The sequence below is a fragment of the Myotis nattereri genome, assembly GCF_964212035.1.
Source record: "Myotis nattereri genome assembly, chromosome: 15".
Classification (NCBI taxonomy): Eukaryota; Metazoa; Chordata; class Mammalia; order Chiroptera; family Vespertilionidae; genus Myotis; species Myotis nattereri.
The window spans coordinates 48,924,765-49,191,287 of NC_138090.1; the positions used below are offsets into that span (position 1 = coordinate 48,924,765).

At 55.9% G+C, this 266,523-nt stretch overlaps 21 protein-coding genes across 28 annotated transcripts; 8 read left to right on the forward strand and 13 right to left on the reverse strand.

The window, feature by feature from the left end:
- Positions 1-9,475: 9,475 nt before the first annotated feature.
- LOC308530285 (galactoside alpha-(1,2)-fucosyltransferase 2-like) lies at positions 9,476-10,519 on the forward strand (the record flags this gene model as incomplete). Its single annotated transcript, XM_081106836.1, has 1 exon — positions 9,476-10,519. The coding sequence occupies one exon, from the start codon at positions 9,476-9,478 to the stop codon at positions 10,517-10,519; it is 1,044 nt and encodes a 347-aa protein (XP_080962962.1).
- An 11,892-nt stretch (positions 10,520-22,411) lies between these two features.
- On the reverse strand, positions 22,412-27,118 carry MAMSTR (MEF2 activating motif and SAP domain containing transcriptional regulator; the record flags this gene model as incomplete). Its single annotated transcript, XM_081107347.1, has 9 exons — positions 22,412-22,928; positions 23,065-23,119; positions 23,204-23,389; positions 23,653-23,847; positions 24,366-24,468; positions 24,725-24,909; positions 25,080-25,288; positions 25,854-25,892; positions 27,061-27,118. 9 exons carry the CDS (start codon positions 27,116-27,118, stop codon positions 22,645-22,647), a joined length of 1,314 nt encoding a protein of 437 aa, XP_080963473.1. The 3' UTR covers positions 22,412-22,644.
- A 2,033-nt stretch (positions 27,119-29,151) lies between these two features.
- On the reverse strand, positions 29,152-44,106 carry RASIP1 (Ras interacting protein 1). The gene is made up of 11 exons (XM_081108245.1): positions 43,313-44,106; positions 42,114-42,784; positions 39,721-40,073; positions 35,141-35,794; positions 34,460-34,497; positions 34,075-34,226; positions 33,853-33,956; positions 32,431-32,674; positions 32,059-32,231; positions 30,442-30,589; positions 29,152-29,586 (listed from the first exon to the last, which is right to left on the reverse strand). The coding sequence occupies exons 1-11, from the start codon at positions 43,447-43,449 to the stop codon at positions 29,387-29,389; spliced, it is 2,874 nt and encodes a 957-aa protein (XP_080964371.1). The 5' UTR covers positions 43,450-44,106; the 3' UTR covers positions 29,152-29,386.
- IZUMO1 (izumo sperm-oocyte fusion 1) lies at positions 43,319-47,791 on the reverse strand (the record flags this gene model as incomplete). 3 transcript variants are annotated; one of them, XM_081108246.1, is made up of 9 exons in its annotated part: positions 43,319-44,236; positions 44,477-44,714; positions 45,046-45,199; positions 45,444-45,544; positions 45,718-45,798; positions 46,094-46,114; positions 46,360-46,446; positions 47,027-47,101; positions 47,441-47,678. In XM_081108246.1, the coding sequence occupies 9 exons, from the start codon at positions 47,676-47,678 to the stop codon at positions 44,101-44,103; spliced, it is 1,131 nt and encodes a 376-aa protein (XP_080964372.1). In that variant the 3' UTR covers positions 43,319-44,100. The 3 variants fall into 3 exon arrangements, 2 of the variants coding, with proteins under 2 accessions (XP_080964372.1, XP_080964373.1); XM_081108247.1 differs by having other exon boundaries at positions 44,082-44,236; positions 44,456-44,714; positions 47,441-47,791; XR_013996914.1 differs by having other exon boundaries at positions 44,106-44,236; positions 44,417-44,714.
- A 2,502-nt stretch (positions 47,792-50,293) lies between these two features.
- Positions 50,294-51,397, reverse strand: FUT1 (fucosyltransferase 1 (H blood group); the record flags this gene model as incomplete). The annotated part of the gene is made up of 1 exon (XM_081108299.1): positions 50,294-51,397. The coding sequence occupies one exon, from the start codon at positions 51,395-51,397 to the stop codon at positions 50,294-50,296; it is 1,104 nt and encodes a 367-aa protein (XP_080964425.1).
- Positions 51,398-54,961: 3,564 nt separating this feature from the next.
- On the forward strand, positions 54,962-56,435 carry FGF21 (fibroblast growth factor 21; the record flags this gene model as incomplete). The annotated part of the gene is made up of 3 exons (XM_081108458.1): positions 54,962-55,193; positions 55,536-55,639; positions 56,157-56,435. 3 exons carry the CDS (start codon positions 54,962-54,964, stop codon positions 56,433-56,435), a joined length of 615 nt encoding a protein of 204 aa, XP_080964584.1.
- A 14,391-nt stretch (positions 56,436-70,826) lies between these two features.
- BCAT2 (branched chain amino acid transaminase 2) lies at positions 70,827-83,610 on the reverse strand. 2 transcript variants are annotated; one of them, XM_081107981.1, is made up of 11 exons: positions 83,542-83,610; positions 79,477-79,551; positions 78,711-78,914; positions 74,969-75,079; positions 74,768-74,887; positions 74,470-74,633; positions 72,616-72,758; positions 72,381-72,466; positions 72,066-72,206; positions 71,909-71,983; positions 70,827-71,222 (listed from the first exon to the last, which is right to left on the reverse strand). In XM_081107981.1, exons 1-11 carry the CDS (start codon positions 83,563-83,565, stop codon positions 71,184-71,186), a joined length of 1,182 nt encoding a protein of 393 aa, XP_080964107.1. In that variant the 5' UTR covers positions 83,566-83,610; the 3' UTR covers positions 70,827-71,183. The 2 variants fall into 2 exon arrangements, with proteins under 2 accessions (XP_080964107.1, XP_080964108.1); XM_081107982.1 differs by having other exon boundaries at positions 78,813-78,914; positions 83,542-83,566.
- A 1,657-nt stretch (positions 83,611-85,267) lies between these two features.
- HSD17B14 (hydroxysteroid 17-beta dehydrogenase 14) lies at positions 85,268-101,785 on the reverse strand (the record flags this gene model as incomplete). Its single annotated transcript, XM_081107348.1, is given in 9 exon segments — positions 85,268-85,352; positions 85,354-85,385; positions 85,477-85,573; positions 85,656-85,759; positions 86,258-86,287; positions 86,291-86,337; positions 90,550-90,674; positions 96,493-96,568; positions 101,668-101,785. Coding segments are annotated over 9 exon segments (714 nt in total).
- A 280-nt stretch (positions 101,786-102,065) lies between these two features.
- Positions 102,066-129,135, reverse strand: PLEKHA4 (pleckstrin homology domain containing A4). Of its 2 annotated transcripts, XM_081106838.1 has the most exons (20): positions 128,959-129,135; positions 128,408-128,541; positions 126,996-127,103; positions 124,889-124,961; positions 124,364-124,464; positions 124,117-124,226; positions 122,001-122,219; positions 121,122-121,404; positions 120,082-120,156; positions 117,971-118,018; positions 117,758-117,838; positions 117,202-117,351; positions 116,186-116,284; positions 111,895-112,035; positions 110,571-110,670; positions 110,422-110,498; positions 104,765-104,926; positions 103,688-103,746; positions 102,773-102,885; positions 102,066-102,491 (listed from the first exon to the last, which is right to left on the reverse strand). In XM_081106838.1, the coding sequence occupies exons 2-20, from the start codon at positions 128,489-128,491 to the stop codon at positions 102,229-102,231; spliced, it is 2,346 nt and encodes a 781-aa protein (XP_080962964.1). In that variant the 5' UTR covers positions 128,492-128,541; positions 128,959-129,135; the 3' UTR covers positions 102,066-102,228. The 2 variants fall into 2 exon arrangements, with proteins under 2 accessions (XP_080962964.1, XP_080962965.1); XM_081106839.1 differs by lacking the exon at positions 128,959-129,135 and having other exon boundaries at positions 128,408-128,582.
- A 4,542-nt stretch (positions 129,136-133,677) lies between these two features.
- PPP1R15A (protein phosphatase 1 regulatory subunit 15A) lies at positions 133,678-137,970 on the forward strand. The gene is made up of 3 exons (XM_081108200.1): positions 133,678-133,976; positions 135,022-136,986; positions 137,532-137,970. Exons 1-3 carry the CDS (start codon positions 133,917-133,919, stop codon positions 137,880-137,882), a joined length of 2,376 nt encoding a protein of 791 aa, XP_080964326.1. The 5' UTR covers positions 133,678-133,916; the 3' UTR covers positions 137,883-137,970.
- A 1,515-nt stretch (positions 137,971-139,485) lies between these two features.
- On the reverse strand, positions 139,486-147,340 carry TULP2 (TUB like protein 2; the record flags this gene model as incomplete). The annotated part of the gene is made up of 12 exons (XM_081107349.1): positions 139,486-139,644; positions 139,886-140,057; positions 140,283-140,381; positions 140,467-140,581; positions 141,095-141,207; positions 142,021-142,338; positions 143,199-143,302; positions 144,246-144,434; positions 144,852-144,989; positions 145,493-145,619; positions 146,028-146,079; positions 147,336-147,340. 12 exons carry the CDS (start codon positions 147,338-147,340, stop codon positions 139,511-139,513), a joined length of 1,566 nt encoding a protein of 521 aa, XP_080963475.1. The 3' UTR covers positions 139,486-139,510.
- Positions 147,341-147,574: 234 nt separating this feature from the next.
- NUCB1 (nucleobindin 1) lies at positions 147,575-165,043 on the forward strand. Its single transcript, XM_081106996.1, has 13 exons — positions 147,575-147,664; positions 148,056-148,195; positions 151,535-151,642; positions 154,599-154,731; positions 155,782-155,885; positions 159,237-159,422; positions 159,709-159,799; positions 162,500-162,558; positions 162,829-162,921; positions 163,002-163,094; positions 163,231-163,401; positions 163,822-163,936; positions 164,250-165,043. The coding sequence occupies exons 2-13, from the start codon at positions 148,067-148,069 to the stop codon at positions 164,360-164,362; spliced, it is 1,395 nt and encodes a 464-aa protein (XP_080963122.1). The 5' UTR covers positions 147,575-147,664; positions 148,056-148,066; the 3' UTR covers positions 164,363-165,043.
- An 11,308-nt stretch (positions 165,044-176,351) lies between these two features.
- On the forward strand, positions 176,352-186,774 carry DHDH (dihydrodiol dehydrogenase). The gene is made up of 7 exons (XM_081108300.1): positions 176,352-176,482; positions 176,896-177,007; positions 178,150-178,313; positions 181,884-182,136; positions 184,947-185,071; positions 186,060-186,213; positions 186,460-186,774. Exons 1-7 carry the CDS (start codon positions 176,393-176,395, stop codon positions 186,567-186,569), a joined length of 1,008 nt encoding a protein of 335 aa, XP_080964426.1. The 5' UTR covers positions 176,352-176,392; the 3' UTR covers positions 186,570-186,774.
- Positions 186,775-190,920: 4,146 nt separating this feature from the next.
- BAX (BCL2 associated X, apoptosis regulator) lies at positions 190,921-195,507 on the forward strand. 3 transcript variants are annotated; one of them, XM_081107577.1, is made up of 6 exons: positions 190,921-191,007; positions 191,561-191,612; positions 191,711-191,860; positions 192,419-192,554; positions 194,735-194,897; positions 195,221-195,394. In XM_081107577.1, the coding sequence occupies exons 1-6, from the start codon at positions 190,974-190,976 to the stop codon at positions 195,379-195,381; spliced, it is 696 nt and encodes a 231-aa protein (XP_080963703.1). In that variant the 5' UTR covers positions 190,921-190,973; the 3' UTR covers positions 195,382-195,394. The 3 variants fall into 3 exon arrangements, with proteins under 3 accessions (XP_080963703.1, XP_080963702.1, XP_080963701.1); XM_081107575.1 differs by having other exon boundaries at positions 190,924-191,007; positions 194,735-194,839; positions 195,239-195,507; XM_081107576.1 differs by lacking the exons at positions 194,735-194,897; positions 195,221-195,394 and adding an exon at positions 193,189-193,380.
- Positions 195,508-197,953: 2,446 nt separating this feature from the next.
- On the forward strand, positions 197,954-199,699 carry FTL (ferritin light chain). The gene is made up of 4 exons (XM_081107578.1): positions 197,954-198,446; positions 198,607-198,753; positions 199,055-199,180; positions 199,380-199,699. The coding sequence occupies exons 1-4, from the start codon at positions 198,345-198,347 to the stop codon at positions 199,530-199,532; spliced, it is 528 nt and encodes a 175-aa protein (XP_080963704.1). The 5' UTR covers positions 197,954-198,344; the 3' UTR covers positions 199,533-199,699.
- An 816-nt stretch (positions 199,700-200,515) lies between these two features.
- On the reverse strand, positions 200,516-220,897 carry GYS1 (glycogen synthase 1). Its single transcript, XM_081107579.1, has 16 exons — positions 220,576-220,897; positions 218,993-219,174; positions 215,721-215,912; positions 214,675-214,860; positions 213,476-213,620; positions 211,815-211,932; positions 211,425-211,545; positions 210,628-210,734; positions 209,381-209,440; positions 209,212-209,290; positions 207,254-207,367; positions 206,404-206,530; positions 204,242-204,337; positions 203,963-204,126; positions 202,970-203,050; positions 200,516-202,810 (listed from the first exon to the last, which is right to left on the reverse strand). Exons 1-16 carry the CDS (start codon positions 220,691-220,693, stop codon positions 202,487-202,489), a joined length of 2,214 nt encoding a protein of 737 aa, XP_080963705.1. The 5' UTR covers positions 220,694-220,897; the 3' UTR covers positions 200,516-202,486.
- A 205-nt stretch (positions 220,898-221,102) lies between these two features.
- On the forward strand, positions 221,103-239,186 carry RUVBL2 (RuvB like AAA ATPase 2). Of its 2 annotated transcripts, none has more exons than XM_081108538.1 (15): positions 221,103-221,420; positions 225,312-225,366; positions 226,097-226,152; positions 226,447-226,588; positions 229,040-229,169; positions 229,321-229,387; positions 231,139-231,245; positions 231,330-231,423; positions 231,767-231,890; positions 235,536-235,630; positions 235,727-235,845; positions 237,898-238,017; positions 238,360-238,489; positions 238,833-238,947; positions 239,080-239,186. In XM_081108538.1, exons 1-15 carry the CDS (start codon positions 221,409-221,411, stop codon positions 239,103-239,105), a joined length of 1,392 nt encoding a protein of 463 aa, XP_080964664.1. In that variant the 5' UTR covers positions 221,103-221,408; the 3' UTR covers positions 239,106-239,186. The 2 variants fall into 2 exon arrangements, with proteins under 2 accessions (XP_080964664.1, XP_080964665.1); XM_081108539.1 differs by having other exon boundaries at positions 221,116-221,420; positions 239,083-239,186.
- A 70-nt stretch (positions 239,187-239,256) lies between these two features.
- Positions 239,257-240,910, reverse strand: LHB (luteinizing hormone subunit beta). Its single transcript, XM_081108626.1, has 2 exons — positions 239,868-240,910; positions 239,257-239,594 (listed from the first exon to the last, which is right to left on the reverse strand). The coding sequence occupies exons 1-2, from the start codon at positions 240,048-240,050 to the stop codon at positions 239,352-239,354; spliced, it is 426 nt and encodes a 141-aa protein (XP_080964752.1). The 5' UTR covers positions 240,051-240,910; the 3' UTR covers positions 239,257-239,351.
- Positions 240,876-244,374, reverse strand: SAXO3 (stabilizer of axonemal microtubules 3). The gene is made up of 5 exons (XM_081108624.1): positions 244,207-244,374; positions 243,735-243,938; positions 243,491-243,634; positions 241,928-242,055; positions 240,876-241,488 (listed from the first exon to the last, which is right to left on the reverse strand). Exons 1-5 carry the CDS (start codon positions 244,360-244,362, stop codon positions 241,161-241,163), a joined length of 960 nt encoding a protein of 319 aa, XP_080964750.1. The 5' UTR covers positions 244,363-244,374; the 3' UTR covers positions 240,876-241,160.
- A 2,675-nt stretch (positions 244,375-247,049) lies between these two features.
- Positions 247,050-247,682, reverse strand: NTF4 (neurotrophin 4; the record flags this gene model as incomplete). The annotated part of the gene is made up of 1 exon (XM_081108729.1): positions 247,050-247,682. The coding sequence occupies one exon, from the start codon at positions 247,680-247,682 to the stop codon at positions 247,050-247,052; it is 633 nt and encodes a 210-aa protein (XP_080964855.1).
- A 6,907-nt stretch (positions 247,683-254,589) lies between these two features.
- KCNA7 (potassium voltage-gated channel subfamily A member 7) lies at positions 254,590-257,359 on the reverse strand (the record flags this gene model as incomplete). Its single annotated transcript, XM_081106785.1, has 2 exons — positions 256,763-257,359; positions 254,590-255,405 (listed from the first exon to the last, which is right to left on the reverse strand). The coding sequence occupies exons 1-2, from the start codon at positions 257,315-257,317 to the stop codon at positions 254,590-254,592; spliced, it is 1,371 nt and encodes a 456-aa protein (XP_080962911.1). The 5' UTR covers positions 257,318-257,359.
- Positions 257,360-266,523: the final 9,164 nt, after the last annotated feature.

The window sequence follows — 266,523 nt, forward strand, 5'->3', positions numbered from 1 at the left end:
AGAGGGAGAGAGAGAAAGAAATGTCAACGATGAGAGAGAATCATGGATGGGCTGCCTCCCGCACACCTCACACTGGGCAACCAAGGTACATGCCCTTAACCGGAATTGAACCCGGGACCTTTCAGTCTGCAGGCCGATGCTCTATCCACTGAGCCAAACCAGTTTCGGCATGTTTTTATTGATTTCAGAGAGAGAGGAAGGGGAGGGGGGAGGGGAGAGAGAAAGAGAGAGAGAGAGAGAGAGAGAGAGAGAGAGAGAGAGAGAGAGAAACATCGATTGGTTGCCTCCCATATGCACCCTGACCAGGGAGCAAACCTACAACATAAATATGTGTCTGACTGGGAGTGGAACCCGAAACCTTTTGGTGTGCAGGATGATGCTCCAACCAACTGAGCCACCCGGCCAGGACAGTTTTGTGTGTGTGTGTGTGTGTGGTTTTTTATATATAAAGGTAGTACTCTTATTGGATTAGAGCAGTGGTCAGCAAACTGGCTCGCGAGCCACATGCGGCTGTTTGGCCCTTGAGTGTGGCTCTTCCACACAATACCACGTGTGGGCGCGCACGTACAGTGCAATTGGAACTTCGTGGCCCATGCGCAGAAGTTGGTTTTCGGCCTGGGCGAGTCTATTCTGAAGAAGTGGCGTTAGAAGAAGTGGGGAGTGTCGGTCGGTCGGTTGATGGGAGACCCGTGAGATTCATGCACGAGTTGAGTGAGCCAGCCAGTCAGCAGTCTCATTGTGCAGTGGTTAGTGCAAATCGTGCGTGGGTGACAAAGATAGACGAAACAAGTACACAAGACGCGTGTGGATGGGAGAGTTGGAAGGGGTCGACCTCAGCGAACGTACCTCCATCAGACTGAGGACGTTTTTAGCAAAGGCCAGCTTAGGAGCACCCTTAACTAAGTTAATAACAAGGTACCTACCTATAGAGTTTAAGTTTAAAAAATTTGGCTCTCAAAAGGAATTTCAATCGCTGTCCTGTTGGTATTTGGCTCTGTGGACTCATGAGTTTGCCGGCCACTGGGCTAGGGCACATTTTAGGGTGACCCCGTTTACCTTGGTCGCCCCTGTAAAGACCTATCTCCAATACGGTCACATTGAAGGGCTGAGGGTTAGGATTTCACCATATCTTTCTTTTTTCTTTTCCTTTTCTTTCCTCACCTGCGGATATTTTCCCCTCTTGCTTTGTAGAGAGAGTGAAAAGGAGAGGAAGAGACAGAGAGAAACATGGATGTAGGAGAGACACATCGAATGGTTGCCTCCCACATACGCCCCACATGCAGCCCACATGTACCCCAACCAGGGCCGGGGATCAAGCCTGCCACCGGTATGCGCCCTTGACTAGAATCGAACCCAGGACCCTTCAGTCCATGGGCAGACGCTCTGTCCACCGAGCCAAACCGCCTGGGCTAATGTATCTTTCTTAGAGGGACCCAGTGCAGCCCATAATAGGCTGTACCAGGGTCTGTGTGCCGGGTGAGCAAAAATGTGCCACCCTAATACAGCCCACCCCTTGTTTGCCCATCACATATACTCTCTCCCATATCTTCAACTCCATTAAAAAAAAAAGAGGAAGGAAGGGAGGGAGGGAGGGAGGGAGGGCAGTCAGCCTGGCTGGTTGGCTCCATTGGCTGAGAGCTGTCCCGTGCACCGGAAGGTGGCCTGTTTGACTCCTGGTCAGGGCACATGCCTGGGTCATGGGTGTGATCTCTGGTCCAGGAGGTGAGGCAGCTGATGGATGTTTCTCTCTGGCATCAATGTCTCTGTCTCTCTGTCTCTGTCTCTCTCTCTCCCTCTCCCTTCCTTTCTAAAATCAATAAAAAACATTTAACTTTTTTAAAAAAATCAAACATCAACCATGGCAGGTAGAATCACGGATGCACTCCCCCATTCCAGAGGGACAAACCCCAAAGTCAGCTCAGTCCCTTGCCGCTGCCTCTGGTGACACGGGGCTGCCCCGGTGGGTCCCAGAATTCACAGCCTCTGAGGGAGGCCGATTCCTCCTCTGGGCCCGTCCCCGTCTCATTCCTCCGTGCCTCCTCCCAGTCCCGTGACCTGTGTGGTGGGAAAGCTAATGGACAATGACCGCAGTCCCAGTGTGGAGAGCGGGAACCCCCCGGTCCTTGGCCCAGAGCCCGCACAGAACAGCGCCCTTCGCTTTGTGGTAACAGCAAAAACCTACTGCACGTGTATGTGCGGGGCGCCGTTTCACTCCTCAGGGAGGTGAAGTCGCGCGCCCCCAGACTCACCGCTGATGAGCGTGGGAGCCTGGGGCCGGCCGCGTGTGGCTGGGGCAGGTGCGCTGACCCCCTGGGTGATGAGGGAAGGGGCCTTCTGGGTTTGGCCCGTAGCGTGGGGGCCATCAGACAGAATCTCCTGTGAAAGAAACCGGTGCAGCAAACGCAGCCTCCCTGCCTCCTTTCATTCAAGTCCCAGGGGGCCGGAGGGGCTGTACCACCCAGGAGTCTACTTCTGGTTGGGCTCCGGGGGCCCAGACCTCCACCAGAATCGGTTAAGTGCAAGTTCAGACACCTCGTGGACAAGCCTGAGTTCCTTCTAGAAAGATAACTTTCACTCTATCCTAATGGGCTCTAAGGCTTTGCGTGACTGCAATTCAGAAGCAGGGATGTTGCTAGGTGAGGTCCCGAGACAATGTTTATCAGCCATAGCTAACTGTAAAGGCCACACCTGCTTCTGGCAGCTTCCCAGGTTCACCCAGGCCACACCCTGCTTGGCTTAGCCCCCGTGCTCTCTTAATGGCCATTAGGTTCAGGAACTTTGGCCCTGAGCCAGACCAACTGGAAAGCTTTTGTCTCTAATCTACCTTCGCGTGGAGGCCTGCTCGTGAGGAAAAGTTTGTTTGTTTTTATAAAAAATATATTTTCTATTGATATCAGAGAAAAAAGAAAAAGATAGAAACATCAATGATAAGATAAGTGAGAATCATTGATCTGCTGTCTCGTGCACAGGGGATGGAGCCCACAACCGGGGCATGTGCCCTGACCGGGAATTGAACCGTGACCTCCTGGTCTACAGGTCAACACTCAACCACGGAGCCACGCCGGCCGGGCAGGAAACATTTCAGAAAGAGTGGGTGGGAAGCTCACACTCACCAGGAAGGAAAGGGGGAGTCTCTGGAAGAGCTGGGCGAGCGGGAGGCCCTCACTGCTGGCCCCTCACGGCTGTCACTCAGGGCCCCGTCTTGCTCATGTGGCAACATGGCGCAGTGTGGGTCCAGCTCGGCTACAGAATGGCAGCGCCCACCAGTCATTCGAGCTGGAATCTTTAGCAAAAATAAAGTCACGAGGCGCCCTGGCCGGTTTGGCTCAGTGGATAGAGTGTCAGCCCAAGGACTGAGGATCCCAGGTTTGAATCTGGTCAAGGGCATGTACCTTGGTTGCAGGCTCCATCCCCTGGCCCTGGTTGGGGTATGTGCATCAGTGTTTCTCTCTCTGTGTCTCTCCCCCTCCCTTCCACTCTCTCTAAAAATCAATGGAAAAATATCCTTGGGTGAGGAGTAACAAGAAATAATCCTATATAATAAAAGGCTAATATACAAATCTACCAAACAGCAGAACGACCGGTCACTATGATGTGCACTGACCACCAGGGGGCAAACACTTAACACAGGAGCTGCCCCCTGGTGGTCAGTGTGCTCCCACAGGGGGAGCACTGCTCAGGCAGAAGCCAGATCATGGTTGGCAAGTGCAGCTGCGGTGGCGGGAGCCTCTCTTGCCTCCGTGGCAATGCTAAGGACCCCTCAGAGGATGTCCAACTGCTGGCTTAGGCCTGCTCCCCAAGGGGTCCCAGACTGCGAGAGGGCACAGGCCAGGCTGAGGGACCTCCCCACCGCCCCCCCCCCCCCATGCACGGATGTTGTGCTGGACCTCTAGTAAATAAAATAAAACCAGTTTGGCTCAGTGAATAGAGCATCAGCCTGCGGACTCAGGGGTCCCAGGTTTGATTCCGGTCAAGGGCATGTACCTTGGTTGCAGGCACATCCCCAGTGGGGAGTGTGCAGGAGGCAGCTGATCAATGTTTCTCTCTCATCAATGTTTCTAACTCTCTATCCCTTTCCCTTCCTCTCTGTAAAAAAATCAATAAAATATATTAGAAAATAAAAATAAAAAATAAGAAAACCCTATAATAATAAAGAGGTAATATGCAAATTGACCATCATGCCCTCACAAGATGGCTTTCTACGACCAGGCCAGCAAGGGGGTTAGTGAGGGACGACCAAACGACTGAAAAAGCAGGCTACGTGGAGCGACCAGGCTGTCAAGGGGGGGCGGTTGGGGGCGACCAGGCAGGCAGGTGAGCGATTAGGAGCCAGCAGTCCAGGATTGTGAGAGGGATGTCCCAGATTGGAGAGGGTGCAGGCTGGGCTGCGGGGACCCCCCACTCGTGCATGAATTTTGTGCACTGGGCCTCTAGTAAAATAATAAAATAAAATAAAATAAAATATAGAATAAAATAATGATGCCAAGCGATAGTTGCTCTCCGTCTCCTTGCTGGCCTCTGGCCACATCATGGTGGATCGGAACAATTCACTTCCTGCTCTACTCCACCCACAGCCGCTCTGCTTAGCCTCAGCGACCGCGTCTTTAAGTCTCATCCTTCTGGGGCCTTTGACTTGCCCTAAGGGTTCCCAGACGACAGATCAATTGACTTGTTCACTCCACAAACCACCGGTTGGAGCTGTAGGTCCAGGGATGCGGAGTTCTCAGTGCCCCTACCTCCTGCGAGTCCCAAGGGTTCTCGGGAGCCTGTGCCGGGCAACCACCCCACTCCTGCCGCTGACTCCTGCTGTGACCCGAGTTGAAAAGAACAGGTTGTGTAATCGCTCAGCTCTCCGGGCTTTTCTGCGATCCCTGGGCCAGGAATTGCAGTTCTGTTGAGAATTCTTTGCACGTCTGTTCGGGTATTTTATGGTTACCAGCTCCCGAGTCTATTCTGCCCAGCGGCTCTGCATGGTCTCAGTGAATGAATGACATTGGTCTTTGAGCCTGGTTCCTAGGAACAGCTCATAAAACCATTAGCATTTCCTGAGTAATAAGGATGATAGGGGTGTTTATTTTTTGATAAGGGGACTCTAAGTAGCTTTAGGATGGGTTGAGGTCAACAGAAAAACCAAGCCTTGATTAGAAGACTGGAACATTCAGCCCCAGCCCTCAACCTCGGGGAAGGGGAGCAAGACGAAGACCGACTTAATCACCAACAGTTGATGATCTAATCATTCACGTGCACATGATGACACCTCCATAAACACCCCACCAATGTTGCACACACCCCTGAGCCTGGAGGTTGTGCACCCCAACTCCACCAGGACCGAGCCTGGTGCAGGGCCCTTCTGGATCAACACCCTCAGTACCTCTCCTGACTGTGCATCATCATTACAAACGGCAGGCAAGGGCCTTGCTGAGTTCAGTGGGCCATTCCAGCCAGTTCTCAACGCTGCAGAGGGCGTCATGAGAACCCCAATTTATAGCTGGTCAGTCAGAGTATGAATGGCCCAGGACTGTTTGCTTGCTTTGTTAATCCTTACCTGAGAATATTTTTCCATTGATTTTCTTTTCTTTTCTTTTTTTTTTTTAGAAAGAGTGTAAGGGAGGGAGAGAGACAGACAGAGAGAAACATCAATGTGAGAGACACATCGATTGGTTGCCTCCCACACAGATCCTGCAACCAAGGTATGTGCCCTTGACCAAAACCGAACCAGATACCCTCAGTCCACGGGCCGACACTCTATCACCCCGGCTAGGGCGGCCCGGGACTTTTGATCAGTGTTTGAAGTTGGGGACAGTCTTGTGGAACGGGACTCTTTGACCCGTGGGATCTGATACGAACTCTATCCGCTAAGCCAAACCAGCTAGGGCTGTTGATACAAACTCTAGGTCAGGGGTCCTCAAACTTTTTAAACAGGGGGCCAGTTCACTGTCCCTCAGACCGTTGGAGGGCCAGACTATAGTTTTTAAAAAAACTATGAACAAATTCCTATGCACACTGCACATATCTTATTTTGAAGTAAAAAAACAAAACGGGAACAAATACAATATTTGTATTTGCATGTGGCCCACGGGCCATAGTTTGAGGACCCCTGTTCTAGGTAAATAGGGTCAGAATTGAATTGAATTGTTGGACACCCAGTTGGTATCAGGAGGGGAAAAGAATCCTCTCATGTGCCAACTGCCTTCTGAGCCTTTTAGTAAAAACTCTCAAGATAAAGAATGGGCCAGGTCATCTTACAGAGCCATAGGCCACAGCCAATGATGGAGGAGCCGCCGTGGAGACAGCCGCGTGTCCACCTCAGGCTCCGTCTGCTGTGTCCGGAGGGCGGTCAGGCCAAGCGGTTCATTCTGGGTGAGCCTGGCAGTTTCCCTTCAGAGGGGATGTAGGTGGCAGGGCGTGCGAAGACAGGCATCTCTAGAAGTGTGATCCCCATCACATAGAGGTTCATATACATGCGCTCACGTATACAGACACCACATATGTATCCTCACAGGCTATAAACACACAAGTAAACATACACTAGAGATGCACATAATGGCTGTCCACTCATATCTCTACACTCACATATACACACAGCCACGTGTTCCCAACCACTGGCACGCGCTCTGTGTGTTACACACACATGTATGTGAAAGGTTCAGAGTGGGCCTGGGTTGTGCACCTATGACCTGAGGCCATAATGTATCAAAAGAAATTTAATTCCAGGCACCTAGGTGCAGGTGGGCCGAGCCTGAGAAGGGAATCGGCGGAGAGGGAAGGGAGAGAGAGGTTTTATTAGTCCTTCTGGCTGCAAGCCGCTCTGCTGAGGGGAGGGGCGGGGCCGGTCCATCCTCGGCTCCTCCCTGGGCCAGATGTCTAGTCATCTGGGCTGTGCGGTGCTCAAGGCTACAAGCTTTCTGCAAGATGTCCGCTGAGCACAATAAGTGTTCTCTGACCCATTTCATTCTCTTCAACCCTTTCAGAGTACACAATAAACACATACCCATACAATGCAATGTACACATGTCCGTTTGTATACACAACTAGAGGCCCAGTGCACGGATTCGTGCACTGGTGGGGTCCCTCAGCCTGGCCTGCGCCCTCTTGCAATCCAGGACCCCTCAGGGGATGTCAGGCTGCCAGTTTCAGCCTGATCCCCGCAGGCTGCTGGTAGCTCAGCCGCAGAGGCAGAGGCAGGCAAGACTCGCGCTGCAACAGCAGCGCTCACCAGCCATGAGCCCAGCCTCTGGCACCCAACAGCCCTCCCGCTATGGGAGCACACTGACCACCAGGGGGCAGCTCCTGTGTTGAGCATCTGCCCCCTGGTGGTCAGTGCGCATCATAGCTACCGGCTGGTCATCTGGTCGCTTAGGCTTTTATATATATAGACTAGAGCCCGGTGCACAAAAATGTGTGCACTCGGCGGGGGGGGGCGGGGGGGGGATGGTGCCTCAGCCTGGCCTGTGCCCTCTTGCAGCCTGGGACCCCTCGGGGGATGACCACCTGCTGGCTTAGGCCTGCTCCCTGGGGGATTGGGCCTAAGCTGGCAATCAGACATCCCTCTGGCAGCCTGGCAGCCCTCAGGGGATGTCCACTTGCCAGTGGGGAGCAGGCCTAAGCTGCAGTCCGACATCCTTAGCACTGCTGAGGAGGCAGGAGGGGCTCCCACCACCACCACTGTACTGGCAGCCATCAGCCTGGCTTGTGGCTGAGCAGAGCTCCCCCTGTGGGAGTGCACTGACCACCAGAGGTCAGCTCCTGCATTGAGCATCTGCCCCCTGGTGGTCAGTGTGTGTCATAGTGACCAGTCAACCAGTCATTCCCAGTCATTCTGCTGTTAGGGTCAGTTTGCATATTACCCTTTTATTATATAGGATAGAGGCCTGGTGCACAGGTGGGGGTCGGCTGGTTTGTCCTGAAGGGTGTCCCGGATCAGGGTGGGGGTCCCGCTTGGGTGCCTGGCCAGCCTGGGTGAGGGGCTGATGGCTGTTTGCATCTGGTCACACCCCCTTCATGGTGGGGGTTCCCACTGGGGTGCCTGGCCAGCATGGATGAGGGGCTAATGGCTGTTTTCAGGCTGGACACACCCCCTTTAGGTTGGGGGTCCCCACTGGGGTGCCTAGCCAGTCTGGGTGAGGGGCTGAGGGCCGTTTCAGGCTGGCCAGCGACTGAAGCTCCCAGCCTCTCCTTTTTTTCTTTTTTTTTTAAATTCTAGGATTCATTTACCTTCTATAATTTAAACTTTGTTGCTGTCACTGGAGCTGAGAGCCAGTTCCTGCTCGCTCCAGCTCTGAGGCCATGGCCTGCTGAAAGCAGGTATCTGGGGTTTGTTTAGCTTTTATAATTGAAACTTTGTTGCCATCACTGGAGCTAAGAGCCAGCTCCTGCTCACTCCAGCTCTGTGGCCATGGCCTGCTGAAAGCAGGTATCTGGGGTTTGCTTAGCTTCTATAATTGAAACTTTGTTGCTTTCAGAACTCAGAGCCGGGCCACGGCAGGCGGGGAACCTTGGCTTCCTCCATTACTGGAGCAAGCAAGCCTCCTGCTCGCTTCAGCTGTGTGGCTGCCGACTGCCATTTTGGTTGGGTTAATTTGCATATCGTGCTGATTAGCCAATGGGGCGTCACGAAGGTACGGTCAATTACCATGTTTGTCTATTATTAGATAGGATGTTAGAAACCCAGATACACACACACACACATGTGTATTCATACAGTGAACATACCATGCACACACACACAATGCATACGTACCCACGTGTGTAAACACACACACAACACACACATACACACATAACACACTCTAAAGACAAACCCAAAAACACATATCTGAGTATTTACACTCATTTACATGTGCACAAAAGGTAAACCCACCCCAGCCGGTTTGGCTTAGTGGATAGAGCATTGGCCTGCAGACTGAAGGGTTCCAGGTTCGATTCTGGTCAAGGGCACATGCCTAGATAGTAGGCTCGATCCCCAGTTGGGGGTGTGCAGGAGGCAGCCGATCGATGATTCTCTCTCATCATTGATGTTTCGCTCTCTTCCTCTCCCTTCCTCTCAGAAATCAATATATATATATATATATATATATATATATATATATATACTAGAAGCCTGTTGCATGAAGATTCATGCAATAGGCCTTCCTTCCCCTGGCTGCCGGCACCGGTTTGCACCCGGGACCCAGGCCTTTGGTCCGGTCACAGCGGAGAAGCCAAGTCTTCACTCTGGCAGGAGCCTTCAGTTTTTGCTCCGCACCTGCGTATGCAAATTAACTGCCATCTTTGTTGGGTTAATTTGCATACTCACCTGATTGGCTGGTGGGCATAAGGGAGTGACACCAATTTGCATCTTTCTCTTTTATTAGTGTAGATATAGTAAACCCACAGGCACACCCACCCACCCATGTCTGCGCACACAACCCCGCACCAGGCGCACGCAGCCCCAGGGCGCAGCCCCGCTAACTTCCCTGCTCTCCCGCCCACAGCCATGCCCAGCACCCAGGGGCCCTTCTTCTTCCCCATGGCCCACTTCGTCCTCTTTGTCTTCACGGCCTCCACCATCTTTCACCTTCAGCAGCGGCTAGTGAAGATCCAGCCCCCGTTGGCAGCCCAGAGGCTAGAGCCCGCGGAAACCAAGGACAATGCCTCCAGCGCCCCCAGCTCCCCGAGCTCCGCGCCCAGGGGCATGTGGACCATCAACTCCATCGGCCGCCTGGGCAACCAGATGGGGGAGTACGCCACGCTGTACGCCCTGGCCAAGATGAACGGGCGGCCGGCCTTCATCCCCGCCCAGATGCACAGCGCGCTGGCGCCCATCTTCAGGATCTCCCTGCCGGTGCTGCAGGACACCACAGCCAGCAGGATCCCCTGGCACAACTACCACCTCAACGACTGGATGGAGGAGCAGTACCGCCACCTCCCCTGGGAGTACGTGCGCCTCACGGGCTACCCCTGCTCCTGGACCTTCTACCACCACCTGCGCCCCGAGATCCTGCGCGAGTTCACGCTGCACGACCACGTGCGGGAGGCGGCGCAGACGTACCTGCGGGGCCTGCGCGTGAACGGGAGCCGGCCGGCCACCTTCGTGGGCGTCCACGTGCGCCGCGGGGACTACGTGCACGTCATGCCCAACGTGTGGAAGGGCGTGGTGGCCGACCGCGGGTACCTGCAGCGGGCCCTGGACTGGTTCCGGGCCCGCCACCCCGCCCCCGTCTTCGTGGTCACCAGCAACGGCATGGCCTGGTGCCGGGAGAACATCGACGCGTCCCGGGGGGACGTGGTGTTCGCGGGCGACGGCGTGGAGGGCTCCCCTGCCAAGGACTTCGCGCTGCTCGCGCAGTGCAACCACACCGTCATGACCATCGGCACCTTCGGGATCTGGGCCGCCTACCTGGCGGGCGGAGACACCGTCTACCTGGCCAACTACACCCTCCCGGACTCGCCCTTCCTCAAAGTCTTCAAGCCAGAGGCGGCCTTCCTGCCCGAGTGGGTCGGGATTGCGGCCGACCTCTCCCCGCTGCTCAAGCCCTGAGACCGGCCTGCCCTGAGCACCCCCTTCTCCTTGTCGGGCTCCCCCAAGACCAGATCCACGCGCGAGGAGCCCCCTGTTACATGGACCAGCACCCTTCCCTCTTGCCTCAGAATACCTCCGGCCGCCAGTAGCAGAGTCCCAACAAACTTGTTTATCTTTTTTATTTATTTTTTAAAAATTTATTTTATTGATTTTTTTTACAGAGAGGAAAGGAGAGGGGTAGAGAAGTTAGAAACATCCACGAGAGAGAAACATCGATCAGCTGCCTCCTGCACACCCCCTACTGCGGATGTGCCCACAACCAAGGTACATGCCCTTGACCGGAATCGAACCTGGGACCCTTCAGTCTGCCGACGCCCTATCCACTGAGCCAAACCGGTTAGGGCCCAACAAACTTTTTTAATTAACATATTCATGTGACCAGACTGGCACACGCCCAAGGTCAGCAGCTCAACAGTGTCACCTGTGCCCCAGTTCTACCCATCATATATATTATTAATTGATTTTATTTTATTATTTTTTTTAATATATTTTATTGATTTTTTACAGAGAGGAAAGGAGAGGGATAGAGAAGTTAGAAACATCGATGAGAGAGACATCGATCAGCTGCCTCCTGCACACTCCCTACTGGGGATGTGCCCGCAACCAAGGTACATGCCCTTGACCGGAAACGAACCTGGGACCCTTGAGTCCGCAGGCCGACGCTCTATCCACTGAGCCAAACCGGTCAGGGCTTATTGATTGATTTTAGAGAGAGAGTGGAAGGGAGAGAGAAACATCAAGTTGTTGTTCCGCTTATTTATGTATTCATTGGTTGCTTCTTTTTAAAAAAATATTTTTATTGCTTTTGAGAGAGAGAGAAAGGGAGAGGGAGAGAGAGAAAAACATTGATGTGAGAGAGAAGCATTGATCAGCTGCCACCTGCACGCCCTCCCCCCACTTACCTGGGATGAAGCCCACCGTCCAGGCATGTGCCCTGACCGGAATCAAACCAGCAACCTTTTGGTGCACAGGATGACACCCAACTGACTGAGCCACACCGGCCGGGCCATTGGCTGCTTCCTGAACGTGGTCCTGACTGGGGATCAAACCCACAACCTCGGTCATTGGAACGATGCTCTAACCGACTGAGCACACCGGCCGGGCCATTGGCTGCTTCCTGAACGTGGTCCTGACTGGGGATCAAATCCGCAACCTCGGGCATTGGACGATGCTCTAACCGACTGAGCCACACCGGCCGGGCCCCAGTCTGTCCGTCTCCTTGAGCTGCTATCATCTCCTCTTAGGCGACTCCCTCGCGGACCGCCACACGCCCAGGACCGTCACATGCAGACAGCCTCTTCCCGAGGCAGCCAACACAGGTTCATTCTCGTCCTGGGTCCCTTTGGAAGAGGGAGGAAAACCTTCCAAAGCTCCAGTGACTCACTGCCCCTCAGGGAGACAGGCCCCTCGTATCTCCTTGGCCAGACGTGTGTCACGCGTCCACTGAGCCGCCACAGGGCCAGATGGATGAAACCCTGGGGTTGGCTTACCTTCACCTCGCTAAGACTTGGCCGCTGCCGCCGAGGATTTGAGCTGCCTCCTGAGGGGCACGGCTGCTTGCAGAGAGAACAGTGGCGTGCTCTTACCCAGGAAGAAGGGGGGAATGGCTGCCGAGAGCAAAGCAGGGAGCCCTGAACTGATGTGCCCGTTGTTCACTACACAAAGGGTCGGCCAAGAAGACAAGTGGGGCTTAAAGAGAGCCCGCAAGCTGCTCTCCAAGCCTGCGTCCTGGGGACCGTGCCTACCTGGAGGGCTCCTTTTTTCTCTTTTTTTCTAGTTAGCCCGCCCAGAGGGGGACCTTTCTTCCAGTTTTCACAAGACTGACATACAGGCTGGTAGCTGGCGTGCCTCCAAGACCAGGCAGCCTAGTGCCCAGGATGAGTATTGTTGAGAACTTGGAGCCCAGCATGGCCCCGTGAACTGGAGGGGGGTCCATTCATTCTCTCAGTCAGCGTTTGTGGCGGCGAACCTAACCGGGCCCCTGCTCCCGGGGTCGCAATAGCCAAACAGAGGGGCCTTCGGTGACGGCGCAGCTGCGTTTACGTGGAGATCAGTTTGGAGCATCCTGGTCTCTGTGTGGCCAGTATAGCTTGGTCTTCCTCACAACACAGCTTTCAGCTTGTTTGCTAGAACGTTCACTCTTGGAGCCATCATCGTCGTCGTCGTCGTCGTCGTCATGTAAGAAATCAAAGTATCGGAAGCCGCCATGTTGTGAGGAAGCCCAGTGTCACTGAGAGGCCACATGTTGGTGTCTGGGTCACAGTGTCAGCTGAGCCCAACTTCAGGTCGTCTCCCCGCAAGCATCCGATATGTCAGTGAGACGCCTGTCGACGCTTCCACAGTTGTCCAAATCAATTTATCATGTTCAGTGACCCAGTTGAGGCTCCCGACAGTGTGTTGTAAGGATAAGCCATATCTAAATCCCCGGTTCACAGGTTCTGTGAACATAATATGACTGTTTTCTGCCACTAAGTTTTGCGGCTGCATATTAGCTGCAAATAATGGGAACAACCAGAACAAGCTATTCTCTGTCTGCAGATACTTTCGTGACTTTGACATGAATGTGGCCAACATGAACTTCCCCATCTGACTTGAGATTGCATGTGCAAAGGTCCTGGGGCAGGGGGGGCGTCTAGTCACACATGGGAGTGAAAGGGGGCCAGTGGCTGGAGCACATGGAGCCAGATGTGGACGGGGACGTTTACAGGGTCAGACCCTTAAAGACCTGTGTACGCTGACAAGGACTTTGGGTTTATTCTAGGGCCAAGTGGGATTATCAGAGGGTTTTAATTATGGAAGTGACGTGATCCGATTTTCTGTGTGAACATAGCCAGCTTCTATGTGGAGAAGAGGCTGTAGGGTTAAGGCAGGTTAAGGCAAAGAGACCCACAAGGAGGCCCCTGTGGCTTTCCCGCAAGCAGTCACGGTGGACCACGGAGCTGGTGGTGGAACATGTGACACGTCTCACGTCAAGGACCTACGAGAGGCTCTCGGGGTCGCTGCCCGTTTCGCTGTCCTGAGAGAGACCATCTGACGGCCTCCGCTGGACTGATGTTTGAGTCAAGCATCTGCCAGGAGCCGATGAGCGGAGGCCCTGGGGAAGGCTCACCTGAAACACACAGGGCAGCCATGTTTCCTTCCAAGAGAAGGCGGTGAAAGAATGTGAAGACGGGGAACACGCTCCCAACATGGGAACACACGGGGGGGGAGCGTGTGCTGCTCACACTGCCGTGACCGAAGCAGGTCGTGTGGTCACACCCAGCTCCAGAGAGGGCCAGCGAGAGTGACCGGCCACACGCCCCACAATATTTATGCACGAGTGACTACCTCACATCCCCCACCGGCTGGCAGTCTCTCTTGGGGCCTCTTTCTTTCTCCCTTTTTTTCTTCTTTCTTTCCTTCCTTCCTTCCTTCCTTCCTTCCTTCCTTCCTTCCTTCCTTCCTTCCTTCCTTTCTCTCTCTCTCTCTCTCTCTCTCTCTCTTTCTTCTTTTTATAAAAAATTGCCTATAGAGAGGAAGGGAGAGATAAAAAGAGAAAAGAGAGAGAGAAACACTGACTTGTTGTTCCACTGACTTATGCATCCATTGGTTGAGTCTTTTAAGCGCCCTGACTGGGGATTGAGCCGGAAACCTTGGGGTATCGGGATGACACTCTAACCACCTGAGCTACCCGGCTGGGGCCGGCGGGACTCCTTTCTTTTGGTTTGGTGCCCACAGAACGGGGTGGCACCATACTCACCAGCTAATAGGCTCTGTCTCAATAACTATTTAAGTAACCCCCTTTCAAATTTCCAGTCTTATTTTTTTTATTTTTAAAAATATTTTGTTTTTAAAAATACATTTTTATTGATTTCAGAGAGGAAGGGAGGGGTAGAGGGAGATAGAAACATCATTGATGAGAGAGAATCACTGGCCAGCTGCCTCCTGCACGCCCCCCACTGGGGATCGAGCCCGCAAACCGGCCATGTGCCCTTGACTGGAATCGAACCCGGGACCCTTCAGTCCGCAGTCCCGGGACCCTCTATCCACTGAGCCAAACCAGCTAGTCCTTAAAATATGTTTTTATTGATTTTAGAGATAGAAGAAGAGAGAGAAACATTGATTGCTGCCTCCTGCACGCCCCCTACTGGGGATCGAGCCTGAAACACGGGCATGTGCCCTGACCAGGAATCAAACTGATGACTTCTTGGTGCATGGATAGCGCTCAGCCAGCTGAGCCCCACCGGCCAAGTTCCAGTCTCACTTCATATAGATCGAATGCGTGGCCGTCATTGGACCAGGTTTTGCTGTTAAAAACAAATAATCGTCCAACGTTAATTTATTAGTTTAGCATTCTCTCTCTTTTTAACGTATGTTTTTAAATGGATTCCACATGCTTCTAAATCAACACAGTGTCGTGGCTGTAGTTCCCAAAGACAGCCATGACCATATCTTGCCTTGATTCTAACCCCTCCAACCTTCCTTCCCCTGCCCACCCCCGTCTCACTATCCTTTCACTTCAGCCAAAAACTTGAACTTACCCTTGATGCGTTCTTGCACATTCCCCCCACCAGCAAGTTCTGTGGGCTCTACCTGCAAAATACACCCTGACCTCGCTCTCCTCCTCTGCTATCGCCATTCAGCCCAGGTCTGTCTCCCTCTCCCTCTCCCTCCCCTTCCCCCTCTCCCTCTCCCTTCCTCTCCCCCTCCCCCTCCCCCCTCCCCCCTCCCTTTCCCCCTCCCCCTCCCCCCTCCCTTTCCCCCTCCCCCTCCCCCTCCCCCTCTCCCTCTCCCTCTCCCTTCCTCTCTCTCCAAAAATCAATACAACATCTAAACAAAGAGAAAGAGAATAGTCCTTAAGGACCTAGCCCAGTTAAGCTACGGTCACTGGGCTGGGCCCTAATCCAATAGGACTGAGGCCCTTGTGAAAAAGGGAGGTTTGGGCACAGAGAGACACACAAGGAGAAAGCATGTGAAGAGGGTGGAGATTGGGGGGATGCATCTACCTGCCAAGGAGCCCCAACAATTGTCCCCAAACCGTCAGAAGCTGGGAGAGAAGCAGGGAAGGGGCCCCGGAGGAGCCAGGCCTGGGAGAACCTGGGTTTTGGACTTCCCGCCTCCAGGACTGAGACACTCGCTGGATGTCTGTGGTTAAGCGCTCAGTGTGGGGTGCTTCCTTAGGGAGCCCCGGGCCTGGGAGAGTGGGCTGGGGGGGGGTGCGTGTTCCTGCCGGCTTCCTGCAGTGTCCCCAGTCCTCCCAGCTTCCGCGGCATGCCCGCTGCTGCCCTGGCCGCGTGTTTGCACTTAGATCACGTTCATGGTCCCGGCTGTTTCTTCCAAGTACTGGCCTCCCCCGGGTTCTATCCGGGGCCCATAGTTCTCCCAGGAGGGTCCCGTGTTCCGCATTCTGTCTATAGATGGCTCTCACATTTTTTTAAAAAAATGTATTTTTATCGATTTCAGAGCGGAAGGGAGAGGGAGAGAGAGACAGAAACATCAATGACGAGAGAATCATTGATCAGCTGCCTCCTGCACACCCTCCTCCCCGACTGGGAATGGAGCCCGCAACCCGGGCATGTGCCCTTGACCGGAATCAAACCCAGGCCCCTTCAGTCTGCAGGCCGACGCCCTAGCCACTGAGCGACACCAGCCAGGGCAGTGCTCACATTTTTATTTTGGGGCCAGAAGCTTCACTTTCGGGGGAGGAGGGGGCGTTAACCAAGAGAATCACTTTTAAAATTCCCAAAATAGAGAGGGCTGAGCCAGGCCAGCTCTACCAGATGTTAAAAAACCATGTTAAGTCTCAATAAATAAAACAGTGTGATCCCAGTGGGTGGGGAAACGGGCGAAAGGAGCCAGTTTGAGAATGTAATGTGTTCTGAGGGTGGCCTTACACATTTGTAATGAAGGGATGGATTCTGAGCAAATACTGAGCCATCTGGGGCGGGGCGGGGGGCGGGGGGCGGGAAAGTCCATAAAAAAAAGAAAAAGAAAAGAAGCTTTAAAAACTCAAAAAATTAAATGAATAAATGTAAAAAGGCCTTAAGTCGTTGCTGCGGTGGTTGTGTTTTTGCACATGGAACCCCCAAACGTGGGCGGCCTGCTTTTCCCTTGCGGCCTGCTCTGTAGGAAACGCCTGTGCCTTTGGTAGTTAGTGGCACAGGATCCATCGTGTTGGTGGTTGGTGGACTGTGGCACGTGCCTCCTCCAGCTGAAAGGGTGGAGGCGGTTGGCTGCTGCTCGTTTCTGTCAATAATGCCCACGAGCCCTGGCCCCTGGCTCAGTTGTTGGAGCACAGTCAGGGCCCATGCCTGCGCTGAGGTTGGGCTGCATACAGGAGGCAGTCAGTCTGCATTTCTCTCTCACACGGATGTCTCTCTCTCTCTCCTTTCCTTTCAATAAACATATCCTCGGGTGAGGATTAAAAATAATAATAATAATAATAATAATAATAATAAGCCCTAACCGGTTTGGCTCAGTGGATAGAGCACTGGCCTGCAGACTGAAAGGTCCCAGGTTCGATTCCGGCCAAGGGCATGTACCTTAGTTGCGGGCACATCCCCAGTAGGAGATGTGCAGGAGGCGGCTGATCGATGTTTCTCCCTCATCGATGTTTCTGACTCTCTATCCCTCTCTCTTCCTCTCTGTGAAATAAATAAATAAATAAATAATAATAATAATAATAATAATGCCAAGGAGAATGTCCTTGTCATTTATGTCTATTGGCTGAAGTGTGGGAAATCTTTATGCATCCTAATATCACTTTTAAAATATATATATATATATTTTTTATTGATTTCGGAGAGGAAGGGGGAGGGAGAGAAACATCAATGATGAAAGAGAATCATGGATCGGCTGCCTCCTACGCGCCCCCTACTGGGGATGGAGCCCACAACCCGGGCATGTGCCCTTGACCGGAATCGAACCCGGGACCCTGGAGTTCCCAGGCCCGCGCTCTACCCACTGAGCCAAGCCGGCTCGGGCTAATATCACTTTTTAAGGATATATTATTGGAAGTGAACTTGCTGGGTCACGGCGCATGCATTTAAACTCAGTGCCGCTGTGTGATCTGTGACAGTGTGATGTTCAGTGCAGGCACGTCTGAGCGCTCATTCTCCCACAGTCTGTGACCCGGCAGCGCGGTGCAGGGGTCCCCTGGGGCTGCTCAGGACTCCCCAGCTGACTTCCGGCGTCCTTCGCCCCCACGTTGGTTCCGCCCTCAGTTTTTCCAACTCCCTCCTCCCCCCCACCCCGCCCGGCCCCAGGGGAGCCTTAGCCCTCTTATGGGGGGAAGGAGGGAGGGACTGAAAGGTCTGGAGAAAGGCTGGCGACACGCCTCACTGCAGGATCAAAGCCGTGCCCCTGGCTCTGGGTTCAAATTCTCACGCCTGCCTGCGCCTCCATTCAAACGCCCGCCCTCAGGAGAATTCCGCCGCCGCCCACACTCTCCGGCTGTTCCCGGGCCCCGCAGGCACTCGGCCCGCGGCTGCCCTCTGCCGGACGCGGGAGAGATGGCGGCAGCGGCAGGGCCCGGAGTCAGGGGGAGACCGGGCAGGTGCACAGGGAGGTAGATCCAGCCTTCCAGCGTCCAGAGCAGCGGTTCTCAACCTGTGGGTCGCGACCCCTTTGGCGGTCGAACGACCCTTTCACAGGGGTCCCCTAAGACCATCCTGCCTATCAGATATTGACATAACGATTCATCACAGTAGCAACATGACAGTGATGAAGTAGCAACGGAAATAATTGTATGGTTGGGTCACAGCATGAGGAACTGTATTGAAAGGGCCAGAAGGTTGAGAACCACTGTTCCAGAGGGAAAGAGAAACAGAGGAGCCCGCCACGCCCCTCCCTGATGTTCCCAGGGCCGGCTGTACCCGCCCCCCACCCCCCACCCCAACCCCCGTGTCCAGCCGGACATGAAGGGTCGGGCAACACCCAGCGGCCACCCACAAGGCCGTGCCCTTCACACCCTCAGCTTTGCACATTCTGCCTCTACAAGGCTGCCGTCTTCCAGGCGCTTCCTCCACCCGCTCTGCCTGGTCCTTGGAGAGTCAGCAAAATCCGCTCCCCGACCCCTCTGCCCACGGCCCCGCGGCTTCTGGCCTTTCCTGGGCGCCACGGCCCTGGGGTCCCACGCGCCCCGGCCGTGAACACCCTCATCACCCCGCAGCGTCAGAGCTTCACCAGAGCAGAGATTGAGGCTCTTTGTTTTTTTAACTCTGAGGACTCAAGCTGTGGGCTCATTAACTGAAAGCCCCACTCCAGCGCAGCCAGCGTGGCTCAGGGAATGAGCGTGAGATCACAGTTCCATTCCTGATCACAGCACGTGCCCAAGTTGCGGGCTCGGTCACCAGCAGGGCGTGCAGGAAGCAGCTGATCAATGATTCTCTTTCATCACTGATGTTCCTCTCTCTCTCCTCCCTCCCTCCCATCTGTGAGACACTGGCCATATCACTCCCCTTCTCTGATCTTCAATGACTTCATCTGCAAAGGGGTTCTTCTGAAGCCCAAAGATTGCCTTTGGCTCAAGCCGGTTTGGCTCAGTGGATAGAGCATCAGCCTGCGGACTGAAGGGTCCCGGGTTCAATTCTGTTCAAGGGCACATGCCCGGGTTGCGGGCTCGACCCCCAGTAGGGGGCGTGCAGGAGGCAGCCCATCAATGATTCTCTGTCATCATTGATGTTTCTATCTCTCTCTCCCTCTTCCTTCCTATCTGAATTAATAAAAAACATTGCCTTTGCTTCATGGTACCCAGCATGCATTCCCTTGCCCTTTTTTAGGGGAGTCGCTCATGTCCAACAGTTTTCCACACGTCGAGGCACTAGGATTGTTGATTGTAAACTAATAACGGTGATCACTATTCATTGGCACGTCTCCCGTGCCAGGCAGTTTGTAGGCACTCTCAGCCACACGGGGCTATAGGTACAGGTGAGGAAACTGACAGCAAGGCAAGGGGACGTCACGGGCTCTCGGTCCTGTCACATGGATTGTCCTGATATCGTGTCCTTTCCCACCTGGAGTGGACACGGCTGGTGGCCAGCCCAGGTCCCCTTACCAGCTCTGTTCATCCAGCCCCCAGCTGCTGTGAGCTCTGTGCATGAAGGATGCCTTGTTCCTCTTCTGTATATACAGTATTTGTGGTGTTTTGACATCTGGGGCTTTGTTGACAGTGGAGGGACTGCCCCCCACAGGGCCAGCTACTTCCTGGAGGTAACAAAGAACCCGCCTGTGCACAGGCCTTTCGTATGCAAACCTAGCAACCCACAGCCTGGACTCCCAGCCACGTCCCAGGACACTGTTCTCTGCCTGATTGCCCCAGGGCCAGGCTCCAGGCACCTGGGGACCCAAGAGCCTGCTGAAATCACTTGCATTAGCCAACCTCACGCGGGCTCACCTGCCTCATCTGTTCCTTTTTAAAAATATATACATCTTTATTAATTTCAGAGAGGAAGGGAGAGGGAGAGAGAGATAGAAACATCAATGATGGGAGAGAATCATTGATCAGCTGCCTCCTGCACGCCCCCTACTGGAGATCGAGCCTGCAACCCGGGCATGTGCCCTTGAGTGGAATCGAACCCGGGACCCTTCAGTCTGAGCCAAACCAGCTAGGGCTCTGCCTCAGCTGTTCCTTCTTGAGGGAACCACGATAAATGCTCTTTTCCTCTCTCCCTTTGCCCCCTGGCTGACACTGGGGCTTCCCCATGTGGCCCTGCATGGCTTGGAAAATTCCCTTCTTTGTCCTTGTTGTTAATCCTCACCCAAGAATATTTTTCCATTGACTTTTAGAGAGAGTGGAAGGGAGGAGGGGAGACACACAGAGGGAAACATCAATGTGAGAGAGACACATCCATTGGTTGCCACCCGCATGCGCCCAACCAGGGTTGGGGATCGAGCCTGAAACTGAGGTATGTGCCCTTGACCGGGAATCGAACCCAGGACCCTTCAGTCCGCAGGCGGACACTCTATCCACTGAGCCAAACCGGCTAGGGCAGGAGTATTCCCTTGTTTTGGGAACTGAGAATAACAAACTCTCTTTTCAATGGCAATCAGATCCTGATCTGTTGACTTCGTCAAACCTGAACAATACTAATATGTACATTTTAAAACTCTGCTGCTAACCAATTACCCTGTGACCTTGCCAGGATCACCCGTGGGGTCAAAGTGCTTGAGAGTTTGTGTCCCAGGCCCCTCTCAGGGCCCATAGCCCATGACTAACTAGAGGGGTGTAATAGCAAGTCTCCAAATACGGCCTCCAATGACTATGCCACCACCACCCTGATATTAACACATTTAGTAGTTCCCTATCCCCGTTGTTACCTCCAGCCCTCTCTATCCCTCCCCCTTCCATATTCAGCCTGGATTGGCCTGACTTGCATTAACCAATAGAAAATGGTGCCCGGCCGGTGTGGCCCCCATGGCTGAGTGTTGACAAATGAACCAGGAGGTCACGGTTTGATTCCTGGTCAGGGCACATGCCCAGGTTGCAGCTCGCCCCAGTAGGGGGAATGCAGGAGGCAGCCGATCAATGATTCTCTCTCATCATGGATGTTTCTGTCTCTCTCTCCCTCTCCCTTCCTCTCTGAAATCAATAAAAATCTATTTTTTTTTTAAAGAAAATGGTGAAAGTTCTGCTTCCTCCCCTAGAAATGCTCACTTTGGGGAGCCCTGAGCTACCATGTAAGGAGTCCCTGCCTCTGTTTGGGGAGGCCACGTGGAGAGGCGGAAGGCGGAGACTACGCAGAGAGCGAGAGAAATGCAGAGGCCCACAGCCCAGGCGAGTCCAGCCCAGTAGCCGTCCCTGCTAAGGCGCAGGCATGTCTGCGAGCAGCATCGTGGATTTTGCAGCCGGTTGGGCCCTAAGATGACTGCAGCCCTAGTTGACATCAGACGGTGCCGAAGAACTGCCTTGCTGAGCCCAGTCCACCCTTGGAATTGTGAGCAATCACGACTCTACGTTTGGGGTGGTTTGTTATTCAGGGATAAAAACCCAAACTGGGATCTCCCTTTGCCTTAAAGGCCCAGTTCCCTTTGCCTCAAGGTGGAACGACCCTGCACCTTTAAAAAAAAAAAAAAAAAAAAAAAAGCCCTGACAAGTTTGGCTCAGTGGATAGAGTATCAGCCTGTGAACTGAAGGGTCCCAGGTTCAATTCCGGTCAAGGGCATGTACCTTGGTTTCCGGCACATCCCCAGTGGGGAGATGTGCAGGAGGCAGCTGATGGATGTTTCTCTCTCATTGATGTTTCTGACTCTCTATCCCTCCCCCTTCCTCTCTGTAAAAAATCAATAAAAATATTTAAAAAATAAAAATAAAATAAAAATATGGTTTTATTGATTTTTAGAGAGACAGGTAGAAAAATCGATGAGAGAGAAACATCATCAATCGGCTGCCTCCTGCATGCACCCCTGCTGGGGAGGGAGCCCGCAAACCAGGCATGTGCCCCGACCGGGAATCGAACCGGTGACCTTTTGGTTCCTGGGTCGACACAGCCACTGAGCCGCACCAGCCGGGCACGACCCTGCAACTTAATTCATCCTCCGGGGTTGGGCTGAGATGGGGACTTCACCTGACGTCACCCTCCTGTTGGTCTTCTCCCCCTCGCTGTCCTAGCTCACCCCTTCCTTTTTGGTTTCTCCTGGGAGCACCTCTTGAAGAAGTCATGGACACAGGAGTGTTGCCTCAGGCTCCGCTCAGAATCTGACCTGGGACACGCCGTTTCTGATGTTCTCATCTCCAACCAGAAGCCAAGGGTCCTCCCTCCCACTCCTCCCTCCCCTCTCTGCACCCCAAAAGCATAGAGAGGCCTCCAGGTGCCCCAGCCACAGGGAGCCCCGCAGCTGGCGGGATGAGAAGAAGACTTCGGAGAGGTGTCTGCGGGAAGCAGCAAGCAGCTTGTTTGCCCGGCCCCCAGCACACAGCCCTGGAGGTCGGGCAGGGACAGTCAGGTGGTTGGCGTGTCCGGCAGCAGTTGAGGGCCCAGGTGAGATGAGAGTTGCTTCTGATCCTGGGTCTGGGGTGGGCGGGGTTCCAACCCCTCCCTCGGGGAGTCCGTCTCTGTGACTCCCTGTCCCTACCGGTTCTCCGTCCCTTGAAACCCTAGAATCCATCACCATGGACCCTCCAGCAGGTCCCACAGCCGGGGGCCGCCGGAGTCCGATAAATCAGCAGAGAAGATGCTGGGGGCCGGGGGGCCGCAGCCCAGCGGAGGACCCCCGCTCAGAGCTTCCAGCCAGTCCAAGGAGTCCGTGGGGCCCCTGGGAGAGGCGGATGGGGAGTTTGTGGGGGACGGGAGCGAGGAAGAGAAGACAGAGCAGAGGCCTTCAGAGTCCGGGGAAGGGGACAGCACGTCGAAGGAGCCAGGGAAGTCCAGGGGGATAGGGGGCAGCAGGTCTGCGGGGGGAGAAACGGAGGGTGAGCTTAGGAAGGCGGGGGTCCGGCCCCCAGCCCCCTAGGGGTTTCCCGTTCCCAGGAGTCCAGAACCTCAGCCCCCCCCCTTTGCCCCCAAATCTAGGAGTTCGGCATTTACCATCAGGCTCGTCCTGACCCTCCAAGATGTCATCGATGCCCCGGTTCGGAAGCAACTGCGGACGGACAGGCAGAAGCGGAGTGAACCTGGGACTCTGGCCCGAATCCCGACCGGAGACCACCTGCCCACTGCCTCTCACCTGCGCCCTCCAGATCGCCTCCTGCAGCTCCTGCTCCAGAGTCGGGGCCGCTGCGGCTGGTGCTGCGGAAGGGGTCGGTTCTGCAGCCGGAGCCGGAGCCGGAGTCGGAGCCGGAGCCGGAGCGGGCACGTGGGTTCCCACGGCACGAGAAAGAGGCGGCGGGGGAGATGCTGGGCTGGGCTTGGACTAGAACCCAGAGGATGGTCCTATAAGCCACGCCCACTCGTGCGACCCCCGCCCACTCCTAACCCGAGGCTCCACCCCCTGTCCCTGGCCCAGCCCTTCCCTCCTGACCCTGGCCACGCCCCTTATTCTCTCATTGGCTTCTCTTCCCCCCCATTTCCTCTTAACCACGCCCCGCGCTTCCCCGGCAATTCCCTTCTCCACCTCCCGCCCGGCCCGCTGCGTCTTCTCCTCATTGGCCCACACGCGCATAGCCCCGCCCTCACCGAGCCGTGACGTCGGGCGGCTGCGAGGGCCTTGGGCCTGAGGCGTGGCCAGGGCGCGCCCGCGGGACCTTCCTCGCGCCGCGGCTTCGGCCGCTCGCGGGATGGGGCGCCTCCGCGCATGCGCTCCAGGAGCGTCGACTTGGTCCCCGACACCGGGAGGCCCCGCAGGCGCAGCTGCTGCCGGAGCTCCGAGACCTGGGGCGGGGCGGGGAGAGGCCTCGCTGGGCGGGCTCCGGGGGCGGGCCGGGCTGGACGGCGGACCCCGAGAGTGACCGGGGACACGCGCGCACAAGCGCACACACACACACACACACACACATTCCCGCTCCTGGGTCACACACACACACACACACACACACACACTCACGCACACACACTCCCGCTCCTGGATCACACACACACACACACACACACACACACACACGTTCCCGCTCCTGGATCACACACACACACGCACACACAGGCTCCTGGATATCACACACACGCACACCCACATACACACCCGCTCCTGGATCACACGCACACACACACACTCCCGCTCCTGGGTCACACACACACGCACGCACACACACACACTCCCGCTCCTGGGTCACACACACACGCACGCACACACACACACTCCCGCTCCTGGGTCTGATGGGCAGAAGCCGCAGGGTCAGCCTCCGGGCCCCCCACGGAGGGAGAGGTCCCCCCGGAAGTTGCCCCGCGCTCACCGTCAGCTCCTCCAGTTTAAGGGTCTGAAGCTCCAACTTGTGCGGAGGCGGCGCGGGGCTGGAGACCCCGGGGAAGCCGGCGGGGAGCGAGGTGGCCTTCATCCTGCGATGGCCGGCGGGCGGGAAACGGGTCAGAAGGGGGACCGGGCCCAGCATCGGGGTCTCCCAGGACCAACCCAGGAGGCCGGCTCCCGGGCGTGGGAAAGGGGGGGCTCGTCTGGGGCTGAGGGGGCCTCCGGGGAACTGCAGGGAGAGGGGCTGGGGACTGGACTCCGCGTCCGGGGGGAAGTGGGGTCTATGGGCCGCCGCCCCTGACCTTGGACTCTGGGCGTGAAGGAGGACAGAAATGGGGGCCATACCTAGGAGGCGGCCGCTGTGCGCTTGTCTCTGCCCACGGAAGCGGCCCCGGGGTCACCCCAGCCGGCCCTGGGGCCTGGGGGTCTGCCCTGGACCCTTGCCTGGGCTCTGGGGGCAGGTACTGGTGGTAGGTCAGGCTCCCCTGGGGCTCGGCCTCCCTCCAGCGCTGGGAGGTCTTGGGGGTCGCCTGGAAAAGCAGGTGTGACGTCATTGCCGCAGCCCTGTTCCTCCTTCCCTGGCCAGCCCCCCGCGAAGCAGGGGGTCAGCTGGGCACCACCAGCGAGGGGCAGAGGCCAGCGGGACGAGGACCGAGGCCGGACTGCCGGGGGGCTTCCCCTCGCTCTGGTGCAGACTCACATTCTTCAGGGGCCTCCAAGGGCAGCGTGGGGGCTCGGGGCGCAGGACCCCAGGACTGGAGAGGAAGGAGGCGGGGCCGCAGGGCGAGGCTGGGATGGGGGCCAGAGCCGGGCCGGAGGCTGAGATCCACGGATCTGGGTCGGAGACTGGAGAGGTGGGGAAGGGCCCCGCGAGGCCTCCAGGCAGCCAGCCGGGCCGGGAGGAAGAGGCTGTGTGGGAAGAAGGGGCCCGGAGGCCTCGGTCACCCCCACCCTCACCCCCGCCCCCAATTGGGGCAGCAGGACCAGGGAGCGAAACCCAATTGGTGGGAGCTGGGAGCCCCGACTTGTGGCTCTATGGGCAGAAGTGCTCGAAAGCCAGACTTTTCCACGCTCCAGAAAGGCAGGAATCCCGGCCTCGGTCCCCAAGGGGTGCGGTGGCTGAGGACCAGGGATTTGGGGGTTTGCTGGAACAGGGGTGGGGCCAGTACTCCTGGCCTTGAGGAGAGAGAGAAGCCGAAAGCCACGTCCTGAGACTCGGGTGTGCACCCAAGGTGGAGCCTGGGGCGTTCTCTTCTGGGTGCACGCATTTCACTGGAAGTGGGGACACCAAGGAGCTCCAAGGGGTGGGGTGCAGGGGACCTGTACTCCTGGGACCTCCGAGAGGATGGGTCTCCGCGTCTCCAGGGCAGAGGGACTGGGGCTCTGAAACCAGCCAGGACACCCGGCAGCTGCACTCCAGGGGCCCCCGGGGGAGAGGGGCCGCCATCCCCTCCCGTGCAGGGCCCACACTTACTCGGGTCCTGATACCGTCTGTGGATCCGGAGCTGGAGGACTGTGGAGGGAAGGAGGGAGTGGGAGGAGAGAGGCGGGAGGGAGTGTCCAGGAGCCGGGCCTGGCAGGCGGATCGAGCTGCTGCTGTTGGCGGGACGCGCGTGCCCAGCCCCCTTACACACACAGCCCTGCGGCGGGCGGTGGGCAGGCAGCCCGCTCCCTTTCCTGGGCCTCCCGCCTGCTCCCTGCCAGCAGAGCGCGGAGGGCCAGAGCCGTTCTGGGGCGAGGTGCCAGCCAGCGTGCAGGCAGGAGGCAGCCCTGCCCCCCCCCCCCCCCCGGCTCCACCTGCCCCCTGGAAAAGTGTGTGCCCACCCACCTCGGGCACAACCTCCCTCTTGGCAGCCTGGCCCATTTGCACCTCGCCCGCCGGATCCAGGCACTCCACCGCCTCGCACGCACTGCGGCCTTCTGCGCTGCCTCCGGGCCTCCCCACAGTCGCCTCCTCTGCACACCCACCTTCGAACGCGCATTCCCCTGGGCCCTAGTTTTGCACACACGCCACTTCCATGCCCTTGTATGTACCTGTGACACTTGCTCCTCACCCTCAGCTCACTCTGGCTTGCCCCTCGCCCAGCCACAGTAGCACACTTACGTGCATGGTCAGGATCTGGTCCCTTCACACATTTCTGCTCTTGTGAACCTGCGCTCTTTGCACGCTCCTTGCTCTTTTGGGTCATTGTGTCTTTGCACCCATCCAGCCGCGTAGCACACTCATTGGCACACTCAAGTGCCTTCTGCCTACTCGGGCATTGACCTCTTGTTTCACTCACTTGCACCCTTTCCACCGACGCTGGGACCTCAGCTACAACGCTGACACTCTCGAGGCCTGGTAGCTCACTGTCCCACCCGGGGCCGCTCTGAAGTCTCTGCTCTGTGCACGTCACTTTGCACGCGTGTCAGGTTAAGCCCCTGTTCCTTTGACCCTTTGCACACCCACCTCTACCCGCCCGCTCCACTCCCCACCGTTCCCAGGAGCATTGCATTAGCCATTTGCACACTCATTGAGCCAACACAACTTGAGGCCTCCTTTAGGCACGAGCGCTCTTTTGCACAGAAAAACACTTACCTCTCGGTCCCCACCGCCCCCCTCCCACCTCACCCCACCCTGCAGACTCCCAGAGTTAGGGTATTCCCCAGCCCAGAGAACCCCCCCCCGCTCTACATCTCACCAGATCGGAACTTGGAGCGAATGATTTGGGAGCGCTGGGAGGAAGCCGCCAGGGTCATGGCCAAGGCTGGGATAGGGACCTGGACAGGGGGGAAGGCAGGACCCCTGCAGGAGGTCAGGAGGCTGCCCCTGCACCTGGACGCAGCAGGGAAACAGCCTGAAGGACTCAGAGACCGGAGAGGCTTTGGGCCACAACTTCTGGATCCTGGGGGAGGAGGAGACCCACCTGGGTCTGAGGGTGGACTCCTGGCTCTGAGGGAAGATGAGGCTGGAAGCCTGGACTCCTGGGTCTGAGGGAGGAGGGGCTGGGGCCTGGACCCCTGGGTCTGAGGGAGGAGGGGCTGGGGGCCTGGACTCCTGGGTCTGAGGGAGGAGGGGCTGGGGGCCTGGACTCCTGGGTCTGAGGGAGGAGGGCTGGGGGCCTGGACCCCTGGGTCTGAGGGAGGAGGGGCTGGGGGCCTGGGCTCCTGGGTCTGAGGGAGGAGGGGCTGGGGGCCTGGGCTCCTGGGTCTGAGGGAGGAGGGGCTGGGGGCCTGGGCTCCTGGGTCTGAGGGAGGAGGGGCTGGGGGCCTGGGCTCCTGGGTCTGAGGGAGGAGGGGCTGGGGGCCTGGACTCCTGGGTCTGAGGGAGGAGGGGCTGGGGGTCTGGACTCCTGGGTCTGAGGGAGGAGGGGCTGGGGGCCTGGACTCCTGGGTCTGAGGGAGGAGGGGCTGGGGGTCTGGACTCCTGGGTCTGAGGGAGGAGGGGCTGGGGGCCTGGACCCCTGGGTCTGAGGGAGGAGGGGCTGGGGGCCTGGATTTCTGGGTCCGAGGGCGGGGCTCAGGGCCCTAATTCCTGGACCCTGGGGGGTAAAGGACTTGGGGTCTGGGACTCCTAGGCCCTAAGAAGGCAAACCCTGGGCCCCTGGGTCTGTGCAAGGGAGGAAGGAGAAAGGGGAGACGGGCTGGAACTCATACTCCGAGGGGCTAGAAGTCAACATCCTCGCTCAAGAGGGGAAGGAGACCTGGCAGGCCCCTGGCGCGGGGAAGCCTCTTCCCTCTGCATTCGGGGAGGAGCGGCTGGCTGCCCGCCACCATGGTCGGTGGGAGGGACTGAGTCCAGAGACGGGACCGAAGAGTTCAGTGGGTCTGACCCCCACCCCCACCCCAGGGGCTTCTCACCGGTGCCTCGGTGTGGCTGTGTGTGCTCTGGGCAGGTTGAGTTCCGAGGTCTAGGCTGGAGGCTGCAGCTCCACCCCACCAGCTGGGGACCCCCCTCTTTTGGGGCGTGCTGGGAGCCCGTGAAGCGGGGCGGGAGCCAGGAGCCCCGCCTGGGACGGTGAGAGGGGCGGGAGCTGGGGCGGAGAGGGACTGGGGCGGGGCGGACATCGGGGTTCCCCGCTCGCTCCTCCTCCCGTCCCGGGGCGGCGGGGCGGCGGGGCGGCGGGGCGGGCGGGGCGGCGGCGGGCGGACGGACAGGAGCAGGTGCGGGGCGTGGCGGCGGGTGAGCCGCGGAGGCAGGTGGTCGCGTCCCGACCCGCAGGCAGGTGCCACCTGTCACTCAGCGTTTCCCTGACGCAGCAGCAGGGGTCGGGTTCAGGGGGGTGAAAAGTGCAACTGGACTCCCGGACTCCGGGCCCGAAGGAGGGGAAAAGGGACCCGCGTTCCTGGGTTGGCAGGAAAGTGGGCGGGGCCGGGGCTCCCGGGGGAGGGGCGTGGGCAGGGAGCCCAGGCTTGCGGGTGCTGGGGATGGATGGGGACTAGAGGTGTTGGGGCTCCGCGGGTCCAGAATGGGCTGGGGACCGACTCCGGGGTCTGAGGGAGGAGGGCGCTCGAGTACGGACTTTGGGGATCAAAGCGAGAGCATGAAAAAAGCAAAACAAAACAAACAAAAAAACCCTGGAGCAGGGCTGGTTCCCGCTGATATTTGGCAGAGCACGCTTCCGAGCTCTGCCCCGAGATTGGTGGGAGGCCCCCGTGCTCCCGGGTTGGATTACGTGCAAGAGGGCAAGCCGAGGCCGTGGTTATAAATACCTCCTCGGAGTCGGCAGGGGCCCAGCGCCCAGGCAAGGGCCCTGGTGCCATATTCCGCAGAAAATCATCACTAACGTTTTCGGGGTCTTAACCAGTGAGACGTTGTCAATACCACAGATGCCTTTATTGCTCCTGGCACTCCAATCCCACACCCATCTACCCACCGTCCCAGCCTCTACGACCCAAACACTCAAACTCCCAGCATTCCAAGCGGGAAAGGAACTACAACTCCCAGGAAGTTCTGCGCTCAGGAGGGCTCCAGTGAGTCGCAGCCCAAGAATTTTCAAGGCTCGCGCGCTCGTTTGCTATTGGTTTTCAAGGGGGCGTGGCCACAGGAGGTCCGTGGCGGTGATTGGCCGGCAGTTCCTGCTGCTCCAGGTCCCAGAGGAGGCGGCGGAGTCTGCGCAGTTCACGGTGCAAGGCGTCGTCCGTCACCGGCCCGGTGAGGCGCAGGCGCGAGCTGCCCAAGGGCAGGATGAGGGGCGGATGGGAGGAGAAGCTTTCGAAGATGTCCCCTATGAGACCGAAAACGCAGAGTTAAGTTCTGAAAATGGACGGTAGGCAGCAGTGTCAGAGAGAGACTAGGCTGCGTCACGTCCGAAGGAAGGAAAAACTTAAAACCCCCCAGCAACTCCTAGAGCGGGGTTCACTCCAGCGCGACTCCTGGAGGTCCCAAGCATCATGGGAGTTGTAGTTCACACTACAAAAGGCCACCGTTGCCTGGGAAACGGGCGATGTAGTTGGGTTCTTGGGTCCACGAGGAAGGAAGGGCTGGAACTTAGTTTTACGTGTTCCTTCGAGTGGAGGGCCTGGAGCCGGGACTCCTGGGTGACGGGGAGGGTAGTTTGTAAGGCAGCGGTTCTCAACCTGTGGGTCGCGACCCCTTTGGAGGTCGAACGACCCTTTCACAGGGGTCGCCTAAGACCATCGGAAAATGTTTTTGTGATTAATCACTATGCTTTAATTATGTTCAATTTGTAACAATGAAAATACATCCTGCATATCAGATTCATAACAGGAGCAAAATTACAGTTATGAAGTAGCAACGGAAATAATTTTATGGTTGGGGGTCACCACAACATGAGGAACTGTATTAAAGGGTCGCGGCATTAGGAAGGTGGAGAACCACCGTTGTAACGGAAAGAAGCTGGGGGTCTGAACCCCTAGGAAAAAAAGAGGGAGCTGGGGGCTTGAAGTCCCGTATCCTGGGGAGAAGGGGGTTGAGGTCCAGAACTTAGATGCTGGGGGAGGAGAGGGCTGGGGGTCCAAATCCTGAGTAAGGAGGAGGAAGGGGCTGGGGCTATGGATTCCGAGGTCCCAAGGACAGAAGTAAGCTGATCGCCCCGATGCCTGTCCCCATTTCTCCTCGCCTGTGTCCACAGCATCCCGGTCTGCAGGGAGAGGCTCCCAAGCAGGTGGGGGCCCGCGGCCAGGGCCCAGCTGGTAGTGGCTGAGCAGATGGTGGAGCTGAGCAGGGGTCAGCGTGGGGTGGTCAGTTCGTAGACTGTTCCATGAAGCCTGGCGGGAAGATGAGGTGAGAAGTCTGTGGTCATTATGGAGCAGCTGAGAAATCCTGAATAGAAAGCCCTCCATAGAGGGGTTGGATGTAGTGGGATGTACGGGTGTCTGTGCAATGTCTCGAGGGCACTGTGAAGCCTGATGTCACTGAAGTGATGGTAGGGAAGGGTGTGCTCTCAGCTTTTTTTTTTTTTTTTTTTTAAGGGATTTGCTGCTCAGCTGGTGTTGCTCAGTAGTTGAGCATCGACCCATGAACCAGGAGGTCATGGTCAGGGCATAAGCCCAGGTTCCAGGTTCAGTCCCCCAGTCAGGATGTGTACAGAAGGCAACCTATTAATGCTTCTCTCTCACATTGATGTTTCTCTCTCTTCCTCTCTAAATATTAAAACATTTTTTTAAGTGATTTGCTGCAGAATAAATGAAGATAGGAGTAGGCAGGGGACGGAGAAGAAACTAACTTAGCTATCCCTTCATAGTGTTGAAGCTGGTGATTGTACCTGGGGATTCATTATTCCACGGCGGCTACTTTTTGAGTCTGTCTGAAAATTCTGACACCTAAGCTAGCTGGCATCGGAATCATCAGTGTGGTCAAAACCAGAGACTGGACCCGGATTGCCTGGGTTCAGAAAACCCAGTTTGGTGAATTAATACCTTCTGGCAAGTCACTGTGCCTCGCTCTCCTCATCTGTAAATTGGGGGAGATTAGGAACTACTGCTAGGGTTGTTATAATGATTGAATATGGCAGATTCTAAAGTACTTAGAACACGGCCTGGTGCTCATTAAATGCTCTGTACAAATAAAAATAAATAAATGAAGTCAAGTCACCTAGCCTACCTAATTCTCAGTTTCCTTCTTGGAGAAAAAATTGTCAATTAGTAACCTGCTTCTTGGGGCTTCACATCCAACCAGAAGTGCTAGACAGTGGCATGTAGTTTTATGTTCAATGAGTGTGATATTTTTATAAATAAATATATATATATATATATATATATATATATATATATATACATATAATTTTTACAGAGAGGAAGGAAGAGATAGAGAGTTAGAAACATCGATCAGCTGCCTCCTGCACAACCCCTACTGGGGATCGAGCCCACAACCAAGGTACATGCCCTTGACTGGAATCGAACCTGGGACCCCTCAGTCCTCGGGCCGATGCTCTATCCACTGAGCCAAACCGGTCAGGGCCAATGCGTGTTTTAACTACCCCATTCCTTGGTCTCGTACCCGACTTCCTGAGTCAGTATGTCTGAGGGTGCGGGTCCCGGAAACTGTGAATCAGTCCCACTGAGATTCAGAGGCAGCCCAGTTTGGACACCTGTTGGCCACTTCCTTCGAGCTGCCAGTGCATCCCCCATGGCGTCTGAGCTGGGACTGAGGGTAGCATGGAGACCACGGGAAGACCCAAGGGTAACCTGAATACAGAGCAAGGCCGACGCGTCAGGGGCCCGGGGTCAGGAATCACCTTGAGCAGGGAGGTGCGAGGCACACAGAGCAAGTTGACAGCCATGGAGAGCTTCCGGAAGAACTCCATGGCAATGTCTCCCAGGCCAGCCCCCTGCAGCCAGTCCAAGACAAGGTCCAGGTTGGTCCGGATTTGGACAGCTCGAGACCACTGATAGAAAGGTCGGCCTTGGCCTGTGGGGGAAGGGTGGGAGCAGCAGTGGGTACATGGGCCCTGCCCTTCTGCTCCCGGGCCCTTCCTGTCGGCTGAGGACCTGGAGCTTGCTTTCCGGAGTGCCTAAGAGTGAGGCCTCAGCCCGTGATAGGTCTGACTTGACCTGGGTCTCAGGGCCTCCTGTCTCTGCCTCCTTGCCCGTCCCAGCCTGACGCTCACCTCGTTCCATCAGTGAGTTGAGAAGGGATGCGTTGGAGAAGAAGAACAAGTAGCCGAAAGTCTGAGACACAAGGTCCGGGTGCAGCTCGCACTGGCTGGTCAGTTCCAGAGCTGCCTGGAACACGCCCAGGGTCGGTCTCAAACCCGGAGGCATGGCCTCCAGCTCTGCGCCAGGTCCCGGAAGCTCTGCCCCACCTGTGAAGGGGTTACTGTCCAGGAGAGCTGGCAGCGTTGAGTACAGAGTCTGAGGAGATAGAGAGATGCCAACAAGATCAGACTACAACTCCCTAGAAGTGTCAGTCAGGGTAGCCGCATAGGAAGGTACTGGGGAGCTCCGCCAGAGGTTTCTGGGAATTGTAGTCCACTTTGCCTTCAACACCCTAAAGATCTCCACGAGTCAATTCCTACTTTCCAGTTGGGTTTCTAGCAGGCATCAGGCCTGGGGCACCTCAGGTCTTAAGGAAGGCTTTGCAGAAGTTTCTTGGGCATTTTAAGACCACCCCGGGTGCCTTACGGGACTTACAGTTCCTCAACAGAGACAACTCAAGGAGGACAAAGGAAACTGAGCAAAGAGGCCCCCTTTAGTCAAAGAAGTATTTTTTATCCAGAATTCCTGAAGGAAAGAAAAAGAATGGAGAGCCAGGAAGTGGGAGTGGGGTGGCCGTCAGCCAGTGAAAAGTGAGATCAGGCCAAGGACAGGAAATAAAGTCAGAGCCAGAAAAAAAGTCAAACCACACTTGGCAGGGATGTACAGGAAGCGACGCCTTCAGGAGAGGGGTTCACCAATCAAGGCTCCTCAAGGAACATGGACTATCTGCCCCAAAGATCCCCTTTCGTTTCATAGATGGGGAGGCAAGCCCGCCATACGCCCAGAAACCCTGAGAGTTCCAGGAAGCAATGTGAAGGTCAAGGGTGGCGGTGAGGAACTGGGCAGCAAACAGGTCCTGTAGGATGGGCACTCCGGGGAGAAAAAGGTCTGTGACTCAGAAAAGGCAGTGAATTCAGTTTCAGAAAGTGAGTTCAGCAAACACAGGAAGTGAGGGCTGGTTAAAGAGGACCTTTCGTTTAAATGACCGTAGCTACCACTATATAATCGATCCATATCTAGAGACCTATATATCCATCTACCGACTTATCAGTGACTGACGAATTGACTCGGGAAAAGGGAGGGAGCTTGAGAAAGTGATATAACCAGGTAGGGAGACTAGACTGTCGCGAGGGGATGGCTGCAGAGACAGGAAGAGAAGCCAGAAGGCAGGAAGTGATGCAGGCACGAGCAGTGATGTCAGAATAACGAAACGGGAGGTGATGTCAGAGAAGCAGGAAATCTTGTGAGGGCCAATCGGAAGTGACATCAGAGCGATGGGATGCAGTCAGCGGGAGGTTACGTGATGCCAACAGGAAGCAAAGGTCAAGGCCCACCTTGGTGAGGTAGTAGACAGACTGCTGGAAGGTGCACATGATGACTTCATCCAGGAGGGCCATGGCCTCGTCACATAATTCCAAGTCATTGCAGAGCTGTGGGTCTGGGGATAGGCGTGGGGGTGAGCGGGAGAACCAGAGGCTGCCGGAGAGGAGCCCAGGCCCCCGGGGCCAGGGAATGGCAGTGGGCTTGGAAGGGCTGGGGTCTGGGTCCGGGCTCACCCTCCTGGTCAGCCTCCTTCTCCATCTCCAGCACCTTCTCCTGCACAAAGCTCAGCAGTTCCGTGGTGTTGGCCATCCACAGCATGAGTGGCCGCAGCTCCACGGACACGGCCTCGGGGGTCAGCGGCTCCTCAGGGACCCCCTCAGGGTGGCTGGGGAAGGAGGGCGGGACCTGTGATCCTGGCCCAAACCCCACCGCAGTGTCCAAGCCCCGAGATCTGCGTCTAATTGCGGGTCGAATCTAACCCGAGTTCCACAGCTGGAATAGCTGAGTAGAAGCAGGAAGAGCAGAAACTTGCGGGAGGATAGGCAGGGGGTGGACAGAACCGACTCCCATCCCAACCCCCACACCCCCCTCGTTTGCTTCTCCCAGAATTTCTCTTACTTCTCTGGCTGACGGTCTCCAATTTCCTTAATCTTTTCCTGTGGAACAGCAAGGTTAGAGTCAAAGGGAGGGGGATCAGGGAGACAGGCCCCGGGTTAATACCCGGGTTTTTCTAGAAGCACCTTTTAGACAGAGACTCTCCTTGCTTTTCAGATGGACTCAAGCTTCAGAGTGGCCTCGCCTCACCTTTTAAAACACACGCCTCTATGATTAGGAGCGGTCCAGCTCCCCCAGGTCCACTTCTCAGAGTTCCTTCTTACCCCCCAGAAGCTTCCTAAATCTAAGAGGCCCAAGCTCTTTGGAGTGCACCCCCTTCCCTGCTTCTCCCTCACCTCTAGGCAAGGCCTCCCGCACCACTTCTGGCCCAGTGAGCTTCCCGCCTCACTCCCCACAATGGCCTCTTCGACTGTTTCCTACCACGGGTTCTCGCCCTCCCTCCCCGCACCTCCATCTCCCAGAATGGCTTCGCCCACTGATCCCACAGCTGCGAAGGCAGACGCTGCACAGCGGACGGACCCGCACCTCCCAGCGTCCCATCGGACCCCCGGCTTCGTAGCCCGCGCCCCTCCTGAGCCACCGCGGGAGACGCGGTGACCACACTGGGGCGAAGGGGGGCCCGCGGAAGGCTGCGCAAAGGACCCGGGGCGGAAGCGGAGCCCGACGGCGGCGGGGGTCGCTCACCCAGACAGACTCCTTGATCAGACGGGCCAGGCGGCCCAGCAGGCGCGGCAGGTGGCCCAGCTCCAGCTCCCGGGCCGAGTGCTGCACGCACAGCGCCAGCAGCGTGGCGGGCCCGAGCGGCGGCAGGTCCCCGGCGCCCGCGGCCGCGGTGCGCACGATCTCCCCCAGCAGCGCCTCCTCCTCGCGCGGCCGGAAGCGCAGGACCGGCTCGCTGCCGTCCAGGTAGGCGGCCAGCGCCTCGCCGCGCTCCTGCAGCCCGCGGCCGCACAGGCGGCAGGAGAAGGCCCAGCCGGGCCCCGGCGGCGTCACCCCGGGGCGCGCGGGCAGCCAGGGCGGCCGCGCGGGCCCCGAGCCCCCGACGCGGGGGTCCTTGTACATGAAGAGGAAGTGCTCGCCCAGCCCCAGCAGGTCGCCGGGGTGCAGCTCGGCCTCCCGCAGCAGGAGGCACCCGTTGTGCGTGACCGGGGCCCCCCGGGACGGGCGCACCGTGGCCGGGCACTCGGGGTCTGCGCGCACCGTGCAGTGGCGCGGCAGGATGTCGGGGGCGTTGAGGAAGGTGTCCACGTACGGGGCCGGGGACCCACCGCGGGCGGAGGAGTTCCCGCCGCGGCCGAACACGTGCTGCACCCGCGTCATCACATAGACCACGAAGTCCTGCAGGGAAAGTGGAGATGCGCTCAGGGAGCGGTCCCCGGGGGATGGATGCTTCCAAAGAGACCTCTGGCCCGGCCGGCCTGCGTGGCTCAGCGGTTGCGCGTTGGCCTGTGAACTAGGAGGTCACTGGTTCGATTCCGGTCACACACCCAGGTTTTGGGCTTGATCCCCAGTAGGGGGCGTTGCAGGAGGCAGCCGATCAATGATTCTCTCTCATCATTGATGTTTCTATCTCTCACTCTCTCTTCCCTTCCTCTCTGAAATCAATAAAAAAAAAATATTTTTAAAAAATAAAATAAATAAAGAGACCTCTTTACGACAATGACAGTCGACTCTCCCATCAACTCCCCCCTCACATGAACACTTCCAAGGAGGTCTCCCCGGATCCCAAAGGACTCACCAATCACCCCCACCCCAGGAGTGCTGGGCTGTCCCCTGACATCCAGCCTGAACACCTGATTCTTCCAAGTCTTTTTTTTTTTTTTAATTGATTTCAGAGAGGAAGGGAGAGGGAGAGAGAGAGAGAGAAACATCAATGATGAGAGAGAATCATTAACTGGCTGCCTCCTGCACACCCCACACTGGGGATGGAGCACAAAAACCGGGACATGTGCCCTGACCGGGAATCTAACCGTGACCTTCCAGTTCATACGTTGACACTCAACCACTGAGCCACACAGTCGGGCCAGGAACCCCCTTCTTGACATGGGCTCTACCATTCCCCTCCCTCAAAAAAAAGTGGATGATTCCCAGATCTTTCTCCAGTAGATTCTCCCATCCTCTCACCTCCCCTGAATGGACTCTTTCAAAGCAATCCCTGCAGTGGACTCTCCCATAATATCCCGCCCAAAGAAGGGGTACTTCCAAGGACAGTGTGCTCCCATTGCTACAATGGACTATTCCATTACCCCCGCCCCCAAAGAATGGACCTTTCCAAGGTAACCTTCTTTCTCCGAGGAACATTCCCATTTCCCTGCCCCTTGCCCCACTTACCCATCATTCCACCCCCATGATGGAGGCTTCCTAAGACATTTCCCCTTCTAAATACAGTTTCTTTCAATATTCCCAAAGCAAGGAGTGGATACCTTTAAAGAGACTCCCCCTTTGAGCAAAGATTTCTTCCATTATCTCCACCCCATGAATGTACACTTCCAAGGAGACCCCCTTTCTACAATGGACTCTCATTTTTCCCCACCCTATGATGGACTCGCTTCCGAGGAGACATAATCCTACAATGAACTCACCTATTATTGGTACCCCCTCTCTCATGATGGGTGTTCCCAAAGATGCTCTCCCATCAATGGGCGCTCTCAATATTCCCATCCCCCAAAAAGGACATCTCCGTATAGTGGCACTTCTAGTAACCCCACCTTATTATTTATTTATTTTTTTTAGAGAATTTAAGAATTTTTTTAAAAACTATTTTTTAAAAAAATATATATTTTATTGATTTTTTACAGAGAGGAAGGGAGAGGGATAGAGAGTTAGAAACATCAATGAGAGAGAAACATCCATCAGCTGCCTCCTGCACACTCCCTACTGGGGATGTGCCCGCAACCAAGGCACATGCCCTTGACCAGAATCGAACCTGGGACCCTTGAGTCCGCAGGCCGACACTCTATCCACTGAGCCAAACCGGTTAGGGCACCCCACCTTATTAATAGATGTTTTCAAGGACCTCCTTATAATGGAGGGCCCCATTGCACCCACCAAAGGAAGAGGGGCCTTGCAGAAGGCCCCTTCCTAAAAATGACTCTCCCATCTCCATCCCAGGAAAACGGAAGTGCTCCGTCCGATCCGCTTCTTACATTACACCCTTCTGTTCTCCATGCATGTCTGAGAGAATTGTCATTCTTTTATTCATACATCCTCTTCCTACACTGAGCTCTCCCATTACCCTTACCCAACGGGTGGACTTTTCCAAAGAGACCCCTTCCTACAATGGATTTGCTCATCTGCCTCTGGAAAAACGGACCTTTTCAGTCTGACTTCTTTCTGAAGGTAGACGCTCCCATTTTCCATCCCTGTCAAAGGAACGGAATGACCCAAAATATATGGCCCTGGTGAAGGGTCCCAGGTTCGATTCCAGTCAAGGGCACATGCCTGGCTTGCAGGCTCAATCCCCAGTAGGGGGCATGCAGGAGGCAGCCAATCAATGATCCTCTCTCATCATTGAGGTTTCTATCTCCTTCTCTGAAATAAAAATATATTAATATATATATATATATATAAAATATATTAATATATATATATATATATATATATATATGAACCCCCTTTCTAAAATGGGCTCTCCTGTTTCTTAAACCAAGAAGGGATGCTTGCATAGCAGACACAATGAACTCTCAGATTATGGCCACCCATGAATAGAGGCGTGCAAATAGATTCCTTTCTATAGTAGACTCACCTCTTACTCCTTTTCCCAAGGAATGGACACTTCTAATCAAGTCTCTTTCTCACAAAGGAATTTCTCATGAACTTCACCCAAAAGAATGGATGTTTCCATGTCTCCCCCTCTTCCCATAGAAGGCTGTCCCATGCTCCCCAAATAGATCCTTCCAATTTGACCACATTCCCAATATAGACCCTTTTTTCTCCAACCTTGTCTGGAGGAATGAGCTGTTATAATATATGCAAACCCCCTTTCCTACCATGAACTTGCCCCATCCTGTTTGTCAACAAAGGAATGACTTCTGTTCTATGCGAACTCTTTTCTGAAGTCTTAAACTCTCTTAAGCTAAGCTGTGAGCCCATTGGATCTTTCTCTGATAGTAGAAATAGGACTGTTCCATTAGCTCACCGCCTCCTACAATGGCTCTCCCATTGATCCCAACCGTACCTGCTGAGCTTGGCTGCCCCAAAGCAGACATCACGATAAGGATGATTCTCCTAATCATCACACAAAAATATGAGTATTTCCACTAAGACATTACAGTTCTGCGGATGAAATAACTTCCCACCGACTCCCAACTGCCAGCCCTTTCTCCCTCTCTGCTCCTTATCACTCCGACAAGTGGATTGCCACCCAAATACGTAAAATAGAAAGATCAGTACCACCTGCCCCCATCAACCATGGTCCAATCGTTCCGGTGTAAGCCACCTTTTAAAAAGGGATTCGTCCACTCCTCTCCTGGAAATAGAGGCTCACCCAGAAGACAGACTCTTCCATTATCCCCCTCAGGGCACTTTTACGGAGATCTTTCTACAACAGGCTGTTCCATTCTCTCTTGGGAACTACAGTGCCTTCCCCAACTTTGAATGAAGGGAACTATTCCCTACTCGTCCCGGAATCTTTCTCAGCCATCTATCCTCCTCCACTCCTACTATCCTCTCCGACAATATCTCCTACCTTGTCCTAACCCAGCGGTTCTCAACCTGTGGATCGCGACCCCTTTGGGGGTCGAACGACCCTTTCACAGGGGTCGCCTAAGGCCATCGGAAAATACATACATAATTACATATTGTTTTTGTGATGAATCACTATGCTTTAATTATGTTCAATTTGTCACAATGAAATTGGGGGTCACCACAACATGAGGAACCGTATTAAAGGGTCACGGCATTAGGAAGGTTGAGAACCACTGTCCTAACCGGTTTGGCTCAGTGGATAGAGCGTGGGCCTGCGGACTCAAGGGTCCCAGGTTCCATTCCGGTCAAGGGCATGTACCTTGGTTGCGGACACAGGAGTGTGCAGGAGGCAGCTGATGGATGTTTCTCTCTCATCGATGTTCCTAATTCTCTCTCCCTCTCCCTTCCTCTCTGTAAAAAATCAGTAAAATATATATTTTTTTAAAATATCTCCTACCTTGCTGGGACCACACCTTCCAGCACACGGTAGCCCAAGGAATTCTGGGGGTTGTAGTTCTGCCGCCCTTCAACCTACGGGTGGGGCACAGGGCTCTCTGGGGGAGAGAGGCTGAGCTCACCTGGGCATCCTGGTAGCCCTGGAGCAGCAGGAAGTAGGGCCGGTTGCTGGGGGCCTGGATGAGGCACTGGGTCAGCTGGTCGAAGTCGCTGGGGTCGGTAGGTACTATTTGGGCGTCGGCTGCCCCCGGAGCCATGCTCAGCGCCTGCTGCCTGCGCTCTTGCTGCCGCCTTCGCCGGCCCTGCAGGCTCAGCTCCGACACGCTTCGCCGCAGGGACAGATTTTCCGAGCGCTCCTTGCCCGACCCAGCCTGGGTACCGGACCCGGACCCCGGACCGGGGCTGGCCAGGGCCGCCCCCCCGGATGCTGCCCGGGAGCGGTTCTTCTGTGGCCTCCACAAGGCGGGGCCTGAGCCTGCGGGGAGAGGAAGAGCAAGAAGGCTGAAACTGGAAAACGACACGGGGAGAGACAGGCTCAGAAAGCGGGAGGTTATCCAGAGACAAAGAGTTGCCCTGGCCGGTTTGGCTCAGTGGATAGAGCACCGGCCTGCGGACCGAAGGGCCCCAGGTTTGATTCCGGTCAAGGGCACATGCCTGGGTTGCAGGCTCGGTCCAACATGCAGGAGGCAGCCAAGCAATGATTCCTTCTCATCACTGATGTTTCTATCTCTCTCTTCCTCTCTGAAGTCAATAAAAATATACTTTTTTTAAAAAAAAGAGAGAGAGAAAGAGTGGGCACTGGAGAGATGAGGCTGCTCTCCACGTTTAGGGGTTGCATATGCTGCCCCCTGCGCCTGGAATATATATATTTTTTCCGCCTGACTCCTACCCATCCCCATCGTAAAGTGTTCACGTCAGAAATTCATTCATTCTTTCAACTAATCTATTTTGAGCATCTATTATGCGCTGGGCTCTCTCCTGGCCACTAGGGACTTGGCAGTGAACAGAGAAGACCCCATGGAAACAGAACACCCTTCCCTGACATTCCAAGCTGAAGCAGAGAATGGCACCCCTGGGCGCGTGGGGCTCTGTCTGGGCCCCGCACAGCCCTGGCATACAGTCGGCGCCTAGTGGATGAGGTGACCCAGTGAACCGGTGTGTTTCTCACAAGGCTGTAAAATCTAGGAGGGTGGGAACTTCACCTGTCAATGTCTCCACTGTATTCTCCCAGGGTCCAAAGTAATGTGTGGCCCAGAGTAGGCACCCAATGAATGCTTTTTGAAGAATAAGAAGCCGAAACCGGTTTAGCTCAGTGGATAGAGTGTCGGCCTACGGACTCAAGGGTCCCAGGTTCGATTCCGGTCAAGGGCATGTACCTGGGTTGCGGGCACATCCCCAGTGGGAGTTGTGCAGGAGGCAGCTGATCGGTGTTTCTCTCTCATCGATGTTTCTAACTATCTCTCTCCCTTCCTCTCTGTAAAAAATCAATAAAATATATTAAAAAAAAGAAAAGAAAAGAAAAAAAGACAATGATGGCCAGCTGGTGTGACTCAGCAGTTGAGCATCAACTCAGGAACCAAGAAGTCACTGGTTCGATTCCCAGCCAGGGCACATGCCCGGTTGCAGGCTCGAGCCATAGGAGGGGGCATGCAGGAGTAGGCTATGATGATCCTCTCTCATCCATGTTCCTATCTCTCTATCCCTCTCCCTCTAAAAATCAATAAAAACATTTTTTTAAAAAATCCTCACCCGAGGATGTTTTTTTCATTTAGTTTTAGGGAGATTGGAAGGGAAAAAGAAAGATAGAGAAAAACATCAACGTGAGAGGAACACCTCTAGCTCCAGGCTCCTCTATTCTGCAGGCCCCGCCCCAGCACCAGAGGCCCCGCCCGTGGGCGCTGCCCTTACCCCAAGGGCTCTGGCCTAGCACATCTGGCTGACCCGGGGCCGAGCCAAGCCTTTCCTCCACTTGACTCCCGTGCTCTAGGTCCGGCCCAAGTCCCTTCCCAGGGGCTTCGCTTCCAGCCCTGCAGGCCTGCCTCGCCCTGGCCGCGACCCCAACCCACCTGGGTCAGCTCCAGCCCCTTTGCGCAGGCCCCGCCCCCAAACCCGACCCATCCCTCCGCCTAGCCCCGCCCCTGGGTCAGCTCCCGCCCCTTTGCGCAGGCCCCGCCCCCAAACCCAGCCCATCCCTCCGCCTGGCCCTGTCCCTGGGTCAGCTCCCGCCCCTTTCCGCAGGCCCCGCCCCCAAACCCAGCCCATCCCTCCGCCTAGCCCCGTCCCTGGGTCAGCCCCGTCCCTGGGTCAGCTCCCGCCCCTTTGCGCAGGCCCCGCCCCCAAACCCAGCCCATCCCTCTGCCTGACCCTGTCCCTAGGTCAGCTCCCGCCCCTTCCCGCAGGCCCCGCCCCCAAACCCAGCCCATCCCTCCGCCTGGCCCCGCCTCTGTGTCAGCTCCAGCCCCTTCCCCCAGGCCCCGCCCCAGGCCCCGCCTCCAGGCCCCGCGGGCCGCCTCACCTTCGCCGTCGGAAGCGCCATAAGCCTCCTGCTCCAGGCGGCGAGCTTCCTCGCGGCCACGTAGCTCGAAACGCCGCGCCCAGCCGGGCCGCGCCCGCCACAGCTCCTGCACCAGCAGCGGGCGCTCCGCGTCGCCCAGCACACGCAGGTGCTCCGCGCGCCACTCGCCGTTCCCCAGGCCGCCCGCCGCGGGCCGGCCCAGCGCGTCGCACAGCGCGAAGGCGTCCACGCAGTTGCTCTCGCCGGGGCCGCCGCCGGGGCTGCCGGCCAGCCCGTAGCGCTCCAGCGCCTCGGCCACCAGCTCGCGGGCCGTGGAGCGCGCCGTGGCCAGCACACTCTTGTAGTTGGCGCCCGACGCCAGCCCGGCGCCGAAGATCTTGAGGACCCCCGGGGGCGCAGTGGCGCGAGTGGCCAGGGGGGGCTCGGGGGCCACGCCCGCCGCCAAATCGGGCAGCTTCTTCTCGCTGGCCCAGCGCTGCGCGCTCCCCGGGGTCCCGGGACCTCCCGCGACCCCGGTCCCCGAGCCCCGGAAGAGCTGGGAGATGCGCTTGGCGCGGCTCCCCGAGGCTCCCCCGGCCGCCTTCACCGCGCCCACTCGCCGCAGCTCCACGTGCGGCGGCGGCGGGGGCAGCGGCTCGCTGCTGCGGCTCCCCGTGTCGGAAGAGGAAGACCTGGGAGCCCGCCGTGGAGCGGAGATGCGGGAGAGAGAGACGCGCAGAGACGCGGGAGTTAGAGAAGGGGGGAGGCGGGCAAAGACCCAGATTGGGGGGGAGGGGGGCAGAGACCCCGAGGCAGAGTGACAGGGACCCATGGAGACGCGACAGAGACGGGCAGAAAGGTGGGAAGCGAGCGTAGGGTGTGTGGAGATGCGAGGTGGGCAGAAGCCGGAGACAAGGAAAGAGAGGAAATTATAAATAAGTAGGCGAGTCCCACAGAAGGGAACCTCAAAGGGTGATCAGGGAAAGAAGTGAATCAAATCGATCGCCTTCTGGGTCCCCATCCTGTGTCCACGCCCAGCACCTCCCCCACCCGGGCCCTGGATCGCCGTGGCCCACTGTGTCCTTCCGACCGACCGACCACCAGCTCACTTGCCCATTCAGAGGTCCCTGGCACTGCCTAGGGCAGGGTCTGGGTCATCGACAAAGACAGGCAGGAGCAGACGGGGCAGGGGCAGGAGTTCCGGGGAGGAGGGCACTCACTTGACGGAGGCTGCGCTGGGCCAGCGCCGCCCCAGCTTGGCCAGCTGCTTCCTGGGATAATTGATCCAAAGGCCCACCGGCAGATGCAGCTTCCCGAAGCGGGGGCTCCCGCCCTCCTTCCGTTCACCAGATAGCATGGCCCTACGGGGAGGGTGGGCAAGGCCCCGACTCCTGAGGCTTTGAGTAGTGGGGATGGGCTGGAGGGGAGGGGAGGGCCTGGACTTGGGTCAGAACCTGGAGGGGACTGGGGCCCAGGCTCCTGAGTCTGGGTAGAGGAAAGGGAAGGGAGTCGGACTCCTGGGTGTGGGACGGGAAGTGACCGAGGACTGAGTCCTGGATCTGAGGGAGGAGGGATCTGGACTCCCGGGTCCCCGGCTCTTACCCTGCTTCGGGTCCCAGCAGTACCCCGGGGGGCCCTGGCTCCGTCGGCCTGGGTCTGCTCCCGACCCCACTGCTCCCGTTCAGCCTTTCCTCTGCCCCAGCTCCCAGCACTGGGTGGGGGACAGGAAAAGGCCAGAGGAAACCCGGCAGGAAGAGCGGGGAGGGGGCGTCCTGTGAGGGGACCGGGCCTGGAGGAGGAGATCTGGGTACTGCTGGCTCTGCCCCACTCCTTCATTCTGGATCGCACTGCAGCCCGCTGGGCCCTGCCAGGACCCACGGGGGGGCCTGGCTCCAGCCCCTCCTCCCTCGGAGAGGAGACTGTCCCCAGACCTCTCCTTTTCGGGGAACCCCAAGTTGAGATCAGTATGGAGGAGTGAGTCAGATACTTAAAACAATCAAATAAATCTTTATTGGCTCCTAGATTTTTTGTCCTTTTTCTCTGGAACGTTGGGGCTCTGAGCTGCCTCCTTGGCAGTGCTGACCCAGGACTTTATGGAATCAATGAAGTATCCAGGATTCTTCTCGGACCAATAGCAGAGCATCCTGGGAGACAGCGGGGTGCACACAGCCAAACCGGGTCAGCCCCCAGCCCCCAGGATAGCTGATCTTATTCTAGCCATTATCCAAGCTTCGCCCTCCTAGGGAAGCCCCAACTGGTGGTCCACACCCCACCCCACCCCCGTGGCAGTCCAGGGCTCAGGGCTCCATAGCTCCCAGACCCACCTCTGGACTGGAAGTCCCGCCCCTCACGCCAAGCCCTGCCTTTCTCTGCAGGCTGCTCACAAGATGACAACGCTGGCTATCAGCACCACAAAGCCCCAGATCAGCAGCCCGACCAGGAGGCTTCTCAGCATGTTCTCCACCGTCGGGGGCTGCGCCGCGGAAGACGGCGACGACGGAGGAGGCGGGATGGTGGTGGCCGACTTGTTGGGCGTCCAAGTCACCTCATCCAGGGTCATATCCTCCGGGTTTGGGATGATGTTTGTGGACGGCGTCTCCTCCACAACTCTTTTGGGCAACACTGATAGAGGAGGAGAAAGGGATCGTCCTGGGAAGGCACCAAGAAGGTCCCAGCACAGCCAGGGCGAGCCCTCCCGGCCCCGGCCCGCCCCAGCAGGAGATAATTAACGCGCCTCCGACGGCTTACACCGGAACCCACCCCGAAGGAAACCCTGCCTACGTGGCCAGAGCCACACGCGGGGCAGGAAGCGACACTCTCCTGGCCTAAAACCACGCCGTGGCCGGAAGTTATCTCCCCGCACACACACACCCCTGAAGCAGGCCGCTCCCAGCCTCGGACCCCTGAATCCCATACTTCCCTCAGCCCCCCCCCCGCCCCCCCCCGCACGGACCTCTGACATGATAACGGATGATCGTGGCGGGGCTGTTTTTCACGGTGTTCAGCTGGCAGCGGTAGATGCCCGCATCTGACGGCGTCGCCCTGGTCTTGGTCAGGGTGGGCGCTGTCCCCTTGTACACCATGCTCTCAGATTTGTTCTTCCAAACCTAGACCCAAGCTCAAGGGGTCACAGAGGCCTGGGGAGTTCAGGGGTTGGGGGAAGTACAGGGGTAAGAAGATCGCGGGTCTCAATGGGGGAGATAGGAGTCCTGTGTACTGGTCGGGGTGTAGGGTCCGGAAGGGGTCATTGGCAGCCACCCCTAGTAGGTCATGGGTCCTGGGGAATGTGAGACGGTGCACACGGGCCTGGGGGCTCGGAGTTCAAGGGGCACGGGGGTTGGAGGGCCCCACCCTGTAAAAGATGTAATCAGTCAGGCCTTCAGAGATGGGATGCCAGTTGAGCTCACAGTCCAGGATCATGTCTTCCATTTCATGGACATTGACTCTGCGCTCTGGGGACAGGGGGTCACCGTGGGACGGCGCTTTACGGCTCTTGGCCTTCCCCCAACTCCCCTCCACTGGGTCAGCCCCCCTTTTCTCTTCTGCTGACGGTGGCCTAGGCCTTCTCTAGACTCAGTCACGCCCCCTTTGCGCCCACCCCTCCTCTAGGGCCCAGCTCTCTCACCCCCGCAATCCATGTTCTTCCGACAAGCGTGAAGCCTCTTCTCGCAGGAATCGCACCAGGTCAGAGTCTGCAACATCATACCTGCGGGAGCAGGGTCAAGGCTGCCTGCGCCCCCTGAGAGGCGGGGCTAAAAGGAGAGGGCAAGGCCCCGGGGCAGGGCAGGGCAGGGCTTGGTAGGAAGCCGGGATCTAACCAGGCTCCGGAAAGAGTGCTCCTGCTCCCCTAGATGGCCTTGGTGCAGAAGGAATGCTGGAGACCCGGAACCTCGCAGGCGCGGAGAATGAAGACACAGGAGACCCAGCAGGGGGAGGAGAAAGGCTGGGCATTCACAGTAGGGATGAGGGAAAGAGGACCATACTCCGTACTCCGTACTCACCGCATTTGTTGGGACAGAGAGCTGCCTCGGAAGAGAAAAAACAAAACACAAAACAATCATATTGTTAAGTTAAAGGGGATGAGAGAGGGGGCAAAGGTCAGGGCTGGTGCTGGAGCTCCCAGCTTTGCGGGAGGAAGGACCTGGGTGCCTGAACCCCTGGGTCTGAGGGAGGAGGGACCCGACTTGGAGAAGCAAGGGGCTGGGGACAAGGACTCTCGGACTGAGGATGGAGAGGCTGGGGGCCCGGAACTCCCATCTTCCCTCACCATCTTTTTGGAACAGAGAAACGTGTCTGCCAAAGGTCTCCTTTTGCTGTTTCAACATCCAGAACAGCTCCTTCACGAGGAGCTCACCTGGGAAGAAGCAGGATGAAACAGAGTGGTCCCCGCCCCGCCTCCAGGTGTGAGCCACAGGAAGTGTGTCTCTCTCTGCAGAGCCTGGCTCTCAGAACAGTGAAACTGAACGGCCACTAAACATACTGGCTAAGCAACGGCTGGGACTAGAGCCCTGTTGTGGTGTCCGGTGTAGGGTGACAAGCTGCAAGGCCACACAGCTAGCAAGTGGCAGAGCCAGGAATCGAACCGAGGCAGTCTGGTTCCAGAGCCCAGTACCTGACCAGGTGTCACCATCGATCACTTCCCGGAGAGATTCTGGAACCCCTCCCCTGTCCCCTCCATGCATTTACCTAGCTTTAAAAATATATATTTTATTGATTTTTTTTACACAGAGGAAGGAAGAGGGATAGAGTTAGAAACATCAATATCATCAATGAGAGAGAAACATCGATCAGCTAGCTGCCTCCTGCACACCCCCTACTGGGGATGTGCCACCAACCAAGGTACATGCCCTTGACCGGAATCGAACCTGGGGCCCTTCAGTCCGCAGGCCAATGCTCTATCCACTGAGCCAAACCGGTTAGGGCCATGCATTTACCTTTTACGTCACTGTCCGTGATGCGTTTCAGTTCCTTCAGAAAACTCCAGGTTCCCTTTTCCAGTGTGGCATCATCTGTGGCGGGGTAGACAGAACCTCAGATTCCAGTGTTAACTGTACGGAGGGCTCACCTAGCCTTAGAAACTACAATACCCATGGGGCCACTGGGCAAGGATAGGCCTGGTGAAGGGACTATCCGCCTGTTGCTTTCTGGGAATCGTAGTTTTGTTGCATAAACTTGCAGGATAAGGGGTAGGGGAACACAGTATTTGCTAGCCCTGGGGAAACCCCCTAAATCTGTACCCAAACCCGGAAGACTCTGCCTCCAGCCCTCTCATCCCTGCACCCAGCAACCCTAGTCCCAGACCCCTCCTTTCCCAGGACCCAGGAGTCCCGGTTCTGCCTGGCTCTCACCGACGACCTCCAGAAAGGATTCGTCGTCCTCAAGCTCCAGGTTCTTGAAATCCTTCACGGCATTCTCTAACTTTTCCATCAGGTGTTTGTGATACTCAGCCCCCAAGTGGTCGGGCAAGTAATCCGTCTCCAAGGATTTTAGAGCCTCCACGACCCTTTGATCACACCAGAGACAACCCAGGGCAGGAAGCAGGCAGCTGCCCAGCGCGGCCACCAGGAGAGGAAACCGCGGCCCCATTGAGGCCAGGGCGTTCAATCCACGCCGACCTCCGGGAAAGGTCCTTTCTCCCGGAGGCCGTGAGCGCTAAACGAAGAGATGCCCTTCCCCGAGATGAACGGACCCCCCCCCCCACCTCCCCCCAGTGTGCAGGGCGCACACTTCTCGTTAGGAACACGAGGAGTCCCGATGCACCCACATCAGCCACTGCCCGATCGGGACTCCAGAGCCTGGTGCCCGCAAACACTAGGGTTCGCGGAAGAGCCGGGGGTCCAGGCTCTGAGGGCTTTGCGAGAGGAGGACCCGGCCACGTCCCTCCACCCTACTATTTTCCCACTACTAAAATGAGGGGTTTTGGTTAGGGGCGAGGGTGAGGTTGGTTGCGTGGTATCGAGAGCATTGGACTGGGGTCAGAAGCACGGCTCGCCCCACGCCACGAGGTACTCCCACAGCCTCCGACTTCCAACTTCCTAGTTGGAGCCCGAATTCCCAAGGGATACTCCCTGGGGGCTTCCTTGGCCCCGCCCAGAAGCTGCACTCCGAGCCTGATTGGACCGCAACAAAGGGAGTCCCCGCCCATCGCGCTGTGACGTCACAGAGGCGGCCGCCTTTTAGACCGGAACTTTCCCAGCATTTACCGAAGGAGTGCCCCTTCTGCTCCGGCTGGCCAGGCACGAGGAACGGGTTCCGGCCTCAGCTTCCTCCCCATCCCGGGCCCCAGGACCCATGCTCCCCACTAGATGCCCAAGACCCCGGCGTCGTCGACATAGGAGGACGCGAGAAGCGGCCCTTTCCAGCCCTAGGAATAGAACTCCCAGAAGGCCCCCTGGTCTCTCTCCAGGGCGCCGCAGCCAACCCCGTGGCATTATGGGAAATGTAGTTCAAGACCTCCTAGACTCTGTGCTCACTTCCTCCGCCACCTTCTCTCCCAGCCTCTGGGGCTGAATGCCAAGGTCCCGGAGGAAAGTGAGGTCTGGGGGCCAGTATTGAGAGGTGAGAATGGAAGTGGGGCTCAGAGACCACACGTCTGACAACAAGAGGCTGCCAGATCTGAGCAGGGAGAATACCCTAAGACATGAGCCATGAGAGTCCCTGGAAGTTCAGCACTTTTCCTCCTAACACACACACACACACACACACACACACACACACACACGACTCCAACAAAATTACAGAGACAGAGTTTGCTGATGTGAACTTTTAATTCATACCTCCCTCTCCCACCCATGGCAGCTGAGTAGGAAATAGCCCCCCTCTACCCTCTCCCACCAAAAACCACCATGAGAAGACTAAAACAAGTCTGTAATAAAAGTATCTACCTTCATCCCCTTCAAAAAGCATCAAGGGGCCCCAGCTGGTTTTGCTCAGTGGTTAGAGAGTCAACCTGCAGACTGAAGGGTCTCAGGTTCGATTCTGGTCAAGGGCACATGCCCAGGTTGCGGGCTTGATCCCCACCCAGCAGGGGACATGCAGGAGGCAGCCAATCAATGATTCTCATCACTGATGTTTTTCTCTCTCTCCCTCTCCTTTCCTCTCTGAAATCAATAAAGATATATTTAAAAAAACAAAAAACAAAAAAAACACTAAGGGGCTCCTGAAATCTGAGTCAAGAATCCGGTCCTCCTTGGCTAGATCCTAGCCAAGCGCACTCCTGCTTGGGTATGAGACTAGTGCAGGGTCTGCATACCCTCGGATCTTTCCACCCCTCACGTGCCCAAGGCCAGAGTCAGTGAATTTAGGGGCAGACAGACAGTGGTTGGCAAGGGAGACAATACCAGCGGCTTTCTGCCAGCCCAGAGGGCACATATATTCCAGTTGACTCCAAATCCATCCCATTTCCCCCAGCCGCCCAGCTGCAGAGGAAAGACCACCCTTAACTGAGAGAGGCATCCCATACTGGGGGGCAACATGTCAGTTTCTGAGCTTAAAAAAAAAAAGTCTCATTACAGTTCTGGAAGTTCCAGCATTTCAGCAGCCACCCCCTTCCTCCACCTCCCACCTTTTAGCCTATCTGCTGGGGGGACGGGGAGTGGTTTTCCCCAGGGGCTGAGAGTGGACTAGAGTTTCACTCGTCGCACAAACTGCCCCAGCTGCACGTAATCTGTCTCCCATCAATCTTCTGGGCAGTGGTGCGGTGCTGAGCTTCTGATTGTACCTTTATTCAACTCTTCACCAAAGTGATCCAGAATTCCAGGACGCTCCCCCCCCCCACCCCCCGATCCCTCTGCAGGGTTCTTCACGGGTATTAGAGCGTGCCCCCCTCTAGAGCAAATGACCCGTCTAGAACCACTCCAGAAACACAGGGGGCGTTGGCCAGCGCTTGCTCTGGAACACCCACGAGTTCCTTCCGTCCTGAGGGCCCAGGAGAAGAAAAACATCTCTTCTAGAAAAGACCTGAGTAGTTAGCACAGGGTAGTTCCCGGCTCCTGGGGGACAGCCATCCACATTGTGGCTAAGGGCTGGGCACCACAGGCAGCCCAGCCCTCGCAGGTCAGGACAATATTTCCTGCTGGTTCTGGAATGTCCAGCAGTTGCTGGAAGCCTCTCTTTCTCTGAAGGTCTAGCCAACTAGATAGAATCACTCTCGAAACGGTGCCCGCCTGCTGCAGGACCGCCACAAGCTCCTCCAGAAGCTGCTAGGCCCCCGGAGACGTAGATTTCTGGAGCGGAGACAGGTCTGCATTAATGCCCACCCACTCGGGCAGGAAGGCGGCCTCGGGCTTGAAGATCTCCAGGAAGCCGGAGTCGGGCAGCGTGAAGTTGGCCAGGTAGACGGTGTCTCCGCCCGCCAGGTAGGCGGCCCAGAAGCCGAAGGTGCCGATGGTCATGATGGTGTGGTTGCACTGCGCGAGCAGCGCGAAGTCCGTCCCCGGCGAGTCCTCCTGTCCGTCGCCGGCAAAGACCACGTCCCCCCGGGACGCGTCCACGTTCTCCCGGCACCAGGCCATGCCGTTGCTGGCGACCACGAAGATGGGGGCTTCGTGCCGGGCCCGGAACCAGTCCATGGCCTCCCGCAGGTAGGCGCGGTCGCCCACCACCCCCTTCCAGCGCTGGGGCATGATCTCCAGGTAGTCCCCCCGGCGCACGTGGACGCCCACGAAGGTGCGCGGGCGGCCGCCGGTGCCCGGCAGGCGGAGCTGTGCCAGGAAACCCTGGGCGCCTTCCCGGAGGTGGTCGTGCAGGGTGAACTCCCGGCGGATCTGCTCCCGGAGGTGGTGGAAGAACGTCCAGGAGCAGGGGAAGCCCGACAGCTTCAGCAAAGGCTGCGGCAGGCGGGCGTACTCCTCCGACATCCAGTCGTGCAGCTCCAGGCTCTGCCAGGGCGTGCGGCTGTCCACCTCGGGCGCCAGCACGGGCAGGGTGATGCGGAACACGGGGGCCAGGGCCGCGTGCATGGCGGGCAGGATGAAGGCCTGGCGGCCGTTGAGCCGGGCCAGGGCCAGGAGCGTGGCGTACTGCCCCATCTGGTTACCAAGCCGGCCGTCCGGGGAGATGGTCCAGGCTCCCGAGGGGGGCGCGGGGAGCTGGGCGCAGGAAGGGGAGGTGTTGAGGGCCATGCGAGCGCCCGGTGGGCAGAAGATGGCAACGGGGGCCGCCACCAGGTGTCGGTCTGCACACAGGAAAGGCAGGTCCAGGCCGCCCGGGAGGAGGCCCTGGTAGAGGTGGAGGAAGGAGAGTCCCGCCAGCACACAAACCAGCAGGAAAGTCAGACACAGGTGCCGGCGGCCCAGGGTCCACATGGCTGCAGGGAGAAGAGGTGAGTGAGTGAGCAGGAGCTCAGAGCCCGGGAGCCTCAGGGAGACTCAGCCCAAAGGAATCAGGGGCCTGAGGCTTTGTCTCACTGGGGGGCCTGAGGGCGGAGAAGCTGGAGGTTTGGGATTTGGGGGTGGGAGGGGGGGTGATTTCCAAAGAGAGCAATCGTCCAGGGCCCAGCACCTGGTCCCCACATCCTGCAGCCTCGCTGCCTCCGCCTGTCAGGCCCACATGTAAATTCCACGGTGGGGCTGTGTTGCAACTCCTCTCCCAGGTGAACCTGTGTGTGTGCTCGGAGGCGACAGGAAGAGACTGAAGGCTGGAGGCCCAGGACTGATAAGGGATCTTGGCCACCACCCCCCACCTCCCCTCACCCCCAGGAGCAGGAACTGGGCTTGTGGGTGCAGGGGGCTCCTCGGGTCATGGGGGTTAGAGGCTGAGATTGCACCTCCACTCACCTGAGCTCCTGGCAGGTGGCTGATCCGCTGCTGGCTTGGCCTGGGCCGAGCGCTGTTCCTAAAAGCAATCAACATCCGGCCGCCCCAAACCGCAGACTCCAGGTTCCCGGGACCCGCAGCCCTGCCCTCCAGCCTCCTCCCCTCCCTGGCCGCAGCAAGGAGAGTGGGCGCGGTCCGCCGGCCTCTACCTCTCCCAGCCCTGCCCGGAGCTGCCAGGCGGAGCCCCACCCCTTCCCCACACCCCCAGCCAGGCTGGTAGTCCTCCCGCCCTGCCCTCTGGGCACCCCCCATCCCAACCCTCCAGCCCCTCCTGGGCTTTGGCCTGGAGGAGGGCTTGGTCCTGGGCGGGCGGCCGGCCTACCCACCCGGCCACCCAGGAGCCCCATCCTCGCAGGACTGGCAGGTGCCATGCTGGACCTGGGCGATCCGGTCCGTCAACCTCTTCGTCTTCCCCTCGGGTCCTGGGCTCCCCACTGTCTGGATGCGCCCAGCCGGCCTCGCCCCAGCCGCTTGGGATGGGGCCCTGACTCAGAGCGGGCGGGGAGGGCAGTCCTGGCAGCCCGCGTCGTCCCGAGGGATGGAGAACCTGTTTGCCAGGTGGAAGCCGCCTCCAGCTCGCAGGGTCGGGCCTGGGGGTGTCCCCGCCCCACCAGGGGCCGCCGCACCCCCCCCCCCCCACATTCCACAGTCACACCCTCAGCCTCTCCTTTGGGGAGATTCTGGGTCTGGTGCTGAACTGCCGCTCTCTAGGCAGGCACCTCCTGGGGGCGCCCCTCCCAAGCACGGGAACCGGAAATGCCAGAGTGGGAGAGCGCCTCTTTCATGCCTGTCACAGAGCCCAGCACCCAGAGCCCAGCACCCAGAGCCCAGCACCCAGAGCCCAGAGCCCAGAGCCCAGAGCCCAGCGCCCAGCGCCCAGAGCCCAGAGCCCAGCACCCAGAGCCCAGCACCCAGAGCCCAGATCCCAGAGCCCAGATCCCAGCACCCAGAGCCCAGAGCCCAGCACCCAGCACCCAGAGCCCAGCACCCAGATCCCAGGACCCAGAGCCCAGTGCCCAGCGCCCAACACCCAGAGCCCAGCACCCAGAGCCCAGAGCCCAGCACCCAGAGCCCAGGGCCCAGCACCCAGCACCCAGCACCCAGAGCCCAGCCCCCAGAGCCCAGAGCCCAGCGCGGGAGCAGAGGCCGGGCTCTCCCGCGCAGGAAGGGAGTTGCCATGGCTGAGGGGCCTGCTCACCTCACCCAGGGCCGCGGCATCCGAACCAGGGACTCTGGAGTAGACAGTTGACCATCACCCCCCAGGCCAGGGCCGGCTGAGCGTCAGGCTGAGGAAATCCAGGCGGCCAGCGCCTTCCTCCTGCAGAACGGGGGTCCACGCTCTTCACCCTTCGCTTCCAAGAAGCTGCCCGTCTCTCATTCCTCTTGGGCTCTTGGCTCACCTGCCCGCCCTCCGCCCAGGCTGTGCTGGGGGCACCTGGTCTGGACTGAGGCCAGAGGAGGAGGCCGGGTGTTCGGGGTGCCAGCTGCTGGGCAGGGCAGGGGAGAGGCTTCTGGCCCTGGACAGCTGTGTCTCCGGGAGGACACGGTGGGCACCTGGTGCTTGGTCGTTTCCTGACGCATCAGGGACCTCAGTGTCTGACGCCAAAGCCTAGATGTTCGGGGGGAACCAGACACAAGCTGCAGCAGTGACTGCGGAGGCAGGCAGCTTACAGGCCCCCAGCCTCCTCCCTCAGACCCAGGGGTCCAGGCCCCCAGCCCTCCTCCCTCAGACCCAGGGGTCCAGACCCCCAGCCCTCCTCCCTCAGACCCAGGAGTCCAGGCCCCCAGCCCTCCTCCCTCAGACCCAGGGGTCCAGACCCCCAGCCCTCCTCCCTCAGACCCAGGGGTCCAGGCTCCCAGCCCCTCCTCCCTCAGACCCAGGGGTCCAGGCCCCCAGCCCCTCCTCCCTCAGACCCAGGAGTCCAGGCCCCCAGCCCCTCCTCCCTCAGACCCAGGAGTCCAGGCCCCCAGCCCCTCCTCCCTCAGACCCAGGGGTCCAGGCCCCCAGCCCCTCCTCCCTCAGACCTAGGGGTCCAGGCCCCCAGCCCCTCCCCCCTCAGACCCAGGAGCCCAGGCCCCCAGCTCCTCCTCCCTCAGACCCAGGGGTCCAGGCCCCCAGCCCCTCCTCCCTCAGACCCAGGAGTCCAGGCCCCCAGTCCCTCCTCCCTCAGACCCAGGAGCCCAGGCCCCCAGCCCCCTCCTCCCTCAGACCCAGGGGTCCAGGCCCCCAGCCCCTCCTCCCTCAGACCCAGGAGTCCAGGCCCCCAGCCCCCTCCTCCCTCAGACCCAGGGGTCCAGGCCCCCAGCCCCTCCTCCCTCAGACCCAGGAGTCCAGGCCCCCAGTCCCTCCTCCCTCAGACCCAGGGGTCCAGGCCCCCAGCTCCTCCTCCCTCAGACCCAGGGGTCCAGGCCCCCAGCCCCTCCTCCCTCAGACCCAGGAGTCCAGGCCCCCAGTCCCTCCTCCCTCAGACCCAGGAGCCCAGGCCCCCAGCCCCCTCCTCCCTCAGACCCAGGGGTCCAGGCCCCCAGCCCCTCCTCCCTCAGACCCAGGAGTCCAGGCCCCCAGTCCCTCCTCCCTCAGACCCAGGAGCCCAGGCCCCCAGCCCCCTCCTCCCTCAGACCCAGGGGTCCAGGCCCCCAGCCCCTCCTCCCTCAGACCCAGGGGTCCAGGCCCCCAGCCCCTCCTCCCTCAGACCCAGGAGTCCAGGCTCCCGGTTGGAAGGACCCCCAGCCTGGTTGCATCACCCGTTCAGGCTGACCTGGCCACGGTGGAATCCGTGCTCCTGCCAAGTGGGTCAGATATCACAGGTCAGGCGTAGAGAAGGTGACTGGGCGGGTCTGTTTGGATATAAATCCTGGAGCTTCGGCATCTCTCCCAAGAGCCTCGGTTGTCCCACGGTCTGGGAATCCACGTGCAAGGAGGACGCAGGCGCTGCAGAACCTGAGCAGCAGTGCGGCCGTCGCTCTGCCGGACGCCCCGGGTCTGAAACAGAGTCCGGACCCTTCCGTGATTCCGACTGCGGGCTGCGACCTCACCTGAGGACTGAGCCGTTGATGGGCTGGGTCAGGGCCTGGTTCCGGGTCCCAGGACTGTGGGTCCCTGTGCTGGCTGTCCTGCTGGGAGCCGGCCAGGCACTCCCCATCCCGGACTCCAGCCCCCTCCTCCAATTTGGGGGCCAAGTGAGGCAGCGGTACCTCTACACAGATGATGCCCAGGAGACAGAGGCCCACCTGGAGATCAGGGCTGATGGCTCCGTGGTGGGATCTGCCCGCAGGAGTCCCGAAAGTGAGTGTGGGGGCAGGGCCAGGGTCTGAGGGAGGAGGGGCTGGGGGCCTGGACCCCTGGGTCTGAGGGAGGAGGGGCTGGGGCCTGGACCCCTGGGTCCGAGGGAGGAGGGGCTGGGGGCCTGGACCCCTGGGTCCGAGGGAGGAGGGGCTGGGGGCCTGGACTCCTGGGTCTGAGGGAGGAGGGGCTGGGGGCCTGGACTCCTGGGTCTGAGGGAGGAGGGGCTGGGGGCCTGGACCCCTGGGTCTGAGGGAGGAGGGGCTGGGGGCCTGGACCCCTGGGTCTGAGGGAGGAGGGGCTGGGCAAAGGCCATCTGAGTCTCTGACCACTCTCTTTCCTCAGGTCTCTTGGAGCTGAAGGCCCTAAAGCCAGGGGTAATCCAAATCTTGGGAGTCAAGACATCCAGGTTCCTGTGCCAGGGGCCGGATGGGACACTGTACGGATCGGTGAGTTTCCGGACACCCTCCTGGGACCCAGTCCTTCCTCCCCCCGGGTCACCATGCGGGACCACCTCTGGCACTGGTGGCCCGGGCGAGGCGGGGTTCTGCGCTTGCTTCAGGGCCGGACCCCCGCCCCGCCCCCCGAAACCCATGAAGCCGGGCTGTTGTTATCCATGTTTGCAAGAAGGGGAAACTGAGGCTCAGGCAGGGACGGATACCGTGGCCCCAAGTCACGAGGCCTGTGAACGAGACACGGAGGCTTGCGTCCCTTAACCCTTGCTGACCCCACCGGCTCCTGGCCGTGCAGTGACCGTGACCTTAGGGGGCAGCCAGACTCCCGGCTTGGTCTGGGGACGCCTCAGCTGTCCCCTGGGCTGGAATGGCGGTCTTTGTGAAGTGGGGTCCGGAAGTGGGCCTTGCAGGACCCTGTAGGGGTGTCCTCGAGGCCGGGGTGGGAGGCCGGACCCCGGGTCCTGCAGCCGGAGGCGTGGCCGTGGCTCTGATCTCGTTCCTGTGCCCTCAGCTCCGCTTCGACCCCGAGGCCTGCAGCTTCCGGGAGCTGCTCCTGGAGGACGGCTACAACGTCTACCGGTCCGAGGCCCGAGGCCTGCCCCTCCGCCTGCCCCAGGGCGACCTGCCTCCCTGGGGGCCCGCCCGCTTCCTGCCGCTGCCCGGCCTGCCCCCAGCGCCCCCGGAGCCGCCCGGGGGCCTGGCCCCGGCCCCGCCCGACGTGGGCTCCTCAGACCCCCTGAGCATGGTGTGGCCATCGTCGCAGGGCCACAGCCCCAGCTACACGTCCTGAGGCTGCTGGCTGTGGATGGCTGGGTCTCCTCCTTATTTATTGGCTTATTTATCTTATTTATATTTTTACTTTTCTTACTTGGAACAATAAAGAGTCTGAAAGAAGGGTCCGCGTGAGCATGTGTGTTGGAGGTCGGGAATGGGAGCTGCCTCCCTGTCTCCCGGCGAACCCCAAAGCCCCTGCTCCCCCCTATTGCTGGAAGGATGCGAGAAAGCCCCAGCCTCCCCCTGGGCCCCCGTTTTCTGCTCCCCTAAGGTGTCCCCAGGGACCCGGGACTACCCCTGCCCTTAGACAGCACAGAACTTATCCCCATTCACTGTATCCCAACCACCTGTCCGTGTGGTGGAACTGTTTCTCAGAGGAACCTCGGTAGCAGGGGGGGTATTTTTTTAATGACGCTGCCTGCACACAGCCTCATGGGAGATGTAGTTTTCTGGGTTCATTTGGCACTTAGAAATGGGAAGGCCTCTTCTCTTGGTCCTCTGAACTAAGACAAGGATTCTTGCATCTCTCTCTCTCTCTCTCTAAAAATCAATTAAGAAAAAAGAGAGAGCCCTGATCGGTTTGGCTCAGTGGCTAGAGTGTCGGCCTGCGGACTCAAGGGTCCCAGGTTCGATTCCGGTCAAGGGTATGTACCTGGGTTGCGGGCACATCCCCAGTGGGTGGCATGCAGGAGGTGGCCAATCGATGTTTCTCTCTCATGGGTGTTTCTGACTCTCTATCCCTCTCCTTTCCTCTCTGTAAAAAAAAAAAAAAAAAAATCAATGGGATATATTTTTTAAAAAACAGAAAAGAGAGAAAGAGATTCTATGGAGTCATGCTAATCTCTGAGGGCCCAGAACATACCAGCACATTCCTTCTTCCCGTAGTCTTTTACTACTGGAGCTTGCGAAGTCACACACGCACACACAGGACGTATGACTGCTGCTGCTGTTGTCATGTTCTCACCCAGCCCTTGACTGTAAGGGCAGCCCCTCCTCCAGGGCTAAGGGCTGGTGGGGGAATTCCAACATCCACATTCCCTTCCCCCCTGTACTGGTACTGGCTTGGCCCCACCACTTATATTTCGGGGTTCGTGGGGCTCCTCAGTCAGCTGGCTTGTGGAAGATCAGTGAACCTCTGCTCTCCTGCTTGTCCTACAGGGGATTTTGGGGTGTGGGGTTCAGGGAGATTAAGAAACAGGCTGCCTCACCTGAGTCTAACAGGGAGGAAACTCCCAGCGAATTCCAATGCGGGGACTTGCTGCCTGGCCTGGACTCAGAAAATGTCAGGGTCACAAAGGAGAAAGAGGACCTGCTCGCGTGAACGGAGACCAGAGAGAAGCCCCTGGGACGCCATTCCAGGAGGAGGAACCTCCCCCCCGCACGTTCCTAAGACACCGGTGGCGTTTGAGTGGTAGATAGGAGGACTCTGTCCACCTTACACTTTCTGATTTCGGTCACCGGATTGTGATTCTTGAAAGGAATGCCCTTGTCCTTAGCAAATACACAGTGAGATATTTAGGGACAAAGTGACATGGTATCGCCAATGTTTTCTCAAAGGTTTCTGGAAATGTGAATATCTGATCTAGAGAGAGATAGAGGGTGAACAATAGAGCAAATGGGGGGTGGGGGATGGTGAGGATTGGGGAACCTGGGTAAAGATACACGGGGTTCCCTGTACAAGGCTTGAAACTTTTCTGTAAGTTCAAAATTAGACCAAGTTCAAGTTACTCCTGCCAAAAAATTCCACTCTGCACCCCCTTTGAGATGCATGGATAAGCTGATAAGAGGAAAAAGAGTTCGGCTGGCCGGCCGGCATGGCTCAGTGGTTGAGCATCGATTCCCGGTCAAAGAGAAGAGGTTGGCCCTAGCTGGTTTGGCTTGGCCTGCGGACTGAAGGGCCCCGGGTTGATTCTGGTCAAGGGCACATGCCCGGGTTGCAGGCTCGATCCCCAACAGGGGGCGTGCAGGAGGCAGCCAACCAACGATTCTCTCTCATCATTGATGTTTCTATCTCTCTATCCCTCTCCCTTCCTCTCTGAAATCAATAAAAATATATTAAATTTACAAAAAGAAGAAAGAGAAATCTCCAGATGCTCCGCCCCCTCCCGCCATGGAAAAAGAAAGATAGGGAAAGGGAAAGGAAGGGGAGGGGAAAAATAAACAACTCCAGAGAGAAATGAAACGGAGCATGGAAAGTGTGACCTGTCCTGCAGTTTCCTGACTGGGACCGCGTTTCAAGGTGAAGCTCTAAGGGCCGGACTCGGTTAAACTCTCAGGAACCTGGAAGCGAGGGAATGCTGCTCTCCTGGAGGGAAGGCAGTTCTGATACACGCGAAGCACATGGATGACCCTCCAGAGACTCAGGGACAGAGGCTAGGAGCCCCCCTATAAAGAAACACCTACAACAGGCACATTCGTAAACTAGGAAGTAGGATGGGGGGTGCCGGGGCTGGGGGGGCAGGGAGCAGAGGCTGCTTCTTGGCCCAGAGGTTCGATTTGGGACGAAGAAGGCGTTACAGTGGATAACAGTGTGAATGTGCTTAACCGCCTCCGAGCTGCACTTCCCATGGTTCACATGCTAGGTGGGTCTCGCCGCAATAAAAAACAAAACACCCCACCAGCCCTCGCCGGTGTGGCTCAGTGGACAGAGCGTCGGCCTGCGGGCTGAAGGGTCCCAGGTTCGCTCCGGTCAAGGGCACGCACCTGGGTTGCAGGCTCGATGCCCATCCTGGTCACGTGCAGGAGGCAGCCAACGGGTGTGTCTCTCTCACATCGATGTTTCTCTGTCTGTGTCTCTCTCTCTCTCCCTCCCACTTGCTCTAAAAATTAATGTTGAGGCCGAAACCGGTTTGGCTCAGTGGATAGAGCGCCGGCCTGCGGACTGAAAGGTCCCAGGTTCGATTCCGGTCAAGGGCATGTGCCTGGGTTGCGGGCACATCCCCAGTGGGAGATGTGCAGGAGGCAGCTGATCGATGTTTCTCTCTCATCGATGTTTCTAGCTCTCTATCTCTCTCCCTTCCTCTCTGTAAAAAATCAATAAAATATTTTTTTTTAAAAAAATCGATGTTGAGGATGAACAACAGCAACCACACCTCCCCCCAAAACTGCACTCAGCACACCTCCCCCCAAAACTGCACTCAGCACACCTCCCCCCAAAACTGCACTCAGCACACCTCAGCGGGGCCTCCTGTTTCCGCTTGAGCTCTGGCCGGGGAGGGTGATTCTGTTCAAAAATCATGTAACCAGCGGGCCGACCGGGCACGTGTGTGTGTGTGTGTGGGGGGGGGGGGTCCGGAGTCACCCCGGGTCGCGGAGGCCGGGGACCCGCTGGCAGCGCCGTTGGACCAGTGACAGGCCCAGCGCTGCCGGCCAAAGCAAAGGTCTCCGGAGAGACGCCACTCAGCTCCGATGTCACCGGGGAAGTCGTGACTGAGTCCAAAATCCAAAGTCACAGAACTCACCGGGGACAGCGCACGTGGCACCTGCCAGGCCCACACCCGCCGCCGCCGGAGCTGTCAGCGAAAAACCACGGTCCCAGATCTGCTCATGTCTTTGCTGGTGTGTTTATTTCTCTTGCTAATCCTCCCCCAAGGACATCTTTTCTGTGGATTGCTTAGATCAGTGGTTCTCAACCTTCTGGCCCTTTCAATGCAGTTCTTCATGCTGGGACCCAACCATAAAATTATTTCTGTTGCTACCTCATCACTGTCATGTTGCTACTGTGATGAATCGTCATGTCAATATCTGATGTGCAGGAGGGTCTTAGGCGACCCCTGTGAAAGGGTTGTTCGACCGCCAAAGGGGTCGCGACCCACAGGTTGAGAACCGCTGGTTTAGAGCGTCCAAGGGAAGGAGGGAGGGGGGGAGAGAGAGAGAGAGAGAGAGAGAGAGAGAGAGATCGATGTGAGAGAGACACATCGATTGGTTGCCTCCTACACTTGCCCCCACTGGGGCTGGCGATCGAACCTGCAACCCAGATATGTGCTCTTGACTAGGAATCGAACCTGTGACCTCGCCGTGCCGGGGCCGATGCTCTAACCACAGAGCCACGCTGGCCAGAGCTCAAGAGCTTTAAAAAAAAAAAAGTTATGATCAAATACACACAGCATGAAATGTGCCATCTTAGCCCCGGCCGGGGGGACTGAGTTGGTTGGAGCATCAGCCGGTACACTGAAATGTCACGGGTTCGATTTCCAGTCAGGACACATACTCAAGTCTCAGGTGTGAACCCCTGTGGGGGCACGTACAGGAGGCTGCTCAATGCTTCTCTCTCACATCGATGTCTCTCTCTCTCTCCCTAAAATCAATAAAAGCATATCCTCCGGTGAGGATTAAAAATAATATGATCAGCCCAGCTGGTGTGGCTCAGAGACAGCTGGTTCAATTCCCAGTCGGGCGCATGCCCAGGTTGTGGGCTCCATCCCCAGTAGCGGGTGTGCAGGAGGCAGCGGATCAATGATTCTCTCTCATCATTGATGTTTCTTCTATCTCTCCCTCTCCCTCTCTGAAATCAATAAAAATATGTATTTTTTTAAAAAGCGGACTTGAAAACACTGCTTAGTTAGTGAGTTAGTTAATCCTCACCTGAGGATATTTTTAAATTGATTTTTTAAAAATATATATTTTATTGATTTTTTACAGAGAGGAAGGGAGAGGGATAGAGAGTTAGAAACATCAATGAGAGAGAAACATCCATCAGCTGCCTCCTGCACACTCCCCACTGGGGATGTGCCCGCAACCCAGGTACATGCCCTTGACCGGAATAGAACCTGGGACCCTTCAGTCCGCAGGCTGACGCTCTATCCACCGAGCCAAACCAGTTAGGGCTAAATTGATTTTTAGAAAGAGTGGAAGGGAGTGGAACATCGATGTGAGAGAGACACACTGATGCCTCCCACACTTGCCCAGACCATGGCCTGGAATTGAGCCTGCAACCAAGGTACGTGCCCTGGACCTGAATCGAACCGGGGGACCCTTCACTCCGCAGGCCAACGCTCTCTCCCCTGAGCCAAACCGGCGAGGACCCCCCCTTGCCCTTTTGCAGGCGGGTACCCAGTTTTCCCAGCACCGTTTGTTGAAAAGATGATGATGAAATCTCCTCATGTGGGAAGAGCTTCTGTGTATGCACACAGCTATTCACAACTATTTGTTTTCGGGGTAATGATTAATTAACTTCTAAACCATCAACTTTCCTCTGATCACTCACTGACTCATTCCACGGCTAAAAATAGCAAGCCACGAATTTCACAATCCTAGATTCCCCCAAACACTTGCACATGGATGGTAGGTTTAATCAATGAACTTTTAACAGTCTGGTATCGCAGACTCCTCTACAGGTGCCTTGAGTGGAGGGATTAGGAAGCACAGATTGCCGGTCGTAAAGGCAGTCACGGGGACATGAGGCACCCGTCGGGCACACGGTCACTCATGTTGTAAGGACTGTGAATGGCGTCAGAGGGGCACGTATCAGGGTGATCACCTCATAGGTCATACAAATGTCTGATAACTACGGCATCTACCTAAAATTAGTATAATCTTGTATGTCAATTGTAATTGGGAAAAAAAAAACTTGAGCCCTATTGGCTCAATGCATAGAGCGTTGGCCTGCGGACCGAAGGGTCCCAGGTTTGATTCCGGCCAAGGGCACATGCCCGGGTTGCGGGCTTGATCCCCAACAGGGGGCATGCAGGAGGCAGCCAATCAATGATTCTCTTTTATCATTGGTGTTTCTATCTCTCTCTCTCCCTCTTCCTTCCTCTCTGAAATCAATAAAGAAATATATTAAAAAAAAACAACAACAATAGCCCTGACAGGTTTGGCTCAGTGGATAGAGTGTCGGCCTGCGGACTAAAGGGTCCCAGGTTCGATTCCGGTCAAGGGCATGTACCTTGGTTGCTGGCACATCCCCAGTAGGGGATGTGCAGGAGGCAGCTGATCGATGTTTCTCTCTCATCGATGTTTCTAACTCTCTATCCCTCTCCCTTCCTCTCTGTGAAAAAAATCAATAAAATATATTTTTTAAAAAAACAACAATAGTCCCTTTAAAAAAAAAAACTTGAAAAAAATACCAGTACACGGAGAGAAAGTGCCTTGAATAGAAGAAAACCAGTAATATAATCCTTTTTAAAAAATATATTTTTATTGATTTCAGAGAGGAAGGGAGAGGGAGAGAGAGAGAAACATCAATGAGGAGAGAGAATCATTGATCGGCTGCCTCCTGCACGCCCCCTACTGGGCATGTGACCTGACGGAGAATTGAACCGGGACCTCCTGGTTCATAGGTCGACACTCAACCACTGAGCCATGCTGGTCTGGCCGGTAATATAATCTTGATCATATTTTTTTTAATGTTTTTACTGATTTTCAGGGAGAGAGAAAGGGCGAAGAGAGAAACATGGACGCGAGGGCACAAACGTCGATGGATCAGCTGCCTCCTGCACACCCCGGGCGGGACCGAGGCTGCCCCCAGGCATGCGTCCTGACCAGGAATCCAACCACAACCTTGCGGGGCCTGGGAGGACACCCACTCCCCCCAACCGAGCCACACCAGCCAGAGCCTGCTTCTTCCTCTTCCCTGGGATCTTTCTCACCCAGAATAGAGTTCTTTTAGGGAAGATTTGTCTTAGTAGTTGGGCTTTGCTCATCCACCAGGTGAGATGAGGTTTGCAGTTTGATGGTTGAAGGTTCGGCCCTGGGTCCCTCCCCAGGGGAGTCTCACCCAGTTCCAGGAGGAGACCCGTTGCTGTTGTTGTTTTAATATAGTTTATCGGTTTTTTACAGAGAGGAACGGAGCGGGATAGAGAGTTAGAAACATCGATCAGCTGCCTCCTGTACATCCCCCACTGGGGATGTGCCGCAACTAAGGTACCTGCCCTTGACGGGAATTGAACCTGGGACCCTTCAGTCCGCAGGCCGACGCTCTATCCACTGAGCCACACCGGTTAGGGCTGTTGTTGATTTTTGTGTGTGTCCCGCCCCCCCCCCCCATTAAACAGTCTCATGATCACCTGACTTAGGAAGTTGGTTCTGACAATCCTGAGTTATCTCATATCTGTTTTCTCAGTGTCCGATCTTTTTTTTTTTTTTTTTTTCAGCGTCCTATCTTTATAGCAGGGCCTGGAGAACATGTCCTAAGCGTCATGCTTTTATTGCATGTGTCGGGGTGCCCTTGGGGTTAATAAAACTCCGTAGGTTTCCCGTGTACAGTTCTATCCTACGTCACCTGCCCAGAGTCACCTCACGTCCCCAGCCCGGGTGGCCAGGTCGCTCAGCAGCTGTCTGCTTTGGGGTCTGCTCTGCAGAACGCCGGGAAGGGTGAGGCTCTAGGGCGCACCCAGGCCGGGCACGGCCCCTGCCTGTTCAGGGGAGGCAGCTGCTTTCTCTTCTGCGCGAGGCTCGCCTTCCAATTCTGCGGCGCCCTTTGCTGGCCAACGAGAGGGGACAGGGACGGGGAGGCCCGTTAGGAGCCCGGGAGGCAGGCGGTGGGACACAAGGCCTTCTTTCCGCCTCCCGTCCAGCCTGCGCCTGGCCAGCAGCCACTGCTCGCTCAGCCCTGCGCCCCCTTCGGCAGGGGCACCGTCCCCAGACACCAGGCCGCCCTGGGAGTCAGCGCTGCCCGAGTCCCACGGGTGAAGGTCTGAGTTCTGCCCTGCGGGGCCGGTCCTCCCAGGGCCTGCGGGCCACAGGGGTGTGAGCTGTTCCTGGTGACGGCTGCTTCCACCAGCCCAGGAATCGCCATGGCGCCCTGGCCCCGCGGCTCCATTGGTTGGGTGTCGTCAGGGCACTAACTTGAGGGTTAGGTCTCTGGTCAGGGCACATAAGGGAGGCAACGGATCGATGTTAGTCTCTCTCTCTCTCTCTCCCTCTCAAAATCAATAAAAACATATGTTTGGGTGAGGGTTAAAAAAAGAAGAATTGAGCCCTGACCGGTTTGGCTCAGTGGATGGAGAGTCAGCCTGCGGACTAAAGGGTCCCAGGTTCGATTCCGGTCAGGGACATGTACCTTGGTTGCGGGCACATCCCCGGTGGGGGGTGTGCAGGAGGCGGCTTGAATCGATGTTTCTCTCTCATCGATGTTTCTAACTCTCTATCCCTCTCCCTTCCTCTCTGTAAAAAATCAATAAAATATATTTTAAAAAATAAAAGATAAACACACTCAAATGTCTAAAGACATTTTTTAAAGGATCAGAAATGAGAGAAACCAAGGCATTATTAAAAGACCATGCAGGTTTTGAAAAGAACAAAATAGAACTTCTAGCAGGAATGAAACACACATGGGAATGAAATCGTCTCTGAAATGCCAAAGTCATCGGAAGAGCCGAACAGCAGATTAGAAACAGCTGAAGGGAGAGTCCAGGAACTGTGTCTTTCCCAGGAGGCCACCCAGAGAGACAAGTCGCTGAAAAAATGGAAGAAGAAATGCAGAGGCAGGAAATAGCATGAAAAGTTGCAATAAACTTCCGGAAGAAAACATAAAGCAGAGGGGAGAGGTAACCTTCATAGCTGAGGCTGGCTGGTTTGGCTCAGTGGATAGAGCATCGGCCTACAGACTAAAAGGTCCCAGGTTCGATTCAGGTCAAGGGCACATGCCCAGGTTGCAGGCTCGATCACCAGTAGGGGGTGGGGGGTACAGGAGGCAGCCGATCAATGATTCTCATCATTGATGTTTCTATCTCTCTCTCCCTTTCCCTTCCTCTCTGAAATCAATAAATATCCTATATAATAAAAGCATAATATGCAAATCAACCGAACAGCTGAACAGTGGAACGACCATCCGGACAACCACCCGGATGACCATCCAGACGTCCACGCTATGGCACCCACTGGCGCCAGGCCAGCCAAGGCAGGGGCAATGTGATTGGTCGGGGGCATTCTGGGCGGCAATTTGGCAACATCTATAACAGTGTAAATGTGTCCTTTGGCCTAGCCATCCTATTTTGTGGGACTTAGTGTATCTATACACACCCCTATATATTAGGTCTATACACACACACACACACACACACACACACACACACATATTAGGTATATGTACCTTTATAGATCTCCATATCTATTTATGTATATGTTTTTATGTATTGATCTGAGAGAGAGAGGGAGACATCAGTTTGTTGTTCCACTTATTGATGTGTTCATTGGTCGATTCCTGCATGTGCCCTGACTGGGGATCGAACCTGCAACCTTGATGTATTGGGAGAGGGCGCTCTAACCAACTGAGCTACCTGACCAGGGCTTATCTATAGAGATATAAAAGGCTAATATGCAAAGTGTCCCCTTGGGAGTTTGACCGGGAGTTTGATTGCTCACTATGACATGTGCTGACCACCAGGGTGCGGTGCGGAATGAAGGAAGGCCCCGGGCCGGCAGCCGGAAGGCCCTGATCGCAGGCCAGCCCTAGGGACGCTACCCGTGCACGGATTTCATGCACTGGGCCTCTAGTTTGTGTATATTGAAAACCGTGAATTTATAATGCGATATCCAATTCAAGTCCAACACCTCTAACTTGTTCCCTTTTTGTGCTTATACCCCCCCCCCTTCTCCGGACGTGAGGAATCTGACATCCATTTTCCTTAAATTGCTTCTTTGATCAATTCCCCTGTGTGTCCCCCATCCCCTCCTCCACCCTCTCCCAGGCCCTCCTCGCCCAGTGTGGGTTTCCACTCCCCTCTCCCACTTGGGAGCTTCCCTCTGTGCTCAGCTGCCGTGTGAGTGGATGCCTTCCACACCCCTCTACGGTCCTGACCCCCCTTCGGGGCCACAGTCCCACCCCATCCCTAAGCTGGCCAGGCCTCCTCCGCCCAAGGGCCTCTGGACTGTATTGTTCAGGAAGAGAAGGAAGGGGAAGAGGGAGAGTGTGTGATCCTATGTCGTGCATTTAAACGTATCAGTGCTCCTGTGTGTTCGTTTGGTTTGGGTTTTTTTGAGCCTCCTGTGGGGTTTTTTTTTAATGGCTTTTGGATTCTGAGTTCAAAAGCTTCTCTCCACACCCAGGTTGTAAAGGAACTTTCTAGTGTTTACTTCTCACTCTTTTATGGTGTCACATGTTCCACTGAAATCTTTGATCCGTGTGGGGTTCAATCAGCGCCTTATTTCCCCCCCATTCCTTCCTTCTATTGAGCGGGGAGGGTTTATTTTCCTTTTTGGGTATTTATTCTCTTTATCAAAGTTACATGGGCACACAGTAAAGTCACCAAATGCTACGTGTTCAGTTTAAACTTCTACATCCTGTCCCTCCGGCCATTGATCCCTGTATGAGATAACCACTGAGGCAAATAAACTCTGAAATACCCGTGGCTTCCACCACGGAGTTTTTTTTTTTTTTTTTAATATTTTATTGATTTTTTACAGAGAGGAAGGGAGAGGGATAGAGAGTTAGAAACATCGATGAGAGAGAAACATTGAGCAGCTGCCTCCTGCACACCCCCTACTGGGGATGTGCCTACAACCAAGGTACATGCTCTTGACCGGAATCGAACCTGGGACCCTTCAGTCCACAGGCCGACGCTCTATCCACTGAGCCAAACCTGGTTAGGGCCACCATGGAGTTTTATTTCTCCTTCGTGTGAAGTCCAATCGGCAGAGGGGCAGAGGGGCAGAGGGACAGAGGGGCCGGAACCCGGGCTGATGGCAGCTGTGCTGTCTTAACACGCGACTCCCAAATTCTCCCTGGGGGTGGCAGCCGGACTCCAAGATGAACCCCAACAATCCCCACCTGCTAATAGCCACTTGCTGCCTCGTCCTCTCCCACACTGCACGCAGGTTGGCCTGTGTGACCCGTAGCATATAGAAGAGGCGATGGGGTAGCGATGGGGTATTACCGCTTAGAGCAGCGGTTCTCAACCTGTGGGTCGCAACCCCTTTGGCAGTCGAACGACCCTTTCACAGGGGTCGTCTAAGACCATCCTGCATATCAGATATTTACATTACAATTCATAACAGTAGCAACATGACAGTTATGAAGTAGCAACGAAAATAATTTTATGGTTGGGTCACCCCATGAGGAACTGTATTTAAAGGGCCAGAAGGTTGAGAACCACTGTCTTAGAGTAAGTTATAAAGGCTATGGCTAGCCCTAGCTGGTTTGGCTCAATGGATAGAGCGTCGGCCTATGGATTGAGGAGTCTCCGGTTCGATTCCAGTCAAGGGCACATGCCCGGGTTATGGGCTTGCTCCCCAGGCGGGGGCATGCAGGAGGCAGCCGATCAATGATTCTCATCCTTGGTGTTTCTATCTCTCCTCTCTTCCTCTCTGAAATCAATAAAAATATATTTTTTTAAAAGACTATGGCTGCCTCTCTCTCTCTCTCTCTCTCTCTCTCTCTCTCTCTCTCTCACCACTTGCTATGGGAGAGACTAGCTGCTGTGTCATGAGGATGCCCAAACTGCCTATGGGGAGGCCAACTGGCAGCAAGGAACTGAGACCTCCAGCCAGGTGAGTGAAACCAGGTGAGTGAAGCCAGGTGAGTGAAGCCAGGTGAGTGAACTTGGAAAGAAACCCTTTAGCCCAGTGGTTCTCAACCTTGGCTGCACACATGAGAATCACCTGGGAATCTTTTTAAAATCCTGATTTCTGGGCCTCATCCTCCAGAAATTCCGTTTCTTTGTTACTAATGTTGTGGCCCCCACCCCATCACAAAGGAACAGAATTTCCGGAGGACGAGGCCCAGAAATCAGGACTTTAAAAAGATTCTCAGGTGACTCTCATGTGCAGCCAAAGAACCACTGCTTTAGCCCGTTGAGCCTCCAGGTGGTTTCGGTCCTGGTTACGCTTGCCTGAGCCTCATGAGGAAGCCGGAGGCAGAACCACCTGGCGAAGCCGCTCTGGATCCAGACCCTCAGGAACCATGGGAGACAGTCCATGTTTGTTATGGGAAGCTGTGAGATCTGGGGGGCGACTTGTTACGCGGCAGTCGATAGCTGATACGCCGGCATCCACGTCCCATGAGCAGGTGGAGAAGGGAGAACGAGACGACACTGGGGCCAGTTCCCTCTGCTCCTGTCTCAGTCACACCCACTTCCAGTGTCTGGGGTTGTTGGCAGCCCCAATGGTCCAGAGCTCCCAGGGCCAGCTGGTCCCGGACCGTGTCCCAGGCACAACCGTCCTATTTAATCCTCCCAATGAGCCTATGAGTGAGGTGCTGTTAATATCTCCATTTTATAGATGGGGAAAATGAGGCCCAGAAAGGGAGTCACTTTGCCCAAATCCACACAGCTACACAACAGAGGAGGGAGGGCCTTCTCAGATATACGATTTGCAAGTATTTTTAAAAAAATATATTTTATTGATTCTTTACAGAGAGGAAGGGAGAGGGACAGAGAGTCAGAAACATTGATGAGAGAGAAACATCGATCAGCTGCCTCCTGCACACCCCCCACTGGGGATGTGCTGGAAACCAAAGCACATGCCCTTGACCGGAACCGAACCTGGGACCTTTTAGTCCGCAGGCCGACGCTCTATCCACTGAGCCAAACTGGTCAGGGCCAAATATTTTTTTTCTTCTTTAAGAAATCCCTTAAACAGTTCTTGTCATACTGATTTGGTGGTGATGAACCCCTTTAGCTTTCTCTTTTCTGAAAGCCTCAATTTAATCGTGTTTTTCTTTTTAAAATATATTTTATTGATTTCACAGAGAGGAAGGGAGAGGGAGAGTTAGAAACATTGATGAGAGAGAAACATCCATCAGCTGCCTCTTGCACGCCCCCTACTGGGGATCAAGCCCGAAATCAAGTTACATGCCCTTGACCAGAATCGAACCCAGAACCCTTCAGTTCACCGGCCGATGCTCTATCCACGGAGCCAAACCTGTCAGGGCCTCAATTTAATCTTTTCTTTTAAATATGTTTTTATTTATTTCAGAGAGGAAGGGAGAGAGAAACATCAATGAGAGGGAATTATTGATCGGCTGCCTCCCGCACGCCCCCTACTGGGGACTGAGCCCGCAACCCAGGCATGTGCCCTTGACCTGAATCGAATCTGGGACCCTCCAGTCCACAGGACGACATCCACTGAGCCAAACCGGCTAGGGTTCAATTTAATCTTATTGTTGTTTTTTCTTTTAACAAGGAAGTTAAGTACATAAGTGAATACTTTTTATTACCACTATTTTTATATGATACTAGGTGTTCCTGAATAGAACAGAATTGATTTTATTAATATTCTTGGTCATTCATTAACTTAGAATTGGTACTTAGCATTCACAATTAGTTAGACTAATCTGATTGTTTGGGGACTTATTATGGATAAGTTTTTGGTGGTGGTTTTTTTTTTTTTTTTTTTTAGAAACCAATAAAAATGTTCACATCTAAATGCAATATTGTTGAACTTGATTAGCAAAATTAAAACGTTTAGATTCAGAAAATCAAATTTGCAAAGTGGCTTTCGTACATGAACCCAAATACATTTCTGTGAATTTTTCAGGATCCTGATTACTAAATTAAATGGAAATTCACATTTTGGTTCTTGCCACTTAGTGCACAGTTATTATTTCAAGTGAAGAACTTCCTGAAGCCTGAATCTGGCTTGAAATATGTTGAAGAAAGTCAATTTTCTGAATCCATGAAGTCCCCTAAGTATCGAATAATTAAATGCATCCCATCTTTACAGATATCCATCTTCGCACACAAATGAACAACTTTTTGGAGAAAGCTAAAACATGACAAGGCAAACTCAGTTGTCAAAAATAAGAGCAATTTGCCCTAACCGGTTTGGCTCAGTGGATAGAGCGTTGGCCTGCAGACTGAAGGGTCCCGGGTTCGATTCCGGTCAAGGGCATTTACCTTGGTTGCGGGCACATCCCCAGTAGGGGGCGTGCAGGAGGCAGCAGATCGATGTTTCTCTCTCATCGATGTTTCTGACTCTCTATCCCTCTCCCTTCCTCTCTGTAAAAAAATCAATAAAAAGTATGTAGATATAAAAAAAAAATAAGAGCAATTTTAAGCGCTTTCTACACGCCCCGCCTGGTCCCAAGCACTTTACATGTAAATCATTTTACCCTGTTCGGCCTTGGTGGGCGGGCCCTGTTTTCTTTATTTTAAAAACGAGAAAACGGGGGCTCAGAGCCGTGAACGCACTTCCCCAAGGTCAGTCACTAGGAAATTCTTTTGGTGAGAGGTGATCTCTAACTAGGCAATGTAAGAGGGTTCCCTGGCATGTGACTATGTGCACCCCCATATTCTCCTCTGCACCCCAAGTGTGGCCCGGTGACTGCATGCGCAGCGGGGCTGTCCCCACGATGGGGATGGGGGTAGAGGGCGGCGCAGGTTGGGGGGCGGGAAGCTCAGTTTGTGATGAAGGAAGAATTTCCCACGTCAGAGAAACCGCCGGGCATGGGGGGCTCGGATGGAAACTGAACCCCGGTTAGGACCCCGGCGTCCCTGAGCGGTGACATCACTGGAGAGGGCAGCCGAGGTCGTGTATTTGGCATTTTATTTCAAAACTCCAGCAAGAAGAAGAAGAAGAAAACGGCGGCACTAGGGAGATGGGCCTGAGAACGGAGAGGTGCGGAGTCCGGGCCAAGGCGCGTCCCGGACCCTCGGCGCGGAGCAGCGGGGACCCGAGTCCCCAGGCCTGAGAGCGGAGCGGGCGCGGCGCCTGGCCCGGCCCGGCCCGTATGGCTTTGGGAGTGTCGCGGCCACGAGGGGGCGCCCGAGACCCAGGCGTCCCGGCCCGGCCTGTGGTTTCGTATTGCACTTGAGGTTGAGTCATTGGTAGCGACGTGAGGATCCGGCGGGGCTCGATGCTGCGGCCGCTGGGTCCGTCTGCAGCGTCACACCCGGAGCGCCCACTCGTGGGCCTTTGCTCCGTACTGCGGGCAGCAGAGGCAGAGCGTGAGGGAAGCCGCCCTGGGCTCCCCGGGCTGGGGCGTCCCAGGCAGCGCGCGCACAGCTGCGCCCCGGACGCTCCTAGGAAATGCCAGCAAGTGGCGGGGGGCGGGCGGGCAATCATTGCAAAGGTGAGCGGAGGCTCCAGGGAGCGGTGGTTCTGCAGAGGAGCTACTGTACGGCCCGAGGACCGGGGAGAAGGCCCGGGTAGCGCAGCTCTAGGTCCCCATGCGCGGCTCACAGCTCCCGGGAAAGAGGGCTCTGGGTGAGCCGCGTGCCAGCTGCGCCCAGAGGTTCGCAGGGAAGATCCCGCGGCCCAGCGAGCGGAAATGCTCCCAGGGGGTTACAGGCGGCAACAGTCCCGGCCACCGCGGGCCCAGAGGCTTGTGGGCGAGAGTCCTCAGGCCAAAGGGACAGCCCGGGGCTCCGGGGGCATCCGCGGGGAGTGGACTTCCCGGCTCGAGGTCCCAGAGGCTCGTGGGAAGGGGATGCCCCCCACGGGAAGGACACCCGGGGCCCAGGAGGTGTCCTAGGCCACGGGCTGCAGGGCCCCAGGCCAGCGGGAGGGCCCGGTCACCTCCTGGGACTGGGGGGTTGGGGGGTGGGGGGCCCCTGGGCGGGAACCTCTGGGGAACCAGCCACCGGCCGCCTCCCAGCCAGTGCGCCTCACCTGGATGGCCTTCAGCTCCTTCTGGAAGCGGAGGATCAGCTCGGGCCCGTGGTCCATGGTGGGAATGTGGAGGTCCTGGAAAGACAGCGCCGTGAGGACGCAGGGCACCCCCCCCCCCCAACCCCCGGCTCTCCCGCCTCCAGGGCAGCCACCTCACCTGGCCTTGGTACAGGACTCGATGCACAGGGCACACCTGGCAAGCGGTGCCCGAGCCGAAGACTTCCCGGACCCGCCGCTCCTCCAGCGCCCGCAGAAGCTCCTTCATGGTGATCTTCCGCTCCACCACGCGGAACTCACCCTGCGGCCGGAGGCGGTGCCGTGAGCCGGGCGGCAAGGCCTGCCGCTCCCGCCCTAAGGATGGGGGGGAAAGACGGGGGCCCCGGGGGGGGGAGACAGACACCCGAGGACCAGAGGAGGGGGACAGAGACAAGCCAGTGCGCCCCCCGCCCCCATGCCCCGGCCCCCGCCTCACCCAGGAGTGAGCCAGGTCCAGCAGGCTCTGCCTCACGACTCCCGGCAGGATGACACCCTCCAGCGGCGGGGTCACCAGCTCCAGCACTGGGCCAGGGGCAAGGATGGGGTGTCACCTCACGCCCTCAGGCCCCTCCGTCGCCACCCACCCCAACCCCCGAGACCAGCCCTCTGCTAGGACTGCACCACCCGCCTCCAGCAGGGCTCCCGGGGGAGTGGGTGGCGGGTGGGCTCACCCCCGTCCTCGTGGGTCCAGTAGACGAAGATGTTCATGGTGCCCACCTCGGTGAGCTGGTGGTCGGGCCCGTACAGCCAGAGGACCTGCTCGCAGCCCTTCTTTTTCGCCTCCTGCTGCACCAACACTGTGGGCCCGTAGTTCCTGGGGGAGGACAGCGTGGTCGCCGCGGGCAAGGGACCCAGCCTGCTCCTCCCCGGCTCACAGCCCGCCCCTGGTTCCCCGAGACCCAGGACCCAGGACGGCTGCTTGGGGCCAAGGCTCTAAGCAGTCCGTCCTCCCTTCTCCAGGTCACAAGTGCATCCCGTTTCCTTTTTGTTTTTTCTCTTTTTAAAAATATATGTTTTTTTATTGATTTCGGAGAGGAAGTCAGGGGGAGAGAGAGAGAGAAACATCAATGATAAGAGAGAAGCATTGGCGGGCTGCCTCCTGTACGCCCCCGACGCAGGATCCAGCCCACAGCCCGGGCCTGTGCCCTGACCGGGAATGGAACCGTGACCTCCTGGATCATAGGTCGATGCTCAACCACTGAGCAACACTGGCCAGGCCCTGCTTCCTTTTCTGGGATCACCTTCCTCATCTAACACCCCAGTGTCCTTCAAAACCCCGTGATGGCACCTGCTCTCGGGGCATTTCTGAACCTCCAGGCCGGGTTGCAGGCCTCCTCTGCACTCCCCAATACACCGGCCGCTCAGCGATTTCCCACCTCACTTTGTTTTAACTCCGCCTCTCCCCCAAAGCCCGCCTCACCCACCGCCTGCTCGCAGGCCTCCCATGGCTCCCCATCATGGGGACAAGACCACATGCCCAGGTTGTGGGCTTGGTCCCCAGTGGGGGCAGGCCGGGGCAGGAGGCAGCCGATCAATGCTGATATTTCTCTCTCTCCCTCTCCCTTCTTCTCTCTTTAAAATCAGTAAAAACATATTTTTTTAAAAAAGAAGAAAAAAAGATCCCAGCGGCTTAGCCTGGTAGCCAGGCCCGGCCTGCTCTGCACCAGACTTACTTCCTCCCGGACAACCCCCACGACGGCCCCTCCGCTGCCCCCAGCACGTGGGCCCAGATGAGCAGCTGTGCACCAGGGTCTGCACCCGGGCCATCGCCCTCCCACCCTCGGGCTCCCTGAGTCACCACCTCCTCTGTGAAGACGGGCAATGCCCCTCTCACCCCCCCCCCCCCCGGAGCACACGCGGCCCTGGAAGGGGGCGCCCCCAGCTTCACTGGGCACAGGGCCGGGCCCCAGCCGGCCTCAGAAGATGTGTGTTTGGAAGGATCCGAGCGAACCCCCAGCTGCGACCACACTCGCTGTCCCCACACCCCCGGACCCCATCCTCCGCCTCCATCCTCCCCTCCCTGCCGGCCCCAACCGAGGCCCTGGTGACAGTCGGACACAGGCAGTCCCCACGCAGGTGACGGGCGTGCGGCCCAGGGGCCTGGGAGCTGGGGAGGGGAGGGGGGCGAGCCTGGGTGCTCAGGGGAGGCCACTGGGGGTGAGACCAATGGACTAAGTGTAAACTTTATTGCTGGGGGCTTCCCAAGGGCCAATCCTGGTTTCCTCACTGACACCCCCCCCACACACACACACCCCGCCCTCACCACCGGGGTGCCAATGACGTCACTTCCCCATGTATGGGCAGAGCTGTCCCCAACCATGTGAACCAGGACGGGGAGGGCAATGGACATCCAAGGACACCCCCAAAGCATGGGCGCTACACCCTGAGACTCTGACTCCCAGTGGACCAGAGGTACAGGAGCAGGGCGGGGCGCGGTGGGGGGGGGCGGTGGAGAGAAGTGGGGAGCAGCATGGGGGGGTGGAGAGAAGTGGGGAGCAGCGGGGGGGGGGGGCGGGACTACTTACCCGCCCACCTTGTAGTCCCCGACGCCACCCATCCAGGCGCGGATGAACCTCGGGTCGGCCAGGAGGGACACCGGGGTCATGGCGTCTCCCGGGAAGTACGAGCCCACGGGGCAGAGGATGACGTAGAGGAGGGCTCGGCTGGCGCTGGAGACACCCAGCGAGGGCTGCGGGGGCACGGGGGGCACCAGGACCCCGGGAGTCAGGCCTGCAGCCCCCCTCCCCTGACCCAGGGGTCCGGGTCCCCAGCCCCCCGCCCCCCACGCTGCCCCCACCCCGACCCCCAGCGGAGCGCGCCCACCTCGTTCCCCAGGAGCACGGGCCGGATGTAGAGGCTGGCGCCCGCGCTGTCGGGGACCCAGTCCTTGTCCACTTCCACGAGGCGGCGGATGCACTCGAGCAGCTCGGCCTTGTCGAAACTCTGCGCGGGATTCCCACGCGTCAGGGCCCGCGGCCCCCGCCCCGCGCCCGCCCCGCCCGCCCCGCCTGCCCCCGACCTCACCGGCAGGCAGAGGCGCAGGGCCGAGCGCAGCATGCGGTCCATGTTGAGCCAGGGCCGGAAGAGGCGCACCTGCCGGTCGCCGCCCTTGAACGCCTTCATGCCCTCGAAGAGCTGCGGGGACAGGGGCGCGGCTCGGGCAAATACACCCGCGAACTGGGGGCAGGGGGGGGGGGAGGGGGGAGGGGGGGGAGGGGGACAGGGCTGGGGAGAGGCCGGCCGCTGAGCGCACGCAGGAGGCCAGGAGGCGACAGAGACCCAGAGGGACCAGACACAGAGACACTCGAGAAAGCAAAAGGGAGACCAGCCCTGGCCGGTGTGGGTCAGCGGGTAGAGCGTCGGCCTGGGGACTGAAGGGTCCCGGGTTCGATTCCGGTCAAGGGCATGTACCTGGGTTGCGGGCACATCCCCAGTGGGGGGTGCGCAGGAGGCAGCTGATCGATGTTTCTCTCTCATGGATGTTTCTGGCTCTCTATCCCTCTCCCTTCCTCTCTGTAAAAACATCAATAAAATATATTAAAAAAAAAAAAAAAAAGACAGTGACCAGCCATGCTAACTGGTGAAGCAGGGTGATGGGGGGCGGGGGGGGGGGTGAGGAAGGGGACAGGTTCTATGGCTCTACTTTTTTTTTTTTTTTTAATATATTTTATTGATTTTTTTACAGAGAGGAAGGGAGCGGGATAGAGAGTTAGAAACATCGATGAGAGAGAAACATCGATCAGCTGCCTCCTGCGCACTCCCTACTGGGGATGTGCCCGCAACCAAGGCACATGCCCTTGACCAGAATCGAACCTGGGACCCTTGAGTCCGCAGGCCGACACTCCATCCACTGAGCCAAACCGGTTTCGGCAGAATGGCTCTACTTTTACGTTTGAAGTTTCCCATAATATAAATACTTTTTAAATACATTTAAAAAACAAAACAAAACACGTTGGCCTGGCCAGGTGGCTCAGTTCATTCAAGCATCGTCCTTTACACCAAAAGATTGTGGGTTCGATCCCCGGTCAGGACACAGACCAGAATCAAAGAATCAACCAATGAATGCATGAATAAGTGGAACAACAAACTGATGTTTCTCTCTCTCTCTCTCTCTCTCCAATCAATAAATACATTTTAAAGAAGGCACGATGCCCCCCAGTGAGTATGACGTGGGCTGCCTTTTGTGTGAAAAGAATGGGAGCAAGTGCACACATGGGTGCTGCTACCCAGAAAGCAGAGCTCGGGGGGAGTGGGGAGAGGTGTGGGGGCCGCTGCGGGAGGGCAGCTGGGGGGCTGGGGGCTGGGGAGGTATGTTCCCTCTTTCACACTTAGAATCCTGAACTGGGTGAATATATCACCATTTGTAAAAACATATTTTAATTTAAAAACACTCCAGCCCTAACCAGTTTGGCTCAGTGGATAGAGCAATAGCTTGCGGACTGAAGGGTCCCGGGTTCGATTCCGGTCAAGGGCACGTGCCTGCATTGCGGGCTTGATCCCCAGTGGGGGGCATGCAGGAGGCAGCCGATCCATGATTCTCTCTCATCATTGATGTTTCTATCTCTCTTTCCCTCTCCCTTCCTCTCTGAAATCAATAAAGATATATTTAAAAAAATAAATATAAATAAATAAAAACACTCCCAATAAAATTAAAAAATTTTAAGTAAGGGGGGGGGGATAAGGACAGGAAGCAGATGTTATATGTATCATTCTGGGTGTGTATTATTACAACAACAATAATAATAAAACAACAATACGGGTGGTCCATTTGCTATTCCACACAGGCCCAGTGTGAAGACGACACAGGAAAGGGGTTTTCCCAGGCCCTGGGCTCCTCACATGCTTTAAACGAGAGGGATCACAGAAAACCTATGTTTTGGTCCTGGCCAGTGCGGTTCAGTGGGTTGGGCATCGTGCCATGAAAGGTCGCTGGTTCTATTCCCGGTCAGGGCACATGCCCGGGTTTCTGGCTTGATCCCTGGTAGGGGGCGTGCAGAAGGCAGCCCATGGATGTTTCACTCTCACATCAGTGTTTCTCTCTCTCTCCCCTCTCCCTTCCTCTCTCTCTAAAAAATCAATTAAAAATCTTAAAAACAAACAAACAAACACAAAAGTGTATGTTTTGTGTGCCGGGGCCTCCAAACCCTTTCCCTCAGCTGCCGGAGTGGGTGCTGGGTCCCCGGCCGGCAGACAGAGAGGCAAATAGATGGTGGTTTCCAGAGAGCAGCTCTCTGTGGTCAAAATCCCCCGTCCAGCCTTAACTCCCAACTGCCTGCCTCCTCTGCACAGAGCTGGCTGGGTCTAGTCAAACACCCAGAGGGGAGGGGAGAGGGGGGAGAAGCCCTCAAAATTCTTTTTTTCTTTTAAATATATTTTATTGATTTTTTACAGAGAGAAAGGGAGAGGGATAGAGAGCCAGAAACATCGATGAGAGAGAAACATCAATCAGCTGCCTCCTGCACACTCCCCACTGGAGATGTGCCCGCAACCAAGGTACATGCCCTTGACCGGAATGGAACCCGGGACCCTTCAGTCTGCAGGCCGATGCTCTATCCACTGAGCCAAACCGGCCAGGGCAGCCCTCACAATTCTTAAAAGCATACCTCATGCCACAGAACCATCTCCAAAGGAACAGAAATTACTCAAACCGCAGACCAGCGACTAGAGCTGTAATATGTCCATTCAAGTCCCCTCACAGCTAACGTCTCCGCAGGAAGGCCGTGCGCTCAGCCAGAGCTTTAAGTCGCGAGCCAAACGCCCTGGCTCTCTCCTCACAGGCCCTCGCCGGCCCTGCAGAGCCGACCCGCCTCCTGAGTCCCCATATGCTCACCGTCCACGGACCTCCTGGTCCCCCAGCCAAACCACTGGGCGCCATCCTCAGCCCTCCGCTCTCCCCTCGTCCAGCCTGCAACCCCTCAGGTCCCTCCGTCCAGGGCCCAGCTCCAGCCCCAGCGCGGGCCTCCTCACCTGAGCCTTTGCCCCAGCCTGGCCTCCAGCCTCCCGCCCCACCTCACCCTCCACATGGCGCTGGCCCTGCTCGGTGCCTGCTCAGCGCCCATGGCTCCCAGCCACTCAGGCTCTCTGCGGCCCTGAGGCCTCCTCGGCCGGTGCCCCCCACTCCCATCCCACAGTCCCCCCAAAGATGCCGGGCTCTTCTTTGCACCGTGTCTCTGTACTGGCTGTCCCCTCTCCCTCTAGTACCCCACTTTCTTTCAAGTTAGAGGCAGAACTGGGTCCCTCCTCTGGCTTCCCGCAGTGCGCTGGCCGCCTCCATCGGGGCTCAGGTCGCACTAGCTTGTAACCAAATCCTGGGACTTTTTTTTTTTTTTTTTAGTTCTCACTTGAGGATAATTTTCCATTGATTTTTTAGCAAGAGGGGAAGGGAGGGGGAGAGACAGAGAGAGAAAAACATCAGTGTGAGAGAGACACATTGAAGGGTTGCCTGTCACATGCGCCCCGACTGGGGCCGGGGATCGAGCCTGCAACCGAGGTTCGTGCCCTTGACCGGAATCGAACCCACCGATGCCCTATCCACTGAGCCAAACTGGCCAGGGGCAAATGGTGGGGTTTTCAAGGGAAGGAACTGGATCTGCTCATCGTGGGGAACCTCAGCATCAGCCAGCACAGGGCCTGGAACATGGGGAGCCTCAGAGAGCAGACGATGGAGACGCGGAAAGAGGAGACAAGAAGCAGACACAGCGGGAGGGAAGAGATGAGAGAGCAGAGAGCAGAGAGCGACGGGGACAGAGGCGGGCGGCCATGCCACCTGCAGCGAGTAGTGCAGCGCGGAGCAGGCCGGGTGCAGCGTGAGGCTCTGGAAGGGCTGGATTCTGGGGTGGCTCCAGCCCTTCTTCTCGGACCACTCCACCATCAGCATGTGGTCGGTGAAGGTCTTCCCGAACACCAGCGTCTCGTTGGGGTCAGGCTTCTTATGAGGCTTCTGTGTCATTTCCAGCTGCAGGTCCGCAGCCTGAGAAAAGAAAGGGGACCTGGGTGTCCTGGAATCGGCCACAACCTCCAAACTGGGGGGGGGGGGGAGGGGGGAGGAACTACAACTCCCATGAACCCCTGGGGCTAAGACCCAGACAGAAGAGGGTCCTGTGGCTCCAGAGGCTTCTGGGACTTGCAGTTTCTACTCTTTCCCACAGCCTGGTGGCAGGCAATCAGGCTAGCCAGGGGTGGGTAAACTTTTTGACTCGAGGGCCACATGGGTTCTTAAACTGGACCGGAGGGCCGGAACAAAAGCATGGATGGAGTGTTTGTGTGAACTAATATAAATTCAAAGTAAACATCATTACATAAAAGGGTACGGTCTTTTTTTTTTTTTTTTTTTAGTTTTATTCATTTCAAATGGGCCGGATCTGGCCCGCGGGCCGTAGTTTGCCCACGGCTGGGCTAGCCCATTGCTGCCCACCTTGACCTTTGAACCCTGGACCTTTTGGAGATTCCCAAATCCCACCTTCAGCCCCCTCCTGCCTCGGACCCAGCCGTTCAGGCCCCAGCCCCTCTGCCTTGGGATCCTTCCTTTTTACCTTGAAGCTGGAGGAGGCATATCTTCTGGGGCCACCCAGAAGCCAAGGGGCAGTGAGAAGTTTTCGGGCCCAAACCTGGGGGTGGGGACAGAAGGAAGGTGGTGAGGCAGGACAGAGGGAGGGCAGTCCTTTGCTGCCTCCTTCGCTTGGGAGGCCCCCCTGACCTGTTCTTTCCAGGCCCAGGGCTCCCTAACGGGCCGTGTGGCCTGGCCAAGTCTTGCTCGGCCCTGACCAGCAGGTAGCAGGAGGGGCTCCTGAAGCAGGCCAAGTCCCTCCCTGGCCCTAGGAGGGCCACCCCTAGGAAGAGCTGAATCAGCTCCCATTCCCTCCTCCATGCTGGGCAAAGTCAAACGCAGGCACCTCCCACCCCAGGGAACTTTGGCCCCAGCCCTGAGACCAGTTCAGACAGAAGGCGACAAGGGAAAGTACACAGGTAAGCGAGGGCCTCGCCAGGGGACCCAAATCCCGATAAGAGTGGGGGACCTAAGGTCATGCTCCCCCAGAACCCAGGAGCTACACCCCCACCTCCCTCCGACCCAGGAGTCCAGGCCCCCAGCTCCCTCTTCCTTCAGATCCAGGGCCAGGCCCCCAGCCCCAGGCCCTCGACTCCCTCCTCCTTTGGACCCAGGAGTCCAGGCCCCCAGCTTCCTCCTCCCTCAGACCCAGGAGTCCAGGCCCCCCAGCCCCTCCTCCCTCAGACCCAGGAGTCCAGGTCCCCAGCTTCCTCCTCCCTCAGACCCAGGAGTCCCAGTCCATATTCGTTCAGGGTATTAGACCCACCGAATTCAGATTACTTGAAGCCCCCAGCCCCACGCTTTGGACACCAGTGATTCCAGTTCCCTTCAGATCCCAGGGCTGAGGGGCAGCCATGCAGACGTGGAGGCCACCCCAGGCGGCCATCGACACTGTCCAGATGAACACTTCCCTGTGGTCCTGCCCGAGGCAGCAGGGGAGCGCAGGTCTGGCTGTGCCCAGCAGGGTGGCCTCTGCCCAGCATCCTTGGGCCTCACAGCGCCTCTTTCTCCAGCCCAGTGGGAAGGCAGCTGGGTCGTGAGGCTCGGGGAGACCACAGCCTCGCCTGCCCCTGCCCCGTGAGCTGGGTGAGCTGACGCCAAGCAGTGAGAAGGGATGTGAATGGCGGCCGCGACTGGTCCGCAGGTGAGTCATGGGCAGAGGGGGCCGCGGGGCTTCCATGAGGGACAGTCGGGGCCATGAAGTCAGAGGAGTAGCCTGGATGGCGGGGGGCACCGGCTGCTGGCAGGCTCAGGGTGTTGCTCCCACACGTGGCCGCTAGGTGGCGATGTGTGGCCGGCATAAGCCTGTGGCCATGCCTCGGTCCAGGAGGGAACCGGACACCCACAGTACCGAGTCTGAACACACAGGGCAGAGGCAGCCCTCAGAGGGCGCAGAAATGGGAAAGAATAAAAGAGAGTAAGAGAGCGAAGCTCAACAAGGAGAAGAAGAGCCCTGCCCGGTTTGGCTCAGTGGACAGAGCACTGGCCTGCGGACTGAAAGGTCCCAGGTTTGATTCCGGTCAAGGGCACATACGCGATCCTCAGCAGGGGGCGTGCAGGAGGCAGCCAATCAATGATTCACGCTCATCATGGATGTTTCTGTCTCTCTCTCCCTCTCCCTTCCTCTCTGAAATCAATAAAAATATTTTTTTAAATAAAAAAGGAAAGAAAAGGAGGAGAAAAAGAGACAGAGGGGAACCAAAATGGAAAAAAGAATAAGAGAGTATGAGAAGGGAGAGTGCCCGGCCGGTATGGCTCAGGGGTTAAGCGGCAACCTATGCACCAGGAGGCCAGGATTCGATTCCCGCTCAGGGCACATGCCCGGGGTTGCGGGCCCCGATACCCAGTAGGGGGCGTGCAGGAGGCAGCTGATCAATGATTCTCACTGATGTTTCTATCTCCCTCCCCCTTCCTCTCTGAAATAATAAAAATATATTTTTCTTAAAAAGAGAGGGAGAAATAAAAAATAGTAATAAAATAATTTAAAAATTAAGAAAAGAGAGGGAAGAGCAAGAATGAGAAAAACAGACAGAGAAATAGGAAACACACAAACAGAAAACAAGACCAAGAGATGCCAAAACAGACTGGAGAGAGAGAGACGAGAGAGAGAGAGAGAGAGAGAGAGAGAGAGAGAGAGAGAGAGAGAGAGAGAAGAGGGAGAGAAACTCAGGGATAGAGCCTGAGAAATCAGGAAAAATACTGAGTGGAATACAGAGAGGCCATGACAGAGAGAACGAGGAAAAAGGAAATCCATGAAGCCCAGACTTCAGCAACGGAGCACACAGTGAAAGGGAGACCCTAGAGATGAGGAAGGGCTGCGTGAGAGGGACGGGAAGATGCCACGACCTGGAGAGACACCATCTCCATGACGCTTAGAGACAGACCATCCAGGAGAGAGCGATACACGGGGCAGAAAGACACACCCACCGGGCAGGGAGGGTGCCGGGCGAAGTGTCCAGAGGCGCTGCCACACTGGGAGAAGCTGCCTTCCCCCTCCCAGGACATTCTTGCGGGGCAGGGGTTGCACCTCTGCTCAGAGAAGGTGCCCCACCCTCTGACACCCCAAGCCATAGGGATTGGGCCTAAAGGAGACTCTCGGGTGGTAGATGGGCGTTTGGGACAACAAGTGTGAACGTATGGGGCTGAATTAAGGAATGAGGCAGGGCCCTAGCCGGTTTGGCTCAGTGGATAGAGCGTGGGCCTGCGGACTGAAGGGTCCCGGGTTCAATTCCTGCCAAGGGCATGTACCTTGGTTGTGGGCACATCCCCAGGAGGGGGTGTGCGGGAGGCAGCTGATGGATGTTTCTAACTCTCTATTCCCTCTCCCTTCTTCTCTGTAAAAAATCAATAAAATATATTTTAAAAAAAAGAAAGAAATGAGGAAGGTCAGGGGGGAGGGGCATCAGGGGGGAGGGGCAGCGTGCACAGAGCAGGGCTCTGTAACATCATGCAGCCTCTGCCATGTCTCATTACGGCCGCGACTGCCCCCACCACGATCCAGGGCTGCCCCCACCACATGGCCCAGGTGAGTCACCACCAGAGCCCCGGGTGGTCTCCGAACTAGCCCAGCACTGTCTTTCACACGCAGGCCTGTCCCCAAGTCACAGCAGGGCGTCCCCACCATAGAGCCCAGGACTCCCCCATCCCAGACCAGAACAGGCCTGACAGCCCAAGACTCTGCACAGCCCAGGCTGTCCCTACCGGTCCCACCACGGTTCCCCAGGGCGCCCCAGCCCTAGCCCAGGCCTGTCTCCACCGGCCGCTGAGGCTCCCCGGGAGGACACACCTGCCCTGCCCGCCATCCACCCAGCTGGGCTCAGAGACCGGGTCAGGTGCAACGTTAGCAGGAAACACGTCTCCAAGGTTATGCTGTAGCTGGCGGGCGGCAATGGCCCCCCCCCGCCCCCCTCCTTCCTACACTTGTTACTGTTTCCTTTCCCAAATCACAGGCTTTGCGGAACGCCGCCGGTTAGCATCTTGGCAAGAACAGGACTATCTCAGTCTTGCCCGGAGTAGCCCTGTCGCTCTGACAAGGCGCCGCTGCCTCGATTTCCAAGCCAGGTGGGGAGCCCAGATAAGGGGTTCGGGGGCGGGGGGCCCAGCTGCCCACATCTCTCTTAACCTTTAGTTCCAACAAGACCAGACCTGAGGATGAATTCCGCGCCTTCATCCTACCCCCCTCCCCTACAGATCCCGGGAGCCCCTATCCCGCTACCCTCACCCGCTCGCTAGTCCCGTCTCAATCCCCACCCAGCCCCGCGCCTCTCCGGTGACTGTCCCCCGCTCCTTCCCAGACCCCGGTCCGGGTCTCCAGCCCGCCAGTGAAGCCCCCCATCGCCCCTAAAGCCCCGCATTCCTTTCCAATGGGGCCCCCTCCTCCTCCTCCTCCTCCTCCTCCTCCTCCTCCTCCTCCTCCTCCTCGGCGCCTCGCAGCGGCCCCCGGGAGCCGGAGGGACGGCGCCCAGCGGGCGGGCTGCGGGCGAGAGGTCCTCCGGGAAGCGCGCCTCCCGCGGGCTCCGCCGGCCCCGAGCGCGGCGCCCCCCGCACCCACCTGCCCCAGCGCGGCTGCCGCCATCGTCGTTGCGGCGGGTAACTGCGCCCGCCCCGCAGAGGACGTCGCGGCCCCGCCCGGTCCACGCCCCCTCCCACCCGGCGCCCATCCTCGCCCGGCGCCCGCGGGGAGCCCGGCCCGCCGCAGCGCGCATGCGCCCCGGGCGCGGGGCGTCGCTCCAAACCCCCCGCCCCGCCCCCACCGGGGTCGGCGGCAGCCGCATCCGGGCTGCTCGCGGGCAAAAATGCATTTCGGTCGCTCCTGCCGCGGAGCGCGAGCGCGGAGGAGCGGCCCGAGGTAAGAGGGGGGAGGCCGGGACCCCGCGCGTCTCCATCCCTGACTTGGACCCGTGCGCCGTGCAGGTCACGTGGGTGAAAAGGGAACCGGCTCCGGGGAGAGGCCTCCGAAGAGGGCGGCGGGCAGGGCCGGGGGCCGGGGGCCGGGGGCCGGGGGGGGGGGGCAGTCCCCAGCCCTGTTTGCATATAGTTTTCTTTCCAGCGAGAACGTGTGTGTTCTTTGCAGCTTCTTAGGCGGTAAAGACGCACGCGGGCCGCCGTGCCTCCTCGCAGCCCCCTTCACCGGTGGGGCCGGGAAGTTTCCACTCCCCCAACTTATCAATGAGCCTCTAAGCCTGGGTCCCAGGGCAGGATTTCCTGGTTACGCCCCTTCCTGAGTCTCCCCAACTTCATGGCCCAGAGGCGGAGGCAGCCCATGGCTCTTGCGTCACTGTGCCGCCCAAACCTCCTGGGGTCAGAGCGCCCCAACTCCTGCATCCAGGTTAGCATGACCTCACACTCCGGCCCTGAGCCTCGCTGCCTCCGTGATTCTGCTCTGGGTCATCCTCCCCCTCCCCCCTCCCCCCTCCCCCCCTCCCCCCAAATGCTGTGCCCCGGCCCTAACAGCCGGGGACCCCGGCGAATTCCGAGCGTTCCTCCCGCCTCGCCACCGCGCCTGCGGCTGCAGGGGTGTGGTGCCCGCCAGGCTGCCCGGCCCCGCCCCTGCCAATCGGCGCTCGCCGCACACCCCCCTGCAGCAGCCAATCCCCGGCGGCCCTGCAGCTCCACCCCCACCCCCACCTGGGGTGCAACCCCCGCCTGGGCCCCGCGCCCCGCGGGGGCAGCCCGGGGGCAGCCCTCCTACGCAGAGGGGCCGCGAGCCCCAGTTTCCGACCCGCCCGTTTCCTCTCCTCCCAAACCCCCAGCCTCCTCTCCCCGCAGATCTTCCTGCTCCGCGGGGCAGCGAGGTCCAAACCCCTTTCCCCTTAGGGCCTAGAACAAAGGGGAGGCCCTTGGCTCCCCTCCCGCGTGATCTCCTAATTAGAACTTAATTTCCTGCCCCCTGCGGACCTCTTAACTGGGCCACTGGCGAAACCGCCCTGCAACCTCTCCCTGGAGCCCCGGGCGAGAGGCTCCTGCCGCAAGGTCTGCTGGGAGTTGCAGTCCCTGGGGTGCAGGCTGCTCCAGCGCTGGGGTAACGGGGACAGGGGGGGCGGGGACAGGGGGGGCGGCGGTGTGGCGGGACTCGTAAAGGACGGAAAATAAATGCAACGATGCCCCCCTCCTTCTGGCTGCCCGTTGCTTTTGTGGGGACCTGTGGGGTGTGGATTGGCGCGTTGGTGGAGTTGGGGGTGGCACCCCAGAGGCAGCGCGCAGCAACCTGAACGTGGGAGACGGAGTTTGGAGAGGGACAGTCCTCGGCAGGGAAGCCCACGCGCAAATGTGGCAAATCAGGAAGGGGTGGCAGGGGCCTCCACGGGGGAGCCCCGCCTGGCCTGGCACCCGCACCCCAGCGCGGCACCCCGGGTCACCAGATCCGGTGCAGAAGCTGCCTTCCGGGGCCAGGGGCTGGGGAGAGATGAGGGTAGAAAGGAGGTCATGAGGAGCCCTCACCTGGAGCCCACGCACCGCACCACCTGGCCCTGGCTCCCACGCCCACCTGGGCCATTGCGCCCTCGCAGACTGTGGCTTCCGGGTCAGGTGTTGGGGCTGCCAGCTCCTTCCACGGTGGGGTCCAGATGTTTCCTGGGGAGACCCTGGGGAAGGGAGGAGAGAAGCAGGTGGGTCTGCCGCAGACACTGCTTCTTGGGCTCACTGCATCTTCCTCCCCCCCCCTGCACCCCCCAGGCTCTCCGTCCACGGGAGCTGCTCACCAGTTGACTCCCACCCAAGGCCAGGCCTTGGTCAAAGCTATTAGCGCCCGGGGCAGAAGACAGGGCCACCTACAGTAGACAGGGCCCGGGAAAGCTCAGTCCAGGGAATTTGAGGCTCCTCCCATGCCCTCTGCAACCATGGGGTCCAGCAGGGGCATCCGGGTGGGGAGGTCCCGCCCTCCCTGCAGGCTATGTCGGCAAGCACCAGGCTCTGCTTCTTGGGAGACGCCTAGTGCATAGCAACACGTCACAGGTTTTTCTTAGTGTGTGTTTTGAAGATATTTTAATTGATTTTTAAAGAAAGAGCGAGGGAGAGGGAGAGAGAGAGAAACATCAATATGAGAGTGAAACAGCAGTCGGCTGCCTCCCACACACCCCCTACCGGGGATCTAGCCAGAAACCCAGGCATTTGTCCGGACCGGGAATCGAACCGGCAACCTTTTGGTGGACAGGATGGTGCCCCCTGAGCCACACCGGCCAGGGGGTTGGGGCGCATCACAGGTTTTTATGCCTCAGGTCTGAGCCCCTAGGGAGGGAAGGACACAGCAGGGAACCCTGATGGCCTACCGTGGTGGCCACATAGAGAACTGCCTGGGACTAGCCAGTTGCCCCCATCAGGCTGGAGATGTTGATGGCACACACACACCCTTCCACAGGTGGGGGAGGGTAAGCCTCCCCAGGCCCTGGATCTCCCCCAGCCCCCGGAAACACACCCCAATGTCTGGGACAATGGCCGTCTCCCTGGCATGCTCACTAGGTGACCTGGGTGCCGGAGGGACAGCATCCGACCTCCAGCCCACCTTATACCTTACGTCCTTCCCCCATCTCTCCCCCACCTCGCTGGGTCGCTGGGTCCCTGTATCCCTCTCGCTGGGTCTTTGTTTGTTACTCAAACTCCTGTCCATATCAAGACAGAATCATGCAACACAGCTGCATTGTTTGCAAAAATAGGAGGAAGCTCTGTTATCCGTGGAGGGAAGGACAGTGTCTGAGTTTCAGGGAGAGCTCCGTGGTCAGAATGTGACGGGGAGGCCTTCGTGGGATGCACCTCTATCCTGCCAACTTCTCCCCTAAAACTCCCTGGCTACCTGGAGGTCCCTACACTAGCTCTCTCCCCGCTCTCTCTCTCCCTCGCCCTCCCCCTCTCCCTGCCTTCCTCTCTTGTCTCCGTTCTTTCACCAGCCATGACCTTGAAGAAACTCAACTTCTGCTCCTCCCCTTGTTTGCTTTGGGCAGCTGACCTGGCCAGGCAAGCCTGTCCCTGCCACTGCCTATTTGCATGCACAAGCAGCCCCCGCAGGGGTTCGCAGGGTGGGGGCCCGCACTGGCTCCCTCGCCGGGTCACCCACCAGCTCGTTCAGACCTCCTTTACCCTCACAAACAGCCCCCACCGAGTTCCCAGTGCTGCGTCTGCATATGCGTCCCGAGTGTGCCAACCTCAGGGCCTTTGCACGGCTGTTCCCTCTGCTGAGAACGCTTCTCCTCAGATAGCCACGCGACTCACTCCCAGGTGAACAGCCACCCCTGCGTGGCCGGGACCGAAGGGTTTCGGGGGACATGGGGCCTTCAGCCCACAGTTTCAGTGCTAAAGTAGGACCGTCCTGGGCAAACCTACTCCCTCAGCAACTTCACATCCCGTTCACATGTCACCTTCTCAGTGGGGCCTTCCTTCCCTGGCCTGCCCATCCCCTGGGTCCCCATTTGTTCCTGGTTCCTCTCCTCCGTGGCGCTCGTGCCCTTCTGACGTGCCATCTCTATTTGACTTACGTATTTGCTTATTGTCTGTCTCTCCCACCAGAACGCAAAGACCCGCAAGGGGACCGCTGAGATTCTTATTTTGCTACATCCCCAGTCCTCAGGTGTCTGGCACATAATAGGTGCTCAATAAATACCCTTTGAATAAGGGCATGGATTCATTGAGGATCTATTCTGTGCCTGGCCCCGGTTTCAGCAGTTTATGCAGATTAGCTCATTTAGGAACCGAAGGGCGAGTGATGCACACAGAGGGTCACGTGACACCTGACCGGCCAAGCAGCCTGAAACCAAATAAGAGTAAGAATTTCTGACAACTCTGAGATAAGAACCTTAGGATACAGCCTGCGTGTGTGGGCCTTGGGGGTGGGTGGAATTCTAATCCTCCAGCCTCTCCCCCAGGAACCCGCCCCCCCCCACCCCCATTCATCTTCTCCTTCCCCTCACTCATCAGCCTGGAAACCCTCCCTCTCTCAGGCTGGGGGGGGCTCGCCCAGCCCCCACCCCTGGCCCTGCTCCAGCCATATTTCTCTCCTCGATCCAGCTACCTAACTCCCTCCCCACCACCACCCTGCGAGCTGAGGCCTATGAGGGCGGAGACACGGTTCATTGGCCGCCCTCTCCCCAGCACCGGGACACAGCTGCCACCAAGCACTGTTTGTCCCGCGTTCCCTTCCCAGCCTCTCACACATTCCTGGCCACGTCCTCCCTGCCCCCCTCCCCCAAGGTCACCTGGGAACATCAAGGACCTGCTGGACTCATTGGCCTGACCCCCCTCTCTCCCTTCAACACCCCACGGGGAGCCGGCTTTCCCCGATGCCCCAAGGCCTCGCTCTGGCCTGACTCCGTTTCCTCTAATGTTGGGGGTCCTGGGTCCCTCCCACTCTCCCAGCTCTGCCTAGGAGCTTTCTTGCTCAGATCCCTTCCATGGCTCCCGAGTGCTCTTGAGATAAAGACCAGGCATGGCCCTCAAGGCGCCATGTGACCTGCCCCCTCAACCCTTCCCTGGGCCACCCCTTCCCCTCCCCACTCAGCCCCTCAACGGCACCAAACCCTCTCTCGCTGCCAGGCCTTTGCACCAGCTGTTCCCTCTGCCAGGAACACTCGCACCCGCACCTCCGTGCAGCTCCATCCAGGACCCGCCGCACTCGTATTGGTCTGACTCTCCCTGCCCTCCCCGCCCTTTGGACACCGGATCTGAAGCGCCCCCTTCACCACCCCTCTAGCTAACGCTGCTCATCATTTGCTTCCTCCAGGAAGCCCACCCTGATCCCCTGAACAAGCCAGGCTCCCTGTCACACATCTCCCAGAACCACACTCGTCTGGCACAAAACACCCCCCATAAGCTCACGTCTGCATTGATTTAATAACGCCTGGCTGCCCCACGGCTAACACCACAGGGGCAAAAACCATGTGGTGAATCCCTGGCACCTAGAATACTGCCTGACACCCACCCAGGTCTATGTATCTATATATATAAAAGCCTAAGTGACCGGCCAACCGGCCGGTAGCTATGATGCATAATGACCACCGGGGGGCAGACGCTCAACGCACAGGCATGGAAACATGCAGCGGGCTGATGAATCTCAGAGGAAAGGGAGGAGGGGGAGGACAGGAAGAGATTAACCAAAGATCTTATATGCATACTAGAGGCCTGGTGCACAGATTCGTGCACCGGTGGGGTCCCTCGGCCCGGCCTGCGGGGATCGGGCCAAAACCAGCTCTCCGACATCCCCCAAGGGGTCCCGGATTGCAAGAGGGTGCAGGCCAGGCTGAGGGACCCCAGCGGTGCATAAATCCGAGCACTGGGCCTTTAGTTGATCAATACATAGATGAATGAATGGCTAGTTCTCTAAGAACCAACCCAGCTCTGAGAGTCTACGGGGGACACTCCTTTTCTCAAACACCTTCTGTGGATCCTTGCTGCCTGCAAGATCTCATGTCCTTGGGCGTAGAGAGACCCGCTAATTCCTCCACCGTGTTCACTAGCCGAGGGAATCCCCAACTCTGCTTGTGTCAGAATCCACCAGGGAGGCCAACGATGCAGATTTAGGAGGTCTGGGCTCGGGCCCAAGAGTCAACATTTCAGGAGTTTCCAAGGGATGGTGGTGGTGATAATGATGTTGATGGTGATGAAGACTATGATGGTGATGATGGCCATGATGATGGTGAAGATGATGATGATGGTGATGGAAGTGATGATGATGGTTATATCGATGGTGATGATGGTGAAGTTGATGATGATGGTTATATCGATGGTGAAGTTGATGATGATGGTTATATCGATGGTGATGATGGTGAAGATGATGATAATCGGGATGGTGGTGGTGAAGATGGTGATGATAATGGTGATAGTGATAATGATGGTGATGGTAGCCATGATGATGGTGAAGTTGATGATGATGGTTATATCGATGGTGATGATGGTGAAGTTGATGATGATGGTTATATCGATGGTGATGATGGTGAAGTTGATGATGATGGTTATATCGATGGTGATGATGGTGAAGTTGATGATGATGGTTATATCGATGGTGATGATGGTGAAGTTGATGATGATGGTTATATCGATGGTGATGATGGTGAAGTTGATGATGATGGTTATATCGATGGTGATGATGGTGAAGATGATAATAGGGATGGTGGTGATAATGGTGAAGATGATGATGACAGTGATGGGAGTGATGATGATGGTTATATCGATGGTGATGATGGTGAAGATGATGATAATCAGGATGGTGGTGGTGAGGGTGATGATAATGGTGATAGTGATAACGGCAGTAACTTGCTCATTTTGACATATCTCCTTGCAACAGGCACAGTTTTTTATCTTTTTGCTAATAATTTTAAATGTTTTATTTATTACTTTTCTATTTTTGTTGTTGTTGTGAATCCTCACCTGAGGCTATTTTTCCATTGGTTTTTAGAGAGAGCGGAAGAGAGAGGGAAAGACGGAAACATCCTCACACATCGATGGGTTGCCTCCTGAACGAGCCCTGTCAGGGCCCGGGCCGGGGAGGAGCCTGCAGCCAACGTGCGTGCCCTTGACCGGACTCGGACCCGGGACTCTGTGGTCCGCAGGCCGATGCTCTACCCACTGAGCCAACCGGCTAGGGCCAGGCACAGATTCAGGTGCTGGGATGGAGGCGTGAACAAGAGACAGGAGTCTTGCCCTCCGGGAAACCAGATGTAATGCGTGGACCGCCTCCGGAGCTTGGCGTGAACAAACCAACTGTAATAGGACATTTGGGGACAATGGGGTGAGTTCAGATCGGGCTTGGGTATTCAGTGGCAGCAGTAGTAAAACACTACCGTTAAATTTCTTAGAAGGCCGAATGGCAGTTTTTATGTTTAAAAAAAAAAAGTCTTAATTTTCATTTTTAACATAAAGTTGAAAGTATTTTAAAATTAAAGCCATTGGCTCTCCCCCACCTCTTGGGTGGGGCTGACTGTGAGGCGCACACTTCTCTCTGACTCCCAGAGTTCCGTGGGACCTGCGCCCACGTGCCCCCGTGGTAATTTGTTCAGTGATGCCCTCCACCAGCTGCCTTGCCTCTCCACCCCCACCCCCACCCCCACCCCCACCCCCACCCCCAGGGCAGCACTTCCGGGGGTCGCCTCCCACACACCCTGCACTCCAGCCTCGCCTGGGGTCTGCTTCCGGGGGATCCCCAACTAAATCCAGTGTGGCCAAGGACCTGTGATGACAAGAATTCGCATAATCTGCCCAGCCAGCGGGACTCAGTGGTTGAGCATCGGCCTATGAACCAGGAGGTCACGGTTCCATCCCCGGTCAGGGCACATGTGTGGGTTGTGGGCTCGATCCCCAGTGGGGGACGTGCAGGAGGCAGCTGATCCGTGATTCTCTTGCATCATTGATGTTTCTATCTCTCCCTCCCTCTCCCTTCCTCTCTGGCATCAATAAAAATGTGTATTTAAAAAAAAAAGAATTCTAATAATCTGAATAGGAAGGTTAGCTAAGACCATGGGGTCAATGTGAAGCTCATGGATTGTTCTTGTGTTTAGGAAATGCACTCCCAAGTACTAAGGGATGAATGGACATCAGACCTGCAACTTACTCTCAAATAGAGAGACGGAAAAGTCACGCCAATGTGGTAAAATATACACAATGGAGAGTCTGGGTATATGGGAGTTCTCTGTACTATTCTGGCAATATATTATAACCTTTAAATTATTTCAAAATAAAAATAAGCTTTGTAATCCACTGGTAGTATTTATGAAATTCTTACTGATGAAATTATATGATGCATGGGTAGGAGATTACAGGAGGCAATGGGTAGGACAAATTTAACTTAGTGCTTGTAATTGCTAAGCTGGAGATGGAGGTGGGGGGTTGGTTCTCTTGTTCTTAGAAGATACTCAGGTGTTTCTGCCCCGGGGCCTTTGCACATGCTTTTCCTAGTGAGTGAAACACTCCGTGCCCTATTTCTCCACTTCCCTTCCTCCCACTCAAGGTCCAGCTCAAATCTCACCTTTTCCCTTTTACTTCTCCCAGGTTTCATTTGCCCAATATGTACCTCAGAGACCTCAAACTGAGGCCCTAGCCAGTTTTCTCAGTGGATAGAGCAGTGGTTCTCAACCTTCCTAGTGCCGCAACCCTTTTAATACAGTTCCTCATGTTGTGGTGACCCCCAATTTCATTGTTACAAATTGAACATAATTAAAGCATAGTGTTATAAACTTATGAACAATCATAGATACAGAGGCAGAGCTGCCTCAAACAGATTGTCAAACTGCAGCGGGAAGGCCGGGGAGGGTTGGGGGGCAGGAGGGAGGGGGGTAAGAGATCATCCGAAGGACTTGTATGCATGCATATAAGCATAACCAATGGACATAAGACACTGGGGGGTAGGGGAGGCCAGGGGATTGTCAAGGGCTGGGGGGGAAAAAAAAAGGACACATATGTAATAAATACTTTAAGAAATAAAACAATAAAAAAATAATAATAAAAAAGAAAAAAAAAGCATAGTGATTAATCACAAAAACAATATGTAATTATATATGTGTTTTCCGATGGTCTTAGGCGACCCCTGTGAAAGGGTCGTTCGACCCACAGGTTGAGAACCGCTGGGTTAGAGCGTCAGCCCATGAACGAAAGGATCTCAGGTTCGATTCCAGTTAAGGGCACGTACCTTGACTGTGGGCTTGATCCCCAGCCCTGGTCAGGGCCCATGTAGGAGGCAACCAGTTGATGTGTCTCTCTCACATCGATGTCTCTCTCCCTCTGTCTCTCCCCTTCCCTTCGACTCTCTCCAAAAAAAAAAAAAAAAATCGATGGAAAAAATACCCTCGGTTGAAGATGAACAAAAAACAAAACAACTGAGGGAGGTAGATTAGCCACAAGAAACAGAGTGGGACAAGGTTGGTGATAAACAGTAAGAACCTGCACACAGCCGAAACCGGTTTGGCTCAGTGGATACAGCGTCGGCCTGCGGACTGAGAGGTCCCGGGTTCGATTCCGGTCAAGGGCATGTACCTGGGTTGCGGGCATATCCCCAGTAGGGGATGTGCAGGAGGCAGCTGGTCGATGATTCTCTCTCATCGATGTTTCTAACTCTCTATCTCTCTATCTCTCTCCCTTCCTCTCTGTAAAAAATCAATAAAATATATTTAAAAAAAAAAAAAAAAAAAAAAGAACCTGCACACAGCAAGCTCTGAGCCAGGCATGTTCGACGGGCTCGGCGGGTGGGTGTTTCACTGAACCTCATTGCATTCTCAGAACAGCCCTGTGAATCAGGTACCATGATTAGCCCCATTTTACAGATAATAAAGTTGAGGCCCAGGGAGATTCACCTGCCCACTGCTGCCAGGAGGAAATGGCAGAGAACTTAGGCAGGTGCAGATCTAGACCCTTTACTCCCACCCACTCACAGGTAACAGTCAGGCAGCCAATCAGGGGAGGCAGGGGCTGGGTTCCCAGAGCCAGGCCACACTTGGCAGAATGTCGCCTGCCCCTGAAAAGTGTATCAACTTTTCATGAGAAACCGGAAATCCAGTTGTTATGTAAAATCACTCTCTTTTTAAATATTGGCCACTAATGAGAGAAAAATACAGACAGACATTGTGTGTGTGTGTGTGTGTGTGTGTGTGTGTGTGTGGTCCCAAAATTCACGGAAGAAGTAATTTTGATAGAAAACACAGGTTTATAATTAAAAATTGTAAATTTTTTATTGATTCATCAAGGATACAGTCTAGGGTTATGTATGGAATAGTATATCATCGGGTAAATGGCCTCCACGGCTTTGCTGGCACAGACGCAAAGCCGTGGTCTGCATTGGTCTTCATTGTCCCTGCTCCTGGGCCATCATTGGCACTTGGTCATGCTGATCAAATTGAAGGGATTGAAATCAAAGGGCAACAGATATTAGAATCTGATTCAATAAACCAAGTAAAATTAGGCTTTTATTTATTTTTTGTTGTTGTTGTTAATGCTCACGCAAAATTCAAATCTTGCGTGAATTTTGGGACACCATATATATCTCCACACACACAAATAAAAGCCCTCACAGGCTGTGGCATATGTGTGTATTATTGTGGGAGATGCCAGCCTTCGAAGGTGACAAACCGGGGACAGGAGCCAGGGTTCACCCGGCAGGGGATGACCCAGTTGGGGACATTCCACCTGGATCTCGGATCACACCTGGGTTTCCCCACGCCTCTGACCCCTGGCCCGCTCTGTGGGCCTCTCCCCGCTCTGTCTGCACTCGCTTTCTGAGCTCCTCCAGCCTCAAGCCGGTGAGCTCCAGACCTGGACCCTCGGCCCAGACCCACGATTCCCACTCCACACGTCCCCCACCCATCTGCCCCCCCCCCCACAGTCCTGGTAAAATATACAAACAAACAACAACCATTTCTTTCTTTCTCTAGTTCACCCCCATCTCTAGTCTATGAGGAAAACCTGACATTTCTGCCTTCAAAACGGACCCAGAATCAGGCCACTTCTCACCAAATCCACTGACCACCAGCCTGGCCAGACCCAACATCACCTCCCGCCTGGACCATCCCCCACAGGCCCCTGCCTCAGTCTCCACCCCCCCCCCATCTGTTCCCTAGGCGGCCACCAGGGGGGCGCTAGTTCCCACTTACAGCAGGTCACCCCCTCTGCTCAGAGCCCTCCATGGCTCCCCGCTCACTCCCTGTCAAAGCCCAACCCTCCCCCTGGCTTACAAGGCCCCATACAATCTGGGTCCCATTGCCCGCACTCTACCCTCCCCTTGCACCCTCTCCTGCTTGCTCATCCTGCTCCAGTCCCACTGCCCCTCTTGCTGTTCTGCACACCACGCAGTCCCACCCCAGGGCCTGTGTCTCCACTGGACCCCTATTCCCCACGCACACAAATACACAATTTAAAATACCCCCTCGCCCTGACTGGTGTGGATCAGTGGATAGAGCGTCGGCCTGCGGACTGAAGGGTCCCAGGTTCGATTCCGGTCAAGGGCATGCATGTACCTTGGTTGCGGGCACATCCCCAGTGGGGAGTGTGCAGGAGGCAGCTGATCGATGTTTCTCTCTCAGCGATGTTTCTAACTCTCTATCCCTCTCCCTTCCTCTCTGTAAAAAATCAATAAAATATATTTAAAAAATAAAATAACCTTCATCTGGTAAAGATCATACTGAATTATTTACAGGTAGAAATATGATATCTGGGACTTACTCTAAAATAATCCAGAAAAAGAAAATTAAGGGGTCTCCAAGAAAGCAAGAACGGCAGAATGCTGGTCATTGTTGGCATCGGGTGACGACCAGGTGGGGTTCAGCATATGATGTCTGCTTTTGTGTGCACTTGCGAAATGCATCATAAAAAAATAAATAAGACGCCCCGTAAAAATAAAATAGCGTTTGCACGTACCCCTCACTCATTATCCCCCTTCCTTCCTTCGCTTTGTATCTCCTTGCCTGCTGTCTGTCCCCCGCGGCTAGAATGTCTGGGCAGGAATGCCTTAGCACATGGCTGGTGCTAAATGAACGCTCGTTGAATGAATGAATGAATGAATGAATGAATGAATGAATGAGAAAGTGCTCTGATGGAAATAGACATGCTGTTATCACAGAGCATGAGTATGGAGGTGTAAGTGCCACACAAGCAAGCGTGGCCGGGAAAGGCCTTTCGGAGGAGGTGACCTTCGAGCAGAGCTGATAAGCGGGGGGGGGGGGGGGGGGGGGGGGGGGGGGGGGCAGTGTGGGAAGGTTGAGAGAAGCATGCTCTTGGCTCCTCATAACTACTGACTGGGTGGCAAAGCTGCAGCTGCCTGTCACTGCCTCCCTGTCTCAACCCTCCCCCATGTCCTTAACATCCCCCTCTGCCGGGGTTCATGTCCGGGCATCAAGAAGGGTTCAGGAATCTGAAAAAAGGGGCTGCGCGTAGATGACATAGAAATCAGAGACTAATAAAGAGTCCGGAGACGAGATATCATTTTGAAAGGCATTGGGGGTCAGAGGACCTTCAGCTAAAGGAACTGAAGACTCCCTCCTTGTCCAGGACCCTTGCTTTTATTAACACAATTTGTCCTAAGGCAAGGTGGAGATGATACACCTCAAAGGGTACAGGAGCATTGTCAGTTTGGGGAATAGCCTACGGCTGCTCAGGTGTTTGGCCAACAGGAGGCAATAACATGTAGATTAAGGTGCCCTGTAATTGTCTGGCAGCCACAATCCCTTTCCTATACAGGTTTGGGGAAATGCCTTTAGCCATTCCCAACAGGTGACTCCATGTGTGGCTCAACCCTGTTGAGTCCCCAAGTTTCATCAACCTTTTGATGAAACTCTCAAAATTATGACATGCTGGCCTTGGCCTCCGGCACCCCTCCCCCCGCCCCCGCCCCCACCAGGGCACCACTTTGAAAGGCTCATACGAAGTCTGGGTTCTGTACCCACCCAGGCAGCTGGTGCTGGACGTAGGCATTTGCGCTAATTATTTTCTACCAAGATGGAGGCCCTGGGGAATAAGATTTAACAGAAAACATTCCGCTCCCAGTGGGTTTGGCAATCTCATTGTCAGGAGGCTCCCTGGCACCTTTGGTAAAGGCTACGGCCCCAGCAGGTTCAGCTCCAGCAGCGGCCAGAAGCCCTGGGCGGAGGTCTCCTCAGGCCACTGCGGAGGGGGGTCTAAGGGCGGGGTTTGGGGAGAGAGGAGAGAATGAGGGAGGCAGGTGTGCTGAGGTCCAACCCCAGCAGGTCCAGGGGTCCCCAAAGGTGTGGACGGAGTTGGCGAAGAAGGAATGACATGGAGACAGCGTTCAGTTGATCAGCAGCCTAGCCAGGATCTCCAGCCAAGTTCTGTTCAGGATCTCCAGCCAGGTTCAGTCACCAGGTTCTAGTCAGGTTCTCTTGCCAATTTCTGTAGTCGGGTTCAGTCCAGGTTCTTTGCCATGTTCTCTCGCTAGGTTCTGTCTCTAGGTTCTGAGGCCAGTTTCTGCCCAGGATCTTTTGCCATGTTCTGTCTCTAGGTTCTTCTCTAGGTTCTGTGTCTAAGTTCTGTGCCTCTTGGTTCTGTCTTCTAAGTTCTGTGTCTTGCTGTCCTGTTACATCTGTATTTATACCATTTGATTCCAATCCTATCAATCTCTATTCCAAAGGTTAGGGCGTTTCTTATCTCCATTCCAGGGAGTAAAGATTATGTAGCTTAATCGTGATTGTTCGTAGTTAAAGTGATTAATTACCCGCCTGGCACTTAGTTGAGGGGTTTTATTCCCTCCCTAACTTCAGGGGGAAATCCCTACCTGGGGAAACAACCTTTCTCAGAGAGGAGACCTTGGTTAAAACACATAGTGCCAAGAAGGTGAGCAAACATTTTAAGAACAGTATGCCATATACGCCAGGTCCTTTGAAACAGCAAGGATGGACCGGCTCCCGGCACAGGTGGACAGGAGAAGCGGAGGGAAGTTGGGGCGGGGGAGGAGAGTGGGGGGCCCAGGTGCGGCGGGCAGACGAGAGGGTCAGTGATGGTGAGAAGAAGGGAGGCTGCACAGCCATGAATAAATAAAGCCGTGTCCGGGGCCAGGAGGCCTGGGTTCGAATCTCAGCCCTGCCATTTCCTGGCTGCGTGGTTTGGGGCAAGTCTCTTTGCCTCTCTGTGCCTCTGTTTCCGCATCTGCAGAATGAAAATGACCCGCCGTGAGCTTTGAAATGTCAAAGTCAATATCTGTGCCTGGCCTCCTGCACGCCCCCTTCTGGGGATCAGACCATGGTTCGGTGGTTTGTGAAATATGATTGACGCAGGATTTAACTCCGCCGGTCCACGTATACACAGCACTTTTCAATAAACATACAGTCGCCCCTCTGTATCTGGGTTTTGTATCTGTGGATTCAGCCAACCGCAGATCGAAAACAGTAACATCTTCTTCTTTTCTTTTTTAAATGTATTTTTATTGATTTCAGAGAGGAAGGGAGAGGGAGAGACGGAAACATCAATGATGAGAGAGAATCATTGATTGGCTGCCTCCTGCACGCCCCCGACTGGGGACCAAGCCTGCAGCCTGGGCATGTGCCCTTGACCGAGAATCGAACCTGGGACCCTTCAGTCCGCAGGCCGACGCTCCATCCACTGAGCCAAACCAGCTAGGGCAATAACATCTTCTTTTTAATTTTTTAAATTATAATTTACATTCAATATTACTCTGCATTCGTTTGGGGCGTACAGTATAGGACAATAGCATTTTTGACCCACAGTTGAGAATAAATGGCACCGCGGACCTGGTGCCAACCCTCGGCTTCCCCCAAGTGGGACACAGGCCTCACCACCACCCCAGAGCGACACCCACCAAATCGCAGCCAACGCTGCCAAGACCCCATGGCGTAAAATGCGGCCCACAGCCCAGCCCAGCCCAGCCCAGAAATGGTGGCTGTGGGAACTGGGTAATGACCTCACATAGCAATGCCCGGCTTCCTCTCCCTAGCAACTAGCCTCCGTGGAGTTTCTGCAGCCCAGGAACATGACTTGCTTTATAGCCAAGTGGAAACATTTTACACTGTAACCAAATGTCTGTGAAGCATTTTCTCATGCCTCATCTCATTTGATCCTCACAGAAGTCCTGGAGTAGGTAGATAGGAGACTGGGTGGAATCCTATTTTCTTTTCATTAGCCGGAAAATGGAGATTTAGAAAGCTTAGAAACTTGACCCGGCTGAAAAGAAGTAAGAAATGGTGGACCTTGAAAATGACTTCAGGTTTTCTCACTGCGCAGAATATAGTCAAACCCTGCTGCAGTTAAATATTTCACCCTTTGTTCTCCCTGTGTGATCTACAATACTAATCTGCTTCATGTTGATATTTACGGCTGTGTTGCTGACAATTACCTGAAAGAGAAGTTGGGGTGCTTCACTGGGCTGGAAAAAGCTTAGCTAAGTCAAAAAGCAGATCAGATGAAGCAAGTTTATTCTATACATATTAAAGGCTAAGTCAACTCGCACATGCACGATACAGCGCTCACTGGCGCCAGTCACGTGTGTGTGTGTTTTGATCTGTCATTGTTAATCGTGAATTGGGTTGACACTTCTATTATAGAGAAAGGGCGAATATCGATATTAAAATATTTCTTCTAATTAATTTCCTTTCAATGTGCACAAATCCGTGCACCGGGACACTAATATATAATAATATGAACCTGCTATGGACTGAATGTTTGTTCCCTCAAAAAATTCATGTGTTGCCCTGGCCAGTGGCTTGGTTGGCTGGAGCATCATCCCATACACCGAAGGGTAGCGGGTTCGATTGCCAATCAAGGCACATACCTAGATGTAGGCTCGATCCCCAGTCAGAGTGCGTTCGGGAGGCAACCGATCAATGTCTTTCTCACACATTGATGTTTCTCTCTCTCTCTCTCAAAATCAATATAAACATATTCTCAGGTGAGGATTTTAAAAAAAATGTATATGGTGAAATCCTAACCTTTAAATTGATGGTGTTTGGAGGTGAGAGTTTTGGAAGGTGATTCGGCCATCAGGGTGGGGCCTTCATGAATGGGATTAGTGCCCTAGAAAAGAACCCCATCCCCCCTGAGGCTCCCTCAGCCCGCCCACCTGTGAGGACACAGCCAGAAGCCAGCTCTCACCACACACAGAATCTTGGACCTGGACCTGCCAGCTTCCAGAACTCTGAGAGAGAAATGCTTGCTCTGTGAGTCACCCAGCCTGTGGTATTTCTGTTACAGCAGCTGGAACAGGCTAAGACGGTGCCTGTATGTGCACGTATATGTATATGTATATGTATATGTACACATATATAGATACATGGATATCTAACATAGATTGTCATCTTAAAGCTAGAACCAACTCAGACTGGTTAACTCTATTTTGTTGATTTTGCAAATAAATACATTGCCTGAGGCTGACCCCCCTCCCCCAGGCACCAGCCCTGAGATTCAAACCCGTTCTGCAGCCCCAGAGCCTGAGCCCTTGGCTGCGCCACCCGCTCCTGTCTGTCCTCCGGGCATCGCTCTGCCTGACACCTGAAATCAGGGCAAAGTGTCCTCTTGCTCAACCTCCGCTGGGAGCAGCACTACAGACAACTCACAATCCTGCCGCTCTGCGCATGTCCGCGGAACCTGGAGCCGCACCCTGAGCGCTGCTGATTCTGGGGTAACAAGGACTTTTCTGGCCCTACTGGTTTGGCTCAGTGCAGAGAGCATCGGCCTGCGGACTGAAGGGTCCCGGGTTCGATTCCAGTCAAGGGCACATGCCTGGGTTTCGGGCTTGATCCCCAGTCGGGGCCATGCAGGAGGCAGCCGACCAATAGTTCTCTCTCATAATTGATGTTTCTATCACTCCCTTCCTCTCTGAAATCAATAAGAATATATATATATATATATATATATATATATATGTATTTTTTTTTAAGAACTTTTTTGGCAAGTGGGAATTCGCAAATGTGGAATCTGTGAGTAATGAGAATTGCCTCCCGGCCAGGTGGCTCAGTTGATTGTTGTCCAATGCACCAAAAAGGTTGTGGGTTTGATTCCCAGTCAGGGCACATACCTAGGTTTCGAGTTTGATCTCTGGGTGGGGCACGTAAGGGAGATTGATGTTGCTCTTGGGCATCAATGTTTCTTTCTCTCTCCCACTTCCTCTGTCTCTAAAATAAGTAAAAAAATATCCTCGGGTGAGGATTAAAATAATAATAATAATAATGAGGATCACCTGTATTTGTCTCCTTGTCTATTTCCTTCTGTTTTCTTACTCTAGAGCAGTGGTTCTCAACCTTGGCTGCACATTAGAATCACCTGGGAATCTTTTTAAAAATCCTGGTTTCTGGGCCTCATCCTCCGGAAATTCTGTTTCTTTGTTATGGGGTGGGGCCACAACATTAGTAACAGGCTGCGGGCTGGATCCCCAGTGTGGGGCGTGCAGGAGGCAGCCGACCAATGATTCTCTCTCATCGCTGATGTTTCTTTCTCTCTCTCTCTCTCTCTCTCCCTTCTTCTCTGAAATCAATAAAAATATATATTAAAAAAAAAAAAAGAGGACCTACCCAGGAGACACAGCCCACCAGCCGAATCAGGGAGGGAAAAACACTGAGCTGAAACCTCCAGGGCCTGAGCAACTTAGCCCAAAGAGGGAAAGGTAGAGGGAACAGCATATGCAAAAGCCTAGAAGAGAATAAAGCGGGAGAGAAATTGGACATAGGGAGGGGGGACAGAAAATACGCTCACCCTCACACCTTCCTCCTGAGTCACTCACAGGGCCCGGCCCCCCAACTCTGCAGGGAGGAGGGGCTGAGGCTGAAGACTGAGAGATCCTCACAGGTAAGCACGTGGGCCCCCATTCCCACTGAGCGTGGGAAGGGAAAGGTTACCCCAGCACAGACCTTGCTGAGGCCTCTGCTGCCCCCTTGTGGCCACCTGGAGCGGGCCCATCAGCCAACTCGGTGCCCCTGGTGACCCCAGTCTCCTGGTGACCCCCCCCCCCCCCAGGACAAAAGGCTGAGGCCCGGACACATATTCTCCTTCGCGACTCCAAGTGCCCGCTGGGGTTCCTGAGACCACCCCCGCCCCCATCTCTGGCTTCCGGATACACCCTAAATCTGCAAGAGACATACCCCCCCCCAAACCAGCCGTTTTGTAGCCCTAATAGCGGAGACCCAGAGAAAGGGAGTGAGGGTTTGGCACCTGCCAAAAACCCCGGCTCCAGGATGGATGCCACTCCGGCGCATTCCTCAGCTTTGCAAAGGGGATTTTATAAGAAGAATCGGGACTCCTCTTTCCCACCTGCTCGCTCCTCTCCCGGAGACCCCCTCCCCGAAGGCTCGCACGATCCCGGCTCCGATGCCGCGTCCCCGCCCCCCAACCCCAAGGACCATCTTCCCGGCATAGCGCGACCCCGTGGGCATCCCGCGTCGGTCAGTTTGTCTCTCCCTCGGTCACATCGGAGCCCCTCCCTCCTCCAGAGTCCGGTGGGTTGGGGGAAGGACGGGGGGAGGGGACGTTGCTAGGAAGTCCCGATGCCTGGAAGTTCGGCCGCAGACCCCTCGGCCCCCCTCCTCCTGCAGCCCTAACAAGTCCGAGGTCCCTGCCCTTTCCTCCCCGGGGACCCCGAATTCCAGCCTCCAGCTCCGCCCTTCAGAGTCCCCGGGGTCCCAGCCCCAGACAGCCAGACAGAACGCTGTTAACTAACAATGCAGCGTTTTAATCCCGATTTGGACAAGTGCTGGGAAAACCCATAGAGACCCCTCCCTTGCGGGCCACCGGGGCGGACCAGACAGGGTGTCTCCAGGTCTCCGGCTGGGGACCGCCAGGCCACGCCCTCGCGCTCCTATTGGCTGCCGCCCGGGGGTCAGAAGCTGGACTGCAGCAGAGTGACGCGCAGAGGCCACGCCCCCTCGTCCTGGGTCAGGGCGAGAGGGCCCGCCCCCGAGTCCCACGTGGGCGCCCAGGAGGCGGGGCCGGCGCCACGCCCGCTGCCCCGGCGGGAGCACCCGGGGGAGCGGGCATTGGCCACCGGAGGAGATCGTGGGGGCGAGGGCAGCGGGGGCTTGGGGTTTGACGGAGGCGGCGGCACCGGGGGAAGAGGTTCGCCTCCGGAGTCCAAGTTTCCACCTGGAGAGGACGAGGGAGGGGTGAAAAGGGCAAAATGGGGGGCCCGAGGTTCCGGACCCCCAGCTTTTCTTCCCTCCGACCCAGGAGCGCCGGGCCCCAACCCCCTGCTGCCTGGGGTCTAGAACTCCCAAACGCTGTGCAGCTCTATCCTCATCGGGACAAAGAATTTCCAGGGGCCCGCGATCCCTTCCCACCAGGAGCTAGGATTCCAGGCCTCAGGCTTCCCCTCCCCTAAACCCGGAGCCCTAGGTCCCCAGCCCCTCCCCCCGCCCCCCCCCCACCTGTCATCATTCGGTGCCACTGCGAGGCCTCGGTGGCCAGAGCTTGAGAGAGGCTGAGGACTCGCTCCCGATGACCTTCGGACATGGGAATATAAGGGGCGGTGTTCCTCGAACTAGAAAAAAAGATTTGGGGGAGACGAGCAGTTAGCCAGGACAGTGATTACTGCGGTGCCCCCACGTGTCCTTCTGGGAGTTGTAGTCCTCAGCACGTGTCTTCAAGGACTTTAAAAATATATTTTATTGACTTTTTACAGAGAGGAAGGGAGAGGAATAGAGAGTTTAGAAACACTGGATGAGAGAGAAACATCGATCAGCTGCATCCTGCAACCAAGGTACATGCCCTCGACGGGAATCAAACCCGGGACCCTTGAGTCCGCAGGCTGACGCTCTATCCACTGAGCTAAACCAGTTAGGGCAATCTTCAAGGACTTTGAACCTGGACAGGCCGGCAAAAAAAGCTCCTGTGCACCATGGAATTTCCCCTCCCGTCACCAGTAACTTTCACCCCATTTCCAGATGGTCGGGGGAGTTGATATCCACCCAGGGTTGCAGTTTGGGGGACTGCTGTTCTCACTGGGGATCCAGGGCTTTCTGATGCCCCAGGAACTCTAGAAGGTTCTGCAATCATCCTGGTCGGGTGGTTCAGTTGGTTGGAGTGTCATCCCGTAGACCGACAGGTGGCGGGTTCGATTCTAGGTCAGGGTACATACCCAGGGTGCAGGCTTGATCCCCACCCAGTCAGGGCGTGTGCAGCAACCAAGAGATGTTTCTCTCTCTCTCCCTCATGAATTTAAAATTTAAAAAAATAATAATAAAAGGCTGCAATCTGCACTCGGGGGACATAAATAACAAAGCTACTCGCCTCCCCTTGGGAAATTGATTTCCCTGCTCCTCGAAGGCACCCCAGTTCCTTACCTGCTCCAGGACCCGGAGCTTCTGAGCCATTTCTGGGCTCCGGCGTGTCCCAGGCCAGGCTGCAAAAAAAAAAAAACGGGGCATAGTCCTCCTCACCTGGGAGCCCCCACTTCCCACTGTGAGGGTGAAATGTAGGAGGCTCAGAGAGGGGCTGAAACGGCCTCAAAACACTGGCAATGATTAACTTGACGCGTAAAGAACCTGCTTCGCCGTAGACCTCAGGCAGACACAGAGGCCCGCCCCTCGCTCACCTGTGACAAAGCCAGAACCGACCCTGCGATTCCCCCTTTACCTCCTACAGGACTGGCTGGACGGTCTGTCCCCCCAAACCGGCTAGACAGAGACACACGTTTGGGTTCGTCTGGCTGAGAGGATCCCCTGATTGACAAAAACAATCCTACCCGTAAAATCACCCCACCTACAACTCGTCTAATTCCTCCCTCGAAAAGTAAGATGAAACCGCCCTGGGGAGCCACTCTGATCAGGTCTGGAGCGCTCTCCTCGCTGCAATAGAATGAATTAACTCCTTCCTTCCTTCCTTCCTTCCTTCCTTCCTTCCTTTTTCTTTCTCTCTCTCTTTCTTTCTTTCTTCTTTCTTTCTTTCTTTCTTCTTTCTTTCTTTCTTTCTTTCTTTCTTTCTTTCTTTCTTTCTTTCTTTCTCTTTCTTTCTTTTTCTTCCTTCCTTCCTTTCTCTCTCTCTCTCTCTCTCTCTCTCTCTCTCTCTCTCTCTTTTTCTTTCTTTCTTTCTTTCTTTCTTTCTTTCTTTCTTTCTTTCTTTCTTTCTTTCTTTCTTTCTTTCTTTCTTGCCTTTGACAACAGAGAGTAACTGAAAAGAAAGCTCGGGTTTGCAATCTAGACCCTAGATGCCTGGTGAGCTGGGGATGTTGTATCTGCCCACCTCCGTCCCCCACCGAGAAGGGGCCCGGACGCTGCCCTTGGCACAGGTACAAGCCGGGTGGAATTGGGAACCCCGGTTCTGGGTAGGAAGGGAGCACCCCATTTTCCGGAGAGGGACAATGAGCCTCACACCAGGAGCAGAGGACCCCGCCGCCCCACCGCCCCCTCTGCTCCCCTCACCCTTTGCTCCACGTCAGGCTGGCATCGTGCGGGGGACAGGGTCCTCCCCAGAGTGAGGAGCCGCGGAGAAGCGGGGCGAGGGAGAGGCCGTCCGCACTCCTGGTTCCTCCGGATCCGCTCCAGCTGCTCCTGAGCACTCATCCGGGGCCGGGCCTGGGGGGGCTGGAGGACGAGAAACGCCTCAGGACCCCCAAGCTTGGCTTCCGTTTCATCTCTTCCCTGAACCTCTTAGCCTCCAGCCCTGCCCTTTCCAGTAAGTTCACCACCGGATCTCAGAGGGCTTTTTCTACACCCGGAGCTGAGGCTGTCCCTCCTCTGCCGGCCGTCCCCCCCTCCCCCCAGGATCCCCAAGCTCAGCACCCTGGGGCCAAGGCCTTTGAGGCCGTGAGGCCTGGTCCCCACCCCCCACTCTGCCTCAACACACACACACACACACACACACTCAAACAAAAACCTCTGAATCAGCCTTGAAAACAACAGGAGGAATAGGATTGATTAATTAAATTGTCCCGAGGATGAGCTCGGGTGGGCCTGAGAGAGGACCGATGAGCGCTGTCTTGCCCTCAGAACCAGGGTGAAGACGCACACAGAGAGAATGCCATGTGCCAATCGGAGCTACATGGCCACAAGCCAAGGCACCGGCTCGGAGCTGATCCTTCTTCCCCAGCGCCCTCAGAGGGATTACAGCCCCTCAGACACCTTGATCGTGAACTTCAGCCTTAAGAACATAAAATGCAAGAGGACAGCGATAACGCGCAAAAGAAATTGTTCAGCGAAAGGAAACGGGAAATTGAAGGCTGGGGCGATCGGTGCTCGGCCTGTTCACATGGCAAAAAGGAGAAAGCGTGTTCTGGACAGAACGCCAAGGGTGTGGCCGGACAGCCGTTTGCTGAGCGATTTAGGCATGTGGCCTGCGGATCCAATACATGGTCGCAGCAGAAACGGTGCCAACTTGCACTGAAGGGGACAGAGATGGGACTCAGAGAAGATGGGCTGGGATGCCGCAGGCAGGAAAGGGTGGTCTGGCTGAGAGCATGTGATCCTGCAGGAAAGGGGGCAGTTTGGACACAGACTCGCATCCCAGGAGAGAGCCACGTGACCTTGCAATTGTGCGGCCACAAGCCAAGGAAGGGACCTGGAGCAATCCTTCCCCAGGCCGAGAGCATGGCCCTGAGGGCACCCTGCTTCCGGGCTTCTAGCCTGCAGAACTGCGAGTCAATAAAGTGTTGTTTAAGGGGAAAAACACACAAGACAAAACAAAACAAAAAAAACAAAGGGCAGAGAACTCCTCACTGCAGGCTGCAACTAGAACATTCTAAAAACTAGAAACAGCTTGGATCCATCTGTTGCTCAAGGGGGGGCCAGTCAGTTTTACTCCGATTTGGCCAATCCTGAGTCGCACGCCCACCTGTTGGACACAGTCCCCCCGCACATGGCCCTGTGTCGTTTATTTCTTCACAGCGGGCCAGACCACTGGCCCCAGAGCCTGCCAGGGCCCAATCCAAACTTCTACACCTTCACCTGTTTCAAATATAGCCGTCCAAACAGGCAGCTATTTTTAGCCACTTAAAGCCTGCCTGTTTTGAATAGTCCACGAAGCTGTGCCCAGCATCTGCTAGCCGGAGGTAAGGTGAACCTGCAGCTATAAAAGACTCCAAGCGGCCCTGGCCAGTGTGGCTCAGTTGGTTGGGCGCCATCCTGTGCACCAAACGGTTGCCAGTTCTATTCCTGGTCAGGGCACCTGCCCGGATTTCGTTGGGGCCTTGAGGCCTGGTAGGGGGGGCGGTGCAGAAGGCAGCCAATCAATGTTGTGCTCTCACATCGATGTTTCTCTCTCTCTCCCTCCCTCCCTCTAAATAATAAATATTTATTTATTATTGAATTATATTATTTATTTTTAATGTTTTTATTTATTTTTAGATAGAAAGGGAGAAAGAGATCAAAACATCAGTGACAAGAGAGAATCATTGATGGGCTGCCTCCTGCACCCACCCCACTGGGGATTGAGCCTGCAACCTGGGCATGTGCCATGACTGGGATTTGAACTTGACCTCCTGGTTCATAGGTTGATGCTCAACCACTGAGCCACGCTAGCTGGACTATGTATATATTAGAAGAAAGGAAGGAAGGAAGGAAGGAAGGAAGGAAGGAAGGAAGGAAGGAAGGAAGGAAGGAAGGAAAAGGGAGGAGAAGGAGAAAGAAAATATACCCCAAGCGGCCGCCGCCTAAGGAGTCTCCCTGTGCCCTGAGTGCTATCACCCTGCCCCTTAATCCCCTTCTCAGACCTCCACGCCCCCCTCTCCTTGGACAGTGGCTCCCCCGCAATAACCTCGGGGTCTCAGGTCCTGGCTTCTCCCACCCACGGGCAAACCTGTCCGAACGTGGTCAACAAAGCCCGTGTGTCTACTGCCACCTCGTGGTCATGTCTTTGCCCTGCTCGGCTCTGCAAAGCCTGCGCCCCCCGCCGGGGAGCGGAAGAAGCCATTCCCCAAGCAGCCCCCACCACCCATGTCCGTGCTGCACACCGCGCCCTTCCCGGGAAAGACCGAGTGTTTGGTATCCACGACAACGAGGAAGCACCGGAAGTGCTCTCAAATCGGCTAGGTCGGGTCATCGCCCCAACCGCGCTTCTCGGAAAGCCGGCCAGCCAGCCAATCGGGGCTGGCCCCGCGTTTCTGAAAACCAGCCAATCAGCAACAGACACAAAGCCTCCCCCCCCCCCCCCCCCCCCCCCCCCCCGCTTAAGGGCGACCAATCCCCAAACTCTCCGGGTCGGCCTGGCTGCCTGGCTTAAGCAAAGGAATACGCTCAGCAATGTTTCTGCATCACCAGCACCTCCATGCCGTTCCCTCCGCTGGACTTCCCTGCATGGACAACCTTTTCTCATTCACCCGGCCTCAGTTTACCTATCCTTTAAAAGGCTTCCCAGCCCTGACCGGTTTGGCTCAGTGGATAGAGCGTCGGCCTGCGGACTCAAGGGTCCCAGGTTCGATTCCAGTCAAGGGCATGGACCTTGGCTGCAGGCACATCCCCAGTGGGGAGAGTGTGCAGGAGGCAGCTGGTCGATGTTTCTCTCTCATCGATGTTTCTGGCTCTCTATCCCTCTCCCTTCCTCTCTGTAAAAAATCAATAAAATATATTTTTAAAAATAAAAATAAAAGGATTCCCTGCCTTGGCTGGTTTGGCTCAGTGGATAGAGCGTCGGCCTGCGGACTTAGGGTCCTGGGTTCGATTCCCGTCAAGGGCACATGCCTGGGTTGTGGGTTCAATCTCCAGTAGGGGGCTCTCTCATCATTGATGTTTCTGTCTCTCTCTCTCCCTTTCCCTCTCTGAAATCAATTTTATACACACACACACACACACACACACACACACACACACACACATAGTATATGGCTTCCTAGCCCTAACCGGTTTGGCTCAGTGGATAGAGCGTCAACCTCCGGACTGAAGGGTCCCAGGTTCGATTCCGGTCAAGGGCATGTACCTTGGTGCGGGCACATCCCCAGTAGGGGGTGTGCAGGAGGCAGCTGATCGATGTTTCTCTCTCGTTGATGTTTCTAGCTCTCTATCCCTCTCCTTTCCTCTCTGTAAAAAATCAATAAAATATATTTTTTTAAAAAATAAAAGGCTTCCTAATGCTGCCAGTCCCTGTGTGAAACCGCTTGTTGCTGTCAGACTCGTATGAAGATCGCATTCGTGCCTTCCCTCCATCAGACTCGAGCATCAGGTCTAATTTGTGGCTGGCCCCCCAACACTTTCCACAGGGCCTGGCCTCTAGAGGGCTCCGGAGAGAGATGTCTAGCAAATAAGGGAGTTTGGGATTTTTTTCCTGCAGTGGCCACACCTCAAAGCTTAGGGAGGACAGGGCAGGTGGCAGCTCCCTGGCCTTCGTGACACCCTATTTGGATCAGTCATCTGCCGATGTCTTAGTGGGCATCAGGCTTGTCCTGCCAAGCCCAGCGGGCGTGACTCAGTAGTTGAGCATCAACCTATGAATCAGGAGGTCATGGTTCAATTCCCGGTCAGGGCACATGCCTAGGTTGTGCGCTCAATCCCCAGTAGGGGGCGTGCAGGAGGCAGCCAATCAATGATTCTTATTAACGAGAGGCCCAGTGCATGAAAATTTGTGCGGGGGGGTGGGGAGGGGCAGGTCCCTCAGCCCAGCATGTGCCCTCTGGCAGCCCGGGAGCCCTCAGGTGATGTCTGACTAACAGCGGGGAGTGGGCCTGAGCTGTTAGTCGGACATCCTTCGCTGGCTAGCCCTGAGCCGGCTTCTGGCTGAGCAGCGTTCCTCCTGTGGAAGCGCACTGACCACCAGAGGGCAGCTCCTGCAGTGAGCGTCTGCCCCCTGGTGGTCAGGGTGTGTGATAGCGACCAGTCATTCCCCTGTTAGGGTCAATTTGCATATTACCCTTTTATTATATAGGATGTTTTTCTCTCTCTCCCACTCCCTTCTTTTCTCTGAAATCAATACAAATATTTTTTAAAAAGAAATAAAAAGTGCCTACTATTTCTATTTTTCTTCTACTCTGACTTGCTCATTTAGTAGATTATTGCTATTTTTTAAAAACTTGACATCTAAATGAGATGTTATTTATAGCTTTTATCCCATTTAATATGAATATTCATACATTTTATTGGAGAAATGTTAATGTGTTTGGTTAAGGATGCTGCGCCAGGCATCACTGGAGATTTTATATAATACACAGTGTATGCACCATATTACCGGTCTAGAATCTGCAAAATTTTGCACTTTTCCCCCCAATGATTTTTAGAGAGTGGAAGGGAGAGAGGAAGGAGAGAGAGAGAGAGACATCAATTGGTTGGCTCCCAAACATGCCCTGACCAGAACCAGGGATTGAACTTGCAACCCAGGTATATGCCCTTGACCGGGAATCAAACCCGAAACCCTTCAGTGTGTGGGCGAGCACTCTAACCATCGAGCCACACCAGCCAGGGCTACAGTAAATTGGCTGTTTATGATCTGCCTCTGACATCCACTAGGACACCAGATTCATAAGGGAAAAAAAAAGTGGTTTTTTTCTCGTTTTGTTCACATCTGCGACTTCAGCGCCTAAACACCTCTGTGCGTGAGCACTTTATTCAGTGACGGAAATGTTTTATCTGCTCCTGAGCAATGGCAGTGTGGTGAGTGTGAGAGAAATTTTAATTTTATTTCGTTTAAATTTAAGCAGCCACATGTGGCTACTGGCTACCTTATCGGACAGTGAAGAGGATACTGAATCAATATTTGTTGAGTCAATGAATAGATACATGAATGAATGAATGAATGAATGAATGAATGAGTGAATGAATGAAGTCCTTACTATATCCAGGCACTATTTCCAACCCTTTCTGGGCATTCATCTAGTTTGAACCCTCACATCAGCTCTAGGTGGTGGGCACTGCTATCAGCTCCATTTTGCAGATGAGAAAATGGAGGCAGAGAGAGGTTTAGTAACTGGCCCGAAGTCACACGGCTTAGCGGTGTCAGAGACAAAATGTAATCCCAGTGTTCTGAAGTCACATTCTCTCTGATCTGGGCTGCGGCCTCAGAACCCCCTCTCCCAGCCTTTCCCCCAAGAGTGGGTGATCCGCGCTAACCAGATGGGAACGTTACAGGATGGGCCGGAGGGGACCCATAGGCTGCCTACCTTGGCTCCTGGCTGTGGGGAGGGAGGGCAGCGACCCTCGGGGCTAGAAGCCTGGGAGATCCTGGGAGATCCAACACCTGGAAGGGCAGAACGGGGCGTGGTGAGGACAGGGGATGCCGTGCGGGTCCCTCCAGGCCCAGGGTGCTCACCTGAGCGAGGGCTGGCAGGGCTTCTGTGCCCCCCGGGGGGCCGCCCCCAGTCGGCCTCTGGGGACCGGGGTGAGCTCAGTTCCAAGGATTCAGGCAGACTCTGGATGGGTTGGGGAAGAGGAAAAATGATTAGCAACATCGTTATTATTACCACGTACTAAGCACCTGGCAACTGAGACACAGCGCAATAGGATTAAGATCAAAACCAGCAGCCGGATGACCAACCTCCGCTCTGCCGTTCATTAGCTGTGTGATCTTGGGCAAGTTACTCGACCCCTCTGGGCCACATTTAAACTTCTTTTTTTTTAACTTTTTTTTTTATTTTTTATATATCTTTTTATTGATTTTTTTTTACCGAGAGGAAAGGAGAGAGATAGTCAGAAACATTGATGAGAGAGAAACATCGATCAGCTGTCTCCTGCACATCTCCTACTGGGGATGTGCCCGCAACCCAGGTACATGCCCTTGGCCGGAATCGAACCCGGGACCTTTCAGTCCACAGGCCGACGCTCTATTCACTGAGCCAAACCGGTTTCGGCCACATTTAAGCTTCTTATATGAGGATTGAAACCTCACGTAAGGCCCTGAGAACGGTGCCTGGCACAGGGCGGGACATTATAAGTGGGGGGTTTTGTAATGATGATGCACCTGGCATGGTGTTCAGTACTTCTCCTGTTTTATTAAATCCCCTCAATAAATCTATGAGACACCTATTCTGATTCTACTGACGCTCAGAGAATTCGGTCAATGACTGATGTCACCAAGAAGGCAGGGCGGGGGTCTGAACCTAGGGCTCCTCCATGCCTGCTCCGAAGGTCACGAAGGTCACGGCAGGCAGCGGCCCTAACCCTGATGAGACAATAGTGGCTCCTGGCCCCCGAGGGCCGACTCTGTGTCAGGCACGCCCCAGGCATCCTTTCTCCTCCTTACAGAGCTCCGCAAGGTGGGGTTCTGATCAGAAGTGTCTGGTAAATGTTTAAGCAATGCCTCTCTGGGAGAAAACAGCCCTGGTTTGTATGTTTGCCAATTACCGTGGTGTAAATATTCCCACTGTGGTCGATTTCAACTGGACGTCACTGAATGTGGAGATGGGAAGTGATGCCCGCAGTTGGCCCTTGAGGGGGTAGGGGGTGGGGGGGAGTGGGTCCAGCACACCACTGGCTTATGCTCACAGGTAACAAATAAGGAAACTCGGGCTTCCACAGCTTAGGATACTCGTCTGAGGTTGGTTAGTTGGTCAAAGGAGAGGGAAAGAGGTGAGTGGGTGATCCGTTTGGCCAGGGGCAGGTAGCTGGGGATGGGAAGAGAGGTGTGTAAACCTCACCTCTCTCTCTGAAGACTCCTCGCCTTGGAGTGCTGGAGACGGGGAGTGAGGCTCAGTGCTTTGGGGTGGTTTCTGGGGCCCCCCCAGACCTGCCAGGGTGTCTTCCATCATCCACAGCTGCTGCTGAGCGGACGTTCTGTCCTGGGGGTGAGAAAATACAAGAGGGTTAAAGCTGATAGGCCACAGGCAGGATCTGAAACCAGCTGGGCTGTATTTATGGAGTCAGAAATGGACTATGGCCCTGGCTGGTTTTGCTCAGTGGATAGAGCATCGGCCTGTGGACTGAAGGGTCCCGGGTTCGATTCTGGTTAAGGGCACGTGCCTAGGTTGCGGGCTATATTCCCAGTAGAGGGCATGCAGTCGGCAGCCAATCAATGATTCTCTCTCATCATTGATGTTTCTCTCTCTCTCCCTCTCCCTTCCGCTCTGAAATCAATAAAAAAAATATATACATAAAATAAAAATAAATAAATAAATGGACTACGTGCGCATATCGAGGCTGCATTTGTGGCTATCCATTTCCATATGGATATCCCGTCACCTCACCACCATTTATCACCCACGCTGTCTTTTTTACATGCTCTGCAGTGTTACCTCTGTCTTAAATAGGGGGCCATATCAATGGACGCGAGTCTGCTTCTGGACACCCTATTCAGTGTCTTTGGTTCGTTTGTCTAACCTGTGTCAATATTACCCTATGTTATTTTTTTAATATATTTGATTGATGTTTTTACAGAGAGGAAGGGAGAGAGATAGAGAGTTAGAAACATCGATGAGAGAGAAACATCGATCAGCTGCCTCCTGCACACCCCCAACTGGGGATGTGCCCACAACCCAGGTACATGCCCTTGACCGGAATCAAACCTGGGACCTTTCAGTTCGCAGGCCGACGCTCTATCCACTGAGCCAAACCGGTTAGGGCCAGCCTGTGTCATTAACAATAGCTTTTCAGTCAGGCTTGACATCCAGTTGTGTTAGTCCTCCCGCTTTGTTCTTCGAGGTTGCCTAGGTTACTCTGGGCCTTTTGTGCGTCCAAATGCAACTTAGGGTCAGTTTACAATCTCTTCTGGATTTGCATCGGGGTTGCTGACCCCCACTGGGGCAATTCCCTTGGGGAGACCACATCTTTGCATTAGTGCCTCTTTCCTATCCATGAACTTGGTATATCTCCCCATTTATATAGGTCTTTACCTTCTCTCAATGATGTCCTGTGGCTTTGAGCGTAGGTGTCTTGCAAATCTTTCCTGTGATTTCTTCCTAGATATTTAATTTGTTTGTGTTAATTATAAAAACTTCTGTTTAGGCCTAGCCAGTTTGGCTCAGTGGATAGAGCGTCGGCCTGCGGACTGAAGGATCCTGGATTCGATTCTGGCCAAGGGCCCACGCCGAGGTTGCGAGCTCCATGCCCAGTAGGGGGCGTGCAGGAGGCAGCCAATCAATGATTTTTCTCTCCTTGGTGTTTCTCTCTCTCTCTCTCCCTCTCCCTTCCTCTCTGAAATCAATAAAAATATATTTTCAAAAAACAAACTACTGTTTATTTACTTTCTAATTGTTTGGCACTAGCAAACATGAGGACAATTGATATTAACCTTGCGTTCAGTGACCTTGCTAAATATGCTTATTCTAATAGTGTGTCTGGAAATTATTTTGTGGGTTTTTTTTGGTTTGTTTTTTGTTGTTAAAAATGTGTGCATTTATTTATTTATTTGTCCTCACCCGAGGATATGTTTCCATTGGTTTTCAGAGACAGTGGAAGAGAGAGGGAAAGACAGAAATGGTATCACTGTGAGAGGAATACATCAATTAGTTGCCTCCTGAATACACCCTGACCAGGGAGAGCAGAGTGGGGAGGAGCCTGCAACTGAGGCATGTGCCCTTGACCGGATTCGAACCTGGGACCCTTCAGTCTGCAGGCCGGTGCTTTATCCACTGAGCCAAACCGGCAAGAGCTGCAAACTACTTGGATATTCTACATATATACACAGTCATGTCATCTGTAAATAAAAATAGCTTTACTTCTTCCTTTCTTGTCCTTATACCTAATTTTTTATTTCATACTTGTACTGTCTAAAACCTCTGGTACAATGTTGGCTACAACTGGTGCTAGCAGACACCCTTGTCTTTTTGTGTTGTTTTTTTTTTAATTTCAGAGAGGAAGGAAGAGGGAGAGAGAGGTGGAAATATCAATGATGAGAGAGAATCATTGATCGGCTGCCTCCTGCACGCCCCCCACCGGGGATCAAGCCCACAACCCAGGCATGTGCCTTTGACCGGAATCGAACCCAGGACCCTTCAGTCCGTAGGCTGACGCTCTATCCACTGAGCCAAACCAGCTAGGGCAACGCCCTTGTCTTATTCCAGATATCAGGAGGAAAGTTTTCCATATTTCACTGACCACTACAATGTTTGCTGTAGATTTGTTATAAATACCTTTTATCAGATTAAGGAACTTCCCTTCTATTTCTACTTTGCTGAGAGCTTTTACCATGAAGGGGTGTTGAATCTTGTCTTTTTCCCCCTGCATTTATGGAGACAACCATGTGGTTTCCCCCTATTATTTTGCCAAATGTGGTGAAATACATGGACTGATTTTCAAGTGTTAAAACTAACCTTGCATTCCCGTAGCAAACCCAATTTGGTTGTGATGTATTTATTATTTTCTTCATATATTGCTGGTGGTAAGTAATACTTAACACCCCTGGAGGGGGGGGGGGGTTAGTGTTAAATGGTGGATTTTAGGAAGAAGTTGGGAGAGTTTAGTATGAAGTCAGGGCTTAAATCTGTAAGTACACATTTAATACTAGAAGTCAATGTTTTTAACTAAAGATATATGATTTTGGCTCCAGCCAGAGTGGCTCAGTGGTTGAGTGTTGACCTGTGACCCAGGAGGTCATGGTTTGATTCCAGGTCTGGACATATGCCCAGGTTGCGGGATCGATCCCCGGTGTGGGGCTTGCAGGAGGCAGCTGATTAATGATTCTCTCTCATCATTGATGTTTCTCTCTCTCTCTCCCCCTCTCCCTTTTTCTCTGAAATCAATAAAAAATAAATAAAATAAAAAAATATATAAGATTTGGGCCCTGGCCAATGTGGCTCAGTTGGTTGGAGCATTGTCCCATGCACTGAAGGTTCAATTCCCAATCAAGGCATATGCATGGGTGACAGGTTCAATCTCCCGGCAACCAAATTATTTTTCTCTCTCAAATTGATGTCTCTCTCTCTCTCTCTCTCTCTCTCTCTCTCTCTCCCTCCCTCCCTCCCTCCCCCTCTCTCTAAAATCAATAAAAACGTATCCTCAGGTGAGTATTTAAAAAAATAGATGATTTTGAAACTCGATTGCTAGGCCTGGCATGAAGAAGAGGTGGGTCTGAGGCTAAGGAAGCAACAGGGCTTGTCCTTCAGAAGTGGGCCTCGAACTGAGGGACTGGCTTTAGGACTGGAAATTCAGAGGATACACTTAACAGCGAAAGTCGGGATGAACTTGCAGGATGGGGACAGGGCTGACGAGAGGAGTTTTGACACGGAGAATAGAGCTTCAAAATAAGAGGAGAGATTTAAACCGGAGGGAGAGTGGGTCTGAGCCCGAAGGTAGGTCTTAAAGTGAAGGGCGTGGTGTGAACTATAATAAGAGATTTATTCTTTTAAATATATTTTATTGGTTTTTTACAGAGAGGAAGGGAGAGGGATAGAGAGTTAGAAACATTGATGAGAGAGAAACATCGATCAGCTGCCTCCTGCACATCCCCCACTGGGGATGTGCCCACAACCAAGGTACATGCCCTGGACCAAAATCAAACCTGGGACCCTTGAGTCCGCAGGCCGACGCTCTATCCACTGAGCCAAACCGGTTAGGGCTATAATAAGGGATTTAAAAGGAAAGGAAACAGCCCTGGCTGGTGTGGCTCAGTTGGTTGATGCATCGTCCTCTACTCCTAACGGTCGTGGGTTCGATGACCGGTCAGGGCACATACCTAGGTTGGGGGTTCGATCCCTGGTTGGGCCACATAAGAGAGGTAACGGATCAATGTTTCTCTCTCTCTCTCTCTCTCTCTCTCTCTCTCTCTCTCTCTCTTTCTCTCTCTCTCCCTTCCTCTCTCTAAAATCAATAGACATATCCTCAGGTGATTATTGAAAAAAAAGAAGAAAAGGAAGGAAATGAGAGAAGGGGAGGAGCTTGTGATAAAGTGAGAAGTACTCCAATCTGTGGGCGGGGCTTCCATGCCCAAAGGGTCTCCAGGTGGACCTGGAGTGGAGGGTGGGGCTTGGGGGCGTGGGACAGGGCCGTCCGTACCTGGGGGGACCCGAGGTGCAGCAGGTACTCCAGGGCCTCTCTCAAGGTGCCCAGCTCCTGCTCCAGGCCGCTGTACGTGTCCCAAACCCGCTCTCGCTCCTCGGGTCCCAGAAAGGGGAGACACAGGGTTAGCATGCCCGCCCTCCCGCTAGATCGCTCCTACTCCCAACAAGGAGGAAGAAGGCAAGCCTGGTCCCTGGTGTCCTGCAGGCAGTACCTGGACTACAATTCCCAAAGGCCTTTTGGCTCCAGCTACCGGGAACCCCAGCGCCTATAAGGAACCTGCCACTTCAAAGAGCTGCTAGTGGAGAGAAAGAACAGCTGTCTCTGAACCCTCACCTCTGTGCTGCCCTGGGGCACGCCTGGTGAGTCCTTGGGCTAGTCAAGACCACACCCCAATGCACTCCTGGGCAGCAGAAGCCTGCTCACCCATAGTAATAATTATAGCAGCGAACATTTATTAGGCACTGCATGTGTGAAAGGCGCCGTTCCTGAAACTCATTTAAGTCTGTGCTACGGGTGCTATTCATGTTTCCATTTTACAGATGATAATATTTATAGCTGACACTTAACTAGTGCTTATCAGATGCCAGGTACCTACGTGTTAAATATTCATTCATTCATTCATTGACGTATATTTATGGAATCTTCACAATGACCCTATGAAGTAAGTACTGTATTTTCCATCTCGAGTTTACATAAGAGGCATCTGATGGGATCTAAGGCCCAGAGGGGTTAAGTCACTTTTCTAAGCTCACACAGCTTCCGTGAGTGGGAGCTGAGGTTCCACGCCAGGAATCCTTATCAAACGCACCCTCTTAAGCCACTCAATTACGTTCTGCAGCTTCCTGGCTGCTCACCCTCTGGGACAGACAAGAGCACGGGATTAAAATTCGGGGAGGGGGCGATTCTCAAGAACTACCTTCCCATGAGCCCTTAGGGTTGGGTCCCCTCCAGGAACCACCTGTTGAGTCCTGGGGCCCCCTGGGAGGGTAGGTCCCTTCCCAGATGCTCACCTGAGTCAGGTGACAAAGAGTGGCCCTCACACTGACCAGTCTGTCCTGCAGGAGGCGCTGGCGCCCCCAGGCCCTCGGGGGAGCCACAGCCTCCCTGGCTGCTTGGCCCAGCTGCTGCCTGGTCAGCTCCAGGGCTGCTTCTAGCTGCTCCTGCACCGAGAGGGAAAAAAGATGACCTTCACCCGGCCAGTGTGGCTCAGTGGTTGGGCATCAACCCATGAACCAGGAGGTCACAGCTCAATTCCTGGTCAGGGCACATGCCCCGGCTGTCTGCTCCATCCCCAGTGGGGGGCGTGCAGGAGGCAGCCGATCAGTGATTCTCTCTCATCATTGATATTTCTATCTCCCTCTCCCTCTCTTTTCCTCTCTGTAAATTCAATAAAAAGCATATTGTTTTTAAAAAAAGATTAACCTTCTGAAGTCACACCCAGCCCCAGGGAGAGAGGAAAAGTGTCTTCCCACATCCTTGTCACCCTGCATGCTGGGGATCAGGAAGGGCTAAGGGGGGGGGGGGAGTAGGGGAGGGGCTGGGTGTCTTCCCAGCCCAGAGCCCCACCTTCTCCTCCTGTCTCTGGTCTATCTCCTCCTGCAGCCTCTTCAGGAGCCGGTCCTGCCCACACAACTTTGTCAACAGGGTCTAAAAAAGGAGAACGGGACCAGATCTGGCTCTTACCTCTGCCCCCCCCCCCCCCCCCCCCACACACACACACCTGGAATATTCTCTCCCCAACCCTGGAACTCAGCAGGGGTTGGATCCGGGAGGACTTACATCTGTCTCCAAGCTTTGGTGGAAGGATGAGTCCAGGGGAGGGCCCGGCTGAGGACGAGGAGAAAAGCCGGGGTCACCGGGGCGGCCAGGGCTTTACTGCAGCGCAGAGCTGACCACACTCCGCTTCTACCGACAGACACCCCCCTCCTTGTTAGCTTTGTTCCAAGCGTTAGCAAACCTCAGTAGGCCCACTGTCTGCTTCTTGGCTTTAGGAAGGTACAACGTGCTCTGTTAAAAATAGCTATAACAAATATTATCACTAATGGGAGACATTTAGACATTTCCCTTACTGCTGAGACTAAACCAAGGATGCCCACTGCCACTGTTACCGTGTAACACAGCATTAGAGATCCTACCCAACGCTGTGAGGCACAGAAAACAGCCCAGCCAGTGTGGCTCGGTTGGCTGAGCATCATCCTGTGCATCAAAAGGTTGTCAGGCCAAAACCGGTTTGGCTCAGTGGATAGAGCATCGGCCTGCGGACTGAAGGGTCCCGGGTTCGATTCCGGTCAAGGGCATGTACCTGGGTTGCGGGCACATCCCCAGTGGGAGATGTGCAGGAGGCAGCTGATCGATGTTTCTAACTCTCTTTCTCTCTCCTTTCCTCTCTGTAAAAAATCAATAAAATATATTTTAAAAAAAAAAAAAAAAAAAAAAGGTTGTCAGTTTGCCCAACAGGGTGGCTCAGTGGTTGAGCGTCAATCTATGAACCAGGAGGTCATGATTCGATTCCTGGTCAAGGCACATGCCCAGGTTGCAGGTTTGATCCCCAGTGGGGGGGTGCAGGAAGCAGCCGATCAATGATTTTCTCTTATCTTTGATGTTTCTATCTCTCTCTCCCTCTCCCTTCCTCCCTTCCTCTCTGAAATCAACATATATGTGTGTGTATATATATATATATATATATATATATATATATATCCTTCTTAAATCATAAACGCCTAATATGCTAAGTGTCCAACTGTTTGTTCAACTGTTCGACCAGTCGCAAACGCTCCCACTGGTAGGTGGGGTCCCTCAGCCTGGCCTGCGGGGATTGGTTGCCAGTTTGATTCTTGGTCAGGGCACATGCCCAGGTTGCTGGCTCGATCCACGGTGAGGGGCATGCAGGAGGCAGCCAATCAATGATTCTCTCTCACCATGGATGTCTCTCTCTCTCTTTTCCTTCCTCTCTCTCTAAACATCAATTTTAAAATCTTAAAAAAAGAAAAGAATAGGAAGGGGAAAATCAAACCATAATTTACAGATGACATGCTCATCTACCCAGAAAAGCCAACCAGCAGAATCCAAGATTAGAACAAATAGAATTCAGCAAGGATGTCACATGCAAGATGAAGCTATAAACATTAATAGTGTATCTCTAGCCCTGGCCGAGGTAGTTCAATTGGTTAGACTTCAGTGGCCGGCAAACTCATTAGTCAACGGAGCCAGATAGCAACAGTACAATGATTGAAATTTCTTTTGAGAGCCAAATTTTTTAAACTTAAACTATATAGGTAGGTACATTGTTATTAACTTAATTAGGGTGCTCCTAAGGCTTAGGAAGAGCCACACTGAAGGGGCCAAAGAGCCACATGTGGCTCGCGAGCCGCAGTTTGCCGACCACAGGGTTAGAGCATCATGCCAAGGTTGGCGGCTTGCTCTCTAGTCAGGACACATACAAGAATCAACCAATGAATGGAATGAATGAGTGGAACAACACATTGATCTCTCTCTCTCAAAAAAAAAAAAATCACTAAAAAAAAATTTAAAATAGCATATCTCTACACCATCAGTAACTAGAACACATAAATTAAAAGATGATGTCGTTCAAATAGCTATAAAAACTGTCAGGTATTTGGGCGTTATCTTAACTAAGAACACATAAGATCTCTATGGAAAAAACTTTAAGACTCAAGTAAAAGATCTAAGAGATGCTATGACTGAATGGAGAGATAGTCTGTATGTATGCCACCCGGTTTGCGGCAGCCTGAGGAAACGAATGGAAGCCCCTGCCCAAGGCCCTTGAAACATCCGCCCCGGTCTAGGCACACTAGTTCACATGAGGTTCAGCTTAGCCAGGAAAGCAAGGGAGGGGTTCTGGCGGTTTCGAGGTGCCCCAGGATATTTACCAATAAAACCATGGAAGCCCGAGTCCCAGGAGATCTTGGGGGCAGCTGGATATAAGTGGAGGAGCCAGAGGGGGCCTGGGAGGAATATTGAACAAGATGTTTAGAAATTGGCGTGTCTTAGCAACACATGTTAAAGTGGGGGTGCCCAGCCCTAGCTGGTTTGGCTCAGTGGATAGAGCATCATCGGCCTGCAGGCTGAAAGGCCCCAGGTTCAATTCCAGTCAAGGGCACATGCCCACATTTCGGGCTTGATCCCCAGTAGGGAGGCATGCAGGAGGCAGCCGATCAATCATTCTCTCTCATCACTGATATTTCTATTTCTCTCTCCCTCACCTTTCCTCTCTGAAATCAATAAAAATATATTTAAAAAAATAAAATAAAGTGGGTGTGCCCAGAACTGAAGTGCCCTGGGAGGCCCTTTGAGGTTCAAAACTGGGCCCCCTAACTTCCTCCACTACCTGCTTTCCGGCCCAGTGTCGCTGTAGGGACAGGCAGGATGCTAATAAAGAGAGAAGCCTGGCCCTGACCGGTGTTGCTCAGTGGATAGAGCCTCGGCCTGCAGACTGAAGGGTCCCAGGTTCGATTCCGGTCAAGGGCATGTACCTTGCTTGGAGGCACATCCCCAGTGGGGGGCGTGCAGGAGGCAGCTGATCCATGTTTCTCTCTCATGGATGTTTCTAACTCTCTATCCCTTTCCCTTCCTCTCTGTAAAAAATCAATAAAATATATTTTTTAAAAAAAAGAGAGAGAGAGACAAGCCTGGCCAAACAGCCCCAGGGCGGATGGGAGCTGCCCTCTGCCCTCCCTCTCACTCTTGTGGTTAGCTGTGGGTATTCTGGGCTCCAATCCCGAGATGCCCAGAGAAAATAGCAGGCGGCCAACTTGGAAAGACAAACTGGACACAGGAGGCAGTTGCAACCCACACGACTTCTCACGCCCTTGTCCAGGCGGAGGGTCCTCGGACTACAATCCCCAAAATGCTGACGGTGTAATGGCCCGAGGCCAGCCTGGAGCTACAGCCCCATCTCCTCCCTACTCACCTGCGTCCTGGCCTCCTGATGCCAGGGCTGGGGGCTCCGGGGGGGCCTTCCTCCCCCAGGCTCGGAGGACGGTCCTCGGCGGGGAGTGGGAGGCCGGGCAAGGGCCGGGCGCTGGGGGCCCCATTCCGCAGGAGGGCGCACGTCGATGCGACTCAGTGGGGTATGGGGTCTGGCGGGGAGTGGGGTGTCACCCGAGGAGGAGGGAGGGGGCCTGCGGGCAGGGGCCGACCGGGGCCGGGGGAGGCTCAGAGGGGAGGGCGGGCGAGAGAGGGGTGTGAACAGGCTGCGGAGAGGAGAGAATTGGGGGGGGGGGACTGAGAATGGGGGGGGACTGGCTCAACTCGAGCCCCTCGCCCCACCACCCACCAAGTCAGCCTCAAAGACGGGTCTCCCTTTGTGGTGTCTCCCGGTCCCTCTAAGACAGTGGTTCTCAACCTTCTGGCCCTTTCAATACAGTTCCTCATGCTGTGACCCAACCATAAAATTATTTTCGTTGCTACTTCATAACTGTAATGTGGCTACTGTGATGAGTCGTCAAGTCAGTATCTGATATGCAGGAGGGTCTTAGGCGACCCCTGTGAAAGGATCGTTTGACCGCCAAAGGGGTCGCGACCCACAGGTTGAGAACCGCTGCTCTAAGAGCAGAACCTCCTCTTGGCCGGATCCTGCATAATCCCTCCCCTTTTGGCATCTCCTCAAGGCTCCCCACCCCCCACCCCCCAGGCTCTGACCCCACAGGAACCCCAGCAAGTCCCACTCCAGAAAGCAAGCGCTAAGCCACGCCCCGGCCACGCCCCCGGCCAGTCCCAGTCCCCGCCCTTCTCTTAGGCCACGCCCCCAGCCCAGCTTTCCCCTCCCAGACTGCCTGGTCCAACTCACTCGGGGCTCCTCGTCCTCTGCATCCCGGGCCCAGATTGGAGGTCGGCGTGGGCAGTGGGAGTGAGCGGCCCGGGGCGGCCACGCTCTCTGGAAAGCCGAGCGCCTTGCGGCGGCGATTCTAAGCTGGGCCCCTCGTCCCCCGTGTTCGCCTCCGGAGGGCCGCCGGGGCCGCCCGGGCCCTCCCCCGGCTGGGGGCGTGCGGGTGACCTGGGCCGCCCACTAGCGAGTGAGCACAGAAAAAGACAACACTTCTTGGCACCTCATAACAGCCCTTGTTCTCAATGCACAGACAAGGGCACAGGGACCCACACAGGAAAAAGGGGGGGGGAGGCAGTGCACTAGCAATCATTGTGTCCATTGTGCAGATGGGGAAACTAAGGCCTGAGTGTGAAGACTGGTAGAGGGCCACCAAGTGGGACCCCAATGCCCCAGACTACGAATCTCCAGCCTGAAGACTCGGCCAGACCCGGGGAGAGACAGTCTGAGGCCTTTTTTATTTTATTTTATTTTTTTTAATATATTTTATTGAGTTTTTACAGAGAGGAAAAGAGAGAGATAGAGAGTTAGAAACATCGATGAGAGAAACATCGATCAGCTGCCTCCTGCACATCTCCCACTGGGGATGTGCCCGCAACCAAGGTACAAGCCCTTGATGGGAATCGAACCTGGGACCTTTCAGTCCGCAGGCCGACGCTCTATCCACTGAGCCAAACCGGTTTCGGCCTGAAGCCTTTTTTTAAAAAAAATCTGACATTGCAGAGAAAGACAAGTATCACATGATCTCACTCACATGTGGAATCTAATTGACAAAATAAACTGATGAGCGGATTGGATCCAGAGACAAGGAAGCAAGGGACAGAGTGCGGGATCTCAGCGGGAAGGCGGGGGAGGGAGGGTGGGTGGGAGGTCATCAATCAAAGACCTTGTGTGCATATATGCGTGGCCCATGGACACGGACAGTAGGGTGGTGAAGGCCAGGGGCGGGGTGGGGGCAGGGGCGGGGCGGACTGGAGGGGGTTAATAGGGGGGAAAGGAGACATATGTAATACTTTCAACAATAGAGATTTAAAAATAAATAATAAAAAATCTGACATTGTGGCCCTGCCGGGGTGGCTCAGTGGTTGAGCATTGACCTATGACCGGGAGGTTGAGGTTCGATTCAGGTCAAGGCACATGCCCGGGTTGTGAGATCAGTCCCCAGTAGGGGGCGTGCAGGAGGCAGCTGATCAATGATTCTCTCTCATCATTGATGTTTCTATCTCCCTCTCCTTTTCCCTTCCTCTCTGAAATCAATATATTTTGATCAAAATATTTTGGGTTTTGCCCTAACCGGTTTGGATCAGTGGATAGAGCATTGGCCTGCGGACTGAAGGGTCCCAGGTTCGATTCTGGTCAAGGGCATGTACCTTGGTTGCAGGAACATCCCCAGTGGGGAGTGTGCAAGAGTCAGCTGATCAATGTTTCTCTCTCATGATGTTTCTAGCTCTCTATCCCTCTCCCCTTCCTCTCTGTAAAAAATCAATAAAATACATTTTGGTTTGTTTTTTTTAAAACTGACCTGTAGGGAGCAACTTCTGGGTGCAGACTTCTGAGAGAGCCAATCAAAGAGCGTGGAATATTGATGAGGGGGCCTGGACAACGTGGTGGGCGGAGCTTAGAGGAAAAGACTGGCCCTGACTACTCCATCCCAGTGATTCTGGAAAAGCTGGCCCTGACCGGTTTGGCTCAGTGGATAGAGCGTCACTGGTTTGGCTCAGTGGATAGAGCCTTGACCTGAGGACTGAAAGGTCCCGGGTTCCATTCTGGTCAAGGGCATGTACCTTGGTTTAGGGCACATCCCCAGTGGGGGTGTGCAGGAGGCAGGTGATGGATGTTTCTCTCTCATGATGTTTCTAGCTCTCTATCCCTCTCCCTTCCTCTCTGTAAAAATCAATGAAATATATTTAAAAAGAAAGAAAAGAAAAGCTGGATTTCTTGCAACGCAGGGGTCCAAAGGATGGAGTCTCTTTCGCTAGAAGACTGGTGATTGGGTGCTGAGGGCCTCCAGGGGAGGAGTTGGGGATGAACAGACACCCAGGTTGGAGCAGCAGGGCCAGGTGCGCGGCCTGTAACTCACCCATCATCTCCCTCTGCGCGGGAGGCCCTGCCCAGCGCGCGTATCCATCCGCGCAGGTCCTCCAGCGTGTCCGCCGCCAGGACGTAGGTCCTCATGCCAGGATGCTCCGCCTGCGGGGAGAAAAAGCTGGCCACTGGGATGCCCCGGGTGGCATCCATCCTGGCCAAGATCTTTGATCTACAATAAAGGTGCCCCAATGCCTCCCGCGTCGCCTAGTGCACAGCGCATGGGGGATGGAGGGACTCACGGTGAAGGTGAAGCGCCGCCCCCGGGGGGCTCCGGGCCCATCGGGCCGGACGCTGTAGCTGGGGAGCAGAACGCTGCCCAGGACGCTCTCCTCGCGGCTGTCTGCAAAGAGAGGGCCCGAGGTCAGGGGTCACACAGAGATCGGGAGGCCACGAGGCTCCGTTCTCAACCTGTGGGTCGCGACCCCTTTGGGGGGCGAAGGACCCTTTCACAGGGGTCGCCTAAGACCATCGGAAAACACATATATAATGACATTGTTTTTGTGATGAATCACTATGCTTTGATTATGTTCAATTTGTAACAATGAAAATACATCCTGCGCATCAGATATTTACATCACAATTCATAACAGTAGCAACATTACGGTGATGAAGTAGCAACGAAAATAATTTTATGGTTGGGGGTCACCACCACATGGGGAACTGTATTAAAGGGTCGCGGCGTTAGGAAGGTTGAGAACCACTGGGCTAGAGGAAAGGGAGGGTGGGAGGGGCGTCGCTCGCCCCATGCCGGCTGCGGTACTGACCCTTGTAGTAGAAGAGGCAATGGCCAGAGAGAACGAACCAGCGGCGTTTCCAGAGCCGGAGCCCGGAGCTGTCCTGGGGGGAGAGAGAGGGAGGAGAGGATGAGGAGCGGGTCGGGGAAAGGAGATGGAGGCGGTGACACTTGGGGACAAAGACTCGGAGAGAGGGGCGGACAGAAACACGTCTGATGCAATAGATTCAGATGGAAGACGGGAGGTTGAGAGGAGGGAAGATTCTGGACACAGTCAGACCTGAGTTCGACTCCCAGCTCCACCACTGGCAGACTATGCCCTTACACAGTCATTTTCCCATGGGGACCCTCAAGTGTTCCCATCTGTCAACTGGGGGTTGAGAAGTTACAGAAGCCATAGCAGGTTTGGCTCAGTGGATAGCGCATGAGCCCGCAGACTGAAGGGTCTTGGGTTCGATTCTGGTCAAGGACACGGACCTCGGTTGGTTGCAGGCTCAATCCCCAGCCTCAGGTCGGGGCAGGTGCGGGAGGCAATCAATCGATGTGTCTCGCTCACATCGATGTTTCTCTCTCTCTCTGTCTCCCCCCCACCCCCCTGCTTCCACTCTTTCTAAAAATCAATGGAAATATCCTCCGGCGAGGATTAACAAAAAATAGAGAGAGAAGTTATGGGAAAGTTGGAACAGATACATGCCTCTCATGGGCAGGGGCTGGATATATCTGATGATTCTGGAGCCTGAGACACAGAGAGGCCAGGAAGGTGGCACTGAGTTATAACCCACATCCTGCATCTCCCCATCCTCTCTGCCAGCACTACTCCACTGCCAACCTGGGCCCCTCTTCTCTTCAATCCCTGCCCACAGACGCAATAGAATCTTTCAAAGTAAATCAGATCATGTGAGTCCCCTGCTCAAAAACAGAGCTTACCATCACACTTAGAATAAATCACCAATTCCTTACCCTGGTTCACTGGCTTCCAGGGTATTTGAAACTTGGGTGTGCAGAGGACTCACCAGGAGGCCTTGTCAAAACCCGCTTCCTGGGCCCAGTCCCCACGGCTCAGAGTCAGTGGACCTGGGATGGAGCTCGACAGCTCGCCTGTCCAGCAAGTTCCCAGGTGCTGCCAGCCTGGGACACACTTTGAGAATCACTGCCTCTCTGTCCCCTTGGCTTCTCCAGACACCCAGCGTTGGCCTGCGGTGGGGCCTTTTGCTTTTGGATTCCCTCTGCCCCCCAGATCTTAGCATGAGGGGCTCCTTCTTGTCATTCAGTTCTCAGCTCAAATGTATGTCACCCCCTCAGAGATGCCTTCCCTGACCAACAGACAAAGGTAGCTTTCATCCCTCAGCCACTTTAGAAAACGTCCCCATGGTAGTTCTTCACAGCACCTCATTTCACAGGAATTCCTGTGATCTGAAATCATCGATTTCACATGGACTTTATTTACATACTAGAGGCCCAGTGCACGAAATTTGTGCACCCAGAGGGGAAGGTCCCTCAGCTCAGCCTGCGCCCTCTTGCAGTCCGGGAGCCCTTGGAGGATGTCTGACTGACGGCTTAGGCCTGCTCCCCACAGGGACATCCTTATCGCTGCCACAGAGGCAGGAGAGGCTCCTGCCATCGCCACTGTGCTCACCAGCCATAAGCCCATCTTCTGGCTGAGCAGCGCTCCCCCTGTGGGAGTGCACTGACCACCAAGGGGCAGCTCCTGCATTGAGCATCTGCCCCCTGGTGGTCAGTGCGCATCACAGCGACCGGTCATTCTGTCGTTCGGTCTATTTGCATATTAGCCTTTTATTATATAGGATTATATACAACATATTATTTCACTCCTTCCATTTATTTGTAAACTAATTTGTTAACCACCCCTCCCCCACCCCCATCCTGAATGGACTATGGATACTTGGCCTATTTGCGTGGTATATGACCCTGGGCTTGGCACACTGTCATGTCGAAGAAGTTGTCATTGAGTGAAGGAATGGATGAATGAAACCATGACAGAATAAGGGGAGAACGCATGAGAGCAAAAGCAACACAAAACAAATGTGGAGATTTAGAAGGAGAGAAAGAGCAGGCAGCCGGGGACACAGCCTCTAGCGCCACTTGGAGTGTCTGGTCCCTGCTCCCGCTCACTCCACCTGCTTATGCAGCCAGCCTCGGATGTGCACCGGGAGGTTGGGGTCCCTTCTGAGCGCATTGCCTCTCTTCCCGAACGCGTGCACCTTGCTTACTGCCCGGGTGGGCTTCTGAGGAGAGAAGGAGGCAAGTGAACAGGGCTTGGGGGGAGGGGGAGGGAAGTGCAGGGGGAGGCGGGGAACCCCCTCATCTGGTGCCCATGGAGACCAGGTGCAGGAGGGAGCTGAGCTTTGAGGTCAGAATGGGTGTCCACAGTGCAGAGCTGAGAGCCACTTTTCACATGTGGAGAGAGGTGTTCAGAGGCAGGGAAGAGGCTGGTCCGGGGGGAAGGAATTTTGGAGCGAAGGGTCCGCCGCCAAGGAGAGGACGCCCTTGGCCACCAGAGCCGGAGACGTGGGCAGCCTTTGAGATCTGAACTGGAAGTATTTCCTGGGAAGTCCCCATAATCAGGAGGCCTCCATGCGATGAGTCCAAATCAAAGGACGCTCAGGGCCAGAGAGAGGCATCGCTTAGCAACCACGTCCAGGGTGGAGGGGCCCCCGAATCACTCCATCCCGGTGGTCGGCACACTGCGGCTCTCGAGCCACATGCGGCTCTTTGGCCCCTTGAGCGTGGCTCTTCCACAAAATCCCGACTTCTGCGCATGGGCCACGAAGTTTCAATCGCACTGTACGTGCGCGCCCACACGTGGTATTTTGTGGAAGAGCCACGCTCAAGGGGCCAAAGAGCCGCATGTGGCTCGCGAGCCGCAGTGTGCCGACCACTGCTCCATCCCAGCAGACGGAGCGCCTCTCTCTCCTGTGCACACAGGGTCTCAGGCATCCACGGGCTGCATTCCCACAGCTGCCCTCAGGCATGGTGCTGAGCAAGGTCAGGTTCGAATCTATGGACTCGGAACTTGGGAAACTGGGAATGAGGGAGGGGCATGGCGGGAGGACAAGGGAGCCCGGTGTCACCGAACGCTGGGCTGGGCGACCAGGCGGGATGCAAGTATCTTGGGCCTCATGGGGCCTGATGGCCAGAGAAAGGTCTCTCCTTGTCGGATTTCAGCCCTGGGCGCATGGATGGCTAGAGATTGGACCGAGTCGCCACTGCATCCGAGCTCCGGGGGGGCGTGGCTCGTGGCTGGGGCGGGGCCTGTCTTAGCAGCCAGACTCGATCCGGTCCGGTGGTGCCTCTGGCTTTGAACCAGGAAAAGGCAAGGGGTGGGGACGGCTGGAAGCGCGTCGGAATTCCTAGCTGCAGCGGGTGGTCAGTTCGGGGGCCCTCACTAGGCCGGGCAGACCCTGTTGCTAAGGATCTTGGCTCTTGACAAGCGGAGTCCCTGGGGTGGCCCCCACCCAGGGCTAGGAAACGGGAGGAGGGAGCAGCCCGAGCCCCGCCCTCCTCCCCAGCCCCACCAGGAGGCTCCCACCTTGGTGCTCAGGCTGCTGAGCGACGAGATGGTAGAGGCGCTGCTGGCCAGGCTGAGGCTGCTCCGAGGCCGGCCCTCCTCCATCGAGGGCGAGAAAGAAAGGGACTGTGTGCGCGTCCCTGCAGCTGACCCGGCTGGGGACAGAGCAGAGGTCAGGGGCTCGCAGGTCGGAGGAGGCTGCGGAGAAAGAGCCCGTTGTTTGGGGACCGGGGGGCTGGGCGAGGCCGGCCTGGGCCCGCATACCGAGGGTGATGCCAAGAGAGGTGGGCGGCACTGGCAGCTGCGGGGAGGGGGCAGCTGTCTGTGGCCCAAGACAGAGAATAGGGGCTCCTTTATTCTTGGCACCCCCCTACCCCCACCCCCCACCCCCCGCACAATGGCCAGGAATTTGACCCTCTCCGCTCTCTGTGCGTAGGGACCCCTCATTCCGGCTTCCTCCAGCTACTGTCTCCTGCACGCTTTCACCCCTTCCACACGCACCCCAAACCATCCCTGCCAAGCCCTGGGGCACCAGGAATGTGCACCCCTTTCAGCCCAGCCAGGGAACTTACCAGCTCTGGGTCCCAAGGACAGGGGGCAGGAGGGCGGTGTGGGTGCTCCGTCCAGTGCCCGTCAGGTGCTGCCCCTCACAGGCCTGTCTCACTTCTCTGCTCTCTCACACTCTGTGTGTCTGTTACGGCCCCTTCTTCTCGCGCTCCCTTTCTTGCAGACTGTCCCTGTCTCCCCGTCTCGCCCCTGTCTCTCTCCCTCTCTAATCTCTGTCTCTTCCAGCCTCTCTTACTCATGTCTCTCTCCCTCCCTCCGTCCCTCACACACACACACCCCCATATCACTTTCTCTCCCAATCCCTGTTTCTGTTTCCGTCTTAAATCTTTTCCTCTGGGACTCCAGTCTCTTCCTTAAGTCTCTATCTTGTTCTTTCCCTCTCTCTCTCCCTGTCTAGCCCAAGTCTCTCTCTCCCCCTCCCATTCAATCTCTCCCTCTTTCTCTCTCTCTCTCTCTCTCTCTCTCTCTCTCTCTCTCTCTCTCGCCCTCCACTTCTGCTGGTTCCTCCTCTCCCTGCTTCTCCTTTTCACTTTCTCTTCTTCCCTCTCCCAGTTTCCTTCTCTCTGCTGGTCTTTCCCTCCCTCCAGCCGCCCACGCTGCTGTCTCCCCTCCCAATCCCCGCTGACCCCGCCCCTCTTGGCCTCCCCACCACAGCCTGACCCCTGGCTCAGCTGCCCCCACAGCTGAGGGGAGGAGCTGGGCCACCCCTGACTCCTGGCTCCCTGCTGGGCTGGGGCCTGGAGAGCCGGGGTCCCCTCAGGGCTGAGGCTGGTCATCCCAAATGTTTGGAGAGTAGGAGCTGAGCCTCAAGGCCAGGATCTCCACGGGCTGGTTGGGGTCAGGGGCCTGAGATACGGGGTACCCAGAATGGAGATGGCTCGGCTCTTGGGAGGGGTGGTGTTTCAGAGCCCTGGGTATCTGGAAAGGTGTGAGCTAGGACTCAAGGACTCCTGAGTTGTGAGTGGAGCCTGGGTCAGGAAGTGTGGCTCTGAGGGTGGGTCCCAGTCCTCCTGGGAGGAGGGAGTGGCCTTGAAGTCCTGGATTCCGGCTCTAGCAGGGTCAAGTTGATTCTGGCTGTAGCGGGTCAGATAGCCACCTCAGATCCAGGTGAGAATTCTGCTCCAGGCTAAGACTGACCCCCTCAGGAGGGAGACGTGGTCCCTGGGCATATTTTGAGGAGCAAAATGATGGACCAAGTGGGGGGGGGGGTGGTGTTACCAGGAAGGCGACCTGGCCCTGTGAGGGTCTGCCTAGGACCGGCAGTAGTGTGTGGGTTTTTGACTTCCTGCAGGAAAAAATTCACAACAGGAAGCCAGGTGAATTTTAGATGCTTTTTGTTGAAGCTGGGGACAGTGAAACACGGGAGGGCTGGGGAAATGAGCTGGGCTGGGCTGCTCTGGCTCACTAAGAAGTCAGAGAAAGGGGGGTTTGGGGAACAGGGTCAGGGTCAGGGGGTTGGCCCGGGATGAGCTGCCACTGCCCATTGCTGCTCTGGTTGCCAGCCTCATGGGGTCCCTTAGAGTTTAGAGGATGCAGGCCTGTGGAGGGAGAAGGGGTGGGAGGGGAAGGCGAGGGGGTGCTCCTGGAAGGAGAGCACTTGCTAGGACCTTCGTTTGTGTGTGTGTGTGTGTGTGTGTGTGTTGTTCCCCCTGACACCTCCCCTAAAATCTCCACCCTTAAAACCCTTAGGACATGCCCTAACTGGTTTGGCTCAGTGGATGGAGCGTCAGCCTGCGGACTCGAGGGTCCCAGGTTCGATTCCGGTCAAGGGCATGTGCCTTGGTTGTGGGCACATCCCCAGTGGGGAGTGTGCAGGGGGCAGCTGATTGGTGTTTCTCTCTCATCGATGTTTCTGTCTGTCCCTCTCCCTTCCTCTCTGTAAAAAATCAGTAAAATATATTTAAAAAACAAAACAAAAAAAACCCTTAGGACAGAGGACCCCGAGGGCTCTCCCTCCCAGGAGCACTCCTTTGCCTCCCCCACCCCGATACCCAGGGTGTCAACTTTATCTTCCTCACTTCTAAGCTCCAAGAACCCTTCCTTTATCTCTACAACTTGTCTCCTAAGCCTATTTCTTCTATGTATTACTTCTTCCACCTTCATGATTTTTTTTTTTTTAAATATATTTTATTGATTTTTTACAGAGAGGAAGGGAGAGAGATAGAGAGTTAGAAACATCGATGAGAGAGGAACATCGATCAGCTGCCTCCTGCACATCTCCCACTGGGGACGTGCCCGCAACCCAGGTACATGCCCTTGACCGGAATCGAACCTGGGACCCTTCAGTCCGCAGGCCGACGCTCTATCCACTGAGCCAAACCGGTTTCGGCAACCACCTTCATGATTTTTAAAAAGTATATTTGTATTGATTTCAGAGAGGAAGGAAGAAGGAGAGAGAAATAGAAACATCCATGATGAGAGAGAATCATGGTGGATCGGCTGCCACCTGCACGCCCCCCACTGGGGATCGAGCCCACAACCCGGGCATGTGCCCTAGACCGGAATCGAACCTGGGACCTTTCAGTTCGCAGGCCGACACTCTACCCACTGAGCCAATCCGGCTAGGGCCACCTCCATGATTTTATAAATAAATATTCTCTTATAGTTGGAGTCTTGGCTCTGAATTCTTCCATAGCCAGAACCCAAGAACCAAGGTCGCTGAACCCAAGTATGGCCTGACCCCAGAGGTCTAACACCTGTGCCCTTCCCGCTGCCCCCAACGGTACTAGTTGCTCCCATGTGACACCACCCCAACATCTGTCGGGAGGCGTCTTTGTTTCCATCAACATGTTATCCCACAAAACACAATGTGGCCCCTAAGTCTAGGGGTGGCCCTTCTGTGGAACCTCCATCATGTTTACTCAGTTGACTGCTCCCGGCAACAATACTAAACTCTTAACCAGAAGACACCTCGTGTTGCTGTTCAGACTGGAAAGTCCACACAGGATACATGTAAGCTCTCTAGCACCTTCACCGTGCTGCTGTGGTAATTCCCCTTCACTCAGGAAACGGTACTTGACCTTTAATACAAGTTTTGCTATGAATTATGAAAGAGGAAACGGGGGAAACGCAGTTTGCGGGTGGGGTTATCAATTCTAACTGGAGCAGATGAGCCAATGAAATGCTTACACCACAGACTGCATGAGCTGCCGGGTGCATAAGCGGTGCCGATGAGAGCAGGTGCGTCAGAAACATGTGCCTCTCTCCAAGCCGGCATTTCAGCCACGGGTTGGCTCTGGCAGTATCGGGGCCTTTGTTTCGAGGGGTTTTAAAGGCTGGGTGTTTAGAGGGGGACTTAGGGGAGGATTCCAATAGAATAATCATCAGCTTTATGCTGCTGTTGGTACAGCAGGTTTATTATCTTGATCTCATCTGTCTTTGGGTGTGGTTGGCAAATGGCACTGATTGGATTTCTGCCTGTCCCACCTACTCTTTTTCTTTTAACATATTTTATTGATTTTTTACAGGGAGGAAGGGAAAGGGATAGAGAGTTAGAAACATCGATCAGCTGCCTCCTGCACACCCCCTACTGGGGATGTGCCTGCAACCAAGGTCCATGCCCTTGACAAGAATGGAACCTGGGACCCTTCAGTCCGTAGGCTGGCGCTCTCTCCGCTGAGCCAAACCGGTTAGGGCCCCACTTACTCTTTGAAGTGTCCTTGGTTTAGGGAAGATAGGATTTACCAGGTGGCTGCTATTTGAGGGCCTCGGTTTCCCTATTCTTCTTGTCCTGGCTTACTCAGCTCCCAGGTGGATTGGGCTAGGCCCGGTGGTCGGCAAACCGTGGCTCGCGAGCCGCATGTGGCTCCTGAGCTGCGGTTTGCCGAGCCGCAAGTTTGCCGACCACTGGCAGGCCCTAGGCCTGGAGCTTTTGGCAGAAGACCCCCGCTCCCATCAGGTTCATGCGATGCCACCCAACCAGAATTTCAGTTTGTGTAATCAGAGCTCTTGGATGATTTTTGAAGCGGGTGAAATCCAGGCATGAAACCGGGAAGGGGTGTCCACTCACTCAATATTGGTTGAGTACCTACTATGTGCCAGGCACTGGGAAGAAAGCAGTGAGCAAAATAAAGGATCTACCTTCAGGATGTTTGCGTTCTAGTTTTCATTTGCTGCGAGTCTACACTCTGCTGTGGCCATCTGGGCAGGCGCACTCCATTCCCAAGACTCAGTTTCTCCATCTGTGAAATTAAAAACAAGAATACTGCCCTAGCCCTAGCTGGTTTGGCGCAGTGGCTAAAGCGTTGGCCTACGGACTGAAGGGTCCCAGGTTCAATTCCAGTCAAGGGCACATGCCTGGGTTGCGGGCTGCTCCCCAGCGGGGGGGGGGCGGGGGGGGGGGCGTGCAGGAGGCAGCCGATCAATGATTCTCATCATTGATGTTTCTATCTCTCTCTCTCCCCCCCCTCTCCTTTCCTCTCTGAAATCAATAAAAAATATATTACAAACAAACAAAAAAACAGGAATACTCTCCCCTACCGGATGCGACGGTGGGAGACTCTAGACCGGGGCCTTGCGGGTTCAATTGGGGTCAGAGAACTCCCTCACGGCTAGAGCCCATGACGCATTTGATTGACAGCTGGCTTGTGTCGGGGCGTGGTCACGCTTAAAATGCCGCGGTGACGACACCAAGCCCGGAATCCCCGCGAGAATTCCAGCCTTCTTTCCCTTCCTGTTTCTCTGCGTTTTCGTTTCGAAGCCCCGCCCCTTTTCGAGACGTCAGCACGTCCGGCGGTGTAAGACTATAAAAGAAGCCTCGCGGGCGGTGGCGCACGCTCATTGGCTCCGTTCCCAGCTCAGTTGTTGATTTCACGCGCCGCTCCGCGAGACCCCGCCGCTCCGCGAGACCCCGCGCCCGTTTGTCGCGACCGCGCTTGCAGCGACCGGAGACAGTTTGAGCGCCCAGCCCGACGCCGCAGGGCGAGATGAAAGCGCCGGCCTCCCGAGCCGTCCGGACCCGCGAATGCTCCTGGCAGCCCAAGCCGGCGCTTTTGCCCCCGAGGTGACGCGCAGCCCGCACCCGGTGAGTGAGGGACGAGGGACGGGAACGCACGGGTCTCCGCGGGCGGGGGGCGAGGGCTCAGACTTTCGGTCGTTGAGGAGGAGGGAGCTTGGACTTCTGGGTAACGAGACAGGACTGTTGGGGGCCGGGACTCCTGGGTCCTGAGGAAGAGGCCTGGGAACCGGAATTCCTGTGTCCGGTGGGGGCGGCGGGGCGGGGCCAGGCCCCAGGGCGCCGACGTGAGTAGAGGGGCTGGGAGCGTGGGGTGCTGAGCCCGACGGGGGAAGGTCTAGGAGCCAGACTCGGTCCCCAGTGAGGAACCAGGGGGCTGAGCAGGCCGGAATTTTTTTTTTAATTTTTATCTTTTTGCTTAAAACAAATTTATTCGCCCTCAGTTCTGGAGGCTAGAAGTCTGCAGTAAAGATGGCAGCAGGAAGAAAAAGAAAGAAAGAAAAAAAAAGATGGCAGCAGGGCCACGCTCCCTCTGAAGGCCCTAAGACAGAATTCTTCCTCGCTGCTTATTTTCTGGTGTTTGTTGTCAGTTCTTGGAATTCCTTGGCTCCTAGCGCTGCCTCCGTTGTCACATGGCCATCTTCCCTCTGTGTGTGTGCCTCTGAGCCTCTGGTGGCCTTGTTTTGTTATTTTTTAAATGTTTATCTTTATTGTTGGGAGTATTACAGACGGGGTTTGGGGAGGTCCGGGGTTGGAATTTTTGAGTCTCCAGGGGAGGCGGGTGTTGGGGGGCCTGGCTTGTCAGAACCAAAGACCAGGACTTTATCCCGAAGGGGAACTAATAGAGGACCTGTCTTCTCCTTACTTGGGCCTGAGGGAAAATGGGGGCCTTGGACTTTTGGGTCTAAGGAAGGAGGGAATGGGGACCCCGACTCCTGGGTATTGAAAGGAAAGAGAGGCAGGAACCTACAGACAGAGATGGGAGTGGCTGGTAATCGGAAAGGAATGTTGGCAGGGACTCATGTTGCTATTTGTGTTAGTGTTTCCGTTGCTGACTCAAGGTCTCATCCCCTGATGCTGTTTCCTAAATGGCTTCTTCCTCCCTTTTCCCCAGCCCAGACAGATGGCTCCAGGCCAAGTGCCCCAGCCCCTCCCCTGGAGGGATGCCCACCCCTTCTTCCTCCTGTCCCCGCTGATGGGCCTTCTCAGCAGGGCCTGGAGCCGGCTCAGGGGCCCAGGACCTCTAAAGCCCTGGCTGGAGGACGCAGTCACGAGCGCAGATCGGGGAGAAGCTTGCCTGGAGGAAGTGACTAAGGCTGCTTTGGCCACCCGCTATGCCCCATGGGGTGGGCACCCTCCGCGGGAGCCTGGAGATGGTGGAAGAGCTGTGGAGGATGGCGGGTCGTCCTGCCCTGACCGAGAGGCCAACAGTTCTCTTCCTGAAGCCTGGGGACTTTCAGATGATGATGATGAAGAATATGGTGGGGAAGAAGCAACCAGCATCCCTAAAGAGCAAGGAAGTGACTATATCGGTTGCCAGCCTGCTCCCACGTCCGTCAGCCTTCTGAGGACCCTGCAAGGCCCTCCTGCGGAAGAGGAGACTGAGGAAGGAGGAGTTGCTGAGGATAAAGTGATGACATTCTTCTCTTTCCCTCCATCACACTGGGAGCACTGTCCAGGGAGGGAGGAGGAGGAGGAGGCTGGAGAAGCTGTAAACAAAGTTCCCACAACATCTACTCCCCCCTCATCCCCAGGATCCAAGCCCAGTGCTTGGGTGTGTGCTGCAGGGGAAGAGGAGGCTGGAGCTAAGGAGGAAGAAAGAGCAGAGAGCGAAGACACCGGGAAGATCTCCATTACCTCTTCATCTGCAGGCTCCCGCCCCAGCGCCTGGGAGTGTAATTCAGGGGAGGAATCTGAGGAAAAGGATGGAAAGGCTGAGAAAGAAGCCGACCCAGAGCCACACTCCTCAGTTCTAAGCCACAGGCCCCTGCTCAGGACCTGGCAGCATCAACCCAATAAGATCACAGAGGAAGAGGAGGAGGACAACGCTTCAGAGGAAGCTGAGGGTCTGTCAGCCATCCCCACCACAAGTGCTTTCATGAAGGCCTGGGTGTGTTGGCCAGGAGAGGACACAGAGGCGGAAGATGAGGACAGTGATTCAGGAGCATCTGAGGAGGAGGGAGAAGCTGAGGGTCCCTCTTCCATTCCCCCCACAAGTACCTTCTTGAGGGCCTGGGTGTACCAACCAGGAGAGGACACAGAGGAGGAAGATGAGGACAGTGATTCAGGAGCATCTGAGGAGGAGGGAGAAGCTGAGGGTCCCTCTTCCATCCCCCCCACAAGTACCTTCTTGAGGGCCTGGGTGTACCAACCAGGAGAGGACACAGAGGAGGAAGATGAGGACAGTGATTCAGGAGCATCTGAGGAGGAGGGAGAAGCTGAGGGTCCCTCTTCCATCCCCCCCACAAATACCTTCTTGAGGGCCTGGGTGTACCGACCAGGAGAGGACACAGAGGAGGAAGATGAGGACAGTGATTCAGGAGTATCTGAGGAGGAGGGAGAAGCTGAGGGTCCCTCTCCCATTCCCCCCACAAGTACCTTCTTGAGGGCCTGGGTGTACCAACCAGGAGAGGACACAGAGGAGGAAGAGGAAGATAGTGATTCAGGAGCAGCTGAGGAGGAGGGAGAAGCTGAGGGTCCCTCTTCCATTCCCCCCACAAGTACCTTCTTGAGGGCCTGGGTGTACCGGCCAGAAGAAGACACAGAGGAGGAAGATGAGGAGAATGAGGATGAGAAAGATGATTCAGAGACAGCTGGCTCGGACCCAAGTTCTTCCCTTCAGGCCCAGAGTGCCCTCCTCAGGGACTGGACATACCCACCTGGAGAGGAGACAGAGGGAGTGGAAGCTGCTGAATGGGGAGAAGCTGAGCCCTTCCGAGTGGCCATCTATCTACCAGGAGAGAAGCCACCACCTCCCTGGCCTCTTCCTCGGCTGCCCCTCCGCCTGCAAAGGCGGCTCAAGTCTGCAGGAACCCCCACCCAGCATCCGGACCCCGAGACTCCCCAAAAGGCCAGAAAGGTTGGTGCTGAGGGCTCTGATTCCCTTATTTTTTAAAGCTGGGGACAGTAAAACAAGGGCTTAGGACAGAAGAAACAGGGGGGAGCGCGCCTCCGCAGGGCTGCTTTGGCTCACTAGAAAGTATGAGAAAAGGGGGCTAGAGACAGGTTGGGGCGGGTGGGGGGGAGGGGTTAGCCCAGGATTAGCTGAGAGGCGTGGGCGTGCCCCCGGAGGGAGAGCGCCTGGGATTCCTGAGTGTTAGGGAGGCGGGAGCTGGGACTCGGCCCGTGTGTGTTACAGAGGGTTGCATGTGAACTCCACTGGGAGGGCTGTGCTCATTGTCATGCAATCCTTTGCAAGAGGCTGGGCTCCCTGGGGGCAGCTGTGGTATTTGTCAGCCCCAGAGAACCACCTCCGTCTTCAGTGAGTCAGATGGAGAATTTGGTGGCAGGCAGGTGACTAGACAGATGCAAGCATTTGTGTAATTTTTGTCTGGTTCTCTCTTCCCTCCCCCCCCTGTGGCCGTGTGTATCCTGTGTCCGTATGTCTGTGCCGGTCTGCTCCAGGTGCACTTCTCTGAGAAGGTCTCCATCCATTTCCTGATTGTCTGGGCTGGACCAGCCCAGGCTGCCCGAAGGGGCCCCTGGGAGCAGGTTGCCCGGGATCGAAGCCGCTTTGCCCGCCGAATTGCCCAGGCTGAGGAGAAACTGGGCCCCTGCCTCACCCCTGCTGCTCGGGCCAGGGCCTGGGCACGCCTCGGGGACCCTCCCTCTTCTTTGGCTGCCATACCGGCCACGACCCAGACCTTGCCCACATCCTGTGTCCAGGCCACACTCTTGAGCCATACTGTGGCCTCTCCCTCCCCTCTTTATGTGTCCGAGTCTCCTGCCTTAGACCTCAGTGGGAGGCGTGGCTAGGATCCTGTGGTTTTTGTGTTATTCAATTATTCACTATTTATTTTTTTACCAGTTGGTTTAAGAAATAAAGTCTTTTAGTTTGTACTGAGCAATGTCACCTTGTGTATATGAACTGACAGTATCTGCCTCTCCTGGGTCCTGGAAGTAGTTGGGGGGAATAGGGAAGAGGTGATGCCTTAATAGAGGATAAACTACATTTCCCATCATCCCTCAAACTTGCCTCTTCTCCTGAGGCTTCTTTTGAACAAAAGGTGGGTGAGTTTTGTAGTTTTTCTTTGGCTTCCACCTAGGTTTTATTAGACTTGGGACAGTTATCTCCTCAAAGGGGGCTGGGAGCTAGACTCACTGGTCTCTGACCAAGGGTTAAGCTCCAGTTTTCTGCATCTCCCTGGAATATACAAACATCCTCCTACTGGCCTTCACATGGTGAGTTCCTTAAGGTTTTTCAGCTGCCCCGATTTAACATTTACAAGCCCTGTGCCCATTGCCTCAGTTTCCTTATCTGTAAAACATGGCAAACAACTGTATATACCTTAGGGGATTACAAAGGCCCCAAAGGAGTTTGTGTTTAAAGTAATGCTTGTTGCCCTGCCAGCTCAGTGGTTGAGTGTTGACCTATAAACCAGGTCACTGTTCGATTCCCCATCAGGGCACATGCCCAGGATGCAGGCTTGGTCCCTAGGGGGGGTGGGGGGCAGGAGGCAGCCTATCAATGATTCTCATCATTGATGTTTCTCTCCCTCTCCGTTCCTCTCTGAAATCAAAGATATTAAAAAAAAATGCTTGTCAGTTAAATGTGTTAGCGGGTATTGTAATTATTCTCCCTCACCCATGCATGTCTTCAGTTACCACCCAAGTTTATGTCTCCAGCTTAGAACTTTCTCTTCTGATCTGGTAAGATCTGTCCAGCAAGGGCACCCTGTCCAACCTCCCGCTCCCCCTCCTCGATTGGTTCCCCAGGCTCCTACCGCACTAGCCTTTCATTTTCCCAAGCAACCTAGCCCCCTTCCCCCTTACGATCTTTGCGTGAGCTCTGCCTACTATCCCATGTTCCCATTCCTGACCCCTGGTGAATCGGCTAGTTCCTTGTGATTCTCTAGGTGTAGTATGAAAACTTCTTTTATTTTTTATTTTATTTTTTTTAATATATTTTATTGATTTTTTACAGAGAGGAAGGGAGAGAGATAGAGAGAAACACCGATGAGAGAGAAACATCGATCAGCTGCCTCCTGCACACCCCCTCGGGATGTGCCCGCAACCCAGGTACATGCCCTTGACCGGAATCGAACCCGGGACCTCTCAGTCCGCAGGCCGACGCTCTATCCACTGAGCCACACCGGTTTCGGCGAAAACTTCTTTGAGATGCCTTGCTTTGAGCCGGCTGACTTGCGCCTCCATGTGCCTTTGTCCATAGCGGAGGAGTGGTTTGGTTTTTTGTTAAGACCCTGTCTCCCATGATGCACTGAGTGCCACCAGAGCAGGTGCTGCCCAACAGCCCACTCCCCAGAACCCAGAACACGTCCAATACGTGTTGGTTGTCAGTAAGGTGGTGCAAAAGAAGGCACGCTGGAGGCCGTTCTCCAAATGAGCGGGCACCGGCGCTGTGGAGAGTCTTATATTTTATTGGGTTACTCACACGCCAGTTTCCCATCGAAACTGGACAAGCAGATAGCAAAGGCTTGAAGGGGGCAAAGAGGGAAGCAGAAGTCCATGGTGAACATGTCCGGGGCCACGCGGCCGAACTGAAGCACCAAGTAGTCGGCTGAGGAGCAAGTTAGAAACCTAGTCAGACTCTTACCCTGCCCGGGCCCTAAGGCGCCCTTACTTTGCCCAGAAATCCTATGAGGGCCGCCTAAACTACAGTTCCCAAGAGGCTTTGCAACAGCGTGGCGTGGGCCTTGCTGAGAGAAAACCTGAAGTGTTGATGGGAGTAGTAGTTCTTGTCCCTTGGTATCCCCGTTCCCTCCGCCCCCCACCCCCCAGCCGGGTTCCTAGGAGCTCACGGTCATCCGGATACACAATCTGGAAGTTCTTGACCGAGGCCTGAGTGACTCGACCGTGAAAATTCAGCACGTAGGCGCCAGTCTCGTAGCTCCACGATGGGGCTTTGTTTTGCAGGAGAACCAGCCCCTGGTTGGCCCCCCGTTGGATGCGACTCATAAGGCAGTCCCGCTCCTAGAGGGCAAAGCAGGGGGCGTGATTAACCTACCACAAACTAGGCTTTTCGTTTTCCTCCGGACACACAATTTTGAGTTTTTAGCCTCCCCTTCCTGAGACATATGAATCTGACAAGATCCTCCCAGCTGCACATGTGACCTGCTCCCTTAGGACCTCCTAGGGCCTGTGACATAGCCCTTCCTCCCCTATCCACCCAGAGATTCTCAACCTCAGCCAACTCACATTTTGTGGCTGGATGCTGATTCTCTTGTTCTGGCCATCAATTCCTGGAATGATCACAGACATTTTCCGGGGTCCTCGGAATCCCAAGACGTTGGTGTCCTAGGGTATCATGCTCTAGTTGGCCTGGCTCTTTCTCCCTCCCCACCATCTGCTCCATTCACTCTCTAGTCTCCGGGATACTTACGTAACACACAACGCCCAGCTCCTCCCTGATCCGGCCAGTGTCAGGGATGAAATACTTTTTTTCAGGATTCACCCCATTGTCGAAAATGGTGAATTTGGTGCCCAAGACATTAGATCTACTCCAGGAAGGCGGTGGCCAGAATAAAATAATAATCGTTACCGTTCTGCTGTACGTTAATCTCTTTCCCATGCCATCTTATCAATTCTTCCCATCATTCCTCTACTACGTAAGACTCATTTCCATGTAGCCACAGTCCCAGCCCTGCGATCCATGATTTTTCATTTCCTGCCTCCGCCCTTTAGGAACCCTCTTCCAATACCTGTTGGTTAGTATTAGAGGAAACTCCTACTCAGGAACGTAGGAGTCCCAGCCCCTTGCCTTTCAAGAAGTCAAATGTCTTAAAGGCCAGCCTGTGCTCCAAAACCTCCAGTTCTATTTCTAACCACCCTGGGGCTACAACCTGAAGAACTCCAGAGCCCACCCGTCCCTACGAGAAAAGGTCCTTCCTAGAGCAGGTAGGCCTTGTGCCCTATGGCCTGTTGGGAAATGTAGTTCAATTCTCCCCTTCTTCCCCCGGGTGCCCTGTCACCTGCCATCTGTTTCTCACACACATCAGGGCTCTGCCTACCTGACTTTGCCCACAAAGCTCTGCCCATCCCGAGACAGGTCTGTGGGGTCCAGGGAAATTAGATAATTAGAGGTTGTGCTCATTTTTCTCTTGCGCCCAGCGAGAAGGAAGTGCTGTGGATCAAAGAACAGCCCATCAGATTGGATTTCGGGGATTGGGCGAGGGCTAGGGGTCTAAAGACAAGGAAACGTTATGTCCGTGGGGGGGACAGAGGGAAGGGTGACGGGGCAATAAGCGTCCCCGGGCTTGCTGAGAGGTGCAGTTCCCACTGAAGGAAGTCACCGGCTGGGTCCTGAAGGGGAGCTACACATCTTAATGTCTCCCCTTCAGGGAGAGCCCAGGCAGGAGAGAACCTGACTAGCAGGCCTGACTCCGGACGACAGGGAAGAGCCTCCCTTTGAACATGGCACCAGGTCTTCAGTAGGTGTTGCATCCTGGAAAAGTGGATCTGGCTCTGGGTAGGAAAAGCCCTTTCTGGGAGAGAGAGAGTGCCTTGAGGGGCAGCCACAGAGAGGGGCGTGGCTAGGCCGAGAAGGGCGTGGCTAGGCCGAGAGGGGCGTGGCTTGGCTCTGGATAGTAAGCAATCCACCAAGGGAGGGGCTTGGGCGGGGCCTTATAGCAAAGGCGGCACCGTGAAGCGGCCAGACTCGGACCTACAAAGATGGGTTCTGGAGGGTGTGTAAGGGTGAGGTTTTGGACCCCGGTAGGGCGTGGCCTGAGTTTGAAAAAGCCGGGCCCAGCTCCACAGGGGGCAGGTCCTCGGCTGTGGGACGGGCAGGGCCTTTGCCACTGGGCTCTAAGGAGCTCGGTTCTGTGACGTTTTGGAGTTGGGGTGGACAGGTCCTAGCTCAGTGATGAGCAAGGCCTGGGTTCGTGAAAGTCAAGCCCCTGAGAGGTGGGGGCCGGCCCCCGCCGCCAGACGGCACCTTCCGGCTGTGGCCGTTGATCGCCTCCAAGTAGAGGTAGTAGAAAGGGAACATGCCCTTGTCGATGCCACGCTTGTCGCGGCTGATGCAACACTGCATCGTGCAGCCGCGCACCGCCGGCCGCAACACGTATTCTTCCAAGTCCGCGATGAGCCGCGGGTCTGGGGCGAGGAGAGACGAGAGGGGCGAGCTCCGCGCACTGCCGAAGCCCCCGCCGCCCTCGCTTTCCAGGGCCTCGGACATCTTCTCGTCAGCCAGCCCTGGGAAATTCCTCTCTGTGGACTCCGACTCCTCTTTCTTCTCCTCCAGGTCTTCTCCCTGGCCCACAGGCCAAATGCAAGTTGAAGTGCAGCCCAGACCCAGGCCGCCACCCCCCCCCCCCCGCCCCAATCCCCCGCTAGTAACACACTGATTGGCCATCCCAGCTCAGGGCTACACCCACTCTCGACCATGTATTCTGCCTATTGGTCAAACTTCTCGGCCCCTTGCTGATTGGTCGATCCCTTTAAAGATTTCCACCCAGCCAAACCCCACTGGCTTCCCTCTGCTGCCTGGCTCACTCCATCTACCGACTGGAGAATTCCTTTTGCAAGGCCCGTTCAGCTAAAACACGTGTTGATTCGATCTAGATAACTTAATATGGCCCGGATCTACCCAACTGAAACTATTTGTTGTTGTTGTTATTCTTAATCCTCACCGGAGGATATATATTTTTTCCGTTGATATTTTTAGAGAAGGAAGGGAGAGAAGGGGAGAGAAGAGGAGAAACATCTATGCGAGAAAGACACATCTACTGGTTGCTTCCTGCACCCACCCTGACGGGACAGGGGATCAAACTTGCAACCCACGATGCTCTAACCACTCAACGTACTGGCCAGAGCCCAACTAAAGCTATGTATCTCACTTTCATCAATGCCAAAGTGAGTGCCAACTGGCCCTTCCCTATGGCTGTGTCACCCCCCCCCCCCCCCCCCCCAGCTCACAGCTTTTCGGTGGGCTGGGTTTTGTTGTGCTCACATCTCTTCAAACCCTCTCTAGATGGTCAATGAGGCACTCAGAGCCTCTGCGAGCTGTCAGCACAGGTTCTATCCACCAGTAAAAGGGGCCTCTGATTGGGCTGCAGAGTTTTAGCACCACCCTCCTCTTCCTCTGTCTTGATGGGCTGTGCCATCTCTCACCCTGTTGGAGCTCGAGTCTCCACTTCCCCCATCATCATCCCTTCCAGGCGACTCGCATTCATCTCCACCGTCCTGCGATTCGCTATCGTCCTCTGTACTGGACCCTAAGGGATGGAAGCAGACAGCTCAGGACACCTGGGTCACCAGTGGTAGCTTATCGCCCTCACTGGCCAGACACCTCACCTCCCCCACATGCAGAGGGTCTACACAGGTCAAGGAGTCTCTGCCTGCTCTGGGCCGACGGACAAACAGGATTTGAGCTCCCCCTTCCCTTTGTGCCAGAGAGAGCAGAGGGGAGACTGGGGATCTAGGATGGGGGTGGAGAGAGAGTGGAGTTTCGCAGTGATAATTAAGATTCGTTTTGCAATAGCGAAATAGTCCTGTCGTGAGAATAAAGTGTCATTACAATGAAATATTAAAGAATAAAAGGGAAGCCCTAGCTGGGATGGCTCAGTGGATAGAGCGTCAACCTGTGGATTGAAGGGTCCCAAGTTCGATTCTGGTCAAGGGCACATGCCCAGGTTGCAGGCTCCACCTCCAGTAGCTGGCGTGCAGGAGGCAGCCTATCAAGGATTCTCTCTCAATGATGTTTCTCTCTCTTCCTCTCCCTTCTCTGAAATCAATAAAAATATATATATTTTTTAAAAAAGAATAAAAGGGAATGAAGTACTTATAATACTACAACGTAGATGAACCTTAAAAACATGCGAACATGAGAAGCCAGTCATGAAAGATCATATTGTGTATTATTCTGTTTATCTGAAATGTGGCGAGTAGGCAAATCTAGGATTAGTGGTTGCCTAGGGCTAGGAGAAAGGGGGGTGGTGACTGATAAGAGGTACAGTTTCTTCTGGGGGTGATGAAAATGCAGGAAAATTGACTGTGGCAATAGGGGCGCATCTCTGTAAATATACTAAGAACCCTGGAATTGTAAACTTTAAATGAGTGAACTGTATGGTATGTGAACTATATCTCCAAAAAGCTGTTACAAAAGGGGGGAGGATTTGCCACTCGGAGCAGAGGGCCTGACTATGTCCCTCAAATTACCACGTCGTCCGTGGGGTACCCAACCCCTGCGTCTTATCCTTGGGGGCCCTTTGAAAGGCGGGCGGAAGGTGGGAACATCCTCCACGAAGACCTCCTCCAACTCGGGATAGGACGTGTCTGGAGGGCAGAAGAGAGAAGGCACCTGGAGGCTGGGATCCCAGGGGAGGGGAGGGCTGGAGGCTGAAATGACTGGGTGTTGGAGAAGGAGAAGGTTCAAGACCTGGACTTGGGCTCTGGCCGGTTTGGTTCAGTGGATATTGCGTCGGCCTGCGGACTGAAGGATCCCACGTTCGATTCCCGTCAAGGGTACATGCCCGGGTTGTGGGCTCGATCCCCGGTAGGGGGCGTGCAGGAGGCAGCCGATCTATCATTCTCTCTCATTATGGATATTTCTCTTTCTCTCTCTTCCTCTCTGAAGTCAATAAAAATATATTTTTTTAAAAAAAGACCTGGACTTGGTGTGGATTTCAGAGCCCCTGGGGCGCGGGGGAGTGGGTGTCTGCACTCCAGGCTCTATTGGAGATCAAGGATTGAGGTTCCAGACGCCTGGGTTCTAGTGGGAGTGGAGTTCTAGCATAGGCGGTCCAAGGGCTTGATTGAGAGTACCTTCTTCCGTCGGGGATGCCAAGGGGCTGGGCTCGGGGCGGCCATCGCCACCACAGCTCATGATGCCCTGGGCGCTGTGGGTACCAGCGTGCAGATGTGCTTCTGGCACGTTCTCCCGGAGGAAAGGGTTCCGGAGGCCTGGGAGACAGTGCAGAGGCCCCTAAACGGCGAAGATCTGCCTCCGCCCTGGGCTCCCACACACAGTCCCTGATTGAACGACCACCCAAACCCCCGAGACGCATGCAGAACCCGCCCTTCATTCCAAGGCTCCGACCAGGACGGCCCGACCACTAAGTTGTGGCTCCTCGCGAACACCACCCCCGCCGGGTTCTCCGTCGGTAGCACCTGGTTTCTAAGTCACCCAGGTCCCCGGGCTTTGCCAGTCTCAGTCCTGGAACCGCTTTTCCAGGCCCCGCCCCCCAACTCTCCCAGGCCCCGCCCCGCGCTTTTGGTTGGTCCCCGGGTCTCTCAGGCTCCGCCCCAGAACTCTAACAAGCCCCGCCCTCTCGTGGCCTTAAAGGGCCCGCACCCGCGCTCTCCCTGGGGTCCCCACTGGCTGTGAGTCGGGCTGTGCCGGGCTCCGCCGGGCTCCCACAGGCCCCTCCCTCCTGGCCTTCGAGGCGGTCGGACCCTTTCCTCACCGCTGTTCCCGGCGAGGCGCTCCGACCTCAGGCGCGGTCGGCTGGACCGCATGGAGGCGTCAGGATTGGCCTGAACCATGAGGAAATCTTGGCGTTTCCGCCGCTGCTTCTTCTCAAATAGCCGCCGCTGCGGGAGCGGGAAAGGGGTGTGTGGGGGCCAGGAGTCCTGCGGAAGACTCGGGTGAAAATGGGCCTGGGGAAGGGGAGCCCTGGGGAAGGGGCGGCCTGCATCCGTGGGAGAATTGTTGGAACCCAAGCCCTCAGTCCCTCGTCTCCTCCTTCCTGAGAACCAGGGGTCCTGGCACCTGGTCCCCTCCGAGCCCTTGTTCCTTAGAAGTTTTGGAGCCTCATCCCCAAGCTTTACTTCTCTAGGATCTCGAGTTCCTATTTTCTCACTTCCCAATTGCAGAACCTGAGGCTCAAGAGAGCCACGGAGGGCCAGGCCGCCCAGGGCGATCCCTGGGGATGGGGCTCCTGGGGGGCTATGAAGGGGCCCCGGGTTGGGGGGGGGAGGTGAGGACTCCTAGCACAGTACCTGCTGTTCCAGCTTCTGCAGCCTTATGGCGGCGAGCTCGTCCCACAGGACCCTGAGGGAGAGGCAGGCTTATGACAAGACTAAGCAAGGCACCCTGGATGCCCGAGAGCCCCCCTAAGTTAGGATTCTGGGCACTTGTGAGGTCACAGAAGGGGTAGAGTCTAAAGCTCTTTCCCCCAGCACTGGCCTGTCTGGATCCAGGAGCCAGAGATCCCAGGGCCCTCGGGTCTCAGAGCTCAGGAGTCCACGCCCCTCCCCTTTCTGACCCCTTAGTCCTCATCCCAGGCTGCTCCCTTTAGGTAGGACTCAGAGGTCCCGGTCCCCAGCCCCTCCCAGCAAGGCTGATGGTGCTGAACCTGCAAACGCCCTTATGAGGCCAGAGCTGAGGGTGCGTGGGCACAGTCAAACGCTCAGTGCTCTGTGCACCCCTTTGCTCCAGTCCTGCCCACTCCGGTGCCTTACTCACTCTTTTTTCCATGTGTCGTTCTCCTGAGACATTCTAGAGAAACAAGAATGAGAAGTCAGGACTCAGACCCCACCTCCCAATGGGCTCTGTCCCCGCCCCCCTCCCCGCGCCCCCCCCCCCCAACCCCCAACGTCTGATCTTAAGCGCTACATTTTATCCAGGAACCAGGAAACCTGGGTTCCAGCACCTACTCCTGTCCAGGGAAACCGCAGCCTTATTCCAGTTTGGGGCACTAACAGGGGCCCAGGAGTCCAATTCTCTCTCCCCCAAATACCTCTCTCCTACACCCAGGCGTGGGAACTCAGAAATCTGGGCCCCAAACACCAGACCGCCAGCACCCCTCTATCCTCCCCGGTGCCTGCAGAGGCTTTTCACATTCACGCCCCAGCGCTCTGCCCCTCTGGCCAATTTCTAAACATACCTGACGACTTTTGGGGGGAGCTGGGGACCTAATCTCTGGGTCTCCGGGAAATAAAGCTGGGGGATAAAGAGGGCTCCGAGGGAGGAGGGATTCCCTCTGGGATCTACCGGGATCCCCTCCCTCCAATTCCCTCACGCTCAACTTCCAACGGAGCAATGACCCCTGGCTTCTGCCGCAGCCAGGCTACCCTGCTCTGGGGGTTCTAAATTGGAAGGGGGTGCGAGTGTTCCTTAAAGGGACCCCGGAGATGTCTCAGCGCAGTCTCTCGCTCTACCCCTCTCACTCCTATAAGAAACTTAGAAGGCGACCTGGACAATTGCTATTGATCTGTAACTTGCCGCCGCCACTTCTAGGGCAGAAACACAAACGAGAAAACTACAACTCCCATGAGGCAAAGGGGCCAAGATGGTGCGGAAGTTACGTCATCTTACCCCGGACCGACGGGGAGTTGTAGTTCGCTTTAAAAGTCTCCGTACCGCTTTCGCCTAAATTTTAGGCCCTAAAAGGCAGGAAATGTGTCGTCAAGAATCGGAGCTTCCGCGAAAAGGAGGCAAGCCTTTCGAGAAAAGGCGAGCGACTTCGACAAGGGGCGGGGCCACGAGGCAAGAACGAAGCGGGCGGGAGCCAGCGTGGACCAATCAGATAGCGGGAGGCGGGTCTTCGGCGGGGAAGTGGGCGTGGCTTGGGGGGGAAATCTAGAACGCAGCGGAGGTCCCAGCCCGGGAGAACGCCCTCTGCGGGGAAGGAGAGGTGAGGGTCCGGGGGTCTCTGGACGCCTGGGTCCCAGGAAGGAGGGGCGGTGGGGGACTGGAGGGCTGGAGGCTGAGATCCGGAGGAAGACGGGCTGGGCACCAGCTCTCCGAGGTCCCAGGATAAAAGGGGGCTGGGGGCTTGGATCGCCCCAGACCTGAAATCCCGGATTCCTGAGTCAGTGAGCGAAGAGGGTGCAGGGAGCCCGGACGCTTGGGTCTGAGGAAGGAAAGGCCGGAGGCTCGTTCCGGGATGCTGGGTCCCGGGAAACGAGACGCTTTGATTCTTGCCTCTTGGAGGGAAGAAGAGCGTGCGGCGCTGCGGGCCTGACCTCTGGGTCCAGGGAAGGAGGCGGCTTGGAACAGACATTCTCCACTCCCCGCCCGCACAGGTCACGCCGCCATGCCTCCCGCCGGGCCCCGCGCAGCCCTCCTCCTGCTGCTGCCTCCGCTGCTGCTGCTCCGCGCTGCCCTGGCCGTGCCCCTGGATCGGGGGGCGCCCAAGGAGGGGAGCCCCGCGACCGAGACCCCGGTGAGTCGCCCTGTCCTGCTCCCCAGCCCGGTGTTCGCAGGGGGCGGGGGGGGGGGGCTGCAGTCCCGCGGACGCCTGGCCCCGGGGGGGGGGTTACTCCCCCCACGGACACGGCTGGGAGTTTGTTGGCCATTCTTTGTCGTCCCCGGGCTTTGACTTGATGAAAAACTGGGGCGATGGGGGGTGGCGGGGGGCGCGGGCTGCGGGAGCAGATGTCCAAGTCCCTGACTCTGAACTGTGGGAAATGAGGCCAGATGTTAAGTGAAAAGTCGGCATCAGCTCCCGCCCCCCAACACCCCACCTCTACTCACACCCCTAAACCTCTCTGTTTTGGGGAGTGTTTTTTATTTATTTTATTTTTTTAAGACTCCCCTCTCCTCAAGCAGGAATTTGAACAAAAGAACTACATTTCCCAGTAGCACCTTACACAGGTGTTGTGTTGTTAGCTAATTGGGCAGTTCTCACTTCCTGGAGCTCCTGGGAGTTGTAGTTCAAATGACAAAGAGGCTTATACACCGCCCGGTTAGGTAATTCCAGTAGGTATTTATCCAACGCTAGGAAACCTTTGGTCTTAGGGCAGCGGTTCTCAACCTGTGGGTCGCGATCCCTTTGGTGGCGGAACGGCCCTTTCACAGGGGTCGCCTAAGACCATCCTGCCTATCAGATATTTACATGACGATTCATCACAGTAGCCACATGACAGTGATGAAGTAGCAACGGAAATAATTTTATGGTTGGGTCACCACATGAGGAGCTGTATTTAAAGGGCCAGAAGGTTGAGAACCGCTGGTCTTAGGGCATTTGGTACTTGGAACTTGAAAGATTTCCTCAAGGCCAGCGTCCTGATTTATGACCGGAATCCTCCCACTAGGGAGGATCCTCCCACTAGGAACGGGCACGTCACTATCTCCGGGACACACTGTGCCAGGCTCCTGTGTGGCAGGTCCCCACCCAGTGACTTAGGCCTCTGCCCAGAGAGATCTCTGCAGAGACAGAAGGGCTCCCTTTTCCTCATTCACTCCACACATTTCTTCTAAAATACATTTTATTGATTTTTTTACAGAGAGGAAGGGAGAGGGATAGAGAGTTAGAAACATCCATGAGAGAGAAACATGGATCAGCTGCCTCCTGCACACCCCCCACTGGGGATGTGCCCGAAACCCAGGTACATGCCCTTGACCGGAATCGAACCTGGGACCCTTCAGTCCACAGGCCGACGCTCTATCCACTGAGCCAACCCGATTAGGGCTCCACACATTTCTTGAGCATCTTCTATGAGCCAAGCACAGCCCTAACGCAAGCCCAGTCCCGTCACAGGCCAGCCTAGCTCTCTGGGCTTCTGCAAGTGGACACGAGGAGTGATGGCCACTGAGGTGAGATCTGAAGTTCAGGGCGGAACCTCAGATTCCAGGCAGAGGGAGCAGCCTGGGCGGAAGAAGCCAGGGTGGCTGGAGCTGACTGAGCAAAAGAGGGGACGGGACGAGGCAGGTCCCACGGGGCCCTGTGGGCCATGATAGAGAATGTCTTTACACGGAGACTAGTGGAAAGCACCGAATGTTATAAACATCAACAGCAACAGGAGGATGGGGAAACTGAGGCACAGAGGGATTCAGTAACTTGTTCAGGGACTAAGTTTGCCAGACTTGGCAAGTACAAACACAGGACACTAGGCATCCTGGCAGTCCTACCTAACAAGATTTCAACCCACTGTGTGTGGCTGAAAAATGGTCCCCAGAGACATCCCCTTTCTAATCCCTTGAACCTGGGAATATATCACCTCCTGCGGCAGAAGGGTGTCCCCGGGTGTGACTGAGTTGGCATCTTGAGATGGAAGCGTTATTCTGGGTCATGTAGGTGAGCCCAGGGTCCCTCTCAGACAGTGGTTCTCAACCTTCCTAATGCCGCGACCCTTTATTTTTTTATTTTTTAAATATATTTTATTGGTTTTTTACAGAGAGGAAGGGAGAGGGATAGAGAGTTAGAAACATCGATGAGAGAGAAACATCAATCAGCTGCCTCCTGCACACCTCCTCCTGGGGATGTGGCCGCAACCCAGGTACATGCCCTTGGCCGGAATCGAACCTGGGACCTTTCAGTCCGCAGGCCGACGCTCTACCCACTGAGCCAAACCGGTTTCGGCAATGCCGCAACCCTTTAATACAGTTCCTCATGTTGTGGTGACCCCCCAACCATAAAATTATTTTCGTTGCTACTTCATCACTGTAATGTTGCTACTGTTATGGATTGTAATGTAAATATCTGATCTGCAGGATGTATTTTCATTGTGACACATTGAACATAATGAAAGCATAGTGATTCATCACAAAAAGAATATGTCATTATAGATGTGTTTTCCGATAGTCTTAGGCGACCCCTGTGAAAGGGTCCTTCGCCCCCCCAAAGGGGTCGCGACCCACAGGTTGAGAACCGCTGCTCTAAGAGGAAGGCAGGAAGGTCAGCGTCAGAGGCGATGTGATGGTGGGAGATGTCCGAGTGAGCAGGGCCATGGGCGAAGGAGTGCAGGCAGCCCATGGGAGCGGGGGGGGGGGGGGGGGGGACAAGGAAATGCTCTTCCCTGGAGGCTGGGGAACCCACTGAGCCCCGCCAACCCATGTTGCTCTCTGACTTCCAGACGCTGAGAGAATGAACTGTGTGTTGCTCTGAGCCACTTACTTTGTGATACTTTGTTTTAGCAACAGTAGGAAGAGTGCACCCACAGTGGCATAGCTGGGGGATTCGCTTACCTTGTATAAGCACCTACTGTGTGCTCCTCAACTGATGTAGTGAGAGCCAGAGCAGGCGGAGTGTCTTCTGCATCCTTATCATCCTTATCATACACAGGCTGTGTATCTCATTTTCTTTCCTGCGCAGCTCTGAGCAGTGGGGCCAGGAGCCCGGAGCTTCAGTCTGTCTTGTTCACTTGCTGTATCCCCTATGGCAGCACCTGCCACATGGTAGGGGCTCAGTGGATGCTAATTGAATGAATGAATGAATGAATGAATGAATGAATGAATGAACTCTGACAAGTACCAGTGTGTCTGCTGGGTAAGCCCCACCCTGTGAGCGGGGTTGGGCTTGTGTCTGCCCTTGTGACACAATTTGTCTCCACTACAGACCTGGGCAGAGGTGGGAGCTGTGGCCTGGAGGTCAGCAGGTTCCTGGGTTACAGAGCAGATGGGGGTTAGGACTCGTCTGCTGGCTGCAGAGCCTTGATCCAGGGGGCGAGCCCCCAGCTCCAAGTGGGGGCTCTCTAGGTCCCTCCGCAGATGCCGGGGGAGCCGGGTCTGGGCCCCCCTTCAGGCGGGGACTGAGCCGCTCTGTTCCTCTGTGTCTCCGCAGGACACAGGTCTGTACTATCACCGCTACCTCCAGGAGGTCATTAACGTGCTGGAGACGGACGGGCACTTCCGGGAGAAGCTGCAGGCCGCCAACGCCGAGGATATCAAGGTGCGGCTGGGCGCGAGGGGCAGGAGGGGGCACGGGCTCAGGGGCAGAGTTTTGGGAAGGACCGGGTTCCTTAAAGGGGCCGCGTGGCTCCAGCCCTCGCAAGGGGAGAAATCGCTTCTCCGGGTCACACACCTGGGAAGGGACTTGGGGAACCCAGAGTGTGTAGTATCTCAGATGTCGCAGCTCCCAGCCTCAGCTCTGCCACGTATCAGCTATGTGACCGCCCCTTGCTGTGCCTCAGTTTCCCCATCTGTAAAATGGGGTGTCACAGGACCTGCCCCCGGGGCTCCAGGGTGGATGGCCCCAGGTGAGACTTGCCCAGGGTTTCAACAGCCACAGTGGTGTCCTTAGCACTGAGCACAGCGCTTCCCGCCTGAGAAGGATCAGCCCTGATCACCTCCATCTCACAGAGGAGAATGCTGAGGTCCTGAGCCCAGGGTTTGTCCTTCTGTGGGCCCGGCTCTCACCCCCTGAGCCCAAAGCGCACGCCCTGTCCCATCCCCCTGGCAGCGCCCCAAGTCCCTGCCCCGCCCCGTCTCCCCACCCCACCACACACACTCCTCCCTGGGTGCTGTCAGAATGTCCCTTCTGCCCGGCCGGTGTGGCTCAGTGGTTGAGCATCGACCTATGAACCAGGAGGTCACGGTTGCATTCCCGGTCAGGGCACATGCCCAGGTTGCGGGCTTGATCCCCGGTGTGGGTGTGCAGGAGGCAGCCGATCAGTGATTCCCTCTCATCACTGATGTTTCTCTCTCCCTCTCCCTTCTCTCAGAAATCAATAAAAATATATATTTTTTAAAAATGTCCCTTCTAGGGGAGACATTCAAGTTCTCCAAAACCTGGGCCCAGGAGAAGCCCCAGGACCTGGAACAAGCCCAAAAAACCTCCCAGCATTCCCGGGGCCCTTGTCTGTCCTTGTCCACTCTGCCCCTGAGGAGAAACACGTAACAGCAGAGACAGCCGAGCCCAACCCCTCCCACTGCCCATCTGGGGAAACTGAGGCACAAGAGGCCCCGGGGCTTGCCCCAAGTTGCACCACTGAGAGGCGAAGTCAGAAGCAGAGGCCCCTGGGCGCGCAGGTTCAGGGCCGGCCGATGCCGGGTTCCAAGCCCAGCCCCGCCTGCGCTCCCGGGGTCCGAGCTGCTTTCCTTCTCAGCAAACGGAGGCGGTAACACCCTCTCCGAGGCTGGTAACACCCTCTCCGTTGTGAGGGTGGTTGTGCAAATCAGCGGTGATTTCCCCAAGGGCCGCGCCAGGCACGTGGGGAGCCTGCGGGAGATGTCACCATCGGTGGCGGTTAGGGTTTGGGGGTTAGGACCGCCAGAGCCCGATGTGAGGCCCAGCAGGGAAGGGGGTGGAGGGACCGGTCATGCAGGGAGGGGGCTGGCGCTGCGGTTGCACCCTGGCCGCCCAGCCTCACTGAGGGGCCTTGGGCAAGAGGCTTGTCCTGGGCCTCACTCTGTTCGCCTGGAACATGGGGTTGTGGGCAGACCTAGAGGACAGGCCCAGGGGGTCCCGCGCGGAGCGTGGCTCAGGGACTGTGCTGAGGGCTCGGGGGCCCCACTGAGTCATGAGTGACAGGAAGCCATCCGAGATCTGAGCGGTGGTTTAGGCGGGGGACCCGGGGAGGCCCCAAAGAGGGCCCGTCCGGTCTGACAAGCGAGAGGCTGCCTCTAGGGAAGGACACCCGGGGGAGGGTGGATTCTGGGGGAGGGGGCGGTTATAGAAGGTGAAATGGGTGGGGGAGGGGTGGGGCCCTGACATTTCAGAGGAGACGGGAGGAGCTGTGTGTGCAAACCAAGCTTCCGGTACGTTAGCTGCTGGCGGTTCCTTATAATGGACAGAGACCAGCGGACGGGGCTGGGGCGGTGGGTGAGTGCTGAGCCCGGGAATTCTTTTTCTTTTTAAAAAAATATAATTTTAGAGAGGAAGGCAGAGGGAGGGAGAGAACCATCAATGATGAGAGAGAATCATTCATCAGCTGCCTCCTGCACGCCTCCTACAAGCCCGCAACCCAGGCATGTGCCCTGACCGGGAATCAAACCTGGGACTCTTCAGTCCACAGGCCAAGGCTCTATCCATTGAGCCAAACTAGCTAGGGCAGCAGTTCTCAACTTGTGGATCGTGATCCCTTTGGGGGTCAAATGACCCTAAGACCATTGGAAAACACATATATAATTACATATTGTTTTTGTGATGAATCACTATGCTTTCATTATGTGCAATTTTTAACAATGAAATCGGGGGTCACCACAACCTGAGGAACTGTATTAAAGGGTCGGGGAATTAGGAAGGTTGAGAACCACGGGGCTAGGGCAAGCCCAGGAATTCTGTCCTGGGGTCCTTGGAGAGCCCTGGGGGCTCGGATTGAGAAACAGACATAATCCTAAGTGATAATGGAGGCAGCTCGGCGAAGGCCTCCTGCTCCGCACAGTGTGTGTGTGTGTGTGTGTGTGTGCGCGCGCGCATGTGTGTGCATGTGACTCTGTGTGCGCGCGCACATGTGTGTGCACATGTGTGTGCGTGTGTGCGTGTGTGTGTGTGTGTGTGTGTGTGTGTGTGTGTGTGTGTGGCAGGGCCCAGAGGGTTGTTGGGGGGGATTCTGCCATCTGCTTTGAGTCTGCAGGACAGGAGGGTCTGGTTAGGCTTGGGAAGCAGTGGTGGGAGAGCTTCCCCGGCAGAGGGCCCAGCGTGTGCAAAGGCCCTGAGGTGGCAAAGGGCCTTGAGCTTGGGGACCTACACCCCGTGAGAGTGGCTGGAACCGAGTATGATTGGATGAGTGACGGGAGGTGGGGCTACAGGAATGGCAGGGCCTCGAAGGCCAAGCTGAGGGGCTGGGACCTTGTCTCGGGGCCTCTGTGGAGCCCTGGGAGGCATGAGGAAGGTTCCAGGGAGGCCAGAGACAGTGCCCCGTCCTGAGCCTCCAGCCTGACCAGTGTCCCCTCTCTCTGGCCAGAGCGGGAAGCTGAGCCGGGAGCTGGACTTTGTCAGTCATCATGTCCGCACCAAGCTGGACGAGCTCAAGCGGCAGGAGGTGTCGCGGCTTCGGATGCTGCTCAAGGCCAAGATGGACGCGGAGCAAGAGCCCAGTGAGCAGGGGTGGGGCAGGGGGGCAGGCCCAGTGAGCAGGGGTGGGGCTGGGGAGCAGGCCCAGTAAGCAGGGGTGGGGCAGGGGGGCAGGCCCAGTAAGCAGGGGTGGGGCTGGGGGACAGGCCCAGTAAGCAGGGGTGGGGCAGGGGGGCAGGCCCAGTAAGCAGGGGTGGGGCAGGGGGCAGGCCCAGTAAGCAGGGGTGGGGCTGGGGGACAGGCCCAGTGAGCAGGGGTGGGACTGGGGGACAGACCCAGTGAGCATGGGTGGGGCTGGGGGGCAGGAGCCCAGTGAGCAGGGGTGGGGCTGGGGGGCAGGCCCAGTAAGCAGGGGTGGGGCTGGGGGGCAGGGCCAGTGAGCAGGAGTGGGGCTGGGGGGCAGGGCCAGTGAGCAGGGGTGGGGCTGGGGGGCAGGGCCCAGTGAGTAGGGATAGGGGTGGGGGGGCAGGGCCAGTGAGACTGGATTTGAGTCCTCGCTAATGACCTCACTGTCACTTCCTCGCCTCTGGAAAAGCCTTCTCTCCAAATAGGGTCACATCCTGGGGTCACGGGTTAGGACATGAACCGATGAATTTTAGGGCCCACAATTCAACCCGTAACAGGTTGAGGGCATGTGCCCCGGAGCCAGGCAGCTGGGTCTAAGCCTCGCTCTGCCACTGCCTAGATGGTGGCTGAGACGGGCCACTTCCCCTCTCGGGCCCTCAGTTTTTGTATCCGTAACATGGGAGACCATAGAGCCTCTGTTGTAAGGTACTTGTGAAAAGTTAATGCATTAATAAAGTTAATGTGTTTAGTGCTGGGCCTGGCATATAGTAAGCACTCATACATGATAGTTGTTGTTATGGTTATTATTGTCAGAAGCATGACACTCGGTTGTGGCACCACCTCCTCCAGGAAGCCCTCCTGATTGCCCCCGGTTCAATCAGGCTTCCCTCTGGGTTTCCTCAGAGCCCTCTGTAACCTCGTTTAGAGCACATCTGGCCCAAGATAGGGATTTTGAAAGGAAGAACATTCTATGAAGTGGGTTTTTTCCTTTCTCTCCCCTCATCCAGATGTACAGTTGGATCACCTGAGCCTCCTGAAGCAGTTTGAACACCTGGATCCTCAGAATCAGCACACGTTCGAGGCCCGAGACCTGGAGCTGCTGATCCAGACGGTAGCGTGAGGGGGGAGCGACAGGCAGAGGCCTGAGGGAGCTTTGCGGAGGGGGAGAGGGGAGCAGAGCCCAGGACACAAGCCCGCTCACCTCTGCCTGGCGTTTTCTGAGGTCGGCAGCTGAAGCGGGCCTGGTGGTGTCTAAAAACCCTTTCCAGAGTCTCTGCAGGAGAGCAGAGGTGCAGGCAGCAGGGGCTCAGTTCCACCAAGAGCTGGTTTCAAATCCCTCCTCGGTTTGTCTTTCCATGTGACTGGGGGTGGGGGCTGTTCCCATTGTGCCCTTGTGGTAGGCAGAGTCATGGCCCTCACCAAAGATGTGCCACCCCGCCCTGCTGGTGTGGCTCAGTTGGTTGGCCTCATCCTGCACACTGAAGGGTTGCCAGTTTGATTCCTGGTCAGGGCACATGCCTGGGTTTCAGTTTTGATCCCTGGTGGAGGGCAGGCGACGAAAGATGTTTTTTCTCCCTCTCTCTCTCTCTTTCTCTCTCTCTCTCTTTCTCTCTCTCTCTCAAAACTCAATTCAAAAACCTTTAAAGCCCGGCCAACGTGGCTCAGTGGTTGAGCTTTGACCTATTAATCAAGGTCCCCAGTTCAATTCCTGGTCAGGGCACATGCCCAGGTTGCAGGCTCGAATCCAGTGTGGGGCCTGCAAGAGGCAGCTGTTCAATGATTCTCTCTCATCATCGATGTTTCTGTCTCTCCTTCTCCCTTCTCTCTGAAATCAAATTTAAAAATATATATTTTTTAAATATTTAAAAAAAAAAAAAAGCCCACCTGGTGTGGCTCGCTGTCACCTCTGAACCGGGAGTTCATGGTTCGATTCCTGGTCAGGGGCACGTGCCCGGGTTGTGGGCTCGATCCCCAGTGTGGGGGGCATGCAGGAGGCAACCGATCAATGATTCTCGCTCATCGTTGATGTTTCTATCTCTCTCTCCCTCTCCCTTTCTCTCTGAAATCAATAAAAAAATATATATATATATATATAAATATATATAAATATTTTTTTTAATCTTTAGAAAAAACAAAACAGGATGCCCCACCCTCTTCCATGGAACCAGTGGATACGTGACCATTTCAGGCAGAAGGGATTTTGCAGACGTGACTGAGTTTAGGGTCTTGAGCTGGTGGGATGAGCCTGAGTCACCCAGGTGGGCCCCAGATCTCATCGCAAGGGCCCTTGAAAGAGGGAGGCCGAGGAGATTGGAGTACAGGTCTCGGCTGCAGTGTGACCCCCTGATGCCAGACGCTCCCTGCTGGCTTTGAAGGTAAAGGAAGGAGCCACGGCATGGAATCCGGCTCTAGAAGCTGGAAAAGGCAAAGAAACAGGTTCTCCTCTAGTCTCTGGAGGGAGCACAGCCCTGCCGACACCTCCAGTCCAGTGGGACTCATTTCAGGCCTCTGGCCTCCAGCCTGTAGGATGATAAATGTGTATTGTTTTAAGCCACCAAGTCCATGGTAATGTCACAGCAGCCACCGGAACACATGCATCCTCCGCTGAGAAACGGGATCTGCAGCCCCGCCCATTGCAAAGGCCAAGTGCGGGAGGGATGCCCTGCCTCTCCCTGCTCCCTGCCCTCCCGTGGGGACAGAATCCGCCCGCAGCCTGGCCTGGGCCCTGCTTTCCTGGCCTCCTGGAGCGCCACCTAGTGGCCGCGAAGATAATAGCAGCGGCTATTTGAGTCCAGCCCAGCCCTTGGCTGTTTTTGCCACTTGTTTCCAGAACATTCGAGAAACTGTCCGCTTTTCCAGTCCCACTATCACTCCCCTGGTCTCAAAATCCATCACTGCTTCCTCACCGAGCACCTTGCTTCTGCCTCCCATGCTTACCAGCAGGGTTTCCCAGCTCAGCCCTCCTGGCATTTGGGGCTGGATGATTCTTTGTTGTGGGTGCTGTTCGTGCATTGGATAATGTTTATCCGCATCCCTGGCCTATGTCCACTAGATCCCAGGAGGCCTCCCTTAGTTGGGACAACCAAAAAATGACTTTAGACATTGACCATTGTCTCCTGTGGGCCACAGTGGCCCTGGGATGGGAACCCCAGCTATACCGTCTATTCCCCACACGACAGCTGCATTAGCTTCCTATTGCTTCCGTTAACAACCACAAACGTAGTCGCTTAACACAAATGTATTATTCAGTGTAGGTCAGAGGTCGAGAAGGGTCTTCCTAGATGTGCTAGTTTCCTGAGGCTGCCGAAACACATTGCTACAGACTCGGTGGCTTAAAACAGCAGATATGTGTCCTCTCACGGTTCTGGAGGCCAGAAGTCCAAAACTGGTATCACTAGGCCAAAGCCAAGGTTTTGCCAGGGCTGTGCTCTCTCCAGAGGCTGTCGGGAGAAACCTGCTCCTTGCTCTTCCAGCGTCTGGAGGCTGCCAGCATTCCTTGGCTTGCAGACACATCACTCCCGTCTCTGCCTCCATGGCGTTCTCCCCAGGTCTCTCTGGGACTTCTCTGTAGCTTCCTTATAAGGAAACCAATCATCAGATTTAGGGCCCATCCTAATCCAGTAAGTAGGACCTCATTTTAACTGATTACATCTGCAGAGATCCTACTTCCAAATAAGGTCACGTTCTGAGTGGACATGAGTTTTGTTTTGTTTTTCCAATATATTTTTATTGATTTCAGAGACGAATGGAGGGAGAGGGAGAGAGAGATAGAAACATCAATGATGAGAGAGAATCATTGATTGGCTGCCACCTGCACGCTCCCTACTTGGGATCAAGCCCGCAACCCCAGCATGTGCCTTTAACTGGAATCGAACCTGGAGCCCTTCAGTCCACAGGCTCGATGCTCTATCCACTGAGCCAAGCCAGCTAGGGCTAGTCATGAATTTTTTTGTGAGAGGGAGACACTATTCAACTCTGTGTAGTAGTATTATCTCCATTTTCTCAGAGGTAGGAATTGAGGCACAGAGAGGCTGCGTTAATTGCCCAAGATCACACAGTTAGTGGGGTTTGTTCACACAGCAGAGCCTGGATTTGAATTCTGAGCAAAATAATTAGAGTCCTCATCTTCCTTACCCCCAAGCTATGCTGCTTTTCAGATTAAATACACCTTGTGTGGGTTTTTTTTATTACTTATTCCTCCAAGATCTTGACATTGTGGGGGACTTGAAAGAGGTGAGTTGAAGTAACCCTCCCCATCTCTTTTGAACAAAGAGGCTGTGTTATGGGACAAGAGTGGGTCAGAGACCAAGTGCTGTGAGGTCAGGACATGCGACCCAGGACAGGGTGGAGGTTGGGCCAGGTTCAGAGTCAAAGGCCTGGCATTTGGAGGTTGGGCATTTGGTGCTGGCATTTGACCCTGGACATAGGGGTGAGACGAGAGTGACTGTCTGCCTTTCCCCAGGCCACCCGTGACCTTGCCCAGTTCGATGCAGCCCATCATGAAGAGTTCAAACGCTACGAGATGCTCAAGGAACATGAGAGACGCCGTTACCTGGAGTCGCTGGGAGAGGAGCAGCGAAAGGAGGCAGAGAGGAAGCTGGAAGAGCAACAGCAACGGCACCGAGAGCACCCCAAAGTCAATGTGCCTGTAAGGACCATCATTCCTACCCACCTTCCCCGCTGTTCCCCCCCATCCCCCTATGTCTAATTCCCTAAGTTCCATAAAGCAAGAATGTAGCTGAAAAACTACAACTCCCAGCAGACCCCGAGGCAAGAGTCCCTTTTAATGTACCTACCTCTGCCCAGGGCCTTCTGGGAGTTGTAGTTTTCTAGCTTAAGGGGAATAACAGAGGTGGGAGCATAAAGGGTTCTCTAGCTTTATCCCATAGGACCTAGACTTCTAACTCACGAGCCCCTCGCTCTTACCTCCACAGGGCAGCCAAGCCCAGTTGAAGGAGGTGTGGGAGGAGCTGGATGGATTGGACCCCAACAGGTTTAACCCCAAGACCTTCTTCATACTGCATGGTAAGGTGGGGAGGGCGTCCCAAGACCCAGGCTGAGTTCTGAGGCTCTGACCTTTGGAAATGAGGACCACGGGATTAAGAGCCTAGGATGACCATTTTTGGTAGCCTGGTCAGGGAAGGTTTTCTAGACCAGCATTGTCTAGTCTAGCAGAACCTTCCACACCAATGGAAATACTCTATGTTCAAATGGTCTTTGTACAGCAGCCACCAGCCCCACGTGACCATGCAGCACTTGAAATGTGGCTCTTACAACGAAGGAATTGTGTCCTTAGAGTCGATAAATTTTTTAAGACTTGTGAGTCTGGTAAAACACACGTAACATAAAATTTCCCTTCTCAGCTATCTTTAAGTGTCCAGTTCAGTATGTTAAGTACATTCCCATTGCTGTGTAACTGGTCCTTGTGAAACCGAAACTCGTTATTAATCAACCGGAGGCCCGGTGCACGGATTTGTGCACCATTGGGGCCCTCGGCCTGGCACTCTGCAAAGTTGCTGTTGCTCAGCAGCTCCTGCATTGAGCATATGCCCCCTGGTGGTCAGTGCATGTCATAGCTACCGAACGGTCACTTAGCCTTTTATATGTATAGATAACTTCCCATTGCCCCTCCCCCCAGCTTCTGGTACCTTCTATTCTTATTTCTGTCTCTATAAATTTGACTACTCTAGCTACCTCAAATAAGTAAAATCACACAGTATTTGTCTTTTTGTGACATAATGTCAAGGAAATGAGACTTTAATTAGATGGTTATTGATTGGAATTAATTGGCCCCATGTGGCTAGTGACTGCTGTGTTAGGCCGCACAGTTCTAGAGAGTTGAGATTTGCACAAAGACCTCAGTGATTGAGGGGCTGCGGCTTGCAGAGATTTGCGGGAAGAGCATTGTAGGTGGAGGGAACAGCAAGCACAAGAAGAGTGAGCTTGGTCTGTCCAAGGTCACAGCCAGGGTAAGGAATTTGGACTTCATTGTGTCATGTGACGCCACAAAAAGGCTTTGAGCAGCGGACTGACACCCTCTGCCTTAAAGGTTGGCAGACTCCATCTGGCTGCTGTGTCAAGGACAGACTGTAGGTGTGAGGGCCAAAGCCAGGAGCCCACTTAGAGAGCACGAGGTGCTTGTGGCTGGAAGGAAGGGTGATCAGTTTCTGGATTCATCTTGCAGGTCAGGCTAGTACGACTTGCAGATGGACTGGATTAGCGTTATGAAGGAACAGAGGGGTCAAGGGTGACTCCAAGGTATTTGGCCTGAGAAACTGGGAAAACTGAATGGAAAGAGCAAGCATGTTTGGCAGGGCAGATCGGGAACGGGGTTTCCGTTACATTAGAGACGGCTGGTAGACATGTGCGTGGAGATGAAGAGTAGACAGTTGGATATTCAGGTGTGGAGGCAGCTTAGGGATGGCATGGAAAGCTGAGGGACTGGAGGAAACATCTAAGAAAGTGCTGGCCAATAGCACTCGCTTTGTGCCTGGCCGTTGTGGCTCAGTTGGTTAGGGGTCATCCTGCGCATCAAAAGGTTGCCAGTTCTATTCCCGTCAGGGTACACGCCTGTGTTGTGGGCTCAGTCCCCAGTAGGGGGCATGCAGGAGGCAGCTGATCAATGTCTCGCTCTCACACTGATGTTTCACTCCCTCTCCCTTCCTCTCTCTAAAAATCAACAATTTTTTTAAAAAAAAAATAGCACTCTCTTTATAATGATGGAAAATGCACCTGTCACATATGGCTATTCAGCATTTCACTTGTAGCAAGTAGGCTGATAAGCTGAATTTTTGTTTCAATTTTTATTTATTGAATTAAGAGAGAGAGAGAGAAATGCTGATTTGTTGTTCCACATATTTATGCATTCAATGGTTTCTTGTATGTGCCCTACCCAAGGATCAAACCCACAACCTTGGCGTATCAGGATGACGCTCTCACCAACTGAGCAACCCGGCCAGGGCCATAAACTGAAATTTTTATTTTATTTAATATTAATCTATTTAAATTTAACAGCCCATGTGGCTAGCGGCTCCCTTATTGAACAGATCTGAAGATTAGACAGAAACGAGGCCCTGGGCCTGAGCCCATGGATGTACCAAGGTGTAGAAGTCAGGAGGACGAGGAAGCCAGCAAGGGAGAGAGGGGGAGCGGGAGAGGAGAGAATGATGTTCTGGAAACCACAGGCAGAGTCAAGTTAGACGTGAACTAAAAATTAACCACTGGTTTTTCAGGGTCAGGGGTTCCAGCCACCTCAGCAGGATGAGTGTGGGTGCTGACCTGAGTGAGCAGAAGAGGTGGAGCAGTGAGCATAGCCCATGCGCTGTATGAGCTGGGTTGGCAGGGACCGGCTCCTCTGGCACCTGGAGTTGGCCCTGGCCTGGCTCTCTGGAAGGCAGAGGCCCCGAAACCCCAGGATCCTGTACACAGAGGGGTTGATCCTGGCCCATGTCACCAGGCGCTAGGGATCAAGGCATCCTGCATGACAGCGGTCCCACCTTCATCTGCTCCATTCTTGGGACCCTGGTTAGAAGGGAATGGACTGTCCGAGCAGCAGGCCTGGGGGGCACTAACGCTGGAGGCCACCATTCTACCATTGGAGACTTGTTACCCGTCCTCTAAATAAAACAGATCCCGTATCTGCCCAGATTCCTTCTCCAGCTGGTCCCTCGAGGACCTGACCCACCCCATCCTCAGTCCCCTAAGATATGTGTCGTCTCCCCTCAGATATCAACAGTGATGGTGTCCTGGATGAGCAGGAGCTGGAGGCCCTCTTCACCAAGGAGGTGAGTGTCCGGGAAGCCCTGGTTGCAGGGGATGCCCAGATCGGCCACGTGGTCCTTCCTTAGCCGCCCCCCCCCCCCCCCAGGTAATACGTTCAGGGAAAACTACAACTCCCAGCAGGCCCAGGGGCAAAGAGTAAAAATAAAAAGGCTGCCAAGAACGTCAGGGTGCCCCAAGGGCCAATGGGCGTCAGCTGGGGTGGGGAGGTGGAGCGGCTTGGGAGAGAGGTTACCCCGGACCTCAACCTGCCGGCCTCCCGCTGGCCTCTGCAGCTGGAGAAGGTGTATGACCCGAAGAATGAGGAGGATGACATGCGGGAGATGGAGGAGGAGCGGCTGCGCATGCGGGAGCACGTGATGAAGAATGTGAGGGGGACCCGGCCCTGGAGGGGGGTGGGGGCGGGGGTGGGGGGCAGCTCTGTGGCTGACCCGTCCCCGGCTCCCAGGTGGACACCAACCAGGACCGCCTCGTGACCCTGGAGGAGTTCCTCGCGTCCACCCAGCGGAAGGACTTCGGGGACACCGGGGAGGGCTGGGAGGTAAGGTCCCGCCGTGTCTCTCCCGGCCCCAGGCCGCTGCTCGGCCCCCGCCTCCCCGCCTCCTCCACGGGCAGAGCCCTCCGACGGGGTGGCCGGCCTGGAGCCCCTGCTCACGGCCCATCCCGTCCGCCCGCAGACGGTGGAGATGCACCCCGCCTACACGGAGGAGGAGCTGAGGCGCTTCGAGGAGGAGCTGGCGGCCCGGGAGGCCGAGCTGAATGCCCAGGCGCAGCGCCTCAGCCAGGAGACCGAGGCTCTGGGGCGCTCCCAGGGCCGCCTGGAGGCCCAGAAGCGAGAGCTGCAGCAGGTGACGCCTCCGGTCGCTGCCGCCCTCCAGCCCCTGGGGCCTGGGCCTGGGTGCCCGGAAGCTGGGCAGCCACCGATCCTCCGCATATGGCTGCCGCCATCTTGAGTGAGGGCGGAAGTCCCGCCCTGACGCCTCCACGGCTGCCATGTTGGATAAGGGCAGGGGTGTGAGAGGGCGGAAGTGGGAAAAGCGGGGACAAGGGCAGGTTCCAGTAAGAGCTCAGGGAGGGCTTTTCTCTCCCAAGGTGCAACCCGGGCCATGACGAGGGAGGCTGCACGGGGTCGTTATTATTCAACCCAACTGTCAGTGAGGAAGAACTAAGCCCCATAGAGAAGGGACTATGAGCACGTGTCAGGATGGGGAGATTCACACCCTCTTGCCTGTGTAACCGCCCCCTACCCTCCCTACCCCACTCCACAGGCGGTTCTGCAAATGGAACAGAGGAAACAGCAGCACCAGCAGCAGCAGCAGCAAGGCCACAATGCCCCAGCCCCTGGCCCCGAGGGACAGCTCATGTTCCAGCCCCACAACACAGGTGCTGGCCCTGCACCCAGGCGGTGGGAGGGGCTGGGGCCTGGACTCCCGGGTCTGAGGGAGGGGGGGCTGGGGCCTGAACTCCTGGGTCAGAGGGAGGAGGGGCTGGGGGCCTGGACCCCTGGGTCTGAGGGAGGAGGGGATGGGGGCCTGGACTCCCGGGTCTGAGGGAGGGGGGGCTGGAGGCCTGGACTCCCGGGTCTGAGGGAGGAGGGGCTGGGGGCCTGGAACCCTGGGTCTGAGGGAGGAGGGGCTGGGGTCTGAGGGAGGAGGGTGAGGGTGTCTAGTGCTACCTTCCCTCCCTTCCTCTCTAGATGACGCTCCTGTCCCAGCTCCAGCCGGGGACCAGAAGGAAGCAGCTGCTTCAGAAAAGAAGGCCCCTGAGCAGCCCCCGGAGCTGCCCCCGCTGGATGCCCAGCACCTGTGACCCTCCCGGAAGGTGGCATCGGGGCTCCTACGGACGCAGCTGCCGGGAGGACGGGGAAGCGTCACAGTCCGCCTCCTCTGAGGACAACACGGGGCCTCCTGGGAAGTGGGATGAGGCGGCACTTCCCACTTTGCTACCCAGGCCCCTACCTGCTGCTTAGCGTCCAGCCTCCAGTGTGTGGTCCCTGCTCTCTGTTCCCCTCCAGGGACCTGCCCCTGGTGTCCAGTGGGGGCACTCACAGGGTCAGCCAGCGTAGGGGCCGCCGTGTCCCTGCCTTCGCAGGTGGACTGGCCTCGCTGCTCCGGGTTGGGGCCACTCCAGCATCCTGCACCCCACAGCTGCTGCTCCGGCCCGTTTCTGCTGCTTTATGGGGCGTGGGTGGTCCCTCGAGACCTTTCTCTGCCTTTTGTGGGACCAGCGATGCCTTGAAGACTGTGTAGCCCACGGCTGGGCCGACTCCCTGACCCCTGGCTTTCAGCCTCCTCAGCCTCGGCCCCTCCCTGACGGCTTGGCCTTCGCCCACTCAGCCACAGGAGGGTCCCAGAGCTGACCCCGCCCAGGACCAGGTTCCCGCCCCGCAGCCTCCGCGGGCGGCCCAGGCCCTCCTTCCCGGCCTTACCTCACTGCTGTGCGGCCTGTGTGTACCCGCTCCATCCAAATACACTTCCTGGAACAAGCCCACGCCTCTGCCTTTGTACCTGCCGTTCCCTCCGAAACCCCATCCCCGGCCACCTGCCAACTCCGCCTCATGCCTCAAGATTCAATTCAAGCTTCTCTGAGAGGCTGCCTCCGGGCATCTTTCTGTTCTCTCCTGATGAGTCCGCTGCCTACACACACGCACACACACGCACACACACACACATACACACAGATACTTCATGGGATCCTTTCAGCCACAAGGACAGAAAACCCAAACCTAGACTTAAACAATAAGGAAACGGGTACAGTCACCCAAACAAAAAGTCCCAAGGTGGGGTGGCTGCAAACCCTCAGGGAACCAGGGTCTCCCATCCGGCCCCGCCGGGGACACGGGGGTGCTGTGCTCCTCTCACCCCAAAGTGGCTGCAGCTGCTCCGAATGTCACACCTGTCTTCCCCGATGGCGGCTGATGGAGGAAGTTGACAGAGGCTACCTGCCCCGCCCATTCCCCTAGAGCTGCTGTGCCAACCCAGCTGCCCAAGGGAGGGCCCTGGGAAGTCACATGTGCCACACCACCCGCCCCGCCCTCCTTCGCTGAACTTGAATGACAATGATCTGCTTCTCTTGGGAAACGGAGCTGGACTCTGATGCAAGCGGGAGACAGGCTCACAGGGGTAGCGGCCCCAACATTCCTTAAAGGACTGGATCATGCACACACTCTTGGGGGTCCTGGCCAGAAATTTGAGATCTGTGTTTAGGAACCTGCGCCTGGCTCCCATCCCTAAGGAGACCTGTCCAGCCCCCCACCATTTGCGATGCTTCGTTGGCAAGTGTCTCCCCCAATGGGCGCCAAAAGGAACGAGGAGAGGGAAGCTCCTGGTGTCAGGTCGCCACTCGCCATGCACCCGGAGGCCCTGCACACACACTGGCCAGAAGGGAGCCCTCTGCCCTGGAGCAGCCCCACCCATCTCCGCCTCCTGCCCCACCTTTAATTCTAGGCTTAAAGTGCCAGAATCAGACCTCATGGACCCTTTATGTTCATCTGAAAATGACTCCCTTTTTGATCTGTGTGTGCAAAGGATTTAGCATGGCTCTCGCCCTGGCCGCTGTGGCTCAGTTGGTTAGAGCATCTGGTGCACAAAAGGGTTGCGGGTTCGATCCCTGGTTGGGGTGTGGACAGGAGGCAACCAACCCATGCTTCTCTCTCTCATCCATGTTTCTCTCCCTCTCCCTCTCTAGAATCCATGAAAACCCTACCCTCATAGCCTCCGGTGGGGATTAAAAAAATATATATTTTATATATAGATGTTCTTATATATTATATAGGTGTTCTTTTAAAATATACATATTTTAAAAGAACACCTACCAAAACACCGTGGTTTCTTTATTTTTAAATTTTTTCAATATATTTTATTGATTTCAGAGAGGAAGGGAGAGGGAGAGAGAGATAGAAACATCAATGATGAGAAAGAACCATCAATCGGCTGCCTCCTGCACATCCCCTACTGGGAATTGAGCCCACAACCCGGGCATGTGCCCTTGACCGGAATCGAACCCGGGTCCCTTCAGTCCACAGGCCAACGGTCTATCCACTGAGCCACACCAGCCAGGGCTAAAATATATATATATTTTAATGATTACTCTCTTTGAAATGTACTGTCCCCTAGGAGCTGGAGCTGGAGCTGTAGACAGGGCTTGGAGATAAAGGAGAGAGGATTTGGGAGTCACAGGGTAGAGACAAAAATAAGGAGCTAGGAATTGGAGCCTTGTGTTTTCTGGAATTCCAACTCTGCTACTCTGGGTCTCTGTACTTTGCATTTACCATGTGTTTCTGATTTTTTTTAAAAAAAAATTCATCTTTTTAAAAAATATATATTTTATTGATTTTTTACAGAGAGGAAGGGAGAGAGATAGAGAGCTAGAAACATCGATGAGAGAGAAACATCGATCAGCTGCCTCCTGCACACCCCCTACTGGGGATGTGCCCGCAACCCAGGTATATGCCCTTGACCGGAATCGAACCTGGGACCTTTCAGTCCGCAGGCCGACGCTCTATCCACTGAGCCAAACCAGTTAAGGCTTTTTTATTGATTTTTTAGAGAGAGGAAGGGAGAGGGAGAGAGAGAGGGAAACATCAATGTGAGAGCGAAACGCTTTGATTTTCGCCCAGTGATACCCATTTTGGACTTTTGATGTCCAAAAGTGTAAAAGAAAACGTTTTTGTTGTTTTAAGCGATGAAATTTGTGGTAATTTGTTACAGCAGCTGTAGGAAACTAATACAGTCTTTCTCCTTCTCTCTCTGGCTTTCAGTCCCTACCACAGTGAGGGCGAACCTTTTGAGCTCGGCGTGTCAGCATTTTGAAAAACCCTAACTTAACTCCGGTGCCGTGTCACATATAGAAATTTTTTTGATATTTGCAACCATAGTAAAACAAAGACTTATATTTTTGATATTTATTTTATATATTTAAATGCCATTTAACAAAGAAAAATCAACCACAAAAATGAGTTCGCGTGTCATAGGTTCGCCATCACTGCCCTACCACCTCCGTCCTTTGAGTCCTCATTCATTCTATTCACCAAAAGACTCTAAACTCTCTCCCATGTGTCTCCTCTCCTTTTCATAGACAGAGCTCTGGGCCGTGAGTATTAATAGTAATACTCATAGTATTAATACTACTGATATTCATAGTGTTAATATCACTACTACTGACAGTGGTAATTTCTTACAGCAGCAATGGGAAACTAATACACACTAATACATAACAGCTAACAGTTCTATAGCACTTAGAATGTGGCATGCTATCTTCTAATCTAATAATAGACAAACAGGGTAATTGACCATACCTTCGCTACGCCTCCCATTGGCTAATCAGCGAGATATGCAAATCAACCGCCAACAAAGATGGCGGTTAATTTGCATACATAGGCGCTAAGCTGAGCAGAGAAGGCACCAAAGGCGGCTCCGGCCAGAGCAAAGGCCTGGGTCCCGGGGGCCGGAGGAAAACCGGTGCTGGCAGCCAGGGGAAGGGAAGGCCTATTGCATGAATCTCTTCGTGCAACAGGCCTCTAGTATATTATAAATAACAACTCATTTCATCCTCACAAAACCCCTGTGGGGTCATTATCATCATCGCTCCCATTGTACAGATGAGGCAAATAAGAGAAGCCTGCAGTCCCACAGACAGCAAGTGACAGAGCTGGGATTTGAACCCCGACAGGCTGGGCCCACAACCCACACTCTGAATCTCACCCAGTGTTGTTTTTGGCCCTGAATCTACGTTCCACAGTCCTGGGGAGCAAACGAGTTCATGAATACCGGTGAACTTTTCCTGGCACGCGTTCCATCCTCGCCTTGCGTGGTCAACAGTTTCTGCGTGACCTTTAATTTCACAGGTGTCTTTTCTACACTTGAATACAACCCTCCTCCTCACCTCCTCTCCCCGCTCCTTCACACCCCACCACCTGCAGGGCGAGCTCTTGACCCTTCACAACTGGCCCAGCCAACTTCTCTAGGTTCATCCCTCAGGTGTCCCCCCTCCCACCCTGGGCTCCAGGCTCGCTCTCTCTCTCTCTCTCTCTCTCTCTCTCTGGTTTAAAAAAAGCTCTATCCCTGACCGGTTTGGCTCAGTGGATAGAGCGTCGGCCTGCAGAATCAAGGGTCCCAGGTTCGATTCCGGTCAAGGGCATGTACCTTGGTTGCAGGCGCATTCCAGTAGGGAGTGTGCAGTAGGCAGCTGATCGATATTTCTCTCTCATCGAAGTTTCTAACTCTCTATCCCTTTCCCTTCCTCTCTGTAAAAAATCAATAAAATATATATATAAAAAAAAAAGCTCTAGCTAGTTTGATTCAGTGGATAGAGCGTCAGCCTGCGGACTGTAGGGTCCCGGATTCGATTCCGGTCAAGGGCACATGCCAGGGGTTGTGGGCTTGATCCCCAGTGGGGAGCGTGCAGGAGGCAGCCAATTGATGATCCTCATCATTGATGTTTCTATCTCTCTCTCCCTCTCCCTTCCTCTCTGAAGTCAATAAAAATATAAAAAAAGATTTTAAAATTTAAAATTTATTGATTGATTTGAGAGAGAAAAAAACACATTGATTTCTTGGTCCATTTATTTATGCATTCATTGGTTGATTTTTAAAAACTATATTTTTTTATTGATTTCCGAGAGGAAGGGAGAGGGAGAAAGATAGAAACATCAATGATGAGACAGAATCATGGATCGGCTGCCTCCTGCACACCCCCCACTGGGGATCGAGCCCACAACCTAGGCATGTGCCCTGACTGAGAATTGAACCATGACCTCCTGGTTCATTGGTCGACATTCAACTACTGAGCCCTGCTGGCTGGGCTCATTGGTTGATTTTTTTTTTTAATATGTTTTTATTGATTTTAGAAAGAGAGAAAGGGAAATGGAATGACAGAAACATCAATGAGAGAGAAACATCAACATCGATCTGCTGCCTCCTGCAGGCCCCCTAATGGGGACTGAGCCCACAACCTGGGCATCTGCCCCGACTGAGAATCAAATTGGTGACCTCTTGGTGCCTGGGTCAACACTCAACCACTGAGCCACACCAGCAGGGCCACTGGTTGATTCTTGAATGTGCCCTGACCAGGGAGAGAACCCACAACCTTGGTGTATGGGGACAGTGCTCTAACCAATGGGGGACCCGGCCAGGGCTTCTCCCTTCTGAATAGTCCCAGCTTTCTCTTGCCTGGGTTGTTTCCTCTGTCTGGAAGGCATTCTCTCGCAGGCCTGGAGAAGTTCCATCAGAGTCTTTCAAGATGCAGTTTGATCATGTCCCAATCTGCCCGGCCTTCCCTGGCGTCCAGGCTGGGCTAGAAGGACCCCTCCCCGGCCCCTACGCTGCCCACGATCCCCACCATCCTGGCACACCTCACCCAGGATTGCGATGGCCCAGAGCTATGTGTTTGTGTCGTAGTGCAGCTACGACAAAGTACCACAAACTTAATGGCTTAAAACACAAATCTGTGATCTTACAGTCCCGGGTGTCAGAAGTATACAATGGGTCTTGATGAATGAAAATCAAGGCATGTGTGGGGCTCTGTTTCCTCGGAAGGTTCTAGAGGGGCATCTGTTTCCTGGCTTTTCCAGCGTCGGAGGCGGACTGCGTCCCTTGGCTCGTGGCCCCTTCCTCCAGCTCCAAGTCACAGCATAGCGCCTTCCGCCTTCCCATCTCCGACTCTCTTACGTGGGCACATCTGCTTCACCTTTTACCTTGTGAGGTCCCATATGCACAGGTTCTGGTGAATGGCAGGTGGTTATCTTTTTTAAAAATATATATTTCATTGATTTTTACAGAGAGGAAGGGAGAGGGAGAGAGAGTTAGAAACACTGATGAGAGAGAAACATCAACCAGCTGCCTCCTGCACACGCCGCACTGGAGATCGAGCCCACAACCAAGGTCCATGCCCTTGACCGGAATCGAACCCGGGACCTTTCAGTCAGCAGGCCGACGCTCTATCCACTGAGCCGAACCAGTGAGGGTGAACGTGGGTGTCTTTGGTGGGGACATCAGAAGGCCGACCACATAGGGTGCCTGTTCCCCCACCAGAGGGGGCAGGGAGAGGGCGGAGGTTCATCGCTGGGCCCCCAGCATCGCCCAGCACAGGGCCAGGTCAGGAGTAAGCCTGTCAACGGAGTGAATGAGTCACATCCGCAATGGACGCCACAGCCAGAAGCTCACGGTGCCCCCTTTGCTCCTGCTGCTCGGCTGGAAACCCCCCGGGCCCCCTCCCAGCCCGTGGTGGCTTCCCCCCCGCCTGCTTCCCCAGCCCCGGCTCCTATCTCCCTCCCTCACTCCTGCCTCCTTTCGTCAGCCACCCGGCCTTTTTCCACACCTACAGCATCCCTGGGTCTTTCCCACCTCTGAGCCCTCGCACATGCTGTTCCCTCTGTCGCTGTTCCCCACGCCATCACCTCCGCCGGCCTGACCTAGCGCCATGAGGACACAGAAAGCATCTGTCTGGTCTCCGCGGTGTCCCCAGTAAATATTTGTGTTGCATTTGGCTCTTTCTGGAATTCCTGGCTGTGCGCTGTCTGGGGCAGGGCCTTCACCTCTCACCGTGATTTCAACACCCCCCCTCCGGCCCCCCGCCCCCCGCCCAGGCCTCTAGATGGCATTGCCAGCAAGTCCTGGAATGTGCTGGCTCACACGAATAGGTGTCCAAGCTCAGACGGGTTACCTTCTAACATCATCCCTTTGCTTGTTTCGAAAAGAGAGCAAGGGGGCTCGGAAGCAGGCATGTTTCTCGAACTCAGGCCCACAGAGCGGCCAGCTGAGGCCAGCCAGCAGCCCCGGCCAGTGGCGTTCGCGGACCCTTCGCCTCCAAGTCCTGCTTCAGGCCCGTGCCCTCTGTTCACCCCCTGCCTCTCACCCTGGGTCCCAGACACGCTGTCCCGGGCGTAATCCTGTGGTCTGCCTCCCAGGGAGAGAAGGTGCCGGGCCCTGCTGAGCAAGGCATTCCGGTCTCAGGTCAGTGATTTCCGTACTTAATTATGAAGTAAACCAGACACGGCGGCCACGGTTCAGGACACGGTTCAGTGCGTGGGCTCTGGGGCCTGGCGAGCTGGGTCTCAATCCGGACCCTCCCCTTTGTTTAATGTGTGACATTGGGCAAGACTCTTTTTTTTAAAAAAAAATCTATTTTTATTGATTTCAGAGAGGAAGGCAGAGGAAGAGAGAGAAACATCAATGATGAGAGGGAATCATTGATCGGCTGCCTCCTGCACGTTGGACCGAGCCCGCAACCCCAGGCATGTGCCCTTGACCGGAATCGACCCTGGGACCCTTCGGTCTGCAGGCCGACACTCTATCCACTGAGCCACACCGGCCAGGGCTGGGCATGACTCTTGACCAGTCTGTGCCGCAGTTTCTTCATCTGTGAAATGAGGCTGATCACATGCCAGAGGGGGGCCGTGAAGATGATCTAGGCTCACGTTCAGGAAGCCTTCAGAACAGAGACAGGCCTCGGTGAGCCAGTACGAGAGCTTGTGGGCTAGATCCACGGACAGGAAGACGTACGGACAAGTGCAGAGAAGGTGCAAACACTCTTGGACTCATTGCCTAGGTTTTCCAAGCCTTCTGACTGCTTTTCTTTTATATATTTCAGAGAGGATGGGAGAGGGAGAGAGAGAAAAACATCAATGATGAGGGAGAATCATTGATGGGCTGCCTCCTGCACGCCCCCCACTGGGGATCGAGCCTGCAACCCTGGCGTGTGCCCTGACCTCCTGGTTTGTAGGCTGATGCTCAACCACTGAGCCACACAGGCTGGGCTGCTTTTCTTTCTTTCTTTTTCTTTCTTTTTTTTTTTTTTAAATATAGTTCATTGATTTTTTTACAGAGAGGAAGGGAGAGAGATAGAGAGTCAGAAACATCGATGGGAGAGAAACATCGACCAGCCGCCTCTTGCACATCCCCCACTGGGAATGTGCCCGCAACCCAGGTACATGCCCTTGACCGGAATCGAACCCGGGACCCTTCAGTCCGCAGGCCGACGCTCTATCCACTGAGCCAAACCGGTTTCGGCTCTTTTTCTTTTTTAAGTGATTTGAGAGAGAGAGAGAGAGAGAGAGAGAGAGAGAGAGAGAGAGACATCGATGTGAGAGAGAAACATTGGTTGGTTGCTTCCTCGAGGCGCCCTGACCTGGGCATGTGCCCTGACTGGGAATCTAACCGGTCACCTCTTGCTGTGCAGAGCGATGCTCCAACCCACTGAGCCACACCGGCCAGGGCAGGCACGTGCTCGCAAGATCTGAGATCCCGTGTAAACAGTGTGGAGTTACCGCATTCGTTTTCCTCGCTCCGTGGCATCCGGTGCTTAGCATTTGCCACCGTCTGTTTGCCGTTGTTTTGTTACCAATGGCTGTTCCCAATTTTGATGATCAGACCCGACGCTGCAGTCCACGTCCTTGCGCGTGTCTCCTCGGGCACAGCTCCGAGCGCTTCTCAGGGGCACAGACCTTCTGCCCGGGATGGAAATCGCTGGGCCAGGCCATACCTGCATTTTAACCCTCACCCGAGGGTATTTTCCCATTGACTTTTAGGGAGAATGGAAGAGAGAGGGAAAACAGATATATACCGATGTGAGACAAACACATTGATTGGTTGCCTCCTGCAGGTGCCCCGACCAGGGCCCGGGCCGGGGAGGAGCCTGCCACTCAGATACCTGCCCTTGACCGAATCGAACCCGGAACCCTTGGGTCCGCAGGCCGACGCTCTATCCACTGAGCCAAACCGGCTAGGGCCTGCCAGCAATTTTAAATTGTCAGTTTTTATTTGAAATCGTGTTTAAGAAGTTGCAAAAGAATAGAACAGAATGTTCCTTTGAACCCGACACCCAGCTTCCCCCAGTGACATCTGAGGTAACTGTGGTCCGTCCTGAAGGCCCGGAATTGATATTCCTGTTATGTAACCAGCTTCAGGCCTGACTCATGTCCTCAGCACTCAGAGCTCTAAGAAATGTTATCAAATGTGAGGATTGAGTGTCCAGGACCACAGTCCGTACACAGAGCTGTTCGTCCTCACAAAGACACTCCCGTGTTACCCCTAAATCATCGCCCCCTCCCCCAAACCCTACCCAGCGGGGGCTTGTCTGTTCTCCATCGCTAACTTTGTCACTTGGAGAACGTGATGTCAATGGGAATCGTACACCATGCAACCCTTTGAAATTGGCTTTTGTCACTCCACATGATTCAGCCTTTGAGGTCCATTCAAGTTGTTGCTTGTATCAATTGTTCATTCCTTCTCGTTGCTGAGCGGTATCTCATTATACCTGTGTACCAGTTTGCTTATGCAGTGGCTGATAAGGGACATGGGTCATTTCAGATTTGAGTTATTACAGATAAAGCTGCTATGAACATTGCACACGGATTTTTGTGTGAAGAATAAATACCCAGGGGCATCCATTTTTTAAAAATTCTTTTCTTGCCCTAACCGGTTTGGCTCAGCGGATAGAGCGTCAGCCTGCGGACTCAAGGGTCCCAGGTTCGATTCTGGTCAAGGGCATGTACCTGGGTTGCAGGCACATCCCCAGTAGGGGGGTGCAAGAGGCAGCTGATCGATGTTCCTGACTCTATCCCTCTCCCCTCCTCTCTGTAAAAAATCAATAAAATATTTTTTAAAAAAAATTCTTTTCTTTTTTCTTTCACCTGGCTGCGGTGGCCCATCAGTTGAATGTCCATTCAGAAATCAAGAGATTACTGCTCTGATCCCTGGTCAGGACACATGCCGGGTTTGCAGGCTCGACCCCCAGTTAGGGGCGTGCAGGAGGCAGCCAATCGATGATGTTCCTGTCTCATCGATGTTGCTATCTCTCTATCCCTCTCCCTGCCTCTCTCTCTAAAAACCAATTTAAAATATTTAAAATTCTTTTTTCCTCTCCCCCCACCCCCCCAGTAGTGATATTGTGTACTCAGTGCAATCCATTCATATTTTTATTCAGCAGTTTGTGTGAGCTTGGAGCCTGTGAGTCCCTACGGGAAACTCAGGTCTTAATTAAATGTCTACAAGGGAAGGGAAAGGGATTAATTCGCTGTGGGTGAAGTTGGCCAGCTCTTTGCCAATTGAGAATAATCATTTGTTATCTTTTACCTACTAGACCCCAGAGCTGTTAATCCTCTTAGCTCTCTATTGTGACCTCTGTTTTTCAAAATAGAAAAGTGAGACTCAGGCCCAGCTGTGGTGGCTCAGTGGACTGAGCGTCATCCCATGGAGGTCCGGGGTTCGATTCCCAGTCAGGGCACATGCCCGGGTTGTGGGCTCGATCCCCAGTAGGGGGCGTGCAGGAGGCAGCCGATCAATGATTCTCTCTCATCATTGATGTTTCTATCTCTCTTTCCCTCTCCCTCCTTCTCTGAAATCAATTAAAAAAAATTTTTTTTTTTTTTAAAGAAAAGTGAGACTCAGAGAGGGAAACCGCTCTGCAAAGCAGTAGAGCCAGGAAGTGGGAGGAGGGTTTGGGAACATGCCGGCCTGGCTCCGGGGCTCAGAAGCTCTGCAGCCCGGCTTCTCAAACCATGGCCTTTGGAGGCAGCCAGTTTGCAGGTCTCCTATCTTGGCTGTGAGGCCTCGAACAGAATGACCGAGGCGCTCTGAGTCTGCCTCCCTCTGTAAACAGGGGGCCATAGAAGCTGGTGCGCAGGTCCCTGGGGAGAAATTAGGGAAAGTAAGGCTTGGACCAGGGGCCCTGGGTACAGCAGGTGTTCTATGAATATTAGCAATTATTACCACCTTTGCTATTACTATCCTCTGTGTGTGTGTGTTTTTAAATATATATATATTTTGCCGAAACCGGTTTGGCTCAGTGGATAGAGCGTCGGCCTGCGGACTGAGGGGTCCCGGGTTCGATTCCGGTCAAGGGCATGTACCTGGGTTGCGGGCATATCTCCAGTGGGGGATGTGCAGGAGGCAGCTGATCGATGTTTCTCTCTCATCGATGTTTCTAACTCTCTATCTCTCTCCCTTCCTCTCTGTAAAAAATGAATAAAATATATTTTTTAAAAAAAAATATATATATATATATTTTATTGATTTCAGAGAGGAAGGGAGAGGGGGAGAGAGATAGAAACCTCAATGATGAGAGAGAATCATGGATTGGCTGCTTCTTGCACGCCCCCTACTGGGGATCAAGCCCGCAACCCAGGCATGTGCCCTTGGCCGGAATCGAACCTGGGACCCTTCAGTCCTCAGGCTGACACTCTATCCACTGAGCCAAGCCGGCTAGGGCACCATTGATTTTTAGAGAGAGTGGAAGGGAGGGGGAGAGAGAGAAAAAAAATCGATGTGAGAGAGAGAGAGAGACGGATTGGTTCCCTCCCGCACGCGCCTGACCCATCGGGGCCAGGATGGAGCCTGCAACCGAGGTTCCTGCCCTTGACCCGAATGGAACCCGGGACCCTTCCGTCTGCGGGCTGAGGTCCTACCCACTGAGCCACACCGGCTAGAGCTATCCTCTCTCTGTGGACAATGCCTAAGGGTGCGCGACTTTCTCAGCAAAAGATTGGGGCGCGGGGGGCGGGGAGTAGGAAAGGAAACAGGCCCCAAGGAACAGAATTGACCAGAGAAGAAAGGCCCCCCCACGCCCCGCACTTGTCCTGCGCTTGGAGGCCCAGAGGCGGCCGCGAGGTGTTCCTGGCCCCACCCCCAAGGCGGAGCCAACGGCACGCTCTTCCAATGGGGACGCTAGGATTAAAGGCCCTCTTGGCATTGGGCAGGACGCGCAGGCCGGATGGCCAATGAGAAGCGGCGTAGGGGCGATGGGGGCGGAGAGAGGGGCCACGCCCCCGGTGGGCGGGGCGTCGGGGGCCTCCTTAATTCCCGCGGGGGAAAGGCTCGGGTGTGGGGACCGCGGCCTCCGGCGATGGCGCTGCGCTGGGGCATCGTGTCCGCCGGCTTGATCTGCAGCGACTTCACGACGGTGCTGCGGGCGCTGCCTCGCTCCGAGCACCAGGTGCGCCCCCCACACCCCGGGGTCCTGGAGCCGGGCGGGCGGGGGCCGGGACTTCCGGGTCCGAGGGAGTTGGGCTTCGGACTGCCGAGTCCTCCGGGCAGGGAAGCAGCGGACTCCGTCCTCTCTCCTTTCTCCACTCCTGACTTACAAACGCGAGCTCCGTGCGGCGTGGGAGGGTCCTCGTCGGAGCGGCTGCGAAGAGAAGGCGTGGAGCGAGCAGGGGGCTTGGCCATCGCGTGCCCCGATCGCTCTCCCAGGACCCCAGTGTCCAGCCTCCGGTCACCTCCCCCGCCCCCCAGGACCAAACTCCCGCTCCCCCTTCTTGGGGTGTGATTCCTGTCCCCCCCTGCCCCCCCCCCCCCGGCCTCCTCCATCACCTCCCTCCCAGCAGGAGTCTCCCACGTGTGTCTCAGGTGGTGGCCGTAGCGGCGCGCGACCTGAGCCGCGCGAAGGAGTTTGCACGGAAACATGACATCCCCAAGGCCTACGGGTCCTACGAGGAGCTGGCCAAGGACCCGGACGTGGGTGAGTGACCTGCGCCGGGGGGCGGGGGGGAGAAGGGGGGTGCTGCCCCCAGGTGCTCCGCCGCAGGTGCAAGGTCCGCGGGATGGGCCCTGCCTTTGGACTTGGGGAGGGACCTCGGCTGGGAGACGGCCCATAGGCAGGGCTTTGGTCTGGGGTTTCCTCCTCTGCTTGCCCTTCTCAGTGTCCTTATTTTTATTTTTATTATTTTTAATATGTCTGTTTATTGATTTCAGAGAGGAAGGGAGAGGGAGAAATAGAAACATCAGTGATGAGAGAGAATCATGGATGGGCTGCCTCCTGCACGCCCCCTACTGGGGATCGAGCCCACAACCTGGGCATGTGCCCTTGACCGGAATTGAACCGTGACCTCGGGGTTCATACGTGGACCCTCAACCACTGGGCCACACCAGCTGGGCTCAGTTTCCTTATTTTTAAAACGGGCAAAACGGCCCGGCCGGCGTGGCTCAATGGTTGAGCGTCGACCTATGCACCAGGAGGTCAGGGTTCAGGGCACATGCCCAGGTTGCAGGCTCATCCCCAGCAGGGGGCGTGCAGGAGGCAGCCAATCAGTGATTCTCATCATTGATGTTTCTCTCTCTCTGTCCCTTCTTCTCTGAAATTAATACAAATATATTAGCCCTAAGTGGTTTGGTTCAGTGGATAGAGCGTCGGCCTGTGGACTGAAGGGTCCCAGGTTCGATTCCGGTCAAGGGCATGTACCTGGGTTGCGGGCACATCCCCAGTAGCAGGTGTGCAGGAGGCAGCTGATCGATGTTTCTCTCTCATCGATGTCTCTACCTCTCTATCCTTCTCCATTTCTCTCTGTAAAAAATCAATAAAATATATTTAAAAAAATAAAAATATATTTAAAAATAACAACAACTAAAACGGGCAAAATACTAGTATCTCCCGGTTGGTGTTGTGAGGATTCAATGATTTCATGTCATTGCAGGGGGCAACAAGGATCTGAGAGGAGGGTGATGGTAGCCAGTGGTTAGCTCCTTCCTCTGGGAGACTAGGGTTTGACCAAGGCGGTAGGGCTTGGTCCCAGGTTGGGGGGTGGGGGGCACCCCGATTCCTTGGATGCTGGAGGCGAGCCTCGGGGACTTGGCGATCTCTTGACCCCCTTCCTCTCACCCTAGAGGTGGCCTACGTGGGCACCCAGCACCCGCAGCACAAGGCCGCCGTGCTGCTGTGCCTGGCGGCGGGCAAGGCCGTCCTGTGCGAGAAGCCGATGGGCGTGAACGCCGCGGAAGTGCGAGAGATGGTGGCAGAGGCCCGAGCCCGAGGCCTCTTCCTCATGGAGGTGAGAATGGAGCAGCTCTTTCAACATCCCAGACAGCTCCCTGCCTTCACTAACCATGGTCGCCCGTGGGCATTTTTGGAGGGACACAGGGAGGGGTTGACCACGAGTTAAGGGGACCACAGCATGGCCCGGCCCGTGTGGCTCAGTGGTTGCGCGTGGACCTAACACCCAGGAGGTCACGGTTCGATTCCTGGTCAGGGCACATGCCCAGGTTGCAGGCTCTATCCCCAGTGGGGGGCGTGCAGGCGGCAGCCGATCAATGATCCCCTGTCATCATTGATGTTTCTCTCTCTCTATCCCACTCCCCCCTTCCTCTCTGAAATCAATAAAAGTATATTTCAGGCAACACCGTTCATGGGCGGGAGGCATGGCTTTGGGCCCGTGGCGACCAGGGCTGCCTGAAGGACCCTTTGTCAGACGGTCTGATGCCACCAGTGAAGGCGGCACAGGTGGCCGTGGGCTCCGTTTGGGTGGGTTTCCGGGGATGCAGGTGGCGGGACTGAGGCTCTCCGACAGCCCTCAGCCACGGGCATTGTTAGAGTTTGCCCTTATCAGGCTCGGGTGTACACAGGCGACTCGGACATCTTGCAGATCGCTAGTGATTCTAGTGCAGGGGTGGGCAAACTTTTTGACTCGAGGGCCACAATGGGTTCTTAAACTGGACCGGAGGGCCGGAACAAAAGCATGGATGGAGTGTTTGTGTGAACTAATATAAATTCAAAGTAAAAATCATTCCATAAAAGGGTACAGTCTTTTTTTTTTTTTTTTTTTTAGTTTTATTCATTTCAAACGGGCCGGATCCGGCCCGCGGGCCGTAGTTTGCCCACGGCTGTTCTAGTGGCTGCCACAGGGCCTGAGCAGCCGGAGTTAAGATGGCCACCACGTGGTCCCTAGAAGCTATTTTAGTATTAAGGAATATTATGGTGTGTTTTTTTAATTGATTATGTTTTAAAATATATTTTTATTGATTTCAGAGAGGAAGGGAGAGTGTGAGAGAGAGATAGAAACATCAACAATGAGAGAGAATCCTTGATCAGGTGCCTCCTGCACGCCCCACACACTGGGGATCGAGCCGGCCACCCGGGCGTGTGCCCTGATCGGGAATGGAACTGTGACCTCCTGGGTCATAGGTTGACGCTCCACCACAGAGCCACGCCAGCCGGGCTGTTCGGGCTTTCGTGCCTTGTAGGTTCTGACAGTAGTAGAACCTACAGCTGCCTCTCACTTCCCCACGCCCTGCGGAGCCGGCACACGCCTGCCGCTGCGGAGGCTCCCCGTCCGTCACGGTCCGTATGCCCGAGCAGCGGCCAGCATTTATCAGGGTGACTCAGGCCTCTGGTGTGCAATGTGCCTGCCAGCGCCAACATTCTGTGAGTTTATTGCTGCCTCGTTTTTTTTATTGGCCCCTAATGTGTGCCACCTCCAACCCTAGGACCCGGGAACTCATAAGGGATAAGACGTAGGTTCAGTTTTCAAGGAGTTCAAGGTCTGCTGTGGTCCCAGAAATGGGCAAGCCCAGTGCCCAGCTGCGTGGACTCTTGTGGACCTAGCGCTGGGCGGGCAGTCGACAGAGAGCCCGGTCTGGGGGTTGGTCAAGGAGCTTTTCCTACAGGGAGGGACTGGCCTGAGCCTTCCAGGGAAAGTCAGTTGCACAGGTAACGCGGCCAGATGGGGGAAGCGGAAGCAAGATTTCAAGAAAACCAGCGTGGGCAGATTTCGTGTATTTAGTATGAACTTGATCCTGGATTAGTCAGCATTCCTGGCGTTCGAGTCAGAGGATTCTGGACTCCAGTTTCCCAGTTCCTATCTCTGTGACCTTGGGCAAGAAATATGACTCAGCGGACCTTCAGTTTTCTCACGCGTGGAATGGGCATGAGGACAGCTACCTGGCAGGGACGTTGGGGGGGGATTCATGATGTAAAAGCTGTGCACAGTGTCTTGTCCAGAACACACACAGCCGGCAAATGGGAGCTGAAATCCGGCGATGGGGAGCCCTAGAGAGGGGGGCCGGGTAGTGGGGAGGCTGGATCAGCTCCAGGAGAAGCGAAGACCCCTCTGGGGCCATGTGGGACACGGACTGCAGGGGGAGGCGGGGAGTGAGGTTCGCTAGAGCTGCCATCACAAAGGCCAGACTGGGTGGCTTAAACAGCAGAGATACTGTAGCCTCGCACACATCTGGAGGCTGGAAGTCTGAGATAAGGGTGTCAGCAGGGCTGGCTTCTCCTGAGGCCTCTCTCAGCTTGGAGATGGCTATCTTCTCCCTTTGTCTTCACACGGTCTTGCCTCTGTGCATGTGTGTGTCCTCATCTCTCTCTCTCTCTTTTTAAAATATAGTTGTATTCATTTCAGAGAGGAAGGGAAAGGGAGAGAGAGAGAGATAGAAGCATCAACGATGAGAGAGAATCATTGATCGGCTGCCTCCTGCACGCCCCCTACTGGGGATCGAGCCCACAACCAGGGCATGTGCCCTTGACCGAAATCGAACCCTTCAGTCTGCAGGCTGACGCTCTATCCACTGACCCAAACCAGCGAGGGCCTCATCTCTTCTTTTTTTTTTTTAATTTTTTTTTTTTAAATATATTTTATTGATTTTTCACAGAGAGGAAGAGAGAGAGATAGAGAGTCAGAAACATAGATGAGAGAGAAACATCGATCAGCTGCCTCCTGCACATCTCCCACTGGGGATGTGCCCGCAATCCAGGCACATGCCCTTGACCGGAATCGAACCTGGGACCTTTCAGTCCGCAGGCCGACGCTCTATCCACTGAGCCAAACCGGTTTCGACCTCATCTCTTCTTATAAGGACACTAGTCCAACTGGATCCGGGCCCACCCTCAAGACCTCATTGTAACTTAATTGGCTCTTTATAATTACCTCTTTAAAAACCCTACCACCGAATACACTCATATTGGGCGGCACTGGGGGGTTAGGACCGCCACATGAATTTGGTGGGGACAGAATTCAGCCCATAACATCGGGAGACTGGGGTAACGATACAGATAAGACAGGACAAGGCTGGCCCTGACCAGTTTGGCTCAGTGGATAGAGCGTCGGCCTGCGGACTGAAAGGTCCCAGGTTCGATTCCGGTCAGGGGCATGTACCTTGGTTGCCAGCACATCCCCAGGAGAGGGTGTGCAGGAGGCAGCTGATCGATGTTTATCTCTCATGGATGTTTCTAACGCTCTATCCCTCTCCCTTCCTCTCTGTAAAAAACCAATAAAATATATGTTTAAAGAAAAGAAAGAAAGAAAGGACAAGGCTGGAGTTGGGGACCTGGGTGTCAAGAGCAGGGGAGAGGGCAGAGTCGGGCAGGACACAACTTGGGGACTGATGGGCTGTGGAAGGAAGGGGGAGGGTCTAGTTTGGAGACTGGGTCACAGTGGGTACCCCTTCAAGATTGAACCCCTTGGAGCGGGAAAGGAGACATATGTAATACTTTAAACAATAAAGAATTTAAATAATAATAATAAAGAAGATTGAACCCCAGAAGGGAGAACTGGTTGGTTGACTCCTGACCCCTCTCCTCCCCTTTCCCACCCTGCTTTCTCCCTCCCCTCTGTGGGCTTCAGGCCATCTGGACCCGCTTCTTTCCTGCCGTAGAGGCTCTGAGGGCCACTCTGGCCCAGGGCACTCTGGGGGACCTTCGCGTGGCTCGGGCAGAATTTGGGAAAGACCTCACTCACGTACCGCGGGCCGTAGACTGGGCCCAGGCTGGCGGTGGCCTGCTGGACATTGGTATCTACTGCGTCCAGTTCATCTCCATGGTCTTTGGTGGGCAGAAGCCGGAGAAGATTTCAGCCATGGGAAGGCGCCATGAAACAGGTATGGTCTATTCTGGACTGTGTGGTGGTGATCAGAGTGATCCGCTCTTCCTGGGTGTACTGACCTGGGAATAAGTCTCCGAGCCCATGAACACCAGGCGAGGCTGCTGAAGAAATTTCCTGCAAGAAGTTAAAGGATCAAGTATGGTCAGGCTCTGTATTAGGATTTTGCTGTGTGATCTTAGTCAAGGCACTCCATCTCTCTGAGTCTTAATTAGTTACTTACTGAACCACGTCCAGCTCGGCCAGTGGTGAACCTGAGGAGGGCCGGGGGGGGGGGGGGGGAGGTAGGGGGCGGTGAAGGATTAAAGAAAACAGACAAGAGAATATAGCTGGGGCCAGGTGGATCACTGCGCCTGGATGAGGAAACAGTGACACAGCCTGTAAGCCGAGTCTTTATTTTATAGTCAGAGCAAAACAAGGGAGTGGTCAAGGTGTTTACAACGTTCTTGAGTTTCAAATCTACTTAATTACATGCACCTGAGAACTCTATCAAGCTTTGTTTTGGCAGCACCTGCTGCACCTCCCACAGCCCACAGCCCTCAGCAACCTAGGACCACAGGGTCGGACCATAAGGTCAAGCTTACAACCATAGCCTTTGGCTATAATTGTGCTGGGAGGGCTTTGCCCTCCAAGCTGGGACTTGTATGTGGCGTTGCCACAAGAGGACCGTGCCCTCTCATCAGTCTGAGGCTTGAACCTGTCCAAACGCTGTAGCCGCTCTCCACAACTTACTGGTAAAATTTCAGTAATAGGGTTGTTATAAAAAGTTAATGAAGTAACTGTTGAGGCAAATTAAGCAGTACATAAATACAAAGGATTATTATTTTTTAAGTTGTCTCAGTTAGCCTCTGCTGCATAACAAACTACCCCAAAAATGTAGTGACCTCAGATAACAATCATTTATTCACTTGTGATTCTGTGGGTTGGCCACTGGGCTGGGCTCAGCTGGAGTGGTTCTTCTGCTGGTCTTAGTCATGCAGCGGCCACCAGCAGCTGTGCCACTGGAGCTGGACGGTCTCTAGCCAGTGGTCGGCAAACCGCGGCTCGAGAGCCACATGCGGCTCTTTGGCCCCTTGAGTGTGGCTCTTCCACAAAATACCACGTGCGGGCATGCACGTGTAGTGAGATTGAAACTTCGTGGCCCATGAGCAGAAGTCGGTATTTTGTGGAAGAGCCACACTCAATGGGCCAAAGAGCCGCGTGTGGCTCTCGAGCCGTAGTTTGCCGACCACTGGTCTAGGCTAGGAGGTCAGTGGTTCTCAACCTTGGCTGCACATTAGAATCACCTGGGAATCTTTTTAAAATCCTGATTTCTGGGCCTCATCCTCTGGAAATTGTTTCTTTATTATGGGGTGGGGGGTCCCTAGGCTGGGCCATTGATCAGGCTGATCAGGGCCTTCCAGCTGCCAGCCGGGGCCTTCCTTCCTTCCTTCCTTCCTTCCTTCCGCGCCACCCCCTGGTGGTCAGCACATGTCATAGCAAGCGGACGAACTCCCAGTGGGTCGAACTCCGGAGGGGACAATTTGCATATTAACCTTTTATTATATAAGATGATCTCCCTGAGGTAAATATATTACAGTTGTCCCCATTTTACAGATGAGCAAACTGAGGTTTAGAGATAGGAAGTGACTTGTCTAAGCTCACACAGCAGATCCAGAATTAGAACTTGGGCCTGTCCAAGTCCAAAGAGAACTGGCTCAGTAGGTTCTTCCAGCCATTGCGTGTCCGATGGGTCCCAGAACCAGGCTGGTACTTTACTGTGTTTAATTTTTTTGGAGCATTTAAAAAAGTGTTTTCATTTATTTTAGAGAGAGAGAAAAGGAGAGGGAGAGAAACACTGATCAGCTGCCTCTCCCATGCCCGCTGCTGGGGGTGGAGCCCACAACCCCAGGCACGTGCCCTGACTGGGAATGGGACCTGCTACCTCTCGGTGAATGAGACAGCACTCAATTAAATGAGCCATGCTGGCTGGGGCTGCTTAACTTTTCACTAATGCTCTCCGCTCTCTTATTCTGACCTAAATAGACTCAGTGCTTTATGCATTTTAGAGATGAGGAAATGGATTCTCACACGCCTCTACAACAAGTATGTATGAGGAAGAAACTAAAGTTCAGAGAGGCAAAGTCTCTTTGATTTTTTTTTTTTTTTTTTAGCATTTGTTTGTTTATGTGTTTTGGTAACAGCTCACTGAAAGAATTCACATACCATACAATTTATTCATTTAAAGTGTATCATTCCAGCCCAGCTGGGGTGGCTCAGTGGTTGAGCATCAACCTGTGGAGCAGAAGGTCATGGTTCCATTCCTGGTCAAGGCACATGCCCAGATTGCATTCTATCTCTCTCTCCCTCTCCCTTCCTCCTTGAAGTCAATATATATATATATATATATATATATATATATATATATATATAATCACCCCACAGCTTTAGTGTATTCACCATGTTATGCACTTATCACTAGAACCAATTTTAGAATATTTTTATTACTAAAACACAAAACAATAAATAACCCAATTCTCCCACACCGCTGAGCCCTAAGCAACCACTAACCTATGTTCTGGCTCTATGGGCTTGCCAAATATTGGACGTTCCACACAAATGGAGTCCTACCGCACGTGGCCTTTTGGGTGCGGCTCCATTCCCTCACCATGACTGTTTCCGGGGTTCCTCCCCGGGGTCGTCCATGCCAGCCCCCAAATCTCAGCGTAACTTTTTCGTCGCTGCCGCATTAGAGACGAGCCCGCCTGCCCGAGGTGGCTCAGGCGGGCTTTGCGGCCAGGCCCGCCCCTGACCCGTGCCTCTCCCCAGGCGTGGACGACACGGTGACTGTGCTGCTGCAGTACCCAGGGGGCGCCCACGGCAGCTTCACCTGCAGCATCACCGCCCAGCTCTCCAACACGGCCTACGTGAGCGGCACCAAGGGCATGGCCCAGGTGAGGCGCTGCCAGCCGAGCCGGGACGGGCCCTTAGCACAGGACTGGGCCATCTGAGGCTGTTGGCGCTGGATGTGGGCTGAACCAGTCTTTTCCCACCGCTGCTAAGAAACCCACCCTCAACCAGCAGGCCAGGTGATGATGGGGTCTGGACCTCCAGGCTCCTTCCTGAGGTGAACCTGTGGGCCTGTTAAAAAACCCTCCGTCCTGATAAGAAACCAGCTCTTATCAGCCCTGCCTAGAGGGCAGTGGTGACCTTTGGAACTGCTCCCAGGACAGGATCCAGGGGTTACCACAGAGCGGCTTCCATGCGCTCCCTCTGGCCAAGTTGCTGGAAAGAAAGCCTATTCTTAGCAGAAGAATTTGGACCTTGCCCCAGCTGCATCTCTGCTTTTCCATTTCGGCCTAGAGTTGGGTCTGGGAATAAGCGAGGCGCCCCCAGGGCCCTGACCGGTTTGGCTCAGTGGATAGAGCATCGGCCTGCAAACTGAAAGGTCCCAGGTTCAATTCCGGTCAAGGGCATGTGCCTTGGTTGCGGGCACATCCCCAGTAGGAGGTGTGCAGGAGGTAGCTGATCGATGTTTCTAACTTTCTATCCCTCTCCCTTCCCCTCTGTAAAAATTCAATTAAAAAAAAAAAAAGCAAAAAGCTAGGCCCCCAGGGCTCTGGAGCCAATAGGAAGTCTCCGGTGGATAGGAAGGTGCTGGATGGTGTCAAAGTGGAGATGGGACGATAAGCATCTCCTCCAGGCTCCAGCATCCCTTTCGAGAGGGAACTGCCCCTGGGGACAGGGACATGCAGGCTGCTAGGTAGATGAGACACACACTCCCAGCAACCAGGTCTGGGGGCTCCAACCTCCCTGCGGATGCACAGGGGGCAGCCAGCCCTTGACCACCAGGTGAGGGAGGGAAGCCCCGAGCATCAGCAGGCAGGAGCCCCCGCCGCCCTGTTGGTGAGGGCAGTAAGGCCACCTGTTTTCTCGCCCCAGATCCTCGACCCCTGCTGGTGTCCAACAGAACTGGTGGTGAAGGGGGAGCGCAAGGAGTTCCCGCTGCCCCCAGCCCCAGGCAAGGAGTTCCATTTTACTAACGGAGCGGGCATGACTTATGAGGCCAGGCACGTCCGGGAGTGCCTGCGGAAGGGTAAGGATGTGCAAGGCGGTCGGGTGGAGGGGTGGGGGGTGGGAGGGCACGCCCGGCAAGGGAGGAGGGACCCTCCCCACCCCCCAGTACTCAAGCAGCGGTTTAGAACTACGTCTCCCAGGGGCCCCTGGGGCATCTTGTGCCTGAACCATGCATGACGGTGCCCCGTGGGATTCTGGGAATTGTAGTTCTTTCTGGTCTTGGGGGGCGTGAGTAGGAGGGGTTTCTAACTGCGCTCTCCCCCAGGCCTGAAGGAGAGCCCTGTGGTTCCCCTGGCGGAGAGCGAGCTCCTGGCCGACATCCTGGAGGAGGTGAGGAAGGCTATTGGCGTCACCTTCCCCCAAGACGGACGCTGATGTCAGCCCTCAGTGAACAAAGACATGGTTTCCACCGAGAGGCTGGTGGTGATGGTTGGGTGGGAGCTGGAGCGAGCCCACCCTTAAGAGAGTGACTAGAAATGGACACAGACAGCAGGGGGTGAGGGCCTGAGTGGGAGGGATGGGGGAAATGTGGGGATAAGGACACAAATGTAATAACTGAATAAAGAAATTTAAAGCCCTGACTGGTTTGGCTCAGTGGATGGAGCGTCGAGGTCCCAGGTTCGATTCCGGTCAAGGGCATGTGCCTTGGTTGCGGGCACATCTCCAGTAGGGGGCGTGCAGTAGGCAGCTGATGGATGTTTCTCTCTCATGGATGTTTCTAACTCTCTATCCCTCTCCCTTCCTCTCTGTAAAAAAATCAATAAAAAATATATTTTTTTAAAAAAAGAGGTGGAGTCTCGTCCCCCTTCCCTTGAAATTGAGTGGGCTCATGACTCACTTGTAGCCATTGGAACACAGCAGAAGTGACACTGGATGACTTGAGGTTGGGTCAGGAAAGGTATGTAATTCCTTGTGAGCTGAAATCCTCTTGAACTTCAGCCATCATGCAAGCAGTTCTGCTTCCTTGAGGCCACCAAGCGGTGAGGAAGCCCAGTGTATCCCACACGAAGAAACCATGTGGAAAGCCGTGAGGCTCCATGCAAACAGGTGTTTGATCAGATCTTGATCAAATCCAGGCTAAGCCTTTCTCAATGTCACCAACCATAGGCCAATGGAAGATAATAAAATGACTGTTGTTTTAAACCACTGAGCTTTGGCCTTATTACTTACATGGCAATAGCTAACCAGAAAAACCGGTATAATTTTTACAGCGTGAGAGATCGATTCAGCTTTAAGATGTCTAAGGAGCCAGGACCGGTTTGGCTCAGTGGATAGAGCGTCGGCCTGCGGACTGAAAGGTCCCAGGTTCGATTCCGGTCAGGGGCATGTACCTTGGTTGCGGGCACATCCCCAGCGGGGAGTGTGCAGGAGGCGGCTGATTGATGTTTCTCTTTCATCAATGTTTCTAACTCTCTAGCTCTCTCCCTTCTTCTCTGTAAAAAATTAATAAAATATATATTAAAAAAAAAAAGATGTCTAAGGAGAACTGGAACCCCCAAATCCTACCCGTTGTACAACTGGGACTTGCCTCTGACCTCTGGCCTCTGACCTCCTCATCTGTACATAGGCTAATTTATCCTGGGTGTATTCGTTATCTATTGCTGTGTAACAAATTGCCCCCAAACATAGTAGCTTAAAACAACAATACATGTTTATTATCTCACACCATCTCGGAGAGTCAGAAATCCATGAGTGCCTTAGCTGGGTGGTTCTGGCTTAAGAGCTCATGAGGTTGCATCAGGGTGCTGGTGTGGACAGGTGTCATCCGAAGGCTGGACTGGGGCAGTAGCATGTGCTTCCAAAGTGGCTCACTCACATGGCTGGGGACTTGCTTCTGAGACACGTGTTTCTCTAGAGCAGTGATTCTCAACCTTCCTAACGCCGCGACCCTTTGATACAGTTCCTCATGTTGTGGTGACCCCCAATTTCATTGTGACAAATTGAACATCATGAAAGCATAGTGATTCATCACAAAAACAATATGTCATTATGTATGTGTTTTCCGATGGTCTTAGGCGACCCCTGTGAAAGGGTCGTTCGCCCCCCAAAGGGGTCGCGACCCACAGGTTGAGAACCACTGCGCTAGAAGATGACAGCTAAAGTGTCTTCACTATATGGCCTCTGTTTCCTCTCAGGCTAGTGATTTACGGTAAGAGAGAGCGAGGCAGAGCTGCAGTGACTTGTTATCTAATCTTGCAAGTTATACTCTGTCATTTCCACAGCGCCCTGTTAGTCACACTGGCCAGTCTTATTCGGCGTGGAAGGGGTATGAAAACCTGGAGGTGAGACTCACTGGGGCCCATGTTGGAGATGGACTACACAGGTTCAATATAGCATCTTTCGTATTGTAAACAATGTTGACTTCGGAATTATCTAAAAAGTCTTCTCCCCTCTATTCACCAGCTGTACTGTTTAGAGGTCTCTGGCTGCAATGAAACCCTTTCTTCCCTTTTCTGTTACTGAGGTAGAGGGAGAACTAATTTACTGAGTTCAAATAATCTATAATAATAAAAGGGTAATATGCTAATTAGACCGGATGTCATTCCGGATGTCCTTCCTGATGAAGCCGGGGCCAGAGGGAAGCCAGCCCAGGTCCCGGGTGCCAGAGGGAAGCCGGTGCCAGCAGCCGGGAGAAAGAAGGCCTACTCTTGCATGAATTTTCGTGCACCGGGCTTCCAGTAGTCACAGAAAAATGCAGCTTCAAAGTTAATAGGAAACATCATTTCTCCCAAGGACATGTTTTCTTACAGAGAAACTGTTCTTTAAAATCATGAAGGGCCAGCCAGTGTAGCTTGGTGGTTGAGCATCAACCCAGGAACCAAGAGGTTAGGGGCTCAATTCCTGGGCTTGACCCCCCAGTAGGGGCATGCAGGAGGCAGCTGATCAATGATGTTTCTTTCTCACTGATGTTTCCTTTATCCCTCTCCCTTCCCCTCCCTCTAAAACTCAATAAAAACATAAAAATAAAATAAAATAATGAAGTGTTGGAAATTCCATCAGTCAACATGAAACAGCCCATTCTCACCTGTCGGATCTAAGCCATTTGACACAAAGCAGCAGCCTTGATTTTTCAACCGAGGTGGAGAGATGCCAAGGGATTCTGGACCCAGCAATACACTTCTCCATTCATCTTGTCGTTTCCAAGGGTACAGGACCCTGGAGGGATGCAGGACCCACCTGGTCCTCCACAGTCCACGCCTGATGTTGAGCCTGCTTTGCTCTGAGCCCACCATCTAGCTGTCACCTACATCCCACCCTTCCTCCAGACTCTACCACCCTACCTTCTCCTCGTGTGTCAAGATGCTCCGTGGCTCCGTTGTTGCAATGGGTCCAATAAACTTGACTTTATCAGACTGTGTTCCTGGTGACTTTAGGCTGATGGAAGCGGAACACTGATAATCTTCTATTGCCGTGGCTCCCAGCCACCTTCGGGACATAGATCCCTTCTCTTTTTCGCCCAAACCCTTCATCATCTGACCCCAGCCTATTTTCCAAGTCCGAGTTTTTTCTTATTATTATTTCTTTGTAAAAGAGATATAATAACTTCCATATAGTGTACATTTTATGTGTACGGTTCAGTGAATGCTTATTTTATTTATTTATTTATTTTAAATATATATTTTTATTGATTTCAGAGGGGAAAGGAGAGGGAGAGAGTAGAAATATCAATGATGAGAATCATTGATTGGCTGCCTCATGCACGCCCCCTACTGGGGATCAGGCCTGCAGCTTGGACATGTGCCCTTGACTGGAATGGGACCCAGATCGCTGTACCCACTGAGCCAAACCAGCCAGGGCGTGAATTCTTAAATATGTGTATAGCGAGCAATCACCACCCAGACCTACATATGGCACATTTAGGGCACCCCGGGAGCCTCTGGGGGCCCCGCCCTGCCTGTATCCATCCAATCTCTCACTGGAGATTAGTTTTGCCGCTTTCAAAGTTAAAATTTCTTTTTTTAAAAAAATATATTTTTATTGATTTCAGAGAGAAAGGGAGAGGGAGAGAGAGAGAGAGAAACATCAATGATGAGAGAGAATCATTGATCGGCTGCCTCCTGCACGCCCCCTACTGGGGATTGAGCCTGCAACCCGGTCATGTGCCCTTGACTGGAATCGAACCCTAGACCCTTCAGTCCGCAGGCCGACGCTCTATCCACTGAACCAACCCGGCCAGGGCAAAGTTAAGATTTCTTTTATTTTCACATAAACATTCACTGGCTTTCCTTACCCCAGGCGTCCTGCCTCAGTGAATGGTATTTCTGGCCTCTGCTGTTCCTCTCTGTTGTGCACTGGATGTTTCTTCTGCTCTGGAAGGTTCAAGCCACGCCCCAACCTTCTGAAAATATTGCAATGACGAACGAACGAATGAATGAATGGATGGATGAATGAATGAATGGATGGATGGATGGATGGATGGATGGATGGATGGATGGATGGATGAACGAATGGATGGATGGATGGATGGGTGGATGGACGGACGAATGAATGAATGGATGGATGGATGAATGAATGACAGCTATACTGTGATTGCACGGGTGGCGGGGGGCGTGGCGCCAGGACCAGCTCCTGAAGGGCAGGGCTGCTTGCACAGTCACGTGACGAGCGCGGCCGGTGCGGGGCAGTGAGCGGCGGCCCTGCGGGGCAGAGCCCAGCGGCGGCCATTTTGCGGGGCGGTCACGTGGCGCGACGCACGCTCCGCGGGCTGCTCACGTGACCGGGGGCGTGCCGCAGCCGCCGGGGCAGACCCGGCGAGAGGCGGCGGCGAGAGCGGCGGTGATGGACGGGTCCGGGGAGCAGCCCAGAGACGGGGGTGAGGCGGGAGGCAGGCGGGCGGGAGGAGGGCGAGCCCCCCGCCGGCCGGCCCCCCCCGATCCCGCCCACGGACCCCGGGGCGTGCGATCTTCCACGCTCTCCGGCTCGGAAACTCCCGGGTCGGGCGCTGCCAGCCTCCAGCCCCCTCCTTCCCCGAGGTCCCCTGGCTCTCTGGCCTCCGCGCCCCGATCCCTTCCTGCCCGGGGCTCCGGGACCCCCGAGAAGCCGGGGACCCCAGAATTCAAGCCCCCGGGGCAAGCCCGGGCTTGTCGCCGGCGCCACTTCCTGGTGGGAGGGGCGGGTCTCCCCGGGGTCCCCTCGGGCCGGGATGCTTTCAGGGTTCCCCGAGTCTCCCTTCCCGGAAGAGTGTGGGATGCGGGCCCAGGCTCCCCGCCTTTCTCCACCAGGGACCCCGTTGTCCGGGCCACCAATCACTTCACCTTCCAGGGCCCCTGGGCCCCCCAGCACTGACCTCCATCAGGGGCCATGAGCCCCCCCAGGACCCCCAGAACCCATGAGTCCAGGCATGTCTTCCCTCCTCTCTCCTCCAGGGCCCACCAGCTCTGAGCAGATCATGAAGACAGGGGCCCTTTTACTAAAGGGGTGAGTGTGAGGTCGATTATTGTGGAGCGGATTTGAAGCGTGACCCCCGCCCCCCGCCCCCCGCGCTGATGGTGCCCCCTCCTCCGTTCCGCCTCCAGCTTCATCCAGGATCAAGCAGAGCACATGGGGGGAGAGGCGTCCCAGCTGCCCCTCGGGCCCAGGGTGCCCCAGGATGCATCCACCAAGAAGCTCAGCGAGTGCCTCAAGCGCATTGGCGACGAGCTGGACAGTAACATGGAGCTGCAGAGGTGTGGCCCCCGGAACCCAGGAGTCCCAGCTCCCGGCCCCCCCTTCCCTGAGGAGCACTGAGTCCAGGTCCACAGCCCCCCGGTTCCTGCAGACCTGGGGGTCTGGGGCCCGCCACTCAACTCAGCACTCTGACTCCCAGACCTCCCCTCTCCAAGGATCTTTAAAAAAAAAGAAAAAAGATTTTTATTGATTTCAGAGAGGAAGGGAGAGAGAGAAATATCGGTGATGAGATGGAATCATTGATGGGCTGCCCCCTGCATGGCCCACACTGCACTTGCCTGGACGACCTATGACCTCCTGGTTCATAGGTCGTCGCTCGACCCCTGAGCTGGGCCGGCTGGGCCCATAGGATCTGGAAACCCTCCGTCAGGGGGTCATTTTCATTTCCCCACCGTCCTAAATGTCCATCTGGTCCCTTTCCCCTGCGTTGGCTTCTTGCTTTTCGTTTCAAACTGGCCTTGGGCCTCAGCTTCCCCACCTTTGGTCTATAGGGCGGGTGCCCCAGTTTGCACGCTCCGCCTGGTCCCCTCCGCCACCGGCTCCCCTCTCTCCTGCAGGATGATCGCGGCTGTGGACACAGACTCCCCCCGTGAGGTCTTCTTCCGAGTGGCGTCTGAAATGTTCTCCGACGGCAACTTCAACTGGGGCCGGGTTGTTGCCCTCTTCTACTTTGCCAGCAAACTGGTGCTCAAGGTGGGTGGCTGCAGGGCCGGGAGCCCAGGAAGGCTCCCCTCAAACCCGCGGGGGACCTGGGAGGTGTGGCGTCAACCCCTGTGGCAACCCAGACGGGCCGGAGGAGATAGCTATGAGCCCGCTGTCTGTTCCTTCATTCATGTGTGCATCCAACAGATATTTACTGGGCCTACTATGTGCCACCCTGTACTCTGCACCCAGGATGCAGCACCAAACAAAGCGGGTTAGGTCCCTGCTCTCAAGGCGCTCGCATCGAGCTGCGGGTGCTGAGAGGAGTAAGCGAGGGTGGTGTGGTTTGGGGCAAACGGACCAGGAAAGACTTCTCAGGGGAGGTGACATGAAAGCCCAAGTTGGAAAGACAGGGAAGGTGCAGTGACATATAAGGATCGGGGGAAAGGCATCTGGAGCGGGCACAGCAAGTGCAAAGGCCCTGGGGTAAGACCAGACCTTATGGGTTGAGGAGGTCCTTCTGGTTAGAACCGAGTGAGGAGGGGATAAGGGTAGGAGATGAGGGCAGGTTTGGAGGGGCCTGACGGGCCACTGTAAAGACTTCAATTTCACTCAGAGTGAGATGGAGTGATTAGCTGGTTTTATTTTATTATTATTGTTTTAAATATGTTTTCATTGGTTTTAGAGAAAAAGGAAGGGAGAGAGAGAAAGAGAGAGAAACATCGATGTGAGAGAGAAACAGCGATTGGCTGCCTCCTGCACGCAACGGAGGGGGGAGAGCCTGCAACCTGGGCGTGTGCCCTGACCGGGAATCGAACCTGCAACCTTTCAGTGCACAGAGGACGCTCACCCAACCGAGGCACCCCCGCCAGGGCAATTGGCTGATTGTAAACAGGAGAGTGAGGTGACCTGATTTATACACTTAACATATTATTCCAGCGAGTATAGCTAAATGTTAATTGTAGAATCTAGGTTGCAGGTGTATGGTTGTTCCCTGTGAAATTCTTTTAACTTTTCTCTGAAGATTCTCATGATAAAATATTGGGGGAGGCCCTGGCCAGTTTGGCTCAGTGGATAGAGCGTCAGCCTGTGGACTGAAGGGTCCGGGGTTTGTTTCCTGGTCAGGGCACATGCCCGGGTTGCAGGCTCAATCCCCAGTAGGGGGCGTGCAGGAGGCAGCTGATCAATGATTTTCTCATCATTGATGTTTCTATCTCAATCTCCTTCTTCCTTCCCCTCTGAAATCAATTTAAAAATATATATATTGGGGGAAGGGAAGCTCAACAAATTGTTCTGGCCATTGTGAGTAGAAAAAGGGATTATGGGACAGAAGGGCAAAAGCTGAGGAGCTGGGAGGGAGTACCTGTTATAGATACTCCCTGCAAACAGTGACTGACCTGGACTCAGCTAGTAGCACTAGAGGTGTGGAAATATATATATATATATATATATATATATATATATATATATATATATTTTTTTTTATTGATTTCAGAGAGGAAGGGAGAGGGAGAGAGAGAGAGAGAGAAACATCAATGATGAGAGAGTCACTGATTGGCTGCCTCCCGCACAACCCACACTGGGGATCGAGCCTACAACCCGGGCACGCGCCCTGACCGCGAATCGAACCGTAACCTCCTGCTTCATAGGTCGATGCTCAACCACTGAGCCGCGCCGGCCGGGCGAAATAGCCTTGTGTTTGTGTTTGGGATGTTGAGCTAATGAATGAGGTGGGATGCTGGCGGTGCGGTGAGGGGCAGCAGTCACGGTGACGGTGGGCTGGGGACCCCAGGAGGGGAGACGCAGCGGACAGCGGGAATGGAGAGAGGCCGTGTATGGGGCTGTGGAGTCGTCCCTGGCCTGAGGGCCAGAAGAGCCCTCTCTGGGGACGTGACCTCGGCCCAGAGCTCGGAGGGATGAGGGAACGCTCCTCTGGGTGAGGCCCATTTAGGCCCGAGTATCAGCAGGAGGCGCTGGTGGGCATGGGGATGGGAAGGGCATGAGGCCCCGGAGAGCAGCCACCATTGGATTATGTTCCATCAGGCCCGCGGGCCGAGCTCTGCCTTCTGCTCCCCCCGGGCGCTGGGGAGCCGGGGAGGTGGTGGGCAGGCAGCCGGCAGGGGCCCGGTCCCGGCGACATGTAGGCCGCTGGTTCTGGCCGCGGGGCTGCAGGAGGAGGCAGAGCCGAGGAAGGGGGCCAGCCTGCCCCTGAGGCCCGCCCACTCCCCCAGGCCCTGTGCACCAAAGTGCCCGAGCTGATCAGGACCATCATGGGCTGGACGCTGGACTTCCTCCGAGAGCGGCTGCTGGGCTGGATCCAGGACCAGGGCGGCTGGGTGAGGCCCCAAACCCCTCCCTTCCTCCGGACCCCCCCCCCCCCAGCCCACCTCAGGGGTGCCCCGCCCTCCGCATGTTCACCTCATCAGACGTGGTCTGTAAATGCATTTCCTCGCGTATCTGATCAACCCTCGGTTCCTGATGACCTTTTTGTGACCTTTGACCTGATGACCTCTGACCTCCCGGTGACCCCCTGACCTGCCGCCTACTTTCTGCCCTCCCCGGTGCCTCCACTTCTGGAATCCTCAAGTTCTGTGATAACCCTTTGACCCCAGCTCTTGAATACCTGTTAGTCCCCGGCTCCTGCCCTCTGACCTCTTCCTGACCCCCTCCCCCCGCCCCCCCCCCGCCCCCACCGGAGGCTGCATCGCCGGAGTGACCGATGTCCCCTTCCCCAGGACGGCCTCCTCTCCTACTTCGGGACCCCCACGTGGCAGACCGTGACCATCTTCGTGGCCGGGGTGCTCACCGCCTCCCTCACCATCTGGAAGACGATGGGCTGAGGCCACCGGCCGCCTTGGACTGTGTCTTTTCTGCATAAATTATGGCATTTTTCTGGGAGGGGTGGGGATTGGGGGTCAGGGGCCTTTTTCTTACTTTTGTAATTATTGGGGGTTGGGAGGGGAGGGGTGGTTTCGGGGGGGGCAATAAACCTCTTTCGGGCCACACTCCTGCGTCTGAGTCACTGGGCCCCGCCCCGGCTGTCGGCTGTCGCAAGAGCCCAGGCTCCCCGCGCTGACACATGGCGCGGAGGGTGCCCAGCGCCCTCTGGGGGTCAGGGATGCCCCAGGGCCTGGCCCTGCCCTCCAGGAACCTGCAGTCTTGAGAGGGATGGAGGTGACTTCCGATCACTTGTGTCACAACGTAGGGTGTTGACCAAGACAGAGGAGCGCAGGGCTGCAGGGGGTGGGCGGGCGGAGGGCAGGTGCAGGGGACAGAGCAGGCCCCCCGCGCCCGGGAACCTCCACTATATGGCAAATTGCACATTTACTGAGATGGAGCAGGGGTGGGGGGAGCGAGGTGGGGTGCTGATCGGACCTCTGGAAGACTCGGGGAGCAGGGGGAGCTACTGGAGGTAGGAAAGCTGAGAGGAGGCTAGGATAGGAGGGTCCTAGGGAGCAGACCAGGCCCAAACCTGTGTGGGGGCCACGGCTGGAGACGGGCTCCCCGGGCTGTGGGGGGGGAGCGGCTGGAGGAGGAGGTGCTCGGGAGTCTGGCCTGGTAACTGGGTGGGGCGTCCAGAGCGGAGCAGGCCCCGGGGAAGATGGGCTCCTTAAGGCCTGGTGCCTTAGACACCAAGAGAACGGGGATGAGAGAGGGAGGCCGCTCGGTCACAGGGTCGCGTCCCTTTTCGCCAGGCCCTGTCTCTTCCTAACTGTCCCCCTCTCTGTCCTTTTTTTCTCTGCCTGTCCCCGTCTCTCTGGGTCTCTGTCCCTCGCTCTGTAGGTCTGTCTTCCTCCATACTCCAGGAGCTCCAACCCCCAGATGTCTGTCTGTCCTCCCGATCATGTGGGTCTCACCCCTTCCTCTCCTACCTGAGGCTAAAGGTCTGTAGGCTGCGCGTGAAACCTGGTGAATGTGTAACTCAGGCCCGCGGTGGCAGCGTGCCTGGGGCAGCTCCCCTCCCCTAGGGGCTGTTCCCAGAGTTTCCCAGCCAAGGGAGATCTGTCTGGCAGATAAGATAGCAGAGAGGGGAGACCGAGTCACCGTCCAGAGCGGGGACCATACGGCCACAGGCAGCAGCCAGAAGGAAATAACGGGGGGGGGGGGGCGGGGGCTAAAAAGGCAGTGAAGTCAGACAGAGCACACTCCAGGCTGCACTTTGGGGGAGGGGGCCAGACTGGGGTCAGAGCCACCAGGCCGGGTTCCCAGGGTCCGGGGGTGGGGGCCGGGCAGCCGCTCATGGGAGATGAGGCCAGTCAGTAGCCCGCCCCCGCCCTCCTGCCTGAGCCCCTTCCTGAGCTGAGTTCAGCATGACTCAGCACTGCTGTGCTGGCCACTGGCCCAGACACCCCTGCAGGACCCCAGGCACCAGCCGGGCCCTGCCTCTCCCTGGTCAGGGGCACCCTGCCCGGGCTGCTCGGTGCGGCTCCAGGTAAATAGTGCGAGGGCCTGGCAGCTCCCCGAGGGCTCTTCCACAGGGTCCAGTCCGTCCTGTCCTTCCCCCCACAACAGGAGGCTCCGTCCTGGTCTGGGTCAGCTCCGCCTCCCAGACCCCAGCCTGGACCTGGCACAGTTGAAAAATGTACTTTGGCCGCAGACAGACGTCCCATCTGCAGGCCCCCCTGAATCCGGGGCCTCCCTTTGTGACTTAGAAGGAGCACGTGTCAGGCGAGGCAGGGACGACCTCAGAGAGACTGCTTCAGAGCCAGAGGGCACCCCAGCGTCTCTGGCTGCCCTCCAATCGTCTCCAGGAAATGCAGCCTCAGAGAGACCCCAAAGCTCCCGTGGCGTTTCACCCCACCCCATCGCAGCTCCCAGAAAAACAGTGGGCCTCTGAGAGGGCCCCGAGGCATTCCAAGGGTCCCAGACTCACTCTCAAGGGCTCTCCAAGACCCCCTTAAAAAAAAAAACGACAACCCCTACATCCTGGGCTTCCGAAAGCACCCTTCTCCCCCAGTCTTGGGGTGACACCAAGGCTCTAGAACCCCTGCTCTTTTAATCTTGCAGCTCGCCTCTAGGGCCTAAAGACCCCCAGGAAGTTTCCAGAAAAATAGGTCTTCCACTGCGAACATTAAGGCAAAAAATAAAGTAACCCCACCTTTCAGCAAACCCCGCGGCTCCCCTCCAACCCATCTTCCAGAGAGACCCCCAAGGTTCCAGAAACACCACCTCACTGTCTTCCAAACTTCCCAGTGATCTGGGGAACCCTCAGCTCCCAAAGCAGACCCCAGTAATTTGGAGGCCCCAGGGTTCCAGAAAAGCCCATGCTCCCAGAGAACCCCAGAATCCAACCTACTTTCCTGAGGCACCCCCACAGGATCAATCTCCAGGGCTCCCAGTGTCTCCATTAGTCTGCCTACTAGAGACCCCCAGAATCCCTTGACTACCCCGAATCAGCGCCACCCCCCTTCCAACCCCTCCCCCCCCCCCCCCCTTCAACTCCCCATTTCACAACAACCTCGAGCAACAGGCGCGTGACTTCCCCACCTCCCAGGCGGGGTCTGGGACTCCTATCTGCTCGGGATTGGTCACTCGGGGGCCCCAGGCCCTGCCCACCAGCACCACGGATTGGCCCATTGCCCCCCCCTGCCAGGGGCCCCGGCCGCTATAAAAGGAGGCGCCTGGCTGCAGCCCCTCGCAGCGCCCTCGGAGCTCCCGGATCTGTCTCTTGCTTCAACAGTGTTTGGACGGAACAGACCCAGGGACGCCCCTCCTTCCAGCCTCCGGCCACTCTCCTGCGTCTCAGCCACTCACCTCCTTCAGGACCACCCCCGGGACCAGCCAACACCGGTTTTGTTTGGTTTATTTTTTCTACCTTAAACTCCTTATTGCCGGACAACCATGAGCTCCCAGATTCGCCAGAATTATTCCACCGAGGTGGAGGCCGCGGTCAACCGCCTGGCCAACCTGCACCTGCGGGCCTCCTACACCTACCTCTCTCTGGTAAGGGTCCCCGGGCACCCCTGGCCCGCGTTCCCCGCCACTGCGCACCTCGGGCCCTGCGCCCGCGGGGCCTCTCTTTGTTCCGCTGGGCGGAGGGCGGAGCCTGCACGCCCGGCCCGGCCTCCCGCTAACCACCAGTTCCCGCCATCGCTCCCCGCAGGGCTACTATTTCGACCGCGACGACGTGGCTCTGGAGGGCGTGGGCCACTTCTTCCGCGAGCTGGCCGAGAAGAAGCGCGAGGGCGCGGAGCATCTCCTGAAGCTGCAGAACAAACGCGGCGGCCGCATTCTCTTCCAGGACGTGCAGGTAGAGAGTGCGCGGGCCTGCGGACTACATCTCCCAGCAGCCCCTGCGCGCGCACGGGGTGCCGGCGCCCCCCGCCGTGTAGACGCTGCGTGGGCTTCTGGGAGATTTTCTGATCCGTGTGCGTTCTTGTTGTGGCTAGAAATGGAGGCGCAGCGTGGTCTCAGGAGCGGGGGTAGGTGGGGGGGGGGGTGGTGTTAGACGTCTCTCAGGCTAGGCCCTTTGCCCCTGCACATGTTGGGGGATGTCGTTTTCAGTCCTTTGCGGGGTATGTGGCCGATTCTGAGCCTTCTGTCTGGCGCAGAAACCTTCCCAGGATGAGTGGGGCAAAACTCAGGACGCCATGGAAGCCGCCCTGGCCTTGGAGAAGAACCTGAACCAGGCCCTTTTGGATCTGCATGCCCTGGGTTCGACCCGTGTCGACCCTCATGTAAGTACCCCCTCTATCCGCATCTGCCCATCCCAAGACCTTCCCTGGAATGGAGTTTATATTCTAAGCCTTGGCCTCGCTTGGGCCAACTTCCTTGTGAACAAACGTCGTTCCCCCGTCTGTCTGTCTGTCTGTCGTTCCCCCGTCTGTCGCACTGTTATCTGCAAGTGGCAGCATTGTCTCTTCTCCTGTCCCTCAGCTCTGCGACTTCCTGGAGAACCACTTCCTGGATGAGGAGGTGAAACTCATCAAGAAGATGGGCGACCACCTGACTAACATCCGCAGGCTGGCCGGCCCCCAGGCTGGGCTGGGCGAGTATCTCTTCGAGAGGCTCACCCTCAAGCACGACTAGGAGCCGTTGGAGCCCAGAGGCCTTTCCGAGGCCCCCCCTGCACCCCCTTGGCGTCTCTGGCTTTTACCTGAGCCTCTTCCCGAAACGACTAGAAATTCCTTTAACCACCCCGGAGCCCTCTCCCATGCATTGGACCAAATGAGACAATAAAGCTTTTTGCAACAGTTGGTGGTTTTGTGTGTGTGCGTGTGCGTGCGCCTGCACGCTGTGGGAGAGGAGGCGGGATCTGATCTCGCCAGGCTAACGGCACTGGGCTGGCAGGGAGGGAAGACGGGATCTCGCCAGCCACCTGCGGACAGACGTGTTTGTAGCGGTTCTCTGCTCTGTCAGACTAACGGCCCCACCTCTAGGGTGGAGCCCGGACTCCAGGGAGGGGCTGTTGGCTGCAAACAGACACGTAGGAATACCAGACAGAAACCATACCCTTTTAGTCGCCAAGTGCGGGGCCAAACTGGCTCTTTCGGGGAGAGAGGTCTAGAATTGCAGCCCCTTTATATGGGTGAGTGGAGGATATTAGTACGTAAGTAGCCCATGGCCACAGGAGGCACACCCAGACCTGACCTGCTCCAGGCTGCTTGCTGCCTTTACTCCAATTCGAGGCAGGCGACGGGGAGACACAGTCAGGTGAATCTGAGGGGCTGGGAGCACATGACGGGCACGAGCTGCTGAGCCAGGGATCGGGGGTCAGCATGGAAACGGGGAAGTGAAACGGGGCCAAATCATCCGAACGGGAACTGAGGAAATTTGAAGCTGAGTCCCAGTTACACAGTGACCCCCTGCCCTTCCCTGTTTGGGGTAGAAGAACCCAAGAGGAAATGGCTGCTGGACACACCTGTTCTTTCTGTCCACTCAGCACCACGTTCCTGCTTGTCACCCCACTCTGACGGCGACTGGTGCTCCTGGCGGGGGAGGGGCTTGTGTGCGTGTGTCACCAACGCAGCGGCCGACCGGAAGGATGAGCACGCACACATCCAAATCCAAACGTCGGAGCTATTTACTCCCCTGGAGAGCAATCGGTGCAGAGATGTACTATGACCTAGTAAAGGCTACAGCTGAAAGGACAAATATTTCTCCTGAAAATAGAACTCTCCAGGGCACAGCCTGGTCCGAGACCAAAGGCCACAGAGCCCCGGAAACATGCCCGCCGCCAGCACAGTCCAGCAGAACTTGGTGGCAATGATGAAAAGGTTCTATAGCTGCAGCCACCGACCAACAGGGTAGCCAGGAGCCACATGTGGCTACTGAGCACTCGCTTGTAGCTAGTGCTGAGGGATTTAAAGAGCCCCACCTGGCTCATGGGTTCCACGTGGATCCCCTTTTCTGACCCAAGTTAGGTCCCAACTAAACAAGACAGCCCTAACCGGTTTGGCTCAGTGGATAGAGCGTTGGCCTGGGGACTCAAGGGTCCCAGGTTCGATTCCGGTCAAGGGCATGTACCTTGGTTGCGGGCACATCCCCAGTAGGGGGCGTGCAGGAGGCAGCCGATCGATGTTTCTCTCTCATCAATGTTTCTAACTCTCTATCCCCTCCCCTTCCTCTCTGTAAAAAATCAATAAAATATATAAACAAGACAGGTGTGCCTTCCCATGAAAGAACACTGGGAACCACAACAGCAACCCAAGTCTCTCTGTGACAGCAGAATGACATTGGGGGACCTGGGGTTGGAGTGGGGAACAGGGGGAGAATAGAGGAGGGAGGGAAGAGAAAAGGGGGAGAGGCCAAGAAGAGGGGAGAGGCCCACCAAATCCTCACGTTGGACCAGACCTGGGATTCTTAAATATAGATGTATTTTGTTTTTCATCTCCACACACACACTTCAATCATATCCCTTCTGCCCCCCACTCCCAAGGGCAAACCAAGTACATCAGACACAGCACAGCACACGTGAGGGGGACACCTCCCTTTCACCAAAGCTGGGGACAGAAGAGCCTTGAGGTAAAAAAAAAAAAAAAGAAAAAAAAAGAATGGAAGTTCTAGAACCCCAGTGGGCTCAGTTCTAGACCAGGGGTGCAGCACAGTGGTGAGGTTCTAGATTTGGCAGCGGGGGACCTAGAACCCGGTGGTTTCGCATGGGCCTGGCGGTTGGGGGGGTGGTGTTGTAAGACAGCCAGGTCTGCCCTCAGCTGGGGGGGGGGGGCTCCCTGGAGGGCACAGAGTCTTGAAATACAGGAGAGAACTCAGACTCAGGAAGGAAGGAGCAGGGTCAGGTCTAGAAAAAGCCAGAAGGGCATCTAGAGCCATATACTGCACGTTCTCCAGTAGCAATGAGAAGCCAAGTGGTTCTGCCCCCCTTGGCTGGGCTAAAGTGTAGAGGGAGAGGGGGCGATGGGTGGAGGAGTCCTCCAGGCAGAACCGGACCCCACAGGGGGGGCCAGACCAGAGGAAACACGTGGTGTCCTGCCTGGAGCCCGAGTTCTGGAGTTGAAATGGAGGACCTTCCGCATTCGGTGAGCTCAAGTCCTTGAAAAGTGCGCTCCAGCGCTCAGCTTGGTTGTCCCTTCAGCAGGGACAAGGCTCTGGTGGGTCCCCAGGCCAGGCCCGAGCAGGGCATGCTCGGTGTGCTGTCGGGTTTGCAAGCCACGGAGTGTTCCCAGGAGCCCCGGCCTGGAAGGCGACGGGCCAGGTTTCCTGAAAACCCTGGCACCATGACAGGGTATTGGCAGATTCCTGGCCTCTGGTGACCCAGGCCAGACCTGGGAGACGCGAGGGCACAGGTTTGGCATTCTGGAACCCGGGAAAGGCACGGCGTTGTACATTCTGGAGTGTGGGGGTTCCAGGGCGGGGCTGGAGTGGACGGTGGAGGGGGCGGGGCTGTGGGCCCCACGGCAGGTCCGGGGTCTGGAGTGGGTTTAGGAACAGCGCCGCTCGGCATCCAGCCTCGGGGCCGGGGAGGCGGGGCGCGCAGAGTGTGGCGCGGAGGATGGGGATTGGGGGTGGGGGTAGGGTTGGGGGGCTTAGTTGCGCTCCTCGCCCAGGGAGCTGGTGGGGCTCAGGGGCTCGCTGGGGCTGCTGGCCGAGCTGGAGGGCGCCGTGTCCACCGAGTTGCGCTTGCTCCCGCCGGTGGAAGACGTGCAGTTGGAGCGGCGCTGCCACTCGGGGGCGCGGATGTTGCGCCGGTCCTTGGCGGCCTCCTTGTCCTCGTCGTAGCGCTCGCCTTCTTCGTTCGGCAGCTGGTCCTGGGGGTCCTCCTCGTCCTCGCTCAGGTGCGGGCTCGAGTGCCGGGACAGCGAGGGGGACGGCGGCACCGAGGCGGGCCGTGGGTAGCGGTAGCCCTGGGTCTGTGCGCGCCGGTGTGCGCACGGAGGGCCGGGTGAGCGGAGGCCCCTGGCGCAGCCCGGGCAGGCGTGCAAGCCCCCAACCCCCAGGCCCTCTGAGCTCTGCACCCCCGGCCCCGCCCTCCAGCCCCTGGCCCACTAGAGGGACCCCCGCCGACTCACCGTGTCCGCCTCGTGGGGCTCGTAGGTGAAGTGCTCTGGGAAGGCCTTGGCCAGGGCCATGTGGCGCGCAGACATATAGTACTTCCGGGGAAAGAAGGAGAGCGACATGGGGGGGGAGCCCTTGGCAGATGTGGGAGGGGGTGACCCCGCCCCCCTAGCCACACCTTTTATGCAGATGAGCACGCTCTGCAGCATCTTCCACTAGACCCCTAAGCCAGCGCTTTTTAACAGATGCGCAATTTTTATAACACATGCAATTCCTGTCCTAACAGGTGTGGCTCAGTGGATAGAGCCGTTGGCCTGCGGACTGAAGGGTCCCAGGTTCGATTCCCGTCCAGGGCACATGCCGGCTTTGCCACTCGATCCCCAGTAGGGGGCGTGCAGGAGGCAGCCGATCCATGATTCTCATTATTGCTGTTGCTATCACTCTCTCCCTCTCCCTTCCTCTCTGAATCAATACAAATATACTTAAAACCAACACACAGGCAATTCCTGACTGTAAAAGAGACCAGGCAGGGGCGCTGACCTCTTTTCGATGGCCCCATAAAAAAAATGACAGCACACACACAACAGCCGTCCGGTGTGAATGAATCTGAATTATACCTGTTTTTTGTGGGGGTTTTTTTGGGTTTTTTTTTGGTCAGATCAGCAAAAAATATATTTTTTGATGGGCCCCATAAGTTCCTAATAAGTTTATGCGTGCCATGAGCGGAGAAAGGTGGGAAACAGGTGGCCTGAGCCAATCATCCATTTTCCGGGCTCCGCCCCTTATGCAAATAGCAGAGCTGTGAATGGACAGCCTGGTTTCTCCGGCCGCAGTTATGCAAATAGCAGCCCTTTGGGCCCAGGTGGTTTTCCTGCAGAAGTTGAATTATTTCTTAAAGGGACAGCAAGCTTTACAAGTAAGAGGAGCCACCTGCCCCTTTGAGCCCGAAGAAGCAGAGACCCAGAATCGGAAGGAAGCACAGGGCAGGAGCGGGCGTTGGTCCATACCCGGCCCAAGTACTTCCAGTCCAGAAGGTCGGACAGGCGCTCGGTGCGGTTCCGCTGGATGATGCGCTGGCGCCGGGTCTGCTGGCAGAAGCTGTAGAGGAAGGAGGTGAGCTGCGAGCAGGAGTCATCCAGGCTGCGGAACCGCCGGTCCAGAATGTAGATGCCTGTGGGGTGGGGTGAGGCGGGGGAGCGCAGGATGGGGGACTCAGCAAACAGACTGACACCAGGACCCCTCCTCCCCAGGGCCCAAGGGTGCCGGTTCTCAGCCCGGGCGCTGACCGTATGCCGAGGGGTCTGCGATGTGTTCCTCCATGAAACAGCCGAAGCCGGAGAGGTTGGTGGAGATGCTGGGGATGCCCATCACCGTGCACTCGGCTGCGGGAAGGCGGGAGAAAAAGCCCACTGAGCTTTCCTTCCCCTCTGAACCGGCTGAAAATCTCAACAGAAGCCTCAACGGCGCCCTCTACTGGCGCCCTTGCCAAATGCCGGGCGCTGCGCTGAGCAAGCCGGGAGCTGGAAAAGCCATGCGGTGCATGACGATTGCATCAGTTTACCATGTTCATTAGCTTGCACGTATAAGTCAGGTCACGTGGTATTTGTCTTTCTCTGACTGGCTTATTTCACTCAGCATAATACTCTCAGTCTATAATACTTACTGTTTCTATTTCTTAGAGGGGAAGCGGAGAGGCTCAGAAAAAGGCCCCAGGGCCTCGGAATAAGGAAAAGTCTAGAGTTGGGGGCCCGTGAGGATGCTAATGTATTGAGTTCGGGGCCCAATGTCTGCCATTCTCCTTCATCCTCACAACCTGGAAGAGACTTTCTTTTTTTTTTTTTTTAAAGAGGATATATTAATTTTTTTTAAAATATATTTCTTTATTGGTTTCAGAGAGGAAGGGAGACGGAGAGAGAGATAGAAACATCAATGATGAGAGAGAATCATCAATCGGCTGCCTCCTGCACGCCCCCCACCGGGGACGAGCCCGCAACCCAGGCATGTGCCTTTGGCCGGAATCAAACCCGGGACCCTCCAGTCCACAGGCGGATGCTCTATCCACTGAGCCAAGCCGGCCAGGGCTGGAAGAGACTTTCTTACGCCAGCCCACACTGCTGTGGCTATCATAGCTTCAGAGTCTGTTTACACAGGAGGTAAGAAAAGGTCTCTCGTTATTACCATTGCTGTGTACAGAGCAAGTATTAGGCTTTGTTTACCACCTTAAAGGGCGCTGGGAGGCGGGTCAAGGAGTTTATTGTAATTCTTATATGATGTCTCTAAAAACTTTTGTTAAGCTACAAACGCAGACACTAAATATAACAGAGCTTATGGGGAAAACGGGGTAAGGGGCTGACCACACAAAACCTATGCACAATTTTCCCCATGGATGAAAGAAAACTGGCAAAATTCCTAATTCTCATGCAAGCATAGTTCAAAAGACTTATTATGTTACTCATAAATTGTCCCAGCCTGTGTGGCTCAGTTGGCTGGAGCATCTTCCCTTACACCAAGAGGTGGCGGGTTCGATTCCCAGTCAGGACACATACCCAGGTTGCGGGTTCGATCCTCAATTGAGGCGCCTATGGGAGGCAACAATCGATGTTTCTCTTGCTCTTCCTCTCTCTCTCTCTCTCTCTCTCTCTCTCACATCAATACAAGCATATCCTCGAGTAGGATTAAAAATGTTTGTTTGTCTTTTAATATACCCTATTGGTTTTTCACAGAGAGGAAGGGAGAGGGATAGAGAGTCAGAAACATTGATGAGAGAGAAAGATCCACCAGCTGCCTCCTGCACGCCCCCCACCGGGGATGCGCCCGAGGTACATGCCCTTGACCGGAATCGAACCCGGGACCCTTCAGTCCACAGGCTGACGCTCCATCCACTGAGCCAAACCAGTTCGGCTAAAAATGTTTTTAATTACTCAAACTGAAGACAGACTACAGCAACTGTGGTATTTATGTAGCCATAAAAATATATGAAAGTAGTTTGATTGGAAAGGGTGTGAGTGAGGAGGGTTGAACTTGGGGAGATCACAGCAGAATAGCCCCAAAATGAGAGAGAATTGCAAAGGAGCTGATCCAACTTGAAGCCCGTGTTTAAAAGGAGCCAACAGGAGGAAGGTGGAGGGGACGGGTGCTGGGGAGACCGCTCAGGGAGACTGCACCCCATGCAGCTGTGTTCGTGGACTGTGCCTTGCGCTGCTGTTATTGGGGGGCGGGAGGGCTGATGTCAGCACACTGGGGGAAGTCACATGTGCACAGTGAAATGAGTCCTCCAGTTCCCCATCACATGAGCTACAGTGTCCCAGAGACGCATGCTGTGGCAGAACAGGCTGTTCCCGTTGCCCCTGGTTTTGCAAAGGAGGAACTTGGGGCTCACGGAGGGCGCGTGCCTTGTCCCAGGATCAGGCCAGGCCTGGCCGGACCCCCCATGCCAGGCTGCACTCACCCGGCGTGTAGCCCCAAGGCTCATAATAGGAGGGGAAGACCCCAAGGTGGCAGCCACGGACGAACTCCTCATAGTCCACGGGCAGCAGGGGGCTGGTGGAGGACAGGAACTCCGGGTGGAAAATAACCTGGTGGCGAGAGGGAAGGACTCAGCCTGAGGCACCCCATTTGTCTGGGGGTTCCAGAGTGGCCCACAGAGAGTGAAAATTTTATCTGAAGTCACATAAGTCAGTGGCAGGAAAAAGATTTTTTTAAAAAATTATTATTATTATTGTCTAAAGTTTTACATATGTCTTCTTTTTTTTTTAAATATATATTTTATTGATTTTTCACAGAGAGGAAGGGAGAGAGATAGAGAGTTAGAAAGATCGATGAGAGAGAAACATCAATCAGCTGCCTCCTGCACACTCCCCAGTGGGGATGTGCCCACAACCCAGGTACATGCCCTTGACTGGAATCGAACCTGGGACCTTTCCGTCCGCAGGCTGACGCTCTATCCACTGAGCCAAACCGGTTTTGGCTACATATGTCTTCTTTTTCCCCAAGTGACACCCCCTCTCCCCCCCAGCCATTCCCACCCGGGCAAACCCCCACCGCCCCAGTGCCTGTGTCCATGGGATATGCTAATATGCATGCATACAAGTCCTTTGGTTGCTCGCTCACCCCTCCACCCTCCGTCCCCCCAGGACAAAGATTTGAATCCCAGGCTGCCTTCTTCCAAAGCTAAGGTCCTTTCTAGACAGAGAAGTCCTTTGATAAATGAGGTGAGATGGGAAATGTGAGGCCCACCCTCCCCCCACCCTCCCCTCACCCTCCTGCAACGCCCAACCCACCCTGACCAGCGGCCTCACCTTGACCCTGTCGGCGCTGCTATTGAAGAGGCCAATTCGGCGAATGGTGGTCAGGATAGGGTCTGAGGAGTCGTCCAGCATATTGTGGGTGCACACAGGGGGGAAAGACTGCCGCTGCAGGGGCCACAAGTGGGGTGGGGGTCAGGGAAGGGACATGCTGAACTTGGCAATCCAAAGAGACTACAACTCCCACCAGGCTGTGGGGCCACAAGCCCAAGGGATGACCAGGAGTTAGGGACTTCCTACTTGGCTCTATTGGTCAAGGTTCTTTTTTTCCTTTCAGCCATCATCAGCTAAAAATAAACTACAATTCCCAGCTGTCTTTGAGGCAGAGCCAGCGTTAACCAGCCCCAGGGGCGACAGGGGGTTGTAGCTATCTTGTTCTGTAGTCTTGGCTCTGTCATCACAAAAATTCAAAGAAACGAATGTCCCCCAGCAGACTTTGGGAGGGGGGCTCCAGGGGCTCCTGGAAGTTGCAGTTTTCTTATGAAAATCCTAGATTTCTTTCTCTCCAAGTCCCTTCACTCTCCATCCTGTAATTCCCTCCACTTCCACCCCCACAGGGGTCCAAAGAAACCACAATTCCCAAGAGGGGTACCTCCCTGATTTCTTTCTTCGGTTCCCCAATGGAGGAGGATAGATAGAGCCAGGGCGACAGAAGTCCCGGGGGTGGGGGGGTGGGGATGCTGCTGGGATATTCAGGTTTTTTGTGAATATTCCATCATTTCTCTCATTAAGTGTTCTACACACCTTCAGTCTACTGACGCCAGCAAACCAAAAAACTACAACTCCCAGCAGCCCCGAGGCAGAAACATGCTCACTACCTTAGGGACTATTGGGAATTAGTTTATTGAAGTTTGACAAAAACAATTCTTCCCTTGTTTGTGCTGCTTGACTGTTGAGGTTTCCCTTCCCCAGGAAACGACCCACCAACCTGACCACAAGCACCGAAGACCCTTGACTCCAGAGAATGAACGAACTCTAACTCCCAGAAGCCTCTGGGGCAAGAGAAGCATCAATGTAGCAGAAAGACCCACGGGCTGCTGGGAATGGTAGTTTTCATTTGGTGTCTGACAATTTTCTGAAATAGCAACTGCTTCGTTTTCAATATTCTTCAGAGAATTATAGGTGTTTTAGCTGACCTCCTGACTATTCCTAAAGAGGCCCAACAAAGCTACCCCTCCTAGCAGTCTCTGGGGACGGAGGTGGAGCTGGTAGGCAGCAAGGCTTTAGGACATGTGGGAGTTGCGATTCTCCTCTGGTAGCTCTATTTTTATATATATTTTATTGATTTTTTACAGAGAGGAAGGGAGAGAGATAGAGAGTCAGAAACATCGATGAGAGAGAAACATCGATCAGCTGCCTCCTGCACACTCCCCACTGGGGATGTGTCCACAACCAAGGTACATGCCCTTGACCAGAATCGAACCCGGGACCCTTGAGTCCACAGGCTGACGCTCTATCCACTGAGCCAAACAGGCTAGGGCTGTAGCTCTCTTTTATTGATTGTTTTACAGAGAGGAAGGGAAAAGGATAGAGAGTTAGAAACATTGATCAGCTGCCTCCCGCACACCCCCTATTGGGGATGTGCCCGCAATCAAGGTACATGCCCTTGACCGGGATCGAACCCGGGACCCTTCAGTCCGCAGGCCGACGCTCTATCCACTGAACCAAACCGGTTAGGGCTGTAGCTCCCTTGACTTAAGTTCCCCTTCACCTACTGTCCATTGACCGTGGGGGATGCAAAGAAACTACAACTCCCAACAGCCCCATGTGGCAGAAGACGTCATGGGAAAGCTGGCTGCCAGAGGGCTTCTGGGAATTGAAGTCCCACCAGTCAGCTCACACCCTTTTCGGAACCTCAGCACTGCCAGCAATCTCTGGGGTCAGAGCTAACTTGGCCAGCTGCCTCTGGGGCCGCGGGGGACGGCCATTCCTCAGCTCAGGGGTCCGAATACCTGTGTGGCAAAGATGGCTCTCTTCATCATGGTGAAGTCCTCCTTGTCCAGCATCTTGTTCATGTCTGGGAGGCTCCCCCTGCAGGGCGGACAGGGGTAGGCATCTGAGGAGGGGTGAAGAGAGGGCTTAGGACCCAGGGCCACCCAGGGCTGAGGGAGGGGCACTCACACCAGCAAGGATTCATAAAGCTTCCTTCCGAACTTCTCCTTCACTGTGTTGGCCGTATCCCTGGAAAGAGCAGAACAAGATCACGTGTACACCAGCCATGTGCTGTGAGGTTTCTGGGGGCAGCCAGGAAACGGAGGTCTGAGCAGAGAAGCCCCCCTGGGGACCCTGGGCTGGAGGATGGGGACCCAGGGAACAGGTCCCGGAAGGCTCGGATGCCTTGGGCCTCGCCTCAGCTGTGTGTCCGGGGACAGGTGGCCTTCCCTCTCTCTGACTTCAGGGATTCGTCAGGAAGAGGGAGGTAAAAATAGAACGGACCTTAGAGGTGTGCGGGGAGAACTTGATGAGGTCATGACCAAAAGTACCCAGTGCCCAGCACACAGTGCGCCTTCCAGAAATGTCAGCTATTCTTAGAGCCTGTCCTGGTCCTGGTGGTAGCCATGCTGAGCCCCATTTTATAAAAAAGGAAGATTATGTTGAGAGGATAAAATTTACGTACACAAACAAGGCCAGCAAATCGTGCCACCCTACAGCCCCACGGGCATCCCTCTGTTCAAAACCTTCCCCTAGCCCTGGCCTCATTTTCTAGGCTCTTGGCCTAGGGCACTCTGCGCCAGACTCACGGGTCTCCTCACTGCGTCTCATACAGACCCCAGGGCCTTTGCACGTGCTGTTCCCCCAGATACGCACAGGGCTTCCTCCCTCATTTCCTTTATTGGTCTCTAGCCAATGGCACTTTTGCAGCGTGGCCTGTCCTGCCAACCCTGTCTCATTATTCCTGTGCTGCTTCTCACCCCCTCCCCCAAGCATGCTTTCTATAGAATTTTCTAGAAAGAGAGCTCAGTGAGGGCAGGGATTTTTATCTCTTTTGTTCCCAGCTGTGTTCTCAGGGCCTGGAACAGTGCTTGGCACACAACAGGTGCTCACTGAACATGGGATTGCTAACGAACGGGCTTCACAAATGGGGAAACGGGGGCTCAGAGAGGGGTAGTGGTTTGCCTAAAGCCGGAAAGCCAGCAAGTGGCATGAGTTAGACCTCAGTGGCTTGGTATCAGAGCCCTGGCCGCGCTGCCACACTTGTCCCGCCCGCGACTTCTTGCTGCTCCCCGGCGGAGGCGTCCTAAGCAAGCGACCTCACTAGGAAAGTCGGTGGGGCAGGTCTGACCATGTGACACAGGACAAAAGCGAGACTCCGGGAGGAACACGGGGCCGAAGGCACACCGCTGGGATCCCGGGCGGGGGCTGCTGACCAGAGCTGCTTGCGCACGGCCTGGCCCTTGAGGGTTTCCACGTTGAAGTTGTTGGTCCGCGCCGGCATGATGAAGAAGGCGACCACGGTCTGCTCGCTGTTGTTGACCTGTAGGACAGGAAAGGGGGGAGGAGGCTGAGGCCCCCCACCCTTTTCCACCCACTGAGACGGCTGGGACCCTGCCACGCCCCTTCCTGTCAAGGAGAAGTATAGGACAGCCCGGCCAGCGTGGCTCAGTGGTTGAGCACTGACCTCTGAACCAGGAGGTCACGGTTCGATTCCCAGCCAGGGCACATGCCCAGGTTGCAGGCTCGATCCCCAGTAAGGAGGCAGCCGATCAATGATTCCCTCTCATCATTGATGTTTCTCTCTCTCCCTCTCCCTTTCTCTCTGAAATCAATATATATATATGTATATAAATTTTTTTACAAGAAAAGGCCCTGGTTGGTTTCATTCAGCGGATAGAGCGTCCGCCTGTGGACTGAAGGGTCCTGAGTTTGATTCCCAGTCAAGGCACATGCCTGGGTTGCGGGCTCGGTCCCCAATGGGGGGTGTGCAGGAGGCAGCCCATCAATGATTCTCTCTGATCATTGATGTTACTGTCTCTCCCTCTCCTTTCCTCTCTGAAATGAATTAAAAATATATATATTTTAAAAATAATAAAAGACTCCATCTTCTTTCTGGGTTTCTGTCCTTCCCACGGCGGATTCCCCACCCGCACCGGCCTGGGTCTCCGTTCTTGCCCGTACGTACGGATTTTCTGGTCCTCCCTCGGCCCCCTCGCAGCCCAGGACTCACTCTGAGCAGATAGTTGAGCCGGGCCAAGGCCTCCAGGAAGATGTCGGCCCCCTTGTTGGAGAACTCGTAGCGGCCGGCGATGAAGAAGTACAACGTCTTGTCCAAGTTGAAGTCCAGGTGCCTGCAGAAGCCATAAGGCAGGGTGAAGCCGAGACCCTCCCCCTCTAGTCCTGGCCTGGAGGCTGCCAACCCCAGAAGCTGCAGGGGCAAAGGTCATCATAGACAGTGTGGAGGCATCGTGGCAACTCCTCTGAGATTTGGGGTTCTTTTCTCCCTGGATGGGGATCTAAGATCCTTCATCACTCAGCCATTGTGCGTGGCGCTCAGGAACTGGAGAGGCTGAGCTCCCAACCCCTCCTCTCTCGAGGCCGAGGTATCTGGCCCACATACCCATAAAAATGGCCCCGCACAAACTCCTGGATCCGGGCCTTGCTCTGAGCATGGAGGTTCTGGAACTCGTGCATGGCAGAGAACTTCTTCACGTTCAGCCCGTTGGGGGTGACGATATCTGGGAATGGGGGAGAAGGGCCCAGGTTTCATGCCTTCATTCAGATCGATGTGGCCGAACGAATAACCGAAGGAAAGACCCCTTTCCTTTGGTAAAGTCTTTGTTTCAATCATTCCCCTGTGAGCTCCCTTGGTGACCCAGCTGCCCTGCCACTCAGACGCCTTCTTGCCCAATAACTACAACTCCCATCAGCCTCTGCAAGCGGCGAACCAGGCAGGGAACTAATCCGCATTGGGGTTTCTGGGAGTTTGCCCTATTATACTACCCTGGGCTGGAAATGATTAACCATCTCCATCCTGCTTCTTCTCCCAGAATATACCCTCCTACCTTCAAGCCTCTTTTAGGGTCCCACCCATTTTCTACCCTCACAAAAAATGAAAGCACATCATTGAAAAACTACAACCCTGCCCTAGCTGGTTTGGCTCAGTGGATAGAGAGTCGGCCTGAGGACTGAAGGGTCCCAGGTTCGGTTCCGGTCAGGGGCATGTATCTTGGTTGCGGGCACATCCCCAGTGGGGGGTGTGCAGGAGGCAGCTGATGGATGTTTCTCTCTCATCGATGTTTCTAACTCTATCCCTCTCCCTTCCTCTCTGTAAAAAAATCAATAAAATATATTTAAAAAGAAAAAAAGAGAAGAAAAAAGAAAAACTACAACCCCCATCAACTCCTGGGAAGAAATTCTGGGAACATAAGGAGCTGACCAGCCAAAGACCTTCTAGTAGCTGTAGTTCTCAACTTAACATCCATTGAAAATTGATGATATAGTCTGGGAAAAATAAGTGGTTATATAGATATATATAATACTGATTTCAGAGAGGAAGGAAAGAGAGAAAGAGAGAGAGAGAGAGAAACATTCATGATGAGAGAGAATCATGGATCAGCTGCCTCCTACAAGTTCCGCACTGGGGATCGAGCCCACAACCCGGGCATGTGCCCTTGACCAGAATCGAACCTGGGACCCTTCAGTTCACTGGCTGACGCTCTATCCACTGAGCCAAACTGGCCAGGACAATAAGTGGTTCTAATACTGCTTTTCTGGAAAACAAAATCCAAAGAACTTCCGTCCCCTTTCAGAAGACCAATACCTACATTAGCCAATAGAAGAATTTTACAATTTCTGAAATTAACGTCAAAGAAACTACACCTTCCATTAGCCTCTAGAGCAGCAGTTCTCAACCTTCCTAATGCCGCGACCCTTTAATACAGTTCCTCATGTTGTGGTGGCCCCCGATTTCATTGTGACAAATTGAACATAATGAAAGCATAGCGATTCATCACAAAAACAATATGTAATTATATATGTGTTTTCCGATGGTCTTAGGCGACCCCTGTGAAAGGGTCATTTGACCCCCAAAGGGGTCGCGACCCACAGGTTGAGAACCGCTGCTCTAGGGTGTACAGGTCACCAACCTAGGGCCTTCTGGGAGTTGCAGTTCTCTGCTCTTTACAGTAAAAAAAAAAAAAAAAAAAAAAATTGGTGCGGCCCTTGGCATAGGTAACCAACTACCTCATTCATGTCTAGGGATCCCAGCCTATTACCTACCTGGTTTCCTCTTGAGAAGGTGCTGGGCCTCGATGGCGGTGATCTGGGACACAGTAGCGAAGACGTGAGCGCAGTGGGCTGCTGCCCGCTCCATGCAGTAGCGGTGATAGATTTGCCTCTCACCTGCTTCCTTGTCCACATTGAACTGGGCAGGAAGAAAGGGCGCTCAGGTTCGGAGAATTGGGTGGAAGCCTGGAGGTTCAGACTCTGGAGACCTGGGGGAGACTGGAGGCTGGACGCCTGGGTCTTAGGGAGGAGGCCTCTGGGGATGTGGGACTCCTGGGTCCTGGAGAGGGAGCCCAAGCCCTTAGGACAGCGGTTCTCAATCTTCCTAATGCCGCGACCCTTTCATACAGTTCCTCATGTTGTGGTGACCCCCAACCATAAAATTGTTATTATTTTTTAAAATATATTTTATTGATTTTTTACAGAGAGGAAGGGAGAGAGATAGAGAGTTAGAAACATCAATGAGAGAGAAACATCGATCAGCTGCCTCCTGCACATCTCCTACTGGGGATGTGCCCGCAACCCAGGTACATGCCCTTGACCAGAATCGAACCCGGGACCTTTCAGTCCGCAGGCCGATGCTCTATCCACTGAGCCAAACCGGTTTCGGCCATAAAATTATTTTTGTTGCTACTTCATCACTGTAATGTTGCTACTGTTATGAATCATCATGTAAATATCTGATATGCAGGATGTATTTTCATTGTTACAAATTGAACATAATTAGCCGAAACCGGTTTGGCTCAGTGGATAGAGCGTTGGCTTGCGGACTGAAAGGTCCCAGGTTCGATTCTGGTCAAGGGCATGTACCTGGGTTGCGGGCACATCCCCAGTAGGGAGTGTGCAGGAGGCAGCTGATCGATGTTTCTCTCTCATCGATGTTTCTGACTCTCTGTCTCTCTCCCTTCCTCTCTGTAAGAAATCAATAAAATATATTAAAAACAAAAAACAAAAAAACAAATTGAACATAATTAAAGCATAGTGATTCATCACAAAAATAATATGTAATTATATTTGTGTTTTCCGATGGTCTTAGGCGACCCCTGTGAAAGGGTCGTTTGACCCCCAAAGGGGTCGCGACCCACAGGTTGAGAACCGCTGCCCTAGGGCTTTGCAGACAGCTCTGGGCTGTCCTGAAGTCCTGGCCGCCCCCCCCCCCCCCCCCCGCCCCGACGGCCACACCCCGAGCTCACGTTCTCTAGGTTGTTGTAGAAGTCCACGGCACCGGCACACAGGTATCGCCCCAGCAGCGTGGCGTGGGTGGTGAAGATGGTAGCCACAGGCAGCCGCCGGGCCCGGCACAGGCAGAGCCCGACCCCCGCCAGCCACTCGTGGAAGTGTGCAACCACGTGTGGCTTCTCCTCGCTCTGGGCCAGGAACTGTGGGGCCACAGGAACAGGGCCGCTGTGTCTCCACGGGTTGTGAAGACAATCCATCAGCAATCCCCAGGGTGGAGGAGGCGGCAGCGGGAAAGTAAATCTATCACAACCCCTGCACCGAGCGAATGGCGGCCCACTGCAACCCCCAGGAGACAAGAAACCGTACATTTTTGAGGCGGCCGGGCCAGCTGAGGCTGATGGGAGCTGGGGTTAATTTTGGCCAGCCTTCTAAGTCTCAGCAAGGCTGACTCGGAAAGACTGAAGTTTCCGTGTCCCCAAGATTCTGGACACAATTCCTAGAGACCCTCGTTCTCCATCACCAATAGACCTGCCTTCAATAGCGGCGAAAGGACTACAACTCCCAGAATGCCCCAGAAGCAGCCAGGTCATAAATTGTTTTCCCCAGAGCATGGGAAATGAAGTTTCTTGAGTCTTTTAAGACCTAAAAGGGGATCAGAACCAAGTTTCCTGGTTCAGACACAGGCTGGCGTTTCCCAAACATCCAGGGCTCCCCCTGAAAGTCCAACCACGATCAGACTAGAGAACTACAACTCCCAGAATTCCCCGGGTGAGCCCTCCAGCCAGGCCAACCTCTCCAAGAAGTAATGGCTCAGAATTCCCAAACTGGGGAGGTTAGAGTGAATCAGGCTGAGGGTGGGAGTTTGGGTCTCTGAGGGGAAAAGAGTCTGAGTCCTTGGGCATCCATGTTTCCAAAGATAAGGGTTAGAGGACCCACAATTCCTAGAATGCCCAGTTTCCCTCTGTGGCCACCCAGACCCTTCTGTCCAGGGGTTGGTGGTCGCTGTAGTTTGGGGACTGAAGCCAAAAGGGGTGACATGGGGACCAGCGATGGGACCTACCTCACCCAGGAACCAGGTGGTGAGGAAGCCAAAAAGGACGGCGTCGTTGGCCTCGCGGTCGTACCAGGGCACCCCGATGTTGCAGGTGTCCCAGAGCTCCCCCTTCCAGCGCTCCAGGGCCCAGGCTGAAGCTCCCACATCCAGGAGCACCACCAGGGGGCCCCCTTCGATCAGCCAGCGCCCGAAATACACCTGGGGAGATCCACAGGGAGGCTTAGGGCTTTGATCACAGTCTCTGGGGCACAGCATCCTTGCTTCTCCCACCAGCAGAGATATCTGGGCTTCCTGCCTCGGTTCCCCCACCCGGTTTCTGCATCTGCTGCTAATTTCTCACCCGCTGCCTTATTTCTCTATTTGCTGTGTGTTAGTCCCACCACAATCTTTTTTTAAAAAAATGTTTTAAATTGATTTCAGAGAGGAAGGGAGAGGGGAAGAGAGACAGAAACATCCATGATGAGAGGGAATCATTGATAGGTTGCCCCCTCACGCCCCACACTGGGGATCGAGCCCCAGCCAGGAATCAAACCGTGGTTCACAGGCGATGCTCAACCACTGAGCCACGCCAGCCGGGCAATCTGATTTTAGAGAGGGAGGAGGGGTGAGAGAGAGAGCAAAACATCGATGTGAGAGAGTTACATTGATAGGTTGCCTCCCCTACGTGTACCGACCGAGTTGAACCCACAACCTAGCCATGTGCCCTGACCTGGAATCGAACCAGCCAACTTTCAGTACCGAGAACGATGCTCCAACCAACTGAGCCAAACCAGCCAGGGCCCACCACAGTCTTTTCTTTTTTAAAATATATTTTTTATTGATTTCAGAGAGGAAGGGAGAGGGAGAGGGAGAGAGAAACAACAATGATGAGAGAATCATTGATCAGCTGCCTCCTGCACGCCCCACACTGGGAATCGAGCCGGCAACCCGGGCATGTTCCCCAACCAGGAATCGAACCGTGACCTCCCGGTTCATAGGTTGACACTCAACCACTGAGCCATGCCGGCCAGGCGCCACCACAATCCTGTCCATGTCTGTTGCAACGCTTTTCCGGTCCCTTGCTTCGATTCTGTAACTGCTGCTCTCGCCCACCTGCTGCCTCTCCTCTCTTTCTAACCACACATGCGCAGTCCTGTCCCTATGCCCCCCCTGCCCGTTTTCCCACCTGCTAACCATTACTCCGACCTGCGGCCTTGCTTGTCTGCTGCCGCATCTCTCTCCTCGACCACCATGACGCTTTCTGCCAGGGCCTTTCCTTCCTGCTGCTTACTCCTCCCCCAGGATGCTGCTTTTGCTGTTCTCGCTGCCAGATGTCTTCCACCCGCTGCCTTGTTTCTGACTCTCCCACCACATGTGTCACCTGTCGCCTCTTTCCTCCGCCCTTAGGCTCCTGCTGTACTTTGCAGTCCCGTTTCTGCCACCGTCAGCTCTTTCCCCGTCGCAGGGCTGCGTTTTTCTACCCACGGCCACGTTTCTAAGCCTCGCTGTCTCATTTCTGCCCCCCGCCACATTCTCCCGGTCTGGTTCTTTTCCTCCTGAGGCCACGGCCCGGCTCCCGGGCCTGCTGCCACAGCGCCATCCAGCTGACGGGCGGCCACCCGCCTCCCCAAGCTGGTCCTTCCCAGCCTCGGGAGCCTGACCCCACGCCCCTCCCCCTCCCAGCTGTTGTCTGCCCTTTTGCCGGGGGGCCTATTCTTAGGCCCCCAGCACGTGGGGAGCAGCTGCCATAGGGGGAGGGCTGGGTTGCTCCAGGGTTCCTTAGGGACACCTCTGGCCTGAATGGGCTCCAGACCGCACCCCAAAGCAGAAGCTGTGAATGAATGAAGAAACCACTGTACCGCTCCCTGCCGATCTGTCCGTCCTTCAGTCCTTCAGCCCTCTGCCTCCCAGCCCTCTCCTGGGGCGGCGGCCACCTCTCTCTGCTCACCCTCCAGCCCTCACCTGCAGCCTTGGGACTCTCCCCTCCTCTCTCTTTACTTTTTAAAAAAAAATATTTTTATTGCCCTGCCGGGTTTGGCTCAGTGGATAAAGCATCAGCCTGTGGTCTGAAAAGTCCCAGGTTCGATTCCAGCCAAGGGCACGTGCCGGGGTTGCGGGCTCGATCCCCAGTAGGAGGCAATCAATCATTGGTTCTCTCTCACCATTGATGTTTCTCTCTCCCTCTCCCTTCTCCATTCCTCTCTGAAATCAATAAAAATATTAAATATATATATTTTTTATTGATTTCAGAGAGGGAGAGAGAGAGAGAAACATCAATGATGATACAGAATCATGGATCGGCTGCCTCCTGCACGCCCCTCACTGGGGATCGAGCCCGCAACCCCTTATGTGCCCTGACCGGGAACTGAACCGTGACCTCCTGGTTCATAGGTCGACGCTCAACCAGTGAGCCACACTGGCCGGGCTCCCCTCTTCTCCTTAATCCCTGGCTCTGTCACCAAAACTCCGTCCCCTGCCAGCCTCTCCTCCCTTCATCAGTAGTCCATCTTCCTCTCTCCTTCTGAGTCTTTCTCTCTGAAACACTGGGTTGCCTCTCTTCTGTATCTAGACTCTGTCTCCTTCCCTAATTGCTCTAATCCCTGGGGGAGGGGAGGAAGGCGGGGGGGGTGGGGCACCATCACCTTCTGGGACACTCACTGTCTCTCCATCCATCTCTCTCTCTTGTCTGCCTTGTCTGCAAGCCCGGCTGTTTATAGAAATAATGATGATGGTGATAATAATAACCACAGCGATAATAGCTCACCCACAGCGCTAAGCTCATGCCAAGAACTGAGCGGAAGAAGGTATCCGCTATTTCATCCTCCCACAACCCATCGGGCAGATGCTGCTGGCCAAGGTCACACGGACAGGAAGTGGAGAAGCCAAAGGTGAACGCCAGGCTGTCGAACACCTCCTCCGGCCACCTGCCCCCTCCAAGCCCGCCTCCCCCGGGTTCTGGCCGCCTGTCCTTCCCTGCGTCCAGCTCTTTTCCTCGCTCTGGGTCTGAGGATCGTGGCCTCTTGGAACCGTCCTTCAGTCTGTCTTGTTGTACCTACCGTCTGTCTGCCTATTTACCAACGTCTCAGAGCTTGGGGTGCACCCACCCACTTCATGGGGTCCTGCATCTGTCTAAGTGTCAGTCATACCACCTCTGTGTATGCCAGGGGGAGGGAGTACCAGGTCATCCGTGTTTCTGTCCATGCCTCCCCCTGTTTCCCCACCCCCATCCCCTTTCTCCACCTGCTCCCACCCTGACTGTGGGCACCCACCTACCTGCCCTGGGCGGAGCCCTTGCCCACCTTGCAGCCCTTGCTGTTCATGGAGTCCAGGGTCCTCTTCAGAGCCGGGGTCGGCGGCTCCAGCAGCTCCACCTGGGTCCTCACTCCCTGATCCGTGTACGGTCCGACCAGGTAGTAGTTGTCACCCCACTCATCTCCTGTCACCTTCGCCTTCGTCTGCAGCACCGTGTAGATGCCGCCCACTGTGGGCCCAAACCCATGAGGACAGGCCCCAGCTGAGGTCCACAGGCCTGAGCCCTGGGCCAGGGTGGGTGGGTGGGGGGAGGGTCACGGGAGGCTCTGGGGCCCCCGACTTCTGGCTTAGAGGGATCAGGGGACCGGGAACCCATCCATCAGAGGCAGAGGGAGGAGGATGTGGGTCGAAGGGAGAAGGGGGCTGGGGTTGGAGCTCTGAGGGAGGAGGGGGCTGGGGGCCTGAGCTCCTGGGTCTGAAGGAATTAGGGGCTGTGGCCCCAAGGATGACAGAAGCTGATGAGGACTAGCAGGATCCAGTTCCCCGGGTCTCAGCTCACAGGAGCTGGGTGTGAATTCTCCACCAGGCTCTAGGTACGGCAGGGCCCTACTCAGCCTCCCACAATTGCCCAAGGAAAGTTGGAATTGTCATTCTTTGCCCCCAGGGACTCTGCTGACCTATCCCCCAGTCTCCTCTCCCCAATGGAGGACACGGGCAGATGGGACCCTGCCCCTCCCGGGACTCTACTCCAGACCCGGGAGCCTGGGCCCCCAGCCTCCTCACCTCCTGACACATGGCTCTGTGTTCACAGGCCCCTCCCATGGGGTGAGACCCAGTCCCTTTCTCTCCCAAGACTCAGCTAAGCAAAAAAACCCCCACCGCCCTCTCTTCGGAGGAGCAAGACTGCCCAGCTCTTGGGCTTCCAGCCCCACCTGGCTCTCCACACCCAGGATCCCAGGCCCTCTGAAGCCCCGGACACAGAAATCTAGGGCCCCAGCCACTCCCATCCCAGGGCCCAGCCCCTGACCAACTTAGGACTTCCCAGCCTTCCCTCATTCCAGTCTCCAACTCTCTGTGGCCACAGGCTCCTCTCCTTCCAGGAACCCATAGTTCAGGCCTTCAGTTCATTCAGAGCCTAGGCATTAAGGTGCCCAACCCCCTCCCACCCTAGGATTAAGAATTAGGGCCTCCGGTCCTTTCCCGGTCTTACCCCCGACTGACCAGTCCACCCATTCTCCCACCACGACGTCTGCATTCTATTTCCCAGTCAGCTCTCTCCCAAATCCAGGTCTGAAACTCAGCCATTTCTAAGAACTTCCAATCCCCCATCTCCTTCCCTGTTCGGGACCCCGGGTCTCTCAGAAACCTCCCTCTGGGGCCTAGGAATCTCTCAGGTTAGCCCCTCTCCCCTAGGACCCAGAACCGGACTCTCAGCCTCCTTTGATCTTCGCAGTCAGGAGACCCATCTCCATCCCTCCAGGGCGCAGGAGACAGATCCCAGACCCTCTCCAAGGACACATGAGTCACAGGCTCCTTGCCCTGAACCCAAAAGTCATGGATGGTGTGGAGTCCCCGGCCCCCCACCCCCGACTGCTCTTCTCGCCCGGGCCCCGCCGCCTGGCGCGCTCACCTTTGTTGGCCACCTCCCAGGCCACTTCGAAGAGCACCGTGTTCTCCAGGTCGAATTCATCCTCCCAATCTTCCAGTCCCGGCAGCGAGGACACGGACAAAGTGCGGCTGAGAGGCATGGCGGACGCGGGCAGGGAGTTCTAGGGGCCACAGGTGGAGGATCCGGGGGTGTCTGTGGAATGCACCCGGCAGGACGTGGAGCCAGGTAGCTGGTGCCCGAAGGGAAGCTTGCAACGCCCTCGGCTTCCTATTGCACGACCGCACCCCCGGACCTGAGCAGGAGGCGGCCGCGGCAGCACTGAGCCCCGCGGGCCCCCTGCAGTGAGACCTTGCGGCCGCCAGGAGGCGGCGCCCGCCCCCCCCCCCGGCCAGCGCCATTGGTCAGCGCCCGGGGGCGGGGTTCCCACGTCTCTCATTGGCGGACAGCACAGGGCTGGCTCCGCCCCTTGGCGATGGCTGCGCGAGATGATTGGTCGTGAGCGCTGTCAATCCGAAGCTTGAGGCCTAGATTGCGGGGGGGGGCGGGGGGAGGGAAGTGGGTGGAATCAGGAGGAAAGGGAGCGTGGGGGACGTGTGGTTGCTCACAGAAGTGGCAAGAATTTTGCAATCGGCCCCGGCGAGGAGGCTTGGGTAAAAGGAGGAGGGGCCAGGAGGAGCTGGGAACTGGCCCAGGAGTTTCGGCCTGAAAAGTGGCGGCTCGCCCTACAAGGAGAGTTTGCATGTTTAGGAGGAACCACCGAGATCTCTGGAGGACCTGACAGCCTAGAGGGGCCCGATCGCCTCGTTCTTAGCACGTTTCCGTTTCCGTTAGGGTCTTAGCGGTTGGGGAGCATCATGGCAACCGTGGTGAGTGTCGGCATGCGGAGGGCAGAGGCGCGGACCCGCTCTCCTGGGTCCGAGGGAGGAGAGGGGCCGGGGGCCTGGACCCCTGGGTCTGAGGGAGGAGGGGCCGGGGGCCTGGGCTCCTGGGTCTGAGGGAGGAGGGGCCGGGGGCCTGGACTCCTGGGTCTGAGGGAGGAGGGGCCGGGGGCCTGGACTCCTGGGTCCGAGGGAGGAGGGGCCGGGGGCCTGGACCCCTGGGTCCGAGGGAGGAGGGGCCGGGGGCCTGGACTCCTGGGTCCGAGGGAGGAGGGGCCGGGGGCCTGGACTCCTGGGTCCGAGGGAGGAGGGGCCGGGGGCCTGGACTCCTGGGTCCGAGGGAGGAGGGGCCGGGGACCTGGACTCCTGGGTCCGAGGGAGGAGGGGCCGGGGGCCTGGACTCCTGGGTCCGAGGGAGGAGGGGCTGGGGGCCTGGACTCCTGGGTCCGAGGGAGGAGGGGCCGGGGACCTGGACCCCTGGGTCTGAGGGAGGAGGGGCCGGGGGCCTGGACTCCTGGGTCCGATGGAGGAGGGGCTGGGGGCCTGGACTCCTGGGTCCGAGGGAGGAGGGGCCGGGGACCTGGACTCCTGGGTCCGAGGGAGGAGGGCTGGGGGCCTGGACTCCTGGGTCCGAGGGAGGAGGGGCTGGGGGCCTGGACCCCTGGGTCTGAGGGAGGAGGGGCCGGGGGCCTGGACTCCTGGGTCCGAGGGAGGAGGGGCCGGGGGCCTGGACCCCTGGGTCCGATGGAGGAGAGCTGGGGGCCTGGACCCCTGGGTCTGAGGGAGGAGGGGCCGGGGACCTGGACCCCTGGGTCTGAGGGAGGAGGGGCCGGGGGCCTGGACCCCTGGGTCCGATGGAGGAGGGCTGGGGGCCTGGACCCCTGGGTCCGAGGGAGGAGGGGCCGGGGGCCTGGACCCCCGGGTCCGAGGGAGGAGGAAAGGAAAGGCCGGATCCCGGAACCGTGGGTTCCAGTGGATATTTGCGGTCTCGGTGATCAGCTCTGGTCGCAACTCCAACTCCCAGCTTCCTGGGCACCACCAGTGGCCAGTCCTGCAGGCCTTTGCCCTAAAGGCTGTTGAGGGTTTTGGTGTCTCGGGCCCCCAGCCACGCGGGAATCTTTGAGCTGTTGGTGCGGGGGAGAAGCGCAGCCTGCGGTGGCTTGGTGCGTCTTGAGCCAAAAAAGGAAGAGTGTTGGGAACTCAGAGGGTGTCGGTGGAGAAGGGGGAGGGCTCCGGGCCCCCCCATATTTCCAGCACCCCGTAAGGGCATGCCCAGTGCGGGTGCGCAGTGAATTATCACTTGAATCTTGAATGAATGAATGAATGAATGAATGGAAGGTGAACTCCATGAGAGAGAGACCAGTACCCTGGGGCTGGCACCAAGGACTTGCTCAAGAAACCTGTGAGCGGAGGAGGGATGCGGCCTGAGCTGGGGGTTGGACTGGGCTTCCGGGTGCCTGGGTTCCCATGGTGACTCCAAGCAGGAACAGGGAAGGGTGGGGGTGAGAGTTACTGGTGTCTGGGGGGTGAAATTTGAGGGTGGCCACACCCCTGAGACCTGGTCGCCGTGGGTGTGGATGGAGCGTTGGAAGTGTGAGGGGCAGTGGGTGCCGAGTTTCCAAATGACCCCTGTCTCCATGGGCAGCAGGGGGATGGGTGGGAGAGGCTGATGGGGAGAGGGAAGGCCTGTAGGAGGTGGGTCTGCTTCGTTGGGGTTGGGAAGGGTTGGGATTCCTGGATGCATGTGTTTGTTTTGGCCTCAGGTAAGGTCCGGTAGGCTGTGTAGGGGGGTGGGGGGCAGGTTCCCAGCCTCCTGATGGTGGTTTGGGGCCAGTGACCCATGCTGTTGGGTTCCAGCCTCTCCTGAGGGAGAGTAAGTGGGGGGAGCCTGGTGACCACGTGAAGGTCATGACGTCCAGACTCTTGGTCCCAGAGCCAGGAGGGTCCCTAGGTTGGGTGCCTGCATCGCCTCTCATCCCGGTGGGAGAGAGACTTGTGGGGAGGAAGGTGGGTTGGGGCAGGTGGCCACGGAGCTGAGCGAGCATGCTGGCTTCTCCCGTTTCCCTCTCCTTATTAGAAGTTATGGCCCTCGCTGGTTTTGCTCAGTGGTTAGAGCGTCGGCCTGGGGGCTGAAGAGTCCTGGGTTCGATTCCGGTCAAAGGCACACGCCCAGGTTGCGGGTTCGATCCCCTGTAGGGGGCGTGCAGGAGGCAGCTGATCAGTGATTCTCTCTCATTGATGTTTCTATCTGTGTCTCCCTCTCTGAAATCAATAAATTAAAAAAGAATTAAAAAAGAAGAAATTATGAAATACTCCAAAGTGTCAGAAAATAATAGACACCGACGGACCCATCACCCAGATTTTTGTGAACAGATTTATTGAGATATAATTCATAGCCCATACAGTCTACCCCTGTAGAGTAGGTAGTTTATTTGCAGAGGGGTGCATTCTGTCAATCAGTTTTAGAGCATTTTCATCACCCCAAAAAGAGACCCCATTCCTCCCAACCGGCGCCCTTCAATCCTCCCATCCCCCCGCCCTAGGCAACCACTAATTGCCTTTCTGTCTGTGGACTGGCCTGTTCCGGACGTTTCATAGAAATGACATCCTACAGCATGTGGCCCTTGTGCCTGGCTCCCTCCACCCAGCGTGGTATTCTGTAGGTTCACCCATGCTGTATCACGGATCAGAACTTCCTGTTCCTTTTTATGGTTGAAGAATATTGTATTATAGGGCGATACCGAATTTTATCTCTCAGTCCGTCAGTTGACGACGTTTGGGGTGGTGCTCACCTTCCGGTTATGAACAATGCTGCTGTCCTCATTCACGTGGTTCTCCAGGGGGGCCTTCAATTGTCCCAGGTTGTGTTCACTCATCTCTCTTCCCCCGCACGAGAAGGCGTGGTGGCTGGCTTCCCTCTTTGGAGAGCCAGGGGCCCAGGGGGCCTTAGTGCCTGCCTTTTGTTTTGTTTTTAAAATATCTTTTTATTGATTTCAGAGAGAAAGAGAGAGGGAGCGAGAGAAAGAAACATCAATGATGAGAGAGAATTGTTGATCAGCTGCTTCCTGCATGCCCCTCACCCCCCCCCCCAGCCGCCCCCCCGCCGTCGCCAGGGATCGAGCCGGCAACCTGGGCATGTGCCCTTGGCCGGAATCAAAGCTCGGGACCCTTCAGTCCGCAGGCCAACGCTCTATCCACTGAGCCAAACCGGCCAGGGCAGTCCTGCCTTTTGCATGAGCTCAGCACCTTAGAGCATCATTCATTCAAACCCAAGCATTGAGCCGTGCCGTGAGGTGTGGGCTGTGCCCTCCATAGGACACACATCCATTGGAGCCAAAGACATTGGTTTACTGGGCTCCCTCATGAAAGTGAGGTTACCGGGGAGATCAGGTTCCCCGGGGAGGCTCTTCCTTCTGTCTAGACACCCAGGGACCCTAGAACTAACCTGGCAGGAGCGGGGGGCAGGGAGGGGGGCAGGGAGAGCAGGCTGGACCCGAGGACCTGCATGTGCAAAAGTAGTGACAGAGCTGGGGCATCGCAGCGCAAGGGCGGCCGGGAAACCCGCAGGCCAGACCATGCCCGCTTGATGCCCGCTCTGCGTTACCGCCTGTCCTTACAGTTACGGGTGATGGGAGGACTTTCTCCTTCACCACGTGTGTGCTAGGCCGTGGGGAAGGAACTGGGCTGAGCAGACCTGGTCTCCATCTCCCTGGGGCGCAGGGTGTAGTGGGGTCACGCAGCAGCGTTAATGGTGGCAGCCGAGCGGGTGGGAGGGACGGGTGGGCTATGGGCCGGCCTGTGGGAGGAGTGGCGGAGGGACAAGGAGGAGTTGGTGGACACGGGGATGACGAGGGCTCTGACGTGTCTTCTTCCCCCCAGACGGCCACAACCAAAGTCCCAGAGGTCCGCGACGTGACAAGAATCGAGCGTATTGGTGAGTGAGCCCGGACCAGGAGCAAGACTAGATCTGCCTGCCCTGTGCACCCCTGAAGAGCCAACCTGCCCAGGACCCCCGAGAAGCATGCAGCCTGCGTACCATCCCCCTATCTGAGGGGGGGGCTGAGTTCCAGAGAGGTGTCAGATGGCACGTGGGGCACGCTGCCGGACCCCAATCCCAGGCTGCAGGCTTCGCCACCCTGTGGGCCCCCGGGTGCCCCGGCATCCTGCTTGGAAGTCCCAGGGGTGGGTGTTTGCCAAGTGCTTATGTTTGGCTGCTGAATGCGCCATACCCCCGGCCCGCACTTGGCATCAGCTCCTCCGGGCAGGGACCCGGCCTGCCTCGTTCCCAGCTGTGCCCCCAGCACAGGACGTGGCAGAGCAGGTGCCAGTGAATGCACGAGTTCGATCCCGTTGAATCCTTGCAGTTGCCCCGCGAGGTGCACATTGTGACTGTCACCCCATTTTAGCTGAGGCTCAGAGACTCCAGTCACCGGTCCCAGCTCACACCGCGCGTGAGCCACGGGTGGTCCGGCTGTGATGTCTGCTAAGAAGAGCCCCCTGGTTTACTGGGCATTTAGCATGTCCTGCCTTCCTTCAGTGAGGGGGGGAGTCAGGCCCCCCATTTGGCCAAGGAGGAAACAGGGCCCGAGGGGAAGCCCCTCCACTCCGGCCACACTGCCACGAGCTGGCCAGTAACTGCCTTCCGGTCCTTTCTCTGCTCACAGGCGCTCACTCCCACATCCGGGGGCTGGGGCTGGACGATGCCTTGGAGCCGCGACAGGTAGAGCTGATGGGGCGGGTGGCCGGCCTGCTCCCCGGAGGCCTCGGGCGGAGGTACCCAGGCCCCCGGGATCATGGAGACAGTATGTTCTTCCAGACCTTTAGCTACCTGTTTATAAAATTCAGCCCCGTGTACACTTTATTGGTCTTAGAAAAATGGGGGTGGAGAAGGCTTTCTGGCTTTTCCCCAACGTCCCAGCCAACATCCACTTTCACATCACGAGGCAGGAGGTGGCAGAACGCAGGGGTGGCCCAGTAGGAAGTCACCTGGCGTGCTCTCACCTCCCACCCCCAGGCTTCCCAGGGCATGGTCGGCCAGCTGGCAGCCCGGCGGGCGGCGGGCGTGGTGCTGGAGATGATCCGGGAAGGGAAGATCGCAGGCCGGGCGGTCCTCATCGCCGGCCAGCCGGGCACGGGGAAGACAGCCATCGCCATGGGTAAGACACCTCTCGGGGCAGGAGCTCTTCCGGTCTCTGCCAGGTAACCCGCCCGTGGAAGTCCCGGTCAGATTCAGGCACTTTTAACAGAAACCAAACACGGCTGTGGCTTAGCCACGCAGAGTCCATTCTCTCGGGGAGAAGAATGAATGTAGGCATTTGCGGCCTGGTGAGCAGTTCCAGGAAGCCGCCTACCTTCCCGCCTCGACATTCTCTGCACTTGTTTCCCCGTGGGGATCACTCTGAGTTCCAGGAGGGTTGCCGGAGCGCCAGCCTTCCCACCCATGCTCCTGGAGCCGGGAGAAGAGAGGAATTGCAGTCAGGTTCTACTAGATGGAGCTCCCGAAGCACTTGTCTTGGGCGTCCCACACTCTTTGGCTCATATTTTATTGACTAGAATTTTTTTATAACATCTGTATTGATTTCAGAGAGGAAGGGAGAGGGGAAGAGATGAAGCATCAATGATGAGAGAATCATTGAGCGGCTGCCTCCTGCACGCCCCCCACTGGAGATCGAGCCCGCAACCCGGGCATGTGCCCTGACTGGGAATCGAACCGTGACCTCCTGGTTCATAGGTCGATGCTCAACCACTGAACCACGCGGGCCGGGCGTATTTACTGTAATTTAATCATATGGTCACTGCTGCAAGGGAGGGTGAGACCTGAGGATAGATTTTCTATCTTAATTTGGACCGTTGCTACCTTAACGAAAGGGGGTTCTGGAACTAAGGAAGAAGGTGAGCATCGATTAGGCCCCAGCACTCCCTTCTGCGATTCACTGGCAAGTTAAGAGCTTTATACCAGGGGTCCTCAAACTTTTTAACAGGGGGCCATTTCACTGTCCCTCAGACCGTTGGAGGGCCGGACTATAGTTTAAAAAAAAACTATGAACAAATTCCTATGCACACTGCACATATCTTATTTTGAAGTAAAAAAACAAAACGGGAACAAATACAATATTTGTATTTGCATGTGGCCCTCGGGCCGTAGTTTGAGGACCCCTGCTTTATACTCATTACTGCCCCTCATCCTTGTTGAACGACCCGTCCTTCCAAACCTACTGAGGAACCTCTTGCTGGTGGAAGCCTTCCTCGGCCCTCCATCTTCCCCCTCGCTCCCACCTTCGTGCTCAGACTGCGAGGCCAGGCGGTGAGAATGAAGGAACAGCGGGTTTCAGTTAAGATGAAGCAGCACTTGCCCTGCCGGTGTGGCTCGTTGGGTGTCGTCCACTGCACCAAAGGTTGCAGATTCGATTCCCGGTCAGGGCACATGCTCAGGTTGCAGGCTTGACCCCCCCCCGTAGGGGGCGTGCAGGAGGCAGCTGATTGATGTTACTCTCTCACATTGATGCTTTTCTCTTTCCCTTTCTCTTTCTCTAAAAGAAAAGATGCATATAGATAAAGATATACATATATGTGTGTGTGTGTGTGTGTATACACACACACTAGAGGCCTAGTACACGACATTCATGCACTGGGGAGGGGGGGTCCCTCAGCCCAGCCTGTGTCCTCTGGCAGGCTGGGACCCCTCGAGGGATGTCCACCTGCTGGCTTAGGCCCACTTAGTTGCGGGGAGCAGGCCTAAGCCGGCAGGCGGACATCCCCCAAGGGGTCCTGAGCACTGCTGCAGAGGTGGGAGAAGCTCCCGCCACCACCACTGCGCTTGCTGTGAGCCCGGCTTCTGGCTGAGTGGCCCTCCCCTGTGGGAGCGCACTGACTACCAGGAGGCAGCTCCTGCATTGTCTGCCCCCTGGTGGTCAGTGCGTATCATAGCGACCGGTCATTCCACCGTTCAGTCGACTTGCGTGCTAGCCTTTTATTATGTAGGATGTGATGAAGCAGCACTCATCCCAGGGTCCTGGTGTGCCGGCTGTGCGAGCCCTGGCCAGGACGCTGGGAACACATAGATGAGGCAGACCAAGCCCTGACCTTAGGGAGGTGGCTGTGGACACGGTGCCTCGCAGGTGATGTGTGCTGTCATGGACAGAGGAGGCTCCTGACCTGCGGGGTGTCTGGGAGTGTCCGGACAGACAGTCGGGAGCAGGCTCTCTGCGCAGAGTGTGATGCATCTGAAAAGGGGACGAGGAAGAGTTCCCACGGCACACTGGCCAGGAGGGAGCCGGGACATCTGTCTGAGCTGTGGCTCGGGGCTGGCAGGGCCCCCGGAAGGGCTGCTGGGAGGGGGGCTCAGGGCTTGGTGTCCTCGGAGGCACAGCCACACCCAGGCCTCACGCCATAGAGAAGGCCTGGCCCGTGCTGGGAAGGTGATAGGGTCAGAGTTCATCCTCAGACCCTGCGGTCTAACCCAGCGTCCTGCGGAGGCCCCTGCCCCTGGCCTCCTTTGTGTCACCCTGTCGGCCCCTTAGCACCAAGAGCTGATGTTGCCACAGCGTGGATTTTGGGGGACATGGTGCCAGGGCCGCCCCCACCCACCCAGGCCACCCTCTCCCCAGGCATGGCGCAGGCCCTGGGCCCCGACACCCCGTTCACAGCCATCGCGGGCAGCGAGATCTTCTCCCTGGAGATGAGCAAGACAGAGGCGCTGACGCAGGCCTTCCGCAGGTCCATCGGCGTTCGCATCAAGTGAGCACAGGGCCCCGGGCAGGGGCAGGGCAGCTCCCAGCAGCCTCAGGACCACCCCACCCGGCAGCTCGGCCTGTGCCCAAGGGCTGATGGGAGTTAGCGACTCCCCAGGGCCAGGTCAGGTGCTCTGCTCAGACCTGCTCTCTGATAGGGAGGAGACGGAGATCATCGAAGGGGAGGTGGTGGAGATCCAGATCGACCGGCCGGCCACGGGGACGGTGAGTCTGCCCCGAGTCTGGGCCACCTCCAGGTGGGAGGTTGCACTGAGGTTCGAATCCCATGGAATGTTCCACTGCAGATCGGAGCGTCTGCGTGCCTACAGTAGGGGGTTATTTGAATTACAGCAGCTTGTTAATTTGTGAGGGACACTGTGAGCAGTTAAAACCAAGAGGTAGAGCCCTGGCTGGTTTAGCTCAGTGGATAGAGCGTCGGCCTGCAGACCGAAGGGTCCTGGGTTCGATTCCAGTCAAGGGCACATGCTTGAGTCACAGGCTCGACCCCCCTGGGGGGTGTGCAGGAGGCAGCCGATCCATGGTTCTTTCTCATCGATGATGTGTCTATCTCTCTCCCTTCCTCTCTGAAATCAGTAAAAATATATTTAAAAACACACCAAGTGGTGGAACAAGAGAAGGTCTGGAAGTTTCTTCAGGGAATTCCTAACCGTCAGGCTTAAATGCCTGCCCCATGGGATTTACACAGCGCAGATTCTCTCCCTTTTTTTAACCCAGTGGTTCTCAACCTTCTGGCCCTTTAAATACAGTTCCTCATGTGGTGACCCAACATTAAAATTATTTTCGTTGCTGCTTCATCACTGTCATGTTGCTACTGTGATGAATCGTCATGTAAATATCCGATATGCAGGATGGTCTTAGGCGACCCCTGTGAAAGGGTCGTCCGACCGCCAAAGGGGTCGTGACCCACAGGTTGAGAACCGCTGTTTTAACCTAAGACCTTTTTTTTCTAACTTTTTTTGTTATAAGTAAAATAGATACAAAGAAACATCTGAAAGAAGCGTGTAGTCTAATAAGTGATTATGAAGCAAATACTTTCATAACCACCCCCAAGAGCAAAAACTAGAACTTTGCCAACCCCAGCCCCGTCTTCCTTCCTCTTTCTACACCCCAAGTCCCCGCAGAGGTAGCCGCCCTCCCTCGTTACCACGTCTTTGCGTTTTATCACCCACCGTGCGTCCTTACACACCATCCCTCCCACTGCGCATTTTTAAATTTCACGTCTCAAGTCTTTCTCATGGTTTGGTTTCCCCTTTATCTCTCCTGTTTACCTAATAATTTATCTGTTGGTCTCTCTTTTATTTTTTTAGTTTATTGATTTAGAGAGAGAGAGAAACAATTGTTTGTTGTTCCGCTTATTTCTGCATTCATGAGCTGATTCTGGTATGTGCTCTGACTGGGGATCGAACCTGCAACCTGGGTGCATTAGGACGACGCTCTGAGTACCTGGCCAGGGTGACACCCTCTTTTTTTTTTAATTTGCCACCCCAATAAGAATTTTAAAAGTAAAAACACAGGAGAATATTTAAATATAAGGGAAGCTATTCCCAAGCTAGTTCTCCTGTACACCCTACCCTGGGGATCAAGCCCGCAACCCGGGCATGTGCCAGACCGGGAATCAAACTGTGACCTCCTAGTTCATAGGTTGACACCCAACCACTGAGCCATGCTGGCCGGGCCAGCTTATTTTTGTATTGTTTGTGTGTTATGTTTTAGGATTTCATTTGTTTACTGGGTTTTTTATAATAATTTTGTGGAGGAGCAATTGACATGCAATAAGCTGCCCACATTGAAAGTTTCAGGATGTTGAGTTTGGCATACGTGTGCACACATGAAGCCGCCGCCAGTCATGGCAGCGAGCACACCCATCACCCCAGCTCCCCTGCGGCCCGTTCCCACACTGTGTGGGAGAGACGCCGGGGCCTCTCTGAGCCCTGGCCGGCCTGTCGCCCCCTCAGGGCTCCAAGGTGGGCAAGCTGACCCTCAAGACGACCGAGATGGAGACGATATACGACCTGGGCACCAAGATGATTGAGTCCCTGACCAAGGACAAGGTCCAGGCCGGGTGAGCAGCGGCAGCCCGCCCCGCGCTCAGGGTCGGGGAGCTCGGGCACCTCCCTTTCCTCACTCCCGCCTCCTTCCCCGGCAGGGACGTGATCACCATCGACAAGGCCACGGGCAAGATCTCCAAGCTGGGCCGCTCCTTCACGCGGGCGCGCGACTACGACGCCATGGGCTCCCAGGTGCTCCGGGGCCCCAGCACCCTCCCTCCAGGCACCAGCATGTTCCCTGGACCCTCCCGTCACCCAGCCCCCTGTCCCTAGTACTCCTGGCTCTTCCCTGTACCCTCTGGGACGGGGCCCCACAACCTGGCGCTGTGCTCACGGTTCCCGGGGTCCCAGGAACCCCTGTGCCCTCAGGGCTCTTAGCTACCTTCTGGGCCTGGGGTTTCCAGGAACCCCCATCTGGATTCCCAGCCCCTTTCCAGGGAGCCCCGATCTCCCCGAGACAGAGCCCCTGTGGGCCCCTTCATGCTCTTCTCCGCCTTGTCTCCACCCCCCACCCCACCCCCATGCTGCCCCGCAGACCAAGTTCGTGCAGTGCCCAGACGGGGAGCTCCAGAAGCGCAAGGAGGTGGTGCACACCGTGTCCCTGCACGAGATCGACGTCATCAACTCCCGCACCCAGGGCTTCCTGGCCCTCTTCTCAGGTGCGGCCCGCCATCCACTCATCCCGCCTGCTCCCCCCTCCGCACCCCGCTCCCCCCTCACCCCCCCCTCCATCCTCCCATAGGGCCCGCCCCTGCCCGGCTCTTCCTCAGTCCCTGGCTGTCTTCTGTTCTCCCTCGGTGTGTGTCTGTCCCTCTCCCTCTGTGTGTGTCTGTCCCTCTCCCTCTGTGTGTGTCTGTCCCTCTCCCTCTGTGTGTGGTCTGTCCCTCTCCCTCTGTGTGTGGTCTGTCCCTCTCCCTCTGTGTGTGTGTCTGTCCCTCTCCCTCTGTGTGTGGTCTGTCCCTCTCCCTCTGTGTGTGTGTCTGTCCCTCTCCCTCTGTGTGTGGTCTGTCCCTCTCCCTCTGTGTGTGTGTCTGTCCCTCTCCCTCTGTGTGTGTGTCTGTCCCTCTCCCTCTGTGTGTGGTCTGTCCCTCTCCCTCTGTGTGTGTGTCTGTCCCTCTCCCTCTGTGTGTGTCTGTCCCTCTCCCTCTGTGTGTGTCTGTCCCTCTCCCTCTGTGTGTGTGTCTGTCCCTCTCCCTCTGTGTGTGTCTGTCCCTCTCCCTCTGTGTGTGTCTGTCCCTCTCCCTCTGTGTGTGTCTGTCCCTCTCCCTCTATGTGTGTGTCTGTCCCTCTCCCTCTGTGTGTGTCTGTCCCTCTCCCTCTGTGTGTGTGTCTGTCCCTCTCCCTCTGTGTGTGTGTCTGTCCCTCTCCCTCTGTGTGTGTGTCTGTCCCTCTCCCTCTGTGTGTGTCTGTCCCTCTCCCTCTGTGTGTGTCTGTCCCTCTCCCTCTGTGTGTGTGTCTGTCCCTCTCCCTCTGTGTGTGTCTGTCCCTCTCCCTCTGTGTGTGTCTGTCCCTCTCCCTCTATGTGTGTGTCTGTCCCTCTCCCTCTGTGTGTGTCTGTCCCTCTCCCTCTGTGTGTGTGTCTGTCCCTCTCCCTCTGTGTGTGTGTCTGTCCCTCTCCCTCTGTGTGTGTGTCTGTCCCTCTCCCTCTGTGTGTGTCTGTCCCTCTCCCTCTGTGTGTGTCTGTCCCTCTCCCTCTGTGTGTGTGTCTGTCCCTCTCCCTCTGTGTGTGTCTGTCCCTCTCCCTCTGTGTGTGTCTGTCCCTCTCCCTCTGTGTGTGTGTCTGTCCCTCTCCCTCTGTGTGTGTCTGTCCCTCTCCCTCTGTGTGTGGTCTGTCCCTCTCCCTCTGTGTGTGTGTCTGTCCCTCTCCCTCTGTGTGTGTCTGTCCCTCTCCCTCTGTGTGTGTCTGTCCCTCTCCCTCTGTGTGTGTGTCTGTCCCTCTCCCTCTGTGTGTGTCTGTCCCTCTCCCTCTGTGTGTGTCTGTCCCTCTCCCTCTGTGTGTGTCTGTCCCTCTCCCTCTGTGTGTGTCTGTCCCTCTCCCTCTATGTGTGTGTCTGTCCCTCTCCCTCTGTGTGTGTCTGTCCCTCTCCCTCTGTGTGTGTGTCTGTCCCTCTCCCTCTGTGTGTGTGTCTGTCCCTCTCCCTCTGTGTGTGTGTCTGTCCCTCTCCCTCTGTGTGTGTCTGTCCCTCTCCCTCTGTGTGTGTCTGTCCCTCTCCCTCTGTGTGTGTGTCTGTCCCTCTCCCTCTGTGTGTGTCTGTCCCTCTCCCTCTGTGTGTGTCTGTCCCTCTCCCTCTATGTGTGTGTCTGTCCCTCTCCCTCTGTGTGTGTCTGTCCCTCTCCCTCTGTGTGTGTGTCTGTCCCTCTCCCTCTGTGTGTGTGTCTGTCCCTCTCCCTCTGTGTGTGTGTCTGTCCCTCTCCCTCTGTGTGTGTCTGTCCCTCTCCCTCTGTGTGTGTCTGTCCCTCTCCCTCTGTGTGTGTGTCTGTCCCTCTCCCTCTGTGTGTGTCTGTCCCTCTCCCTCTGTGTGTGTCTGTCCCTCTCCCTCTGTGTGTGTGTCTGTCCCTCTCCCTCTGTGTGTGTGTCTGTCCCTCTCCCTCTGCGTGTGGTCTGTCCCTCTCCCTCTGTGTGGTCTGTCCCTCTCCCTCTGCGTGTGTGTCTGTCCCTCTCCCTCTGTGTGTGTCTGTCCCTCTCCCTCTGTGTGTGTGTCTGTCCCTCTCCCTCTGCGTGTGTCTGTCCCTCTCCCTCTGTGTGTGTCTGTCCCTCTCCCTCTGCGTGTGTCCCTCTCCCTCTGTGCGTGTGTCTGTCCCTCTCCCTCTGCGTGTGGTCTGTCCCTCTCCCTCTGTGTGTGTGTCTGTCCCTCTCCCTCTGTGTGTGTCTGTCCCTCTCCCTCTGTGTGTGGTCTGTCCCTCTCCCTCTGTGTGTGTGTCTGTCCCTCTCCCTCTGTGTGTGTGTCTGTCCCTCTCCCTCTGTGCGTGTGTCTGTCCCTCTCCCTCTGTGTGTGTCTGTCCCTCTCCCTCTGTGTGTGTGGTCTGTCCCTCTCCCTCTGTGTGTGTGTCTGTCCCTCTCCCTCTGTGCGTGTGTCTGTCCCTCTCCCTCTGTGTGTGTGGTCTGTCCCTCTCCCTCTGTGTGTGTGGTCTGTCCCTCTCCCTCTGTGTGTGTCTGTCCCTCTCCCTCTATGTGTGTGTCTGTCCCTCTCCCTCTGTGTGTGTCTGTCCCTCTCCCTCTGTGTGTGTGGTCTGTCCCTCTCCCTCTGTGTGTGTGTCTGTCCCTCTCCCTCTGTGTGTGTGTCTGTCCCTCTCCCTCGGCGTGTGGTCTGTCCCTCTCCCTCTGTGTGTGTGTCTGTCCCTCTCCCTCTGTGTGTGTGTCTGTCCCTCTCCCTCGGCGTGTGGTCTGTCCCTCTCCCTCTGTGTGTGTCTGTCCCTCTCCCTCTGTGTGTGTCTGTCCCTCTCCCTCTGTGTGTGGTCTGTCCCTCTTCCTCTGTGTGTGGTGTGTCCCTCTTCCTCTGTGTGTGTCTGTCCCTCTCCCTCTGTGTGTGGTCTGTCCCTCTTCCTCTGTGTGTGGTCTGTCCCTCTTCCTCTGTGTGTGTCTGTCCCTCTCCCTCTGTGTGTGGTCTGTCCCTCTCCCTCTGTGTGTGTCTGTCCCTCTCCCTCTGCGTGTGTGTCTGTCCCTCTCCCTCTGTGTGTGTCTGTCCCTCTCCCTCTGCGTGTGTGTCTGTCCCTCTCCCTCTGTGTGTGTCTGTCCCTCTCCCTCTGCGTGTGTGTCTGTCCCTCTCCCTCTGTGTGTGTCTGTCCCTCTCCCTCTGCGTGTGTGTCTGTCCCTCTTCCTCTGTGTGTGGTCTGTCCCTCTCCCTCTGTGTGTGGTCTGTCCCTCTCCCTCTGTGTGGTCTGTCCCTCTCCCTCTGTGTGTGTCTGTCCCTCTCCCTCTGTGTGTGGTCTGTCCCTCTCCCTCTGTGTGGTCTGTCCCTCTCCCTCTGTGTGTGTCTGTCCCTCTCCCTCTGTGTGGTCTGTCCCTCTCCCTCTGTGTGTGTCTGTCCCTCTCCCTCTGTGTGTGGTCTGTCCCTCTCCCTCTGTGCCAAGCCCCCTCTCGGTGGTTTGATGGGGGCGCGGCCCTCCTCCTCTCCATCCTGAGTTCCCTTCCTCCTCTCGGGGGACAGCGCAGACCCCTCGCCCTCCTGTCGCTCGTCCACGCCAGCCTCGGTCTCCCTTCCCTCTGTCCCCCGTGCCCTGTCTTCCTCCGTCTTCGCCCACGTCTGGCCCCAGATCCCTGTCTCCTCTCTGACCCCTCCCCCTGTCACCCCCGCCTCCCGCAGGTGACACAGGGGAGATCAAGTCAGAGGTCCGAGAGCAGATCAATGCCAAGGTGGCCGAGTGGCGCGAGGAGGGCAAGGCGGAGATCATCCCTGGGGTGGGTACCGGGCGTGGCGCGGGGGGCGGGGGCGCGTGGGAGAAGAGGGACGCGCGGCCCTGGGTGCGGGAGGTGACGCGCCCTGATGGCTCCCAGGTGCTGTTCATCGATGAGGTGCACATGCTGGACATCGAGAGCTTCTCCTTCCTCAACCGGGCGCTGGAGAGCGACATGGCGCCCGTCCTCATCATGGCCACCAACCGCGGCATCACCCGGTGAGCTGGCCTCGGGGAAGGCTGCCCCGGGCGGGGGGGCCCCAGGGTCCAGGGCATGCTCGTTTGCTCGTTGCATATCTTGGCGGGGGGTGTGCTTAGCGGCTGTAACAGGCTCCCCCCAGGACCGCGGCCCAGGCGAGAGGGTGGACTTTTCCCTTAAAGAAGGTAGGGGTGGCCCGGCCGCCGTGGCTCAGTGGTGGAGTGTCAGCCTAGGAACCAGGAGGTCAGGGTTCGATTCCTGGTCAGGGCACATGCCCGGGTTGCGGGCGTGATCCCCAGTGTGCATTTCTAGGAGGCAGCCAATCAATGATCCTTTCTCCCTCTCCCTTTCTCTCTGAAATGAATAAAAATATATTTAAATTTTTTAAAAAAAGGTAAAAAATAAAATAAAAAAAACAAGGTAGGTCGTGGTCAGGGTGGGTAGGCAGCTCTGCTCCACCAGGAAGCCCGGGACGGGATTTTCTGTTGTGTTGCTCCTGTATCCCTTAAGGCTGTAGTTTCCCAGTCTGTGTGCCAAGGCACCCCGGGGCACTGCATAAAGCAGGAGTTCCGTGGGACAGCGTAGCTTTCTGCGGGAGGCACGGTAGCGTGTGTTGGACACGGGATCAAGCACGACAGTGAACTCACTCGGGCCCGACTGCCTGATAAACGTAGCGGAACCGAGTGTCCTGCGGCCGGAGGTACTGGGGGCTCCGGGGACGCTTGGGAGCCTCCGTCCTCGGGTGCCGCCAGCGCCCGGGCCCTGTTGTCCTCCGGGCTGGCTCTCTTCACCTCGTCTGTGGTTTGGCCCCGAGGAAGGGAGAAGGAAGTGGGGAGCAACAGCCCCCCGGAGGCTGGAGCCCGGAGGCTGCACCGCGCAGGGCGTGGCTGTGTCGGTGGCACGGGCGGCAGAAGAGTGTCACCTGCTCCCCCTCCAGCTGCAGCTGCGTGCCCGCTGACCTGCAGCGGGCTGGTTATCACACGGGGAGGGAAGGGGCAGGGCTCCGGGCAGAGGCCGATTCTCCCCTGGCTCTGTGCCGGCACTTTCCCCAGACGAACTGCTGGGAACCTCAAAAGAAGCTCAATATGTAGATACTGTCTCAGTCCCACTTCCCAAGTGAGGACAGAAGGCCCGGTGATGCCCAGGGGGCAGGGAGACTGGTCTCCGAGGGCTGAGGCCAGAAGAGGCAGCGAGAGCGTGTGCGGCAGGTGCAGCTCGGGGCGTGGGAACGGCGCCCTGGCTGCTCCTGGGAGAGGCGAGCAGCGGGGATCCAGTCGCTCCTGCTGTGGGCAGATTCGGGGTTCGCGAATCTGCTGCTGGAATGTATCTGTAGCCCCCAGATGGGTACTCGTGATGCTTTCTCGGTCGCGATCTATTTAGTGCCACCCTTGTCACATTCGGTGCTTGTTGATGGTGGCTTTGCTGTTTAAAACGGTCCCGGGTGTTCCGGAAGCAGGGGGCTGAGTCTCACAGAGGAAATGCATGTTAGGTGAACTTCATTACGGCCGTTCCAGTGCCGTTAGCCATGAGTTCAATGGGAGGGAGTCCGTCACATATAGTAAGTTGTCTTCAAACAAAGCACAGAGAGCCAGGCGATGTACTGGCTGGTTGGCAAATAGCGACCAGAGGCCCACAGGAACCTAACCGTGTGTCTCCCCAGGAGCCGGGGTTCGGTTTTGCCGATCGAGTGTTGGCCCCATTTTATAGAGCGTGGCTCTCACCAATAAGGAGAACCTCCTGGCTTCCCTAGCGCCTGCCACGCGCAGGCCCGGGTCTGGGCCAGGTGCCGCAGGGAACAGGACCCGCGCGGTCCCTTCCCTGGGTCACGCAGGGGAGGGGACCTTGGTCCAGTAATCCCGACGGCGCTGTCCAGCTAAAACAAGGCGGCTCTCCAGCGGGACTGACGCAGTCGGCTGGGCTGCGCAGCCAGGCGCTGACGCCAGCTGGGGCTGAAGGTCACGGGGTATTTGGCCCAGAGAGGGGGGTGGGGGGTGGGTGGGAGGAGTCCCAGGAGAAGGAACGGAGAGCCGGGCTCCGGAGGCGTCACCCTGACTGCCCTCCTTTCCCCTCAGGATCCGGGGTACCAGCTACCAGAGCCCCCACGGCATCCCCATCGACCTGCTAGACCGGCTGCTCATTGTCTCCACCTCCCCCTACAGCGAGAAGGACACGAAGCAGATCCTCCGCATCCGGTGCGGGCAGGCTGGGGTCCGCCCTGATTGGCACGCGGGGACACTGGGCTCTGGGGGGTAGTGACTGGCCCAAAGTCTCTGGGCCTGAAAGGTAGAGCGCGGCCTCCGATGCAAGGTGGGGGCCCCTGTGGGGAGGGGAGGGGAGGGGCTGGTCCCTGAGGGGGAGGAAAGAGCCTGTAAGGGGAGGGCCGAGGCCCAGCCGGTGCCTCAGTGGCCCTTGCCCAGCGTTCTGCAGTTCTGAAGTCGCAGGCTCCACGTGTTCTGGGGTAGGGGCGGGAGGCGGGGGGCTGGGGGATGCTGCAGTCACAGGCCTGACCTTGTCTGACCCCCACCTGCCTGCAGGTGTGAGGAGGAAGATGTGGAGATGAGCGAGGACGCCTACACGGTGCTGACGCGCATTGGCCTGGAGACCTCCCTGCGCTACGCCATCCAGCTCATCACCGCCGCCAGCCTGGTGTGCCGGAAACGCAAGGTCAGCCGGCTCGCGAGCCCTCGGGGCCGGGGCCAGTGCGTGACCCACCGCTCCAAGGGCTTGGGGTCGGTCGTTGCATTTGGTCCTAGAACATAGGTCTTCAGAGGCAGGGACGTTGTGTCCTGGGTTTCTTTCTGCGCCTGCTGGCCTGACACACAGTAGGTCCTCAGTAAACGTCTGTTGACTGAGAGTTGATACTGTAAGTCCGTCTTACAGATGAAGGAACTGAGGCATGGAGAGATGGGGCTCACGGCCAGGTGGCCGAGGCGGTATTTGAACCCGGACGATGTGGCCTGAGCCCCTCCCTTGGGAGGCCCCCTGAGTTCTCACTGTCCCCCCTCAGGGCACGGAGGTGCAGGTAGACGACATCAAGCGGGTCTACTCACTCTTCCTGGACGAGTCGCGCTCCACGCAGTACATGAAGGAGTACCAGGACGCCTTCCTCTTTAATGAGCTCAGTGAGTGTCTCCCCTGCCCAGCCCTCTCCCGCCCCCGCCCCCCCCCCAGTCCCCCGGGTGGCCTGTCTGGAGAGTTGGGGAGGTGGCCTGGCTTCTGGGCCCCAGTGACCACATGACCTTCTTCTCCTACAGAAGGCGAGACCATGGACACCTCCTGAGCTGATGCCCCCTCCCCCGCCTCCCCGTTTTCTACCAGAGTTCTGACACTGTGACTTTGTATAAAATGTTCTGAAACTGGACCCTTCGTGTGTGTGTTGTGTGTGCTCAGTGCATGCGCACCCCGAGCCCAAAGAAAGGCAGCCCCAGGGCGCGGTGTGAAAAGCCTTTATTGGAGGAGAGGAGCAGCTGCTGGCTCCGGGGGTGGGGTGGGGATGGGCATGGGAGGGTGAGGTTGGGGGGGATCCTTAGAGGAAGAGGAGGTCTGGGAAGGGGGGGCGGTCACAGGCCAAGGGTTGGGCTCTGGGACCCCCACAGTCGGAGCTGCTGAGGCGGCAGGGCCCACAGCGACAGCTGAGGGCCACAGGGAAGGACACCATCGGGTCCACACCAGGCGGGCAGCCGGGGAGCCGGATGGAGGCAAAGCTCAGCTCACGGTAGGTGCACACCGGCTGGGGCACAGGCGGCAGAGGGGCCGGCAGCACCCGCACCTGGAGGCAGCGCAGAGGGGGAGTGGCATTGGGTCTGCCCAGGGCCAAGCCCTCCCCTGACCTCCCCTCTGCCCCCCACGAACCCAAGACTCGGGTAGCGAGGGGACCCTCTATACTCTCCCTCCCACATGCCCAGCTCTGACTCCCAACTCCCAGCCCCTACCCAGGGGGGCGGCCGCCCTCCCGCCCTCTGCCCCATGCCTTCTGTGGGCCAGGCCTGAGCGGTCCCCCTGGCGCTCAGGTGGCAGCACCGTCCTCAGGCCGGCAGCTCACCATGCTGGGGCAGTAGCCGGCGCAGATGCTGGTGGTGAAGGTGATGCAGACCGGACAGGCTTCGTTCTCGGCGGCCAGCGTGGCATTGACGGGCCGGCACAGTGGCCGCAGTGGCCCCCTGGAGGCCCGCACCCCACCCACGCTCAGCAGCAGCCACAGCAGCAGCCCCTGGGACAAGGCCATTTCCTCAGGGCCAGCGCCAGACCTCTGCCCGGGCCCCTACCCTCCCGTTCCCCGCGGACACAGACTCAGGGCCAGCCCCTCCACTCTGATCCCCCACCCCATACCCAGGGACCCCGGGACCCACCCTCAAGACCCCGCCCCACTGCTGCCAGCAGGAAGCCCACTGGCTGTCCACACCTTCTAGAAAGAGGCTGCCTTCACCCAGTCCCAGACTCCCAGTCTTACCTGGAGCATCTCCATCCTGGGTGCCTCCCTACTGTGTTTACCTGGTCTTATACCTGTAGGCTGTGGGGGCGGCAAGGCCAGGGGGTGGTGGCATGGCGGGGTAACCTGGACACTAATCTCCTCGGGGGCGAGAGGCGGATAAGGTCAGGGATGTGCAGGAGCGGCGAAGGGAGCACCCCCTCCCCCCATTCCCTGCGTGGCTTGGCACCAAGAAGCAGGGGACACCCAAGATGACGGCTGACTACAGACTCATCCTTAGGCGCTAGAGAGGTCGTGCGGGGGCAGGGAAAGGGGTAGGGAGCCGCTGGCTGTGCTGGCAGGTTGGGGAGTCCTGTCTGCCCATCACGGGGGAGCCGGGGAAGGGGTCCGACCCTGCCATGGTGATGGATGGAGCCTCAGCCCTGCTCCACCTGCCATGGCCTGAAAGCCAGAATCCAAACTCAGGCGGGGCTTGGCTCCGTGTTGCCTCTGCGCTCGGGAAACGGGTCCGCCTGCTCCCAGACACCCCGCCACAGGGACTCAGTGGGAGCGCCTTCTCCCCACACTCGGGCCCCCAGAAACCAGGATGCCAGAGCCCAACCCAGAAAAGAGCAACGTGTAGACTATTTCACAGTTATTAAGAGAAGCTCTGCCCCTTCTGCCGCAGGGGCACGCCCCGCCCGCCGGCCCGCACCCCCAAGTACATATTCCAGGCCCACTCCCGCCCCCACAGTCGGGTAGGTGTAAGTGGGGTGCGCCCCGCCCACGGCCAGACTGTCCTGCCCCCGCGTGGTGGGCGGGGTTCCCAAGCTCAGCCCCGCCCACGGGGTGCCCAGGGGCCGGCTTCCAGGCTCGGCCCCGCCCCTGCTCGGGGGGGACGTGTCTGCGGCGGGGCTGGCGGGGCGCTCAGACCAGGGCGGGCTGGGCGCTGCCGTAGTTGGAGCTCTCGGTGCGGTAGGCTTGAGGCACGCGGTAGATGGCCGGCACGGGGTTCCGGTGCGGGACCCTCCAGGACAGCGCCCCCGGGTAGAAGCCGTCCAGCCGGCGGAGCGGGTGCAGCGGGAGGCTGAAGGACTCCTGCGCCAGCGACAGCGCCCCGCGGTGCGGCACCGCCGGCGTCACCGGGCGGGCGCGGGGCACACGGGGCACCCGGATCCGCAGCGATGGGGGCACCCGACAGGAGGGTCGACAGGGCGGCTGCTGGGGGGCGTGGCCCCAGGGTAACAACTCCTTCCTGTTGGGGGAGGCAGGATGGGGACGAGCCTGAGGGTTCAGACCCGCCTCGGGTCCGAGGAGCCAGCAGGCCTGAGCTCCTGCGTTTCGAGGAGAGGGCCTATTTGTAGGAGTCGGGGACCACTTAGAAAAAACGGGGTTGGGGACTGCTAGCCTGGATTCCTGGGTCCTCCAGGTACTTAAACGCCTGGAATCTGGGCTTTTCTCACCCTTGGGCAGTATCTGGAGACGCAAATGTCAAATTACCCCGCCCCAGATCGTCAGGGCCCGGCTCCTAGATCCCTCCACAGGCTTCGAGAACCTGGGCGCCAGGGACGGGGCTGAGATCTGCACGTCTGGTCCTAAGTCAGAGCAGGGGAGCCCATACCAGGGGTCTGGGCGGGCCAGCAGCCGGGGGGAGGGGGTGCAGGGGGCGGTGCCAGTGGAGGACTCGGGCTCACTTCGAGTGGGCTCGGAAGTCCCCGGCATAGGTGGGCAGGTAGAGCTGAAAGCGGTCCAGGATGCCCTGGTTGGACACTGTGAGAGGCCGGCCGGCCAGCTCCGGGCTCATCCTCCAGGGAATGAGAGTCTGGGGAGGAAGAGGCAGGAGGAATGACCGAGAAAGCGGTTTCATCTACCTTTTGAAGCTTTGGGTCCCTGACTGAGAACGCCTCTTCCTTCGGACTCAGCAGCTCCTCTGGACCAGAATCAGTCCTTCCCGGCCCATCGCATGCCAGCGCACGTTCGCTTCGCTCCCCAAACCAGAAACTCCAAAACCCAATCGCTTTTTGCTCACTAGCCAACAGACAGGCAAGTCCCCAGACTCAAACCTTCCTTGTCCCGCCACTGGAATTTAGCCGCACCTGGGCCAACAATTCCTCCCCAACATCAGCCTCTCGCATAAGCCTAGCCCCGCCTCCCGCCTCCCGCCTCCCGCCTCCCGCCTCCCGCCTCCCGCCTCCCGCCTCCCGCCTCCCGCCTCCCGCCAGGTCCCAGAATATTCAAGACCCGCCCCCTAGTGCAGTCCTTCCTGGCTCTGCCCCAAGCCTCAAAGCCACCTCCTACCCGAAGGGCGTGGCTCAGTGGTTGAGCATCCACCTGTGAACCAGGAGATCACGGTTCGATTCCCCGGTCAGGCCTGGTTGTGGGCTCGATTCCCCCCTCTGGGGGGCGTGCAGGAGGCAGCCGGTCAATGATTCTCATCATTGATGTTTCTACTCTCTCTCTCCCTTCCTCTCTGAGATCAATAAAAACATATTTTTTAAAAACCCTCCTAACCCACGTCAACATTTATTAGTTGCGCCCCAGAGGTTATTAGCCCCAGAGAGCTGGGATTGCGGGTCTTCAGTCCCCTCCTCCTCCTGGCCCCTCCTCAAAATGTCCAAGCCCCGCCTTAGCCAGTTTGGCTCAGTGGATAGAGCATCGGCCTGCAGACTGAAGGGTCCCAGGTTCGAGGGCATGGGCCTTGGTTGCGGGCACATCCCCAGGAGGGCGTGTGAAGGAGGCAGCTGATCGATGTTTTTCTCTCATTGATGTTTCTAACTCTCTATCCCTCCCCCTTCCTCTCTGTAAAAAATCAATAAAATATATTTTTTTAAAAAGTTTTTTAGCCCTAGGTCCCAGGTTCAATTTTGGCCAAGGGCACATGCCTGGATTGCAGGCTTGATCCCCAGTAGGGGGCATGCAGGAGGCAGCCGATCCATGATTCTCATTACTGATGTTTCTATCTCTCTATCCCTCTCTGTTCCTCTCTGAAATCAATAAAAATATATTTACAAAAAAAGAAATATATTTTTTTTAAGTTTTTTTTAAAAAAGTCCAAGCCCCTTCCCCAGTCTTTGTATTCTTCTCAGTCCCTCCCAAACCTTTAACCACGCCCCCAGACTTTTAGCCACGCCCTAGACCCTTTAGCCACGCCCCCTACCTTTTAGTCACGCCCCCAGACTAAAACTTCCTACTGGCCCCGCCCCAGGCGCTCGCAGCTGGGTCCCCCACCCCCGCGCCCACGCGGTCTCCTCCGCTACCTGGGAAGCGCCGGCGAGGTGGTGGTCGGCGAAGCGCAGGGGCCGGGCGCGCTGGTGCAGGTCGGGCCACGCGGAGTACTGCGCCCGCGCCTCGCTGCTCTGGTGCCTTGTGGTCAGCGGGAGGCACCAGCCGCGGCGCGAGAGCTGCAGGAAGACGATTCGGGGACCCAACCTGAGGGTGGACGGGGCGGAATTGCCGTCCTCAGCCCTGTCCCCCGCAGACCTCGGCATCCTAGAACCTTACCTTTTCCCCAAAATCCTTCATCCCCACAGACCGCGCGAGGTCCTTCGGCTTGGGGACCTTGGGCTGCGCATAGGGCCCGCCGTGGGTCTTGAGCACCCCGTGAGCCGCGCCGTAGGTGGTCTCCCATCTGCTGATGACCTCGTCGAAAGCCCAGATGTGCAGGTCCCGCTTGGCAGCTGTGGCCAGGGGCTCCGCCACCGTGGACTGGGTAGAAGGCGCGGGACGTCCGCTTAAAAAAACCTCAGGAGTCCGGCCCGCCAGCCCTGATCGCTCCCGCGCGGTCCCCAGCCCTTTCCTCCCTCCAGTTCCCTGCATCCAGGTCCCCTGGGCCTTCATCTGTCAGACCCAGGGCTCCGCGCCCCTCCTCCTTCAGGTAGGAGTCCAGGCCACCGTTCCCCTTTTCTTTCCGCAGGCGTCGGGATCCCCGCGCCCCCTTCGGACGCAGACGTCTGGACGCCCGGGCTGCTCTCACCTGGAGAGTGGGCGGGCGAAAGGGCACGGATGGGATGATGTGGTGGGCGACACCACTGCTGGTGAGATGCCAGTCGGGCCAGGACCCTGGATCCTCGGTCCCAGAGATGGGGGGCCAGGGAGGGCCATAGCGCAGAGCGAGGGTCCGACCCGCCATGATCCCTGCCCCCCCCCCGCCTTTTAGCCAAGCCGGAGGCTTGTTGTGGCTGTTGCCATAGTGACAGAACCCTCCCTCGCTGAATCCAGCCAATGGAGGGCCTGCAGGCTGTGGATGGGGAGAGAGAAAAAGAGGTCCGGGCACAGAGGGGCATGGACTTTGACAGAGCAGGGCAGAGGCCCCAAGCGGGGCACCGAACCTCAGAGACTTTGGGGGGCGGGGAAGACCCAGACAGACAGGAGGGCAGAAATGGGGCACCGAGGAAGGTGAACTAGAAATTCAATTTTAGAGTTTTAGAGACAGAGGCCCCTGGGCAGGGGGAGACAGAAACTCAGAGAGGGGGGACAGAAATCTGGGGTGGGGTCAGAGATCCAGGAAGGGGGTAACAGAGACCAGCGGGGCGGGGGGGGGAGGGGGGAGGATAGACTACCCAGCACATCAGGAAACCCATGGGAAACACCCCCATTCCTATAGGGATCCAGCCTGCTGACTGCCTGCTCCCTCGGCCAGGCCTGTCCACCTCAGGGGCGGGGGGGGGGGGGGGGGGACCATTGACGCCGGGCTGTCCTTCCTTCCCTGTGTGTGCGGAGTCAGCATCTGTCCTATTGCCTTTGATTCGACTGAAAACTTCCACCTGGGAATGGGGGGTGGGCAGAGGGAGGGACCCACAGAGAAGCGCACAGGAATAGACTTCACCAAAGGGGGGGGGGAGTGGTGCAGAAAGGGCTTTGATGAATGAGAAACACACGCGAGAATGGGCGAGAGACGGTGGCTAAGAAGCAGAGGCAGAAAGAGCTAGTGACGCAGAGACAAGAGGTGGAAGTTAGGAGAAGAGACAGGGGCGTGGCAAGAAAGAAGTGCAGGCGGAGAACAGAGATGCAGCCTCCGAGGCAGCCAGACCCTGCCCTGCCCTGCCCTGCCGCCCATCCTGCCCAGGGACCCAGTCTGTGATGGGGGCAGCGGGGGACGAGGGTTTCTATATCCTTAGCCGAAAGCCGGCCCTAAAATAGTCTGTGAGTTGGTAGCGGGTGTGGAGTGGTAATTCATGAAGGTGGTTCCTGAGGATGTGGGGTCTGCCTGACTTCCTTGTCACTGCCTCACTTTAATCCTCACCTGAGGATTTTTTTTCCCCCCATTGATTTTCAGAGAGAGAGGGAAAGACAGAAACACGGATGTGAGAGAAACACATCGATTGGTTGCCTCCTGCATGAGTCATGACCACCGCCAGGGCTGGGGAGGAGCCTGTAATCTAGGTACATGCCCTTAGCCAGAATCGAACCCAGGACCCTTCGGTCCGCAGGCTGATGCTCTATCCCAGGGGTCCTCAAACTACAGCCCGCGGGTCACATGCGGCCCGCTGAAAACATTTGTTTTTTTATTTCAAAATAAGATATGTGCAGTGTGCATAGGAATTTGTTCATAGTTTTTCTTTTTTTAAACTATAGTCCGGCCCTCCAACCGTCTGAGGGACAGTGAACTGGCCCCCTGTTTAAAACGTTTGAGGACCTCTGCTCTATCCACTGAGCCAAAGCGGCTAGGGCGTCAGGGCCTCTCTTTAAAGACCTTTTGGTCAAGGCCTTTGTCTCCTCAGCCCCCACTGACTCATCCCACCAACCCATTCTACAGGCAGGGAAAACTGACGCTGCCTTCAGAGTTTCTCATTCAGGCTTCTAGGGTCCCTTCTCCTGTTGGACTTGCCGGGCCCACTCAAGGCCTATCCGTGCCCAAATGACCCCTGATCCTCCACAGCGGTCAGGCCAATTGTCAGAACCTTGCGCTTTCCTCAAACTGGACAGTTTTAGCGTTTCTTTCTTTCTCGGGGCGGAATAAAAGTTGAGACAGGGGAGGGTGGTAGACATCTGACTCCAACTCCCCACCAGGGCTGAATTCTCTCGCATCCCGACCTCCCATCATTCATCCTTACTTGTGTTCCGACTGTGATGGGTAGGTCAAAACGGAGCATTCTTGCCCTAGCCAGCTTAGCTCAGTGGCTAGAGCATTGGCCCATGGACTGAAGGGTCCCGGGTTCGATTCTGGCCAAGGCATGTGCCTCACTTGCAGGCTCAATCCCCATGTGGGAAGCAACCAATCTGTGTGTGTCTCACATCCATGTTTCTCTGTGTCTCTCCCTCTCCACTCTTTCTCTGAAAATCATGGGAAAATATCCTCGAGTGAGGATTCACAAAAAACAAACAAAACACAGAGCCTTCTTGCCCCATCTGACCTAGTAAACTGCCCATTCAAGTCCTCGCTCCCTGTTAGTGGCTTACATGTTCCAGTTTTTATGCTCCACCACCCACTGCTGGATGTATTTCCTCCTTGTCACTCTCCCCATAATGAGCAAGGTGAGGTCCTCTGAGATCATATAGCAGCAACTTAGAAGCTAAAGGCCTCCCTCCAATGTTCAAATCCACCAGAGTTGATCTGACAAGTTGTGTATTAGAGGTCTTAAACAGTAGGCACTCGGAAAATATAGGCTATCATCATCATCATCCACCCTGGAGTTCGCAGGAGAACTCCTATGCATCCTTCAAAACCCCACCCGGTTTTACCACCTGTCTTGTACAGATTGAGCTGACTTTGTGACGACTTAACAGATTCCCACCATGAGGCCCAGAGCAGCCCCTGAGGTCCCTCAGCATCCAGCTCTCTTCTTCCTCTGCTTGCCCAGCTCCTGCGCAGAGGCCTCAGGCCCGCCCGGTCCGGCTGAGGAGTGTGCAGACGCAGGCAGTGTCGATTCGAATCCATCGCCAGCCCACACGGCCCTGAGCGTCAGTGGTCAATGCCCGCACGTAGGACTGCTTGGCCTTACACTCCGACACCCAGTGCCTCCGGTCCACGCCCCGGCAGCCCCCTCCGCCTGCACCAGGGCCATCTTCCCCAGTGTTGTCAGCCTTGCAGCGGGTCTCAAAGAAGTACTGGCGAAGCGGACTGCCGCCCGCTGCGGGCACCTCGCCCAGAACCTCCACCTCCCGCCCACGCAAGTCCACAGCTGTCCGCCGGTCCGTCACCCAGCTGCTCACTGCGTCGCACACAGCCAGCTCTCCCCGGCGACTTGCTGGTGCCGTCTCGCTCACTCCTCGCCGGCTGCGGTTAGCCGGGCTGCCGGGTGACTCCCCGAAGGCCCCAGTCTCCAGGAGGAAGAGCAGCGGGGGGCCTGCGGGGGCACCCCTGGAGAGCACCACTCTTGGGGACAGGAGGTCCCACTCAGGGGCTGGAAATGGGGGCAGCGGAGAGGGTGGGGGATGGGGTTCCACTGGGACACGGGGGAGGAGGCAGAGGAGGAGGATGGGGAGGGACCATGAAAGGTGGGGCAGCATCTCGCTGAACACCTGAGGATGGAGAAGAAAACTGGAGTTAGAGAAGAGGGTCATAATTTAGGGGGGACCTGCAAGCCAGAACCATAGGGAGGCCCTTGTTCTAGAACCTTGGGGAACCTATATTCTAGGATTGCATAATGCCCAACTTCCAGATGATCCGACTACAGTGGGGCCTTGACTTACGAGTTTAATTCGTTCCGTGACGGAGCTCGTAACTCAAATTACTCGTATGTTAAATCAAAAAGTGAACGAGTGAGACTCGTGATGCTGGGCTGATGTTGTGGTGTTCACTGTGACGTTCGCTGCGCCAGCTAGCGGTAGGGTATCTGAAGCTGGCTCGTAATCCGAATTTTAGCTCGCAACTCAAAGCAAAAAATCAGCCGAGAGACGGCTTGTATCTCGAAAAACTCGTTAGTCGAGACACTCGTAAGTCAAGGCCCCACTGTACTATCTCTCTATATATAAAAGCTTAAGCAACCCTTCCACCATTTGACCAGTAGCTATGATGTGCACTGACCACCAGGGGGCAGACACTCAATGCACAGGCATGGAAACATGGAACAGACTGATGAATCTCAGAGGGAAGGGGGGAGGGGGAGGGCGGGAAGAGATTAACCAAAGATCTTATATGCATACTAGAGGCCCGGTGCACAGATTCGTGCACCAGTGGGGTCCCTCCGCCCGGCCTGCGGGGATTGGGCTGTAACTGGCTCTCCCACATCCCCCAAGGGGTCCTGGATTGGGAGAGGGTGCAGGCCAGGCCGAGGGACCCCAATGATGCAAGAATCTGTGCACAGGGCCTCTAGTTACTAATAACAGCCAACAATTGGGGAAATACAGGCTCAGAGAGGTTAGTAACTTGTACCAGGTCACACAGCCAGCAAATGCCAGCGTTGGCCCTGGAACCCTGTCTGAGCAACCCCACTCGGCCTCTACAAACCCAAGGAACCCTGCGCCCTGCAGCCTGGAGGAGGTTTGAGGTCCCAAACTTTGAGAAAGGCCAGTTCCGGAATCCTAGGGAGATGCAACTTGAGCTCGGAACGGCCCCTAAGACGGCAAGAAAATCACCTGCCTCTCAGACAGGGCCTCAATCTGGGGCTGGGAGATGCAGGCCAAGGTGCGGATACTGCCCTTTCTGTACCACTTTCTGGGAAAGGGTGAGGTGGAGAGGACAGGGGTGGTTACCAGACCTGTCAGCACCTCCTCCGCCTCCGAGCTCCCGGGCTGGGGGCCCCCAGGCTCCAGGGGGCCCCTGTGGGGGACGCGGGCGGCCCCCTCCTTCCTGACATCTCAGGAGAGGAAGGGGGCGACCACCTAGAGGAAGAGGGGAACAGGCATGTCATCTAGGCAGGTGGGGGAGGGGGCCGAACCCGTGTTCCTCTCCAAGTGTAGGGTACCCAGCAGCCAAGGCCACGCCCCGTTCAGAGCGCCCCCCCCCCGCTCCCCCCTCCCGCCCTGCCCAGGTGATGGCTCCTGGCTGGGATGGGAAGCAGATGGGGGGAGGAGAGGGGACCGCGGAGGCTGGAAAAGATTACGTCCTCCTCGGCCCATTCATCTCCCAGACAGGCTGGGGGTGGGGCCGGGCTGGACACCCGGGGACCCGGGGGCCCACCCTCCAGAAGCCCTGGGTCCCCGAGGCTGCTTCCTGGAATGTTTTCCCCGCACGGGACAGGCCGGGGCCCGCCCAAGCCTTCCGCTGCGCATACCTGGAGCGGCTGCCTGGCCCGGCTGCGAGATGCCCAATGGGGAGCTGGGGTGCGCAGGGGGGCGCATGCTGACCCAGCCAGGACCGGGAGGCCAGGCCCCCCAAGTCCCTCCTCCCTCGGACCCTGAAGTTCTGGAGTTCCAGGCCCCGCCTCCCAGGTCCTCAGCAAGACGGGCGCCCCGAAGATTCAGGCTGGGGGTCCGGAGCCCGGGGACCCCTCTGGGGGCGGCTCCACCGGGGGGAACCCCGCGGCTCATCGGGGACTTCGCTCTTGCCTCAGTTTCCTCCGCCAAGCCCCGCCCCAGGCCCCGCCCACGTCCCTCCCTACCCGGGGGCAGGGCGACCGGGACGCGGGATCCCGAAGGAGGAGGCGCGGCCGCTGTTACCTGGGCGCCCGCCGCGGCTCCCTCGGCGGCCCCGGCGCGGCGGCTCCTGCGGCTGCGGCTGCTGCTGGCGGCGGGGACGCCCGCTCGCCCGCCGGCTCCGCGCTGCACACGCTCCGGAGGGCCCGGGTCGGGGGCGGAGGCGGGGCGGCGCCCGACGGCGGAGGAGGGGCCGGGGGATCCCGCCTTCCACTCGCGGGCCGGGACCTCGGGAGCCCAGCCTGGCTCGCTCAGCCCTCCACCCGCCTCAGGCCCAGGAGGCCAGGCGCCAGCCCCCTCCTCCCTCAGACCCTGGGGTCCGGGATCCCAGCCCCCTCCTCCCTCAGACCCAGGGGTCCGGGCTCCAAGCCACCTCCTCCCTCAGACCCTGGGGTCCGGGATCCCAGCCCCTCCTCCCTCAGACCCTGGGGTCCGGGATCCCAGCCCCTCCTCCCTCAGACCCAGGGGTCCGGGATCCCAGCCCCTCCTCCCTCAGACCCTGGGGTCCGGGATCCCAGCCCCCTCCTCCCTCCGACCCTGGAGTCCAGACCCCCAGCCCCTCCAATCTCCGACCAGGAGCCTGGACCCCCAGCCCCTGGACTCTCAGACCCTGGAATCCGGGATCCCCAGCCCCCTCCTCCCTCAGACCCTGGAGTCCAGGCCCCCAGCCCCTCCTCCCTCAGACCCTGGAGTCCGGGCTCCCAGTCCCTCCTCCCTCAGACCCTGGAGCCTGGACCCCCAGCCCCTCCTCCCTCAGACCCTGGAGTCCGGGCTCCCCAGCCCCTCCTCCCTCAGACCAGGAGTCTGGACCCGCAGCCCCTTCTTCCCCTAGTTTCAGCCCCCTCCTCCCCGCTCAGACCCAGGAGTGGGGACCCCCAGCCCCCTCCTCCCGCAGACCAGGAGTCTGGGCCCCAGATTCCTCTGCATTCTTTAGCCAGTTAAGTGTCAATCCCCAGGCAGATTCCCACCCTCTGCTCTCATCCCCACGCTCCCAGGAGCTCCAGGCCAGACATTAACCAGCTGGGCTTGGGCAGCGATAAGGCCCCCCGGCCCGGGGGGGACAGTGGATGTGGGGGGGCTCTCCCCACAGAGTCCTCTCGCCTGGAATTTCCTGGGTGGGGACTGGGGAGAGGTCTTGTCCTGAGCTCAGAGAAGAGAAATTCAAGGTGTTACAGGCCCGGGAGATAGATTTGATTTGGGAACAAAATGACCTTAGAGAAAGGAAGTGAAGGGAGACGGGGGAAAGGCACGGAACAGGGGCCAGAGTCCAAGAGAAAGAGGGGGGACAGAGACCCAGAGAGAGAGAGAGAGAGACCCTGAGACAGGGGGGAGATGGCGTTGGAGTCCAGGACAGCCCTGTGGCCAGGCCTTCACCCCTCCCCAGAGTTGTTTTCAGGGGAAAGCTGACACTTGTCTTGGGGGGGTGGGGAGGGATCCCATACCCCTCCCTCCGCCTAAATATAGCATGGCAAGGTGGCAGGAGGGGTGTCCCCCGACTAGGGTGTCCCCTCTCCTCTTGCCCATCACAGCCAAGGCGACACAGAAGGCGGCCGCAGTTGTTTATTGGGGTGGGGGAGGGGCGCTTCCCAGGCTTTGGGTGTCCACTGGAGTCACCTCCCTGACTCACCACACTCTTCCCCACCCCTGAGCACCCAGCCTGTGCCAGGCCTATCCCAGGGCCTCCAGGTAACTCCCAGTCTCGGGTTGGGGAGCACAGGGGGGCAACGGAGGAACTAGCAGAGGAGGAACTGGGCAAAAGCCGCTGTCCCCCCCTCTGTCTGTGTCTCTGCCCCCCCCTCTCGCTCCTGTCCCCCTCTCTGGATCTGTCCCCCTCGCTCTGGGTCTCTGTCCTTCCCCTGGTCTCTGACCCCCCTCCCAGGCCACCGCCTTCCTCGGCCAGCTCCTGCTCCTCCCTGTGGGTGTCACTCTGCCTCCGTCTCTGCCCCCTCTGCAGGTCTGGGCTCCCCTCTGCCTGTGTCTCCTTCCTCCCGGGTCTCTGTGCTGGACTCTGTGCCTGCCTCCAAGACTCTGCCAGTGTCTGTCACCATGAGGGGGTCTGTCTCCGTTTCCGCCTCCAGATGTGCCTTTCTCGCCATTTCAGAGAGAAGTGACAACCTAAAGGTTATATTATTTCCGACCTTTATCAGACTTTTCCCACAATCTGTACCTTCTTCCACCTCTCTGTATAAAATGGTAGGTGGGTCGCCAGAGCTGGTTTGGCTCAGTGGATAGAGCCTTGGCCCCGGGCCGTGGACGGAAGGGTCTCAGGTTCGATTCCGGTCAAGAGCACGTACCTCGGTTGCAGGCTTGATCCCTGGCCCGCCCTGGTAGGGACTTGTACGGGAGGCAAGCAATTGATGGGTCTCTCTCACATCGATGTTTCTCTCTTTCTCTGTCTCTCCCCCTTCTTTCCGCTCTCTCTAAAACTCAATGGGGTAAACAAATAAAAAAATAAAAATCAGCGGAAAAACAGGGTGATGATTAACAACCAAAAGGTAGTTGGGTTAAATCAGGGGGTCCAAACTGAATTTCTCAGCTGCATTCTGAGCTGTCAAGAGGTGTGTTCCTTGCCCTGGCTGGTGTGGTTCAGTGGACTGAGTGTCAGTCTGCGGACTGAAGGGTCCCAGGTTCGATTCCGGTCAAGGGCACATGCCTGGGCTGCCGGCTCGATCCCCAGCGGGGGGCGTGCAGGAGGCAGCCGATCAATGATCCTCTCATCATTGATGTTTCTATCTCTCTCTTCTCCCTTCCTCTCTGAAATCAATAAAAATTTATTTTCTTTAAAAAAGAGGTGTCTTCCCCTCAAACCAGTTCCCTTCTGATGCATCACCCTGTTGCCTCTAAGTAAGGTTTCATTTGACAAAAAAAGGGGGAGATGTTGTAGCTAAACAGAACAATGACAACAACAACACTCTGCAAACCACTGGATGGGTTTTAATAAATTAATATGGGTAAAGTACTTTGAATGACACCTGGTGCATAGGAAGCCCTATATGTGTTAGTGACTTAACCCTCCCCCTCCTCCTCCTCCTCCTCTTCCTCCTCCATCTCAAAATGCCCTTTAAGACGGAAAGATCTCTAAACATGTTCGGCCTCGTGACCTTGGGCAACACCCTCCCTTCTGAGCCTCAGTTTCCTTGTTCGTGAGGCTGTTTGGGCTCAGGAGGTCCGGTGCGTCCCAGCAGGCTGACAGGACACGTGGGGCCAGGCCGCCTGCCACCGGGCTGGCCCCAGGGACAGTGACGGGTGCCTGACCTTGGGAAGCTCTCCCGCGCTGAGACTGGCCTCTCCCTGCTTCCTGCTTTGTCTGACGGCCTTCCTGGGCTGCGGGAAGATGGGGTGGTGCGCCCCGATGGGGGATTCCCATCTCTGTCAGGCTCAGGGGCACCACTGCCTGTTCCCTCTTTGGTTCTCTGTCTCTGGGGTGCTCCGGTCTGCCTCCAGCTCTGGGTGTCTGTCCCTCTCTCTCTGGGCGCCTGGCACCCCGCTGCGGGTCTCCATCCCCCATTCTTGCCCGCTGTCTCCCTCTCCTTTGGATTGTGTCCCTCCCCCTTCCTCAGGGTCTTTGCCTCTGAGTCTCTGTTCCTCTCTCTTTGTGTCCTCATCTCCTCTTCTCTGGGATTCTCTTTTCTGAGCCTCTATCCTTCCCCAGGTCTCTGTCCCCACTTCCTCTGGGTTCCTGTCCCCCCACCATGTATGGACAGAGTACAGGAACCCCCCCTCCCTCCCTCCCCTTGTGGTTCTGAAGTCCATGTCTGGAAGCAGAACTGTAGGCGAAGACAGATAGTAAGGGGGTTTCAATGGCAAAATGAAGCAGGAGTGGGGTGAATGGAGGGAGTGTCCAGTTCAGTTGTCTCCCAGAGTCCACAGCGCCATATTCGCTCCCTGAGGCGTGATTCCTCCTCAGTACTGGCATCCTTGGGTGCCGGTGCTACCACCGAATCCCAAACAAACCCACATGGCCCCGTGGAGTTCATACACACAGTCCGGCTCAACCCAAACCTCCCACCAGACTCACAGTGACGCAGTCAATGTAACTCAGCTCAGCATGGCCCCACGACCTGGTCCTACGAGACCCACCTGATTATACAGCTCAGTGTGGCTCAACTCCGTGGAGCCCTGAACACTTCCAGCCACATAACTCTACACAGTTCTACCCAACAGAACCCGGAGAGACTCCTACAGTCGTACGTTCCAACCCGACTTAACCTAACATGACCTAGAAAGCTCACATTCTATCACTTGACTCTCCTACATGACTCACAAGTTCACAGAACCGAAAATAACATAGGCCCAGAAGAATCACAAAGCCACACAATTTCCAACACGTCTCAACCCCACACCACCATGCATGGACGCGCAACCAGTCCCAACAATGCCATGGGTGGGCACGTATCTTGACCCAACATGGCCCTAGGGGGGGCTCATAAACCCACAGAATCCCGCACAATGCGGTTGGACAAGACTCACCCAGACTCACAACCCAACCCAACCCAACCCAACCCAACACAGAACAAAGAAACTCACAAAACGCTGTAGCCTCACAAATCTATCTCAACACTAGCCCGAGAGGCTCCACAGCCTCGCAGAAACCAGCGCAGTACAAACCAATGCAGCGCCCCCCTCAGCTCAGCGTAACCCACTCCCGTTCACGGCCGCCTAAGGAGGTACCTACAGGAGTACCAAACCGCAACTCAAGAACCCATAAGGCTTACTGTTCTTCAACGCATGACCATTTAACCTAGTTCTTCCTAGTCCCAACCCCTCCCCATGACCGCCCCTCCCCCCTCCCCTCCCTCCCTCTGAGGAAATGTGAGGTCCCGCAGGCTTCAACTGTCCCTCACACTTCGGTGACCATGTGTTTCCCAGGGGGGGGCCAGAGTGGGGGTGACAGCTCAGGCACCTCTCCATCCACCAATCCCCCATTGACCTTGCCCTCGAGGGGGCCACAGGGCTGCGTGTCCACATGGCTGTACATTCCGGCCTCTTCGCCCTCCGTCTCCCGGTGGTAAAAGTAGCTGAAGTTGGAGACAATGACTGGCACAGGCAGGGAGATGGTCAGCACGCCCGCGATGGCGCACAGGGAGCCCACGATCTTGCCACCCACCGTGACGGGGGCCATGTCTCCATAGCCGACTGTCGTCATGGTGACCACTGCCCACCAGAAGGACTCAGGGATGCTGGTGAAATAGGAGTCTTCCCGGTCGACCTCGGCAAAGTAGACCGCGCTGGAGAAGAGGACCACGCCGATGAAGAGGAAGAAGATGAGGAGGCCCAGCTCGCGCATGGACGCCCGGAGCGTCTGGCCCAGGATCTGCAGGCCCTTCGAGTGCCGAGACAACTTGAAGATGCGGAAGACGCGCACCAGTCGGATGACCCGCAGGATGGCTAAGGACATGGCCGGCTGGCCCACCCCCCGCTGCTGGGCCAGCTCGGTGCCCAGCGCCACAAAGTAGGGCAGGATGGCCACAAAATCAATGAGGTTCATCACGTTCTTGAAGAAGGCCGTCTTGCTCGGGCAGGCCAACAGGCGCACCAGCAGCTCAAAGGAGAACCAGCAGATGCACAGCGTCTCCACCACGAAGAACGGGTCATCGAAGGGTGTGCGGGGTGGGGGTCCGGGCACAGGGCTGGAGCCATTCAGGCGAGAGGGGAACTGCAAGGAGGAAGGGGTTCAGGGAGGACCGCACCAGGGCTGGGACTCACTGGAATGGCCATATTTGTTCTTTGTTTAAATACCCAACTACTTATCTACAAATCAGTCAACAGCCGCTGCTCCCGGGCCAGCAGTGAACCTGGCTGTCATAGACTCTCCCAGGACCCCGGGGTCATGCCTGCCTGGCTGACTCTATGGCCCCTCATCCACTGCTGGGGCCTCCTGAAATGACGCGTGGCTGGGGCTCAACCTCTTCCTGTCCAGAGCCAGCCCCCAGCATGAATTCTCTAGCCAGGGAGGGTCCCTAAGCTGGCCGCACTCCCTTGGACCCTGCCCTCCCAAACCCAGCCCAGGCTATAATGCTATAATGGTCAAAGACTGCTCTGTCTGCCAAACCCTGGGCCCCTATTCTTACAGCTCCCGGCTTTGTCTGTGATGGATTCCTCCTACCCTGGCCCTCAGGACCCTCCACGCTGTCTCCAGCTTCTTTCTTTCTTTCTTTCTTTCTTTCTTTCTTTCTTTCTTTCTTTCTTTCTTTCTTTCTCTCTCTCTCTCTCTCTCTCTCTCTCTCTCTCTCTCCCTCCCTCCCTCCCTCCCTCCCTCCCTCCCTCCCTCCCTCCCTCCCTCCCTTCCTTCCTTCCTTCCTTCCTTCCTTCCTTCCTTCCTTTTCGGTTTGTTAATCCTCACCAAAGGTTTGTGCCCTTGACTAGGAATCAGAAACGAACCCATGACCCTTCAGTCCTCTAACCACTGAGCAGACGGGCCAGGGCCTCAGCTGCTTTCTTCAGGTCCGACTCTCACCACCTCCAGTCCATCCTTCCCATCGGTTACCATGAGCCGCACAGACCCCAGATTTTTCAGGCTCTCCCCTGCTCCCAGCTTTGATTTCTTAATGTACCTGTACTCAGGTACTCCTGCCCTCCTCCGCAAGCCAGGTTTCTCACCTGCCTTAACCCTGCCTTCTGATAGGACGGGCCCTCCTATTCCGATCCTCAGGCCCCGCCCCTACTGAGCACCCCTGCGCCCCTAGCTTTTCACGGTGGAGTCCCCTGACAGGCCTGTCCCTGGGCTGCTCTGTTCCTTAAAGCCCCTGGTCCCACCTGAACTTGGCCAGGTCCTCCTACCAGACCCCCGTGCCCCGCCCACCGACAGCCAGATCCCACCTTCCCGAGAGGCCCCGCCCCCACGGCCCCGCACCCGCTTTCTGATAGGCCAGGGACCCACGGACCCCGCCCCTCTCCGCCGAGGCCCGGCCTCCAAGGCCCCGCACCCGCTTTCTGATAGGCCAGAGACCCATGGACCCCGCCCATCTCCCCCACAAACCCCGCCCCTCTGCGCCGAGGCCCCGCCTCCTCACCGATCCCGCCGCAGCCACCGCTGCAAGCCCCGGCCTGTCGCGCTCGTCGCGGAAATCGGGCAGCGTCTCGAGACAGAAGACGACGATGGAGACGAGAATGACCAGCACGGAGACGACGGCGAGCACGCGCGCGGCCTGCGAGCTCTCGGGGAACTCGAAGAGCAGCCAGAGCTGGCGCGCGAAGGCGCGGCGGGGCAGGGGCCGTTCGGGCGGCAGCGGGCAGCCCTCGTCCTCGCGCAGGCGCGCCAGCGCCGACGCGCCCAGCCCGTAGAAGGCCACCTCCTCCAGGAAGACGTCGAGCGGCACGTGCGCCGGCCGCCGCAGCCGCCCGCCCGACTGGTAGTAGTAGAGCACCGCGTCGAAGCTGGGCCGGTGCCGGTCGAAGAAGTATTCGCGGCGCGCGCCGTCGTAGAAGCGGCTGCGGCGCGCCGGGTCCCCGAGCAGCGTGTCCGGGAAGCGGCCCAGCGTGCGCGCCCGCGTCTCGAACCGCAGCCCCGCCACGTTGAGGACCAGCCGCTCGCAGCAGCCGCACGGCGGCGAGCACCGCGGCTCCATGGCGCGCGCAGCCCCAGTGACCCGCGGGCGGACGTGTGGCCCCGACGCCCGACCCGGCCCGGCCCCACCTCGGCCTCCGCCGCCGCCGCCGCCCCAGCCTGGTGTCCGATGTCCACGCGTAAAAATAGCCCAGCCCTCCGGCCAGGGCGCGGGGGAGGGGGCGCCGTGACCCCGGCGGGGCAGAGGGTACCCGCGCGCCCTCTGCCGGGGCACCCGCCCTTCCCCCCCAGCCACCGCCGAGCTGCGCTTTCTCCGCGTCTGTCCCGCGTTCTGATCCCCTTTCCATAGCCCGGGACCTCGGTTGGGGTCACAAATTTCCACCCCTTTTCTCTCGTTCTCTTGTATGCCTGCGTCTGGCCCTGCCTTTGATGCGGGTCTCTGAGGGATGTATGTCTGTGTGTCTTTATGGGGCATTTCTCTCTGAGTTTTGCCCCTCGCTCTGCGGGATTCTGTGTCTTGGTTTCTCTCATCTATGTTTTAGAGTTTAGACTCTTTTTTTTTTCCCCTCGAGGGTCTGTCTCTGTTTCCCTGTTGTCTCCCTTGGCCTCTGTCTCTCCCCTCGGTCGAGGTCTCTCTGCTCATCTTTCCGGGTCTCCTCTCCCATTATCTCTGTCCGTGGGTTTCTCGGGGGCGCACCCTTTCGCCTCTTTCCCTGCAGCGCTGCGCGTCTCTGTGTGGGGACCCCTGGAGGACTCCGTCTGCGGAGTCACCTCTCCGAGTGTCTCTCTGACCATCAGCTCCGCCACTGCCCCGGTGGTTGCCTGGCCCTGGGGGGACGCTCCAGCAGCTGCAAACCGTGGGCAGGTGCGCCCCTCACCCGGTCCCCTCGGCAGGGTGTCTCCGGGGCTCTCCACCTGGCTTCTCTGCCAGATACGCGGAGACCCAGCGCGACCTGTGCAGCCCTTCAGTGTCAGGGGGCGGCAGGGCCTGCTCAGCACGGGCAGGGGTGGGCTGGGGAGATGTCGCAGGGTCACTCCAAGGGACCGAAGGACAGACGGACGCTGGCCTTCCAGCCACGGGTGTCCTATGACATCGCATAAAAATAGCCCCATCAGTTGGGCTTTCGGGGACAGGGAGTGGTGGCTTGGCCACCTGGACACCTGCGAATGCGGTCTCCGGCGCCCTCTGCTGGGCGAGTGGAGCGACAGGGAAGGTTTTACTGCGAATTCCCGAACTCTCTCTCTTGCCGTCCCCCCGGATTTCCGTGCCCTGCTCTCTGGGTCTCTCTATCTTGGTCTCTCTCTTTCATGATCTTTGACCCTCCTTGTCTCTGGGTTTCTGTCCTCCCCATCTCCCCATCCCCCCATCCCTCTGGTCTTTTCCCTTCTCTCTGGTCTTCTCTTTTTAAAAAAAATATATTTTATTGATTTTTTACAGAGAGGAGGGGAGAAGGATAGAGAGTTAGAAACATCGATGAGAGAGAAACATCCATCAGCTGCCTCCTGCATACCCCCTACTGGGATGTGCCCGCAACCCAGGTACATGCCCTTGACCGGAATCGAACCTGGGACCCTTCAATCCACACACCCACGCTCTATCCACTGAGCCAAACCGGTTAGGGCTCGGTCTCCTCTTTCCTGTCATTCTCCAGGACCTCAAAGAGACCCCTCTTGGTGGGTCTCAGCTCTCTGTGTGACCTGACCCCCACCTTCCCTCTGCGGCCCTGTCTCTTAGAACCTGCACCCACACTGAGCCTGGAGGCAGTGCTCCCCCCGCTTGCTGCTTCCAGACGCTTCTCCCTCCCTCAGCTCCTTTGAAGCTCAAGCTGTCCATGGACACCTCTGCCCAGCTTCCCTGATGAACTCCCCCTTCCCTTCTGGCCCCGCCCACTGTCATGGAAGATTTCGGACTTCATCATTCTTAGAAATGTCAATGTCCTCCTAGATCAGCGGTTCTCAACCTGTGGGTCGCGACCCCTTTGGGGGTCAAATGACCCTTTCACAGGGGTCGCCTAAGACCATCGGAAAACACACATATAATTACATATTGTTTTTGTGATGAATCACTATGCTTTAATTATGTTCAATTTGTAACAATGAAAATACATCCTGCAGATCAGATGTTTACATTACGATTCATAACAGTAGCAACATTACAGTGATGAAGTAGCAACGCAAATAATTTTATGGTTGGGGGGTCACCACAACATGAGGAACTGTATTAAAGGGTCGCGGCATTAGGAAGGTTGAGAACCACTGTCCTAGATGATCCTCCTGGAACCTGGCCCTATTGGATTGTCTTTTCCCAAAAGGATCAGATTTCTCGTCCTACAAAGTAGTCCCGAGCCGTGCCACACCCTCACTGGAGGAGTCCGTGTCCCTGGCTTTTGGTCATTCGCTCAACCAACGGACTGTCTCATGGGAAGCCATGTGGTTTCCCAGGTTGGGATATAAAAGGCAACTTTCCATCCCACTGTTTCCTCAGAACACTTTTTTTATCTTTTAATATATTTTTTTATTGATCTCAGAGAGGATGGGAGAGGGAGAGAGATAGAAGCATCAATGATGAGAGAGAATCATGGATCAGCTGTCTCTTGCATGCCTCCTACTGGGAATTGAGCCCACAACCCAGGCATGTGCCCTTGAGCAGAATCGAACCCGGGACCCTTCAGTCCGCAGGCTGACCCTCTATCCACTGAGCCAAACCAGCTAGGGTGGAACGCTTCTTTTTTTTGTTAATCCTTACCTGAGGATATTTTTCCATTGATTTTTAAGAGAAAGTGGAAGGGAAGGGGGAGGAAGAAAGAGAGAGGTGTGAGAGAGACACATCGATTGGTTGCCTCCCACACATACCCCACCTGGGGCCAGGGATCGAACATGCAACTCAGGTATGCATGCCTTTGACCAGGAATCAAACCCGAGACCTTTGATGCACGGCTGATGTTCTAACCACTGAGCTTCACGGACCAGGGCTCCTTGGGACACTCCTGCAGGCCAGATGGCGAGGCCTCTGTGAAGAGGACTTAGGCTACTGGCCCTTGGTCCTGGCTCAACTCAGCTGATGACCAGTACCAACCTGTCGCCATCTGAGTGAGTCACCTTGGAAGCACATCTTGCCCCAGCTAGACTACCCCCACGGATGCTTCTAGAGCCAGATAAGCCCCTCCCCCAGTTCTGCCCAGCTTGAAGATTTGTGAGGTTGTAGAATTCTTTGGGGGGGGGGGAAGGTGAGATACCACAGAGACAGAGTTTCGTTCTCATTACATCACTAGAGGGCTGGTGCATGAAATTCGTGAACAGATAGGGTCCCTAGGCCTGGCTGGTGATCAGGGCAGATCAGGTTCCCCACCTCCCTGCCTCTTCCTTCCCTGGCTCCCTCAGTGTCCTGCTACCATGCCACCATTGGTCGCCTGCCATGTTCCGTGCCGCCCCCTGGTGGTCAACGCATGTCATAGCTAGCGATTGAACTCCCGAGGGGATACTTTGCATATTGTCCATAGATAGATAGACAGACAGATAGGTAGATATAGATATTGGGTGCGAGAGGTTGATAAGTCTTATCACAGGTGATTTCAGTTGGATCACTTGCTTAGAGTAGTGTCTGCTGGGTTTCTCCACTGTAAAGTTACTATTTTTTCCCCTTGTAATTAAAGAATGTTGGAGAGAGCCATCTTTTTTTTTTTTTTTTGCCCAGTTAAGTTTATCAAGGCTTAATTTACATGCAGTAAAATGTAACCCTTATAGCGCACACGTCTGTGAGTCTTGGCAAATGTATATAGTCATGTGACTGTCCCACAATCAACATAGACAACCGTTTTGTCACTCCCCAAAGTTTCCTCCTTTGTAGTCAATGCCCCTTCCTTCCAGTTCTAGGGAACTACTGCTCTGTTTTCTCTCCCTCTGCCCCTGTCGTGTGTGTGTGTGTGTGTGTGTGTGTGTGTGTTTCAGAATGTCGAATAAATGAAATCATAAGTATATAGCTCTTGACCTGGCTTCTTTCACTTAGCACAATACACTGAGGATTCACTCCTGTGGTATGCATCGGTAGCTCTTTCCTTCTTCTTCTTTTTTTAAATTGTTTTATTGCTTAAAGTATTACAAAGAGTATTACATATGTCTCCTCCCCCCCCCCCCCCCGCCCTTGACAATCTCCTTCTTAACTTTCATTCCAAGGGATGGATGTATGCCCATTGGTTTATCCATTCACTGTATGAGGGATGTTTAAGTTACATTTCATTTGTGACTATTATGACTAAAGCTGATGTAGAAACCTGTTTACAAGTTTTTTGTTTGTTTGTTTGTTTTTAAATATATTTTATTGATTTTTTTACAGAGAGGAAGGGAGAGAGAGAGTTAGAAACATCGATGAGAGAGAAACATCGATCAGCTGCCTCCAGCACATCTCCCACTGGGGATGTGCCCGCAACCCAGGTACATGCCCTTGACCAGAATCGAACCCGGGACCCTTCAGTCCGCAGGCCGACGCTCTATCCACTGAGCCAAACCGGTTTTGGCTACAAGTTTTTTAAAAACATATTTTCATTGATTTCAGAGAGGGAGAGGGAGAGGGAGAAAGAAACATCAATAATGAGAAACATGGATCAGCTGCCTCCTGCATGCCCCACACTGAGGATCGAGCCCACAACCTGGGACTGTGCCCTGACTGGGAGTCGAACCATGACCGCCTGGCTCATAGGCGAATGCTCAATCACTGAGCCATGCCAGCCGGGCTACATGTGTGTTGTTGTTGTTGTTTTAATCCTCACCAAGGATATGCCTAGAGAGAAGATGAGAGAGAGAGAGAGGGGAACATTGATGTGAGAGAGAAACATCAATTCGTTGCCTTCCTGATGTACCCCGACTGGAGATGGAAGCTGCAACCCAGGTGTGTGCCTAACCAAAAACTGAACCAGCAACCTTTTGGTGCACAAGATGATGATCAACCAGCCGAGCCACTCCGGCCAGGCCTTGTGCACGTTTTTGTGTGAACATAGGTCTCTTAAGTCGTTAAGAGTGGGCTTTCGGGGTTGTATGGAAGGTGTGTGCTTAACTTTTTTGCCATCAGCAGACTTTCTATCCTAATACATTTTCCATCTTATAAAAAACACCCTTCCTTGACTCTGCTTCTTTTCCTGCTACTATCACCTCTCTCTGCTGCCTTTAGAGCAGCGGTTCTCAACCTGTGGGTCGCGACCCCTTTGGCGGTGGAACGACCCTTTCACAGGGGTCGCCTAAGACCATCCTGCATATCAGATATTGACATGACGCTTCATTACAGTAGCAACATGACAGTTATGAAGTAGCAACGAAAATAATTTTATGGTTGGGTCACCACATGAGGAACTGTATTTAAAGGGCCAGAAGGTTGAGAACCACTGTTTTAGAGCAAAACTTCTCTAAAGACTTCCCTACCTGAGGTCTCCACTTCCTCTCTCATCACCTTGTCAAGGTCACCACCTATGTCTTTAGCTTTATTTATTTTTTTTAATATATTTTATTGATTTTTTTTACAGAGAGGAAGGGAAAGGGAAAGAGAGTTAGAAACATCGATGAGAGAGAAACATCGACCAGCTGCCTCCTGCACGCCCCGCACTGGAGATGTGCCCGCAAACAAAACAAGGTACATGCCCTTGACCGGAATCGAACCTGGGACCCTTGAGTCCGCAGGCCGACGCTCTATCCACTGAGCCAAACCGGTTAGGGCTATTTTTTAAAAAAATGTTTTTATTGATTGGAGAAAGGGAGAGGGAAAGGGAGAGAAACATCAAGGAGAGAGAAAACATCAACGATTGGCTGCCTCCTACACACTCCGTACTGGGGATAGAGTCCGAAACTAGGGCCTGTGCCCTGACCGGAAATCAACCCCGGGAGACCTCTTGGTGCCTGGGTAGAAGATGCTCAACCACTGAGCACACTGGCTGGGCTCAATCTTTATTTTAATTTCATTTGTAATTGATTTCAGAGAGGAAGGGAGAGGAAGAGAGAGATAGAAGCTCCAATGATGAGAGAGAATCATCGATCTGCTGCCTCCTGTATGCCCCCTATTCAAACTCACTTTGCAATCATTTCAGACTTACAGAAAAGCTGCAAAAATTGGACAGAGCTTCCATATGTCCTTCAACCAACCACCTTCTGCCAATGTCAACCTCTTACATAACCATAGTACAGTTGTTTGTCAGAAAATTAACATTGATATAATGTGATTACCCAATAATACTATAGACCTTATTTGAATTGCACCAGTTACCCATGAATGTTGTTTCTGGCTTAGAATCTAATTCAGGATCCCACATTGCATGAATTGACTCCGTAAGTTCCGATGGGAGTTATTTTTTTAACTATACTTTTTGTTGTTGTTGTTAATCCTCGTCCGAGGATATTTTTTCCACTGACTTTTTTAGAGAGAGTGGAAGGGAAGGGGAGAAAGAGAGAGAGAGAGAAACATCAGTGTGAGAGATACACATTGATTGATTGCCTTCCGCACCCATGACTAGGGCTGGGGATGGAGCCTGCAACCGAGGTACATGCCCTTGACTGGAATCGAACCTGGGACCCTTCAGTCTGAGGGCCAACTCTCTAGCCACTGAGCCAAACTGGCTAGAGCTAACTTCACCTTTTTAAAAATATATATTTTATTGATTTTTTACAGAGAGGAAGAGAGAGGGACAGAAAGTTAGAAACATCAATGAGAGAGAAACATCGATCAGCTGCTTCCTGCACACTCCCTACTGGGGATGTGCCCACAACCAAGGTACATGCCCTTGACCAGAATCGAACCTGGGACCCTTGAGTCCACAGGCCGACGCTCTATCCACTGAGCCAAACCGGTTAGGGCTGAACTTCACCTTTTAATATACACTCTAATTACACTCCTGTAGCAACTGAATAAGCTAGCTCTACCTTCACATACACCCTGAATCCCACCATCCTTTCCACCCCACTGCTGCCTTCTTGGTCCAAGCCATCTCTTCCCTGGACACTGTAGACTCCTGACCATCTCCCTGTTCCCCCTTCAGCCCCTTCCCTGCATTTTTTCTGTCCATAGCCATGGAATTGATCTTTTAAAAATGTAAATCAGCCCTAGCCCGTTTGGCTCAGTGGATAGAGCATCAGCCTGCAGACTGAAGGGTCCAGGTTCAATTCTGGTCAAGGGCACATGTCTGGCTGGCGGGCTTGAGGGAAGTGCAGGAGGCAGCCAATTAAGATCCTCTCACATCATTGATGTTTCTCTCTCTCTCAGCCTTCCTCTCTGAAATCAATAAAAATATATTTAGAAAAATGTAAATTAGGTATGTCTCTTGCCTGGTCAAAACACTTTAGTTAGCCCTAGCCAGTTTGGCTCAGCGGATAGAGCGTCAGCCTGCGGACTAAAGGGTCCCAGGTTCGATTCCGGCCAAGGGCACATGCCTGGGTTTCAGGCTCGATCCCCAATGGGAAGCATGCAGGAGGTGACCGATCAATGATTCTCTCTCATCATTGATGTTTCTCTCCCTCTCCCTTCTTCTCTGAAATCAATAAAAATATATTTTAAAAACAAAACAAAAGGCAGGCACTCAGGCCCTCTGTGTCCCTGGGTAGGTGAGGGACATACCTAATTTACATTTTTAAAAGATCACTTCCATTAAGGTAGGGTTAGCTTTATTTTCTTTAAGTTTTTTTTTTTATATATTTTATTGATTTTTTACAGAGAGGAAAGGAGAGGGATAGAGAGTTAGAAACATCGATGACAGAGAAACATCGATCAGCTGCCTCCTGCACATCTCCTACTGGGGATGTGCCCGCAACCAAGGTACATGCCCTTGACCGGAATCGAACCTGGGACCTTTCAGTCCGCAGGCTGCCGCTCTATCCACTGAGCCAAACCGGTTAGGGCTTCTTTAAGTTTTTTATAATGAAATAGTTTTAGAATTGCAGAAAAGCTCCAAAAAATAGTGCAGAGTTCCCATATATGTACGTAAGTAAAGCAAATATCAAAAAAGTCTTCTTTTTCTCTTTTCCGTTTTATTTATTGATTTTTAGAGAGAGAGGAAAGGAGAGGAAGAGAGAGAAACATGGATATGAGAGTGATACATTGATCCGCTGCCTCCTGTACACCCCACACTGGGATTGAAACCAAATCCTGGACATGTGCCCTGATTGGGAATCAAACTTGCAACCTTTTGGTGTCTGGGACAACACCCAACCAACGGAACCTCACCGGCCAAGGTCAAAATATTTTTTAAATTAAATTGATCTATTTATTGATTTTTAGAGAGAGAGGGACAGAAAGAGAGCGGAACATCGATTTGTTGTTCCACTTATTTATGTATTCATTGGTTGATTCATGAATGTGCCCTGACTGGGGATTGAACACAACCTGAGTGGAGCCCCAATAGGCTCTAACCCAGCTACCTTGTCAGGGCTGTCAACACTTTTTGTACAGTATGTGCTCTTTGAAATGTTTCTTGAAATATGAAGTTAGTCATTTAAATTTTATAATAATTTCTATAAGTAATTATTAGTATTACTATTTTGTGTATGCTTTTAAAAAATATATTTTATTGATTCTTTACAGAGAGGGAGAGGGATAGAGAGTTAGAAACATTATCAGCTGCCTCCTGCACGCCCCCTACTGGGGATGTCCCCGCAACCAAGGTACATGCCCTTGACCGGAATCGAACCTGGGACCCTTGAGTCCGCAGGCTGCCGCTCTATCCACTGAGCCAAACCGGTCAGAGATATTTTGTGTATTCTTTTTTAAAAAAAAATATATTTTGATTTTTTTACAGAGAGGAAAGGAGAGGGATAGAGTTAGAAACATGATGAGAGAGAAACATCGATCAGCTGCCTCCTGCACACCCCCCACTGGGGATGTGCCCGCAACCAAGGTACATGCCCTTGACCAGAACCGAACCTGGGACCCTTCAGTCGGAAGGCCGACGCTCTATCCGCTGAGCCGAACCGGCCAGAGCTATTTCGTGTATTCTTAAACAGGCAATTCAGTCTATCCAAAAAAAGTTTAAATACAATATTTAACTCTTTCCAGGTCCCCAGTGTTCTAAGTACTGGTAACATGGCTGCCAGCTCTCTGACCTCATGGTCAACAGCGGGACTCCTGCCCCCCCCAAACACCCCTCATAAATCAGGGCCTTTGCATTTGCTGTTACCCCCGCCCAGATCTCCCTTCCCTGGGGCCTTGGCTCAAATGTCACTTCTTTAGAAAAACCTTCCATTAACACCCTTTCTAAAACAGATCGGCTTTCACTGCCCATCCCCTTCCTCTGTTCT

Coding starts and splice junctions, on each gene's coding strand:
- NUCB1 (XM_081106996.1), top strand. CDS start 148,067: ATGCCTCCCGCCGGGCCCCGCGCAGCCCTCCTCCTGCTGCTGCCTCCG. Junction 162,922..163,001: donor GGGAGCACGTGATGAAGAAT/GTGAGGGGGACC, acceptor CCCGGCTCCCAG/GTGGACACCAACCAGGACCG. Junction 163,402..163,821: donor AGAAGCGAGAGCTGCAGCAG/GTGACGCCTCCG, acceptor CCCACTCCACAG/GCGGTTCTGCAAATGGAACA.
- RASIP1 (XM_081108245.1), bottom strand. CDS start 43,449: ATGCTATCTGGTGAACGGAAGGAGGGCGGGAGCCCCCGCTTCGGGAAG. Junction 42,785..43,312: donor CCCAGCGCAGCCTCCGTCAA/GTGAGTGCCCTC, acceptor GCGGGCTCCCAG/GTCTTCCTCTTCCGACACGG. Junction 29,587..30,441: donor CCGGGATGCTGTGGACACAG/GCGAGGAGAAAT, acceptor TCGGTCTCATAG/GGGACATCTTCGAAAGCTTC.
- RUVBL2 (XM_081108538.1), top strand. Junction 231,891..235,535: donor CTTCCTGGCCCTCTTCTCAG/GTGCGGCCCGCC, acceptor CGCCTCCCGCAG/GTGACACAGGGGAGATCAAG. Junction 235,631..235,726: donor AGGCGGAGATCATCCCTGGG/GTGGGTACCGGG, acceptor GATGGCTCCCAG/GTGCTGTTCATCGATGAGGT.
- DHDH (XM_081108300.1), top strand. CDS start 176,393: ATGGCGCTGCGCTGGGGCATCGTGTCCGCCGGCTTGATCTGCAGCGAC. Junction 177,008..178,149: donor GGCCAAGGACCCGGACGTGG/GTGAGTGACCTG, acceptor CTCTCACCCTAG/AGGTGGCCTACGTGGGCACC. Junction 186,214..186,459: donor CCGGGAGTGCCTGCGGAAGG/GTAAGGATGTGC, acceptor GCTCTCCCCCAG/GCCTGAAGGAGAGCCCTGTG.
- BAX (XM_081107577.1), top strand. CDS start 190,974: ATGGACGGGTCCGGGGAGCAGCCCAGAGACGGGG. Junction 191,008..191,560: donor GGAGCAGCCCAGAGACGGGG/GTGAGGCGGGAG, acceptor TCTCTCCTCCAG/GGCCCACCAGCTCTGAGCAG. Junction 191,613..191,710: donor GGGGCCCTTTTACTAAAGGG/GTGAGTGTGAGG, acceptor TTCCGCCTCCAG/CTTCATCCAGGATCAAGCAG.
- BCAT2 (XM_081107981.1), bottom strand. CDS start 83,565: ATGGCGGCAGCCGCGCTGGGGCAG. Junction 72,759..74,469: donor GGGGACTACAAGGTGGGCGG/GTAAGTAGTCCC, acceptor GTCCTCCCCCAG/GAACTACGGGCCCACAGTGT. Junction 71,984..72,065: donor GAGTCCTGTACCAAGGCCAG/GTGAGGTGGCTG, acceptor CTGTCTTTCCAG/GACCTCCACATTCCCACCAT.
- FTL (XM_081107578.1), top strand. CDS start 198,345: ATGAGCTCCCAGATTCGCCAGAATTATTCCACCGAGGTGGAGGCCGCG. Junction 198,754..199,054: donor TTCTCTTCCAGGACGTGCAG/GTAGAGAGTGCG, acceptor TGTCTGGCGCAG/AAACCTTCCCAGGATGAGTG. Junction 199,181..199,379: donor CGACCCGTGTCGACCCTCAT/GTAAGTACCCCC, acceptor CCTGTCCCTCAG/CTCTGCGACTTCCTGGAGAA.
- LHB (XM_081108626.1), bottom strand. CDS start 240,050: ATGGCCTTGTCCCAGGGGCTGCTGCTGTGGCTGCTGCTGAGCGTGGGT. Junction 239,595..239,867: donor CCGGCTACTGCCCCAGCATG/GTGAGCTGCCGG, acceptor CGCTGCCTCCAG/GTGCGGGTGCTGCCGGCCCC.
- PPP1R15A (XM_081108200.1), top strand. CDS start 133,917: ATGCTCCTGGCAGCCCAAGCCGGCGCTTTTGCCCCCGAGGTGACGCGC. Junction 133,977..135,021: donor TGACGCGCAGCCCGCACCCG/GTGAGTGAGGGA, acceptor CCTTTTCCCCAG/CCCAGACAGATGGCTCCAGG. Junction 136,987..137,531: donor CTCCCCAAAAGGCCAGAAAG/GTTGGTGCTGAG, acceptor GGTCTGCTCCAG/GTGCACTTCTCTGAGAAGGT.
- PLEKHA4 (XM_081106838.1), bottom strand. CDS start 128,491: ATGGAGGAGGGCCGGCCTCGGAGCAGCCTCAGCCTGGCCAGCAGCGCC. Junction 127,104..128,407: donor TCAGCAGCCTGAGCACCAAG/GTGGGAGCCTCC, acceptor TTCTCTCCTCAG/AAGCCCACCCGGGCAGTAAG. Junction 122,220..124,116: donor CGCGCAGAGGGAGATGATGG/GTGAGTTACAGG, acceptor CTCACTCGCTAG/TGGGCGGCCCAGGTCACCCG.
- GYS1 (XM_081107579.1), bottom strand. CDS start 220,693: ATGCCTCTCAGCCGCACTTTGTCCGTGTCCTCGCTGCCGGGACTGGAA. Junction 209,441..210,627: donor GCCGTGCGCAAGCAGCTCTG/GTCAGCAGCCCC, acceptor TGCTCTTTCCAG/GGATACGGCCAACACAGTGA. Junction 206,531..207,253: donor GCAGCGCCGACAGGGTCAAG/GTGAGGCCGCTG, acceptor TCTCGCCACCAG/GTTATTTTCCACCCGGAGTT.
- SAXO3 (XM_081108624.1), bottom strand. CDS start 244,362: ATGGCGGGTCGGACCCTCGCTCTGCGCTATGGCCCTCCCTGGCCCCCC. Junction 243,635..243,734: donor TGAAGGATTTTGGGGAAAAG/GTAAGGTTCTAG, acceptor GTCTTCCTGCAG/CTCTCGCGCCGCGGCTGGTG. Junction 242,056..243,490: donor ACCTCGCCGGCGCTTCCCAG/GTAGCGGAGGAG, acceptor CTTCCTCCCCAG/ACTCTCATTCCCTGGAGGAT.